The sequence below is a fragment of the Diorhabda sublineata genome, chromosome 6 (genome assembly GCF_026230105.1).
Source record: "Diorhabda sublineata isolate icDioSubl1.1 chromosome 6, icDioSubl1.1, whole genome shotgun sequence".
NCBI classification, from domain to species: Eukaryota; Metazoa; Arthropoda; class Insecta; order Coleoptera; family Chrysomelidae; genus Diorhabda; species Diorhabda sublineata.
Genome location: NC_079479.1, coordinates 28,858,606 through 29,146,963, shown reverse-complemented (window position 1 = coordinate 29,146,963; position 288,358 = coordinate 28,858,606). Strand labels below are relative to the sequence as shown.

Genomic DNA, 288,358 nt, shown 5'->3' with positions numbered 1-288,358 from the left:
AATTTTGGGTTATTTGGCACAGATATAAGAAATCTTCTTCTCAGTGGAGCATATACTCGATGCTGAAAAATACCACTTTAGTCAAAGAGGAAGAACAGAAAGCAAAAAAGCTAAAAATTTTCATCAAAAAACAAATCAACAAATTAGTAACAATTATTGTTATGTGTAGGAATCGCAAACGTACATATGTTCTGCCGGCATAGAGTATTTGTAGGATGTGGTTTTGCGATAGCCAGTAGCCATCAGTTGATGAGAGTCGTGCTTGGATCAAAATAACCCTCCTCCTAGGAAAAAGTACAAACAAATTCCACAATAGATTAGTGGAAGCTCCTGGGAATGACTTTTAGCAAAGGCTTTTGTCAATCAATAATAAGCAAAGTTCTGAACAACGTGGCACGAGCCGTTAACAAACAGCTCATGGATAAAAACAGGCTGTTGACGCTACTAGAGTTAAAGAAAACTAGTAGTATCGATAAATGCACCATCCTTGGGAACAATGAGCTGCGGTATATTAGAACATTATTCCTAGAGGATTTTAACTATTTCACTATGACATTGTATTGCATTTCTTCACGGGATGGCGACGATTTTGTTGCTAGCGCACTCCAAAGCGAACACACACATTTACGTTTGTGGTCTGTTCATATATCTACATGAAAAAAAAAATAGTTGCGATGATTTATTTCCTATTCCTCGTATAGACGATAACGATATCGGAGAATCTGATATATATGAAGTGGATACTCCATAATAAGTAGTAATTAAGAGTCATAAATTTACTGAAATAAGTGTATCATGCAGTAGTTATTAAAAACAGTATAAAAAAGCACTAAATTTCGAAAAATTTACAAGCGTACGCGATTCCATGAGATCAGATCATTCAACTTAATACTTCAATGAACCTCACCTTACCTTACCTACAAAAAAGTAATATTCCAATTGCCTCAATCAATAATTTCATTACAAAATTATAATTCTCACGAGCAGCTGTTTGTTTATGTTATCGTTTATAATTCAATGAGCCTTTAAGGTTAACAATATGTTTGTTGGGAGAACAAGCATTGGAACACAAAGAAGGTCGACAGAATTGGAGATGCAGGTTGACGGGTTTCGTCCATCTAAAAGGCCAAGGGTTGCGGTTTTATAAGGAGAAGGTCAACGAAGGTGTGATATGTAAATTGGATTTCTCCCTAATGCACTGTGAAATTGCTGCCCTTCAAATTACGCCGCTTAAAGCCAGTAATATAAATACCTTCCACGTATATGTGGAGATTTTTAGTTAAAGTATTTTTCTATATTCGATAGAATTTAAAAATTCTATGTAAACAAAAAATTAATTATAGTTGTGTGAATCATTCAAACTTGATTCTTCTTGATATTGATTAAGACAGCAATGCCGTGAAGCTTATTATTCACGTCAATGAACACATAAAAAAGACAATGTTAAGTCTTCAGGAAAAGCTTCGATGTTGGGAATTTTTGGAAAAGGATTATTGTAATTAACACCATTTTCTAGCAGATCGAAAGACGATGGAGCTCCATATCATTACATCGGAAAATGTATGAAATAGAAAGTGGAGGTTTTTGGTAGCACGTCTTGTACTTTCTGGAAAAAAAGAACAGAAATTATTAAATCAGATATAACCACTCAGAATCCCCCAGTTCCAAAGCAAGAAAAGGTTACGCAATATAATGTAAAAGGTATTATTATTGCTTATAGTAATAATCGAAATTAATGAAATAGAATGCTAGGTGAGGTAACTGATGCCAATACGAGGGTAGCTACTTAAGTTTGAAGATATGGCAACACTGACGTAAATATGTCAAATCTGACATTGCCATCATAAAGTTATTGTCATAGGAGCTATTGAAGATATTGTCGTATGCATGTATTATGGCCATGGCCATATTAGTGACCTGCATACTATATCTATTTTTCACGGCCGCTAAATAGGAGGTTAGTGGATAATGGCTCTAAGCGCCTCAATACTTGGCAGGATTCATAATTCATGCTAGAGTTAAATGCAATCATGGGTTAAAGCAAAAGGGTAATACAGCAAATAGTGCAGTAACATGGCCATATCATGGACTATAACTGCGAATATGCTATGAAAAAGTAACTGTAAAATTTGACATTATATGATAAAATCGTGCAAAAATGAAGACACTATCCGTTAAAGTATTAAACAAGATACACACGAGAACATAAGACGAAGAAAATGCTCTTAACATTGCTAGTTAAGAAAAAAAATACACCTGTATAGATTCATTGAGGTGGACAAGAACTGCATGTACTGCTCTGCTCTAGGAGATGCTAAAAAGTGAATTGTACTGCTACCTGTCGGGAAGAACAAGAACATAATGATTTCTGCTCTTCCTATAGATTCTTTTAAACTATTTTCTTAGAAAACTTCCTTATCGCTAAAGCATCGATGAAATCTTCCTGAAAAATTCTCTATTCATTTTTTGATCAGACCACCGAATCGCCTAATTTCGCACAAAACTTAATAGCGACGAATTGCTCCAGATTAAGCTTCTCAATTTCTTTGACGACCATCACTTACGCACTTAAATGAATCACACTGTAATAAACACGAATTTATGAAACGCTCTGTAACTACAACATTATTTAACAAGCTAAAATAATTATTTTCAACAACTGATCCAGCAAACTTGTAAAACATGTAACAATTATTATTAAACAATTACTAACTATGTTATGTTATGGATTTCACATTCCTCGGAAAAATAAATTGCCCGAGAATCGCAGGCAGCAAAGAAATCTCCTATCAAATGGAGAGTCCCCCCCCTAAATAAAAGGAGTCGGTCCCGCGACCAGGGAGAATTCTTTCTGCGACCTAAAGTGCGACGCTCCTGCGATCCCAGAAGAAGTCCGTCTTTCCGCTAAAATAGTGCGTTCTTCGAGCACATGTAAGATTTATTTTTTTTTGCTTTTGAATTAGGCCCATTTCGTTTTTTTGTTAAAGCATTATACATCTGAATACTTCAGCGTTTGTGAACGGATATTCCTGAAATTGTATCTATGTACACATATTCTGTTACGACTATTAGAAACTAATTTAGAGCAAGAATTTAAGATTGAATGTTTTCGCGCAGTACTACCCGTATATTTATATATTTTCTGTAAATCTAATGAATAAATAAAGAAAAATAGATAAAAAATTGAAAAATAAAATATATACAATAGGGACATCTTAGGTAATGTTTATATATATTTGTTTCCTGACTGTTTTTTTTTCAAAAGTTGAGTACATTTTATATTCAAATAATAAAGCTAATTATTAGACAAATAATTGCAATCTGTGCTGTTATTTTTCACTTCCAAAGTAAAAAGTGACTTAAATCGAGGCTGCTTAACGATAAATTTATTTCATGTCTTTGTAAATCATACAGGAATACCTTTGTACCCAAAGGAAGATTCCAAAATTCGATTCGGCTCAGATAATCATCAAAAATAACCGGAATAATTTTTTAAATGCCATATATTTACAAAACAACCTCATTCCCTTCAAAATACTCTACATTGCAAGTAATACATTTGTCCCAGCGGTGCTATTCGAAACATTGTTTGAACCCATCTTTAGAGATGGCTGCAAGCTCCTGTCTCGTTATTTCCTTTATATCTTCAATGTTTTCAGATCGCCGTCCTTTCATGTTCCTTTTCATGCGTGAAAACCAGAAAAAGTCGCACGGAACCAGGTCAGGAAAGTAAGATGAGTGAGGCAGCAGAACCATGTTATTTTTAACCAAAAATTGACCAACAGTGATGGCTGAGTGTGCAGGTGCGTTGTCATGGTGGAAGAATCAGTCATCTGTTTGCTGAACCGAGCTCCAAGATATTCCACTGATTTCAGACAGTTGCTCAATTGTCTGTCGACGGTCTGGGCGCACAAGCTATCGAATTCTTTGTCATCAATCGATTTAACGCTATTTTTTAATCGAGAAAACCACTCATATACTTGAGTTTTCCTCATATCATCATCTTTGTAAGCAGTTTTCAGCATTAAAACAGTTTCAGCAGTGTTTTTACCGAGTAGACAACAAAATTTGACAGCGGCACGTTGTTCGCTCAAATTTGCCATCATAAAAAAACTAAGCAGCAGTGAAACAGGACTAGCAAAAACGGTCACTAGTGACGAACAGAACGTGGCAGGTCAACGGCCCGCGCGGCACTGAACTGGCGGCAGAAATCAGTATTACAAAAGCTCCACCCAGGGCAATGCCATTCCGGTTACTTTTGGGTACCTTCTCGTATATTTGTTGGTCTTTGTTTCTTTTTCTATTTTCAATTAAATAGGCTCAATTATCATTTATTTATATATAATCTCCCCTCCATTCTAGGTGTACTTTCCGTTTAAGGGAAATCGGCCCAGCTACCAAGGTTAAGGTAGAAAACTTCGCCAATGAACCAGAAAAAGCATCTAACTCATGCGTTTGTGAGCTCTGGCAACCCGCAACGTTTTCGTTACGAGCGTGGTAACTCCCTAATAATTTTCCTTCCACTTGGGCTAACGGCCTACCTTCTACTAAAAGGGTAACATATAAGTACCTTACCCTTATGTTGTTCTGGCAGCTACCCTCCTATACAGGAAGGATTTGGTTTTATTCCTATACAGGAGGAAAGAAAAAATTATAATGGTGACAAATTGTGACACTGGAGACAACGAACTCAGTTTATTACAAGTGAAATATGATTTATTACAACACAATTAAGAAAGAATTGAAGATCCTATTTCTTATCGTAAATTGATTTAGAGTCTTTAATCCTTACTTACACATTTGGATCAGATAATACATATGCGATATCCTAAAAATCGGTTAACTTGGAATACATTTGATGTAAATTTTGTGACTCATTAACCGATACCTCTTTTGAAACTATAACTTGTAAATATATGTTATGAATATTTGTAAATCACACGCCTCCAGATTTTTTTATATTGTCTTCAGTAACGAATCTATGTTATAAATTAACAATTGTTAGATCAATACAAACTGACAATAATCAATTTCCAAGAATTTATGACTGTGTAAGACAATTCTGAAGTTATTCGATGAGAAAAATATCTTTTTTCCAACATAATGTGATTCCATTATAGAAAAATATCAATACAGCGTATAAAAAAGTCTTAAAGCCTACTGGATCATGGATCACACCTAAATCTGTAAAATACACCCTTATTTTGCAAATAAATTTGAAATCCTCATACAATACAACCATGGATATAGTATTGGAAATCCGTGCCTTAATGTCTATTCCACTGTCCGGGAATATCCGCTTTATTTGGAAATAAAAACACCGCAACAACTCCCAAATGTCTCGAATGGATTTCCAATAAATTTTATGGAGTTGACTGGAAAGACACTGTAAAAATCGGGACAAAAAACGTACATTTACGTGATGCAAGTAATCTCAAATTATATCTTATACTTATCTCAATTTGATTAATATTCAATCTCAAAGTGACATTTCTTCAAACCGATAACATCATACGCTTCTATTAGAGCACAGCTTTCTTTTATGTATCCCTTGTAAAGGAAAATCGCAAAATTGGAAAGGAAGTTGTGTTATCAAAAAAAATCTTCCCAATGTCGTAACATATATCTTATGTAACGGTTCATTCTTTCGTGATATTGTTTATTCAGTTAATCATTAACTTAAGCTTCACTTGAATAGTAACTATAAGAGGTTTACCTAAAAATATTTCGATCTAATAAAGTAACAGGACATATTTCTATACCGTTTTCTCAGCTAAACTTGAACCATTTGTACCCTTCTAAAAAATAGTTGCCGTCTTTCACCTCAAAATGCAAACCTCATTCCTGTCAGTGAAACTTTGAGGTTAAGAAATAGGAAAAAGTCGTAGGGGAGCATATCTGGTGAAAACAGTAAGTGGTCAACAAATTCAAAGAGCATTTCCTGAATTTTTCACATGGCAATCACGAAAATGTGAGAAGGTGCGTTGTCCTTATGAAAAAACACTTTATTTCTCTTTAAATGCGGTGGCTTTTTGTGATTTCTTCTTCAGCCTTTTGCAAGCATGGTACTCTCTTGTTATTGTTTTATCACAAAAACGATCGACATCACTGTACCGACCGTTGAAACCGTACTTGCCATTTTCGGAGCTGATTCACCCTTTTCGTTCCACTGTCTTTACTTTTTTTCGTTCAGTGTTAGATCTAGGTTTCATCTAGAGTTATAAAAATGCAACTCATGAGGTGCTTGGTTCCATATTTCACGTACATTGAGCGCCCGACACCTTCTTCACAATTATACTTATTTTAAACATCATTTTTTGTAACTTTTTAGTTCGATCTGCTTTGAAAGCGTGTTTTTCAGTTTTTGTAAACTATCTTTATTTATATGTTTCATATTTTAATTCGTGAATATTTTAGGCTATTTTTTGATCTTTAGATTATTACATATTTGTAATCTTTACATTCACTTGTAAATGAAGTTTTACCTCATAATTGACAATAAACAACCAAACGCCAACAGTCGTTATCAAAGTTCTACATTGCTTTATGTTTTCAATTTTGGAAATGACAATCTCTAATGATCATCTTCCTTAGTGATCAGATTTGCAAAGGTTCTCTTGATTCATTCCATTATGTCTTCCAATTCATGTACCTCACCGACGATTTGATCTGATCGAGTGAAGCTCACATTTATGGTGGTCTATAAATAGTTTCTTTTCACTAGCTTTTTTTACAGGCTTCACTTAGCGCCTATAAGCTCATTTATGCACTTTCTCTACCTTTTCTGTTTTCATGATTTGTCCCTTAGTCTACCTTCGAAAATAACTATTACTACTTGACGTTTTGGGTGGTTAACATCTTCAGAAATCACCTAACTGCTGGAACTGATTCTGGTTGAGCTCTGTATGGAGTTGGAATACTGGGTATTTTAGACGAAGGTGACTCCGTCACTAGAATGAGAAAACTTAAACAAATTCAACATAAAAGACGTTGAAAGAAATATATACACATTTTTTTATGATTTTGCTGAAACTACGAACATTGGAATTAAATTTTATGCAAATATGTTTTTGAAGCTGATACATCTCGTGGATTTGTTTCTAAGTTTCATAGAGGGCTGTTGCAACGTGTTGAGTTGGTACGATTTTTTGAACATGTCAATATTCCCAATTATTATCTCCAAAAAGAAAAAAAAATGTAGTCTTAAACAGAAAAGAACTCCACGAATTGATAAAATTTTGGTAATAAACCGCAAACTATATCCAAGAAAGAAAGCACATACTTTAAAAGACATTTTCTGTATTATGGTGTTGAAATACTGTACAGATGAGGCTTTTGGAAGTTGATCGAAAATCAAGAGCTGAAGATAAAGCAATTTCTAAGTCTGGAAATGATTAATGACGCTTATCATTTAAAAATACCGAAATATGAAATAGGTTATTTTTAAACAAATTTAGTTGTACATGGATATCAATCAATTATTGTTATGTGAAATGAAGGTGAATCTCTGTGACGAGATCATAATAATCAAACCCTCCTAAACTGATGTTTTGGGTTTGTTTAACAACAAATGGAACTGTGAACTTCGTTTCTATAGGAGACATGATGAATTCGGTCAAACACATTGATGTATTGCGACGTAGAATTGTTCCATTCATGGAATATCTATGACTTGTCACAATTCGAAATTTATCCAGACTTTTATCTGGAAAAATTAATTAGAAGTGCTTGTTTAGCCTGGTTATTTCACCAGACCTGTATCTAATTGAGAACATTTGACGTTTTCTCAAGAAACGTGTAGATAGATATAATGCATTATAAAACAAAAATATTCAAGTCAAGAATATCTTTGTTCATGTATGTAACCTTTTAGAAGCAAATTGTGTCTCGTTTCCTCGTCTTTTCTGTACTTATTTCATTTCCGATATTTCACCCACAGAGCGAAATGTGTCCTTTGATGTACGTTTTCCAACGAAATAGAAGTAACGTCGCATGTACTACTGCATATATATAAAAAGAAACATCGTACGAAATTTACTGACATTAAAAATGAATATTTTCCATATATATAAAAAAGCGAGCTGGAATTGTTTGTTATTTACATGCCTGTTATGAGTCTTTGCCAAAAGGTAATTGAGTATCAGATTAAATATAATTTGCAAAGTACGTTAATAAATGACAATAAGGTATGTTGTAACTTGGAGAATCTAAACGTTTCCCTGGAAACGAGAATAATAGCAACTAGTTTATTATACTTGGCTTATTTTCATTAATATGAATAATGAAATTTCGTCTATTCTTAATAAATATATTCTTATGAGTTCGCCCACCGAAATGAAGTCAAAGTTTCTAGGATGTTATTTTAATGTATGAAGCAGCTGTAAGTCAGTCAACAATTCGATAGCATATTAAATGTTTTAGGACAGTGTATTCAAATAAATTAAATGTTAAGTGCTAGTGAATATTACAACGTGTATTATGGAATAGTTACTGTATAAATAAATAAATTATATAAGTAAGATACACAGTTTATATAAATTTAGTCCGCCAGTTTTGTGATTAAAAACTATTTATTCATGGTGAGACATGAGGAGCTCTACATACTTCTATCATATGTAGAGACCCTCAAGTAGGATATCAGGGGGCTACTAAAAAGTGCAACTCCTCTTCACCATTAATTTAAAGGATGATTTGTTAAATTCACACAGATCATGTAACCAATTAGTAGGTACTCACTTTCTCAATTACCAACGCGTACGTAGTTATCCGAGGGATGTATTTTCAGAATGATGGGGCTTTCCACCACTACTTTTTACTGGCAGTGAAACAACATCTAAATAATGTTCATGACAACAGGTGGATAGGACGTGAAGGTCTTATTTCATGGTTTTCAAGATCCTTCTGATTTTAATCATGTTCAATAATAATAACCGATAAAAAGATTGAAATTTTCTATCCAATACACTTTAGGCAAACCATTCCATATCATGAGAAAGAAAGATTCATCGATTTTTTTAATAATTGATTTTTATAAACATTTATCCGGTTTGGCCAATCCACGCAAACCTCGCGTTTTCAATTCCTATAGTTTTGAACTATCATTTTTCATAAAAAAAATTACATGGACGGTGTGAAGGGACATTTTAGATTCACAGCTCCTGGACTATTAGTATAATGTCAATGTTTCACGGCAAAATCTAACTAATTATATCATATGATGAGCTAAATTTAGAAAAATAATAACATTTATCTTTTTATTAGCATTACCAACATCTTATGAGATGATGTTAAGGATCCTTTTGGTTTGTGAGTTGATCACAATATGCGCTTAATCTGCTTTTAATTAAGTTGTTTATCTTTTTTGGCATAATTATCTCTTCTTAACCTAGTTTTTGTTTTTCCAGCTGCTGTTAATCTAAATTCAGGAAACGAATAATAACAGCGAAATGCTCATTTCTATTATTATTGGCCATTTTGTAGAAGTAATCCATTTTTTCATATTCCACAACTGTTCATATGAAATATAGATTCACACTATCAACGATCTGGAAATAATGGATCAGATGTGAGCCATTAGACATGATAAGTTCCCGAAGTAAATTTATTTGTTTGTGCAAAATAGATTTTCCTCGAAAACACGCTCGAAAGAATTTGATATCCGTGCTTTGAGAAACAATAGAAAATACATATGAGTCAATTTCTTTATGTATTCCAGTACTTTCCTAAGTCAATTCACGAATTTAGTTTTTCGTTTAATCTGAATCAATGCTTCTTCACAATTTATTATATTCCTCTTTATATTATAATTCAATTTCGTAGAAACATCTAATGAATGATATAAAAGATGCACCCCAAGGTGGGAAGACATATAAGAATATTAAGAACAAGCCGTAAATAAATAAACTAGAAAGTTGCAGAGTTCGAATATAAAGCGACACAATTTCCAGCTAAATGTCTCTACTTTCAGCTGTTTTATTGTCCTTATAAAGCCCTTTCTGCCCAGATTTCGGAATAACATTGGATTTTCTCTTCTCAGTGTTTATTTTGCATATTTTATTAATGGTGAAGATGGTAATGGTGCGTAACCAATCCTGTCGCTATATATGCTGAAAATAACACTTTCACAAATGGAATTTTCAACTTTTGTGTAGAAAATATGCAGATGATACAATATCAGATAATATAGCAGCAATTTGCGAGATATAATGGGATCATACCATTAACTGAACCTGTTTTCAAGTGAAAAGTAAATGTCAACTTGTTTAGTGATCATAAATGCGTATGGCATGTTTAAATAACATACTTCAGTGGAATTTAGACTTGAAAGCCATAACCATCAATTTACAATTGCAAAGAGTGTTCATATATCTAAAATGTAATAGAATTTTTTTATGTGAAAAGAAATACAAATATGACGAACTCCTAGATATAGTATTCACAAACATATCATTAATTGAATCTACAGGGTTGGCAAAATGGACGGAACACGGAATTTGTACTGGACATATCGCCACTGTTCCATTACAACAAAGTAGAACGGTCAGTTCTGAAAGGTATACCAGATTTTTTTGCCAGAATTCTTGTTTGTTGTATCGATTGTATATTCAAGTGAATTGGCATCTACTTTTGTCAGATATTGACAGTTGACATTGCCAGTCTATTGAAGTCGATTGTTACTTCATGTTGGTTGATGTCTTCTGATGTCTATTGACGTTGATTAAAGTCGAATCACATCAATTCTTGTATATTCGTTGAATTGGCGTCGACTTTTTTCAGATATTGTCGATTACCAGACCATTGAGATCGATTGTTGTGTTCTGATGTCTATTGAGGTCGAATTACATCAATTCTTGTATATTCAGGTGAATTGGCGTCTACTTTTTGTTTTCCCATATTTCTATCGGACACTTTTTGTTTTGTACTCATTGTGGAATGAGCGCCGCCATTCTGACAGGTCTGATTACACACAAGACCATGGCTTACTACTTGGCTATCTCTGTTATATAAGACAGTATGTATAATATTAAATCATTTTCAACCAAGTGTCGCACAAAATTGCAACTTATCAAGTGAATATCCAAAATAATCTTCCTGAAACTTCTTGCTTAACGACACCAACTGCAAAATTAACATTGACGTACATTATACAGTTTAATTTAATGCAAGTAGAAGCAATTACAATAGAGAGAAACTTTGCGAGGATATGTCGCCTTATTAATAAACAAGCGGTAGCGTCATGAAGGTAAGAGGCTGCGGATCGCACCCCCTACTCGCACGCATACTTTAAAAGTTTCGCTATATACGAGGATGTATTGATATCTTGTTAGCCTAGACCAGTTCCATGCATAAACAAAATATTGCGTTACCATAGCAACGAACAAAAACTTATTAGAAGTGTCAGTGTAAAGTTTGACGTCAAAAAGTAAACAGGAGTTACGCAATCAATTAAAAAAAAATGTCCACCGAAATTGTGTAAATCGAAAAAATGAAGTATCGAGCCATCATCAAGTACCTGTATTTAAAAGGGTTAAGAGGTAAGCAGATTTTCGAAAATATGGTTAATACCTTTGGTGATCAATGTCCTTCATATCCGACCGTGAAAAATTGGACTGCAAGCTTCAAAAGAGGTAAATTTTCCATTGAAGATGATGACCGATCGGGAAGAGCAGTTTCTGTGTCAGTCCCTGAAAATATCAATGCAGTTCATGACATGATTTTATCAGACCATCGAATTGGGCTAAAACGGATCTCTGAAACACTTAATATTTCATACGAACGCGTTCATCATATAGTTCACGTCAATTTGGACATGAGAAAAATTGCTGCAAATTGGATCCCCAAATGTTTGAATGTTGACCAAAAGCGTGCAAGGGTAAAAGCATCGCGTTCGATCTGTGCTCGATTTGAAAACGATGTAGACTTCTTAAACCGAATTGTTACTATAGATGAGGTACATTTCTACGATCCAGAAAAAAAGCAAAAATCGATGGAATGGCGACACTCTGGTTCTCCAAGACCTAAGAAGTTTCGTGTCCAAAAATCTGCTGGAAAAGTTCTTTCAGTTTTTTAGAATTGCCATGGAGTAATCATGATTGATTTTTTGTATAAGTGGAGAACAATAACTGGAGATTACTATTCGACATTACTGACCATTCTACGGGGAAAATTAAAGAGAGAAGACGCGGAAACCTATCAGTTCAATATAAAAGTATAACAATATTGAAAATAATTTATATTAATTGGTTGATTATTGTGGCTTGCTGAAATTTTTCTCTCGTTTAACGAAATTAAGAGATTCATATGTTTTTAAAATCAATATTCAAATTAATTCGTGATATAAATATTGAATATATTGATTCTACTTGCTATTCAAATTTGAGTGCTATTTTATTGGTAAAATTATGAATGGCACTGAATTTTTATAAGTTAGATTAGGCTATATATGAATGAAGCTGAATATTAATTGGTTATATTATGAATGACATTAAATTTTGATGGATTGGAAGAGGTTAGGACGTTATGAGTGAAGTTGAATTTTATAGATTAGAAGCAATTTGCTTCTCAATATAATTTCAACCATATCGATTTTAAATACCTCTTATCTCCATTTTGGATACCTTCATTACATACATTTCTTTTCTGAAAGCAATTTTCGAAATCTGTCGTTATATTTTCGAGTCTATTTGGATTCACATGGATGATTTAATGGAAATATTCAGCGATAAAAACATTCTAATGAGGCAACTGAAACCCTTACGAAAAAATCCCATCCAAATACTTTGTATAATCGAAGCGAAGAAGAAAACTTGATAAAAAAGCAAAACGAAACGCAAATGGAAAACACTTCCAATAAATACAAGTTTTATATATATATTTGTATCGGATTCTTCATATTTTCCGCTTCTTGACGGTTCTTTTCGTCGACTCAAAATTCAATTTGAGAAACTACCAGTTGCAACTAAAAGCTTCTATCAACGGTCACCAATCAGTTGCGTAACAACATTTTTTTCATACAAAATTTATGATATTAAATGATACTTATTATATCAAATGATTTTATCTAGCTCCTTCAGTCAGGAAAAAGCCAATTACAATGGTAGAAACTAAAAAAATATTCTTGCTTTAGCAAGCTCGACAGCTAAATAACATACTGTAATGTTTTTCTTTATTTAAACAGTTTTCCATACTGCGGTTTTGTTTTATATGCTATAAAACTTTTGTTTTGCTTTTTTTCATCTATATTTTCCATTCTTTAATTTGATCTATTGTCATTTCTTAAAATTAGAATTGCAAATCTTCAACAGAAGGTGCAAGGAATTTCTAACAACAATTTGGTATAAAAACGATTTTTTACAGCGATTTGAACCCACGACCGGCGAATCCAGAGGCTGACGCCTTAGCACGCTCGGCTAACGAACGCAATGGAAGTAGTGGGATATACTAACAGTAATAAGCCACTTGCTCTTAGTCCAAACAAAGTCACAAACTCACCAACCCACAAAGCATGTTAAGATGATTTTCTTTCTTCAATGTTGAGTTCTGTCATAAATCTGAAAACACTAAACACTATACAATAATACACAGAAGGCTGCATTTGAAATAAGACAGTTAGTATTGGATACTGTCACATGACACACTCTGTGCGTAATTTAGAGTGCGTAAACTTCACTTCACGGAGTAGTGCGTGAAGAAACATAGTTTAAGCAGTAGTGCTTAAGTATTATTAAGGTCTCCTTGTTGTAGTGGCTAGACTACGAGTGTTACATGCGGGAGGTCCCAGGTATGTAAGTACTTTCAAATTTTTCACCAGAGTTCTATGAGCTGAATTCTGTTCCAAAAATTGCTCACACTCGTCAAAAGATATAATATGAAGTGAAACTATAATAAACGCGAGCATAAAGGCAACCATGGTAACAAAATCTTGTTTTTTGAGTTGTCTACCTCGAAAAACAATTATTAAAATCATGATTCTTCTTATGGAAATTCAACATTAGGTATGAAAATGATTATTTTGAATTGTTTGCCAAAAATCAGGTCGGTCAGTATAATTCTCAAAACTCTCCAATTCCAATATTGATGGTAGGGGTATACAGGGCCGGTTTATCAATTGCAATGTTTATCGAGTAGTTAAGTATCCCTTAGATAATTTTAATCTGCAGATAAAGTTCCATTTGGTTTTTTTTTTCTATATTTTTTTCCACAATGTTAGCAACTGACGGATAAGGAATGTTGACAATAGTGATAGATAAATATAACCGACTTGACTGGCTGTGTATTTTTTCCATAGACCAATAAACATATTGTACGCTATGAAAATTTTCTTAAACTCCAATTCACTAATCAATAAAAGTATTTTAAACGCAAACTTATTTTAACGTTGTTTCTTGTAGGCGTACTTTTCTTTGTTTTCGTGTACGAAGTAAATCAAATGTTTCCATAAAAGACGGTAGGAGGTAGTAACTAAATGAATTATAATAAAGTTTCATAAAACAGAGATAAATAATAATATATGTGAGCCCGACGAGAAAGTTTTTGTTTCCCAACGCAATTCTTAAAACATTACAAAAATAATTACTTGTAAATCCTCCCGTTCACTTCTTTCAGTATCACAATCTAAAATTATGTCCCTTATTATGTGACTGAAGGCATAATTTAAACTATAAATCTGGAAAACGAGCTGGCTGGAAGAGAAAGAGTGTGCCAGAGCCGACCTATAACTCAAGGAAAATATTTACGGTAATGTCCCCATCCACTCGAAAACTACGTTTTAAAAGTTTGCGTTTGACTTCCCTTCTTCCACGATGTCGGTAGCGACAGCGAATGCCTTAAAATGTAATAGGTAGCGGCATAACCATATCTCGAAGGCATCTGTTTTAAGTTCCGAAACGTTAAGTGCTAAATTAAGTCTGCCAATTTTTTTCTTTTTACACGAGTGAATTTCGACGAATCATTTTTATTTCAATTGTTTTCCCTCTGGCATTTCAAACTTTCTGAACAGAGATAATCACTATGATGAATTGGGATCATATTTCTTGACAGTGTTCTCGTGGTCTCAAACCTCTAAAATTTCTCTTTTGGAATGAAGTTCATATGTTTCTCGTAAATTTGAAAACTCGCTCGACGACTGTGTGCAATTTATTAGTAACAAAACTTTTAACAGAAAATCAGTATTAAATGATAAACTTTTATTAACGTTGAAAGAAGATGCATACAAAAAACTTGTCTTACACTAAAAATTATACATCGTAATATTGCGTAATTGTAGACTGCAATTGACAAACCCTGTGGTGACCTTCACATGGAGTAGCTACATATAAGAAAAAAATCTAGAGAATACTTTATATAGATAAACAAAGTTCACACCTTCCCAAGAAGGTGAAAAACTTCCCCAATTGGTACATTTTTCACAGAAAGTTACTACTTGAGTTTTGAGATGATCGCAACACTAATATGAATATGCCAAATCTGACAGTGTAACTTTTGGCGTGGATGAAACCAACAGCATGAATTTCATGAAGGTAATCCAAAATCAGCTGGTGTGCCAGAAAACAACGTTGCTGTGCATACATTGATATCGCAAGATCGTCATCTGACGCGAAATTAAGGCATACTAGGGCATTTGTTTTACTCGCATTCATTCAATATTGCATGAACATTTAGCTGTTAAAAAGATTTGTTAGCTTGAATACCGCATAATTTGTTAATAGCTCAAAAAAGCTCGTGTTGATTGGTGCAACGAAATGCTGGACAAATTCAAACTTGGTGCTTCACAAAACGTCTATAATATCGTCACAGGCGACGTCATGGAAACTAAATAACAATCGACTGTATCGGTCTTTCAAGACGAGCTAAATCCAACAAAAGTTCTTCGCACACGAAGCATTTTGAAACAAATGGTCGTCTGTTTCTTCGGAATTACTGGACCTGCCATCACCGTTCCACTAGAGTAACGGTCAATTATGAATGGTACATCAGCAATTGGTTGCCATAAAAAACAGGGAAACCAACGTTATTCTGAGTCAACGTTTTTCTAATCTGTCATGTTCTGGAGGTACCTCAGTCGGAATGGAAAAATGCTTCCACAATTGGTTCCCATACATGCAAGAGTATATCAATATTTTGAAATATTTTGAAAAACAATAGGGCCATATCCAATTATAAATATTTGTTTTTATTTGTCTCTAAACTCAAGTAGCAATCTTCGTATAAAGCAAATATTTCAGACACGACCTAATTCTTTGTAAAAGCCAAAGGGAATACTTTATGACTTTGGCTTTATGAAAAGTCACAAATCACGTTGAATTTGACTTTGTACAACGTTAGAATGCCTTCAACCCCCTGCAACCACCAATTGTTTAAATGGGAAGTATAGGCTTGTGATATATATTATTTTCATTCTCTATTCGTTATCGTTTTCGAAGTAATCACTGTAATTGTATGTATAATATACTCAACTTTTCAGAGGGTTTCCTTCAAAAATACTTACGAGTTCCCGTGACAACGTTAATTTGTTTAAAACAGCTCAGCAAATTATTATTTTGGTTTATCAATTCTGGAAAATTGTTAGATTAGCAGAAAAGCATAAAACAACAGATTTAGGAATAATTGGTACCGGAATATATAGTTTAGAGGTAAGGAAAACCAACGATGCCAGAAATTATTAGAGAAAGATAGTGTGATTGTCATTTGAAAGTTGCAGAGAGTTTGGCCGTAAGTCTTATTGGATATTGGAAAAGTAAGTGACTCTTTCTCCTTTCAATTCTAATCATTCACTTTGTCTAGCTCTTATTGTGATATGATCTAAATGGTATACATATTTCTAGATTTTCTGTATGAGTAGCTGAAGGACTATTTCCTGCTACATCCATAAAGCTGTTCGTGCTTTGATAACGGTTGATATATCTTTTTATGTGTAAAAAATAGGTTCTCTCACTTCTGACGTGCGCACCTCCAAACTATGGGCAACTCGAACAACGCGGATTACTGCTGGAAGAAGAAAGAAACTGTAGACTATAATAGTGGTGAGTGCTGGGAAAGTATGGAAATCTGCCTCTTTTACTTTTCAAATACTTGAACAAGCCTCACAGTTTGCCTAGTGACATCTAAAGGTTCAAATCGAAATGCCTCATTGGCTTTTTCTAGGGCAATAATATTAAAGTGAGCCTATTAGAAGCTTTATGTCTTGAATGGACCTTGATCACCCTCAACAATCAAATTATGAGCTATGTACTTGCCTCAATTGTTTTGGAGGTTTTTATATGACAAAATTCTCTCAAGCTTCAACCTAATTTTATTTTTTGATAAAATATTTAATAAGTGTGAAGAAATGTCGTCGAACGGTAGATTTTCATGTTGATTTTTCGTACGTTTATACATTTCCCTAGAAATTATTATATTATATTCACAGTTTACTAAAATTCTGAAGAGTGAAGAAATCTCTGTAATTTTCTACTGTACATAATTAGGAATTCATAAAATATGTTACCCTTTTGCTTATAACTTCAAGGAGATGCGAAATTACATTAATTGAATTAAGAAAAACTCAGTAATTTCCAATTTTCATCTCTCTTATTATATGCATTTGCATTCCAACAGCGAATTTCATTTATTTTATATTAGTTTGTTGAGTCTAACAATGCTAAAAATATGCAGTTTAAATTCTCATCATATTCTCTCTAGTTTTCCAATTTTATGGAATCCAATCAAGAAATCGATAGACTTTGGGAAAACGTAGAATGTCACCGATACTATTAAATTAGTTTTTGATTGGCCACTTATATCTACTTAATTTTGCACATTTGAATTCAACGTCAAGTCGCAAGCGACAGGAAGATAATTGGATTCTGATTCTTATTGCCTATTTGCTGATGCCAGAACTGTCAAGACACTTTTATGAATGGATTCTGAGATCCCTCATCCAAACACTTCATACATATAAAGGTATCATCGATTAGATACTAGTATTAATATAGACGTAATTTATAAGGATTATGCCTGATTTAATTAGTGTTGTGAGGAAAACCATTCATTCATCAATAATTACATACATTTCTCTGATAATTGGAATGATAATATTTTTTAATAGAAGTCGAAACTCTAGTACAATAAACTTGAATTTGACTATCTACTAGCGGAATGAATATTATTATCGATGATGATGTACTTCGTTATAAAATTAACGTTTAGAAATTACACTCGTATTTAATTTTGTGAGCCCAACAATATGTGTTTCCAAGTCAGAAAACGTCTTAAAATCGTAATGAATCTCTTCGGAACAACCTTCAGTTCAAAATGATAATAATCAATTGGATCTTTAACGCTCTTCAGCACATTCAAAATGTATCACAGCATTTTATGAGGAGCGAAAATATGAATTTTTAGGAGGACCTTCGAACAAAGACATGGCAAATTCCGTTGAAGATAATTTCACCGATCATAAACAAGGAGCTGTGTAAATTATTTTCACAATGATTCTATAGGGACTGACTAAAGAACTATTTTGAAGATTATAATTGAAAAAAGACCATATTTTAAGAATATACAAACTATACAGCTACAATCCATTGCACAGAAAAGTTAATCCATCTCTTAGAACTTATAATTTGGAAGTAAAATTGTGGAAAACTATCATGAAAACTCATCGGATTGCTCACAAGAAATTCTACCAAATATTTGCCATCGAACTAGCGTGGCAACTAAGCAACCTTATGCCTAGAACAAATTTTCAAAAAGACATTTGATATTTATGGCAAAAGATCATCGAATATCAAAGCTAATTGATGATTCTCCATCCCAAGCCTGAATTGAAAGAAAATAGGAATTTCAGTTAAAATATGTATTGAGGTAAAAATATCTAATGATTTAATCGCTTCTCGGCTATAAGGAATTTGTCTCAGTCTACAGTCAGCTTACGAAAAATTATTCAAATCACTGGTCATTCAGCTGAGTATCCCACGCTATTCATAGAGCTAAGAAAAGGACATCATCATAACATTTTTGAAAGAAGGAAAGGAACAAAGTAGCCTTATGGGTACTACCAACATGCATACAGGTAACAACATTTTGAAAATTTCGAAAAATATGAATCATTATTATTTATTTTCTTCTAGTCTTGTGAGTTAACACTCTTTGATGAATAATCATTTTTTTCCACGCGATTTAAAAACAACATTAATACTTTACATGCCGGCAATTTGTATGATTTAGTTATTATTTGATAAAACACTCCAAATTCAAACACAAGTACACGTACAAGTCAGCAACAGCAGCCATATTGGAACCATAGTCTTAGAAGTACAATTCCAAACTCAAATATCAAAAATAAGGTTATATATTCTCATGGGATTTGTAGCTGAAGCTTTCTGATTAATATAAAACATCATTTATTTTCCTACTTTCCATTTTCTCCTATCCGTTTTTTTGAAATAATCACCTAATGTTTCCTTTCTTTGAGTATTTCAGTTCTATATTTTCATTAATCGTATATCAATTGTTCACATAACTTTGAGTATTTCTCATTTCCAAATCCAAATGTAATCGAGATTTTTTGGGGCTTGATATATTTCTTGAAACTTTTATGATGTCTTTGTTTTATTTGTTCAACATATTGCTCAAATTGCCTATGTAGCTAGTGTTTTAATGATAAGGTCAATTAATTTCCATCAAATAGTAGTATTTATATTAACCAAAAAAAACCAAACATTCCTCATATCCTCGAACGACTACTTTCAATGAAAGTTTGCAATTTTTTAAGTAAGTTATTTTTGTATTGAAAATTATTAATTGTTCCACAATCTGAATTCTCGATAACTAACCTTTAAGATGGAAATAGTGAAAAAAATATTGATAAAAAAGATACCTTCAGTCCAACTCTTTTTCAATCTCTCTATTTCGATGATATATCTCTCCTTTGAGCATTTTATAACACTACTTCTTTGAAAAGTAGCCAATAAAATCAAAGTGGAAGATCAGGTAGATGCTGAAGAAGTTCGAAATTTGACTTGTCATAAGGTGGATTCTCTACATATAGGAGCGGTTGCTCTTCAATTCGTCCAGTTAACATAGTATCAATTATTTCAATTTTTCCTCAAATAGCCACGTACACCCCAAAATATGAAGACATATTATTGCTAACCGATTCTTAAGCTTTTGGTCAATGTTAAGTATGTTTTGGAAAAAATAGGTTTCATATTTGATCGAATGTGAAATAAAAAATCTTCCAATTTGCTTAAATCTTTTAGATTGTTGATTGTTTTATGTTCAATGTTACTTACAACAATTATTTTACTGGGGACAACAACAATTTTTTCAAATCAAGCCTCTACATCGACGAAATTTTTTTTGTTAAGCACATTGCTCAACAAACAAACGTCAAAGAAGCTCAGAGATTTTCACTTTTAATAATTAACAAATATTTGAAATTGAAACTTTGACTCGTCGTCGTTTGAAATAGGGTACTTAAAAGGATTCGCATTATACAACGAGTTATTATAAAAATCATCCAATTAATTGGAAGACAATTAATAAAATTATGCTGCCACTACCAAAAGCAACCTTTTGTAAGAAAATGTCAAAAATTCTCCGTAGCTTTTCATCTTCTTATTGTTCTCGAATAATTCATGCGACTATTCGGTTTTTGATGTAAAGCGACACCTTCAAATTGTTCGATTCGGTTACCTGATTTTTTATAAGAAGTGGAAACGCATCTCATGGGATTCCGTGAACGCAGCGACTGGTTTTCCCGATCGTGACTCAATTACATCAACCATCTGTCGTTATTAAAAACGGTAATTGAGTTTAGTAGCTTGTTAGGGTCGTGTATAAAGGGAGGCATGCGGTTTGACCAAAAACTAAGACGATTATCTGTGAGTTTGATTTATTGGGGTGGAAAATTAGATATTGAAATTTCAATCAGATGTCGTTTTTATGAGATTACATCCAATCTCTCCAAATTTATAAAACTCTTCAAATATAATTGGAGTGCAGTAGAATCAAATCATTCACGAATGAATATGTATGCAAATATAGAGAGGGGACAAATAATTTCATGTTTGTACCACGGTAAAAAGTTTCATCAAAGAAATTTGGAAACATTTATTTAAATTTGGAGGGATGGAGCACGTTCTATTCATATTGTGAACCTTTGAGTAGAAACTTGTATGTTCTCGGCCGTCGTACAATTTTGATATCATTTCATAGCATTTCCAATTTTGAAATTTCATTCTTTTGATTGATAATTAGTTTTTTGAAAAAATATTGGAGTTTTTACCTATTTTTTTTTCATGAAAATATGATTTGTCATATATAACTTGGATAATTATATTAATCAATACATAATCATCTACAACCATGTTTCACAACGCGGGGCCCACGTCCCATGGGAGCGCAATTTGTTTGTAAGAGAGGGCAATTCGAAAATGGACTCGACACGAGTTTAACCATTTTGCTCTGGGCCATTTAAGTGCTAAGTACTAGATTTGGATATCCAATTGGAAAATAAATAAATTCCTAAATAATTGCAGCCATTTAATATTATAAATTTGTTTGGCGAGACCAAAATCAACTGGGTTTTTGGCATTATCAAGTTAACTTCCATACGGCAGACGGCAGGCTAAACAACGCAGTTGTTCGTATCTGAATCAAAGAACTTCAATTACTGAAGAAGGTAAGCTAAGACGATTCGTGAAGAATATGCGGTCCTATAATGACTAGCGAAAAAAGAAGCCCGCCAACTAGGAAACAGTTGAGTCAAACAAGTGGCGCTGTAAGTAAAGTTTAGTCCCAAATGTCACGAGTCAGCCAACTAATATTGAGAAGCATTTCTTTTCTTTACAGCCACGTGTGTATTAAATCATAGATTTCGTATTGATTTAGATTTTTTTAAAATAATGTTAGTTCACAGAATTGGAAAGGTAAAGGAAGATTCTGCTTTTAATTTAAATCTTAATTAAAATTATTTTGAATTTGAGTTTCAGTTTTTCCATTATATATTTTGAAAATTTACTTTCTGTTTTTCGTTAATAATTTTCTAGTGATTTCTTCTTAAAACCTATCATTTAAGTTTCTAAAGTCATTAATCCAATTTTTTAATATTAAAAATTATATATGTTACATAGGGGGGGCTGGATGGGTGGAATGAATTGTCTTGTTTATTTGTTAGTGTCGGTATCTCAGCAGGTCTTATCGGTGCTCCATATATTTTTGTGTTCTACTTAGTTTCTGATGTTCTGTGGTTGTCTCTTCTTATAAAGACAGCTAAATACGTGAAACATGTTACTACTTTCTATTAGTTTCCTCTAATTACAATTTTTCTTGTTTGCAGTATGTTTTTAGATACAAATAATACTCTTTCATATATATACAATTCGTGTCTATTTTGTTATTGTTGTTTCCTTTCAAACCACTAGCTCAATTGATTCGATCTAAAGCAATATTCAAAAGGATTCCGACATTATATCTTGTTATCTAACGCCGCTTATAAATTGATTTATTGGTCTTTCTTCTTTCATTACTTTTACTGTCAATTACTCCATATAATATGAGTATTTTTTGATAAATTATTATCCTTATCACGTTCGAAATTTAAAAATATTCTTCCCGTAGATATATTCTTTCCTCTCTAGCTTTTTTTTAAATGAACATTTAAATCTGTACATATATCAGCAGAAGCATAAATCCTGCATTGACCTTTTTATCCTCATTTCCCGTTCTCTAGAGTTTCCAACTTCGTAAAATACGAAAAGAAGTCGACTTACATTTATGTGGACGGTTTTTAAGTTTACGAGACCGTTTGCACGTGCCGCATTCTACTTTCAACATTCGTAAATAATGCAGTGGGACTGTTTACACGTACTAACTCACCTTGGTTGCTACTCTGGACTGCGATGGACATGACAAAGTTAAAAAGCTCCTGTCTGTTAATTAAACATAACGTAATGTTTTTTCCGAGTTGTATTCAACATCAGTCGTATGTAAAGTATTATTTCATACGACTTTTAATCACACAAAGTGAATAATCGCAGAGGTGGATTTCTTATAATTCTGGTAATTTTAAAAGCAACAAAAAACATCATAATTATTGAAAATTTTCCAATATTTCACTTTTATAAATGAGCGTTTGATAAAATGATTAGTAATCCATAGGCGTATCAGTTCTTTTCGTATGAAAGAACATTTTTCACCTAATTAACATGCTTATACGAGGGTTGCTACTTAAGTTTTAAAATATTGCAACACAGATGTGAATATGTTAAATCTGACATTGCTATCATGAAGTTTGACATTTGGTGAACGTGAACAGCACCATCTCGAGCCACCATGTTTCGCTGGTTTTCCGAATTCCATCGTGGTCGAACTTAGCTACAAGATTAATTAAGTGAAGGTCATCGAAAATCGGCAACATACCGTAATATTTTATAACTTCTCGAAATAAATCAACAATTTTCTATGGATTTTCTAAGCATCTGTGTATACCTTTTGAATGTAACAATATTTACAAAATTCTCGACAATTATTATTTGTTTAAGTTTCTAATTTAGTAGATATATTCTGAACTTATCTGTTGAACCAGATTACGAAAATATTCTCATTGGATTAAAGCTTGTTAAAAGTACAACTGGATAAAACGTTTAGCAAATTAAATTACGGTCAGCACTTAAAGTTTCTTCAGAACACAGCAAATTAATCATATAATTCAATTGGCAACACCGCTAACAATTTATTTATTCTCCGGAGGCATCTCAACACTTTTGCAGCTCTTAAGAAACCGAATGCGGTTGAAGTTCCTGAGTTTTTTGCTTTTACTTTTCTTTTTTTTCTCTACTCTAGATGGATTTTTTCCTAATGGCGAGTCGTTAGAGAAACCGATGAAACCATCAATATTAAATGGCCAACTTTTTTCCGCACTATTGCTCACTTGCCATCTCGGTTACTCCTTTCTCAATTGCCTTTTTTGTACAAATGGGATTAAATACTGTTAGCCTACGGTAGTGTAGACACTAGGCTATCAAATTGCAAGAATAGAGTCTTCTTACTATAATCGATAAAGAAAATGTAAGAGTACGAATTTTCCTTTATAATAAAATTATTAAACGATAATTTGACAATGAAAATAAAAATACTACGTGGACTGCTACTTAAGTTTTCAGATACACATGAAAACATTGAATATGACTTTATAGTTTTTCAAAATTATTCTTTTAAAGCAATGCAAACATTTGAATCAGTTGTCGAAGCATTTTTCCATTAAGGTATCTCCAAAACATGTGATTTGAACGCATCCACCTCGTAGAAAAACGTTATCCTTGCAATTTATTTTTTATTAATAATTAATTTATTTAATAAGAAGGAATGATTGGTTGCCAAACAAGGACTGTAAGGCGGATGAACCATCAATTCGATGTTTTGAGTGTTTGAGAGTTTGAACCGATGTATGAGAAGTCGCTTTGTCGTGGCGAAGAAAGATTCGTCTTCTGCGATTGGTTTATTTCACGTCGAAAGTCAGAGAAAATCATCGCACGCGTTTCAATTCCATTTTTTGATCAAGATGACAGCATGTTCCAAATGGGTTCACATAAAAATGTCAAACTTTATGATAGCAATGTCGGATTTGATATATTCACATCAGTTTTGGCAGTTATGATTCAGTCCTTTTTTAGCATCTAGTCGATTATACAATTTACTTCCGATTGGTAAAACAGAAATAGATTTCTATTCAAATAAAATGAATATCAAGAAACGAAATATTTCATTAAGCTCTTCCTTATATTAAAATTAAATACCTTGCTTTGATGTTAAATTTCATTGTTTTTCAATATAGTAAATATCAAGTACAAAGGTAATCCTCGCTTTTAGACGACAAAGGCGAGACGAGTGAGCAAAACCAATAAAAACATTTGAAACGCTATATCTCGAGACAGCCTCAAAATTCACTCCTCAGTCCTTTCACACATTTTACCTAGTTTATTATTAAATAAACCTGCCAAAGGATAAAGTCGACTCCTTGAATCATCATGGAACAGTAGGAAAATGCAGGATTTCACGATTTTCTCATAATCGAAGTTTCGCTGGTGTGTTACTATTGTAGAAGTCTACGTTTATTTGTCGAAGCGCGAAAAGGCTGACGAATGGTTCAGTTCGTGAATTTTGAGGTTACTCGCTAGAGAACAGTGCAGAGCCGGCACGTTCTATTGTACTCCAACAGCTATTTTTTTAAAGGAACCTACTTATTAACGGAAATAAATTAGAAACTTTCATGTTATGTTAAAATATGATACATTTATTCAATTACAATGTGATATACTAATACAGAATCGTCGGTTAAATTGTAGAAGTTAATTTCACATTAAAACTTCATTACACAACTTATTTATTACTTAGTAGTTACAACACTACAATGCCGATCATTATAGCGAAAATGTTATCACAGATGTTCTCACTTTATAAAACCATAATCGGCTAACAAACGTAGATAAAGAACCCATCATTGAGAATTGTACAGAGCTGTACTTCATATACACGAAGATATTTCAGTCAAATTAGATACAAGATAAATTTGGTGTTTTATAAGTAACTTGAAAATTAGAGTAAATATCACATAGCACTTTTTGATGAAACTTACTCATAGAGATAAACAATTTTTGACAGAAAAAGTTATTATGAACATAATGTAGATATATATGGTGAATATTTAATAACAGCGAAATCGTACTGGAAAATAATTTTTCAACTTCATAGCTATGACAATTTACTTTAAAATTCTAAAATTACCAATAACTTATCTAGTTTTTGCCCTAAGGTCTTCAATTATAATACATATACTACAATACAATGCTTACAACTAACATTACATCGCCCTCCAAAGAATGTCTCTATTCTTTTATTATCAGTTCCAGAACAGGGAAGAAATTTTTGGATGGAGTTCTTATTTGTATTTTTAGTTGGGCCCATATTAATTCGATCGGATTTAGAACACAGTAGTACGGTCCGCTCTTCTTGACTATTTCGTCTACAGTATATTCTTAGCAATTATTTTTGTTTCTAAAACCTCTATGAATTGTTTTTTTGTATAATACTCTTCGAAATATCTTGTTCAAAAAGAAAGTTCTCTGAAAGAATATTTAATTGGAATTTTACGAATTTGTCTTGAATGATACAAGACATTATCTCACACAATTACACAGTTTGCATGTAGTGTTGGTATCAGTTTATCTCTAAACCAAGACTTGAAAAGGGTCCCTTCAATATCTTGGTAGTAATTTAAAGAGCTATCCTTAACATACTTCAAACTTAATAAAATGCACATCATTCATTCAACCTTGCTCCAAACCACATTGTAATATACATATGCGTTTTCCTCTGAAATGGGGTGCTTTCGTTTTACATTTCCAATTATAACTTGTCCAGAGTTTACGAACAGTATCATGGCTGTCAAACCATGTTTCTTCCAAGTAATAGATTTGTCTCCCTTCATTACGATACTTTCGAATTTCTTACAGTTTTCGAAGAAATTAATTTATTATCGATCTCCCACTCCATTCGAAGAATTCAATAAAACTCCGGTTTCGTTGCTAAATCGTCCTCTATCTATCTACACTCTAGCAAGGGTTTTCTGTACCAAACCGCCATCCTTCAGTATTATATGTTACATAAATATGTTTAACTTGAAATGATATACAGAGAAAAAATAACTCTGATGTTTCAATAACTATAGGAAGGGAACACCCCGAATCATCAATGACCAATTTAGACCTTCAGTCAATAAGGCAACCATCTTATTTTGGGATTCATGTATAGATTGTTATTGTACGAATTTCACTAGACAAGGTGAAATGATCCGATGAAAACGGTAGGGCATGTTGACTAAAGGTAACAAATATACGTCAAACCACCTCCATATTTTGTTTCCATTGTTAATAAATTTCTTTATTAGCATTGAAACATTTTTTCGATAACCCTCGTAAATAAATAAGGCCTGGTCTGGAACCGTTGTATATGAAATAATGACCAAGCGATGAAAAAGTATTTACACAATATAAATACATGACGTATTACTTTCAAATGGAAGTGATACTTCCGAAAATACCCTTTTCATTATTCTTTCAGCATAAACATGTTCTCCCGTCGCTGAGTCGGTTTTCGTTCTTTTCTGATCTTTGTCTTGCGCGTGGTTTTTGTTTTTGCATGACTTTTTCCCATTCGAGTGCTTATACCTAATCTGAAAATTGTTTATAGGCCAGATAAGCGCTGTTGGACTTTTTTAATAATGGAAAATTGTGTGAGACTTATCATACATACTCCTATTAAATTATGCATTATTCTGATAATTTGTAGAAATAAGGAACAATAGAAATAACGTGATCAGATTAGTTAAATTTTCTATCCTCAAAATGTAATGTAATGTTTTCCGTATTTATTTACACTCTTTCTGTTCGTGGGGTGAATTAATAAACACAGTCTCTTAAGTACTACATTTATTTACACATTTATAACATTTATAACTATACTATAATAATTCACTTTTCACTATCACTTACGTAATTTATTTAAACTCTTAACTATTTTGCTAATTCGTTCTATTCACTCCGACTATTTATTGCAAACTAACTAACTGCATTTAATCGAATCATTCACATATCTAAATAAAATTCTACAAAGTTCTAAATAAATAGACGTTCCTAGAAATTATTTTGAAGAAATACTGTAAATAAACCGCCTACTACTAAAAAAATTATATAGAAATAAACATCAAAGGAATTCCGCTATTTATAAAAAATGGGAAATACGCTGAAAGAAAGCGCCGCGCGAATTCGTGGAATTTTCAAAATTCCGTAGTAGCTGGACAGGGCCGGCCTAGAGAACCATTTTGCGAACTTGTTCGTAACAGTAATATAATCTATTTGTGAATCACGAGAAATAATAGAAGAACAAAACTAGAAACAGATGGAGCATAACATTTTCTAATAGTCTATTGTCTAATTAAGGACGAGGCGTTTGAAGAAACAGAATAATAGGTAAGGGAGTGGATGAGGTTTGGTAGGTAGGTTGGATTAGAGATGAGGGCTCAAAAAAAGGGGTGTGATTATGAAAAAGTAAGTTCATAGCTGTGATGGTAGAAAGACTAATCGATTGCGTATAATTTGATAAGAAATTGCTTGGAATAACTCAGAAAGTTTTAAACGACTCTTAGAATGAGCCAAACCTAACCTGACTCACTTTCTTGTTATTTACAATATTGCAATTTATACAAGTCTATAATTCCATATAACAATTATTGAAACATGACTATTTCATTTTTCGTGCACTAACGTCGCCGTGATTCTTCTTGGCTATCTTTGAAATTGAATCAGAGATTACGCAATGTCAAGCATTTTTATACATATAAGAGCACATATTATTTGTATTAACGGATTTGAAAAGCCCAGAATAATAATGGAAAGATCATAATGGCATAGCTCCGCCACCAGTTGTTTCTGGAATTTTAGTCCGCACCCCATATTACATACGAAACCTCACCGTCTCCGGCATGATACGAAAAATATCGCCGGAAAATGATGAAATTATTTAGTCAATATGTTCATTTGATTCCTCGAAATGTACCTAGTGGTATTTAAGCATACGTCTAGTACCGTTCTAGTGTTTTATGTATTGAATTACCTTTGGAGTGATTCCTTACCGTAAAGACAAAAAAGGCTTAATTTTCCAATAGACATTTCTGGTTACCAGCTGTTAGTGTTTTCCTGTGGAATAAGAAGTTTACTATGTGGAATCATATACAGTTTTAATTTCTCTAAAATTATTTTACTTTTTGTTTGTATTACACAAGTTATAACTGACCAAACATCAATTTTTTTATCTAATTTATATATACAGTCCTTAAAACTAAGTTCTTCTATTGGTTCACCCAGTTCTCATCTGTGTACTTGCACTTATCATTGTACTCTGCTTTTAAACTTCCAATCAGTATTTACACTGGATCTGAAAGTTTCGTTTTCTTCAGTCTTCTCTTTAGGTGGTGTTGATCGAGTAGCAGTAGCATCTGCATGTTAACATGATTATGTTTTCGTACTTTTGGGCATATATTTTGATTTTATTCTTAATTTTTACTACGTTTCTAAACAATGCCATGTTGATTGATCTAGTCAAATAGGTTTTAAAAATTTGATTGTATATGAGCTAGTTATTATATGACATTTGGGACTTTCTGCCTGTAATTCTATACATTTCTCTATATATTTGCATCTTTTTTGATTCATTGAGATTTATTTTCCATTTTTTGATCGTTTCGTTGAATTAATTGGCGGGTCTTGTAGCTTTTTTATAGCTTTTTCCAAATTTGTTGCAAACGTGGATATTTTTGTTATTCATAACTTGTCTTGCAAATACCTTAACCATATTGGATATTTTTCGTGCTATTGCAATTCAAACAAACTGAATGATTACAAAAAATCATATTTTCTTGTATAGTTTCTACATGTCCACGTCCTTTGTCTTGTTTGAGAGTAATATTTTAGGCAACTTAACGATCGATAATATTGAAAATATTCGACACAATCGACAAGATATCAAAATCCAAGAATCTATGTATTGTCCAAAGACTTGCCTATTTTGAAACTCCTCGATTGTCAGCATTGTATGGGAATTTTATTTGAAGTACACTCACTTCCTCTAGAAAAATGTAGGGAGCAAACGTAGCAAATGTTGATTTTATAATGGTGAACTGCCAACAAAAGAGCTCAATTTACTTCATGCGTAGTTTATCTCAAAGCATTACAAATAATTGAATTGTGTACTTAGTCAAAAGTACAGTAATTATTTATTACATTTAATAAAAACTAATTCCACGAGTAATGATATTTAAATATTTAATATATTACGTTTATATTGTTATAAAAATGGTACATACTTACTTTACTTGAAATGCATCACGTATATACGTGTGGAATAACCAAATAGAATGAATTTGTTAATAATTAAATGAGGCCGTGTTCTTTTTTCATCCAGTGAGTATTCTCTTCAGACCAATAGCGGCAGTTTTGACGATTAAATGAGTGTAAATGTGTTCTCTTCTAATTGGTTCACATTGTTGTTTGACATTGCCTTCATTTGTTCATAAAATACGATTTTCTATCGAAATCATTTTCCATAAACTCCTGAGTTGCTATCAATTTATTTTCTTTCAATATTCTAAAAATTGATGTGTGGCTAACGACCAGAATTATGTGGATTTATTTGAAACTCAAGTTATGATATTGTATCCAAGAAATATCTTTTCTAAAACAAATTTTATTTTATGTAAAATGAATGATTATGATGAAAATGGATGACAATAATATAAAATTCTTTTATCGTTAAAGGCTAACAGATATTTTCACGCAAATCAACTCTACGTAATTAGCATAATATCCAATTTCCTATCGTATCTCTTACTACATTAGCAGCTAATATTTTTAACTGCTTTACATGACCAAGCTCGCGAACCTACTTTTCTATTTTGCTAATTGTTCTTTGGGATAAATTGGAAATCGATTCTAAACCGTTTTGCGATGTAACTTAAATTGCTATATCACTAAAAATCAATTTTATGCGAATAAGTATCACGAGAATCATAATGGTAGATACATTTAACAAAACTGAAATGACAAAAGCACGAACAATGATCATTACTGTGATGCATGAGGACAACAAGTTGCTAATGCTATGAGTTTTAAACTTTTTTGTATTTTTTTTTATTCATATCAGTGAAAAAGAACACTGAAATGGTTTTTTTAATGTTAATTTTTGTAATAAATTTAAAAACAGGTGATTGAATTTAAAATAAGATAGTTCATATTGACCACGAATGCACTATATAATTATTATTTTTTTTAAATGCCAAAAATTAAAATAACCCTACAATGGATTTAATTCATGGGACCCGAACTCTTCTGTGGTATCAGCTACAGAGCAATGAAAAAAGTAGTGGAAAAGAAGGTAGATGGGAGCGAAACCAATTATTGGGATAGCCTACAAGGGCTGAGACAGGCAAAGCAAAGACTCTTCTGGGAAACTACAACCAGAGTAGAACTGCTGAATGTATAATCTTAAGTAAGAACAATCTACGAATTCTAACAGGAGTTCTGTCGTCTCAACAAACACCTGAAGACGCTAGACCTGGCAGATAATGCGACATGCAGGTTTTGATGCACAGAGGACGAAACGTCTGTCCACAATCTTTCGAAGTGTGAAACACTAAGGAACTCCAGAACACTACACTTGGGAGCGTATGAAATAGAACACGAATATCACTGGCAATTAAATCCATCCCACATTCTAGACGTTTTGGAAGGATTGATGGATTAGCTGGGTTCTCCAGTATCCCAGCAGGAAAGAGGGACACAATAGATCCTTTGGATCGCAGTGCTACTAGACCCCAAATCCATACATACATACACACCGCTTTCGCGTATATGTGTTTTGTTAATAGAAATATCTATAGTTTCAGTTTTCTTACAAAGAAATGCTAGTTTTGATCTTAGAAGGAGAAATAAGTAGCCAGACATCATGCAAATCGGTGAAAATGGCAAAATGTATCAGTTTGATTCATAATTGTTATTAGCGAAGAATTATACGAGTGTTATCTGAAAGTGTTCGATCACAACCTGAATTTGTCATAGCTTATGAAGAGAGTGTGATTATCCATATTTGGGACTGCTGTTGTTGTATTTTCTTTGAATAGAAATAATATTTGATTGAGTGATTTGATATATTATAAAATTTACTGTTATATTCAACCACAAAATTGATTTAGCAACGCAGCTAACGGCGAGGATATAAAGTAGTAATTACACTATCTTTACGTTAGACTTTTTTTCTATATTTCCTTTATCTATTTCCCAACATTTGATCTTTTTTCTCACATAGGTACATATATTGTTTCTTTTATCTTCACTTTCCACTTCCTTTTTCTGTATTTTCTAGACAAATACGAGTATTTCTGTTTTTTTTCCGTAGCTTATGTCTGTGTCTAGATATATTTGTAATATTATTCAAAAATTTGTGAAACAATTCCTGGGAAAGTCATCTTATAGTTTATTTTCATTGTAATCACCAATCTTCTTCCCTATACCAACCTAATTGTCAATTTTTGATCTAAGTTATTTATATGCTCCCTGATACCCATTTCTATCTGTTTTTCATTTTATTATACTGTAATCAAATCATCACTTCTTAATTTTATTCCTTATTCAATCGTCATTTTCCAATTGGTATTAATTTTTTATTCATATTCTTTTAACAGAAACCTTTTAGCTAATTTGCTTTCCTTAAAAAATGTCTCTCAATAATTTCTTCATACCTCCCATCTTTATATTCACATTAAATTTTCTTATCCAATATTAATTATATTCGTGTACCCATTTTAATAATACAATTTTTCCTTTTTATATTAATTTCCACTGTGTATTTTCCATTTCATCGACAAACAATCTGACTTACGTATTCTTTAAATATATAAAAACTCTCAGAAACTGCCGACTTTTTAGTATTCACAGTCTTCATACATTGCGTAAAATAAAGTTTTTCAACTTAACGATAAAAATATCTGAATCAAAATAAATTCGACCACACTTTACATCTCCCTCGCATGTCTTAAATCTTTCTATTTTCTATATATGAAATTATTCTCGACAATTACCACTCTATCATTCACTATTGGGCTCTAACTGAAAGCGACACCTCAAAAATACTTTCGAGCAACAATACCTGTTCTACGAGGTTTGCTACTTAAGTTTTTAGATAGATAAAAATTTATAATTGGATATGGTTTTTAAAAATATTCTCCATTAAGATCAATACACTTTTGCATATGTTTAAACCAATTGTCCTTTTCGATTGAGGTGATTTCAACCGCTTCTCCAGGTGTATGAAAACATTGACCTCGTAATTTATTTTTGATCTGCGGGATTCAGAAGGAATCATTTGGTTTCATACAAGGACTGTACGGTGAATAACCTATCAATTCGATATTTTGACTGTTCAAAAACGTTTTTGTTTGAGCTGATGTGTGAGATTTCGCATTGTCGTGCAGTTATTCAAAAAAACAGGAGACGATTTGCTTCGAAGTGCTTCGTTCACGAACAGATTTTGTTGGATTTGGCTCGTCTTCAAAGACCCATACCGTTGTATAGATTCATATGCTGCATCTTGAATTTTTTCAACCTTTCTTGACACCAATCGACACAAGATTTTTTGAACGACTGTCAAATTATGCGGTATCCAACACGAATCAATCTTTTTGACAGCCAAATGTTTATGCAATATTAAATGTATGCGAGTAAAACTAACGCCAAAGTATGCCTCAATCTTACGGTATGTCACATGACGATCTTGCAATATCAGTTTACGCACAGCATCGATGTTTAGCTACTCTTATTTCCAAAAATTATTATTGATAATATAAACAATGTAATCTTATTATTGTAAAAATCATATTTTAATTTCAAAAAATGGAAAATCGTGATTATAGTGGTTGATAGTACCAATAAATGTATTCGTATTTCGCTTTTAAAACGAATAACCATCATCAAATTGTATACGACCGACCCAGGCCAGTTGATATATGGTAATAAATTGGAGGCATCCTCGGTATGTCTATCTTCTTGGTTTATAGGTCATTTTTCTCTACTCTAACAGCTTTAGAAATAAACCTTGACATCGAGGATAACAGGAAAATCAATTTAGAGCCCAGTGAAATGGGAAAAGCAAGGGATGTGTACGCGTGGAGTAGATGGAACGACATTAGTGAAATAAAAGTGTAGAAACACTCACACACAGGAATATTTATCTCTGCTAGTTTTGCGTAAGACTGTGATGTATTGCATCGTGAATTGGATGTCTAGTAGAAACGTCGTTGTTGCCATATTCCTCTTTGCGCTCTATATATTCCGGTATTTCCTAATGTTTTCAGCAACGTTGCAATCGAATTTTCATTTAATCAATTTCAATTAAACATTATCAAAATTTTCTTCAAGATGATATTTTGTATGCATAAATGGCAAGTATTGAAACAGAAACCTTTAGATTCGAAATTATCTGCAAACCGGCAACATAAGCATAGGAATATATTTGCCTCAAAACAGCAAACTGATTTTAATTAGTTCATTAATTCGCGTGTACGTTTCTTCGTTTAAAATTAGACGTTGTCAAAGTCAATCTTAGACGTCAACTTATTTGCTTGTTTCGATTTGCTTTAAAATCGTACTTAATTTAATTAGTTGCACACCTTGTATATATTAAAAAACCGCTCCATAATATCGTTTAGTCACAATACCGGCAAACATTTTTTCAGATGTTAAGGAGAACTTGTTTACCTCCAATCCATTGACTGTAACCTTGTTCCATGAGTGTCACCCACGTCAAAGATTTTATACTAATACAAAAATATCGTGGGTGGACTTTCCGGTTATAAAATAGCCGCCTAGCACAAGCGCATACAATTTCAGTTACTGAAAAATTCATCTCCTTTTCTATATTAATATTAATCCAATGCCCACATCTCATTACCAGTTACGATACAGTTCAATAATGAATGAATTTAATAATAATGTCTGTTGTTAGCACTGCTTCCATTTTTTCACCGTTATTTTAGTATTTTTGGCACCCATCTTAGCATAAAATTCCAGATAGTCCCTCTTTCTTTGACAGTTTCAAATAGAAGAGTCTGAAAAAGTAAGCCAAACCTTTAATATTCTTAATGAGTGACCAGATCAGTTTTAAAGCTCGATTGTCTACTCTTATTTTCTAAGTTATATTGGTTCGGCCATTTTGTACAAGCAAAATACTTGTAGAAGTGTTAGCTACTGTGCAAGATTTTCGTTCAAGTCTATAATTACAGTCGGCTTTTAATATTTACTGGCGTTATTAGGAAATTTAATTCAGTTTCAGATTTGTGACCTACGAGAAAGCTAATGCGTACACCTATGATACGAGATACACTTTCGGTTTTCAGTGTTAGCACCAAGTCAATCAAAACTTACTCAATTTGTTCATAATCTGTTTTCTGGAATGGTATTTCATTGCCTATTCAAAAAGCGAAATCTCTTTATTAAAAGATGTTTCGTTCGCGCCTTTCGACGGTAAAGGAAACCTTAACAATACGTAGGATATTTATACTCTAATCTCTTATATGGTATTAATAACGTGCTTATTGAATCTAACTTTCCTCACTTAGGGTCTGAACAAATTTAGCAAACAAGCTTTTATTAGACGTTCATTTCTATACCATTGAAAGCATGTTTTAGAGTACTCATTCAGTGAATATAATAGCATAAATATTTTCTGAAATAGTCTAGACTCAACGGATATTTCAATCTAATTTATATACGAATTTTTATACGGGTTGATATACAATATTCATATTACTCAATTTATTTATATTCTCGCATTAAGTACGCTCTAATTATATATAATTATGCACTAAGACTCATTTTGTTACAAACTACTTATCTTGTTCTTAACATATCAATCCATTCAAAGCACCGTGTACTTGTCTATCCCGATGGGTTCGGGATCACATCAAATTATTTACTGACTTCCTCGCTTATAAACAAGCTCCTATTTAGACAAAATGCATTTCTCGATAATTCGGTTCTAGAATGTAAAAAAACAATAGGAATTGATTATATAAAAAACGACAAAACAAACTATAAATAAGCTATAAAAACAAATCAGAGATTTATTTCTTGGAAATTTGTAGCCGGCGGTTCCACCAAATTTTGGATTCTATTGAAATAATCGAACAGGTCCATAACATTGACGAGTTCGTAACAGAACTGAGAGGGTTCATTCTATATACGTGATTTACTATGAATAGATGCTGATATTTTTCATCGTTTCCATGAGTTGTTATTAAGTATTTATATCATATACTGTATAGAAATTTTGAAATTTCAAATTGTAGATATTAGTTCAGGCCTCAGTTAAATTATATATACAAGGGTTGCTACTTAAGTTTTAAAATACATAAATAAAAATAAATATTTATAATTGAATTTGGCTCTATTATTTTTTAAAATATTCTCCATTAACCAATTGTCGAATGTCGATTTTCCATTCCGATTGAAGTACCTCCTCCATTTGAACGCATCAACCGTTTCTTTAGGTGTAGAAAAACGTTGACCTCGCAATTTATTTTTGATCTGTGGGAATAAGAAGAAATAATTGAGTACCAAACAAGGACCTGATTTTTTTGAACACTTCTGGCAAACAAATCCATTCAGAATTGGATTTGGCTCGTCTTTAAAGACCCATGCAGTCTACTACGCTAGATTTCGTAAACGTTTAGGAAATGTAAAGTAATAACTTAAGTCAAGTTAAGTAATATTTTTTAGATAACACTATCTAAATGATGATAATCTACGATGGCACTCCTCTGCGCGCGAACGGAAATTATCGAAAACTTTACCACGAATGTTTTCCTTGAACTGGCAGATATATCTATGATTATTATTGTAAAGTTTGTATTTGAGATATAATCCACAAAAAAAGTTGAAAGCGTCAAATTTGGACCACATAAGGGCTATGTCATATCCCCTATTATCGAAATTAGTTTTACATCCACCATGAAGCGTGATATTTAACGTGATACTGGTAGCTTTATCTTGTTGAAACCAAGTCCTAGAATTCAATGTTCTTGAAATTCCGAGTTCTGAAAAAATGTCCATCCTGTCACTTTAGGAATATGCACTGGTTTCTAGTGCTTGAGTTTGGGACTCTAACTGTTCCAGTAAGGACAATTTTGAAGGTTCGCAAACCCATTGATATTGTCAAAATTGGAGAATCCATTGAGCATTTCATTCTCAAATTCGATCAATGTCTCTCAAGTCGCATTCTTCAATTTTTCTTGTTAATTTCAGCTTGTATGGAAGCATTTTAGGATCAAAGTTTGAAATTCTCGTACAGATTACATAACACTCTTAATAACGTCTTTGGTCCTATATGTTCTAGGATATCCTTTTGTTTGTGTTTTAAACCTTAAACCAGTTCCTTCAAATCGCTTAACCCATATTTTAACTAATGTAGCACTTGGAGCTTCACTAACTCGTCGTAGTTCATATTCAGATCAGTATAATCACCTGGTAATAATGTACAAACGCATATGCAAAATGTCTCCTTCCGCCCGCGCGCTTTCTACCCCTTTCTACAAATCAATGTGCACGTTCTACTGCGTCACCCTATAAATTGAAAATACTGCATCAATGAACCATATTATAAATCTGTATCTAAAATATTCCATTGAATAGATTGAGAAGATAGCATTTGGTAATACCAGGTTTTTTCCGGCCCTTATGTTTTTTCTTTGCGTATACATCTTGTTCTGTCGTACGGTGTTTTTTTAAAAGAAAATGAATAGCTCTCGACTCGTGTTTTAACGTGAAAAATGTTTCTTGTCGTTTATTTCCCAGTTTCTTTTTTCCTACGGACCACAAGCGAGTTATTTTCTCTCATGTAATAAGTATTAAAAAAAAGGTTCTCCCGCGAAACCAACTGGATCCATCGTACGTACTCTAATTGGAATTACATGAAAGAACAAAACAGGTCTATTATTTAACAGTATTGAAAGCAGGGACGGCTATTTAATCTCGGTTATATACTGTAATGATAATTGAAATATGAAACATTTCAAACTTAATGGAATTATTAAAATCTTTTTAATGAGAATTGTAATTCCGCCGGTTTTGAGAATATTTCAATTTAATAACTTTGAGCTTCAATGCTTGCTTTTATGTCATTTTGAATACGAAACAAATCTTTGAAATGGTGAATTAATAAACTTATCCCGTCAGAGATTCTGGCTCTGAAGGTTTTCAGAAATTCAAATCGAAGAATCTATATTAATTGCTTGATATGTATGGTGTCTCAAAGAGTATAGTACTCGGATCAACTTGATGTATAGGATGTCTTAATGAGTATAACTTTCGACTATATATCAGAAACCGTCTATTGTACAGCTGCAGGTAAAAAAATACGACAAAAGTGGCCACGAGAAAGTTTTGGAAATTATTTTTAAATTTGTATATTTACCGCTGGGAGGCGGATTGAATTAAGAAATTTAAAAATCAAATTTTACAAAATCAATTTAACATAATAAAAACAATCATCTTATTTTAAGTTGCACTCTATATACTCCACGATGGGCTGGGGGCCAGTGGGAAATTTATTACAAAAAAATGCTCACAATTCCGATTCTACTTAACCGATTTTTCTAAACGTGGTCTTTACCTATATAATACTAGTAATCTCAACTTCACCTAATGAGTACCCCGCGAGATATAGTTTGGAAGTGTAGAATTGAAATCGGGTACTTGCATGTTTTGAGAAATAAACAGTTTTGGATAGTTTTTATATATTTTTTTATATATTTTTTAATTCTTTGATCAATATTTATTAAGAAAAATTTTTTGAAAATTTATAAATTTTATAGGTAGTTTAAACATTTCAGTAAGGCCACCATATTGCGTGATGTCAACACTGAACATATGATACAAAGTAAATACGACAGTTATTCTCTCGATTATTCTAAAATAAGCATTATTATTAAACTTCTATTAATCTGAAAAATGGCTCTATAGACGCATCCTGAAGATACCCTGGACTAACAGAATCGCCAACGACGAAATACTAAGACGCCTTGGACGCAAAAGAAAACTTAGGTAGAAAATATTCTCCATTAACATCAATACTCTTTTGCATACGTTTGAATCAAGTGTCGAAGCATTCTGATTGAGGTATCTCCACAACATCAACCGCTTCGTCAGGTGTAGAAAAACGTTGACATTTATTTTTAATTTACGCATATATGTAATACTCCTATATGGACAGTTGGTATGGGAAAAAACGTCTCTAAGTTACGATGCCGACAATATTCATTTTCTCTCTCGTTTGAGACACTTTATCTATACTGCGCATGCTTGAGAATGCGCAGAACCGATCTGAAGCCTCGTAGGATAGAGAAATAGTAATGTTATTCTGCCTTCCTTACTCGTAACAGCTTCCACTGAAAACTATCCACATAGAAATATTACATACATGGATTTGCGAAGAAAAGAAGAAATCATTGGATTTCAAAATAGGACTATAGGCGAATGAACTGTCAAATCAATGTTTTGACTGTTCAAAAACGTTTTTGTTTGAACTCGTATTTTAGTGCTGGAAAATGATTCGTCTTCTGCGATAGTTTCACCTAATTCTTTCGAACACTTCTATGCTGGGGTACCGTGCTCTAAGGGAACGGTGGCGACATGTCCAGTTATTCTGAATATACACAGGCGACCAATTGCTTCGAGATGTTTTGAAAGTTTATATCCATGATTCGTCGCCTGTCACGATCTTCAAGACGTTTTTTGAAGCACCACGATTGAATTTTCTCAGAATTTTTTGGTACCAATCGACACGAGAAATTGTCAAATTATGCGATATCCAACGGAAACAAATCTTTTTGATAGCTAAATGTTCACACAATATCGAATGTATGCGAGTGAAACTAATGCCCAATTATCGTACTTTTTTTTATATAATAATGTTGGTTGCGATGCGACATTGCGCTGTTGACAACTTTTTCAGATCCGATTGTGCAGAATAAGATTTTATCGCATAAATTGGTATAGCGTCATAACTAATTTTATAGCTCCATTACTTTTTTTCTACTATGTGTTTCCTCATTTTCACTTCTCTCTCAAAACATTCTGGTATTTTAAGTGTTATCGTGTTAAAATCGATATCTTGTATGTCTATAATCACTTGCTGACCACCTCTTCCATATACGAGGAGTGGGGCTTCCATTTTCTCAAGGGAAAACTCAAGTTGTTATTTCTTCAACTAGTTTGTTATTGCCACCAACATTCTTTGTTTTATGATTATTTGTTACAATATCTTTATTTCAGTTCATCATTCTATTTCTTCACAAATCGATGATTTTTCTGGGCACTTTCCTCTTTCAAGTTTTTCTACCATAAAAAATATGAAATAGACATATTTGAATTTGGTAAATAATTTATTTGTATATACATATTACAAATACAGCATTTATATAATTTGCAAACTATAAAAATACACAAAAACATATCTGAATTACATTCAAGAAGCTATATCGATATTTACAAAATAATTGTTAATATGCTAAAATATAATTATAAAAAGTCATGTTTTAATTAAAAGTCTCATAAATATAATATCACAATTTCAGGAAATATATTTTCAAGTGAAAATACATGTATCAAATGGAAATAAATGATTTTTTTTCTGAAAAATCAATGAATTCAATACCAAAAGCAAATTAATTCATGCAAATTATTCTTTATTACATAATAAGCACACTACATTGACATTTTCGGGGAAGAAATAAAAATCAATGTTACAGAACAAATTACCAAAGCTGCGTCATAACTAGATTTCTCTATATAAGTTTTTCATCCCAAACTTGTATTGCCTGATCTCCACAAAGTAAGAGTACCCTAAACGTGCAAATTCAAACTTTTACTGATATTTCAAATGTACCAGATTATTGAATTCTTTTTTTTTACCCCCAATGCGATGGTCACAATATCAAATTTGCTAAATTAATATTATCCCAATGTCAAAAATGCATGCAAATTCTTATAATGATAGGAAAGAAAAAGAGCCATTTTTCCACGTACTCTTAAGATAATCAAAAATTTGCATTGATTGAAGAATTCAACCGAATTTTATATTACCAATAATGGGAAGGCCTTGTCGTTCCTTATTATCTATGTAATCCCTTCGCAGTTCCTTTGGACGCTCTCATTCAACTATAGAGGCTCTTCAAAATTGAAGAATCTTTGGGCCGTTGATGGCTTGGAAACATAAAACCATAAAACAATGAGAGCTTGACGATTGCAGAGACTGTATCGTAGTTTCCTCATCTATTCCAAAGACGCGACAGTCCGGATCAATTGCTCTTCCTTCCTGTATTCCACGAATATGGAAATTTGAGTTTTTCATTGGTCGCTGATGACTTGGAAACAAAGCTCTTCCACTAGGTCGAATCCTAAGATGTTTCAAAATGTGTTAACAAGAGCTTGGCGGTTACAGAGACTGTATCGTAGTTTCCTCATCTATTCCACAGAAGCGACAGTCTTTATTCCACAAATATGGAAATTTGCTCTTTTCGTTGATTAAAGAACATAACCCAATTGTATATTACCAAGGATAGGGAGGCCTTGTTGTTCCTGATAGTTTGTGTAATCTCTTTAGCAGTTTCTATGGACGCTCAATCCTATGAAGGCTTTTCACAATAAAAAAATCTTAGGGGCGTTCATGGCTTGGAGACAAGGCTCTTCCAGTAGGTCAAATCCTAGGATTTTTCAAAATGTGTTAACGAAAACTCGATGATTACAGAGAATATTTCGTAGTTTCCTCATCTACTGCACATCACCACCAGACCTGTAATATCTGCTTGCCTCTATTTAGCTGTAGTATTTTCGCATTAGGACTACCCAAGCTTCAATTTCCATCGACCGATACAATGAAATTTCAAATATTCATTTAGTTACAAAATTTCAATTGAATTCCCTTAAAATTACATCTTAATCACAAAATATTATTATCACAGAAAGAGTCTTATCTAAAAACTAATCTACAAATCAGTATATTTTTGATGTTTCTTATTATGTACAGTTAGATCGGATGATGTCGTGAATTTTTTGTCACAAGTATTACAAGAATATGGTTTCTCCCCTGTGTGTATACGAAGATGAACCTTTAGACTAGAAGATTGTGTAAATTTTTTACCACACACGAAACAAGGATACGGTTTCTCTCCTGTGTGAGTTCGCATGTGTTTTTCTAAATATTGTGACCTAGAAAATAATTACTAACTTCAATTACAAGAAATAATTTATAACTAGAGAAAATATAATACAGTAGGATCTCATTAATACAGCACTATATATGGATTCTTTTATTCGTGATGATTTATATTTCAAAGATAAATATAATATATTCTTTTTTGATAGTTGGTCATCCAAAATTTTAAGTCATACATTTTTGAGTTCTACTTTTCTCAAACCCTTTCCAACTAAGTATGCCACGACTAGCCTTGCTATTTAAAAAGTCTGTACTTGTCAAGGGTAGGAGGTAAAAAGAATGATGTTTTTTTCGTTTGTTATAAAATACCTCGATTAAAATAAAAATTAGACAGTTTCGAGGATTTTTCATCTTTATCTGAAATAACGGTGGCTAAGATTTAATATCCTCGCCGTATATTTAATAATAGATAATAGATTTTACCTAGTGAACTGCCTATCGCAAACAGTACACGTCGACAAATTTTCTCCGGTGTGCGTACGAGTATGTTCCGCCAGGTAAGCTGCCGACGTAAACTTTTTATCACAAGTAACACACGTGAATTTTTCTCCAGTATGTTTCATCATATGCGACTGTAATTCTGAAGCGTAATTGCAAACTTTATGACATACTGTACATTTATACGGCTGCCGACCTGTGTGTTCTCGCATATGGACCGTCAGTTGAGAGGAATGAGTAAACTTTGAGTTGCAAATCTGAAAACAAAAAAAAACATGTACGCCACTAGTCACCCATATTTATGTAGACATCATTATGGGTAAAAATATCATGGGAAGAAAAGCAAAACAGTTTACATCTGTGTCAAGTGTCAACTCTAAAAATAAAGTTGTAACGGGTCACAAACACCCCTCGCTGGAGTCTAAAGCACTGTATTTACTTTTTTGTCTCTATCTCTAAAAATATCAATTCTTTTTACCTTCACTTTCGTTATTCAGTCGATTTATTTAGTTTGTCTCTAGTTCTTTTTATTTACTCTATCTGACTCTATTCCTACTTAATATCCATACCAATTTAACTTATTCTTTGTTCCTTTTTTGATATTTTTTCAATTTCTTTGTTCAATATTTAATAGAAAAAAAAGTGTCCAAGAGTTAAAAGCAAATTGAAACTTACTTTGCAATTAAATTTCTCTCCTGTATGTTTTTTTATGTGCACATTCAGATGTGAAGATTGAGTGAAAGTTTTATCGCAAATAGTACACGAGTACGGTCTTTCTCCAGTATGCGTTTTAATATGAGAATTCAATATGTACGTGCTTGCAAATTTTTTGCCACACATTGTACACGAATATGGTTTTTCGCCTGTATGAGTTCGCATATGAACCTGAAAAAAAAATATGCTAAACAAATCAAGTATGTAAAATATAATAAAGAAATCATTATCCTTATACCATTTAACAAAATGGAACATACAATTACGAGATATGTAGGAAAGTAGGTATATTCAGAAAATTTGTTTACTAATAATTGCATATACAGGAGTAACGTTCTACCTCATCAACATTACAAGAAAGTTTCTCGCCAGTGAAACTCAAGAACCGTTTCTTGAATTTTCTGAACCATCCTTTACTTTTTTTTAATCTATATACTTTTCAATAATCTTCCACCACAGATTATTAATGTTTCACTTTTATTTTTTGTTATGTAAAAATATATATTAGGAATTGTCTCTGGTTATAGATTCCAGCAGTCCTATTAATAATTATTATACGTTTTGTGACATAAACAAACAAACCTTCAAATCAGCCGATGTTAAGCAACGTCTATCACAACAAGTACAAGCATAAGGTTTTTCACCCGTATGGGACTTCATGTGCATAGTAAGTTCTCCCTTAATTGTAAATCGCTTATTACATACTGCACACTGAAATGGTTTTTCGCCTGTGTGGCGACGAATATGCTCTCGAAGATGCGAAGAGTGATAAAACCTGGAAAATCAGATTGTAATGATTCTTAATATTTTTTTGCTCTTTAACCATATATAATAAACATTATATATATATATATATATACATATATATATATATATATATTCTTATGAAAATTTGCTATCTCCAATTATTTAATCACTCGGTACCTAATGTAACCAATTTAAATGTTAAACCTCTTTTGATTGAAAATTTCGAAAACAGGTAAAAAATTAATGTCAAAATATTTTGATAAATACCGAGATAGATTGAAACGTAAACTTTTTACCTCTTTTAAAAGTTATTTTCAATCAGAAGAGACCTAACATAAAGACTATATAGTAACAAAAACATATCTAGTATAAAAAATAAGAAATCAAAGAAAAATATACTACTAATTACTAATTTTTCTAGGTAGCAAAAATATAATAAGAAAAATTAATTCATTAAAAATTCACTTTTATATTCCTTAAAAATCCTACCTACCTCTTTATACAATATTTGCATTCAAAAGGTTTTTCTCCTGTATGAGTTCTAAGATGAATTCTTAAATTTGATTTTTTTTTATAGGATTTGCCACATTCCTTGCATGTGAATCCTGTAGATCCATTTACATCTGTGTCGTCTTGCTTGGGTGTAGGTGGCCTTACTTGAACTCCTTGAATAAATAATAATCAATATTTGAACTTGAGAATACAATTTAAATTGTTAGACTAGAACAATTGATAGATATAATGCTCAACCCATAAAATTTAGTATAATGTGCAAATTATTAAATATTTAATCTATTAAAAAGAAATTGAACGTTTTATATGAAAATATCCTTCAGAACATAATTTTACTATTCAATTTAACTAAAACATATTAAAAAATGATTTTTTACCCACATCCACTGCAGGTTACTCACTTTTCCTAAATTCTCCCTTGCCTTTCGGCCACTAAGGCAATAAATGTCACAAAACTTTTCTCCATTTTTTAGTAAAAATAATTCTAACAAAATAAATTAATATTAAAACCTCCTGAATCACGCAGCTATTGACAAAAAAGGTATTATGATCTGAGTATAATATTGTGTACATAAATACTGTGAAAAATTCTAAACTGTTCAGACTCCTGGTATCTATACTTCGTTGTACACAACAGTTGTTTGAAGCTCTGTAGTAATAATAAATGAGACATACCCGTATTTCTTTTAATAATTTGTCGAATAGGAACAGCTATGAAATTTGTGGAATTTGAAACGGGTTGGTGAACATTTGGCAAAGATCCTAGAACAATTGTATGTAGATCGTTATGATGTTGCATTTGAGTTGTTTCAATTTCTGTATTATGCGACTGTTGATCTATTTGTTCCTGTTGGGGCACATCTTGCATCTGTGATTCAATAAAAAATATAAAATCATTAATCTTCAAACTTTTTATACTGGGAAAATATTTGTTTATGCAGATGAAATTCCAATTGCATAGATCTCTTCCAATGACCTTATCAACTATAATTTAAAGCTTTTATAATATCAAATAGTTTGATATTATGCAAGGCTTAGATAAAGGAGGTTAGAGAAATAACAGGACAATAAGAAAAAGTGTGTATGCAAAGCAGAAATAATAAAAGAAAACAAATAAAAACTTATGAATAAATATCATCTACAGAAATCACGAATCAACAAGGTTAGATTAGATGCATAGTTTTATAACCATTTTTCCTAGCAATCAAACTGGGAGCACTAAGCACCAAATTCCAAATTTTTAAAAAATATAAGTAAACTGTGCCGCTATATGAGCTTATAATATTTTTCTTTAAAAATTATTTAATTTGTAATGCAAAATTATATAACAGATAACACCACAAAATACTGTAAAACTAGCATGGCAAAAGACAAAAAAAACTAACATTCTGACAGCAGCAGAGGAAACACTTGGCAGAAGAAAAGTCAATATGTCGATCACAAAAAATAAAAAGCCCTGGTTTACCAATGAAATAAAACTCCTTGGTGTAGAAAAAGAAAAGCCTACCTGAATATCAAAGCCTAAAAACAGAAGAAGGTATATTATAGTACAAAACAGATATCTGATATGATAAGAAGCAGAGCGAGTGGACGAATCACATTAGAAACCTATATTCAGGTGATCAGGATGATACTCCTTATAAACTGAAACTGATCTTTTTGAATTCATCGAGAGGGAGGTTGAAACGGCGATCCTAAAGTTGAAAAATAGAAGTTCTCCAGGACTGGACAATATAAGCAACAAAATGAATTGAATGTAGTGACAACTCCATAAAAAAGATGATAGTATTATGTAACTTGTTGAAGACTGAATGGGGAAAGGTCGGCAGGCAAAACAAGCATTTAAGAAGTCAACTACCAGATGTATAAGCAGACAGATCTCCAAGTAGATAGGCCAAATCATGGATATCGACACCACAATGATACAAGGCAAGCCCTAAAATAAGTGGATAAGAAGAATTAGATGGAATTGATATCCAGATAAGTAATATAGACCCCACATTATTGAATTATTGGCATTTAAAAGAAAAAGTAATAAGTTCATCATATAGGTACTAGCACAGAAAACTGTTTCATTAGATTTAGACCACCAATTTTAATAATCCATTGACATTATTAAAATATTTATTACCTGCAGATGATGAGGTTCTTGAGATTGGTATTGTAGATGTGTCTGACTTTGACATGATTGTTCTTGTAATATAGACTGTTGTTTATCAGGTACACTATCTTGAATTAACGAATTTGCTTTTACATATTCTGATTCACTCATAAATTCTAAAAAATAATTTAAATATGTCAAAGAAGTTTTTTCTACAAAGTCCTCACAAACAGCTCCAATTTTGATATATTTTTTTTCATATTATTTACAATTAGAACCCTTTTGGAACTGATTTAGGCATATTATTTAAACTAAATTGGTAATATTAGTGTATTAAAATAGAAAATAAGGAAAGAAAAAGTGGAAGCAATTAAAATATTAATTCTAAGGAAAGCAACACAAAGAGACAAGAGACTTATGAAATGATGAAATATAAGTATAATAAGGATATAAATAAATTATCCTAATTACACACTGTGATAATGATGATGGTACACCACATGCAAAAATGCAAATATAAATGGTTATTATGTCGAAAACTAGAGAGAATTCTAAGCTTTCCAAGATCTTAATCTTAATTGCTATATTTTGGGCTCCTCTATGCACCTCTGCTCTGTTAGTTCTTTTTAATATTCTTAAGGTAACATGAGAATAAAGAAAATCACTCAAAACTATCAATAATTTTATGAATTATAAGTATATTTCTGAAATTAATCTCATATCAAGTGTTAAACCCCAACTAATAAAAAAAATAACTATTTTCCATAATAAACTGAAAAATTGAAATTTTTATAAAAAAATACTCAAAACAAAATTAATTTTATCTAATATTATGTATATTATTTAAACAAAGAATTGGAGCTTACTTTTTAAGACTTCTGAAGATTGCCTATTTTATTTATTAATCAACATAAATAATTGTAATGGTACCTAATTGTGTAACGGTTAAATAACTCACCTATTCTTGATTCATTTTCTTCAGAACTAGAACTTCTTTCCATATCACATGCATTGCCTACTAAATCATCTTGTTTAGCCAGTTCTTCATCATTATCTAAAAAATGTTTCAAGTGAATATATTCAGAGTTTTGTGGATCTTCATTGATCAAAGTTGAATCTTGACTGTTGGTTGCAGAAGTCAATGCAAAATCAAATTTTGTAGGTGTTGTTAACGTACGATTTTGTAGATTTATTTCCAACTTTGATATGTATCTAAAACGAAGAGTTTAAGTATCAAAACATGCTTAGACTAAAAAACTTATTCGATCCAATGTAAACCCACCTATTTAATGTTTGATCGGATTCAAGACAAACAATACGAAAGTCATAGGCCACACGTAGGCGATCAATGCATGTTGAACAAATTAAAGGCAGGCTATCCTTCACCCAAGACTGAAATACAAGTACCTTAGTAAATTCAGTATTCAACTTCATTATATCTATCTTTACGTATAGCATTTGATATTTACCACTTCAGATACGCAAGCGACAAGTTTATCAAAAAATTTTATAGAATCAGAATCTTGAACCTCGGTAGAAGTAAGAGCACAATCCACTCTTAAACAAGTTCTACAACACTCTGTAACGTTAAGAGCATTATCCATTGTTTACATATATGTGTGTTTTTAGTTTAATCCATTTTTTATTTGTAATTTAACAAAAAGGTTAAGATAAAGATGATAAACATAGAACTTAACACTATGAGAAACCATAGATATATAATCCATAGATTATTGTCTTTTCCTATAGTCTACTAAAAAGAAATCTCCAAAATTATAATCGGACAAACCCGATCACAATCACGTTTATAACCACGATCTTTCTCGTTTCACTTAGTCCATACTTAGTCATGTGCAATGCATCAAAAGTAATACGAATCACGCAGACTACCTGAAGCTTTTAGGCAATATAAGAAAATATCTATATTAAATCAAAATGACGACCATGAGGTGAACAATCGACTTTCTTAATGCGCCCATAGTTTGTATAGTTTCCGAACGACATTTAACGCGATCCTAATTACTTTCCCACCATATATATCATAATCATTCAAAACAGGTTTTTTGATTATATAGAGACTTCATATTAAAAATAGAGAGACCAAGTCCAAGGTATGAACAGCTGATAGAGAGATAAAGAGCAAGGATGATCTACTTAACCAAATATGTCAGTCTGTCTTCTGACGTCAAAAATTACACAATATTAGTCTATAGTAAAAAGGAAATGAGCAACATAACAAAAACTAATGTGGCTTCTTTCATGCAAACCTTGCTTCATTAGGTGAATAAAATGTGAGTAGGTGATACCGCCATTGTTCTTAACATTATAACCAAGATGAAATCTTTCACGCTTGCTGTAATATGTGACGTCACAAAATTGGATTGTATTGGATTAACGAAAGTAGACCGTCCTATACCTTGTGGAAGAGTCTTTGCATCGGTATACCACTTTTTAGTTTTCTACTCTAGTCTAGTTGGATCCCTATGACGTCGAAGCGTCGAATGATAGGAATTGCAAAGGAGAAAAATGTTTCAATTTTAGAGAGAGAGTGTGTGTTATGCCGAGGTTCTTTATCTCTCTTCCAATAGTAGGATTCCACTTAGAGGCTCTCTCTATTTCTAATATCAACTTTATGGTCTATAATCCAGTCTGCAGTTTTCTGAATTCTGTGTTAAATTTGACATTTAAGTGTCAATTGTCATTTGATTGATGAAAATGATAGATTTAATATTATATCCTATGCGTTCGCGTTTTATAGAATTATTGTGTGATTGCTTTTCGTGAATGTGCTGTGTTTAACGGCTATCAAATTAATATCGTTTCCTCAAAATTTTCAACACTCTCCCATTCTTAGATATAAATAAAAATGTCAATGATTGTGGAAGGAGATCGCGAAGAGGGTGAAATCGTCGATGACGAGTTTGAGGAAATTTCGGATAATTCAATAATATTTTCATTTAATGAAACGGGTAAGTCTCTTAATTATACAGAACAATTACCAGTTATTTCTTTGAGCAGTGTCAGCGAGTATGAAGACGAAAACGAACACATAAAAGTAAGAAGTATGAGGAAATTCCATGAAAAGTATCGACATCATCGCCATCACCGTCATAAATTGAAAAAGAGAATGAGGGGTAAATATTTCAGGAAGCTGCACAGGATGAAAAAGTGGAAAAGGCTTGTAACACATAGTACTAGTTCCAGTTTTGATTCAGATGAAAGTCTTGATGAAGATTTGGATAGTGAACTTCAGACTCAATTGAAAGCTGCTATTAAAGTAGAAAAGACTGACAATCACACAAATAGCCTAAGAAATAGACTTAAAGCTATGGTTAAAGTGGATATTGAAAAAAAGGAAAAAACAAGCGATAATCCTAAATCAGATAGTGATGGTAAAATAAGTGAACAAAAAACACAGTTAAGTGAACCAACTGATGAAGTAGATAATGAATTAATGCAGTTACGAGTCGAGGCTTTAAGATCTGCTGTTCTGAATAAATTGGCACATAGGAAAAAAAGGAAGAAAGAGGACACTGAAATAAATGAAGATGTTAATTTTGATACCAACAAAGAAAACAATAATAATAAAAATGTAGGTAACAAAAAACCATGTTTGAATGTTGAAGTACAAGAAGAGAATAATACTCCACCAGATGAAGATGAGGATATCCTTAGAGCTGTATTATTAGCATCTCTTTCAAAAAAACATTCCAATGGTGAAATAAAAAAGACAAAGTTACCTCCAATTGATTCAAAATATAATGAAACAAATGCGAATATTAAAAAAACGGTAGTACCACTAAGACATCACATACCTCATAACATAAAGCCTATAATAATAAATGTTAGTAGTGATTCAGAATCAGAGGCTGATACAAATGGAACCAATAATAAAAATACAAACATTAATCAGGAAATTGAAAATACTGTAGAACATTTTTTGAGGGAGCAAAGAGCACGTGTTGAGGCTCAGATGAAACAGAAACAAATTTCACGTCATAAACTTATTATAAAAAATAATATTCCTAAGCAGATCCAACGCCAAAATTCTGACGAATCTGTGCTTCTAGAAAAATCTTCTGTTAGGTTATTACCGAAAACAAAACAATTAGAATATCAAAGACTGGTACAAAAATTAAAAAATGCTCAAAAGAAATCTAGGATCAGGAAACCTTTGATTAGGGGGTGTGAAGGAGCCACTTCTCAAAGGAAAAATTGTCTTCAAAAGATTAATGGACCAGAACCAAATAAAATATTCGATTTTAAACAGGAAGCAAGAACATTACACAACATTTTGAAGGGAATGCAGAAACAGCAAAATGGAAGGTACATATTACAGATTTTGTTTATTGAATTATTATTTATTATAATTTTATTAAAGTTGAAATGCTGGAAAAGGTTATATTTTTCATAGATACATGTGATGAATATCAATTGGATACAGGTGCAATTACTATATTAGTATCACAATAATATAGAAATGATTTTAGGGTTTTGCTTTATATGAATAGTTCATTCCAAGATATTTCACCCTGACTTACCTGCAAACCAATAAAAACTTTAATTTGTGTAGGCATTCCCAAACCAGTTTGGATTTTATTATATTGGAGCTTAAAAGCTCTAATGGCTGCTTGTGTATCGGACAGATTCCTATCTAGATTGAACTGGACACATTTTTCAATTGCATCAATTACTGCTTTAAAAATGCTTGGTGTGTTGCCCAGTCTTTTAGAGTGTTTGGTTATCGGCCCGTATACTCCTATTTCAGTTCTGTCTGCTGCTTTAGAGCCGCCGATGTACTATTTCATAGCATTTCTGTTCATTTCTTGAATGGTGTTTTGATCCCACTGACTTCTGCACCTTAGTATTGAGGTACATTTTTTCCTCAAAGCTAAACTTTTTTAGTATTTCATCCTGAGGCATGTCCCAGGAACATTCTGAGTGATGTTTTTCCCTCCTTGCTTTCCAGTACTATGTGGAGAATTGTAAGATATAGAATCACTTCTAGTGCAGATGTTGGGCATGCTTTCATGGCCTCTGTTGCACATATGCCAGCCTGTCTTTGTACTTTCAGGAGATTGTATGGTTAGTAGTAGTAGTTGTAGTAGGCTTGTAATTGGTTATGGTGATTATGTAGTATGTAAGATGCCTCCACTGGACCTCCATTTCTTGTTAGGATGACATATAACAATTTAAATTTAATGAACAATTGAAAATTTGATATCAACAATTGTATTATTTCATTGATACTGTAATAGTTTGGAATTAACAACTACCTATTCCGGGATTAATACTGCTAATTACCTGATGTTTATTGAGGTCAAGATAAATATCTTGGAAGGAACTATGTGACTTAAATGATACCTGATTACGTTTCATATGTTGTAACCAAATATTAATATCAAGGTGTGGCTATTAAATCATGAGACTCGTTCACACATAATTCACAACTACATAAATCAAAACACATGCAGTACTGCCAAATTTCATACTCATTTTTTCAAAATAGCTGATAATAAATAACTCAATAGTCTCAATCCTGAATTTGATGATGCAACACATTTTTCCTTTTTTTATATTTGCTCAAGATAATCTACTTACAGAGTATGGTTGAAATATAAACGTTTGCAGATATTCTTCATAGTATATGTTACTTATTGCTTAGTTATAAAACCCGTTTCTTGTTGAAAAGGTATGTTGTGTATTTGCAATAACACTAAACCTAACTTAACACTTTTACTGACTATGTTTTGATAACAGTTCAAAAACTAAATAATTATTAAGATTAGGGCTTTCTAATAATTATATAAAAAAGTGGATCTGTTGTCACCTCATTGTTTTCTAAGAAATATTGAATTCACAATGAAATTTGAATATTTCACAAAGCAGGGGTTAACACTCTTATTATAAGTGCCTTCTAGGACTGTAGCTCAGTGATGCAACATTTTTATATCATCTTCAGCAAGTATAGTTATTGTATAGCCCCAATTGTCTTTGTATAAAATCTATTACAAATGATTAGAAAATTATTAAGCAGACAAAATATGAATAAATGTATGAGTACAAAATAATGTTCGAAAAGTTTTGTTAAGTATATGTAATACAAGTATAAGATTAATTACAATTAAATGTACTGATTGCAATGAATTGAATTAAATAAATTTTTTCAAGCAAGTAAAATCTTATCCAACAGTTGGAATTTTAATAAAGAAAAATGAACCCTTAATATGTTTTTATTAATAAGATGTTAGTGTTGTAAATAGGATGTAAAAATTTGACTTAGGTACAAAATTTTGAATATATATATTTAATAATTAATACATTAGTGAATTATGTACAAACATAGGCATGCTAAACAAAATAAGTGAAACTAGAAATTCTAATATAATTATTTTTTATTTAGTATGTGTTCAAGAATGTTGTCCAGGCATATCAATAACTTGATATAATTGAGACATAATAACCACACCTGAAATTCATATTCATTATTTGATAATGAATTGTTTTTTATCGAACAAAATGCGTCAAATTTTTTCATTATTTTCAATAATTCTCAAAAGTAATTGCAGTATATCTTTAAACCAGAAATTAAAATTAATATAACTAACAATACATGCAAATTATTATTTATTCCTATTGTTTCCAAATTGAACATAAAGTATACTATAGTATTTTTAATATCTATATGGCATAACCTCAAACTTTTTTGAATTTTATGAATTATCAGTCATATGTTTCATGTCATTCTCCAAGACGATTAATAACAATGAAAATAAATGCGAAAATTTTAATATATCGGTGACACCTGTAGATAATTGTGAATTACCTGTTGAGCTTGTTAACTTACAGAAACCGGTGTTTTCATGAGTAACGTCTGCAAAAAATTGTAACCGTGACTTACCTTTGACTGTGTAATTTTGCAGCAATCAGTACTCATCGATAGTGGTAGAGGCTATAGAAACTTGCAACTTTCACTCGCATGTTGACTATGTTAGTTTGCAACAATCTTCCGCATCGCCATTAATATCTGACCGAGCCTTGCCTATTAACTGTTCAAGCTTTCAACAACCATAAGGGCTCATCAGCAGTGGTAGCATCTATAGAAAGCTTAGGAACCTTCAATCATGACTTACTATTGAGTTTGTTAGCTTACAGTAACCGTTGTGTTCATTGGCAGTGTCTGCCAAAAACTATGATAATGACTTGCCTTAGACTCTTGTCTGTTGAATTTGTTACTTCACAGCAACTTTTTGTCTGTAAAAAAATTGTGCATGTCACTTCCCATTGACTGTAGTGTGCAGAAACTATCAGTGTTCTTCAACAGGGTTAGCGACTATAGAAGCATGTTAATTTTTATTTTGTACATAGATATTAAAAATACTATTTCAATTTGAAAGTGGGTTGGTTCACAACAATTAAAAATTATGTAGGTTCACAACAATTAAAAATTATGTATTACCTATATGAGTAAATTGAAAAAAATTGTCCATGATAATTTTTGATTTGATAAAGATCTACTGAATTTATTATTACATAACTAATGCATCTATTGGTTACGGACATCTTAAAAAACGAAATGGAACCAAAGATTACAGATAGAAGAAAAATATGTTATTCTCACTCCGATCATCAGAAAAATAAATGAAACAACAACTGAGAGAAAGAAGTATGATCAAGAAGTCAAACGATTGGTAGCAGAATTAGCAGAAACTAGAAGAAAATTACAGGAAACCCACAAGAATTTCTCGGAATGTGTTAAGGAGTTATTCGTTAAAAAAAATGAAATTGATAAAAGGTTAGTTCTTAACACAACCATTCAAAAATCTCCTTCATAATAATAATAGTTTCATTCTTATATCTATTATTTGTACATTATGAAAAATTATATTTTCCATTCGAATTATTGTTTTAGTACGTCAGTACCAAATGAAAAAGGATCAAAAGTACCTGTAACATCTACACCAAACAAATCTGAACTCCCTTTGGTACCAATAGATATAACTGTCGACGGTACTCCCAATATTTCTAAAACCCCTAATCTAAAAGCTAACGAAATCTGTCAGGACTTGAATACTTTTAAGGCAGCAGAAATTGAAGGTGACGCTATTGATGATACAAAATTAACAATTCAAGCTACTAAAGAGAAACATATAGTTTTTAAAATTGATGGAGTGGAAGTTGAAAACAATGTAGATGCAAAGATTAACAAATTTAGTAAAGTTGAAAATGACATTGAATCAGGAGATCCCAGTGATGTTAACAATAAATTCGAAACGTTTCCTAATTATGTATCTCCGTTGGATAATGTACAGAGGTATAATTTTAATAAATAATAACTGCCAATAATTGATGAATTTTTAAATTTTCGCATAACTTGAGTGTTATATAACACATCATTCAATAAGTCATGTGACTAACTAAGAAATCTCCTTCAAGACCAATACAATCATTCCAACGCTTCTCTAACTTCTCAATGCCATACTTGTAGAAGGATTTGTCTTTTGTTTCAAATTGGATTCAGCTTCAGCAATTGCTTCTTCATTTGACTGTACAGTGAATGAAGAAGCAATTCGAAGTGTAATTTAACCATCGTTGCCTTAGAGTTTAAATGGCAGCACAGTGTTTCCATGTTCAGTTTCTTCTAATTCTTACAGTACATACACCCTGTATAAACTTGCTGGAAACTTATTGTCTTTTTTAATATTTACTGAAAATTTGTTTTTATTTATTATGAATTTATAAACTGGCGCATGTTTTTATATATTTAAATTAATTTTGCAGAAAAAATAACTACGATCCGTTTGTGATAATGTGTCCCTATGACATTAATGGAAACTGTCGTGATCCAGAGTGCACTTACACCCATTATTCCAGATAAGTGTACATCAATTTTTTTATAAATGATTTTCAAAGAGAACTTTTTAATTTTTTTTATAATTATTGGTTATTTATATTTACTTACCTCATATTTTAAAATTTAATGCTCTTTAGTATTTTTTTTTAAGTACAAACTTATATGTTGCCATTTTCGTAATTGTGCGGAAAGATACATTTCTTTTTACCAAATATTTTCATCGATCGTATATATATTATCTTTATATTTGTTATTTTCTCGTTATTTTTGTATCTTATATGATTAAATAAACAAAATTTTCATCGTATTTTGTTTTATTGCCCTTTAATAACCTTGCAATATCGATTATAGCAGAAGTTCTTTATATTGCATTTATTTTTAATATGACCCAATTAAGGATAGCGATTCTTTCAAAAAAAGATCGATTTTTAAATCGATTCGAATCGTAAACTGATGAATCGATTATTAAAAAAAACTATTTTTTCAAGTATGTATTTACGATGCAAACATGTCCCAAGTAGGAATGGCGATGCTTTCCAAAAAAGATCGATTTTTAAATCGATTCGAATCGTAAACTGATGAATCGATTATTAAAAAAAACTATTTTTTCAAGTATGTATTTACGATGCAAACATGTCCCAAGTAGGAATGGCGATGCTTTCCAAAAAAGATCGATTTTTAAATCGATTCATAAAAAAATCCAGGTCTAAAAAATCTTATGCTTATACGACACCGGCAGTTGCGGATCAACGATAGTTGTCCAACTTTTAAATAAGAAGCAAATCGATAAAGCTTTTTGACTTATTTGTAGCATCTAACGAGTTGAGAGTATTTGCGCTTTAATATATTCTTTTAAACATATAATACACAACAAAACAGTTGTTCAATTAAAACTATGTATGCGCTAGCCCTTAATAACGAGTAACGGTCAAAACGTCCTTCCATCACAATTGTGCTAAAAAGGTAACGTTTTGACACTTCCCAAGATATTGAGAAGGCCATGACATATCAGATGAAAGTGATTATAAAAAACTTTTCCAGAAATACTTCCAATCATAGATTCGGCGTTGGATAGCAAAGGACAGTACTTCGAAGAAGATTTATTAAAATATTTAAACAAAAATCACACCTCATATGCATCGTATTTGTTCTGATATGTCAACATGAAGTAGTCAAAATAAAGATAATAATTTGCCAACAATACACATTCCTATTGTTGATTCCATAGTTGATAAATTAGGTAGAGGGTGAACAACAAAACATCTTTAAAATTGTTTATATTTATTTGATCAATACCAATTTATAATTAACTCTATATAAACATATGTAACATTTTAAATAGTTCTGACTGATAACTGCAATGGTGATATCAAACCTTAATCTAATATTTGGTGTGCATTTCAAGCACTTTTAATCATAAACATGCAGCACTCAAATGGTTTGACCTGTCCATAAGTTGCTGTACCAACTCAATTTTATCTTACATTATTTTATTATACTCTTGTTTATTTTTACATACTTAACTCTTTCTTGCAAATATACAGTTTTGATTATTGTTTTGTTATGCAACAAAATCTGATCATTTTCCCATTGTGGAATCTTGAAATGCACATAATGACTAATAATGCAAACGCTAGTTTATGGCGGATAATTATCAGTTTTCGCAGTTCATATGGGCTTCTCGTTAGATTTAAAAAATTGTAATACTATTTCATAATTGTAATTCTGTAAAAGTTGCTTCAATTTATCTTCGTTTTTCATATTCACGCCTTTAAATTTGTAATAGTCCAAATAAAGATTGCACAAAATTCCTAAACAAAAAAAATTGTGAAAGAATAGACATTTTATTTACTAATCACACTATATCGGAAGCGACAAGTTATTCTAAAAATATTAGGTTAGGCTTCAATCTTCAGTTAGTTTTTAGCTTTCCACTACTGACATTTTAGAGAATTTTCAAGCATGCGCAGTATAGAACGAGAGAGAAAATGAAAACTGTCGGCACCGTAGCGTAGAGACGTTCTTTCCCATAAGAACTGTACATAGATGTATTACATATATGATTTCTAGAGTGAGACACAGACAGGGTGTCTAGCCATCGGGAAAAAAGCGGGAAAAGACGGGAAAACAACGGGATTTTTTTTCGAGATCGGGAATTTTCGGAGAAATGCACAGAAAGTTGTAGTTTCAATACATAATTTGCTTCCTGCTAGCAAAATTGATATAGGATTTTCAGCGCATTGAAGAATGCTAAAATCAAGCCCTCTGGTGAATTATTGACTAAATTCATGATTGATTGTAAAAATTATTTCGTTAAAATTATTAAAAAAATTCAAGAACGATCACCTTTATTATATAAACTTACAAAGTACATAACTTGTGTGAATTCAAATTTAATCGCACATCAATCCAACGTAGCTCTACAGCGACTTGACTCTTGCTTGGCTGTCTGGTTGACACGAACAAGTTGATTTCTGGCTCGACGGCTGACAAAATAAAAAACGAGTATTGAGATATTCTACAATTTTCTAACACCATTCAATCCATGAAGATATATAATCGAAGTGTAAAAAGGCTTGATAAATTTTGGATAGAAGATTCCGGTTTGACCTGCCCGAACTTGATTAATTTTCTAGAAATAATTTTCATTTTATCTCATAGAAATTCAGCAGTTGAGCGCGGATTTTCCGTAAACAATAAAACAACAATAAACAATAAAAAAGCGATAATTATTTTTTTTTGTATTGAATGCTATTGTTTATTGAATATTACTAAAAATTGGTTTACTAATATCGGGAAAATTAGAAAAAGTTGTCGGGAAAAAGCGGGAAAACTGCGGGAATTGAGATGCACGTCAGGTCTAGACACCCTGCCCAGAACTATGATGACTCTACTCACAGTGTAGCCAAATTTACAAACAATATAATTTTATCGAGCCAAAATAAAATAAAATGGGGCAATTTAGAATCATTGGCAATTAACAAATAGAAAATATTGGTTTAATTTATTTTTATACCAAATTGGTTAATATTGAAACTAAACTGCTAATTATAAAATAATTTCATTTTATAAATTACTCGTATGAGATTCCTATACTAGGATAAAAAGAAACATGACAACATCGTTTGCAATTTTAGGCTAGGTGGTGACTGGGTACGCGATATTGAATGAATTTATTTCTTGCGACGTTGCTTTCTTGAAACTGTGCAACCTATATAATTATTTTATAAATTATTTGCCTCTTTTAGTATATATCTCATCTTTTTTTTAAATCAATTTTCAAACAATTATAGTTTGTGGAAAATAGATTTATTTTCAAATTGAACTTCACAAGTAAAAGTGGTTATGTTTGCCGCTTCTTTGGTTATTACGTAGTACTTAAAATATTTACCATACAGTTTCTCGAGGCAGCCGACACCATTCTGAGAAGTTTTTTTGATTTCTTTCTCTCGTTGTAATAAATCTTTATACTTATCGGATAAATATTTAACGGTTTCTTCTTCGGATATTTCCAATTCATGTAAAGCGTTTAACAATTTTACTTCATTAGCACATTTTTGGTGTTTTACTATTTCCTGTTCTGCTGCTTTGATTACAAAATTTATTGATTCGTCGCTTAAAGCTACAAAACAATAACAATATACACAATCCTTGATTTGAATACAGGAAAATGAAATAATTTAGTGAAACTTACATGTACTGATATCAAGTTTGATTTTCTTCTTAGTAGCTTCATAAGAGATATTTTCTTTTAGTATAGAAATTGTTGAAATATTGTCTGATATGAATTCTGCTTCTCCTTTCCTAAAAATGTGTAAATAAAGTTCTTTTAGACAGCAGAATATTGGAAAAAAAGAGTGGAACATAACAAAAATTCAGTATCGGTACGTCTGCAAAAATATAGAATATTTGGAGCCGAAAATATAAATTGACCTATCAAAAATATCACAATGTAAAAATACATAATAAAGAAAATTTGAAATATTGTTGAAATATGTTGCTGCGAACGTTTATCAACATATTCAACTATAGAAATCATTGTTAGGCTGAATCAGAATAAATTAGTAGAATCTGAAGGACGCAGAAGCGAAAACCTTTCGACGAGTTAACGGCTTTGCCACAAAGAGAACATTCTAGTTATTGTTTATAACGTAAAAACAACTTCAATATCCGAATTTTATGAAAATTGTAACGCTCGTATATTAGAACGGTCACTTAAAAACGAGGCTACCGATTCCATTCTTAGTCCACTCAAATTAGACGAAAAATCGCTGTTTCGGAGAGATTTTTTCCACAGTAAACAGAGTCAATCCCGATGTATTTTGGCCGTCTGAAACCGAATTCGAGTTACTACAGTCTCGAAAATGGAAGATGCGGAGATATTGACATATATACCAAAAAAATCGCTTATTTCGCACTTATTTCACCATTTTTCGAGAAAAATATGGGTCTCATCGAAAAACTTAACCGAGACGAGTTGTAGATAATTAAATTTCCTCCAACTTTGCCGTTGAACATTTTGTCGTACATTGCATAGTTCAGCCGCTAGAGGGCGCGCAGGAGATTTTAAAACTCATTTCTTGCATTTTCTAGAAAACTATGTTTTTCCTGGGAAAATAGTAAATAGCAAAGTTGTTGCATACAAAATTCCCGACAATTTTTGTCCCAACCCTTTTTCTGAATATTTTCGCCACTAAGGATCGCGAAAAATTTTTAAAAATCAGTTTTTCCTATTTTTCCGGAAAACCATGCGTCCTAGGGAAAAAAGTTGAATGGCAGCCTTATGGAACATTAAATTTTCACAATGTTTGTCCAAAATATTTTTTTCAATTTTGGTCTTGTCTCGTTGCTGTGGGGAAAATGTTTAATTTGAATGGACTATTTATTGATGTGAGTGGTTACAAATTACAGATGATGCGTTGGCCCTCAACCTTGTGTATTTGACGAGATATTTAATGGGTAAAGTACCGTGGACTATAACTTTCAGCCACTTAAACTTACAACAAATTACTTAGAGATCAATAAAAGTAAATACCCGATGTTCACTAAAAACAAGACTAAATATCCTGGAACAAACGAATGTAACAGCACTTGGTCCATATTACAAGATAGTACCTTCCAGTCCAAATGTATATTTAATTTTTGTAAATTTGATATTTTATTTTTTTTCTTCATGAGTATTTCATATAAACTTACTGATATGTGCATTGCAAAACACTATCCAGCAAACACAATTTAAACGCTAAAATTGTTTTTTCTGTAACTTGAGGTTTTTCGGGAACTTCTGGTAAACATTGATTGATCCATGAATGTATTTCACCAAGACTAAATGATCCTTTTATTGCAAGAGTATTGAAAGGTCTAAAAACGTAAAATATTTCTAAAATCAAACTAGATCCAAATAATTTGCTAAAAACCCAGTATTCTTACAGCATACACAACAAAATTAAATGCTGGGCTGAACATGGGCTGAACATTTTTTAGAGGACGCAATTTTATCTATGGATCATTAAGGGGGGTTCAATACAAGCTTAACCTTAAGTTTGTGGGGTTGTCGCTCTTTTCGCGATATATCTGAAACTATCAATCTTACAAAAAAATTTATAAACATATTTTGTAGCAAATTGCTTTTTCTACAATTATGTCCATGTGAATTTTTGTCATAAATTCAAAATTTAAAAAGTTATGAGCAAAAAAGTGAAAAAATTTCATCAAAAATTTCATATTTTGCATAATAATTTTTTTCTATTGATTTTACCAAAATATTATGTCAGAACTATTTTGTAGAGGATCACTTAAATTTCATTCGTTTGAAAAGCTGTAACAGCTCTTAAAAGTTGACTGGGTTCGTCAATGCTCATGACAACCCGGCCAAAACACGTTTACCTTACTTTTATATATTTTTTTTTTATTGTAAACCTATTTTCGAAAATGTTTTTTCAATCCGTACGATTTCACTTATTTATTACTGACTCTTTTCCTTACTACAGAATAATTATTGTTTTTTACAATATTTTCTAAGAAGAGTGTACATTTTTAAAATGTTAAGCAGGTAGAAAAGGTCCGAGTTACCGTTTGGGGATAAATGGACCTCTGCCTTCTACGACGTTTATTATTATTTTGCGTACAAACATCAACCGCCTATAACAGAGCTTCTTAAACTGTCGGTCTCGACCCCCTGGAGGTCGCGAGACTACTGAAAAAGGGTCGCAAAGATCTGATACTTTTCAATCATTATAAATAAAATTTTAAAATTAATATACACACTACGTACAAATATAAATACAAATAAAAATCATACAAAATACTATTGTAGCTTTATTATAACTATTTTTTGAAAAAAGTGGCAATGCAAAACTGTTATGTAGGGCCTATAAATGAAAATATGGAAGTAGCATTTAGAATAATAAATACAACGCGCTCCTCGATTTTCAACTGAACGTTTATATGGAGGAGGGGGTCGTTTAAAATTTTCTAAGCTTGAAGGGGGTCGCTATATAAAAAAGTTTAAGAAGCCCTGGCCTATAATATGGGCAAACTAAAATTCATAAAACTTCCGGAAAAAAAAATCACGAGTTAACTCAAATTGTAACACACAAACGATGGCGAGCGAGCTCGGGTTTATTAAAATTACATGGAATTTCGTACGGGAGATATAGTCCCAGAGCTGGCTACACTAAACTGTACCGATAAAGTACACGACGCCGACGTTTGAGTTCGTAAACCCCTAGAAAATAGTCGTGACGTCACCAAATGGCTGTTCTGCCTGTTCGGACAAGAAGCATATGAAAATGCCAGCCGAGTTTCCACGTCGAACAAATGTGCCTAAAAAATCGACGGGGTACACGCGTGAAAATTTTTTACATGCTTTTAGGGATCTCAACTAAGGTTTATATGATAATGGCAGAAATTTAGCCAGCCAGAAAACCTTCGGAAAAATTCAAAAATGTCGACGTACATGTAAAATTATATACATTCGCAGTTGTTGCATTCAAAACCTGTTTTTTATGATGCCATTCCAAATATCTTTTTGTTCTACCCCAAATTGAAAAAAAAATCACTTTGATACGCTGCAAACTCGCTGAAACATCATCATTTATAACAGAGCGCTCGATTTGAAGCAGGTTTCTCCGTTTCTAGCGCATCGCGCCCCCGCCGTCGCTGGCCTCTCATCTCGGAAACGCGGACGTAGCGCGCTTGTAAATAAAAAATGTAAATAAAATAAAATATACGTATATCACAGAACGTGAAAAGGAAACAAATGAACAACAACAGAAACGTATACTTAAATAAGATTTATTAATAAAGTATTAAAATTTGAGCGCAAATCATTAAATGCTTTATTGTAATAATGGTCAAAATACAAAGAAAAAGTGAATGAGTAGTTTTTCTCGCTTTCTCTCTTTCAACTTCAACTACATTTAATTTATTCATACGAGAAAAAATATATGAGTTTACTCATTATCATCTTCATCGATCTCGGTCATCGATCATGAGTTTTCCGACAGTCTTTATCCCTTCTGCCGGAAGTTTTCTGAACGGCTACATTTCTGCCACTGCTTTACCGCTCTTAGTTGAACTCTATAAAAACCTATAAAAAAATTTCCACGCGTGTACCCCATCGGTTTTTTAGGCACATTTGTTCGACAGGGAAACTCGGCAGGCATTTTCATATGCTTCCTGTCCGAACAGGCAGAACAGCCATTTGGTAGCGTCACAACTATTTTCTAGGGGTTTACGAACTCAAACGTCGTGTACGTTATCGGTACAGTTTAATATGGCCAGCTTTTGGACTATATCTCCCGTACGAATCTCCCCGACTAATACCAAAAACAAGGCAAGTAAACGAAACGGAAGTCAGTGGATACGAGGGAAATTTGATTTGAAAATCAGAACGTTGATTGATTTCGATAAATAACAATTATACTGTTACAAGGGAAAACAGTAACTGTGTTCTATCTTTACAAACAATATAGCATACATTTATGTAAATCTACTGTGTTCACTTTTTATGTAAATCATATTTTTTGTGGATTTCGAATGAGTACACATACAAAAGCTGATTAATGCAAACATGGAACACTGAATTGTAATTTTGTAAAGAGAGCAGAAACTGTATTCCATCTTTTTTTAACATAAAAATTATAGTTGTAAGATTTCGTACCTATTCTTATCCATCTGATATAACCTGGAATGAAGAGATAAAGCCTTTATCTCATACTTTATAACTCTGCTACACTTTGGTTGCACCAATGGAGAAACATATATTTGTAAAATACCTTTTTTGCCTTCGAAGGTACGAATTTTCAAATCTATACGATTTGTATTGATTTGGCATCGATATGTTGCTAGCAGATAATTTTCATCCTGGAAAACCAGATGTACTCGTACTTTCTTGAATTTAACTAAGTAAAAAAACGACTAACTTGCTTATGAAATTTCGACAACAAAGATATTTACACACATTTCATAATTAACCATTCTCGTATTTTTAGATTAATGGAAATGAAATGCTTCCAAAAAAAAATGACTTAAGGACAATTGTTTTTTATTCACTTCATTTTACAGTAGAACTAAAAAGTTGGCAAAGTTGATGTGAAAACAAAAATAAAACAAGGTTGTCAGATATATTTTCTCAACTTACAGCTTACTAAGCTGTAAAACACGTATCAGTTTCGAAATAGAGGAAGAGTATTGTTATAATTTGAAATTATATAAATAAAGTTTTGAAAATAATAAATTAGAACTAATAAATTAATAGTTGAGATAGTGAGGTTATAATTCTATACCTTACGTTGTCAAGGCAATGAGAATAGTGCAAATCATACGAGTAGGAACTAAGTATTTCATGCGAGTTATACACTATACTTTTTCTACGGCTTCACTAGATAATAGCGAAATGATGAATAACAAATAACATAATCTAGTACAATAAAAATATCGAATATACATTGAATAACAAAGAAGGGGTATATTCATTGTTTTTAGAAAGTTTGAAACAAATATTTAATTATTCACAATATTGACAGTTATATCGTTACAGAGAAAAAACGTGATGTTTGGCAACTCTGGGCACGGTAATGACATATTTGTATTTTCTTTTTTATTTTCCAAAATATTTGATCTTAAAGTAGATAGTAGGTTTTCAGAATTAACAATAAAATTATAAGTACCTAAATAGAGCTGTCATTGCTTGAAATTCGACATTCCATAAGAGACCTGATTTATTATGTAATAAAAACTACAACTGCACTAAGGAAATCAAATTGAAGACATTCAATGTACCTCTTTGATCTATCAATAACAGTTGAGGTACAGCAGTTTTGTGTAAAGCCGTAGAAAAAAATATTGATGTACTGCTAAAATTGGAACTCGCATATAAATAAGGATTCAATTAGTTCATTGAATGGATGGAAAAGCAACAGTTGACTGTGCTTGCTTACCTTAAAAAACCTCAAAAAACGAGCAATACAAGACATCAACAATGTGGGTAATTTATTCAGCATTGCAATGTTGGAGGAACAAAGGAGTCGACATAAAATCATTTGTGATAGTTAATGCATTCACGAAAGCAATTAGCAAGAATGACGTAGTCAACAAGGCATATAGTATTTTTGAAGGTGGTAGCCATTTGTGGTATTTTTGGCTCTTGCAGAAGACTTAAATTATTACTACTCAACCATCTAAGACAGTAAACACACGAAGCTCAACGGTTTTTGGTAGTGAAAGAATTAGTTAGTGCATTTGGTAAAGTAATATTTACCATTACCCCTCAAAAATGTAAGTAAATACCGAGTTTTCTCATGGTATGATAAGGGGAAGTGCACCAATCAAGGGGTTGATATAAATGCTTTTGCGTTATGTCCCTAGAAAAATCCCATTATCTTAAATTATAGGATCCTGAGAAGTACACGGGACTATGGTTACGTTGAAGAGAGTGTTAGTAATAAGAAAAATGTTATGTCGCACATTTCACATTCATTTGAAAAATTTATACTAGAATATTGAATATATAATACATAATATAGTATTAACAGAAAATTTTCACACCACCTTCATCACAGTTGTTTTGATGCCTTCAACCGATTCAAAATGCATTCCTGTCAGAACATATTTGATTTTAGTAAAGAAAAAGGACGTGTGGCGGACAGATCCGGCGAACAGAATTGATGTGGTGATACTGGAATCTTTCTGGAAGCTAAAAACCGCATCTGGCAGGCTCTATTGTATGCTGAAGAATCCAATTGTTCGCGATATCCGCCAGAATCTGTTGTCGTTAATCTTGTATCATTTGTTAATACCCAGTATTGATTCTGGAGGTTCGTTTCGAAATCGTACTGAAAGAAACCAACTTCGTTGCTTTCGCTTTTCTGGAAGATTCTTCGAAATCATTTTTGTACAGAGTTTCGTGCTGCAAAATTTTGAATTAAAGTCTGCTTGACGTTTTCTCGGGAGATATGTAGTTTGTCTGTTATCATTAGAACAATCAATCGTCTATCTTTTTGGATTAGGGCACGTGCGTGTTCGTGTCAGTGCTGTTCTGGGCCCACTATAACTTTATGCGTTCACGTAATCAGACGTGTCTTGATTTGTTGAAGCCTCTGCATTGAATCTTCATTTTTATGTATGCCGAAGAGAATAGATGTTATTATTTTCGCTGTGTCATCGTCCCAGTTATCAACTAATATACATGTATAAAACACATAGCATAGAGAAAACGAGTGATCGCACGCAAGTATTGAAATATGTATGGATATATTACCATATTATGCAGTAGAAGTATCTTTGTTTCGGGGTTATTAACAAAAGAAACAGTATACTTATTTTATTTTCTGACGTCTTTTATCGCACTACAAATTACCTGTTTGTCAGAAATGCTGTGACTTACTACGGCAGAATTTCTATCCACATCCATTAGATCAATTTCAGTATTACATTGTAAGAGAATGTTATCAATGGCCGTAGGTACTTCTATTGATAAATTGTAAATTCCAGTGTTTTTATCTAAAACAAACTTAACAAAACACATCCAATATTGTTCGAACTAATTAGTATTATTTCATAAATTAGAAAAATACTGTTAAATTGTAAAGAAACATCCTCACTCCAGTCAATTGTGGTCGAGAGATAAAACAATGAATTTGGAAGTTTTTTTTTAAATTCTCAGTTCTTTGGACTCTAATTTTGATACCGATTGATCTTGATACTAATAAAATTACAGCAAAGAAAAGTACTCAACAATAGGAGTGGGAAATACACTACTAGATTTAAATTAAGTTGATTAATGATTTCATATTAATATATTGTGCTGAAAAAACTCTACACTATATTTGAATGCAACTAAGAAATAACCTACAGCATCTTTGACCATGAGTAGAGGAATAGCAGAGACTTCATTAAAATAGATATGTGTTGATGATAACTGATACTTTTCTCGTTCTTTTTGGATTTTTCTTCTAATATCTTCAATATCGGCTCTAAAAAAACAGTTATTTTAATACGTTATAGTATACTTACTAGAAATTCTTACTTTAAATAAAAATATAAAAAAGTAACACGGAATTCCGATATTTCCTGGAGCGAGGTTTTAGAAGAGCGCTTTTATAATATTCATTTGCACGACAGAAGTATAGAATTTTACTATTTTACCCATTCTTAGTTTCATAAAGACGTATGCTAATTTCAGACATTAAAATTGAGCACCTAATAACGATATCTCTTGTTAAGGACAGAACTTGTTGGCAGCCAGTTTTCCCGTTGAAAAAAAAACTTGATTACTCCTTAAAATGTTTTATAATGAAATATGAAGCTCAATACTTGCTTCTGTTTCAGTTTTCCCCGTCTTTTATTCAATAAAAATTGAAATTTATTTGGAGTTATAAGTGTCAAATACCATTAGGCCTCATGGCATGTTACATAAGAATGCAGTTGTGTTAATCTTATTTTTTCGATTGAATCCAATTGTATAACAATTGTCCCAACTTCTATCACTCTTTATTTAACATACTTTGTTGGTTCGATTGTTTGACAGTTTCTATAGAATTTTCTAAGACAATTTTTACTTTAGTAGTACATGATTCAATTGAAAACAATGATCTAAAATCCAATAATATTGCGTAAAATAGTTCAAGAGTTATACTATAAAGTTTTGGTGTTCAATGTATACATATATATATATATATATATATATATATATATATATACGAGAGGTACCTGGTCTGACCTATAGTCGTCGTGGCGGTTGTTGGAAGGCCTTAGCTTAACGAATATAAAAAATGGACTATATTCTGTTCTGGGTAAAACTACTCCTTCGTTATTAACAGTAAAATATTGGGTAGCAGAGTTTAGACGAAGCCGTACTGCCTGCGAAGACTAGCATCGCAGTGGTCTACCAAATAAGGGTGACAACTCCAGAAATATTGAAGAAAATCTACAAAGCGGTATTGGATGATAGTCGACTGAAGGCTGTGCTCACAATGGAACAAAAATAACCTCGTGAAGATGTTTCCATCAAGTGTTCGGCAGTGTTTCATATAAATAAAACCAAAACAAAAGAGCAATCAAATTATGTAAACTTTTTGTCGGAGTTTGACGAAGAAATCAAGCAAAAACGGTTAAGAATAAAGTGTTGTTTCATCAACGCAATGCACCAGCTCACACATCCTATATTGTAATGGCCAAAATTAGTGAAATAAAGTTTGAAATGCTATCTCGTGCACTCTATTTGCAACATTTAGCCCCCTGGATTATTTTCTGTTCCCAGACTTGAAAGGATTTCCCAACAATGGAGAGGTGATGTCGGTAATAATAATTTTGCGACGCTTGACGATTTTCATTATAAAAATGGTATGGAACTTATTGAACGTCGAACGGGAAAAGTGTATGGAGCTATAAGGAGATTTCGTTGAAAAATAAATATATTTTTTTCACAATTTTCGTGTTTTCCTTGTTGGGCCAATTACTTCTGGGACTATCCTCGTATAGTGAGTTCAGAAATAGTCCGAAACACCTACACTTTATGCTATTATCAAGTTCATTTATTCTAACTAAATTTATTCATAATAACCATTTTCTAATGATTTCAACTTTATCACATAGTAAATTAGTATCAATGATGATAAATCTCAACTTTATTCAATAGCGGATTTGTCAGCTAATTATTATAAAGTAATGGATACTAAACGATAAACTTTCCTTTGCATTTATGTACCTACATGTACACAATATCTTTTTCAACTTTTTCATCATTAGCGCCTATTATTTAAATTATTCTTAGACCAATGATAATGAGATATACACAAAAAAAATTCTTTTCCACTGAATTTGAATAAATTGTGATTCTAACCAGTTTATTTAATTGTTTCGAGTTACGGCTGCTCTGAACAAGAAGAAAATAAAATTTTTCTTGATTGTTACTTTTCGGTTTTTCATAACGACAGTATGAAGAGGGATGTTTGTAAAAGCAAAATACAGGGATAAATAGTGATTTACTTTGATACACGATATCTTACTTCAGTTTAAAAATTTTTTGGCACGTATCAGCAGATGCTATGTATCCAGCTGTAGAATTATCAAAGCTGGCTTCAATGACTTGTGTGGTAAGTCCAAAAATTCGTCCGGAATAGGTGACAACTAAAATTTCATCATATCCAGCTGTTGCAATCACTCCACATTGTAATGAGCTGACGCTTTCATTACAGTTCTACAAATATCAATCATTTTATAGTCAATAGAAAAATTCTATCAAATTTTATAGACGGTTTATGCAAAATATATAAGGTCGAGCTAATTCTGTATTATCTGTTTGGACATTAAAATTCTAATTTTTTTGTGAATAGAGCTTGGAAGTACACATTATTGGCAGAGAACTGACGACTTCAAGCCTACATGGATAGCTACAGGATAAATAGCTGGGCCGTAGCAGACTTCTGTAGAGAAAGTTCTAAAATAGCAGATTTTTCTCACTTTGTGAGAATAGTCTCTGTGGTGGAATAAGATTGGGCGCTAGTCAGTCGACACAATAAATTCACAGTAATTTCAATCGGCTCAAACACCAGAACTGCTTTATAAACCTTAAAGACTTATCCCGTGTGCTCTAATTCTCCCAAACTTAGTGAACTATGTTGAACACATAACCTTCAAACAAGTCATCTACTCTTGGACAATCGCTCGAGATTAGTCAGCAAATGCTCAAAATTCCTACCCAAACCAAAATCTTGGAACCACGATTCTAGACTCTCTGTATCGAGATTTGAAATCGAAGTTAAATGATAATAATCATCGGAGTGAAGTAAACGAGATCTTCATTGATTAAATAATCTTATGAGTTGATACCTTAAAGATTGCTTTCTACTATTTATTGATTTCAAACGCAAATAAACAATCCACAATAAAAATATCTTACGTATTTATAAATGATTTTCGGTACTTCTAATGGATCCTCAACGTTAACTTGATAAACTTCAATGGAGCCATCTTGTCTACCTATTATTAATTGCTTTATGCCTTCTCCATTTAAATCGTAACTATCCATAGCACATACAGGACTATCGTTTTCAGAATTTGTCATCAACCAGCGTTGAAATCCTTGTAAACTAAAAATAACAATATCTTACTTTTGTTTTAAGACAGCAATGAACCTGTAAAATTTTAGTAATGCTGGATTTCAATCTAACTATAAAAAATTAAGTACTTATATACAATCTCTGACAATAAAGTTAGGTATAATATCAACGTCTATCAAATATGATTAAAAGTAACCACACTGGTCTTCAATATAGTCGTGTGCCATAACTATACCTCGCTGAGATCTGATATAATTGTTCTGAAAACATAAGACAAAGTTTTGAAGCATCATCTCTTTTTTGTCAGTGAAATTCTGTGCTTACTAGGTTTGCAAACGTTTAAAAAGTTTCATATACATTGGAACATCCAAAGAAAATTATTTGTTTTTTCTGTTTTTTTTCCAATAAGGCCATGCAGGTGAAGGTCATTAAATGCTTCAAGGCTCCATTTTAAGATGATACCTGAGACAACTCGACTCATTGTTAGTAACAATACAAGTCAAGAAATTTGGGTCATCGCATCCGCTGCTTCGACATAGTTTCGTGAAGTTTCAACACGTTTTCTTCGACGATTTTCAACTACAGGAATTTTCCAAAACGAGCGAACAATTCAATATACATACGAAGGTCACTCTGTATATTTTGAGATATCTACGAAACTAGAGAAGCTAGAGCTGAACATTGCATTTTAAAATGCTACTATCCTTAAGTTTTGTGTTGAGAACGAGTAATTTTACAGGTTGACATCATGAATATGAATAAAAAATGAATAGGACGTAGATTTCCGACAGGATTTTGCTTTAATTATAAGCATGGCATAACAAAAAATATGGCAAACCTTCAGCAGGCCAAAGGAGACTGTATTTTGACAAGAAAACATCACGAAAATATATTCTTTAAACTTAACAAAAAAATTGAAATAAAAACTTTCACACTTCAAAGGTTTTTTTATAAGAAATCATCACGATTATTTATATAGGTTTGGACATTTTAGTAATTCGGTTTTTACGTTTGCCAATATTAAATCTATATTGTATAGTAAGAAGATAGACTTGGAATGGTGTTAACTTGGCCTTTGTCTACTTCGTACGTTTCTGATTTTTTTTAATATTACAGAAATATCTTGACATTTTTTTGAACACCAGGAATTGTAAAGAAGCGAAGAGTTATGCACGCAATTATCTTTCACAATACAGGATTAATCTTGAAGATCAACGTATGGGTACAAAGCGATTTGGTACACCCCAAAATGTTGGCAGTCGAAATAGAAACGCGGGACGTCGTCGAGGTCTCAGACAACAAATAGTGTAGTGCTAGTGCTCAATCAAATACGAATAATTAAGATAACAAAAATAAAGCAAATAATTGAAAAGTATGCAAAAATAGAGAGCTTATCCCTTAGGTTTTTGATACTGTTTTGACTCCGTCTATGATCAGTTCAAGAACATGGAATGATGTATCGACGCCGCTCCCAATTTCGATTGGGATTAGCGGAACAACCATGTGTTGACTCGACTTCAAGCGACAAGACGCCGCGTCGAGAATTGGTGTGTTTCATTATATATAAGCGATTTGGACCATGCCTCGACTCGTCGGTCGAATCGACAAAAGTCGCTCCGTCTGTTTTCAGCCTTAGATATCGTCCGACCGTGGTACTTAATGGAGAGTCCTCGACTCAGCATCGCGTTTCTTTCGGTTTCTTAGCTAAATGTAAAACTAAACTTATTATTCGTTCTCCCATCATCCTGTTCTAGGATTAGAACTCAGGACTTAAACAAGCATTTTACTGAATAACCAAGCAGATTATCAATGCAAGTGCAAGTAATCATTTCAAAAATCTTGTCATTTGGGCCGTAAATTGATTTACCAAATTCTATTGTCAAAAGTTTGTGCAACAACAAAAAGCACCTATAGAAGTAAGAGTTTATTTATTTTTACTAAGAACTGTTCGAAGATTAAGCTCCAAGAAACAATATTGATGCTTAAATTATAATAAACGATGTAAGATATCAAACTAAATAAAGGTAGGTATCTAATAGTATTTAAATCAAAGTTACAGGATTTTAAATGGAAGAATATACCAAGCAAAGCTAGGGAAATACTCATACCGAGACAAGATAGAAATAGAAGAGGTTTTCTACCGAAATGATCAACCAACAACTACCCTATAAATCTAGATAGTAAGCTAATAAAGCAGCTTCATCTTCTGATATATTAGAACCAGCATATATTAGAACAAGTTCTAAATGATACAGAATAGAGCAATAACCACCGAGATCTTGAGTAGCTAGTAAAAACTAACAAATTATTAAACATTTCCTTAATACTGTATTTGTTAATAAACTAAAATTTTATCATTCGTACTATTTTCAACGAAATTTTTAACTTTAGTCATTTCATCTTCTATCTTCATTTCTTTTTTATTACTTATTAAATAGTAAGGAATTAAATTAAACGTGGACAAAAAATATTTTTTTTACAGAAAAACCTTCAGTTCTAATAATCTTCTTTAAAAATACAATTAAGTTTTTAATCAATATTATATCAACACAACACAATGAGTACTGATAACTTTACATACGTTTCAACATCTAGAACTCCAATACGACCATCAGTTGTTCCAAATAAAACGACAGCGTTTTCTTTGCCTTGATAAATGTGAAGTACCGTTGGAGTGCTCTCAACTTCCATGCTAAAAGTTACTCTTGCATGTTCCAACGCTCTGATCATTCTACCTTCACATGCTATTAATGAAATTAATCGTCGATTCTGAAATATACAGACATCTGAATCTATACGGTCGTTAATCGGCGAACGTTGAATTTTTTTTTTCTCATTGCCATATTAATACCAATTAAGGTTACAATACAAGATGTTCAGAAAGTAGTTAAACAAATCAAACAGACAATTTTTTTAATGGTAATTCTATATTCGATCATGTTTTAGAGCTCTACAACTTTGAATAAGGTTTCATGTACCTAGGATTTGATCGTCATCGTTAATCTATCCCTACAGAGCTGCCACTAATTTTGAGATAAAAAAAATAGAAACAAATATCTATAATTAGTTATGGATTTATTGTTTTTTAAAATAATCTCCATAAAGATCAATATTTCCATTCCGATTTTGAACAGTTAAAACATAAATTCGATGTTTTGTCTGTTGAAAAACCCTTTTGTTTGAACTGATGTGTAAGAAAACGAATTTTCGTGGTGGAGAATGATTCGTCTTCTGCGAATGGTTTCCCTGATTTTGTCCCACACTTTTGGCTAAAAAATGCAAGAACACCATTCATATTAGGCAGTTTTATCTTGATCTGAACGTTTGCGACCACGTCCAGTTAATCCAAAAAAGTACTTCATGCACGAACAACTTTTTGTTGGAATTGGGTCGTCTTGAAAAACCCATACTATCGATTGTTTTTTAGGATCGGGTTCATATGCATAGATTCATGATTATGGATAGAAGTGAAACCCAATCTCACTGTATGTCTCATGACGATTTTGCAAGCTTCGATGCAACCGATTTTGGACGACCTTCACAAAATTCATTTTGTAGCGAAGTGCGACCACGATTGTATCATTATATGCGGAAAACCAGGTGGTTCGAGATGGTGCTTCATTACCAAAAGTCGAAGCGAGTTGATTGGCTCACTGCTGTTGGTTTAATCCAAATCGAAAGTCATAGAAAATCATCGCATGAAAATGTTTTCCCCTTTTTGGCCAAGATGAATGTTTCAAGTATCTGTAAACAACTCAAATGATATTCGTTTGACAACACGTTCTGAGTGTGTTCATCATGAGGAGAATGCGTGCGAAAATCAATAAATTTCATTGAGTTTTGTGCTCATGCTAAAATTTCAGTGCAATACCAAAAGATTACAGTGACTCACATTTTGATTATAAAAAGCGATTACGTCAACAATTTTATCCCCACAAAGATACGAGCCGTTGTCCTTACAATCTTTAAAATGTGTATAAACATGTTTACCACATAGAAATAAATCGTTACCCAACACAAACCTAAAAAAAAAATAATAAATTCAATGCAAAAATATTTTCTTCATGCGGGAACTCACATTGTACTTATAGATTCAGTCATACCAGAGTCGAAGGTTAAAAATAATTTTCCTTTTTTTGTGTAACCTTTCACTTCTATACCAGACGCGATGAAAATTTTATCATTTGCTGTACCTAAATAAAAGAAAGTTATAAGAGAAATACGTTTCGTATTATTTGTAGATAGAAATCTAGGAATAAAGCAAAATGAATTCCGTAAATGGATCTGAAAATTTTTTTTTTTATCTAAATCGTAATTTTAAACCTTATAAGTATCCAGTATTCCAAGAAAACTCTGTTTTGTAAGTTATCAACATCATGTGTAATTAATCGAAAATAATAATAAAACTTTATTCATACCGGGCGCTTTTATTTATTTTAACAAAAAAGGACTCCTTTTGTTTGTTTTAAGTTTATTTTATACAAAAGTTTAGGTCTTTTATTTATTTTAGTTGTGTGTTTGCTTTATAGTAATTTACAAGCTCTTGTCTATAAATTGTAAACAATTTTTTGGCATTAACTCCACAATGCAACATAATCAGGACACAGGAAAATACTTATAATAATTGATACTCCACATTCTAAAACTGAAACATCAACAGAACTGTTTTTGTTTGACAATGACCACATCGTCATCAAGCAATAAGGCACAAACGACTTGTTGAATTAATATTAAGAACTATTAAAATGAAATTTGTATAAATACGATTTTCTTTAATTAATAGAAGAAAAAGCGTGAGCTCAGAAAATTATGGTGAATTAAACGTAGATAACTCTGGTTACTCAATATGCTATTTATTTTATGGAATAAATTTTCTAATTATTCGTGAAATTATCTCAATGTTCGGTTAACAGTAATTAACAGTAATTATCGTTATCTGGACACTATCACTACACCAAAGTCTCTTGCAACTGCTCATTCTACTAACTAAATAGTAACAAGTATAAGGGTCCAATAACCTGCTGCTCCAGCTACTTTTACTGAAACTATTGGCGGTCCTGGAAGAGTTTTGAAATGTATTTGAATATCTTCTTTTTTCACAGAAAACACCTGCAGGATTCCATCGACATCCGCAACTGCAACCTAAAATATTCAATTAGAAAATCAAAAATAGGTCAGGTTAAAATTTTAAATCCCTTGGCATGACACTGACAAAAGATAAAAGACTGGAAAACGAAATGAACGAGAGGACAGTAGGAAGTGGAAGATTATTCAATGCAATTAAAAGTTTCTGTCCAAAAAGGATTTACAAAAACAAATAAAGCCAGATATACGTCAAAAAAACTATCATATTACATATGATGATTGTACAGAAACTGGATTTCTAAAAAGAAATAGAAAATAAAACAAGACACTTTGGGAATAACATCATGGAATTCAAAACCAATTCAAAACAAAGACGAGGAGAGAGCTAATAAGGCTTGGCATGAGGCATGAAATTAAAAAAAACAGTCCTTAGATTACAAGAGAAAAACAAGAAATAGAATGGCAAGAAATGAAATAATAGACAAAAGAGTTTGGTATTTTCTAGCTCACCAACATATTTAAACTAACCACCTTACTTTGAGAATGTATATATTTGTGCAGAAACTCTCTTTTCACTGTATCGCTTACATCAAATGACCGCCAAGAAGCCATCGCTCTTAATGAATTTAAATAGTTAATAATAATAATAATAGAATCAAGCACGTGAATACAAGAATAACAAGTTAAACTATGATCCAAAAAGCACTTCAAACCAATTATAATATGCTTTGAATACGACTCTGTGAATCGCCACAGTCAGCAGGCGAAGCCAAACTAAATCTTTTACTTAATTGAAATATTGGGATATTTTGATTTTTTATTGAGCTTACTAAGATTAGTAAACTAGCGAAATTCACTAGTTTCTGCCGAGGGAATAGGTTCAAGTAAGAATACAGTATAAAATCATATCAACATTCACAGGAGCTGTTCAAAGAAGGGCTGCATGGAGACCTCTAGATCAGTGAAACAGTATTCCCAGACTTCCAAAGAAGCTAGCTAAATAGCGGGTTTTCCAATAGGAGGTGTTATTTTGATATTCAAAGAAAAATGTCATTTTTTGAGATAAATGATCGGATGTTTATTTCATTATAAAGAGGAAGGTATGCCGTTAATAATGGAACACAACATCAGCCAAATGGCTGCCACGACTGCGCTTACAGGACCATATCCTTTTCATGAAATTTTCCGTAACCAAATTGCAAAGCGGCTGCGCTATGTCCTCGATAGCCTCACGAATTCCATCTTTGAGGTCTTGAATCGATGCTGGACTGTTGACGTAGACCTTATCTTTCACGTGGCCCCACAGGAAAAAGTCGCAAGGTGTTAAATCACAAGATCTCGATGGCCAATTGTTATCACCTCTTCGAGAGATAACACGGTCCGGAAATTTTTCCCGTAAAAGATCGATGGTTTCGTTGCTTGTGTGGCACGTGGCGCCGCCTTGTTGAAAGTAAACGTTGTCCAAATCAATACCATCCAATTCGGCCATAAAAAATCATTAATCATCTCTCGATAGCGCAATCCATTCACCGTAACTGTTGCTCCAGCCTCATTTTCGAAAAAGTAAGGTCCAATGACACCGCCAGACCATAAACTGCACCAAACAGTCACGCGTTGAGGATGGAGAGGATTTTCAACAATAACTCTTGGGTTTTCCGAGCCCCAGATTCGACAATTTTGTTTATTGACGTAACCACCAAGGTGGAAATGGGCCTCATCAGTTGATGATTTTTCAAGGACCCAATCAGCAAAGACACGACGTTGTTGATGATCGGCCGGCTTGAGTTCTTGTGTTAACTGAACTTTATAGGCCTTAAGACCCAAGTCTTTATGCAAAATACGGTGTAATGACGATTGTGGAATGACTAATTCCAAAGAACGGTGAGGAATGGACAAACCTGAGTTTTCTTCAACACTTTGGGCTACAGCAGCAATATTCTCAGTTGTTCTTGAGCGACGTGCACGGGTTTTATTCTTCACATCACTAACTTGTCCCAACAGCTCAAATTTTTCCACCAATTTCTGTATTGCGGTCCGAGAAGGTGCTTCACGTCGACCCAAAAATGTTTTAGTTTTACGAACCGTCTCTGCCAAACTTTCACCATTTTTATAGTGAATTTTAATAATTTCAGTGCGTTGTTGAAGCGTGTATCGTTCCATTTTCATTAATGGCGTAGTTTCTACTTGTCAAATGTCAAAAAATGGCAGCTTCAAAAGTGATATTTACCAAAATAGCGGGCTGTTCAAAATAACACCTCTTATTGGAAAAACCTTATAATCACACTATTGAAATTATCGCATTAAGGTAAGGATGAGTGATAAGGTGGTACAAGCACTTTCAGTAGCAAATGTAAAGATTCACAAACATTCATAACAACTATTACGATATCAATCATCATCATTCGTCAAAAAATTCTACCGCAAAGAAAAAAAAAGTGTGGTTATGTCAATGAATGAATAACGACGCTAATAACAGAAATAATTCCTTACCCTTTGACATTCTTTTTCTACTGTCCCAGGAATCACTTGCAAACAATTTGGATTAGTTACACCAACAATAGTATAATCCACTCTTGTTAACTCTAGATTATACATTCTTTCAAAATTAATGAAAATAAATCTTATTTCGTAATAAGGGCCACAATGTAGAAATCGATTATAGTGCTATAGCGACCGACAATGCAAACAATACTCCTTCCAGTGCCATATAAGTACATTTTTAGACAAAGTCTAAGAAAGGAAGTATAAAATTACCTTTAAGTACGAAGTATTTCCATGATATTCCAATTATGTTTAAAAATTAAACTTGAAAATGGGTACTTAAAGATGAGCCAGTGTTTTCACGATTCTGTCAGCCAGAATCGTATACTTCATCAATTATTTTATGTTGAATTAATTCACCACAAATGTCAATTACTTCGTTTTGGATCTGAGGGCTTGTTTACAGGACATTCTTCTGTGAAGTATTCAAATGCTCAGCCAGATCTTTATCTCCAGACTCAGTCGCGAACCGGGCTTTAAAATTACCATCATTATGCAGTAGTTGTTCAGGTTCTGGTGTAATTTGTATGCGCCCCGAATCGATTTTGAGCAAACTCCGGCAAACGCCAGTTCTAGTATTCCATAGTTTAATGCAACATTTAATAATAAAAATTACGACAGCGATCCCAATGGGTACTGATTCAATTATATAAAATGTTTGTTTTCGTAGTTTAGTCAGCATTGTTTCATTGAGTAATATAGAATCAATGAAAAATTCTAAATTACCTAAAATTTCCTTAAAAAAAGTTTAACTATCTCTTATTATATAATTAAAAATAAATTAGTTCGAGGAATTTTTTAATCAATTAAATGATAACGAGATGAGTAACCAATGACATATTTTGGACGTCTAGAAAAATAGAAAAATTGGAAGTCATCCCGGAATAATTTGACTAATTAGGAATATTACCTTTCGTTGCTTAATACATCAAGCTGTCGAATAATGAAAATTTTTAATTAATGGAAAATTTATTAGAATATTAATGAATTTTTATTAATTTGATAACGTAGATATTTTTTCTAAAAGCCATTTGTCGAATTAAGAGTTCATCCAGCTACAAGAGAACCGCGAGAGATAACTGCCTGAGGTAAACCTGTACTATATTACAGCCTTGGAAAGAACCAATGATGATAATGCGTAATCAACAACAGTAAACGATCAGTTCAAGCAAAATTCAATAGATTATCATTATAGCAATTTCTTGTATTATGGAAAATTGCTGGAAAATAACTTATCATCACATCTAGTCGACAAACATATTTACAAAATGAACCATTTGAAAATCAATGAACGTGGATGTAAGTGAACAGTAATATAACTGATTGTCAAATATGTGGGGAAAGACTAGAAGGAGTAACAGTCTAAGAACCACAGAACATCCATATAGATTTTCTATGTCAGGGCCCTCGATGGTACGTGGCACAACTAATTTATTTTCGCGGTTCATTTAAATTTACGACACAGGATATCTACTATATTCTAAATAAAAGATTGTAGATACTTTTTTTGTATATAGAAAGAGCAAAAGTTTTATCCTGCACAGTCCATCATTTTGCTGTACCTTGTCTATACATTCAAATGTTCCAATATCAATCTTCTTCAATGCTTTTTGTTATTCTTCAGACTGTTTTTCAATTTTGATATTTTGGCCATTGTATTCCGATCAACTTGATACATTACCATTTTCCTAGGTGTTAAATTGTTCTTGATAGTTCCAGCTACAGTAAAAAATCCGATTTTTGTTTGTCAAAACTACTAATTTCCTCTGTAACAATGGAATCTGAAAATTAAAATTAAACTTAAAAACACTAAAGGCTCTTCTATGGGTAAATAACGGACTATCAACTTGATGCTCTTCGACGATCATATCAATATCTACTACATCTGTTTTTACATCATATGAATATTCTTGGTTTACTATACAGTCATGAACTTTGACATAACTGTGATCTTCATAAATGAAAGTGGATAATGAAGGCAAATTACAGGTTAAAATAGATGGGATAGCTTTATACTTCAAATGTTTTCTATTGAAATTTGTAATATCACTCATCCGAAAATGATTTTCACACAAGTGATAATTTGATGTTGAGCATTGTATTTTACAAGATTCTTTCCATTTAGAACACACATCAGGAAATCGTTTGGGGAATTGAAATAAATTTTTATTTATTTTGATAATTGACAATTAACAATAATGCCAAGTTTTTGTTATACTAGCACCACAATTGATTAGTGGCAGAACTAAATTTGCCAATAGCCAATACACGAAATGGCTTCCACCAGTCGTCGACAGTAAAGATAAACTCACTTACAAAATAATAACTTGCACTTTAGAAGAACAACTAGCTGACTTAGAAAAAAAGTTAAGCTACCTAGATATTCTCAAGGTTTTAAACTCTTGCGTATACGAAATGTTTTCAGTAATCCATAATCTTATCAAAATCTCATCCACACTTTCGGGTATTTCCTGCACATAATAGACTACAAACTATTTTGAACTCAAGATTCAAAAGTATGGATTTTTCTGGACAATGTTTTCCATTTCTTTACCGTTTCGACAGGTCTATTACTATTTACTTTCAGTTACTGTGGATACGACAGAGCTTTTTAAAATTGAAAAAAAACACGTTTGACAGATCCCTGAACGCTCTTCGTCCACAGAACAAAGACAAGACCAAGAAATAAATATTGGAAAAGTAATCGAAAATTTTGTAAAATCTGGTGCAAAACGACTTGAATTTGTTTTATAATTTCTAATACCAAGTTCGGGTTTCGAATTTTAAATAAACTAAAAATTTTAAATAAATTTAAATAAAACCGCGTATGTCAAGCCCATTGTTAAAAGTGAGGAATTAATAAAAGCGACTTTGACATTTTCCAAAAGACAATAATCGTTAATAATGGAAATATTTTGTTAACTACTATAATTTAATTTATTAACAAATTTGGAAACAAGTCTTTAATTAAATCATATTTTTTTCAATACTTATTCATGAGCGTATCAATACAAACATTTTGCTGAAGAAAAATTTCAATACATATTTTAGAAATAGTACATCACTCAGTCTAGACCCTTCAAACTTTTTTTAATAGAAATCTTAGGACTTAGTGACCAAATTTTAATTTTCCATCTTTAAAAAGTGGATTGTGTACTAAATTCCAGGTAATACTCTTCCGTCACGTCACGTATTATGTACTCGGACTACCTTTTCGTTTACCTGAAATATCCCTGCCCCAAATTGGCGCATCCTTATGGCATACCCAAAGTTTTATATGAACGAATGGCTGACGGCTTATGAAGAAAATGATGACTCCATGGTAACATGAAAAATAATAAAAGCTTTTAATATTCAATCTTTGAGAATTACAGTTCCGTATTGTTGAAGATATCTTTCCGAACCTCGGTAGAAACCTACCGGAAAAACGCTTTTTATTTAGTTTATTATACATTAAATTTTTCTGTTAGTCAAGTTTTTACAACTTTTGTTTTAAATTGCGACATTTATCCGTCTATAGGAAAAAATAATTGTGCTGAAACCTTTCTAAGGATTATATGGAAATCTACTAGCTGGAAAATTTGATAGTGCAAAGTACATTTACTTCTTGTTCAGCTCAACATAAGGTTGTGAATATCTTTTCTATAAAATTTTATAAAATCGAATTACTACATTTTCTGACACCGAACATTTTGGAGAAATTTTCGTCAAACAAAATACAAAAACAATTAATAATAAATAAATAAAATAAACACCCCCTCGAAAGAGACTTTAGTCCTCTGTTAAGCAATGTAATTTTTTTTTTAGATTTATTCTAATATTCTTTCAATACAATTCAATTAAATGTTCAAAATGATCACCATTCACTTTTGACAATAACCGAGACGATTTTGGAATCGTCATACAACATTTTGTATTTATTGGTTATTTTGTTAATTTCTTCTATTGTTTGCTTAAAATCAGCCATATTGACTGGCAAAAGTTTTTGTAATGTAGGTACTGGGAAGTTAAAAAAATCTTGAAAAACCTCACCATTAACTGTGCCCTCAAAAAAATAAGGGCCAGTAATTTTATTGTTAATGATACCAGCCCTTTATTAGGATACTGAGTATGAGCCACACACATCCAGTGAGGATTTTCTCCGCTCCAATATCTACAGTTAGGTTTGTTAACCTTTCCGTTTAAATGAAACGTCACTTCATCAGAAAAAACTATTTTGTCTATGAACTGCAAATCTGCGTTCATTCTTTCCATCATCAATTCACAGAATTCTTTCCATTTATCAGGATCATCTTCATTCACCTCCTGAACCAACTGAACTTTGTAGGGGTGGTATTTTTCTTTATGTAAAACTTTCAAAATAGATGATTTACCTACATCATTGTCGGTGGCAAGTTTTCGAGTTGTCTTATTTTCTCTCTAGAAGTACATCTAGCTTTTTTTCATCAGTAAATTGAACATTTCTACCTGGTTTTTCAATATTATTGACATGTCACGAAACTTATTTTCAATTTTGCTAACTGTAGACTGCCAGACGTGTTGTCCAGAGTATTTATTATTAAAAATTTCACAAACCTTCTTTTGAATTCCTGTTGTCTTTGAGTCTCGGACAAAGAAGCCATAAATTTAATACGCGCACAAATATTATAAAGAAGTCTTCTAGTAACTTAAAGTACCTAACTATCAGCAGCCTACTAGATTCATATCAATTGTTTATTTGGCTTTTTACAAGAACAAATAAAAAAATATCCGATTATTTCTAAAGTATATTTTAATAGACCAGAGAATATTGCTGATTTAAAAGTTAGGATAACGGAAGAAATTAACAAAACCAGTCAAAAAATATTTTTATTTTTTAAAACAAAATTAAAAATTTAATTTATTACCTAAACCGCCGCCAATGTTAATTCCCTCTACTGACTAAATATTAAATTAATTTGGATATTATATTTCCATTTATATAAATTATGAGCCGATCCAGTAGCTTTAGTTATAAACAATAAAGTGACAGAAAATACAAAAAACGTTACAAAAATGTATTTGTACTTATTGTTTTTGTTGACAATAATTTTACAATCCCATTGTGATTCCATGACACCATATTACTTATTCCGAAAAGATATAGTAAACACGCTATTAACTCCAACTTTAGGTGCAAAAAATAGTTTATGTTATAATCATAGTAAATTCTATTGGGAAGAATTGGGTAAATGGAAATTGTGGGCTACAGAAAGTAAGTAAAAATAACATTTTTATATTATTTCTTCCTCTTCGCTTCGTTATTTGTTTGAGAGTGATGCAGTTTTGATTTGGATGTTGATGTAGGTACTGATACCCCACGAATCCTTTCCAAACTGAATACTCACTTAATATGAATGTATTTCTGTTTCTTATGTGCTGATTAAAAAAACTCACTTAAGTCGCAATAAATGACTAAAATAAGTAAAGTACGAATCAACTAAGAAAACGCCACAGACGTCATCATCTTTAGAAATAGCAACTGTTTATTACATAGAGGTTTGTTGTATGCATGGTATGTTTATAATAAATGCAGTTTTTGCACGTGTTGAGTGTAATATTTTATCTATGTTGTTAATTTAAAAAAAAAAAAACATTATTCGCTATCAGAAACTAGAGACGAACATCCTAGTTCATCCTCTAATGAACTATTAGTATCCCCGCTTTTTTTGTCTTCACTTTCTTCCGATGAACCCGTATTTACTGTAAATATTAAGTGATCTAGAGTGTGGTCTAAGATGTGCTCTTTTTGTATAAGGTCATTCTCATATTTTTTAACATGTTGGCAAATATTATACCACTCTTGTTCCGATACCTCCTCAAATTTTTGCCTCCGTATCGGACAGTTTAAATGTTGTATTGTGCGCAGCTACCCAATTTTTTACTAATGCCCAGATTTTTTCGATCGGCTTTAGTTCTGGATGATAAGGAGGTAAACGTAGTACACGGTGCCCATGTTGTTGTAACAATTCGTCTAGTTTGTATTTTATGGGGAAGCGAAATTTATTTTCTTGAAAAATGCGGTATAGTTCCGGTTTTGTTAGTTTGGGGTCTGCTGGTAATCCATTTTCTGTTAGCCAGATTAACATTTCTTCTTTCTTAGAAGCCGTCGTAATATTTTTTTTATTGGTAGATTCGGCAACAATTGCTTTTGAACACATGTCATGAAATTTTGATTATTCATGTCTTTATGGTAATCACCAGTTTTTGTACCTGCAAAAACAAACAAGTATATATAGTAAGTAAATTATAATTCTATTGGTAAATGACAAGTAGGTGGTAAGTGCTATGGTTTGTCGCAATTTAAATGCAATTGTACAAAAAAATATTTTTTCTATTCTGGCTAAGTCTGGTCGACACTGGAATCTGAATATAGATATTGACATTAATATTCATAATTTTCGGTATACGATATGCCGAAATATCGATATTTTAGCCATCACTAATTCTATTTTAAAAAATGCAAGTATTCAAACTTGCCTGATTTAAATATAAGTAATCCGGTTTTTACGAATCCTTTATGTAAGTTTCATCAGTATAACATATATTGCGGTCTCTGGCGAGATACGATCCAGCTTTCTTTTTTTGTGTTACGTATTTTTTTCGGCGATTGAAAAGATGTGCTTGGCCCTCCCCACTCAACTTTTTGAGCTTCTTTTGATACCTTCTGAAAAGTAGACCTTGACACCACAGTAGCAGCTAGTACTCTTTCCCTGAAATATCAAAATATGTTAATATTCTAATTTAAAATATGATACTCAATAAGTAGGTGCCTGTATAAAAATATGGAAACTCCGCATTTCTTCAACCTACTTCTCGAATTAAATCTTGCTACATAGCTATAATATTTCAAAGGAATAGTAACTCCTTCATCTGCCTCTTTTTTCATCAAATTAATAATATTGCTTATGATTTCTCGTCCTTGGCTGCGTTTAGTAAGATTGCTTTCCAACTTTTTTTTGCGGACATTATTTAAAACGATTTTCAAATGTTCAAAAACAGCGATATCTGTAGAATAAACTATGTCACACCGAACACAATAAATCACACTATCTACTGAACAACGAACAATATTAAATGCTGAATGTCCGATGTTCGGTCGGTTATGCATCTGACCATAAGCGCAAATTATTTATAATATTACAGTACTTTCCTTCGTAAGTAAAGGCTTGGCAGCATCGAAGATGGACTCGCAATGGTAATAGATCCATGGTTGCGCGACGACTTCCCTTCGATTTCTGATTTGGACCATGCGGCAGTCGTGCAGCGTTTCCAGTCTTTTTAACACTTGCAAAATACCGAACAATCGTAAAAAAACGCCACTGTCACATGAATGGGATGGGCCTAAGAGACAAGGAAATTATTGAGGACTTTGTCAGTTATGACGCGTCTGGCCTTTTCTTAGCTGATTTGTACTTTACACAATATATACACAAATACGTATTCTGTGGCTTGGTATTAATTTATTATACGTTCAGGTTTACTTTGAAGCGAATTCATTCATTTAACTGACGTAAAGAAAGGAAAGAATGCTTAAAAATTAATTTTCACATGGTGTTATAAACCAATTTTATCTCGTTTTCTATTCAAATACTTATCAGTTATTTCAGGAATATTTCTTATTATAAATTTCTCTTTTTTTACTTTTTCTAGTTCCATGTTTTATCATTCATCTACTAACAATATCTCGTTATATTGAAATAGATTTTTATGGAATGATTCAATGAAATTGGTTATTTGGAATAATTGATTGACGACTAAGTCATTCAATAAAATTCCACGTGTAATATAAGAAATATTTCTCGAATTTTTCAGTGTACGACGCTTCCGCCAAATTTCCTAGTGGTGTATTATATGGATCTCCGTACGCTTTGGGAAATTTTGATCAATGTCTGGAAATTAAAGTCCCTCGCCAGAATGAATTATTTGTAGGAAAATACTGCATGGCCAAAATAACGATAATCCCAAATACTAAATTTAAACTAAAAGAAAAAATCGATTATGAATTCTCGGATTACACTAAGTTTTACAACATTTCGGCTTGGAGTAAAATGTTGGTAAGTCTTCTAAAATACCTATTCTTTAGTTGTCATTTGTTCTATGAAAATATTTTCGAAAAAAGTATCTATTTCAAGTTTACACTGATAATAATCGAGTATGCTAAACTTGTTTGGTCATAATAACAAAGTATTAATAAGGCGTATTCTATATTTAAGTTACCATTGCTCTACTTCTTTTTCCTTTTTACCTTTTCAGGTATCGGAGGAAAATTCCGATTCATTTGGTACTCATACCGATATATCCATTCTTTCATGTCTCTTGTTAATCTTTTCATTTCATTTAGAGTTTTTTCATTCTTATCTCGTTTATTTCTAATTTGGTCTATTACTTTTTTCTCGGTCTACATCTTCTTCTCTTTATAGTACTTCCTGTTTCTAGCACTTCTTTGAAAGGATATATCCATCCAATTTAGCTGGTTTCTATTGTTTGTATTATTAGTTCTTGTTTTGTTATTTGTCTTATCTCTTCCTTTCTACGTTTCTCCGTTTGTCTTTTTAGGTGTTTCATTTCAATAGTGTACATCTAGGCTTCATCCTTCTTCCTCAATGTTGAATTTTTACTTGTATATGTTACTATTGGTGACGTTAGTGTATTTTAGATCTTTTTCATTTCCATGTCAATATCTCTATGTCCCAGTTTATAGTAAAGTCTCGTTGAATAATTCTCCCTATTCGTTATTTGTATTTGTTTAGTCTATATATTATATACTGAACACACTGTTCATACTACCACTACACCACCACTAACATTTACACTGCCTGACTCGTGCTTGTATAACCAAGTTATCGTTTTCAGATACAGAAAGTAAACTGAATGTTATTTGTTTACAGATATCTACAGATAACTCGGTATCGAAATGGTAGTCAGACAGTGTAAGTGTGATTGGTGGTGTAAACAGTGTGTTCAGTATGAATATCACCAACTAGTACAAAATTCAAACTTAGTCTATATATTCAGAAGCTTCTACATCTTATTTCTGATATTTGATATCAATACCATATCTTCTGTATATAGTATCTAGTGAATTTATATTATTATATTATTATATTATATTTATATTATATAACCCAAAAACGTTTAAACTCCCAATTCTAGTCAATGATGGTTGATTTTCTTGGAGAAGAATCATCATAATACTTTCAAGCCTTATCTCAATGGTATGTTTTTCGGTTGTTCAAACCAAAAATTTGTTCACTTTTATTGTTTATAACAAACTATTGGAGGGAATGAATTAAAATTTTACTAGGTGTTGATTGATCAATGGTTTAAAAATTGACAGGAACTTTTGTGATAAATGCGATGAAAAAATACAGAATTCAAACGATGTTATTTATTGTAGGCTTATAAAAATGAAATTTCAAAAGCTTCAAGGAACGAAATTTATTTTTCTATTTGTATGCCATCATCTTGCACAAGTGAAGACCTCAAAGAACGTCTATTATATTTATCCAAAACTATAAACAATACAAATAACGAATTTGATATAACCATTGATATAGACGAAAGAAATTGCCAAATTAAAAAAGAATACAAACCTTCGACTGGTGATATAGTTTTTATGTAAGTACAGCCAATTCAATCAAACGTTCAATCCAAAACCAAACAAAAATATTAGAAATTACATATTCCAAAATTGCTTGTGTAATCGTGTAATATTTATTACAATTTTTTTTTCATGTTCAAGCAGCCAGCTGAGATATAATCCACTATGTTATGATCAGCTGACTTTTTTTCCTTCAAAATATTAGGCAAACTATAACGGGAGAAATAAGTCTCTAATGCATTTTACGAAGTTTCGCGCTCAAGAAAAAATAATTGACCGAAACTGTACCTGGCTCCTGGACTGTATGTTTTACTTTCAGTCTCTGAGTTTAGCAGTTTAGTTTATCATTTCTTGATTTGCTGAAGCTGTTTCTAGTATAGAAGAATAATTTATAAATTTACAAAACCTTAACCAGACAGAAATGAGGAATTCTATTAAATACTCAATTTTGATTGATTGAAAAAAGACTTCAGTCTGTAAACTTATCGTTTAATAAATTAAATCTGGAAGTTATTGAATGAGAAGAGAATCAGTTTTACACATATTTATTTATTTATTTCTTGTTTCTAGAGCTGTAGTCGCATTCTTTATTTTATTGGTGCTTGTGTGTTCAATTTATGACTTACTTTCAAGATCAGAAGATGGTTTTTTACTAAGATTTCGAGGTAAGCATCATTTTTTTTTCAGGCAAAATCGTATTTCAGCAATCTAATACAGTGCAAACTCGATTAACTGGACTAGTTGTTGTTGTTAAGGATTCGGATAATCGAAAGTCCGGATAATCGAGTATATGAAGAAAAGCGGATTTTGTTAAATAAGTTTAATAATAATAATATTCAAAGTTTATCAAACTATTTGAGACCTATTTCCAGAGCCTGAAGTGCTTCATCATGAGATGGCTTTACATTATTTTCCACGTCTAGATTCTTTTCTGTTTCATCTTCTTGCATTTCCTGCTGTTCATTTATCTGCAATATGTTTTTTACGATTTCGTCATCCGACAGAATCTGAAAGCCTTAATCATTATTGTTACAAGTGACCCACTCTTTGATATCTTATATTTTGTAACTTATATCTCAATACTACTTAATTATTTAATTGGTCGCAGTTGATAGTCCGGATAATCGCGAATCCGTATAACTGAGGGCCGGATAATCGAGTTTCTACTGTAACTCATAAATAATAACTTAAATTAATCACTAATATTTGTAGGTAATTGGCACACCATTTTTTTATGCTTTTCATTTCCATATAATTTAAAGAAATTAGCGACGAAAACAGAAAACGACGATGGCTTAGACTGTTTGGCTGGTATTAAAGTGATCTCATTATTTCTTATTATTTTTGGACATCGTTGCATGTTTACGTTTGGTGGTCCTCTATACAACGCCCCTTTTATAGAGGAGGTACGATTTAAATCCTTTTAACCCGTCAAGATTAAACTTTGTCTCTAAAGGCCGCTTGACATAATGCAATACAACGTGCAAGAAATTGCATGCAAGTCTCTGTAAACAGTAAAAGTAAACAAATTCCTAACCTCAAATTTTATCTAATATTTTGTACCTAGTTCAACAATGAAAATACCAAAGCTAAGTTTTATGAAAGTAAGCTGATCTTTTAAGCCAAAAGTTACTAGCAATAAAAATGCTACAAAACCAAAACCAAGATCTTGCATGAAACAATCAGATGAACTTCATCTGCGCATGCTTTTGATCGATCAAGAAATATTGCGTCTTGAATTGCATTGCGCGTTGTATTGCATCATGTCAAGCAGCCTTTAACATTAGAAATTGATAAGTTACAATGACAAAACTCATTATACAGGGTGCATGAATTTTGAATTTGTGACATACAGATAAGTAAATATTGTTGACAAAACTTGAAAAAGTGTTTTCAATTATTTATATAACGCTAATTTAAGATGCCAAATTATTAGAATTTCTCAATATTAGCATCACATATAAAACTGTCAAATTTTCGATTTAAACTTTCCGCTAAAACGCTCATTATCAATATGGCGATACACGATACACTGACTTCAATCAGAGCTTGTTAACAGTTAACAACATTCTTCAGTTTTTATTTGCTGTTGAAATATAAAAGATTTTTTAAGACTTTTAAGGGGTGTTTACTATTTGTACACGTGCCTAGAGCAATAAAGGAATGAAAAAAGTGGTTACAACTTGTTCGAAGAGATACTTTAATGTTATGTATGAATTTTTAAATTTATATTTTTGACTTTACAATGAATATTTTGTGCCCAAAATGTGAGAAAAGATGGCATTTTTGAGTATGACATAGAATAAAAATTTAATTAATTAATTAATGGATACGTTTAATGAATTTATTGAAAAAAGAAGAAGAAAAGGAAGATATTATGTTAAATTCCACAAACTCTTTTTTTTGCTTCTAAACTCTAATTGAAGAATAAATAATATGTAATTTTAATATCACAAATCATAATTATTCATAAAATAATAAAATGATAGCCCAATCAATTCAAATATCACAACTTTAATGCACTTAAATAAAAAAATATTGAGGCATCAAGTGAATGGTTGATGCTGATATTGAAATTTTAACATTTCAAAATCCAGCAGTACAGACATCATTATTGGTTACAAAGAATCCTGCCACCATGATTCGCTTTCCGTTATAAATGTTTTTAATTCAAAATAAAAATGCACAAATCAAAACTTAATTCAGATATAAATTCGTGAATTCATCTGTGATCTACAATAAAATGGAATTACTGGTGCATCGAACGTTCACTATATAGTGACGTCACTCGCAGCTGACAAAATGCTCCAATTTTTCATTAATATTATAACGATTTTAACGAAAAATAATAAAAATATTGTTTTTTTTTTATAAATTTTTGAGACTTTTAACGTGAATAAAGATCAATATGAATTTATTTTATACCACTATCAAATACCCTATTCAAAGATAATTCATTACTCCCTCACGTGAGGAAACAGTGTATCCGTTATAGTTTAACATATGTTTTATATTTTTAGGTATATTCAAAAGCTGAAGCAGCTACTATTTTGAATGGTCCAATAATAGTTGATACATTTTTCCTTATAGCCGGTTTTCTATCGAGCTACTTTATTTTAACAAGATTGGAACATTCCATAAAATTGGTTAATATACTTCTAATTTTTGTCCATCGATTGATTAGGTAAGTTATAAATATTGTTGATGATAATGGCTTAAATCTGGATAAAGCAGAGAATAAAATAAATGAAGCAGCTAAAATATACTAGAAAGGGCAACGCTTGGTACAAATAAACTAAGAGCAAACTTGTCTGTAGGTAATTTCCATATTCAGCCGATCTAATTTGGTTCTGAAATGCTCAATCCAAAGACATTATTTCTCTACCCAACTTCTTCCTGAAGGTCCTCCAGTAAAGCTATCGTCTGAATGCTAGCAACTGACTGAGAGTCCATGAAGTTCTACTTGTAGTTGACTGTAAAGTGATCTAAATATTTCTAGCTTATGTTAGGCTAGGTTTACTGTAGTTTTGATTAAGTTATTTAGAATTTTTAGGGCTTGAAACTTCGCTATCAAGGATTTACACCGTTAAGTTGAAATTTCTGGAACCGTTGGCGATATTCATACTGAATACACTGTTTACACCACCACTATACCAACACACACAATTACACTGTGTCTGACGCGCGTTTCTATAGCCAAGTTATCGTCTTCAGAAACTCAAGGTAAACAGTTTATCTTCAGTCTCTGAAGAGGATAACTTGGTTATCAAAACGCGTTTCGGACAGTGTAATTGTGAATGTTGGTGTAAACAATGTATTCAGTATTTTACACCGTATCTATAAGATATTTGTATAGCGATTTCTTGGAAAATGTTAATATGTAAGTGTTTTACAGGATGGTACCAGTTTATGGAATAGTATTAGCATTTTATTGTACCATTTACTATAAAATAGGTAGTGGACCTTTTTGGGAGGAACGGATAGGTGTTGAACGTGAACGTTGTTTGGAAAGTTGGTGGACAAATATATTATACATAAACAATTACGTCAATGTGGAAAAACTGGTACGTATGAGACCGATAATAGAATACTTAGTTCTTTAGGAATAAAAGTGATACAAAATCACAGAACTGTACCTCGTAGAGAAAGTGTTTTCAAAATTAAATTCACAAGCTGTTGATTTTATAAATGTGAACATTTGACAAATAAACGGAAATAAGGAGAAAGTTGTAAAATTTGAAAAGTCAAAAATATTCAATTTTTTAGAATGATCTAATAAAGAGAAAATTAAAAATTTTACAATATAGTTAAACTACTCAACAATATTGTCAATACTAAATACTGTATCATTTCATTCTGCATCTTCAAATCCTCTTCCTTTGATTTCTTCATTATTTCCAATTATCCAGCTTCTCCAATACCTTTCCTGTCTTTTATGTCCTGGTTTCTACATGATGACTTGCTTAGGTAGTCTCAACTTCTTCACTCTCCACACATGTCCAAACCAGATCAGTTGTCCACCTCTACTATTGTCTGTTCAACTTCCATAATCTCTATGATACTCTCCATGCCACACGAACTTCAAAGGATGAATAAGAATATTCATGGATTGAGTCCTATATAAAGGACAAAAGCTCAAAGAAGACAAAATAAAATTGAACTGAATAACTGGACTGACTTTTATAATTTTGATTATATAGAAGATTCTCATAATTCGAATCTCAATGGACAGTTCGCCGCGACGTCCAGCAGTGGCGGCCAGCCATACCGGTCATATGCTTTTGTTGAAACGTCTACATCTGAATTTTGGCAGTCGTATTTTTGAAATTGATGTGAAAATAAAGATAAGCAGTCTGTACACATAACAGTCATTTACATAACAACACACTTATACGAAACAGAAACTAAGCATCCAAAATGACTGAAATTACAGTGAGAATATTTTAACGCATGCACAAATATATTTTCCAGCTTACATTGATAAGTACTAATATCTTCAGATTGAGATCTGATATTCCTCGATTCATTACAATATATATTTATCGGTTAGTTAATAAAATCCCTAGCTCGTAATAGGGAATGTGATAAAAGTCCCCAACTTTACGAAAATTCGTTCAGTTTGTGCAACTGCTTGGAACGTAACACCACCACGTAATTTCAGAAGTAGTTTTTTCGCTTTCGTAAAAAATAAAACATTGATTAATGTGTGCTTGAGCGTTTTAATTCCAAATTACTTAATATTATGGATACCAGGAAAACAAATAATAATTAGGTTAGGTTAGATTAGGGAGTACTCAAAAACAAACCTGCACTTTATTCTACTGGCCCAATAAGCAGAGTTCGTTGATTTGAATCTGATGTTATATCTGATCATCCATTAATGTTGAAAATGATGTTTTACTTATAAAAGGCGTAGCTTTTGGCATAAAATTTACTACAATTATATTTTATGATGATGTTTAAGATCTTTATTACTTTTACTGATATAAAGTAAAGATTAACTATAAATGTGAGAAAATCTAATTTAAATTAAAAAAATCACGAATACTACCAATAAGCTATGATATTTATCACATTCCCTATTACGAGCTGGGAATTTTATAAACTATCCAGTAAATTTGAACATATATAATTCTAATATACATGTGATTTGTGTTTCAGTGTATGTTTCAATCGTGGTATTTAACGTGTGACATGCATTACTTCCTTCTCATACCCATATTAGTTATTCTATTGAAATGGAAGGTAATGTTAGGTATAGGAACAATTCTAGTATTGTTAGTATGCTCAGCTATAATTGTTACAACTTCGGTCTACATCTATAAAGAAGAACCAATTTTATTACTATATACAAAGTGAGTAAGATAAATTGATAATATATTTTTTTCTTGATAAAAAAACCAAGACGATTTATTAATAAAAACATTTAAAACGTGTAAAACTAGATCAAGTAAATCAACCTATCTTTGACGGCATCGTCGGATGTCAACAAGATCCTGGATCAGATAAATCACCAACTAGCTAATTTTTTATTCTCCTTTCATCCATTTTTTCAACTCTTTTCCATTCTGTGCTACTTAATTCATTTGTCGTATTGATTTTTCTTCTTAGTTTTCTTTACTTTATTTCTTATGTCTTTTGCTTCGTCATTTTTTTATTAAGTTTGGTTGTGCTCTTCTCTCTTTATGTCCATACCAGTTCCGACATCTTTCAAAGATTTTGTTTCCAATTCCAATTGGTTGAACTTCTCTCTAATTACCTCGTTTCTTATCCTGTCCATCCACTTTTTCTATGTTAATTTCGTTAATTGTTTCATGTGTGTCTTCTTTTTTCATTAGTCAGGATTTATTTTCATATAAAGAGCTGTTCTATACCTTCATTTTTATGTCTTCGCATATTTCTTTTTTCATGAATATTGTTTTCCAAATTTTGCATTTTGGAAATTGAATTCTGTATATATTAATTAATTTTTTCAGATTATTAAAAGATCCAGTTTACAATACGACGTTTCGGGATATATATATTCCTTCACACATGAGATCTAGTCCATATTTCTTAGGGGTGCTAACTGGTTACATTAAATACAGAATGAAGAATTCAGCTTACAAACTACCTAAATGGATGAATAGGACCGGATGGTGTATCGCTTCACTTATTACAATTTCTACTATCCATATTGGATTCTTATTTTATTTGCCTCAGTTTGCAGAAAATTCAGTAATTTCTGCAGTATACGGTGGTTTCCATCATGTAACTTTTGTGCTTGGCATCGCATGGGCGATTATCAGTATTTCTTCCGGAAGAGGGCGTAAGTAAATCTCTCTTATTTTCCTATTTATTAATATAATCAGAGACAAATTGTACTTTATATGTATATATATTCTGATCAATCATAGTAAAACTCTAAATTCTCTCTATCCTATCAAAAAATATATCGGAGGGTGTTTTTGCAAAAGAATGACTTTTTAATGAAGACGTTTTATTGTTAAAAAAATATTATATTTTATACGATAATATCCTTCTAATTCCACATAGTTCGTATATATCTAGCTTCAAATTGTTCCAAAATATCCAGAGTTTCAAATCCTACTCTTCATGTGAGTATTAAAACTTTTCTATCATTTTATGCAATGTATGCAATCTATCTTTGTGTGAAATTTTGAGAGAAGCCCTTATTTAGTGATTAGCCTTCGAAGCTGATTCAAATTGCTCCCAACTTTTGGTTGCCTAATCCCTTTACCTGAACCTTGTAGCGCAACTTTCGCTACTTGAGGCGGTCTTGTGTTAGCAAAGATTTTCCACGAGAGAAAAGGTCGAGCCAGTTTTGCTCAAGATCGCCATGAGGCCGTACGTTTGGGAAGCTATTGCTACCACGGCCTTTAAAAAAGTAAAAGGAACTTGAAAGTTTTTGAATGTAAAAATTATATCCAAAATAGATTTTTTTTTAGTATAATGTTAGTATAATCGGACATTGCGCGTCATAAAGGTGTGTATATTCACTATATAATTGTATTAATTTGAAACATGTTTGCGCTAGCAGTCCACGAACAAGCGAGACGAAATGCAGCCTAGAGTGGACGCGACAAACGTACTGGGGCGCCTTTGAGCACAAAAACCGAAAAAGTTCGTCTAGGGTCTTGGTACCATCCCGGAGGCCGTGTCTTAAGCGAGTCTTGTACTGACTGGTCGAGGATTTGCCTCCCGAGGCAGCTCGCTTGTTGCGAATCGCTTCAAGCAAAATTTAATTCTTCCTTCTTCCGAATACATCCCTCCATATAAGTCAAAAGAATTTCAAATTGAAATTAATGTAGAAACACAAAGTTTTGATGATAAAGTCCATTTCACACGAATAAAATTGCTAATTACTTCAAACCACGGTTTTATATACAGGTCTGGATTCTAAGTGTTTGAAATAGCCATGGAGCGGCGCTACTATTTATAGATACTATAGATGGATATGGAAAGGACACGGTTCCATGTAAGATCGGGGGTAGGACAGAGATGGATATTTTGACTCAAATAATATCATATGTAAACATTTCGATCATATTTAAGGATGCACAAAATTCCTCGTGCCTAGTTAACACTTCTCCAAAGTGTGTACTTGAGATCCAATGAAAATATCATATTTGGTTAAAGCTTCATCCTGATTAAGTTGTTCGTAGTCATCAGAATCTCCTACGTATCTTGCCATCATTGTTTTCATCAATGTCTTTTAAAGTTTCTACTACAAATCACTCATATATTGGATATAGAAAAGATGCAAATTCTTCCTTGATTGAACTGTCATCACCATCTTTATCTGCAGTTTGCCAACGCCTTCTGTTTTTGATAATCAATTTCTTGTATGAAAATCCTGTTACATTTTTTCAATTTCAGATGGATCCATGTTTTCCAGTAAGCCGTAAATCATTTCTTGTAGAATTGCTATATCTTCAGTGGTATATATTTTGTTTGTGAATCGAATCTTATTAATTATTAAAATCTATTAATCAGTCCATCTTTATTGGGATCAATTTTATCTACGATTATACCCAGTCTCCTTTCACTCACTTTAGGAGGTAATTGATCGAACGTTTTTGCCTCTTCTGCAATCCAAAATGCTCCGTGGCCATATTCTGAGTTATGATGGCGATCACGGAATACCGTAATTTAGCGCTCGTGAAATTAACCCACCCCGCTACCACCGTTTACAGACTAGTATATAAGACCGTGCTTCAAACACTGTACCTTTATTACAACGAATGACATCAAAAACAAAAAATCACCATAGAGAAAGTGTCTGGAAGGCCACTCTTGCATTCGCTCTCACATTGTAACAGTAGATCGAAAAAGATCACATTTATTTTTTTTAATTTTAGCTTGGGTAGAACCAATATTATCTTGGAGACCATTTATTATTCTCAGCCGCATTAGCTACACAACATTTCTTTGTCATGGTGCTATCCAATTGTACACAGCTGCTGTATTGCGTCAACCTAGTTACACCTCTGTCTTCAGTACAGTAAGTGTCAAAATCTTTATATTTATGTGTCAACTGCCTTTGGTAAACTTTATTATTTCTAATATTACCAAAAAAGTTATTATTTATTAAAATTTCTTCATGGTATCCAACCTAAAAGGCAACTATTAGATATTAAAATTTTTCAATAGTATTGAAACGTTTTTCGTATTTATTTACAGTCTTTCTATTCGTGGGGTGAATTAATAAACACTGTCTGTTCCGATTTTGCTTTATTTGCACACTATACAATACTCTTAACTTGTAATAATTTACCTAAAAATATCAGTTAAATAGTTTCTGCGATTGCTTTCATTAATTCGTTCTTTCCAGTTCGACTATTTTTATTTAAAACTGACTCATTATAATAAAATTTTCGTGAAGTATACATCAAATTATTTGTCTTTTTATTCGTTAAATCAAAAGACGAGGCGATTTTTGAACGTCTATATAAAAATTATGACAATTGATAGTCAATATTTCTAAATGACAAATCGATATACTAAGTTATCGAACTAATCGATCTTTTGTTCCAGTTTTATGAGGCGTTTGGAGATATCGTTATGTCCTTCAGTTTTGGATTTTTACTCAGTATGGTATTTGAATCGCCCATCATAGGAATTGAACGGCTCATATTTAGTAAAAACACAAAGAAACCGCAACATAATACTGCTATCCAAGAAGATAAACACATAAAACAAGAAGTGGTGAATATAGATGATGAAAATTGTAACATTCCACGTGCAAATAATGTGTAAGATGAAATAATGCACAAAGACAATGAAGACGATGAAAACACAGTTATATCAATAATATTTTTTATCCTCGCTCAATTTGTGGCTGCTGTTTGAGAATGCAAATTTTTTAGCTCTATTAATATTTTTGAGATTTTTACTTTTTAACTGTATATGACACTTCTATTCATCATTTATCCATAGGAAGATGAAAATATCCTGTGATATGTGATTATTATAGAAAAATGAAACTTTTATATTTTTTTTCGAATAAATAAATAATTTTTTTGCAGTTATTTCATTCGTATATCCTGTTTTCCAATGAAATGTCTTCAGAAACATCATTAAATCAGTCGGTATAATGTTTCAACTTGAAATAAAAACAGTTGATTGCAACAAAAGGAAAAGGAGAAGGCTGTCATATTTGTCTCCTTGGATTACTCTACTCATGCGGCCGTAAAGTTCGTGCGGAAAACTTATCTTCCTCTATATCTTCGTAACGCAGCTCAAACGGGTCACAACCACACTCCTGAACTTTCTTCTGATAGCGCTAACGGTGATGACGAGTCAATTTCTCACAATATCCCCTCAAAAAAGCCATACTTCATCAAAAAATAATCACTAGCAATGATCCGGTATGTCCTCTCTCCTCGAAACGCATCAACAACATTATCGACGCCTTGTTGTCATGACTATTCAATAGATAAGGCTCGCGTCACGTCATCCTGCCGGGACCTCGTGCGCCCCAAGAAAAACACCAAGTGAACAGATGAAAGAAGTTGATAAGGCTTGCCGTTGTTTTTTCCATCTCAAAATATTTAACCAAAATGTATAACAAACTCATGTGCTCGTAAATTAAGCTGTTTTCCAGCTATTTCTTGAAAATAACCCTTGGTTAATATACCGTTACAAGTATAATCACATTTATTTGTCGCAATTTTGAAAATTCTGCAGAGATTTATGAATTGTTCAAAGTTATAAACACTATTCACCAATAACATAAGCATTTTAATCTTCACGTTATACGGCATTTTAGGTATCGTAAAATGTCAAAGTTGATTATGTATTCGGTTTGCTCTTGGTAGCTGCACTGAACTGTATCAGTGCAGGGCAGATCATGAGTATATAGAATTAGTTCAATCGGATACAAAGAACGATATAGTGCAAGTTGTGCAGAGAGTAATGGAGCATTTGTTGATTGTTGTATTTCATGTTATTTGATGTGGTTCAGGCCTTGTAATATTAACAATAATGGAAAACGATTTAGTACTTTTTGATTGCACTTCACTGGCTGAACTGACTCTAGATCCAGTGCAAGCAGTACAGTGAACTGGGTGAACTAGCTCTCTTGCCCTGTACTAAGAAAGATTTAGGATACACTTCTAGAACTAGTTCTGCCAGTGCAACTACCAAAAACAAACCTATTAAATTTGTAATTCCTATGTAAAATTAATTAAATAGTCGAATTAGTTTTTAAAAGAACTGATATTTAACAAAATAACACGTTCAATCTATAAATTCGCTAAAAACACCACAGTAAGCAAACACGTCAAATTCAACTTTTGGTAAAGTACGAATCAAATAAGAAAAAAACAGGCACGTAATACCTGACTAAGTTTTTTTATGTATATTTTTCCGCACCACCTACGAGGTAGTATACTCGTCGCATTTTTTTTAACGTGGTTTCCCCTGTAGGCCTATTCCACGATCTACTAGATTCCTTTTCGTTACTAAATAATGAATCAACTCTCATAACATTTAAAACGATTTTTATTTTTATAAAGAAATACGTAGGCAATAGAATACGAGTAGAATTTTACAAACAATTAGGAAACACTCTCGGTCTTCCACAGTGTGATTCCGTTAAAGTTTCATTTCGAAAAAAAAAAACAACCACTTCTTTATGAGCCAGGAATAAGAGTAGAAATGATTCCGTTTAGGTTTCTCTACGAAAAAAAAAAGAACGACCACATCTATTTGCATGAGGAAGACGGGAAGATAATCTTCAGGAAAATTGATCAAGTGACAGATTACAAAACAATCTGTATAGATATCACTGTAGTATGTCAAATGGATATAATGTCATTTCAAATATGGTCAGTTATTCATGTCAATTATTTCGTTGTATCTTTTCATGATTAATAAAGTATTATAAATACAAATTAGTTTATTGAACTAAATATATGAAGATTTTACAAAAAACTTTATCAATAATATACCATTAAACCAGATTCATCAATAAGTATCATTAAATGACAAAAATCAATATTTTTTCAAGAAATACATAAATGCCCAGGCATTTTTGTATTTTGGTCATATCCTCGGACATTTTTGCAAGGTATATGCCCCAACTTGAATCTGTATATAAAGATCTTTCTTCAACCCGCACTTGTTGGTTAATTATAAGTTAAGTGTACCATAAACTAAAATATCGTGTATCAGAGTTGAAAGAATGGTTACTGTTGCTTTGAAGTTCCAACATTTTTTCTTCGCATTTTAGTTTGTTTTTGATCATATTTTCGATTTAATAAATTATAAAATGGCTTGCAACACATTTTCACTGCATAGATCAGATTGATATGCTTTTTTATCTAAGGTAACTTCTTCATCTCTATGGATTTATTTAACAAAAATACTAATCTAACAAATCACTTTATAAAATTCTTTTGGTTAATTCAATTTTATCAGAGGCATTAACATTTTGTTGGTGCTAAGTTATATGCAGAGAGAATGACTGAGTTGATTATAGGTATCATTTGTTTTCTCAAGTATTTAGTTTAATATATGTTGAAATAATTAAACATACTAACAAAACATTTTTATTGAATTCTATATCTACCATCTATTATTTAAACCTATACAGTAAACCATCCGGGCATATTTTGTCTATCTTTGTTTTTATTTAAAAATTCTTGATAACCTTCTTTGGCTTGCTTCAAAGCTTTCTCATGATCTTCATGTTCCTTGTTTTCAATATTTTCAAATAAATCTGGAAATTGGAATTCTTCACCTTTCATCTAAAAATAATTTACTGATGGAGCATAAAAGTTGATTTATACAGTATACATTGTGGAACAGTCAAATGGAATAAATTGGTTGACAGGTCATTACATAAGTATATAATTAACACACTAAAAAAACTAGAATGCATACAAGGCAAATTAAAATTTCAAATTATAACATAAATTAGAACCACCCTAGATACACATATACCATAAATTTTTATGAATTGTTTGTTTGAGGCCCCAAGGGAAGCCAGACTTTTGACAATCTGCCACTTATGTTGAGATAATCCTTAATCTATTAAAAATTCAGCTTATCTACAGATTTCTCTAATTTGGTATTTGGCAGATAAAAGTGTAATAAGGAGATGTAAATATTAGTTGAAATACTTTAGGCACTCTTAGTTTGTTGGTAGGCAATAATAATAACCAAGAGTATATCCTAAAGAGGTCCTGTGAAGCTTTACCAGTGATGTTTAAAAAAATTTTATTATTATACTATTCAATTTATTATAATTGTCCCTATTCATCTTCTCTTCTTTCTTCCTCCATAATTACTTCTTTCCTCTTCTCTTTTATATTCTTCAAGGTTATATTTTTCTTTTCTTGTTGTTAAAGGAAAGCTGTTGATTGTGTCTGTATGATATTATCAGGTCCAGCTTAAAGTCTTCCCATGTATTTTTCTTTTCTTCCTTAATCATTTTTTGTGTGTGTTTTACACCCATAAGAGTTGATAGACATAAAGATTGAGTAAATAGAAGTGTTATAATCGTTTGGGTATTTACATTTTGTAAATTTGAATAAGTGAATGATCAATAGATTCATGTTTAATTTGGAAAAAAATATGAATATGATTATGTTTATTATGAAAGAGATAGATAGGCAGTACATCTAACTTACCAATGTTATATATGCATATTTAATATCATCATCCTTAATAACATATCCTTGAGTAGGTTCTCTTCGCGTTTTCGGCATATGAATTCTAGTTCGTACATCTGCACACTTTACGTTGTAAATTTTTTCCATATAGTTTTTAATATCATATTTAGTCATTTCCATTGAACATGAAAATACTACAACATTAGAAGGTTGGGCATGCGGAGGCCTCACAAGTTTCATCCAGAAATTTGGTAAAAAAACTCGTAATTGAGGCCCTCCTTTCTGATACAAAGGATACCTTAAATTAATAATTATTTAAATCTTATTAACAACAGTCTTCTAATACATATATGTGATTTAAATATTTTCTACAAAAAGAGACGTATACATGTAGCCATCCATCATTTGGAAGTGCAAATTACTTACCAACGAGTAGACATGTTTAAGCAAAATTAAATAGGGTGCACTTTTATTATATGAATTATAGATTCATGTTTTTTTGGCTATATTCTTCTTCTTTTTTAACGGTTTAAATGATATCGAGATACTTAGACTATACAGTCAGTTACTGTTCTGCTACTCTTCCTATTCTCACCAACAAAGCATCTATTAGAACTGACAACCAGTGGGAGTTTTCAATTCGCTTTCTTAAAAACGACAGCAATTTTTTGAAAATCGATTCTAATTAATGCGTTTCTATACTCTTCGCATATCATTTATCAAAAGGAAAGATAAATATTACTTTCTGATATTTACATGAATCGATCACGATTCCTTGGAAAGAAAAAGAATCATTTCTTCTCCTTTCTCAACAATTAAAATTATTTTTAATTCTCTTAAAACAAATGAAAACTATTAAGAGAATACAGAATCGTGTATAGTCCTTTAAGATCGTTTTGACGTGTTTGTGAAGCTCCTGGGAGACAAATAGTTTAAAATTTTTTTATCATGTTTAGGACGTTCCGACTAAGTAAAACCAATAAAAATTCACTTAAATTATCTTCCAATAAGTATGTTAGAATATAATTTAAGTAATAATTTTATTGGGTTTAATGTGATAATCATAAACTTTAGCAAATTGTCGTAAAATATAAAGACGATGTAATAAAATTAGTTGTTTTACCGAAAAAATCTGCGGGAAACCAGAAGAATAATTTTAATTTTACTTAGGGTTTGGTAAAAAAGTTCGTTATATTTTTTGGTTTATCCGCTGTTTGTCGTTTTCAGGTCCGCCAAATCTCCTCCGTAGACGTTTCCTACAACTGCTCTGCATACTGTAACGCTATTTCTAGAACTTTGTGTCCTTTGCTGTGTGAAACTACGTAAGCACTGAGAGTGAGGACTAGTGTCGGGTAGCTAGCGGAAGTGATGGGATTGACGGCGGGGTGGAATGCAGCGCTCAGAAACAAAGAGAAAGTCCGGTTGTCGTCCTGTCGCCTGGCACGCGAATACAGTGCGTACAGTTAAGAAAAGGATCGTGCACAGCCTACTATTGAAAATCATGTTATTCTACTGTAAATGACATTTGACTTTTGAAGCATTTTTGTAACGCACCACCAAATATTTCATTAACGCCGCAGAATATAATTTTACCATTCGTTGATATTTATGTCAACGCTCAAAACGACTCGTAATCCATTCCACTTGGGTTTACGATTTTATACGGGAATTTTTGTTCATAGACCTAATATTCAAAATAGAGAGAGCGCCGTAAGAGCTGATTCAAATGGCCCGAACTACTAATAGAGAGGGAAAGGACATCGGTATACTATTCTCTATTTATTTTTCCTTTATTTTGATTTGAAGTTTCTAGTGGTGGTAACAATAAAAGAAGATAACAAGTTTTGATTTTAATGGCGGGTAGAGAGAGATAGATAGTGGTAAACCAATGGTCTTTCTCTTTCTTCCAGTAGCTTTGGAGCTCACTTCAACTTTATAATATTATAACCCAGCAGAGGATTACTCCAGTGTCAGGAGTCCAGGAGAGTCTCTCGCGTCAGCTCAATACCAGTTTTGATTACATCGTTTTTGGATTTGGTATTCATATATTGATATAAATAAATGAAAATCAATATGAAATTTATTAAATTTATGGGTTGAACCTCAACGTTTCCGGCTCCTTTTTGAAGCTATTGTCAATAACAAGGTTTCAATCTGGTCACTTCGTGTGTCAGCGTATTATGAATTGCTTGGACCTAATCTAACTGTTTCATGATCTGAATAAAATATTTCATAAGATGCCATAGTTGTTAATTAGCACTCTTGACCGAACCTAACTCGTCCAAGACGCATCCTTCGAAGAACTATGCAATCCGTAAAGTACTTCCATCACCCATCCCACCCGCCATGTCCAACGAGGTCGGTAGCCTTTAATATTTTCCACTGATCTTTCTACTTTTCTATGGTTATTTTATTCAAAGTAGTGCTACACATTAAAATTCAATTTTTTTCTGTTAGACTGTCTCAGTAGGGCTTGAATATTGGTTGTGCGGTATATTTATATCTTCTTCAGTGGCGGAGTGTTGCGTCTTAAATGAATGCCATATATATATATATATATATATATAACAAATTATATACAATGATTAACATGTATGAATATAATATAATTTCGAAACAAAAATTTTTAGAAATTGAATGTAGTTAATTTGCGGAGTAAATGCTTGAATTTCAAATAAATTTCCCAGATTAAAGCCAGCTATGATCTAGTAAATTCACCTATTAATCTCATAGAACATGTGCTTTTGACAAATGACAGAAAATAATTATTTTGATCTTAGACAGATATATTTGTTGTGTGTAGTTTTGTTGAGCAAAAATGGCAGAGCCCGAATTAAATGTAGACAGTTTAATACAAAGGTTATTAGAAGGTAATTATTTCGATCTCAATGCTTAATATTTCATCATAAATCTATAAATGACAATATCCTTTCGCCTTGCATGATTTTTTAATAAGACGCTGTTACAAGAACTCAGCATTGAACTGTCATTTCCATATTTTGCACTCAATCTCTCAAAATACCCCAACTGTGAATAATTTCAATTCGTATTTAACTATTTTACTCAGTTAAGTTTATTATTTAAACGTTATTCTAGAATTTCATGTTGAATATTCGTGGGGGTATTTTATATTTAGATTACTAACATTTTTCTGATGGTTTAGGAGTAAAGGGGGTATACTTAAAATGCAATAGGAGAATTATCATTACGTTGAGAATAAACTAAAAATGAAAAATGTATTCTCATCAATCGAGCATAAAAAAATCGATTTATTTATTCATAATACTTCAAGTTCTTTATAATGTTTAATAATGAAAAATAATGTTTGAATTTGTACATTATTTAACTCTATTTAACATACATAGAGAATATTTTTTCACTGTTAATGACAAGTAATCTAGGTAATTTAACAAATATTAAAGTAAAATTAATCATTCCTTTGTCATATTTAGGATTATTTATTTATAATTTTTGTATGTGGTGTAGCTGAATTTTATCTTCACATCAGTCAATAAAAAAATTGTGTGACCTTTTTAAACTCATTTATGCATGGAAAAATAATAGACTACTTGATATAATTGTCAGGAAGTTGTTATTGATTCAATATACACTATGATAAAAGCTATATAATTGTGGAAGATTACATACAGCATATGTTCATTTTACGAAATTATTTTTAATTACATGTTGAAACTATTTCAATTGAAATTCTCAAATGAGATCATTTTTTAAATAGCACATTTTGTTTCTTAAATAGTGAAATATTCTTATGTATAACTAAAATTACATTCAAAATTCTGCGCAGCAATTTTATATTAATGCCATACTACTTTAGCTTTCTAAAATTTTAAGGTGATTAGACAAAGTTAATTACAGTTAAAGTGGTAGAACCAATGATGAACTCATTGATTTATTTCTTTTTACGTTTTATTCAACATTAGTTAAAATTTTATATTATGGTTAGTTAGTCCCACTATTATAATGTTCTAAAATCATCTTTAGTAAAATTAGACATATATTCAGTTATATTTATTATTGTTGTATTAACTCATATGTGACTTGCTAGGAATCATATATTTTTTATTTAGGATTATTTAGTAGAATCAGTTTATCTCTTATCTCGTCAATTAGGAATCTTTAGTCATAAATCATGATATATCTCTAATAATTACCAAACAAGATTTAAAAAAATTTAAATGTAATGAGTTCATACTTTTTTAAAATAAAAAGTGGTAGTATGAGCACACGCGGGCGAGAATAAGCTCGTCCTGCTAAATATACACCTCTAGATAAATCCACGGATGGATGTGAAACAAGACATTTCACCACTCCCCAGTCATCCAGACTGGTTAGGTTCATGTTATTTAGCGTTGCGGTTTCGTGTGTAGACTCCTTCCTCTCCCCTCTCCTATGGGAGATTCTGGGAGGTCTTCTTTTCTTGTTAAGGGTAATGTGAGTGTTTTCGTTGCCTTGGATAAACCCTTTCCAACCTTTTTCGACAAGAAAAGATCTAATTAGAGTGCTTCTTTGCCATCTTTACAGCTGTCCCCGATGTATAACTTGGTATTGGCTTATGAAGTATGAAGTTACTGTGTCGATGATTGACTCAGAAACCAAGGATCTTTTATCTTAATGATAGTTTTTAATAATTTCTTATTTTAGTCATTTATAACCATGACATACTAATCAGTCCCACTTTAGGGCTACTTTAGTTAGAATACAATTCACAAATGAGAGTTTATTTCCTCTTACAAAAGGTTTTTATGTATCTTGATTTCAAAAATAATTGTGATAAGAAAAAATGGCATCCTAAACAATTCTATAAATCTTTAAACAATGCATATAGCAGCAAATTTGAGTATATTTAAAATTATACCAAATCACAAGGATTCTATGTAATGAATACTGGTTTTATGCCAGATTTATTTAATAATATATCTATTTTGTAGTAAGGGGAATGCGCCCGGGAAAATCGGTGCATATGACTGAATCAGAAGTACGTGGTTTATGCTTGAAATCTCGAGAAATATTCTTGCAGCAACCCATTTTGCTCGAACTAGAAGCGCCGCTAAAGATTTGTGGAGATATCCACGGTCAATATACAGATTTATTGCGACTCTTTGAATACGGCGGATTTCCACCTGAAGCCAACTATCTATTTCTCGGGGATTATGTCGATCGCGGAAAGCAGTCCTTGGAAACCATTTGCTTGCTGCTCGCCTACAAGATTAAATATCCAGAGAATTTCTTTTTGCTCAGGGGCAACCATGAATGTGCATCTATCAACAGGATTTATGGGTTCTATGATGAATGTAAGTTCTATTATATTAACAAATATTTCAGTTTTATTTTATAGTATGAATGGGGTTTTCATTTTATTATTAACTAATTCCTTTGTAGGCGGATCAAATATCTTAGTTATTTTATGTTGATATTCGATGTTTTAAAATATATTTTCAAGTAAAACAAGTGTAAATTTACTCTACTAATAATACTTTCAGGTAAAAGAAGATTCAACATAAAATTATGGAAAACTTTTACCGATTGTTTCAATTGCTTGCCCATATCAGCTATTATTGACGAAAAGATATTTTGCTGCCATGGGGGATTAAGTCCTGACTTGCAAGGAATGGAACAGATCAGAAGAATAATGAGACCTACAGATGTACCTGACACAGGTAACAAAATATTTAGAGTGTCTAATATCTATATAGACTTGATTGATTCTATACAAATTTGCTTGGCTGAGATGGATAGAGATACATGGCATGAGACAAGCAAACGCTCTTATAGATTGAACTTGTGTGTCTGAAACCAAACTAAACAGGCGCAAAATCTGACTAGTGACTTTTAACCGGACACTGCCATCTAAGAACTTATCTCCATACCATGGGCATCATGGACGATCTGGAGTGCCGTTGGTGCACGGTGGAGGATGAAATTGCATACCATGTCATTTACTCACATGAGCGCGTCTTAAACTATTGGGCAATCCTCACAGATTGCCTAATGATATCAAAGGGTTCAAGCCAAAGCATCTGATGGACTTCTCAAAGGACATCAGCCTTTGTTAAAGTCAAGTGGGGCACAACGAGCCTATCTGAAGGCCTATGTGCTCAACGGCCGATTAGCCGCCCACAATGTAACTATGAACAATCTATACAAACTTTCATATTCCATATAATAGACTTTTCATAATTTTACATGTATTTATAGAGATTTTTATCGTAAGTTACTTTTTGTCCCCTTTCTTTGTGACATAATTCAACGAAATATGCTCCACAGCAAAGAATTTTATTAAAAAAAAAATAAAAAACTACAACCAATAAACATCCCCTACTATTTATATAAAATATGATATTTGTTTTTGTTCTTAAGGACTTTTATGCGATCTTCTATGGTCCGATCCGGATAAGGACGTCCAAGGTTGGGGCGAAAACGATCGAGGTGTTTCGTTTACTTTTGGCGCTGACGTAGTAAGCAAATTCCTGAACAGACACGATTTAGATCTGATTTGTCGAGCCCATCAAGTCGTCGAAGACGGTTATGAATTTTTCGCCAAAAGGCAACTAGTCACATTATTTTCAGCTCCCAATTATTGCGGCGAATTCGATAATGCAGGAGGAATGATGAGTGTCGATGAGACTCTTATGTGTTCGTTCCAAGTAAGTCAATGATATTATTCCATCCATGCCAATATAATTTTCTTTAACTTTTTAGTAAATGATAATTCTAACTATTATATAAACATGTTGTATATGAACATATTGATAAGTATCGAGACAACCAGCTAATGCCTCCAACTATTAAAAGACTATTAATAGCGTCTTATACGCGTGCGTAACTATATGACACAAATTGAGTCGCTTTTACAAAAATCGCCGTTTCGATAATTCTCTGTTGTTTCCAAAAAGACTGCCAAAATCGCTGGATTCACATTTCGAATCACTTGTTCTCTGATTAACTCAAAATTTAAAATTGTTTAAATAAATGTCTTAACTTCAGTTTGGAACATCACAGGTCAGGGTTGAATAAAGAAAATTATTTTTTTTATATATAAATAAAAATTGGTTATTATGTGTCAATTTTTTAAAAACGTGTATTTCATATATATATATATATATATATATATATATTTTATTGTAGATTCTCAAACCATCTGAGAAAAAAGCTAAATACCAGTACCAAGGAATAAATTCCGGCCGTCCGTCGACACCTCAACGAAATCCCCCACCAAATAAGAAGAAGTAGAGTTTAAATACACTAATAAATTATTTTTACTCTACATAATTTACCTCTCCTTTTCCATATACTATTTTTTTTAATAATTTAATCTGTAGATGCATTTGTAAAGATTAATTTCTCAATTGATTGCTCCCACAGTACAGAAATAGAAAAATGGTCTAATGGAGTCAGGAATATTGTATATTATTTAATGTTTATTATAATTTATATTGTATGACTGATTTTCTTTTCACTTAGCGGACTGAATTGCTTTGTATTATTTTTGTTATTTCGTTTTTTTTTTATTTTCTGTTGTCATACATCAGATATAAAACAAAATTACTTCAAAATTAATTGAAATGGCAAAATTGAGAATATCTGATGTCTGACAATATTATGTACATAAGTGTTTGCTGTACCAATGATGATGAATTATGATCATGAGGTTAATCTTAGGGTCAATACTTAATTGAGGATTTCTATATAAGATTTCTTGAAATTTTAACATTATTTTTGTATCCAGTGTGAAAATTGAAGCAATATTTTAATTGGAAGCTTATCAAATTGGTGTGCATAGTGCAATAAATCAATTAAATTCAAGATATCTTGTATATAATCTAACGATTGGAGTTGCATTTTTAAAAAAAATTTTGCCCTCTATAATTAACAGTATTGTATAAAATTTCTTAGTTTGGTATACCTTAAGGTTGGTATATATGCATTTTGTCAGTTGTTGATCATAACTTTTTGCTTTTCAATCAAATCTCCATTCGATAGTATATTAGAGCTTCAAAAGTTTTAGGCGTCAAGTAGGTTTTTTCTTTTCAATTTATTATATTACAGGAAATGGTACAAATGAAAAAAGTTTATTGAATAAATGATGCTTTAGAAATTCTTGTTAATTTTTAAAAATGTATTTTACTTAATTTTCAAATTAAAATGATCAATGGGTGAGTACAATTTTGCTTCACCATTTAATGAAGCAATATTAAAGTCTTGTGTATTTAACAATTGAATCGATTAAGGATCGGAACTAGTTACGATATCTTCAGTTTTGAGGACACACAAAAAATTTGTATGTTGTGATTAGACTGTCATTTTCTAGTTGTATCACTTTGATACACAGTGCTTACAGCTGATCTATAAATCCCAAACCTTTTCATTAATTCAGAATATGAGATGGCTCTAGCTGCCAGAGATCTTAATATTCTATTTCATACACTTCCAGGTATAATGCTCTCTAGTTCCACAATCTCATACTACAATTCAGCATCTTCAGATATCCATTGAGGAGACAAAGTCCTGAAACTTTTAGTATGCATATATTGTTTTTGCCTGGGTTAATCCCTTCTACAAATCTATAATTTCCCAGGATTATCCTTGCCTGCCTCAACCCCAGTAGAGTATTCCAGAAACTGGTTTTCAGAAATCAACCTTTTCCAGTTTTCTAACTATTGTTTTGTAGATGATTCCCTAAAAGGGTGAAGGTTTTAGGGTTTATCTGCCACTCCAATGTGCTCTGGAACCCATTGGAGGGATTAAAATACATAATCCATCTTATTTTCGGCAGTAACAATAATGGTTTTATAATTATTTTGAAATCATTGACTTGTTTCTTTCTTTACTCAATTAGATCGAGGATAGGATCTACTTTATTCATATTAATTATTATTAATTTCGTTCTTTAAGATTACTTTTTTCATTGCCTTACCCATTGCGAACGTTGGCTGTTCTTATCTTATTTACTGCGTTTCTAATCAGATCAAACAGACACTTGAAATCGATGGCTATGCAACCATGAATGCTGTCTTCTCCCTAGTCCCCTCTTACTATACACTATTTGTCATGTCTTAGTATGTGGCCAAAATACTCCAATTTCCGTTTTTTTACTGTAAAGACGACTTCCTTCTCTTTCCCTAGTCTCTGCATAACTTCCATGTTGGTGATGTGCTCCGTCCAGGATATTTTCATAATACGCCGATATACTCACATTTCGAAGGATCCAGTATTTTTAAAGTAGCCTCGGTTGTGCTCCAAGCTTCTACGTCATAGAACAAAATAGAAAATATGTAGCATCTGATTAGTCTTCATTTTAGTTGTAAAGAAATATCTTTGCTGGTAAATAGTTTCTTCATGTTATTAAACGCAGCTCGAGCTCTTTCTACCCGTTGATCATATTTCTGCTGGTCCCATTTCGTATTTACTATGGATCCTAGATATGTATACGTTTCAACACGATCTATGTCTTGACCGTTTATCGTTATTAGACGCACTGGAAGATATTCACTTTTGCTAATAATATGTTTTGCCAGTGCTTTTCCTCGTATCTTCAATATTAAATTCTTTCTCGTTAAGAAAATAGGGATTTATGTCTGGCAAGTAAAAATTTGGTCTCATTTGTTAAGAACACCCCGAAGAACGTTCTAGTTGTTATTACAAGTTGTAAATATAACTTAAGCGTTTTATCATTTTAAGAAGGCGTCTGGAAAACCACGGAAAGGTGAGTTAAAACTAATGAATAGCCAATTCTATGGTGGGGTTTCCAAAAAACTTGTCACTCACTTTTTGGTAAACAATTTTTTCCTTCAAATTCTTATTATCATGAACATGACAACAGTTTTTGTCAAACAATTTTATTTATTAATAATATAACAGCTTCACAAAGCATCGGGAACCTAACTATTATATGTTTTTATGGTTATTTTTTGTTATTACTCTTTCAGTTCTTCATACTTCATCTATCAAGCTGACCTCACAAATATATTGGAACGATGACGGGCATTAAAGAGATCATTTGATGACAAATAGAAATTTCAATCAAATTGGCCATTGCACTAACAGGTGTATGAGCTGTTGCATTGTTTTGATGAAACAACACTTTCTTAGCCGTTTTTGCTTGATTTTTTCGCCTAATCGTTGCAATAATTTCGCATAATACTCGCCGTTGATGGTTTTTTCCTTTGCCAAGATGGTCAATGGAAATGATCCCACCGACGCCATGACCTGCCTGCAGATGGAACGGTCTTTTCCTTCTTTGGGGCCAGCTCTCCTTTTTTCAGTCCATTGTTATGATTGTTCTTTTGTTTCGGGTGTGAAGTGATGGACCCACATTTCATCCATGGTTACCGTCATCTATAGGTCACGCCAGGTACTTATGGGACCATCCTCATACTCCAAAAATTATTTGATACGAACACGTATGTACTGTACCAAGATTGGGCGATTAATGTTGGTGTCAAGCATAGAAAACGTCACTGTTTATCTTATAATGTGAAGGTAGCATGGATCAAGCGTGGAAAAGTCCGGGCGACCCTAACCTAACGGTCATTCCTCTAAACTTACCTGTGTGTAAAATACTTGGGATGAATCATTCCTTGACCATTAATAGAAGCATGATATTAGAGCAGTACACAGTGATTGTCTTCACCTCATCATCCTCATCTTTTACTGGAAGTCAATCATTAAGCGCAGTCAATCATAATTAAAAAACTTGAGCGTCTAAATAACATTCTGTATATATACTCTGCATGAATGGAAATTTCAAATTGACAATTTTGTTTTAGAATTTTTCTTCGCATGGGAGTGAGTTTTTTTTTGTTCTTTTCGCGTACAAATATTTTACATTTAATATTTTACTATATAGAGTATAAGAGTAGATTTAATATAAGAAATATATATCTATATTAATAAAGCGCTGTTTTTCTTTCCTGTTACTGTACCTCAAACGATAATGTCATGAAAGTTTGCACAATTTTCATATAGTGTATTTCAAAAAAGGTGACATTAGGATAGGTAGGAAACTAAAAACTGGGGTTTGATTACAAAAAATTTCCTCAACGCCTTCCGCATTCATGATAAAAAGTGTTGTAACATGCCATCAAATATTTTAATATTTCTTAGTTTAGTACTTTTTGATTTATTTATTCTAACGTTCAAGTTTTTGAAGATAATTAATTTGTTATCGACCTCCCAATTCATTCGAAGAATTCAATAAAACCTCATTGTCGTTTCTAAAACGTCTTATATCCATATTGTACTGTGATTGCATGAGATGTCATATTCAACAACGAACTGACCGTATGGATAAAAGAAGAGATAGAATCTTACTGGAAAAATGCTCCACGTCTAAGACAATCAAAAATATTCATAACCATATCAGTTAGGAAGTCTGAAAAACTCGAGATGTCTGGCTACGAAAATAAACCAGTGGTTGACAACTGCAGATTCTGCGAGCAAGCCATAAACAGGTAAGCGTCCAATCTGCGAAAGTCCTGCTTATAGTGGTAATATCTTGGAAATTGGGATAAACAATCTCCAGAGAAATAGTATCCTTTTAGAAGAGTATATATTTTGGAGGCAAAATGAGCACAAAATATCTTTTTATGTGTGGGTACAGAAGGGTTTGAAAGTCAAAACTAGGACCTCAGAAATTGATATAAGGAGAAATAAAATTGGGAATTAAATGCTATTTTAAGGCACATTTTATTTAATATAAATAAAAAGTATACCATAAGGAATTTACATATCTTTGAATTCTCCAGTCTTATTAAGCAACAAAATGTCGGGATTTTCTTTCTCAAATTCACTTGGCTCTCTGTCTCTGTCTTCTTGACCCCATTCACCAACGGAGCTTAGTACATTAGGCTGTTTCTTTTTTTCAAATTCTTCTCTCTGCAATATTTTTTATGTATAGTAATGTCTAAAAAATCTGATTTACTAAAATGTAGTTTCACTTTTATACACAAATATTTCCATCAAATTATTTATATAATACGTTGAATTCATTTCATTGAATATTTTTTTCCATAATTATTTTACCTACTGAAAGGCAAGGAAATATTGCCTAGTGACCAACGAGAAAAATATAAAATTAAAGGTAATGAAAGACTATGAGAAAATTGATAAGTTAGAGGTGAGGAAATTGTGAGCTTCTAAACTCTTTTAATTCTTCTTTGGTCGTAAAGTTCGTGTGGAAAACTAGGTACTCCAGTCTGCCTAATTTGGTCACGGGTGGCTACTGCTCCTTATCTTCGTACAACAGCTCAAACGGGTCACAACCACACTCCTAAACTTTCTTCCGATAGCGCTTATGGTCATGATGAGTCAATTTCTCAAAGTCATGTCCTCTCTCCTCGAAACACATCAACAACATGGCCGACTCCTTGTCATAGTTGCTTAATAGATTGTGCTCATATTGCCGCAGTTTCGTGCAACCCAAGGATTGTAACACATATTCATGTAAATTTTCGAAGTAAATCCATTTCATTCTGTGTTTCGAAAAGTTTTTTCTAATCATATATTATTATTTCATTATTAATTGTTTAAACTATTAACTTTATGAGTTATTCTCAATATATTTAAGAAAGTTTAGAGTTTAAGTGTTTTGTCTTGTTGCTTTAACAATATTCACAGTTATTATTTGAGTGATTATAATCCAGAAAACCAGAAGACAGTTAATATTAGTAACATTAGTTTACAATACATCTGTTGCCAAAGGAATTTCAGTTGTTACTGACCACCTATTTTCAAAAATATATCTGGGTACATAGAAGTAAACTTTTGACTTTAACTATTTTTTTCAATCATTCACCAAATAAAAATATATGCTGTTTGAAAAACAATTTAATATGCTTTAATGTGAGTATAAATTTATGGAAACTTATTTCGAATTCCTATGTTTAACATTGACAATTTAAAACTTAATAAGTTATTTCTTAATAATATGTATGACTTCCTCTAATCAGTTAGCTACTGTTTCTTGTGGGATGTTAAGCCACTTTTCTTCTACAACAACAATAAGCTCTGAGATCGAGTTTGGTGCAAGTCTATCTCGAATTCTTCTTATTAGCTCATCTCATAAATGTTCTATTGCATTTAGGTCAGGACTGTATGCTGGCCCCTCTATAACCCGAAAATCGACTTCTGCAATGTAATCTTTCACTATTCTCCAATGTAGTCGACGTAGGGTACCACATGAACTCTAACATCTCCTCAATATATCTGTCAGACATTAAACCTCTTCTTCCATAAACACAGTCGCTCCCACAGAAACTGCCCCCTCCATAAGCACTCCGCTATTCAAAACAGCAATATGCAAATTGCTCTCTTGGTCTTCAGTACACTTTCCTTTTTTGGTTGCTACCACAGAGGCATATTCTGATCTCATCTGAGTTTACATATATCTTAAGATATTTCGAGACAGAAAAAAAATATCGGTGGTTTTTGCTATTTTAATGTTAATTTAGTTTACTTTTAAAAAAACTACTTAAACTTTTATGCTTCTATTCATAATTGCCAAATCATATATAAGATATATGAAACAACACCCTCTAGCATTCACGTTGCTGATTAAATTGCTTAGGATTTATATATTTTGTATTGCTGAACAAAAATTTTTTTCTTAACAAGGATTCCACGCTCCCCCGACTCTTATTTGAAGAGAGAGACTAAAACTTGTGCAATAAAAAATGCACAAAATTTATTGAAAAATTCAATGATGAAATATTAAGTGCCACTTAATCGACGAAATTTAACAAAATTTGCTTCTTTAATTTTATATTGTCAACTATGATCTAAAAATTTTGAAAATAATTTCCACGTGTTTTTCAAGGCCACTTTTGTTATAATTTTTTTGACTCAAAGATGCAATGTAATCCGTTCTTACTTGACCACTGGACACAATGGAAATAAATATTTAAATTGTTCATAATATTCACTCAATTTATCATCCAGTTTGTAGTATATACTATGGGGCATTTGTCATACTGTGTATTAATTTTGAAAGTACTCTATTTGACCTAACTACTGTTTTGTAAATCTCATATTGCTTATTGAATAAAATGTACATCTTCAATACTTTTTCTCTGATATCCAATCTGTTACACCTGGAATTTATCTATGTATAATAACTTATATGCAACATAAAATTTGCAAATGAAACTCAATGAATAAGTAGATTAAATTTATTTGAAAAACTGTCGATAAAAAAATTAAAATGAAAAAAAAAAATTAGTTAGTTTTCACCTGTGTATCCATTTTGGCAAACTTATCAAACATATTAGCGTAAATCCTCTTTTCTTTTTGTAATATTGCCTTTATTGCATTTGAACAAATAGTTAGTTGGTTCTTTGCAGCTGTATTATTCGGATCTATTTCTAAACATCTGCAAAATTAAACAATCAAAAAATTACAAATACGGCAATACAGATTTATTTTTTTAACTATCCATGGTGATAAAACTTTTCCCCTCGATAGATAATTGAAAGTAAACTGAATCATCATGAAATAGTTTACCTGGTAAAGTCTTTGTTTGCTAATTCAGGTTCTCCCAATTGCAGTAAAGCTTGTCCACGTCTGAAAAGGGCTTTTTCATTATTGGGGTCTATTTTTAAAGCGGAAGTAGCGGCAGATCGAGCGTCGAAGTATTCCTTCAGCTTTAATTGACACAGAGCTACGTTCAAATGGGAAGCTAATAGAAGAGCGTCTCTTTCTTCTTTTGCATCAGTATCTAAAAAAGTATAACCTCTTATGTCTAAAATGTGATTATATATTTTTAATAAATTTCCTCGATTTTCTAAACTACTCATATTATGGTTGGTAACAAATTAATTTTAGTTTAAGAGAAAATACAACTTTTTTTTAACAAAGAATAATTTTTAATCAATCATATATTTTCCATTTTGCTCAATGACCTTTTGCCATCTTTCTTCCAGATTTATGATTCAGCGCTCATAAAATTTCTGGTCCTTATCAGCAAAAAACTGAACCAGGTAGGAGTGAAGGTCGTAGTCATTTATGAAAGTTTGACCATTCAAAGAATTCTACAAACTTCGAAATACATGGTAAACAGATGGTGCCATATCAGAACTGTTTGGGGGATGTGGCATCACTTGCATTATCATAAATCATCACTAAACCTTTCTGATTTGACAATTCTCGTCGTTTTTCTTTGATTTCTTCATTAATTGTTGACGGTAAAAATCAGAATTGATCATTTGGATCTTAGCTCAAACAACACAACACTTTGGTAATCCCACCAAACTGACAGCATGAGCTTTTTGTGTCGCTTTTCAGCTCGATGTGGTTTAAAATTACTTAGGAAACAGCTGTATTAGAGAATAAAAATGTTTATTAAAAAAAAACATGATTTAAATAAACTCAAATCTGATTAAAATCATAATAGAATTTATTGTTGAAAGATATTCCTCCTCCCCACATAAATCCAAATTACTTTTAGTTTCTCTTTTGAAAAATAATATGCTTACCGGTCTCGTTCTCCAGATAGGATTGAATTCTTTTGTAAAGTTTAATTGCCAAATCGTATTTTCCAGCTTTGAAATAATATGTTCCTTTTTCCTTGCACATTTTTGATTGTTCAATTTTTTCTTGACCGTCCATGGACCAAGTTTCTTTCAATTTTTCAAATTTTTTTAAAGTAACTGTGTAATCTACTGTAGCATTTGGAGGAATGTTATATTCCTAAAACAACAAAAAATTATTTGTTCAAGCAAATATTCAAAGAAAATAATTATTAAACATACAATAATCCCCCTTATAACCCAGTACCCTTATAATGAATTTTCATATTATGTGGAGATGTCCACCTTTATATTCTTGTACTGCGAAATTTATAATTATTTGTACAATTAGAGCATTTTAAAAATTTTATCCTTGCAGCTGATCAAAGTTTGATTTATCAATATAACTATGGATTACAAACATAACATACTTTGGATCCTTCCTGGCCAAATGCATATTTTGGTTTAATAATTAATCTAGAAGTTTCATTTTTCTTAAACTTCTGGATACCTATGTCAATTCCTGAGATTATGTTTGCTTCAGAACCTTCACCTACTGTAAATGTCACATCTCTCTCATCAAATATTCTATTTTCATACTTTCCAACAATATGTACTAAAAAAAATGAACGAAATATATTAGAATGAATCTACATATGAATAAATTTTATGGAATATATAGATATCAATGAAAAAACTTTAACAAACTTAATTAGAATCTACCAATGTAGTATTTAGAGCTGAAACCACAGGAGTACAATCAGATTACTAACAACATCACTAAATAATTTTTTTCAATATCTAAAATGTTTGAGATAGCTTTGGAAGAGCTATAAATGTTAATGCACAAAGGAAAAAAATAACTTATCTGTGGTAGAGTTACAGCTCAATTAGCGGGGTGTTTCATTTTTATTTTTTTAATTATCATGAAGTTTATTTTTGAAATTTCTCTTTAGACCTAACCTTTAGAGACCTAATAACTGTTTCAAGTTAATCTTTTTTATTGTTTAAAAATTTTAATACTGATGGATTCTCTCATAGAAATCTACAATATTTCAACTTTTTCATATCTTAAAGTGTGGGAATTATAGAATCTTTGGACCTTCGATATCTTGGAGCATAGAAGTGCTGGAATTTTTTTATTATATTTCCCATACTATCAGAAACCAAGGTCAAATTCAGGGACCACAAAAATCATAATCATGCCAAACAAGTACTATAGTGGGATAAGTATATAGGTGAAAAATTAGTATTTAATGTACTTACATTCAACTTGAGCACCTTCATTGGGTGTTGAATACCCCTCACCAGGACTTATTTGAACCCTCTCAATAGTACCATCCATATTAGGGCTTAAATCCTCGCATTTCCAATTTAATACTTCAACCTTAATGAAATGAAGACAATATTTTCACGATCATTTTATATTCTTCTTATGACGAATTATGTTGATTTTAGGTTTCTTTTAATAAAAAATTACTCAAAATAACAGTTAAAAATTTTAACCTATTGAGGTCTTTGACAAAATTATTCAATAAAGAGCAAAATAGGTCAAAATGTTAAATTTTTACCTGTTACTTTAAACTGATTTTATATAAAAAGATTTAAAATCAAGATAAATCATCACAAAAAAATATAAAAACGTCGAAGGATTAAAAAGTTGGAGCAAAACATACTTACATCAAACTTAAGCGTGGCATTTGGGGGTATGGTTGGTGGACTTCCATTAGCCCCATATGCATATTCTGGTGCACATGTTAAAATAGACCTTTCCCCTTTTTTCATAGTTGCAACTCCAATATCCCAAGCTTTAATGACATTACCTTAAATATAAAAGTTAGTAATCAAAATAAGTCTTTTATGATTTTTGTTATACCTTTTCCTAAATCGAATGTAAATGGTTCATTTCTGTCTCTACTAGAATCAAATTTGGTACCATCAGTCAAAGTACCCGTATAATGTACAGATACTTTACATCCCGGAGGTGGATATTCATCTCCTGTACCTTCCTGAATAACTTCCTTTAAGACTCCACTATCTTTATTCGGAGATATATCAATTGGTACAGCCATATCAGCTTGTTCTTGCTAAACACTGGTCAAACCTAATGATTGTTCTAGAAAATTAAGTTAGGTTATGTATCAAATTGGATGTTCAACTACATTTTTGAATAAAAAACTTACCTAATTTGATCAAATAATTCAAGGAGTTTTTTCTTTAAATATTAATAGAAAACCACTAATTAGTTTGGTTAAAACGTTTAGTATTATCAACGGTTTAATAAAAACCTGGAAGGAATTCCCGCTAAACAATCAATAAATTCTAGACGTATATAATGTTTATCTATGTTCTAGACAATTCTCTTTTGACATTTACATTTGCCGGAAGTTACTTCGACGACAATATAAAAAACAGCTTAAAACGAGGAAGATAAATGGTGGAAGTGGAAATCCACCTATAACTTTTAATAACTGTAGTAATATTAATACGAAGTATTAATTTTCAGTGATTTTAGTTGTGAATTTGAAATTGTAATTGATTTAGTTAAATTAAAAAATATTTTAACAAGTATTTCGATTAACGACTATATGTTTTATGACTTTCATTTTAACTATTTTTATGAAGTGCAAAAAATGCTTTGGTGTGTTTAGTTTTAGTATTTTTCCCATAATTATCTACAAATAATTTTTCAAGGAAATATCTTTGGTCATAAAATTTAAAAAACCCGCCGTTGATCCAAGAACGTTCGCCATCTATGACCTTGTAGATGTTTTAATGTCAACATATTGACAAGTAACAAATTTAAACAAAATATGAAATAAATTTTATTTGCAAGAAAATTAAATTAAAATATATTTATATATTATAATGGAACGAATTGATTCAAAACGTAAAATATGTCGGTTATGTTTATCGGAAACTATTGTGTATTATTCATTACTTGATGAAGATAAAGCGATTTACTTGGAAGCTCTTACTTCAATAAAGGTAATAATCTTGAAATTATTTTAAAATAAATTCATTCATCAAATATTTATTTTAAATTCAATTAGATATAAAAACATGTTCACATTTTCAACCCATATGTTTTTTCTGACTACCTTTTTTATCTGTATAGGTAAACACAACATTCATAATTTTTTTTATAGATAGATGAAGATGAACCATTCTCGACAAATGCTTGCGTCCAATGTTGCCTTAGTTTGAAATATGCATTCCAAATTCAACAAAACATTCTGGAAGTAGATAGAAAGCTGCGTACAGTTGATGAATTAGAATTAGAAGAGGAATCTGCAGAAACAGCCCAGGAAGAAATTAAAAGTGTTGAAGATAATACCGAAGAAGAACCAAAACATACTCTTGACCATGATTATGAAGGTAAAAAACATTGGTACAAAGTGAGACTAAATTTAAAATTAAGTGATACAGCATTGACCATTTTTCGCTAGGTTTTATTTCAATTTTTTGAATGTTTTATTTAAAATGCAGCTGTTTTCAACTATCTTTCGTTTAGGTCAATATTAGAGGAATGTCGTCGATATACAATGTTTATTACCACAACATCAACTCTCACCTTACACCATTTAATATAAATTTCATCTCAGAAGATGTTAACTGGGTTATTTAATAAAACATACGGCAGTGTGATTGTGAGTATTGGTGTAGTGATAGTGTAAACAGTGTGTTTTGTATGAAAATCATGAATGGTTCGAGAAATTCCAACTTAAATAAGAGAAATAAAGATAATAAAATATTGTCAGAACCCTCAGTTGAAGTTGTTGAGTTGAAAGTAGTTTTCTCTGTATAGTCTGTAGATACTAAACTTGCTCATTTTAAATATTTAATTTTATAAACCATTTTGGCGAGGTTTTTGAGAAGAAAAATTGGTTTGCATCTTTCAAAAATATTACAAGATGTGTTAAGTCTTTGGGGACTCTCTATATTGCTTTGCAGTTTGTTTGGTTTGGCAAGGTTTATTTTTATGCACATTTGAGCACATCATATTCAGATTAAATGTTTTTTTGCATAATTTATTGGTTTGTAATTTATAAAGACATTACAACATTTGTATGGTAACTATGTACTTGACTCTACAATTGTGAATTAAATTTTCCTATATTTTATTTCAAACATGTAAGATGTATGTTCTTTGACTATCTAGAAGTGCTTATAACAAGTGCGGATTATGAGACAAAATAGCTAGAAAAATTTGGTTATCAAATTTTTGTAGAACAATGTGGTCTCTAAATAATATTCATAGAGCAAAAATTGCCAAAACAGCAGAGATACAATTTTACAAAACAATGATTAGGTCCACTGTAATGTATGAGTGTGAGTCCTGGGCTCCAACTCAGAAAAATTCTGAAAAAATATAAATGTGGGAGAGCAAACTGCTCCAAAAAATATTTGAGGGCGTGAAAATGAACAAAGGAACATGGAGAAGAACGACTGCTGAACTGAAAGAAATATATAATGAGCCTAATATTACACAAGTAGTCAGGTGGCTTAGGCATATGTACAGAATTAATGCAAACAGAATAGCTATAAGAGCATAAATGGAGGTAGAGGGAATCGGAAGTAGAAGAGGCAGGCTGAAGAAGAAATAGATAGGTGAGGTAACTATAGATTTGAGAATAGTGGGTATACCTGAGTGAAGAGAAAGAACAGAGACAGAAATGGATGGTGAGATATAGTAAAGAGAGTAGAGGCAGAACAATAAAACAGAGCGATTATAGAATACGAACAATGGTTATACACTGCAGTTGTATATAACCGTTGTTTATTTTTAACCAAAAAAGTTACAGAATATACCCCATAGTGCTGTAATATATATGTACATTAGGGTATGTATCTTAATTATACATTTCAGGTCATTCCATCAACATATTTGTGGATGATGAGGAAAATTATGTTGAATATGAGCAGGTAAAAATTGAACCCTATTCAGAGGAAAACTCTTTAGATGAAGTTACAGTACAATCAGCATCAGATGAGTTGACTACAGAACAAAATTTCGTTATCCCAGAACTTAACCGTGTCGGTTACAATAAAGTACCTTGTAAAATATGTGGCTTAGAAGTTGTAGAAAAAGAATTATTGCAACATACCCAATTCCATTATTTCTCTACTGTGAAATGTGATGAATGCAATTTGTCTTGTGATAATATACATTCATATAGAAAACATCTTGCTGAAGAACACAAAGACTATCCTTCTAATAAAAGCTGGAGCTGCAAAAATTGTAACACTTCTTTTTTATATAAACCATTATATATCATTCATTTTAAAAGGTAAGCGCAATAATAATGAAATATTATAAAAACAATTATTTTGGAATAGGGTAGATATAATTAAGAATAAAAAACAGGACAGGATCAATTCAGTAAATATAAAAAAACCTAGAGTTTATTTGAAATAGTCTCGCCTCTCCTTTTGCACGATTTTATAATGATTACTAGTACTGAACCATTTTGGTGTAGGTTAATTAGGCTGGACTTTTTAATTTTCAACAATTCTTGGTTGTAAGTTGATCTTGGGTGTTTTACTTTTGATTGGCCTCGACCAATAGATTTTATAGGAAAAAGGTATGAAACAGTCGTTTTATCTGTATTATTTTCCCTTATTTTATTAAAAGTGCATCTCTTCATTCTTTAACCACCCTTATACAGGTTGATTGATTTCTTTGAATAAGTTGTTCTTGAATGACATGAGATGGTGGTTATTCTTCTTAAACAACCCCTAAATGCACTAAGTAGACTATAATATAATTATTCTGAACAAACCCCCATACAGATTCATTCTGTGAAATCTAATTTATTTTGATAAATAAATTTCTGAGATTGATTTAAGTGAGAATTCAATAATTCTTCTATTTGCTCTATTCATTTGTGGATCCTGAATGCCATCAGATGGTGGTAATTCTTCTGAATCAACCCTTGTGCAGGTGGATACTGAGAGATCTATTTCTTTTATAAATACATGTCTGGAGATGAATCAGGGGAAGAATAAATAAGCTTTGAGCATGTTTTCTATTTCTTTTATTCAATCAATTGGTCCTGAATGTTATACGTATGTTATAAGATGGTGGTAATTCATCTGAAACAACCCCTGAACTGGTTGCTTCAGGGAAAGAATCAATGAGCTTGTAGGATGCCTTCTATTTGTTTTGTTGAATAAATTAATAAAAGTGATCATGAGAATTTAGACAAAATTTGTAATTATCATTTGATATTGTTCAAGCATTATTTTAATAAAAAAATTTGATCATTACATATAGAATTATAGTTATTAGATAATTTGGAAACAAATTTTGATCAGGGTCTTGTTTTAAACCTGTGGTTTTAACATTTTACTGATTTTTGTGGCCTCTAATTTCAGCTGGATTTACTAAATCACTTGTATACTTTTCTCTTTGCTTTTTTTAATTCCAAAAAATTATCAATATTTTTTCTTTTTAAAAATTTTACAACCCCCATGTTTTTAATTATTATATAGACAGGTCGTTATTGCTTTGAAAGAATTACTATTTTGTTTAGAGTGTAATTCACTCTCAAAACTATGTAAAATTTTATAATTTTGTACTTTTCAGCGCTCATCCACCTAAAGCACCCGAAGAACAAGAACCTGGTACTTATCAATGTTTTTATTGCAAGAAAAAATTCTATAGCGAAAGGCGACGGGACACTCATGCTGCTACTCATAAGAAAAAACAATGCGACATTTGTAGTGTTTACATTACTCCTTCCAACTTTCCTGCCCACAGAAGATCTCATTTTGAAGATGAAGTAGAATGTCCGATATGTAGTAGAAAATACAAGAATACAATATCACTGAAAGGTCACATCCATTATACTCATTCTACAAGAAGTTATTTATGTGAATTTTGCGATAAATCATTCAAGAAATCTTATGCTTTGTTGTTGCATATTAAGAGAGAGCATACTGGTGGGTATTCAATTTTGAAACATAAGCGTTGATCTTCCTAATTTTCAAAATTTTTAATATTTGGTAAATAATGCAACCAATGTAAATCTTTCAAATGTTTCATCTTTTTTTTTTTGGAAAGCAGAAGGTTTCCAGTTCATTCAGAACTGCTTGATAGCAACCTTTTTGGGCGTCTGTCAACTTAGGAACAATTTAGCAAAGAAAATTGAAATATAATTTCAACTCAAAACCTACAAATAAAATCGAAATTACAAAAAAATAAAATATCCTGAAAAAAAAACACAGCTTCTGGTATAGAGAAAGTAAAACTTAGAATAAGAATAAAAAATATTTTTGGTGATTTGAAACACAACAAACAAAAACAATTCATTTAAAGCACGAGTTGTTTCAAAAAAACTTGAAATTGTCACAATAAAACTGCTACTGCTTGGAAGAAAGCACTTTTCCCAAGTGAGAAAAATTCGTTTATGGCACCAGGTGGCTCCATTATTTAGTATTGCGGAAGAATATTCTCTGTTAGTGATTTGCGCCTCTATTCTACATTATTCAGATTTAAAAAAGTTTACGTGAATAAAAACTTTTTGTACATACTATGAGCTCTAGAATTTAACGTACAAAATTTTGTATAACCTTGTATGATAATCCATTTATTATTGTTATTGACTTATATATTTATTTTTAAGGAGAGAGATCTCATGTTTGCGACTTGTGCGGAAAAAGTTTTCTAACGTTCTACAATCTTAGTAAACATAAGAAGATGACCCACCAAAAATTGAGACCTTTCAAATGTAATTATTGCCATAAGAAATTTTCCTCTAAATTTGCTGTCCGGACTCATGAGCGTCAACACACTCTCGATGCGCCATTTCAATGCGACATATGCGGTCAAAGTTTTCGTCAGAAGGTATCACTCAAAGGACACCGAAAATCAATTCACAATATCGAAGAACCCCTTACGTGCGCTTGTGAAGTATGCGGTAAAAAATTTAGTAATAAGTTTGCCGTTATGAGTCATATGAGATTGCATTGAGTTTGTTTATATTTATTCATTTCAATTTGTGATAAAAAAATGTTTCGTTAAATAAAATTGTTTTTTACAAATTTATTCTTTATTTTCTTAATGAAAATAAAGCAGCTTTCCTTCTTTCCTTCATTTTTAGTGTTTTTTATAGAGGTGCGGAAAATATTTTTTATACCTCTGTCGAAAGTACATACTTTCGTCCCTAGTAGCAGGGGCGAAGATAGAAGTTTTGTTTTCTATACAGCAGAATTTGCAAGTTGAATTATCTTTTGAACCAAACATCTTCAGGTTTCATTGAGAAACTTTATCTAAACTCCTATAATTTGTACGTTTTGCTGTTTTTTCCTATCCAACTCCACTCCACTTCTAGTGTTTTTTCTATTATTCTGTAGCCGATTCCACAGACGGGCTCAGATGCTAAGAAAATTGTATTTACGGTCATTGTAGAACTACTTGTTCTAACCAAGCCAATCAAGCAATCATTCGTTCTGTCACTGTCATATTGTTGTTAGGAACAAGCTGGCGAAATGGATCTGCTATTTCACTATCCTCCATCTTAGTGTATTTCTGAACCCATTGGAGGGAAACGTAATTGGAGTTATGGAATTTTAGGAATTGGAATAAAAATACTTATAGAACAGTGACCGTTTTTTTATTAAATCAAACGTCTAATATATTTACATACAATCATAAATATTGGAGGGTATAACAGTTCATTCATTAACACAAAAATAAATCTGTAAATAGTCCGGTCAAATTAGACTAAACATTAAGAGTAAAGCTACATAAATTTTCACCAAGAAGAAAATATGATTAAATATGAAATTTGAAAGGTCCCCATCATTCCTGTGTATGGAAAAAATTTTATTCAAGGTCAAAGGTCAAAAAAATGAGTTTTTCATGATTCAAACGGTAAGTTATATCATAAAAATACCTCAAATTTTCCAAGTCTCAAATTATGCTAGCTTACCCGAATAGAAAATGGAGATATTAAACATCAAGATCTATTTTGATTTTTTGAAAACGAAGTAGTTTTCCAAGAGTTAGAGCAGTTGCTCTTGAAGGATATTTATCAGAAATAGTGGCTCCAATGAAAAAATGACTGGAGAACTTTTTTTGTAGAAAATTATGCATCAGCCCATATTGGAATGCCATAAGTGAGTACAAAGGTTACAACAGATGAAAGTAGGTTCTTCTTTTTCTGCTTTAAACCTCCTACGTTGGGCATTAGTGGTGCTAAGACTGTTCTAACCATCTCCGCTTTGTCGCTAACGCGCGCTGTGACTTGTTTGAAGTTAAGCCGAGCGTTTGGTGTGGTTATATAAAGCTCAGAGTGTCGTATACAATGATCTAGTGTGTCCCCTTCTTTTGCTGCAGTATTGGATATGCTCAGTGTTTACAGCTGATCTATTACCAAGTTCAAGTGTGGCTTGGTTATCAGCTAGATCCTACAGACTGGGGTTGGAAGTTGGTCAACAATACATTAGAAGCGGTTCAAACTTTAATCCCACCTACGTGAACACAATTTTTTCAACTGCAAAAAGTTATGCAGTGCTAAATGTGGTTGCAAAAAGTTCTGTTCTCTGGCATGTACACCTTGTCAAGACCGATCGTGCTCTAATATTGCATCACCAACAGTTGAGGATCCGGTTGATTCCAAAGAATGCGACTTGCGATACATCGCTATGTACGCAATTTCCATGCATATAGGTGAAGAAGAAGAAGAATCTGACGGATGACTCGGATGATTTAATTCGACAACTTTTTTTAATTTAAATCGCTTGTATCTCTGCCAATTTCCATTGTTTTGCAATAGTTTCAAATTAAACATTATCACAACAGACCCGTAGAATAGGCCTACCGAGGAAACCACGTTAAAAAAACGCGGTAAGTACACTACCTCATAGGTGGAGCGGAAACATTTGCATTTATGACGTTTACAACTTTTTGAAGCATTATATATCAGAAACGGTGACTCGTAGGAAAAAAATATTGATACGATTTTTGTAGATGATTTTATGATCTACAATTTTTGTTAAAGGTATTTTTATAATAAAACTTACAATTTTCCTGAAAATCACGAAAAACTTATTTTTTTACATTTGACTTTGAATAAAATTTTTTCCCTACACGGGAACGATGTGGAACTTTCAAATTTTATTTTTAATTATATTTGAAACTATTTTACTGATTTTTAGCTTGTTGGGAATTTATGTAACTTCGAATGTCTAAATTGACCGGACTAAAATATATACATTATTTTATCTATCTTTAAAGGCACTTATTTGGTATAGATAAAACACTATGTACATTATTTAGAAACAAAAAACACATCAAAAAAATGAAATCTAAGAAATTAAGTTATACACAAAGAGGTATTCCACTTCATACTTTTGGTATACCTCCTTTCCAAAATTATAATCTGGCTTCAGAAGATTTAAATATTTTCAGATCTATATTTTTATGTGGATGTATCGATAGAAGGGGAAATTGGAGATAATTGTTGGTAATAAATTATATATTCTGTTACACAACTCACAATTTCTGTTGAATAATTTTTTGTTGTCTCTGCTTTTTTGATATTAAACTGATAATTTGTTGAAAAAGAACACAACTACCACCAATTTCCTGTTTGTCTGAACATCAACTTGAAAGGTCTGTCAAGTAAGAGTTCCGGGATCACAGAAAAATACTTCCCATCACTGTGCTATAATGTTTTTACCTTAAAAAGAAGTTCTTTGTACTTTTCAAGCAAAGTACAACTCTTTTCGAGGTTTCAGAAAATCACGTTTTATAGTGAGGATGCGAGAATGATAATTCTGAAGACTGTGCCGTGTAGGAATCAATTCAGTTTAGTGTCTAAACTAACCTAACCTCACATAGGTTAGTTGAGGTTAGGTTAGGCGATTAGTTTTACTAATGAGACTGTTAGCATTCTGGCAGCACTACATCACACCAGAACTGAACACTACTCGAGTCTTCAGAACTTTCTTTCTTGCACTTTCACCATAAAATGTGATTTTCCACTTCTCATTTTAAGGCAATGAATATGAGCTTTTAAAGAGAGCATTTGGATTAAAAAGTACAAAGAACTTCTTTATACGCTAAAAAAATTACATCACAGTGATGGGAACTATTGACTTAATGCATTTATTTGAATTGAAACTCGGTAACTTTTTGTTCGTACAGAGATTTTTAGGAGTACTAGAAATTACTCAAAGAATATTTTCTATCTTACTTACAAACGAAGTTATGAATATTTTTGGCAAAATGAGAAATAACTTAATATCTAGTATTATTATTTTTACTTTAGGTATTTGGAGAATTCCAAAAAGCGGCGGCTTTTTTGAAGCTGTCACTTTTTGGTTTATCTTTCGTATTCAACGCGGGTGATTTCGGTAGGGAAATAGATTGATCAAGCTCAATTTTTCCATGTTTACCAACATAGTAATCGTTATTTTGTTCTTTAGCTATAATAGCCTGTGTTTTCTTCAATACGGCTGGTGAAGGGCTTCTATATCGTACCGTTGGTAAACCGGCCGATAAATTGTTAACTTTGTCGTTGTTAGTGAATTTTTCTTTCATTTGTTCTACTCTAGATCTACGAGGGGTATGACTTTTATCTGAAAATTTAACTGCGATTCCGTTGTCATAGGTAGAGGCTGATGGAACATTGTCGGTCGTATCGGGTTGATCGAATTTTTTTATCGTACCCGCTACGGTTCTAGAGGTATATATTGGAAGTCGTTTTAAGCTGCTCGACGCATTTTGGGTTTTGGCTGCAAAATTAAAAAAAGTAAAAATTAATAAAACACTCTAAATCATCAAAAAATTAAAAATAAGAGGATATTCTTTGCCCGATGATACATTTTGGAAAAATTTGTTTTCATAATAATTTACTAATAGCAATAACAAACTTATACAGCGTGTTCATAAAGTAATATTTCGATTTCTATTAGGTTTACAAAAAAAAGTGGATAAAAGTGTTTCCCCACGATTCAAAAAGTAATTAACATGAAAATAGAATTAAACCGACTATGAACATAGTTTCTGATAATAAAACCAAATGTCTTTAAATTGAACGTCTATTGAAAAAAATTACAAAAAAAAAATAAATAGGCTACAGTAGTAAAAGTTGCATTTTTAATAAAATCTGTATTCAAAAGTTAAATATTCATATTAGGGACTAAATTGATCTAACAGGTGGCCTGAGAAGTACGTAGGCTCCCATTTTTTTCGTGTGAATAAGATTACGTGATTCATAATTCTATAGAAAAAATAAATAAGAAAGGTGAAAAAAATTAAGCCATGTTACCCCTTTGAAATATTGAATTTTGTTTGAAAAGTTCAAATTCAATATTTTATAACTCGACTTGTATAGTTAGGATTAGATTGGCTAGGAACCAACTGGATGTGGAGCAAAATCTCAAAAAAGTATGTGAGAACAAACTCGATGTGTACTAATCGTATTGCCCCATACGAAAAAGCAAAAAAAGCAGCGATACTCCTTGATGGAATGACAATCTGTCCAAGTTAAGATCTGAGACATGACACCCCTTCAATAGAGAAAAGTGTTTCGGAGATTGGCAGAGCTATACTAGGAAAATCGCTGCTTACAACAAAGAAATTAGGAAAACAAAGCGGCAAAGATTTTCAAAATTTTTGCGAGGATACTGACCAGCTACTGCAGGACTTCGCAGGGTATTAGTGAATGGTAAAACCAATACAACTATGGCACTAAGAAAACATAGGAAAGCTACGAGAGAAAATGCGGCAATGGCTAAGCACCTGTGTAGCAATGAACTTTTCTGGAACAAACATGAGAAGAGGATAACCACTAAAGCCACGAAAGTCCTTACGGTATGCAGAAATTTCGCAGGCAGGAATTGGGGTTATCACTCAAAAATCCTACTGTGGATTTACACGACAATAGTGAGACCGAAGGTACAAAGACTGAGTCATGAGACTCTTCATATAGTATTGGAAAGCGTGGCGAAAATAACGTCACTCAGAATGTTCAGAGACGGAATTAACAAGGATAAACCATTCTCAAACAATTATCAACTCTGGGATATGCTTCAGAGATAATCTTGAAAAAGTTTAGCTTTGGAAAAAATCTACCTCGCATCAAAACTGTAGAAGCAAATGGGATCGAAAACCACACAAGAAATGAACAAACATGTCTTCAAATGATATTCGAATGACTCCAAAACAGCAGGCTGATCTGGATTAGAGGTTTACAGGCCTAGAACCAATCATTATGAAAGCCTGGGCAATACATCAAGTATTTATTAGGGAGAAATATATGCAATTGAAAAATGTGTGCAGTTGAATATAGAAAGGAATTAACGCAAACTGGAAATAATCAACTTGTTGGATACCCAGCAGCCATTAGAGCTCTAAGTTCCAAAGACGGCTTTATCGGCCGGAAAAATGATGGCAATTGTTTTTTGGGATAATCATGGGATTGTATTCATCTAGCGACCGCATTTTAGGAAAAAGAAAGTGCTTTTCTATAAGGATAACGAATTGCACTTTGAACCGGCTGATCATCCACAGTATTTACCAGATTTGCTCTTTCTGCTTCCTAACCTTGAAATTACATTTGCAAAAGAAACGTTAGAGCATCGCTGGACTAATTGAACAAAATGATTATAGAAAAAAAATTCTTGTAGTATGTTTTAAGCTGAGTTCCGTTTTAAAAAAATTGAACTTTCAATCTTTTTAACCAGGAATAAAACTAAAAGTTTGCTTATGAATTGTTTTAGTCCTTCAATTTATTGTTATACGTTGGAAAAGAAATAAGTAATAAAAATCGAAATAGAAAATGAATAGATTGTATCCAAGAGTAAATCCAAAGTTCCCCTCTGATTTGTTGGTACACAACAAAAAAGAAATAATAGAAATTGAAAAACAAAATCAATAGAGTTAAACTCAAGTAACAATACTCAGCTGCAAAGCTTCGAAAATCTGACTTACCTTTAATCGATGTCTGGTTAGTTAAATTCTCAATTTTCTTATTCAATCTAAAACTTGTAACCGGTTTTTTAATCTCTGAATCACTTCCTTCTTTATCACAATCGTCTGTTTCTCTTATACTTTCGACTTTCTCATTATCGAATTTATTTTTGTAATTTTTAATAATTAACATTTTCGATGAACTATAAACTTGTTCATCGGTGTCACTTTCATTTTCTTCGTTGATGCAAAGTTTTTTACTTAAGCGTGGTGTAGAACTAGAACTAGTAAGAAAACTCGAACAATCACTTATACCACTATCACTTCGATCACTACATGATCTCGATTTTACAGCCTTACTACTTTCGTTTTTAAGATCTTCGATTGTCTTCAAAGGAAAACATATATCCTTCGAAAATTCTATATTTCCTTCGATAGTCTCCTGATTATCTATTGAAATTTTATTAGTAATTTCTATTAATTCGTTTTCATGACAATTCTCCTCTTTACTTTCTTCTCGGATTAACTGATTAATTTTCGTTAGATAATCTTCAGCTTCACTTCCGATAGTATTTTTTTCGATACTATTAATATTGTTATCTTCTTCGTTTACGCTTGACATTCGAGGAATGGAATTTCCCGAAATCGATGATCTGGGGGTGTTAGGCGTAGAGTTAGCAGAATTCCTTCTACTAGCGGATAGAGTTGCCATTCTGCCAAGAGCTCTGATAGCATTGCCAGTCTTCTAAGCAAAAAAACGAAAACCATGCAACAAATACACACAAAATTGCGAAAATAAAACTGCATGCAAACAAACTGAATTGTCAATAAAATATTCTTATTTAAAGCTATAATTGGTATCTCCTGTTTTGTTTTATCCATTCTCTCGTATGTTTATATAATAAATAGTTCGAAAAATATGAAATTTGTGTATTATCAAGACATTGGAAACAAAAGTATAGAGCAGCCGTGGAGAACAAGGAAAATATGTGAAATTGAAATGGAAGACACAGTTAATCAACGACGGCACAGACACTAGTTGGTTTAATCGCTTTAATAGAGGAGATTTGACGCTTGAAGATCGTTCACGTTCAGTTTATTCACGTGGGAAATTGAGGTTACCTTGGAGTAGTAGAAAACCAAGCTAGTATCAAAACTCGCCGATTATCGAACTTCCTTGGACTTTTTAAAGATACCATACATCGCCATTTAACCTTTTCGGCCTTGACGGTCATACATATGTAACCGTCATATATTTATAATCGTAATTCTCTACGAAATCCACATTTACACAATTGAGTACTAAGAATACGTGATTTTAAATACCAAGAAACCGGACTAGTTGCGCCATCTCTTAAAAACTAGTCTAACAAATTGTTGTCTAAATGGACATTAATGTTACCATCACATCTCAAGGGTAATTTAGCAAAGTAAGCAAATGTGTACATCACGTCTTTGGAAGAGACTGGAATCGTACTTAGCCTTTGACCGACAAGGAGTTGTATTGGGAAATTTAAAATGTCTTTCAGGAGCTAGAGAGTGGAGATAAATCTTAATAAATATTCTGAAAGTGAAGATGAATTTGATTTATAGGAACGTTACACTAGGTCACGTGAAAATCAAGGCAATATGGAAGATCCCAATACAGAAGAACATAATTTGGAAGCAGATCAAGAGTATTACATATATGCAGATGCAGATTTTGAAGTTATGGTACAAGAACGGAAAGCAGAACTGAAAAAAAAACGATAAAGACGTAGGGAAGATGGAAAAGAAAGTCAGTAACTATGAAAGGAAAGCAACTTATTTTACCTGTCCACCTATTGAAGTATAAGATGTGATAAACGAAATAGATAAGCCTGCTAACTCACCTGATCCATATTTACTTTTCAAGAAATATATATAAGACGATATTTCTGAACTAATGGCAGGAAGTACAAATCTATTTTCATTGAAAGAAAATGGAATTAGCGTCAACCCCACTGCTAACGAAATAACGTTATGCTTATGGGAATATTAAAGTTTCTTAGGTCGCGTCTTTACTGGAATTCCCGCACAGGTATATCATCTATATATGACATTACGTCAAGAAGTAGAATCGAAAAATTAAGAAATAATCTGCATTTAGTAACCAAGAAATTTAATAACTATGATAGATTGTGGAAAGTACATCCACTCTTGTATATAGTTCGTGATCGTTGTAGGGCTTTGCATTGCCTTTAAAGAAGATTCCTTTCGAAATGATACAGATACGTCAACGTGTCACAACTTTCGATTGCAGCCAGAACGACTAAGATAGTTTATCTAACAATAAAATATGGCGATATGCGACAGAGCTTGAAATATCTTTAATAATGTATATCCTAACCGAAAAGCAATTGTTAAGAGCATACATATGACTTCCACCGGTAATTACCGCGAAATAATTGGGGTTATATAAAAAATTCGAATATTTTATTGTCATAGATGTAGTAAACAATAAATAATTTAGTTCAATACTGATTTTGTGTCAATAATTTTATCTTTCTAAATACTACACTTCAATAAGCTTAAGTGGATACAGAAAATCATTTCTTTACCCTCATTACCCAACAAGAGATATTAAGATAATTAAATAGGAATTTTTAAACGAGTTCAGGATATAAGATTAACTAATGAACTTGTTTTTTACTACGACGTATTTCTTGACGTCAACATTTACTAACAGACATCTAATAAGCGTAAGTTAAAATTACAGAATCTTTATTTTTTTTTCTAAATTAAGATGTGCTATAGGAAACATTACAGTTTACAAATAAGAGAGGATATAATTTCAGGTTGAGTGTTACTTTTTTTAGTTAATTCTTTTGTAAACTAGTTTATATGCAAATTAATAGTTTATTGAACGAACACAAAGTTTAAAGCAACATGAGTGATCGCCAGAAGTCACAATAAACAAACAAAACATAACCGAAAGCATCACTAATTATTGCTGCTAAACAGACTGCTATAATTGAAACTAATCTTAAAATCAACAATTAATCGCCAGTTAATAAACTTCATATTAAGTAACACAGAACCGAAACTTCCACAGAACCCTGTCTATATAATATTTATCTCCTACCTATTAAACACACTTAGAATGTTCAGAGCTGGAATCGCCAAAGAAAAACCGTCTCTAAATAATGACTAATCCTGGGACATGCCTCAGGATGATGCATCTAAATGCATACCTCTGAGAAAAAATTTACTCCAGTTCTAAGCTGTAGAAGTAAGTGGAATCAAAACACCATACAAGAAATGACCGGAAATGTCATTAAACGGTGTACGGACAGATCTAAACCGGCAGACGGAACTGGAATAGAAATGTACTGGCCCAGAACCAAACACTCTGAAAGGCTGGACAACATACCAAGCATTTTTCGAGCAGAAATTTATGCAATTAAAAAATGTGTTCAGTTCATTGTAGAGAGGAACTATCGCAAACAAGAAATCATCATCCTGACCGATAGCCAAGCAGCCATATATCATAAAAGACTCTCCTGAGAAACTATAACCAAGATCTGCTGAATGTATCAACCTAAGTAAGAACATAGTACGAATATTAACAGGAGCCCTATCGGGGCACTCTCCCCTCTATGCACACCTGAAGACGGTACACTTAGCAGCAAACCTCTATCCACATTCATTACTGAACTTCAGAGCACTACACCTGGGAGCGTATGAAATGGAAGACTAAGATCTCTGACTCGATTGAATTAAAGTTGTGTATCAATCTATAAAAATGTATATACTCATAATGTATCAGTTAGTAATCAATATATAAAACAAAATCAGTATTGAACTTAATATAATAACATAACAGAACAAAAAGGAAACTGTGTACTTACTTGCCATTTACGACGAATTATGAATTTCTTCAGCTTGTCTGTACACAAAATGACAGTCTGTTGATGAGTTTCCGGATCGAGCCATATATGTTTTAAGCATTGTTCGGCAGACAAGCGATCTCTGTAATATAACTCTAATAATTAGAAACTATGAATGGCTATTATGCCAAGTTTACTTTAACTTTTGTTTTCGATAATAACTAGACAGTTAAGGAATTTCATACAACTGGCAACGCTGTCAAAAAAGATTGAAACGAAGCATGCTCGTGCTTCAGATAGTTGTGACTGTCTCATGATAACATGTGCTCGTCGAGTAGAAGCGTTTTCAGAATCAATAACCGATACAAGTTCACGCTTCAAGAGTTAAGTCGTATCTACGTACGAATTATGTTTACAGAATTTCAACAATAATTTACGAACTCGTCGTTATCAAATCGTTCAACAGTGTGGAAGACGTACCAAAAATTCTTAAAAACGGGCTCTGTTGTCGACGAGTAGAACCTCGGATGCAGTCAATTTGATCCGCAGTTCCAGCATTCCATTTTATGGTGGAATAAAGCAATTTTCAATCTGAATGGTGCGGTCAATCGGCACAAATGCGTGTACTGGAACGACTAGAATCCTCACGTCTTTATTAAAGAAGAATTAAACCTGTTTGCATGGGAAAACGGACAATTATCGAGCACTCGCGATCATCCGTCATTTCATGCAGGACCTGCCTCTCCGTTGACAAATCTTGTCGTAAATGCATTGATCAAGTTGGACATCTATTTGAACACTTGCAGTAACCTTTTTTCGAATCCCTTTCGTACTTTCTTTTAATAAATTCATTTTGACGCTGCATTTTTCCTTTTAACACAAATTTGTTGCCTGATTTATGGCGATCTTCTGCGACGTCAATAATTAAACAAAGACAAATTGATAAGGAGAGAGCAAAGCAATTTTACTTTTGTACGACATGTTTAAATTGAGGAGTAGGAATTTTCACATATGAAAATCGATTTGACATTACCTATGAGACACTTTCTATAGCTCATGATTCCATTATAAAGATCGCACACAAATTAAATCAGTTGCAAAATCATTTAATAAAACGTTTTTTTTAATAAGTTTTATAATATTAGTATCTATAGAACCCGAGATAGGTCTCAGTGATTATGAATCTTTCTGGTCGGGTTTTAAAATAGCTAATAGTCTTTATTCTTAAAAGTACTGTTAGAAATTATTCTTTATAATATATGTACTTACTCTTTTCTTTTCACTAATAAAGCTCCAATAAAATCCCTCGCATTTTGAGATACCGTATTGAAAGCTTCGTCTTCGAAATCATAGTCGGCACGTGTGATATTTGTAAACGTTTCAGAATCGTTGTCACCCATAAACGGGGAAAGTCCCGATAATCTATGAAAAACAAAGATGAAGCTTATCGAAATTTTTTAAACAAAAGAAAGTATAATAATTAAATATCCTCAAATGAAAATTTCTTCTTCTACTACATGCATTTCTTCAAAAATGGTTTAAAATTTTCCTAAAGTACCATACATTGTTCTTTTAAGAGCAGTTTATGATTCTATTTATTTAGAGGGTGTACTCAGAGTGTCTTCTTTCAAAGCAATCAAAGGAAAAGTGCGTTTTTAACAAGAAAAGTTTTGAACAATAATACTAATAGAAAAAGTCGATACTTACAGTACATAACATATTACTCCTATAGACCACATGTCAGACTCAACTCCTATTGGTTCGTAACCGATTATTTCGGGTGGTATGAATTCCGGCGTGCCGAATAATACCCTTATTGGTTGCTTAGGATCGATTTTCTGAGCTAATCCAAAATCAATTATCTTTATCTCATGAGAAGTTCTTGTATGACACATAATATTTTCGGGTTTCAGATCTAAATGAACGATGTTTTGCGAATGCATATATGCTACACCTTCGCATATTTGTCTCATAAATAAAATGCAGTCTTTTTCTGTAAGCGTGAAGTCGTCCGCCACCACTCTCTCAAAAAGCTCACCACCAGATATGCTAGAAAAAAAAATAAGCTATTTAAGAATTTTACTAATTTTGGTAGTTGGAAAATGAATTTATTTACAATTGAGTGGTTTTCAAACATTTACCTTGCGTTTATATTAAAGCTAATATTCGATAAAGAAACATCTAGATTGAAACTTTGTCATTCTGAATATATTATAAAAAGCTTTTTCCTTAAAAGAGTGAAAGAGAAAGTCAATTTTCTAGGCATTTGTTAACCAAACAGAAATCTATTTCTAGTCTTGACACTTTCACTGATCAAGAAAATCTTAGCAACCAATCACAAACCTCTTCTCAGTATTTGCACTTATTCCCTAAGCTCAGGATCAATAAAGCAAATATTAGTAACCAAAAAAAACCTTTTTCTAGTATTTGAACTAATTCTCTGAACTCATGAATAATTTAAGTAAACCTTAGCTATTCAACAAAAACTTCTTTTTAGTCTTCGAATTATTTTGAAGCAAACATTAGAAGCCCAAGACAAATCTCTTGTTAGTCTTCCAATTATTTCTCTGGACTCGGGCATCATTCAAGAAAACTTTAGTTACAAAATACAAACCTCTTCTTAGTTTTCGAACTAGTTAAGTTCAGAACGGAAATTCTTAAAATAACATATCTCAATTTAGAGACTGCCAACAAAGGCAAAAAATTTCCAATATGGTTGGACTTGGGCACTGATCGACCAAGCCTTGATGAACCAAAATACAAAACTGATTGTCTCCATTCAAGAACTATTAAACTAAATAGAATTCGACTCACAGGTTCAACGGTTCTGAATTAAGATGAGATTTGTGTTCAATTGACAGAAAAGTTATTTTTCTCAATACATATTTATTTGAAATGATTGAAGTTCATTGGTTTGTCTAAATATACATTTCGCATCTTTCTTGGTTTCATTTTCAAATGAAAATATAGTCCGCATATATTGGCTTACTAGGTCAAATTGTTGTTTTAAATCTTACTGATTCTTTAGTTCTCATCTTTCAAATATTGTGTAAGTCTCAAACCCTATATTTCTATTTTAATACTACTAAAAATGGGTAAGTCTTGTTGGTTCTAATTACATCGGTAATACTTTGCAGTCCCTTTGGTCGCCCTCGTTCTAGCCCATGCAGAAGTGGAGAATCCCCCGGGCAGGGCGTGTAGTAATACCTAATAGAATTATTTCTTTATTATCATATGTCAAAATAATTATCTAATTGGTTCTTCTTCTTTTTTAAGTCAACATCTACCGTGTTTTCTTCCTTTTTGCCAAATCAATCAATTAGTTCTTCGTGGTATGATTTAGAGAATGAGAGCTGGTGTGTATTCAAGGTAACTGAACATCCATAAGTTCCATAGATTAATATTTGGATGTGACATCCTGCAAAAGGATATTTGCAAAATGGAGAAGGCTGTTAGACTCTTAAAGGAAAGTGGTGGAGTGAACACGAAAATAATAATCTACACAAATAGCCAGATAGCTGTAAAATCATTAATCAAAAACAACAAAATAATAAGAAGTATGAGCTGACGCAAAGTACTCTCTTGGATTTGTGACACTAAAGTAAGCCTTTGCTGATTACCTCTACTCTATGATCATTGAAATGATACAAAAACATAATGAGATTCACAAAACACACAATCCAGAAGACCAATGGTCATTGGCACCAGTCTCCAAAAATTAGGAGTAGCAACGGGCAACTGTCACAAAGATTGTTACGAAGAAGAGTCGATCGAGCATATCATCTATCAGTGCCCTGCCTTGGAAGAATTAGAAACAGAAGAAGTAAAATCTTCATACTAAGTTAGAAATGCTTACAAGTATGCAATAAAAGGGAAAAAGTGGACGGATTGTAATGTAGTTGATTAAATTTGTAAGAATAATCTCATAATACGCCTACTTAAAAAATTATCACTTACTATTCCATGACCATTATCATGTCCCGGGGATTTTCGAAAGCGGCAGCTAATTGTAAAAGTTTTTGGTGTCTGAGGAGATTCATTATATCAATTTCGTCCTGTACCTTATCTCTATCTTTGGAAGTTCTACACTTAATAAATTTAGCGGCCAGTTTTTGATTTGTTTCTTTGTCAATAACTTTATGTACAACTCCATATCGTCCTTTTCCTAATTCTTCCAAGACTTCGTAACGAGTCTTAAATTCAGGACCTGGTTCTACCGACACTATTCTAGGTTTGAAATAACTACACTCATCTGAAACAAAAACAGGATATTAGATCAAATTTAATTTAATTTGTGTACACGCTTGGGTGGAAGAAATTTTTTTATTTGCAATAGATAATTCGAAACTTACTGTGCTCTTCTAATTGTACTATATCCGATTCAAGACTAGGTCGACTGTATCCATGTACGTTAATAGCTCGTATCCTGAAAACATACCGTCCTCCCGGCTGTAATCCTCTGACAACATAGCTAAGAGAATGACATTCTTCGACGGCAGTCGTCCAAATATCACTGCCCACCATTGAGTATTCTACAGCATATCCATTAACTATTTTACCGCCATCATATGGGGAGCTACTCCAGGTTAAGGTAACGTTATCCGATGATGTTGTTATACAAGGGGTGCCACTTGGAGGATCCGGTGGTCCTGTAATTTAACATAATCATTTTTATGCCAACGTGGTAATCTTTCAGTTTATGAATAGAAAAAATTGTTCTGAAAGACTGATTAGTTAACCATTTAAACCAACTAAACGAAAAATTCACCAAATTAGAGAGTAATAGCAGTTACTTTAGTACCAATTCTTCTAGGAGAAGTTTTTAGATAATAGGACGTGTCCAAAGGAACTAGGATCCTCACTTAGTTTAAAGTGTAAATTGAGAATGGTTCTAATTAATATTCATTCTATACTTGTATTTGTTTTTGGAGTACTTCTCGGCTTTAATAAATTATTGTTTTTTACAAGAAGAAAATACATTTGAGTTTTCCATAATTCACAACAAAAGTATCGATTTATATTTATAAGATGTATTTATAGAGGTCTTCAATTGAATATTCATTATTTTTTCGAGGACCTTCTGAATTTAACCGAATATCTGCATACTATGAGCAGAAGAGTTCTATGTGGCGATTTTAGCATTGTCTTTACTAATGATTGTGCTATTCTAGAGAGTCTAGTAAATGTTTTTTACCCATTTTAGCTAAATATGCATGTGGATTTACCAACTCGAATCAATAAAACAACTTCCTCAATTCTAGATTACATAGTTTTCGACTTCCTACCCCATGATATGAATCAGTAATTAATTCCGGTCTATGTGAGTATAAAGCAGTTTTCGCAGAATTTGTCAGAAACAAACTCAGTTGTTGAGGTTTTTCTCAAAACAAAACTTTACCAAATTTGATAACTTATGTTTAGTGAATGATTGGAAATTCTCCTGCATCTAGTGATGTAAGCTTAGCGCACTCGAAAATCGAGATTTTTGAAATCTTATGATCTATGATAAGTAGATTTGAAAAAAATTCAACCCACAATTTTAATCAAAATAAAAAAAAATAAATTCACAATTTACGGAAATATAGAGAGAATGTTTTTAAAAATGTTCTTTTCTTCCAATTTTGAAACTTCAAGAAGGTGTCCGTGTAAACTGACTTTTTTTACATATTTTTTATCGGTTAAACTAATTTCTTTTAGTTTCTTCAAGATTTTCCGTTGAAAAATTGATAATAACTTCTGTTTACCATTCGATTTTAAACGTCTACAATATCCGGTACGTCTGGCCTTTCCGATGACCATAAATAAATCGCAAGGGGAGTCGTTGGACGTTTGCCAAATCAACTTGGAGTGTCCCTGTTTCGCGCATGGACAATTATACGTCACGTGTTCGCGCGTCGGAAAACCGTCATCTTTGTTTATTTATGAACCACAAAACAAAACAAAAAATATAGTTTATCAGAAAGCTTTAAATTGATTAACAGACTATAATAATTGTGTGTGTCTGTCAATATCAAATTGAAACCTTATAAATAGCCAGTATTTCAGGACAACTCTGTTTTGTAAGTAAGCAACATCATGTGTAATTAATCGAAAATAAAACTTCTTCATATGGAGAATTTTTTTTTCATAAAAAAAGGATTCCTTTTGTTTGTTCTAAGCTTATTTTAAACAAAAGTTTAAGTCATTTATTTATCTATTGAGCCAGTACGAAGTCTGCCGGGTTAGCTAGTTCATAAATATACACACACACAAAATAAATCAACGCCTTTAGATACAGTAATGGTAGAAACACAATTTATATGTATTGATATAGTTTTTAGTGTAGCAATTGATGGAAATTTTGTAATATAAAAATAATTTGAATTCAATTACCTTCAACTGCAACAGAAGCATAGTTGGAATCCTTTCCATGTACATTTGTGACAGACACATCATATTTTCCACTGTCGTCAGCTGTGATGTTCTGTAACAGCAAACAGGAAACACCGTCACCGGATGTTATGCTCGTACATTCGTCATTTTTTAGCTCTCGGCCCTGGAATAAAAATATAGAAACAATTAGTTCATTGTAACGAATAATCAATTTATTTAATAAAAAGTGTAAATATCTGGGATGAGTACAAGAAATCTTGGAATTTGTATCATGATAATGAACCGTCTCGTAATACAATCACTGTGATTGGATTCCTCTACAAAAATAAAATCATATAGTTATCATATTGTAATTAAAAATTAGGTTTCTGAAAGTTGTGCCGGGACTTGATTACGCTTTATTCTGGTGTTTTATTTTATTCTGTCTGTCTTTTGACAAGGGCCAGGTTAATTAAACCTGAAGGCTGAATTGAGTTAAAAGAAAGAATTTGCGTCTTTGGAAAAGTTATGAGGAAGGAACATATGCAGTTGATATGAAAATTGAAAGTTTCAAGAGGGTCGGATGTATAAATTGTTACCAACTCAAAAGTTAGGGTCTCAAGTAAGATTGATCACCTCATATGGCTCCTACGTGTTTTGTTTAATGAATTTTTTTCCAAATAATACAATTTTTATTTGATTTCCTATGACTTGATATATTACAAGTTCTCAGTATTGAAAAATTTTGATCGTTAAAAACGTTAATAACAGTGGGAAAATAATTATTGAGCTCCGGATACCAAATAGAGGATCACGAATGTAGTACAGCAAGAAAGAAAACCTTCCGAAAAAGATCAAATAAACATAGAAATGTCAATAAAACTTGCGATATTTGTTTTAAATTGGGAATACAATAAGGTCATCCTTTGCAACCGAAGAAATAATCGCAATTTCAAGAAAAGGATTTCTTTTGTTAACCACATATTGAATTCCAAAACACTTATGACCTTATAAAACAATATGACCTTATTGGCGCTTTTTACTGACTTGGGGATACATTCCCTAGATGAAGTAAATTTTTTCGATGGTACTTTTATTTCTGGAGTATAAACATCCAAACATGCTTTACAATTTTTGCAAGCAATGATCAACATTATCACTCTGCAGATAGCTTTGTCATACCCATTTACCTGTTCTGTTGAAATATTTCTGAAGTAGATTATAGATTGTTTCAAGAGTCCTTTTGTCCTTTCAGCCATTTAACAAATATACCTAGAAGGTATTTGGTACAAGACATTACATATCATTGTTCTGCTCTAAAAATACGCAAAGTCTTCTCAATACAGAGGGTTTCCCAAGATTTGAATAATACTCCCAAGCCTTTTAATGAAATGGTCGCGATAATCGCTGAATAGATGATTTGCTGTTTCCATGGTTTGCTCTCCGAAGCTTAAACTATCGTCCTCTGCAATTCTTAGGATAGTATTTGGAAGCACTGTGACCATTACTATTTCTGGAAGAGTTCCAGTAAATATCGGGATTAGACGTTCACCATCATCTGGTTCTAAAAGCATAGCTCAGGACAGAGTACTTTCAGGATAACATTCACGTAACTTTTCCTCGGTTTCTCTAATTGTTTTTACACATAAAAATGATGTACTTAAGGTAGTTTAATCAATGACAAAACTACTTTTATATTACATAACATCAAAGTCACTACTTTGAATCCTGACCTGTTACCAATATAAAGTTTTTTCACTCAGAGAATGGCGGTCCAATTTGAACGTTGAGATAAAATTTGTTTTTCGAGAATGGAATCGCAAAAAACAGTCATCGCAACCGCAACGAATGTCGAACTAGTTTTGAAAACATCTTTTTAAAATCATCGAATAAAACTTGTTTTACAACCTTAAAATCCTTGCGTTTTCAGTGATGCCTATTAACTTTTTACCACATTTTATTTTACTTTGTTACTTTGTTTTTATTCACAAGGACTTTTCTAGAGAAATTTTTACTATTTTTTAACTTTCTCTCTCTTAATGTCAATATATGATTCAATAAACAAATTGGTGGATGGTCCTTAAATTAATTTAATTTTAATATGAAATGGAATGATTTTTCATTTCATAATCATTTTTATACTACTGTTTTCTCAAATTAGGTTTAAAATGTAAAATATCTTCGATAACTCGATGGTTTGTAAACCCAGCTTGCAATCTTATGGTTGGTAGATCGAATTTCAATGAAGAAGTGAATAAAAAAGTTAATTTTTTATGTCAGAACTGAATTTCTACTCTACTATTGCTGGTCTTGTATATATAAAAAATTGAGTGAAAATTTCTTTAAACCATATGCACTTAAAAATAGAATTTATAGCATGAATATAGCTAGAAGTGATCTCAAATAATGATTTGAATAAAAGATGCTGATGATGACAAAGATTGAAAGTTATATTGTGTATGGTGAACATAATGCAAATATACTACATATGATTTTCAAATAATTTTCTGGAAAATCCATTTTCAAGTAAAGTAAAAGCTTAATTCACAATATGAAAAACTATTTATTAACATAAAATATAAATAAAGTGGTTTCAATAAACTGACTAATGTTCTCGTGGGATGTTAAGACTATATAGAACAATCTAGGCTAGTCTATGTTCTTTTAAATACAAATTCTATTGTATACAAAATCTATAATTAATTATATGTATGGTTGCCACGTCACATCAATAAGGAGAAGTAATGTGTTAAGTTAATGGAACTTTAAGTGTCTAAGGGACATATGGAACCGCTTAAGTAAGGCGTCGAGGACGACCAGTTTACAATAAATCTTAATGAATACAATAGTAAGTAGAGGATAAATAGGTAGATTTATGATTTTTTATTGTCACATTAATATAAGACAGAAATTAGGTAATCCGAGACGATATGGTTAACAGATCTTAAATGTCCCCATCAGTAGTGGCGAGATAATTCCTTCGTCATCTATATGTTGATGAAATTTATAAAAATCTAATGGCAGTCCATTTGGCCGTTCTATCCAGCCGATTTCCTTCATTTCTTTTTGACTGCACGATATTTATGGCTAGATTTGCCATCAAGCATTCAGTCACTCAAACATGATTCTTCTCCCCTTCATTTCCGATGTTTTCATATGTTTCTTTTTTGATATTTCGAGTTCTAATTGATCTAAGTTGTTCGTTTTGATATAAGAGATCAGGAATTCAAGCGCTTTTATTTGAGATTTAATATGAGTGAATTGGTTGAGTCTGAGGAGAGTATTCAACTTCACTTTCAAATTTTTTTATGGTTTTTCCATTTAATGTTGCATATCATAAGTTCTAGCTGAGGTTGTTGTTCTATTGATCTAAAAACACTCAGTAAATCAAGGTATGAAGAAAAAAAATGGGTGGGGCGCTTTATTCAATATTTTTCGTACATCGAGCGCCCGACGCTGTTTTCCACAAAATGATTTTCAGCTTTTTAGTTTGTTTTTTCAGTTTTTTTAAACTAAATGTACTTTTTAGTTGCACATGCTACGAAAACGTGTTTTTCCGTTGTTTTAAATTTATGTTATGTCGAAAATACAAATGAAAAAATTTATCTACGCGTGCTTACAAAAATATTTATTAATGGAACAAAAATTGTCTCATGAATTTTAAAACAGTGTATCTAGTATTTTTTTACGATCACGGTGGTACCCGAACTGTTTATTATTGGATTTAATTTATTACTAATCACGTAGTAGCCTTGACTGAGAATCTAAATTATATGAATAAATGTACTGACATTGTCTAGTACGTGATAATTATTATCCATTGCATTAAACGTTTTAGAATTGACTATCATCGACATGCTATAAATATTGTTTTGATACTGTTTCGACTCGACTTTTCGAATAATTAGCTAATCAGGACGAACATTTCCATGCAACTTCCATGCAAATTTTTTCAGATGTTCGTTTTCTAACCTTAGTTTAAAAAGATTCGAGAAAAAAATCTAGAACATTCTCAAAATTAATACGCAAAAAGATCATATTTTGTAAACACGTGTCAGTATTTATTTTAATATAAAATAGGATTGTTGAAAATACTTTTCAATGAATGTTTAAGTTCATTCATTTGTATAATTATTATATTTTAATTTGTGTTTTTTTTGTGTTAATAAAATTATTAAAAATAAATTTTCGAAATCTAAAATATAATTCGAGAGATTTTTTTAGTAAACCACACCCACAATACTTTTGAGTTGAATTACGTATTAAGATATATAATGTATATATACTGAGCTCTAAAATTAAATTTAGATAAATAAATAATCGAATAATAATAATAAATTGTATCAAGACAATTAATATTTTCATGATACCTAATTTATATTTCATCATTCAATACAATTTAAAATATTCCTATTATTGGTACCAATAAAATGATTAATTTTACCTTGTCTTTTTTATCGGCAACAACTTCAGCATTACTGTTCATGGTAGAAAAACTATTTCCACAGACACTAATAAGGGAAAATGGTTATTTATTGTTATTTGTCAATAAATTTATGTACTACGTTCAAGCTACCATTAAACTTTCAAAACGAGTTTGACTGAAATCTTTTTGTGAAGTGTCATTTAAAAAGAAAACTAATAATGGTGTTTTAATGTACATACTCACAATATAAGTACACAAGCGTAGGAATAAACGGAAAAATTTGTAATATATACAGTGAATGAAATATAAGTAGCGTGTTTCGATAATGACATATCGTCTTCAGGAAACAAAGGTAATATTTCGGTGTTTATTAATGTATCTTCGGGCTAACCAATAATGATTCACCATATTCGTTATGTTAAATCATCAAAACTACTTCGAAATAAACTATTTATTAAATAATAAAATAAGTAGTTAAACGCGGTTTCAATAATACAATGACCATAATCGAACGAACGCTAGAATATTAAGACATCTAACTGTTTAGAAACTCTTAAATAATGAAAAATGCTATTGTATGAAAGGGTATAATTATTTATGGTCGTTCGAGTCACAATGATAAAAATAAAGTACGTAATTTCATACTTTAATGGAACTCTAAGTGTCCAAGGGACACCCGGGATCGATCATCGATGATGTGGGTCCCCATTAAGATCGAGTACCTTAAATATAAATGAATACAATAAACCTTGAATTTAAGTAGCAAAATTTATAATTCTTCACAGTCACATTAATATAAGACCGAAATTTGGTAATCCGATAGGATACGCTAATGGAGGGTAAAAATAACTAATGTATCCTTCAATTAAATGACTAATAGATCCCAATGGTTCGCACCGGGGGTTAAATTACACATGAGAGATTGTATCTCTGTCTGGGTTACATTTGTGCAATGTTTTTAATTCAAATAATTTTAAATGGGAAATTATTATGTCAAAGCAGCACTTGTATATTGGTTTTTCAGTAGAATTAAGGGAGGAACGTTTAAACCAGATGGAGTTGAACCCCTTTGTTGTTATTCACGACCATGTTTTATTTCAAATATCCACATTGTGTTCACTAGATGTCTCATCAATAAAACTTGAGTCCTGTACTTTTTTCATTATCATATTAATATACGTGTAGGAATTGCTACATCAGCAACATTTTTTTGCCACAAATTATAGAAAAATCTCCAGTTGATGGTTAAGATATAGAAAAACAAGCAAAAATTGCAGAGAGAAATAAGCTAGCTGGTTGGCTTTTTAGTGGTTCAACTCCTTGATAGAATACTATGGTTTAGGTAAATTATATTCTTCTTCTTCTTCTCTAAAACTGTTTGTGCCCATTCGAATGTCAGGGTATTCGGTATTAGGTTATTGTTTTTTCCGGTCGTTTGCTAATTAATTTATTCGTCATTATTTTCCTTGCTCCTCCTTCTTGATCTAACCAAATTTTCCGGGGTCTTCTTTGGCTTCTTTTCTTATGTCTTTTGCTTTTGTAACTTTTTTATTAGGCTTTGTGGTGTTCTTTTCTTTATATATCCGTATCAGTTTTTTCGTTTTATGTTTCCTATTGATTCCTGTTTGATATTTTCTAATATTTTTTCGTTAGTTGTTTCATTTCTGCTGTTGTTATTTTACTGTCTTTTTGTTCATTACCCAGGTTTCATTTCTAGGTAGGTAAGTACTGTTATTGAGTGGTACATCATCATTTTGATGTATTCGTCCATTTCTTTTTTTCCGAATATTGTCTTATTCAGAACAAAGTATATTATCTTCATATAATGCTCGGTGTAGAATGATATCAACTTTTCTCAATATTCTTCTCAAAGACTTCTCACTTTTAGCGTTATTATCTTCGTTTGTGACTGTTCCGTTTTGTCCACAACCAGAAATATTTTTTATACTGCCAGTTTCATGAAATTTACTCAAATTTCGAGACAATATTGATTGTTTTTGTAAATCCAGTAACTATAATGAACATTCTGGATATTAGTAATCACCGAAATCCTATAGTACTTTATAGAATCGTAAATATTATTTTGTTTGATTCAAAATTGAACGTTTTTCTAAATATCTATATAAATAATATAAAAATAATAAATTTGTTTAATAATTTTATTGCGCTCTGTATATTTGTGAAAAAATAGGCTAAAAACATGAAGAATAGCGCTAGACAAGTGGTCCTCTGTTGACAATTAAGGTGAAAATGTAGTTAACCTTCCATTAGGCACGAGGGTATTTCTAACGTATTTGGTCGCGTTGTATCTAGAAGATACATATATCAAATGCATTTTTTTTTGTTATTATTATTTTTAATATATTAATACAGCAAATTTCATATGAATACTTCTTTTCTCCACTTTTAATTTAACATTTTTGCAAGTAAAAAAAAATATTTTACAAACTTATAAAATTAATCGGAGTAATCACCCTCTTCAATTTCTTTATTATAACATTTATTACAAATCATATTTGTATGAAGTTTTATACATAAATGATTTCCACGTTTTTTACAACAATATGCAGACACTGACGTTTTCTTATTTTCTACATAGCATGGTTCGCATCGCTTTCTTTTACTTGGTCCAGGTGTTGCCTCTTGAACTTCTTGTTGTGCTTCCAGGGTTTTGTAATTTTTGAGCAAACCTTTGGTTAGGTTAGGTTAGGAAGAATTTTTATTTGGGCCCTCACTTTTAGTTGTTCGTCTAGCAAGGCTAGTCCTAATTTTTTCAAATATTCTCTTCTTGTGACAAACGTATTTTTGTTTCCAAGAAATATCACCCGCGAGTTGATTCCAGCTACGTTCAGTAGATGGTAAAAAATTACCATAGACCATCTCTTAGTTGATCTAGCAACATTATAAGTAGCGCAAAGCTTTTCGACCACATCAACGCCGGATTTTGTGTTGTTATAAAATGATATTATTTCTGGCTTTTTCGAAGCATCTTCTTCCACTTCGTTCGACGCCACATGCAAACTTGAAATAAGGACTACGGTTTTTCCTTTTTTCGGGACATATGAAACTAACGTTTAATTTTTTGTATATCCAAGTAAACAAATGAACACTTAAAAACAATAAAATTTACGTTTGAATAATTACAAAACGTCGAAATGAACGAGAACTTATCCCAACTAACGGGTTTAGGGTGGCCAGGGGTTGTAAAAGTAAAATCAGCCGATTGTACTTCTAGGAAAGGCTTCGAGATACATCTGCCAAGAACTACTGCAAATCTCCATTTTCTAGAGCTATTACATAAATAAATATTTAGCAAAAAGCCATGTATCTCGTAGATACACGCGCGACTAATGGAAGGTTAAGAGAGAGTAGGATTTTCAAATCTTTTCCCCTCCTTGAAATAATTCAAGATCCGGGTCTGGTCTTCAGTAACAATAAAATTAAATTTATAAAAGTTTAAAGATGACATCATCACATGAAATATTGAATATTATCCGTTCGTGCACATTGAAAAATCTGGATGTCACGGCTTACAATGGTGTTAATAAGTAGGACAATAACAAACCTTGTACAGAACATGAGGCTAATAACCGTGGAAGTTGATACCGAAGATACCTGATGAAAAATTCTTTTTGAGGGCTTGAAATCAATTAATAACGAGTCACTCGTATATTTATTCCCAAAAGAGGATCTTAATGTATATTGTAATCACATCTTTATTAAAATCAATAAACGTAAGTGATATATTGCAACTATAAAGCTTTCTTTACGTTTATTTTTATATCCTTGAAATTATTATCTGGCTCATCTTACACAAACGAAACGAACATATGGTTTTTGTTTTTAAGTTTGAGAAATTAAATGATATCGTGCAGATCCGGATTCTTGGAAATTTTACATGAATTACAAATTATTTGGTTGACCTCGTTTCATTAAAAATTTCCAATAAAGATTTAATTATTATTATTTATAATTTATAACGATACTTAATATTTTAAGTTATTTCCGAATGTTTGTTTCAGGTAGGTTGGAAAGGGGGAGAAGTGAGTTGTAAGTTCTATGCAAAAAAGTTGAACAGCTTAAAAGAACAATTTTGTTTTTACATAACCTCAAAATTGATGTGAAACATTGAAAGTTTTTTTTTTATTTTTATCTTCTACAAAAACCATTTTCTTTTTCACAAAAATTGGTGAAAACTTATTTTCATATGTTCCAAACACATTGTAATTTATTTGGATCGAAATATTTATTTTTTGTTTGTTTTTTGTTCGTTGAGATTTCTACTTTCTGATAGTGTAAAAAATATTATCATCCTAAATTCATAAATTTTCTTAGAAAAGGCAAAAAAACTGGATCCAAAAATTTTTTTTAATCATTTGAACAATTTTTAGTTAGAAAGTAGAGATTTTGAGGTAATGCGAGAAAAGTGTGAATACTTTTTATTACCTACAACTTTGCCATCTGACTTTTTTCCATAAGACTTTTAGTAGTTTTGCTATAAATCGAGAAAAACCATTTTGTACACATAAAAAATCACCTTCTTCCCCTTCCCGACCTCAGATCGCCATAAATTATTTTACCTTCCATTTTTATTATATTCTCCTCCTTTTCCAATGGGTTTCATCCTACTTTTATTTTTTTGGTTTCAAAAATTTAACGACCCTGGTCTATGTTCATATAATTCGTTTTTTTAAATAATATATATAACAAAATTAGAACAAAATATATAACTGAATAAAAAATTCAGTTGTAATGAAAGCAAATCGGATGAAAAGCGGCAATGTAAAAGTTATGTCATGACTAGCAAAAAGTATCGACAGCCAATTGAAACAGTGTAAGGCTACATACTTAAAATAATATAACAAACATTCCAAGCCTCCAAATCACCATCAGATTTGGAAAGTGATTGCAAATAGTTGAGCAGCGTTTGTGCATTCCTATAACATCAGACGTTTAATTATGTCAATATCTTCATTGGAATGTAATGTAGCACTAAATTGCGCGATAATAAATAACTAATGAAATATTAACTTATCGTTTTAATTTTATGTATTTCTGTTATTTTAATACAGACCATTATTAGGTCAAAATTTCAAAAGCATTGTAAATACAAAAGTCATTTTTGATTTATAGAAACCTGAAATAGAGACCTATAATCCCCGCACAGAATTTAGAAACTAGAGAAACTTATTATAACAGAATTTTCCACTAACGTAAAATAGAATTGCGTCATCGTTATCAAAAATATCAGTACAGATTTAGCGAACGTCCATTTCCCTACAGCTTTTCCCAGTTTTCTTTTCAACTTCAAACGTTCACTCATTTGTCAGAACCCCACTGGTTTTTTTTCTTATAACGCATACAAAATAACTAACGTACCTATTCCGTATATTGATTACTCAAAACGTCATCATATAATTGGTGTGAAAAGTGGAAATTCCCTTTTCATCATTACTATTAATTTTACCCGGAACCATACCAGACGTATAGGTGAAGGGTACGTTGATTCGTGTAGTTGAACTCTGCAGACGCTATCTGGCGCCATCCTTACCTCTTACTGCGAATCACTAGTCAGGTAAAAATCGTGCATAGTCGCCGATAATGTAGATTACATTTTGATGGTATGCGATGTAACAAAATATATGATTCCCACTATTTACTTCTAAAAACTATTGTTTTTAGCTTCAAAATAGGCTTAAGTTTTGACGATAATCTCTTAAACAGCGCAAAATGTCTGTCCAGCGAGCATCCTTATTAGATCTAAGAATAGAGAGAAGTCTGGGTGCTAGATCTGAAAGACACGGTGGATACGGAAGCAATTCGAATCCCAATTCATTCAATTTTGCCAGAACTTTCATTGATTCGAGGCACGGTGTATTTTTCTTCTTCAAATGGTGCCGTTTTCCCATCAAACACTTCAATTTTCTTATGTAATAGTCGCTGTTTATGGTTTTTACAAGATAGTCGATGAATATTATACCAAGCGAATACCAAAATACTTATGTCATAATCTTGCTTTTATTTCTTTCTACGCTTTGGAGTCGGTTTATCACGTGTAGTTTATTCGTTCGACTATCGATGTGAACTAACCATATTTAATTCACTGACAGATAATAACGCAAAAATTCGGGTTTATCCGATTAAAGAGCTCCAAACACCTTTTGAGAATCTTCAATTCTTTGTTATTTTTGGTCTTGCGGTACCTACTTTGAACAGAGCTTTCACGTGCTCAAATATTCATTCATGATACGTCCATCACGCTCCTTTCACATCCGTTAATTGAAATAATATGATGTAGCGCATTCAAAAATAGAGGCCTGATGACTAAGTATTTACATATTTAGTCACTTTAATGAGCTGTTCTTAAGCAAGATTTCATACACCACTTGATCAATTTTAGTAATGATTTTATTTGTAATTGAACTAAGTTCTATTCTATTCGCGGATTGTTTGATCCATTTACTAATCTCATCTACTCCCAATAAGATTACAATCCAGAATTGGTTGTATTCAATTCTTCCATTAGGATTTGAGAAAGTGTCTTTCGCATCTTACTACTTCTTCCCGATTTACCAATCTCATTTGCTCCCATTAGGATTACTATCTAGAATTGGTTGTATTCAATTTATCTACTATTCAATTCCTTTCCTTCTTTGAAAAGTGTGCTTTCCGTCCTATTGTTTCTCCTCCTATACAATGTATAAGTTTTATTAGAATATGATTTGCAATTACTAAATTCAATGAAAATGATTCATAAATTTCTTTCTTTTATCTTGTTATCGTTTAAAAAAACAAAAAATACAATATGAATTAAAAGCATAACAATAGACTTTCCCTATCTCTTTCCTATTCCTTTAAATCTGGTTCAAATTTACAAACTACCCGTAGACCGAAACAAGTCAACGCCTATGGTTCGTGATATTTTTAAACGACTTGTACATACGTAAGGAGACACGTTTCGTTTCAAAACAAAATACCTTGCAGTCACTCACCTGAAAGCAACTTACTCCTTGAAAGTAAGATTATATTATGTTATAATCTGATATACAATATGGGATTTAGATTAAGTGTACATTTTTATAACCTTAGTTAAATTCATGATTGTTGCGTGGTAGTTAATTTGAGCTTTTAAAAAAGATTATCTCCAATAGTGAAATTTATTTTAGGTAAATCTGACGTTTGTAGATGATAAAATCATGAGCGTCCGTGAGTATGATGAGACAGGGAAAGAAAATAGATTGGAGACAGATATGGAATTCAAATTTATGAGTATCATACAGAGGTCGACATAAGTCAGGCAACAAGGTGTCCGCGAATTGCAGTTCGGAGGCTGGGAAGGGTGCGCGGTCTTCTTGCAGAAACGCGATCCTTGACAAGGCCCCACAGGAAGAAATCACAGGGTGTCAAGTTACATAGCCGTCCAGCGAATCCTCGTCTGCTTATACATTCTTCAAAATGAACCTTGAGGTACGCAGTTATGCCAATTGACCGTACCGTTAAGCTTGAAGGTTGCTTCATCAGACCACAAAATGGAATGGTGGAATTGCAGATCATCCCCTCCAATACCAACCTGCGATCGAAATCGTTCTTGTGAAGTGCTTGGAAGAGACGCGAACGGTAAACTCGATAGTGAATGCGATTCAGCATTCGTCGTAAAAAATGTAGATCGGATGTATGAACTTATCCCGATGGTTACACTACAGTTTGGCTATTCAATTAATGCCAGCACTATTCGTTTCATATTTTCTTTAGTTGTTAAAGTACCGGTCGTCCAGAGCGCAGCGCATCGGCAACAGGCTTCAAATAATCCGAAAATAATTACAAGTATTTCTCATCCGATGTTTGTAAAGTTTTGAACTTTACAATATGCCATTACCTTAAAATATTTAATCACATTAACACCATTTTTGACAAGGTGCTTAACTTAGCTTGACCTGACTTGACCATTGAAAATTTGCTCCACAAAGTTGATGACATCCATATTTTGATTTTCTTGTAAGTACACTATGAAAACAACTAAAGTTACCTTCTACATTTTTCACTTTACATTCCGACAGGAAATTGGTATACGCAATGTCGTACTGTTGAGCTGAATTTTTAAGGTAGGGGTTCCAAAGCTGCTCTACTTGCAGACGCAGGAAGTCTGGATCGGGCTTAAGAAAAGTAATATGAGAAAGGAAGGAAGAAATTGACAGTGAGGAAGAATAAAAAGAAAATGAACAATGGAAAATATCAATTTAGTCTTGGAATATTGAACCTGAATTTATGAAGAGGATTAAATGATTTGAAACAGGTACATCAGTTAATGACCGTCCCGATATGAATTTAAGCTATCTAGATGTTGCTAATTACTATGTATCGATATGATATATCAGACTTCACGTTATCAATTAACAATTAAACCGTTTTGGATGTTTGCAAAAAGGACTTAATTATTTTGGAAATTTGAAACCAGAATTGAATCGCAATCAAAATTCAATAAGTCATGATAAACGTTGTTTGATATACTCACAACGCAACTAAATGTTAGTCAGATCAGCTGATTGAGTGGAGCACTTTGTTAAAAAAATGTTCTCTTTTTTGATTCGTGGCTAACATTTATTTTTTTTTCAAAATATCTTGACTATTCAAAAGTGTTTTTCTTTCAACGGAGATGTAAGAACTCGCATTGTCACGGTGGAGAATGATTCGCCGTCTGTGATTGGTTTCCTTGAGTTTTTCGATTAGTTCTGGCAAATAAATGGTGATGTACGATTTAGAATTGAACGTTCTACGTTACTCTAAGGGAACGGCGGTGACATGTCCAGTACCTCCGACCATCTACTTCAAAGTAGTTCCAATCTCACGCTACATCACATGATTATGCACAGCATCGACGTTTTCTGGTACCACAACCGATTTTGAACGACCTTCACGAAATTCATCCTGTAGCGAAGTACGACCACGATTGAATTTGGAAAACCAGTTATACACGGTGGCTCGAGATAGTGCTTCATCACCAAAAACAAGTTGATGGGCACATTGATGTTGGTCTAACCCACGTCGAAAGTCATAGAAAATCACGAAAATGTTTGCGACGATTTGACCATGATGAATTTTCCAAGTATCTGTGAACAACTCAAATAGCGCTCGTAGGACAACAATATCACATTTGACATATTCACATCAGTGTTGCCATATCTCAAACCTTAAGTAGCAATCCTCGTAGAATGGCCTTGCAAATAAGCTTATCCTAAGGCCAAAACCTTCAGATGAGTAAAATCCCTCAAACAGTACGTGGCAAATACTATAGCTAAATACAAGGGAGGCAAAAACTATGGTAGTTCTAAACACAGTGCACGTGAAAGATGGATTTCATAGATGCAACACAAGGAGGGAGGAGAGATTAGGATTGCCGATTCTGTAGAATGAAAACTACACTACATACATATCATAAGTAAATGTCAAGTTATTATTAATAGCTCTAGAGACGTCGGAAGTTTCTTTAGGCATCGCGAGAGCGTTCATAGGATGATCAAATGGACTTTAAACGGATTACCAGAGCATTTAGAATCGACAAGGCCTACCCATTCTTAGTTATAGTGATAAAACCATACTAAAAGTAAGTAGCACAAGTTGCAAGAGTTAGCTTTGGAAAGTGGTAGCCAGGATGCAATAGCTACCGACTTTTATATTCAATATTTAGATCTTTACATACAATTTCTTGTCCATTGCTTTAATTAATGCCATTCAAATTATTAATTATAAAATATTCTCCAAAAACTTTTAATCAGAGAAAAAAATTTCAAATTTCAATTGTACAATTTGTGTTATCTGTTTGAAACGGAACGAGAATGGTGAGTTTAATAATAATTTATATGGTTATTTTATTGACTTTGAGTCTTCCAATGGGCGAATCTACACGCTTGGCTCTTGAGAGCGCTACATATCTATAAATTAATTTTATGTAGATAAATTACAACTTTATAGAAGTCACAAATCATCAATTTCTGTGGTATTTATTGATATAATGCCTCCACTAGTAAATACAGCTCTCATAGTTATATCGTAGAGGAGTTTCTTCTTGGCAGGTTTTGCAGATATAATATTTCATCATATACTTTGATACAAGAAGAAAAAATGTGTGTCACTTTTTGTTAAAAAAAATAATACTGTGGATCCCAAATGGTATTCTATTCTGCTTTAAAGGGGTTCGTATTACGAGAATGTATTGATATCTAGTTAGCCTAGAGCAGTTCCATGCATAAACAGAATGCTGCGTTACCATAGCAACGAACAATAACTTATTTGAAGTGAAAGTGTAATGTTTGACTTCAAAAAAGTAAACCAATACGTTAAAAGAAAAATGATGTCCATCAAAATTGTGAATCATCAAGTACCTGTATTTAAAAGGGTTAAGAGATAAGCAGATTTACGAAAATATGCTTAATACCCTTCTGTGATCAATGTTCTTCGTATGCGACCGTGAAAAATTGGACTGCAAGCTTCAAAAGAGGTAAATTTTCCTTTGAACTTGATGACCGATTAAGAAGGCCAGTTTCAGTGTCAGTCACCGAAAATATCGATGCAGTTCATGACATGATTTTATCAGACCGTCGAATTGGGCTAAAACGGATATCTGAAACACTGAATATTTCATACGAACGCGTTCATCATATAGTTCACGTTAATTTGGACATAAGAAAAATTGCTGCAAAATGTTTGAATGTTGACCAAAATAGTGCAAGTGTAGAAGCATCGCGTTCGATCTGTGCTCGATTTGAAAACGATGTAGACTTCTTAAACCGAATCTTTACTATGGATGAGACTTTCTATGATCCATAAACAAAGCAACAATCGATGAAATGGCGACACTCTGGTTCTCCAAGACCTAAGAAGTTTCGTGTCCAAAAATCTACTGGAAAAGCTCTTGCCTCAGTTTTTTGGGAATGCAATGGAGTAATCATGATTGATTTTTTGGTTAAGGGTAGAACAATAACTGGAGATAACTATTCGACGTTACTCCCCACTCTACGGGAAAAAACGCGGTAAGCTATCCAAAGGTGTTTTGTTTTTGCAGGACAACGCCACTGCAGACAAATTTCATGTTGCCGTGCAAAAAATTCGTGATTTAGGGTTTGAATTACTAGAACACCCCCCTTATTCACCAGATTTGGCGCCGTCCGACTATCATCTCTTTCCTCGACCGAAAAAAAGTTTAAAAGGTCGTGAATTTTCTTGCAACGAGGAGGTAACGAAAGCTGTGGAGGTCTGGTTTGCAGAGCAAGAAGAAACATTTCTTTTGAAAGATCTAGAGACATTGCAGGTTCGCTGTAATAAATATATCCAATTAAGAGGGGAATATGTTGAGTAATAAAATATTTTGACAATGAAATTTTGTTTGGTTCTATAGTAGGCTGAGAATTTTTTTCAATATATCCTCGTATACATTATAAATCTTTTTATATCTTTTATATCTTATTCTTAAACATTAAATAAGAAATTCAATGTGTGTTAATATTAGAAAAGGAACATTCAGATTGTGCTAATTGGGACAAAAATTGAACAACGTACTTTAAATTATAGTTGTATGGACTGGTTTATGTTCTCCGGTAAGAACAAACATTTTTTTAGTACCGTATTGTATCAATTCCACGTATTTTTATCAATAGAATGCAATATCGCATCCATGCTCACTGTTGGAAAATCTCTTCCTTAAAAAGCTTTCCTCATAGCCTCCCTACCACAAGAATAAAGGATGTTGCTAGGGGGTGAGGCTTCCTACAGGGTGTTTACAATCTGAAACGGGACTACAAAGTATAATTGTGAATCATTATTTCCTATACTTGAATCCGATATATCGAGAAAAATCATTATTTAAATTTATTTGCAATAAACTATCAACAAATTTCATGTTTGTGTGAGATCATATTGAAGTCAGCTCACTTCCACAATGAAACTAAACAATATTTTCTATCAAAGGTCATACGTGTTTATTATTTTTGTTGGATATGTTTCACTTATGTAAATATTGTAAATATCTATTTTAGTTTTAACGGAGAGATAAGATAACAGTAAATGTTTTATTATATACTCAAATAAGAGAAATATCAAACTGAAAATCAACTATCTATATTAGAATTATTACCTTTTGTCGGAATTTACAAAGTGTGTATAGATATTGTACATTATTTAATGAATTGAATATATCGTAGAATGCAGGAAAGAACTGATCGCTACAGTCAGTCAATTTTGTTTGTTTGTTTTCGTTCATAATATCGCGATCATTGTAGCACCTCGAGGAATTCAATGAAGCTGATATGAGAATTGACACATATTACGAATTCAGACAGTGCTAATCAGAAGTTTCCTCTTCCATTTTTATCTTTAGAACGATTATACATAAACTATTGAAATTCATAAAATGATGATGACGTATTCATTAAAATCTATTCAAAAAGACACCTAGAGATGTACCTAAATTATCCTTCAATAATTTAAATTTTTTTTTATGAAACCTCAATAGGTTTCTTGACATCACGATTTGATCGTTCAACGATCAATGAGCAATTAATTCTTAATTTCTACCAAGTCGTTTTGTCTGGTAGTTTTGTCTCTCTATTCATATGACCTGAAAGTTAACTTTCGTTTGCCTAATAATGTCCATTTTCAAATTATGATTGCGTCAATATTCCTAGTGCCCAAGGAGCATTCATTATGTTTCTTAGTACTTTGTTATGAAAAGCTCACATTATTTGAAAGTATATCTCTTTGGAGATATACTTAACATGAATGTATAACCACAAAATTGAGGGACTCGTTGCGATATGGGTTAAAATATAATCAAAAAATTTAAAATACCCTTCATTAATTATTAAAAATGAAACAAACAATAAGAGAGTATTGTGAACATAATCAGTTAATAATAAAAGCTAAATGCTGTCTATTTATTTATGGATATAATTATTATACATTCACATACATTTACAGATATGAGCGTTAATTGTCAGGTCAATGATTTTATTCAGTTCAATGTTGGCTTAATTTAAATAATTAATCTTTTGCTCTGAGTTTGTAAGTTTTTACAGTTACTGTTTAATTCAAATTTCCAATTACTATTCATTCTCATATATATATTTCAATGTTCCAGTTAAAGACAAGACTCTTTTTTTTAATTACTTGTGTCGTTCATATTAGACGGGAAGCTAGCTACAAAAAAAAGAGTCGGTAAGGTGCACGCTATTTCAGCTTGCAAACTAGCGGCCCTGACAGTACATCACCAAACGCCAATTCTTATGGTCAGCACAGGTCGGATATGAAAATGCCGTCCGGTTTTCCATAACGGAACATGCGCGTGTGAAACCTTTTGGTAACGTGGGACTTAAAACAGTTTTAAACAAAATTGATAATCGGCGCAGTAAATGATTTAAAAAAAAAATAGAAGCCCGCTTTTTGCGTTGTCGGCGGCGACTAGAGTAGGTGGACACGCGCACGTTATGAGGTTTTTCAGATGAGTTTTCCGGTACTTTCGATCACTTCTTACGAGGCTTTTCTGGCCTACAAAAATTCTTGCGCTATAACACCGCTCTTATTTGATGTTTCAGCCCCACGTTACAAAAGGTTTCACGCGGCATTTTGATATCTGACCTATGATTATCTTAAGAAGTGGCGTTTGGTGATGTACTAAGTTGGGACCGCCAGTTTACAAGCTGAAATGACGTGCACTTTATCGACCCTGTTTTTTTGTAGCCAGCTCTGGGACTATATCGCGAAGAAAGGATAAGGAAGAATTATATTAATCGATAAATACATTTAATAACAATGTAAATGTGTCTGTACGTTATTAATATATTATATTATGAACTCCAAGGTCAAGATTCTGATCTCAATCTCCGCAAAAAACAATGATCGATTTTGGAGATTTGTTCATGGTTTCAACCCATGAGCCTTATTAGTATAGTTTCTCATTCAGTCCCTAATTTAAATTATGCACACTGTAGAATTCCTGAGCTTGTCATTTATAGTCAGATGTTTCATCTTCTGGATCAGAATAGTCTCTGATTATAGAGGTCATGATTCCATTTCTTTGAAGAAGTTTGTTTCGATAATAAATCAGACCAGTCATGTTTTTCAACGAAGATGTAATTTAATATCATCCGCGACAAGCAACCAGGAAAGTAGTGGAAAAACTTTTGAACTTTGTTTAATATTAAAAATCTAGAGATATTGGTTTAATCTACAAATCACATCCTGCTCGTTATAATGGCTCGAGGTAATATGAAAGACTAAGTTTCATAGTTCAAAAAATATCTGAATGAAATCTATACTGGAAACTGGACTTTCTGAGCAATTATCGTCACTTATGATAACTTTCAGAGATTTTTTTAGCATGAGGTGTTAAATTTGTTCTGAGTACTTGTGAATCTTTGGAATAATAAGGTTTCGTGAGATTTGTTTCATTATGTTGTTTAATTTTATTTATTTGTTTTAAATTTACACCACGTCACAATGCATATTAATAGGTGGGAAAAATAAACATACATAAAAATTAACATTTCGTTTTTTAAGAAAATTAGTAGAAATGTGATAATTAAGATGGGTTGGGTTCATATATTCCGGTGAAAGATAAGCTCTTACATTTGAAAATGTGAAGCTTGTATTTGTTTGCAATCAGTCAATGATTGTATCTATATTATTTTAATGAAAAAGGCAATCGCTTTTTAAGCATAGAACAATATAATTTGGAATCATTTGCATGAAGAAGACGATTACAATTTAGGAATAATAACTGAACGCTGCGGCTGAAGTTGTTACAGTAAGAAAAAGCTAACAAAAAAAGAGAAATAAAAAATTGGTTGTAGCTGTAGCTATCGTTGGGTAGAGGAAACATTTTTCTTTTAAAAAATGTCAGTTCATGATTCAAATATTTAAATCTCACGGTGTTTTATAATTATATGCGTTCTACTGTTATAATTTGTGATTTATATGGAAAAACCTAGTAAGAATATAAAATTCCTTGTGAAAATGATTAGTTTCTAATTTCAATCAGTTGGTTGCGAATGTATAGACATTTTCAAAAGTCATTCAATTATGTGTAATATAATTAATAATTAATAATATAATTAATTCATAAAAATAAATACGAAGAGTTAGCCCTGAGTTTCCAGAGATTGTTTTTCTAAAACCAAATGATAGTTTTTGATTGAACACCACAGTTTATGAAGAAAATAGTTACTAAAGATGAATTACCGTTTGTTTTTGAAGAAACGGTTTAATTTTTGCAAACGACCGTTTCCAAAGATAAACGATTGTTTGCTTTGGAAAAAATGGACCATTTGTATTTGGAAATGAGAACGATAATTGTCAAGTATATTTGCTCTTGATAGACATTTTCCAAAGACAAATTATAGTTTTGTTGGAAAATGCAGTTTCCAAAGGAGATGGTGGTTTCATGGTGAAATTTCAATCATATCATAATAGTTTTTAAAGATACTTGATTATGTTTTAGTTATAGTTCCGTTAGATATGACATAAAAATTTTGATTCATTCAATGCATTGTTGGACAGCTTCATTAGACGCAGAATGGACACTTTCTAAAGACAAATGGTGATTTGCTTTTGGAAAATACAATTTCCAGAGACAAATTACAGTTTACATTTGAAAAAGACTGTTCTCAAAGGTAAAGGAAGTATTGTTTTTGAAAAGGAAAGTTTGCAAAAACAAATGACGATTGTTTTAAGAAAAAGACAATTTCCAAAATTTGATTTTGTAGAAGACAGTTCTCAAAGACAAATGAGGGTGTTTTTGCAAAGGAGAGACAAAGGAAAATATCGGTTTGTTTTTGTGAAGGACAGCTTTTAAAAATAAATGAAAGTTTGTTTACTTTTTATCAGTTATCCCAGTTAAAACCTAGATCAGTTAAGCCCTCGTTGGACAGTTTCAAGATGAATAACATAATCCAAACGATCAAAAGCTTTGATATAATCTGTTATTTATATGTTGCAATATATTGTATTAAACAAGTAGATTTACCAGGATACAGTTCATGCTGTTCATTGCATAGGAATCGGAAGATACTTCAAGAAGCAAATACTGAAATTTTTCTAAAAGTTTTCAGTTTTTACTAGCACAAATTATAAACTCTGTGTTCAATATTATGGAAATTATTCTAATAATTATGAAGTCATAGCTCTTATCTCATAACAAACGTTATAAAATACAATAGTTCGTAAGATTAATATTTCTTGAAAACTTTTAATGGAATTTATAAAAGATTAAGTGACTCACTAAGCGAAAGAATTTTTTCTGTCTATCAATAAATTCGCAATGAGCTTCTTGAAAGAATCTCGCAGTTCTAGGCAGATAATAAATCGGAATGCTTTATTCAACGATATAAATTAGAATTTAAAAAAAAATAATTCCTATAAAAGTACTTACCGCTTTAGTCCACTTTACTATGGGTTCCGGATATCCCGTGTAAGTTGCCTTAAGGAGTACTCGATCTCCTACAAGTGCTGTAGTATCCTGAGGTCCTCTAAGAAGTACCGGCGGCGTTCCTTCGATTTGCACAGTTTCCTCCATAGAGCCTACTCCACTATCACTACCGCACTCTCGACCGAAACTCGCGAGATTTTTGGTACGCCGCGCTATCGCAATCGACGGTACTGCGGGTTGTGATGAAACACTTTCGATACTGCTGTTAAATTGCGAAGAATTGCTCGGACTTGCATCTGATCTCGTCGCCCCCACGACGTGAAAAATGTTCGCGTCACCGTCTTCCTCTACCTGAACACAGAAATTGAATCAGTGGCGTAAGCTTCGAAAGGTTCAAAATTATTTGAAAAACCTTATGATTAATTCGAAATTTGAGCGAGAGTTGTAATGATCCAAGGTTTTGTACATTTCATAATTTGTTTATTATGGATCCAATCTTCGACTGTTTGATAGCTTTAGGTGAAATTTTTTCACATTTGATATGGCATACTATTATGTGTGTCCTAAGAAAGCGAAATTATATTTACTTCAGGTGATACAGTAGTTGCGAAATTTATACTTGGTGAGACAAAATATTCATGCTACACCACGCAAGGTTTTGAGATCGTCCCGAGTAAAAGTAATTTGTGTTAATGACGCAGGTACTTTCTACCAAAATAAAAACAACCGGTCAAAAGTTTTTACCCACCCTATAGTTTGCGTGATACTCAGCAAATAAAAACAATACGCTCGATTTTTATATTTATATTTTAGAGAAGCTATATAGATATGGTTATAGTAACAACAACTCAATCAGGTTCAAGTCGGGGGTTTGTGTCGGCCAAATCATTACTTTCAGAACATTCTTAATTTCGAATGTTTTCAAATATAGCTGCGAGGAATGCTTGGGATCATTGTCATGGAAGAAAATAAATTTTTTGCCTATCAGGCGCTGACCAGAACGTACTTCATTTTATATTCTTTCACAACATTCCTTCAATTTTTACCAGCTCTTCAGTCACCATACTTCCAAAACATCCTCAAATCATCATCGAAGCTCCCCTACTTTTTTCTTATACCTAAAAAACTGAAGACTCATCACTCCCTAAAAATCTTCTTCTTTCACTCTCCTTTTCCTTATTGAAGTACTCAAAGACAGATTCCTAGATTCATTCATATGAGCTGTTATCTCTGGGACCGTGAGTCGTCGATCACGTTCACTAATTAACACAATACGTTTATCTTCAGCGGTTGTACTTTTTCGAGGTCACCCCCGGTACGTTTTCTATCGCCAAAACTTCTGGAGGATGCATATTTTTTCATATTGTAGTCCACGGTCCGCCGAGGTATTTTTAATTAGACGGCAATGGTACGGATGCGTTCTTGCGTCTCACAGGGCTAATTAGGACTAAACTGTAATCATAAACACCGAAGAAATAACTCACTCACTAAAGTATAATGAAAAAATCAGTCGGTTCATATATTATTATTATTATTATAAACAGCGCTCGTATGAAGTAAAAAAATAACGGACACTATTATTTTTCTTTTGTAAGACACAGTTTCGATTTTCGATATGTATCCTGGTAACTAGGATTACGAAAAACATGGATTGAAAATATGGAAGAAGCAACGAAGACAATGGGGATTAATTGGAAAGAATAAAAGATCAAATGAAAGAAATGCATGAAGAAAAATGTCTCTGTAATAGCCCCCAATCAAACAGCCAGTTAGGAATGAATAAATAAAAATAGAAGTGAATAATCAGAAACAAGATAAATATCAATGAGGTTTTTTACATTACAGTTTTACTAGTTCAATTATAATCATTCCAAAGATAAAAAAGTATTTTGAATAGCACTGTATAGTAAGAGCAAAATTTCAAATTTCAGTTGAATATAATTGAGCAAGTAAATTAAAATTATTTACATACTAGCGATTTATATCCCTCCTGTTTTTTCTGTTACGTTAAGCTACTGACTTTCATTTGCTACATTCAAGATATACATTTCTCACAGTTAAAACTGTTTTTTTTTTCATAGATTAGTTGTAGATGGTTTTATTGTGATTAAAATAGTACGTCGATGTCGGGAAACAACCTTCTCGATTTAGTTAAAAATCATAAGGAAATCAGAGGTCATATTAATAAATACTTTCCGCTACCAATGTGATTACACATCTTTACAAGTGTGCATGGAAACTTATAGTGTAAGTCATATCTGGTTAGAAGGATATTTTCAAGAAAACATAACGAAAACAGATGCGCGCTTAAAACTACTTGTACTCAGAAATTTAGAACATATTTTTTTTTCTTTTAATTTTTCTTCGCCCAAGATTTTGTTTGCTAGTTAAAATTAGTTTCTACTTGCTCAAAATTGCATATTGGGTAAAATTCTAATTTATTAGAAAGTACACAATTTATACAGCATATGTTTTAAATCTCAAGACGCCACGTTGTTTAGTATTTGTTTGGCAGCCATCAATAGTGAACGTTTTCATTGATTTGTAAACATTGGTCATCGTTATGTGATACAATACTTTTATTTAAAGGGCCTTCGCCCAACCAATATAAAAACTGAACTAGATTCTATTCTGGGTGAGACTGCTACCATATTATCATCAGTAAAATATTGGGTAGCGGTGTTTAAGCGAGCCGGTGCGACCTACGAAGATCAGCATCGCAGTGGCCAACTAAATGAGATGACGACTCCAGAAATGTTGAAAAAAATCCAGAAAGCTGTAGTGAATGATCGTCGACTGAAAGTGTGTGAAAACATAGCAGGCATTGCAGAAAGTGCGGTACATCGCGTATTAACTGGAAATTTGGATATAAGAAAGCTGTGCGTGGTTGTATCATCAAGACAATGCACCAGCTCACACATCCGTTATTACAATGGTCAACATTGATGAATTAAAGTTTGAATTGCACCTTATTCGCCAGATTCAGCCTCCTCGGATTATTTTCGGTTCTCAGATTTGAAAAAATGGGTCGGTGGTCACAGATTTTCCAACAATGAAGAGGAGTTAATGACTATTCTGAGGAGCTTGACGATTCTTATCATGAAAATTGTATCGGACTTATGGAACGTCGCTGGGAAAATTGTATGGAGATAAGAGCAGATTACGTTGTTTTTCCAGATTTTTTGTGTTTTCTTTGTTGGCCCATATACTTCTGAGACTATCCTCGTATTTCACCTACATTAGAGACCCACCGAAAAACACTACCGTCCATCTTACCGTAGAGAGACATTACGAAATTATTGAGAAAATGGAGAAAGAAAGGAAGTGTAAAGTTTTAGCAAACGGAAAAATAATTCGGACTGTCACCGTATTGGAAATCAGACACAGATCTATTGGTTACAAAACGCAGAGATAGGAATGACATGTCTCCCCATGCTTTTATAATAATAATTTTCTCATCAGTGATTTTATTCTTCTCACAAGAATTATTTCTAATTTAAATCTAGCTAGAGGCCTGTTTTTTTTTCATTTTTTTTTTCAATTTATAATTTATTTTCTTGTCATTGTGGCTCTCAGTTTATTATAATCAATGTAGCTCTTAAACTCAATCTAGGTCAAAATTTTCTTCACTTTTTATTGAATTTCGTGAAACTCGTCTCCATTTTATGTCGAGGATTTCATCCCAACTATGTTAAAATTTGTATCATTTGCGTCAGACAACGATGTTTATAGAATAAATTATATCGTTTACTGTTGTAAATAAAAGTTAAATTGAATACGAAATCAATATCGCATAAAAACGCTACATGGTATAAATAAATTTATATCAACGTTTTAATATTTTGACCCACAATTTGTTTATACTTCAACATAAATAATTCGCCAGGGTACTGCATAAACATTACATTATTACTATTTTTGTCACAGCCTTGCTTGACTTTTATGGCCAATCTCATGTCTAAATAAGAAAGCGATCCTTATAAAAAACTACGAGTTTTAGTTCGTCACGTCATTTATAATTTATGTTAAGTATATGACGCTAATCACCAGTGCCGGACTATTAATTAATATTTAAGGATTTACAGATCATTAAAATATACACAGAAAGTGCTGATTTTTAAAAAAATGTTCAACGACTTTGATGTTCATTAATAGTATATTACATAACGAGTTTGGAAAGTGATACATCCCTCAAAACAACGTATTTTTTCAAACTATATCAGACATGTGTTGAAAAGTATATAAGCACGTGTGCTGCAAAAGATTCATTCAACTACTTTATACATTACCCAGTAATAGTAATAACACTTAATTTTAACGTTTAAATTATCTTATGTATTTGAACACAAATCACAACAAACTTTCAATTCCTATTATACACATTAGTATAACCTCAAAAAATCATATTGTCTACTTCTTCAGTTTGCTTAAATTTGGCCTTTTGCCTGTCGGCACCCAGCCAGATTCATATTGTATTCCCTCTATCGTTCGAGACCCTATATATCATAAGAAAAATAAGCATTTCAATACATGTATGTTATTTTTTGGTATATATGCGAAATAAGATACTTTCTTAGGTAAAAATTAGTGTGCAATCTATCATTTTAATAAGTGTTCATAGGAAAACATGTAAAACAGAAAACGCAAATATTCAATCACCTTGGTGTTCGATACGATCCATTTTGATACTTCTTTAATACCGGTTCTATGGTACGCACGCTTCAACCAAGTTTTAACAGTTTCCAGCGTAATGATAATGACCAATAATGTGACGTGATGATAAATAATTATTTTTCTGATTGTTTAAACATCATCAAGTGAGTATGAGTATGAAGATTCCGTTTTCTACTTACGAGTATATACATAAAAGACAGCTTACGAAAACGTTACTAAAATAATAGGGCTCAAAGATGTCTTTTGAAAGACAGATATATTTGAATCGACATTAAATTATCTTTTTTAATCATGCAAATCTCAAAAACGGTCATAAGTTGAAATTATTTCTAACTGACCAAAATTGGCAAAACTTACCTTGAATTTGTTTGGTTCAGATGTTAGTGTTCCTCTAACGGGGAAAATACATGACGGTTGTATATGAACAGATTTTTTTGAACATCTATCTGTAAGATAAATAATACAGTTCCAGATACCACAATTGTGACAAATGTTGAAGTGAAAACTCAATTTGCTTAGGAGAGAGAGGGGGGTCGAATAGGTTTTATATCAACAAATTCTCTTTTACTTGAAGAATTGTGAGCCCTGCGGCTCTGGATTTAGTCCTGTCTGGACATAAAATATCACACAAATTCACTTGTTGGGTGTTGAGTTCTGGCATAGTTACGTGGCCGAATTAACTAAGGCAGCTTCACGAAACTTGAAGCTCTGTAAGAACAAAAACCTGTGTATTTCGCATCAGTTTTCAATCCTCTACAAGGCCTAGATTCGTCCAATTTTGAGTATTTCTCGTACATTTGGAACTCGGATCCCAATCATACCCCGATGATGCTCGACTCAATACAGAAGAGGGTAATTTAGAGTTGACTAGATCAATATCTGCAGGCATCTACATGCGACAGGCACCACTTGAACTACTCGAATTTAATAAGGTGCGAACCGAATACATTGGCTTTGATCTGAATGTTTTACGTCAGCTTTGGTCCACTACTACCTCCTCTCTCCCCGCAGAAGCATATAAACTGCTTCTAGTTCGAGCAATTTCTAACCTGGTTCGAATACAATTTATTTTCAGTGCTCATAATAAAAGGATTTATGTATGTATAAGAAGAAGAACTGTTCTAAATTATTAATGGGAAATTGTGTTACCATTAGAAAAAAATATTTCAATTTTTTGGAAAATAGTAGAGCCATGGCACATTGGCCCTTATTGATTGGTTGCCACTGATAAAACAGTGGTAACGAGTGTACATAGTCAGAAGTTGTTAAATAAAATGAGGAGTGCTGACTAGTATACTTGGAATATATATTATATCTCAGTAAATAGGGTCGAGAGTTAATCAATTTTATTAGCCGAAGATACAAATTCCGCCTTGATTCAGTAGAGTGGTGTTTTGTCCGCTTAACAAGAAGATCCGAGTTAAACCAAGTCCACATTCTAAAACAATGAGACGCCAAGTATAGTTAAACTGTAGGTTTTTTTTGAGAATAGAACAAAACAAAAGGTTACCATGCTTTTGTGGATATTTCGGAGTGAACACACATATTTTTCCAGTGCTTTTTATAATTCTATAAGCATTTTAAATTACGGTTCTTGAATTAGTCCCAGTCAGCATTTGTTCTTTCAATTCAAATGTAAGAAGATGTCATTATGAACTGGCAAACTAATAGTCCATAGCTGATCTCTTCGGAATATTTCTTTGAAGCTTTGTAAAAGCGATTAAAATAACAAAAATATCGTAGGATGTAGGACTCAAAGGTTATTGTCTACAGAGCTCTAAAATTATATCATGTTTTAATGAAATAACACGATAATATTTCGAAATCTGTTATAGAAAAAACTAATTATCAAGAAAAAATAATATATTTAATAAGATCTGCAAATTGCTTTCCTTCTTCTATTTAATTGTATCAAAGTCTGTATGGGATTACGCAAATGCTAAGTTATCGAGTATATCTATGCTCCTCCCAATCATCAGTTTTTTGTCTTCTAGATAATGTTTTTTTAGATATTCAGATACATTTTCCATCAAGAGTTCCGGTTTGTAGTCGACGAGATGTTTTTCAATTGAACTCACATCTTCTAGAATTTTCACAATCCTCCATTGGAATTTTGGTAATTTAGTTTTGATTTGGATAATCTTAGTTTTGGGCATCTCAGATTCAGTTGGAAGATATCTTTCTCAAATCGTCCGTTCATCGTGTCGGCGGTTGTATGCTGTTTGTGTGCCCTTCATTCCTGAGGTACCATTCTAGTATGCTTTTCGTTCATCTATAATCTGACAGCCTTGGAACATGGCCCGCCTAGTTCCATTTTAAATGTGTGACTTTGTCAATTGTATATGTAACTTTTGTTCTTTGATTTGGATCATTAAATGAGCTTATCACAGGAATTGTTATTGTTTCTTTTTTGGTGCACATAGTTAAAATTTGTAAGCATTTTATAAATAAAGAGAATCAATGAGATTTAAAGACAGTAAGAAAAAACGTACTAGTGATTTGACTTGAACTTGAACATTTTTTAAATAATAATTTTAATTTTACAATTGTAATTGTTGGAAGTAGACTAATTGAGATGTTAATAGTGATGTTTGTAATTGCAGATTGTAAGATTAAAAACTGAAAAGTTGGAACCGAGTCACTTCTAATCGACTCATACTAATGGTGTGCATTCTTTGAAAAATCTTATGTAACATTTGTTTTTGAAAATCTCACAAAAATCGAAACATTTGTCTTTGAAAATTGAGTTGATTGAGTTTTCACCTCTATTTAAAATAATCCAAAAAATTATTATTAATAAGAGATTTTTTAAATAAACGGTCATACCTTCTACTATTAAATGGCACGTTGAAAATGCATCTCCATACAAATTATAAATTTCACACCTATAATTTCCATCATCATGCTTATTAACGTTAGGTAAGACGAGTTTTATCCTTCCATTTTCATTTATTTGCTGAAAATCAGAGCAATTAGGCAAAATACAGCCATCTTTCATCCAAACCACATCTAAAGGCTCAGCTCCAATTATATCCAGCTCTAAAACAGCTTGCCCACTTTGGGAAATGTATAAATTCTTCGGAAGGCTCTTCAAAATTTCCGGTCGCATATAGTCGTCGTTCTCTCCATTACGAACTAAACTTTTTTCTTTCGACATATTCGATTCTATATCATTATTATTAATTAAGCTCTCACAATCATTCGTTTCCAAATTGTCCAATATTTCGTATTTATATTTTCTTAAATTGCACAATGAAGATTTATAGTCGGAATGTAACGAAGGTTTGCTACTCGCTCTTGTAAAACTCTTTGAATAATAGGGAGCGGGTTTTGGTGACAAACTTCTAGCTCTTATACCTCTTAATGATTGAATTCGATGACCAATAACATCTAGTTTTGCTGATGTTTCTACACGGCCTAAATCGTTCTCCAAAATTATTTTGTAAACACCCGAATCACTTGGAATAACATCTGTAATTTCCAAAGTTCTTAGATCATCTCTTTCTGTAATTCTCAGTCTTGTAGAAGGTACTATCGGTACTCCGTCTTTTTCCCATGTTACCCATGGATCGGGATATCCGGCAACTGCGCTTTGAAATCTGAAATTGATTAAAATGAATATGAAAATTCCAATCATATAAATAATGACAATTGAAAAAATTAATCATGTTAATCAATTCTTTTACGACAGGTCCCTAGGGTATTACTTTATTATTTTTTGTTAGAGTATTTCATCATTCTTATGGTTTGATTAATAGCTCTCTCGCATTAAATACATTTTGCGAAGGTATTTCTTTTCTGCAGCTTGTAATTTATCAAATTATTCTAGGATAGAAGCACTAGATTAAGAACTGTTTGTGGTAGAGCGGTAAACGTTGACCTTTATCAATTTGTTAACTTTTTACTAGGATATAAATCCTCTATTTCTGATATGGTTTTCTGGTAGTGCTCCAAATCTTCCCTGTACCCTTTCTCATAAATAAACAATGACAGATTATAAAAGAGTGACCGGAAATGGTGAGGAATACGGTTGCTTCGAATTATTACAATAAGAAGGGTTTCCAAGGCAGTAATTACGACATTAGAGGAGAGATTTTGATTTGGTTCGTGCCCAACGCTGTTCAGAGATTCGAATAACTTTTTTCGTCATGGAAATTTTCCCCCCTCTGACCGAAAAACGTCCTATAGTAGATTCGATGTCTGTTCTCCAATTTTGGTATAAGATGACATCAAGATACTTGGAAGAGGAGACCTATAATGGTTTTTCCCATTTATTTCAAACGAATTTCGATTTTTTTTTTTAAATTGTTAACCACATTTCATGTCATCATGTTTTTATTCTATTGATAGGAAGATTGGACATTAACAGAAAGTGGAGATATGAAGTGCTGAGGTACTATTGATATTGAAAAAGGAGCTCTGAGAGGAATCCCTCATGAAATGGGTCAAGGCCCGTTGTGCTCTACTTGAAACCATCCAATGCTGATGTGTTTGGAAAAGCTAATTAGGCTAAGCTTAAACCTTCTAACATCTTTGAGCAAATTCTAAAGCTTACCCATGTGTTTGACCCTCACATGTGCGATTAGTGTGAACTTAACACTGACACTTAACATCAATTTGTGTTTTAATTTTTCAGCGACGCTTTCACATCAATCAAGCATGTCTGTGATTTTTACCTTACTGTTTCTCCCTGTTCAGCTACTCTGTTATGCGGATACGCATAAAATTTTGGGGGTGTTGCCCGTATTCTGCTGGATCTACAGTCTGTTACACGTCTTTCTCTATAAAGAGGTGAAGTTGTTATTGGTCTGGTATATGTAGAATTTGAAGTCGAATTTGAAGTTGATACGTCAGAGAAGCCTGTAGGGCGCTTCAATTGTTGACTGACGAGGTTTTCCTTTTCTTCAGGTACTGTAATATAAAACTGCGTTTTACGATCAAATTTGCCAAAAGAAGCACGTTTCCACTATTAGATAGATAGCGCCACAAGAATCAAAAAACCTAATTTCACTAAAAGATGGTTACACTAATTGCAAATGATATTTATTAAGAAAATGAAAGCAATTGAATGAATGGTTATATTAACAGTATTGGCTCTATTCGAATTCTTATGAATCCTTGCTAGATCGAAGCTTATGAGAAACATTACTAAAATTTTTTCTTAAACCAACTTGATTGATCTACTATGTAAATTGAGATATGAGGTGTCTAAATAAGAATACATTTGTTTTTGTTTTAGATGCATAAGATTCAAGTTTTACCCAAAAAATGTTTAAACTTTTTAAACCACTTTAATTTCTTCCAACTACTGGCTACATATCTGAGAAGCTTTGTGGTTGGAAAATGACCGTGTTCTTCAACCACTTTACCCACACGCCTATTTATATCTAAGCGTGAGGAGCCCTGCACGTACTTGTTAACTGTACAGCACTTAGACTGTAGCAGTTGCTGATTTTTGGTAGCACAAAACGGTATTTTAGTATAAGGCTAAAAGACATACGCCACTATGAATAATCTTTTATTTAGCAACTACTTTAGGTCGTAAAGCTACAGTAGTTGGTGCCTTATTGACTTCTGTCGATATAAATTGAGACACTTTCAGGATAAAAAGTTGTAATAAAATATGACTACACTACACAAAATGTTAAACACAAAACTTGTCCTGCGCCCAAATACAGTAAATAACACTTGAAACGTAAATTGAATAAAGGAACTATGTTAATTCATCAAGAGAAATTAATTTGACTTTTCATTTTTAAATGCACTGACAACTCACTCCCATTTTTTTTTGTGATCAGGTAGTCGTAAATTTATTAATCATTTTTGAAAGATCATCGATTTTAAAATCGTATGATCATTCATTGGTTTGAGAATATAATTCTCGAACACTTTGAATGACACTACTACTACTGAACTCTCCACAATTGAAGATTTTTTTGAATTCCAGAAACTCCGTGACCCTGCCTGTCTGTTATAACTGTTATAACCGACTTCCACGTATTCTTTGATTGGTCTTCCAGAATCATTGCCTTCCTTTCACTTTACTAAGTATTTTCGCCGTCATGTCTGACTACTTATAAATTTTTTGGCTTTTTTAAAGCTAGATGACAGGATACATAATTGTTTTCTCCCTCCCTCACAGCTTGAGCTGGACTTTAAGAAACTCATTGCAGGTTCGAATCCTCTCAGCGGTTGAATAGCTCCAAGTTTGGTCAGTTTCGAGAAAATCTCTCCAGCTAGCTTCGTACAAATCAGAATCAGCCTTGATTCTGTCGTCATGCTTTAGTCCATTTAGGCTATTAGTATATTAGTACTTGTCTCTGCAAATGTGTACCCTGAAGTGGTTGAACGATATTTTCAAAAAATATAGAATATACGATAAATCACTTATATATTTTAACAAATTCTACTCACAATCAACAATCAAACACGCCGACGTAGAAGCTTTTCCCAATTCATTATAAACTACACAGGTATATTCTCCTTCATCTTCGGGATATACTCGCTTTATTACCAATCTTGCAGTTTCTCCATCGAATTCGCCCAGAAAATCACCTCCTAAATGCAGCAACTGTAGAAATATAATCTTATTATAGAAAGTATAAGAATTCTGAGATTTATTTGATAATTTAAGGATAGCTTATGATAGGAAATTATCTTAATTACTTTCATTTCAATTTCTGTAGACATAGATATAAAAGCTTCTGTCAAATCTTACCTTTCCACTTCTCTCCCAACGAATATCAGGTAAGGGGGTAGCGAATACTCGACATTCAAGAGTAGCTGAGTCACCGTCACAACATCGAATACTACTTAAGTCTTTAACAATTTTCGGGAACGTTTGAATATCGCTGAAAATGAAAATATTTAGTATTATAGGATTTTGGGAGAGGAATTAGACAATCTGATGAACATATGCAAAAAACATATCTTTGAGAGCGTGTAGATATCATTTGTACTAGAACATTTCAAAAACTATAGGTTTAGCATCGGTTCTTTCGAGTCCTTATCTCTGATAAAACGCCAACACCTACTTGCAGCAAGTACTCAGTAATTTTATCGATTAAGATTCGTTAAAATTGTTCTCATGTATTTGCTATGTTTGTAGAGGAGGAAATTATGAAAATCATTAGTTATTGAGTTGTTCTAGCTACAATATCAGAAAGAGCTCAGATTTTGTTCTTGACTACCATCTGTAATAGCTGCCCTTACTGCAGTTTCGTCATTAGTTAATTTTGGTTTAAGTAATTAGTTGATAATAGTTTTATTAATCATTTTATCTACAACAATATTCATTACAGAGATTTGGAATGTTGAGTTTTATATAAAAAAATTCATTTTATTACCATTAAGTTAGAATATCATCTTTATCTTTGGGAGGATTTGAATAATTTCATTCATTTCATTTACAAATTCACTTTTTACTTCAAGCTTTATTTTTATCTATATTTTTAATAAAACTATTCAATATAATTGTAATTATTATGGAGGTTGGTTAGGGTATGAATTATCTAAACTGTCAATAAATTACTCAGATTGATATATTTGAACTTTATTTATTTATAGTGTGGCGACCACGTCATATACTCTCGCATCTAAAAATACATAATACAGATACACTTATTTACATTTTTCGTGTTTCGAATGTTTCCCCGAACAACTTCCTCAATAAAACAAATCCTTGGAACCCTACTTAAGCCAGGGAACTCCAAGTTACCTTCTTCTGGAAATTCTAGCTTCTATTTCTCACATACACGAACCTAGATCTTAAACGCCTAGATTTCAGCAGATCTACGCTCTTCTCGAGATGCGGCAAACGCGGCTTTTAGGGTTTTAATATATTTATGTGTGTATTGTTTTTTTAGGTATATATAGATATAACAAGAGACCAGGTAACTAGTCGCACTCACCGACAAAATATAAATACGCGCTCGTATAAGGTAAACAAATAACAGACACAATTATTTTTGGTTTAGAAGACACGCTTGAAAATATGGGAGAAAAATTTGTTAATAATTATTTTGAAATTCAATTAATGGATTATGGGGTGGGAAAAAACTTTTTACCGGTAGTGTTCATGTTCTTTTGCATCTCAATTTCCTTCAAACTTCTCAATCAAACTTTTATTTATAATCTTCTTAATGTCCTAATACCATTCTATTAACTTAATACCTAATAGCACATTTTATGAAAAACCAACACGTTTTTCTATCTTCCACATTGATTCATGACACCCCCTTCTATTCCTAACTTACACGAATCAAGGCTAAACGTTGGATCAAACTGTTAAGGACATTCTTCTTCAGGACAGCGAATCGAGCAGATCTCGAGAACTTAGATGTCAAAGGAGCTACGCTCTCGTAGTTATTAATCATATTGAACAAACGAATCATAAGCACCGAAAATTACATGTGAGAAATGCATTTCAATAAACAAGTATTCTTTAAAATCTAGTTTCTTCCAATATTATACATACATGACAAATCAACTAAACAAGAGGGTGAGACTTTTAGTTCAAACTTTTATTTGGTGGGTCAAAAGCCATTGAGAAATCTACATTTAAATTACACCCCATACGAACGTCAATATATCCATTCAAATATTTCATATCCATTCAAATGAAGGAAAGAAAAACTCAAACACCAACATTTTTGATCGCATTTTCATAAATAAACTCTAGGTGCCCACAGGGTAACATCAATTTTGTCTTTATCGACTGTAAATGGAGGTAGTTCGAGCTTTGGAAAAAGGAAAGAGAAAAGTAGAAATATATTGAGGTAATAAGGCGTTTATTCGATAAGGTTTTTGAAGCTTTGGGTTACAAATTCGTTCATGATAACACTCTTAAGAATGCTGAATTACTGTGATGCAGAATAAAAGAGTTTTTAAATGATTTAACTTTTTTTGGTTTTGTAATTCTCGGTATCTTCTTTAATTAATACCTTATCTATTCGATAAAAGAAAAGATTATCAACAACATCTATTCTTGAGTTGGATTAATTATTATATTATGAAGGAATTAATTTTGTATATTCTTTAATACTTACGCAATTTTTGATTTTCCTATTCCTTTTTCAGGAGGTTTTGAGTCTAAAATAAATAGATAGCTATATTAGACAATTATGAGGTGATTGTTTATTAACATTTAAAAGTTATGTATATCTTGGGGTGGTTATCAAGAACGACGATGACGAGAGAGGAAATCTAGAAGCAAGGTTGCTGTGAATTTCATGTCATTCATAATCTAACCAATGAAAATTAACAATCATAATCAATAACTTTAATATATATATATATATATAATATATATATATATATATATATATATATATATATATATATATATATATATATATATTATAAATTTTTTATACTTTACTTGACCATAATTCCATCCCCAGATGATAATACATAAGTATTCGAAAGATAGGAAATATATTAGAGTTAGTACACTTTGGTGTTTAATTTTGACACAATCCCACTACGAAAACTCTCATAATCTAGCTGTCAAAGACTTCGTTGCAATTCACATTTATATATACCTATTGATAAAAATTTGCAATACTTCTCTTGCTAAATGGATTTAATTTTAAGACTGTTTTGATAAAAAATTCAAAACAAACCTAAAAATAAAGACTAATTGTTAAGAATAGTGTATAAAATGGACGAAGGAGTGAAAAATTAAGGAAATATGTATTATGAGATATTCTATACATGATTATATACTAATTAGACCAACTATCTTGGTTGAAAATAACATACCTTTTACTTTTATTTGTAATGATATAATTGCTTTGGCATCTCCATGACAATTTTTGGCGTAAATGGTATAAGTTCCTGTATAGTCTATTTTTGCATTTGGTATCTGGAGCCTATATTCAGGTGTGTTCTCTATCCGATAGAAATGGGCGGCATCTCGATAATAATCAGGCTGGAAATATTAAAAAGATTTCTTTTTTTTTTATTCAAATATTATGACATTTTGTTTTTGATGTTCGGTTTAATAAACTAGTATTTTAGTTAGTTGGACTAACTTCTCAAAATATTTTTAAAACATGAATGAATAAGTGAAAGTGTTTATCAAGAAATCATATTTTATATTTAAAGTGCACCATGAAATGAAATTAAATGAAGTTTTTGGCATAAATTGTGGTAAAATAGAATCATTTGAATAATATACGATGATAATGACAAAGTTGTATATATTGTGAACATATACAGTGCTTCTCAAAAGTCTCTCCTCCCCTATTTTGTTATGAACGGTGATTCTTAGCCTCATTAAATTTGGATGGTGAAAATAAACTATTGTAAGCTCATCTACTAGTCCGGTTATGGCAAAATATTTGGTACTTGCTTCCCTTTTATACCCCGAGGAACAGTTGTCGCGTCCCAAAACCAGCAATACTGCACCAGCATGCTTGCATTCCACTTCCTTGAAAATCTCTTCTCCATCTTAATGATGTCTTGATGGAACCGTTCCCCGTGTTCATTGTAGACTGCTCCTAAATTCTCTTCGCTAAGACAAGAACTTTAGTTTTCGAAAATTGAAATGCGTTACATGTCTTGTCCATTACTTTCACAAACTGCTTGATCAATCCAAGTTTGATGTGGCAAATGAATATTTTCCTTCGAGACTGAATAATAAGAATAATTGTCATTGTACACTTTTGACAACGATCGAAAGGTTCTGGAACTTTCTGAAAATGCCTCTTTCTGAACGGATATCACACGTTCTTGGATAACCCACACGTTCACAAAACGTGCCCTTTTTAGGACCTCTTTCATGCGGGAAAAAATCCGCAGACGCTAGGTAACCTCGTAGAATGCGATGTTCGCGATTTGGCTCACAGGAAGGCATCTTAAACAAACTAGTAACACCAGGAAGAATGTATCCCGATCACACATGGTTTCCATCCGTTTGTCTTTTTGACTTGCTTAAACACAAATCGGAAATATATTTTTCGAAGACCAACACGACCATGGCTCATTCTCCTTCTCATTTGAACCAGGCGTAGATACATTTTCTTGTGAAGACTTTCATCCTATATACAGAATTGCACGGTGACTCTCACACTGACTACGTTCGACTGCCCGTAGTGTGTTTTTCTATGACAATCATGAGGATTCCTGCTAGATGGCGCTTTTTTGCTGTTGATATGTCGGACCAATCATTGAACTATTTAGACACACTTCGAATGTCGAAAGAATTCAATGAACTAAGAACTGAAGCGACTTATATTACATTCATATAAATATTTTGGTGTAGCATAATGCAAATAAATTAATTCCGAACAGAGAAATCAACAAGATTTCAGCAATTTTTCAGCCAAGCTCACATAAGATGGGGTTTTACTGTAGATTTCTAGAAAATAGTGGAATAATCAAAACATGTATACGTTCATATTTCTTTTTAATTATGTAAATAATATTATGTAAAACTTCACAACCACTAACATAGATTTATCGATAGATAATTGATCTCAACAATAGCGAATTAATATTTATTAACTCGAATAGAAAGTACATTAATAATAAATTGTTGTCCCATTGCAAGGAGATTCCGTTGGTAAAAAAAAAACAAGTGACTCACCATGTCCAGTAATTCGACCTTCAAACAATTTATCTTAAGAATAAATTTATTGTGAGCAACTTTCTTAACATCGCGATTGTTCGATATACGAGGTGTGATCAATTAATTACGCTTCATTTACTAGTATGTGTTGGAGTAAGTTTAATGCTACCAAATCCGCTTTAGAGAGATTGTGTTTATCGTGAAACTTGTATCTAGAATAATGCCTTAACATTAAGAAGCTCGCGAAGTATTAAAACTGTGTATGTGATAATATAATTTCCAAGACTGTTTACAAGTAGTATCAGAGATTTAAAAATGAAAATGAGTCGGTGAAGGACAAAAAATATCCTTAAAAGCAGACCAAAGCATGCAAAAATTTGAAAACTTTTTCAAAATATGCGATTGATTATTTGAGAGTTTTTTGATAGCTTAAAATCTCGTACGTGGCTATGCAAAGCATTTTAACAACAAATTAGATGAGTGATGGTAGTATTTGATTGACGAACAAATCGTGTTTCAAATTTCATGAAATTGGAAGATTGTCTTTGTGCAGATACAGATTTCTTTGCTAAAAACGTAACTGGAAATGGTTTGGATCTATGGTTACATACGCGACAAAAATTCAGAGTTTTCAATAAAGTGATTGGATTGAGCATAATCCGACCTCTTACTTTTCGAGTTGTTTCATTCAAATATTGTTTTTTTTATCAAAACTCATATCAATACGATCGCTATTGTTACTTTCAAATTTAATTCGTCTTATTATTTTTCTTTCCATTATATAATTTCTAGTCATAAGCGTGAAAGATTTGATTCAATAAATTTCCAATTAACTGTTATGTTTGAGATGTAGATCAATGCCAACAGAATTTAATATTGAAATTTAAGTAGAAGATGTAGAATAGATTAGATATCACTAATTAATAAGAGAAGTAGAGCGGCAACGAAAAATGTTTTGAATAGAAACAATTCTTTACACTCTCATATAAAAGCATGCATCTCATAAAAATGTAAAAATTGAAATTATAGCGTGCTACTGAATTTTTACTCGTAAACAATTCATTCAAGTCATTTCCATTATATCTATAGTAACGATATAAAGAAATAAATGTTTCCTTTTATTCAGTAAAATGTTAGTTCGTGATGTTCTTGGTAATAATAGGAAATATTTAATATTTACGAGAGTTGATTGGAAAAATTCCGATCTAAGAAAAAACAAGGAATCGTTATTTCTATATATATTTATGCTCAAACTTTTTAACCCTTGCACAATCGCTGGGGGCTAAATCTGATGGATACAGTGGGTGATTAACCAATTGGAAGTGCAATTCGTGGATTTCCACTATGACGATCACCGAATTTTGATTTTTTCAGATGCCGTCACAATTTTTTAATGTCTTCTTTCACCTTGTCAAGCAATGAGGCGTAATATTCTGCTGTTATTCATTTACCGTTTTGAAACACTTTTTTCAGTTTTTCAGTTAGTATAAGGTAAATGCATTCTATTGATATGCAGACACTTCTCCAGTAATATTTGGTGAAATTTTTTACTAATATCACTGGTTTTCGAAGTTTTAAGCCGTTCCAGACGCTCTTTGTCAGTTGAACTAATAGGGCCACGTTCGAATTCAGCTATCCAAAATTTCACGTACACGTGTTGCTTTCTAAAAATCAGACAAATCATCACTGTGACTCGCTACGATTGTCAAAGAGAAGCGTCCTAAATTTTAGTAAGTTTATTTCAACGCATGTGTAAATATATTTTCTAACCTATATTGATAAGTGCTGACATCTTCTGGTCGAGGTCGTGGGCTTGTTAGACAATCCTCGAAAATACAGATTATGTAGTGTAAATGCTTTTAAAATTGACTACATAATAATTTGAAGAGTGGTCATTCACAAGTCGGGTACTGATGTAGAAAAAGAAACAAACTGACCCAACTAAATATTCTGTATTGGTAGTTCGTCTGTAGTATTGAAATTATTAACGACATTTTTTTCTCATCAGTTTCATCGTAACTTTTGTTTGAATAGTTAAATCTCATTGATTAATATGCACTTTTGGGACCCATTTTGAGATTATCCTTCATCGAAATATTTTGATTCAGCATTGCAGTGAAAGAAATGGGCAATAAATGATACTAATGTTAAGACTGAATTTGAAAAGAAAAATTTACATGTTCATCATAAGCGCGTTGTTTTGAATTTATAAATTAACATGCTTAAAAGCGAAAAGCAGAATGATATCAAAAATGTTATTCAATGGAATATTGTTAATTGACTGTGAATTTATATATAATATCCTTTCAAATATTCACACCCAGTCCATCCGGTTCCGTGTTAGTACGTCAAAATACGCGTTTTTCTCTGTTAACACTTGCTAAGTTGGAAATTCTGGAACCGTTGGTAGTATTCATACTAAACACACTGTTTACACTACCACTACAACAACACTCACACTTACACAAGGTAAACAAGCTTACCTTCAATATCTAAAGAAGATAACTTGGTAAACGAAACGCGTATCAGACAAGGTAATTGTCTTGTTTTGGTGTAGTGGTGGTGTAAACAGTGTGTTCAGTTTGCTAGAATAATTTCCGGGCAATTTTTCCGTGGCTTTTTAATTTGTTTCTTTTTTTAAATTTTGACAAATGTGATCAGAAACAAGGTGAAATTTAATAATAAGATCTTCGCAGCCAAAGACATTCTTTCTTAATTCGTTCTCCATTACAATTATGTACGTTTGGAAACTCGTCACGCGGTTCTCTTCAACCGTGTTCGCAATATCAGAAATTTCGGTAGTTGCTACAGCAGTATATAGTTTGAGATACAAGGAAACTACAACTGTTTTTAAGGAAATTATTTTAAAGTGGAGACAAATGTGATTAGAGACAATTTTTGTAACAATCTTATGTTTTTCTCACGAATTTTCCAAATGGAGAGAGTGATAAAACGTTAATTAGTAAAAGCAGCTTGTATATTGCATCCTAAACATGCCACTACTGTTTCCGCTAATCCATTTTCAATCCACTCCGACTCGATTCTAAATGAGGGTCACTCCAATTTCCAGAAAATAGAAGACAGTTTAAATAATGAAAGTGGAATGACGACGGTTTTACCACAGATTGGCTAGCAAGGGAATGGGTGTAATTATAAAAGAACATAATAGATATGCAGATAATCAAATGAAGATGCAGCGAAAGAAATTGGATTCAATATTATTGATAAAAGAATGATTCAATCTTATAATTTTAGACCCATAACCGATCACAATCAGATAAGAGATAAGGAGTTAACTATCAGTAATATAGCGAATTGATTATGACACATAGTAAAGCGACGAGATGAATTTTATACAATTATAATTGAATCGATAGCATATAGTGGAACGATGTAAATTGAGGGACGAAACTGGATAATTTTATTTGTTTAACGCGATAAATACGGTCCAGTCCAGTTTTTTGACGTTTTATGTTGTCAGGGCCGGATTGAAATTTACAAGGCCCGGTGTGAAATTTCATTTCATTCATTTGTATGAAAAAATTAAAAAAATAATATCAATACGTTAGATTTGTGGTATCAATACATCAAAAAATACAGAATGATTTTCAAATGATGGGACCCTCTTGGACCTGGGGCCTGGCCTTAGCCCCCTCAAGCCACTAGCTTAATCCGGCCCTGTATGTTGTCATCACAATATAGTACAAACCAAAATTAATGAGTGTAAAACGTATGCTGATGACAATTTCTAGCACGAGTTCATTACAAAATATTCAACTTCATTTTCTTAAACATTTTGATCATTTCAGATAGCACGTCACTGCTAATTGCTAATAACCACTTTCAATAATATTGAGCTGGCGCCTTTAGAAATTGGTAATACAGTTAATTGGATATTTTTACCAAATATGTACGAGGTCTTATAACTATTTATAAAATAATTCATACTATTTTACTAGCAATGAAGCAGTAGTATGTAAGCAGTAGTTGGACGCTCGATATATGTACTAGAAATATGGAACAAAGCATTCATTACTGTTTTAAGGTTATTTTAAACATTATTTCTAACTTTCTGGTTTGATGTGCTTCAAAAGCGTGTTTTTCAGTTTTTCAAACTATAATCAATTTCCACTTTTTAGTTCGATTTATTGTCAACAATAAAATATTTCCTCAAGTTCTAGTCTTTAGTATTGTAAATGTAAAATACCTCTCGAACATAATGAAACTCAAGATATTGAATTCTAAAGTAATACTGATGTAAGTAGTACATTAAATCTTCAACAGAGAGCAGACTGTTATAAAATTTGTTTCGATGTAAAGAGAAAATATGCAGTGATAAACAAAATTACCGAAAAAAAAAAGTTTTGTACAGTGAGAACCAGATTAGTCCACTCTTCTAACGAATGCAATTGAAGTGGTGGGATATACTAACAGTAATTACCCACTTGCTCTTATTCCAATGGAGAGTTACAAACAAACATACCCGCATACAGGTGAAGCTAATATAAGCGCGTTAAAAAATAATGATTTTGAGACGAATAAGAAGTATAAACTGGAATTTTCAAAAAAGCATCAGCATTAGATGATTGATCATTGGAAGAAAGTGCTATTTAAATCAAAAGTAATTTTTTTGGAAATGATGGTACAAGATAAATTCGAAGACCAGAATATGTTGATATCAAGCACCAACTGTAAAACACATTTGAGGTAACATTATGATCTGAGAAACACTTTGTAGAACCATGCCCGGAACTAAATATTATTATTAGAATAGAAGTCGTTTACAAAAGGCACTTTATAGTAAATATGCCCTCACATTATTGCGAAATGCAGAAAAAGATTTCAATTGGCAAGTGATAATGCATTTTTTGCATTGTAAAATATTGAGCCTTTAACTAATTCCGAGCGCGGACTAGCAAAAAATTTGAATCTAGAGAGAGATGTTGGAAATGAAACGCGTCAATTGTTTGTATCTAATACCTAATAATTATTTCTGTACAGTCTTGAAGATCTTGCTAAACGTTAGCGCTATACTTACAAATATTCAGCCTTTATTTATTATTATTATGAGACACACTAATATCATTACTATATATACTACAAATTTCTTGAATAAAATGGCAATCAGAACAAAAAGCAAAGTGATATTTATGAAAAAGGAAAGATGTATTGGATATATTACTGAAGTATAAAACAGATAAAGTTTTTAAAATGATTCCTGGAATCAATCATAAGCTTCAAAAGACATGTAATTATTAGAGTTGTAATGAACAGCGTATTATTATGATTGATTAAATTTTCTAGTTCATTATTTTGTGCTTACCAAATATTATTATCGAATCAAAATAAACACAAATGTCGAATTAATTAAATAATACCGGCGCGAAAGGAAACTTAACAGCACTTTTCGATTTTAGTTTATTTAAAAGGTACTAGTAGACGCAATCGATACGTGATCAGTACTGATTGTATGGAGATGGAGGTCGTACCCTCTTCTAGAAAAAGTCTTGAGACCTCAATACTGACAGTATGTGTTATAAATGGAATAGATGTTACAAAATCAAATTTCCCTTTCTAAATTTATAATTGTTTTACCTAAAAACGTTTGAGAACACTACATTTAATATTATTATGAATGGATATTGAATACAGAGTGTGCATCGAAAAAATTGTGCTCACTAAATAACAATTTATAAATGAAGTGTGGTTTCCATATAATGATAATTAGGGTAATCACACTGTTCATTAGTTACTAATTACTAAATAAGTTTCATAAGTACTTCCTATTATCACTTATTAGAAGATCTCTAGTATTAATCGTCATTTTTGCTCTAACCGCTTCCGCACTCGTAAATCATATCCCCTTTAGTGCCGATTCGACCTTAAGAAAATAAAAAGACAGATGCATCACGGTGATGCTATAATTCAAAAGAAACGTTTTCACAGATAAAACATAGTGAGCTGATACATTAAGATGGTGAAGGATCCAATATTTGGTTTTCCACAAATAAAATCACGCTTGATACGTATAAGATATTAACTCTGAATGTATTGAGAACTTATTATACCACCTCCATAGTATCTAAGTATCTCCTCATAACTTTAAACACTAACGTCAACGAGTAATTAATCAAAAACCAAGTAGCTGAGAGTGTTAATATCAATGTTAGAAAGAGAAAAAATTCAGTTGGAATCACATCGCGTTATACAATAACACAGTCAACGCTTTGACTAGATATTTGAATATAACATACATTGTGAATATTATTTTTGAACTATGAATAATTTATGAGGATAAAAAATGCTATCAGTTGTTTCCTTCCGACTTTACAAACGACTTTTCTTATACAAGCGATACTCAAATATCAATGATCAACCCAGCATAAATAAAAAAAGTATGTCAGATCTTCTCAGTGCTTCTCTTCATATATTCAAGATTCCAATACCTTTGAGAAATGTGAAATTAAAATTCAGCAACACAATTTTTAATATGAGACGATCGAATCTCTATTTTTTTAGAAAGAAGTGGAATAGTTTTTTTTTAATAAAAAGGGGACCTTAAAGTATTGTTGCTTTCTTAAATTTAATTTGAATTAATAAGTTTTTATCTTCAATGAAAAATGTAATAACTTTTAATCAAAATGCAAATATCGGCTAAGGGTGGAATAATATGTTGGACATTGTCTTAAACTTTTTTGGCCAATGAAAAAATGTAGCCATCGAAATAAATGGAAATCCCAGAGATCCCAGAGTGCGATATCGAACGAGTGTGGTATGTGTGACAATACCTTCCACTCCAATTCATTAAATATTTTCAAGCTTCGTCTTGCACAGGATGTTTTTGCATTGTTGTTCAAAATCAACGCCTACTCTATTCACAATCAATATCTACATTAACAGTTTCAGCACTTTAAAGAAAACGATTTCGCCTATATTCCACTAAACCCAAAGAAGCGACGTTTTGGGTTGTCAACCCAACTTCACAGTACTTCGTAGTGATGTCTTCAGTGAACTAGAGATAAAAATTGTTGTGTATAGAGGTATTTACACAATATGTTCCATATGATGGATTGGTGACACACCACATAGACACCGTCAACTTTATTTGAGTTTGAGTACTGTTTATTTTGGGCAATATTTTAAAATCTCAAAAAGTCGATTTTTTATATTTCTTACTGTGTATTTCTACATTTAGAAATTCGTGTGCCTTTCAAAATAGGGCTAAAGTTGATGTTTCTCCTCTTTTATTCAATATGCAAATAAATTTTCTCAATTTATAAACAGATCATTCATTAAACCGACGGTATACGGAAGGAATATATTTTCGTTTTGAATTTTAGTAGTTACTCGATTGATTTCGCGGGTAAAATAAGAATTAATTTTATTTGAATAGACTTGAACTGAATGTTGTTACTTTTAAGTAATTCTTTTGGAAAACGACGGATCATTGGAGACGGTTCATTCACTCCACATTCATTAACTGAAATTGCTCATTTCTCATCCACAATTCATTAGAAGAAGTCCGTTAAACGGTGGTGTCAGTAAACTTTTACTGTTTACCGACAAATTTACGGATCCTGTTGACATTCTTATTGATTATTGCAGTTGAAAACATTTTGCTTCGTGGTTTACCTTCCTTCGACTTCTTGTCGTTCTGAAAAAGTTTACAAAAACCTAATTTCTGGGTTCTTGACAAAATAATCTCTCGTCAGGCCTGTTGAAGTTTTGCAATAGTTTTTGTTGTAGTTTGCTCAAGTCTGAAGCAAAATCTGATTGCACATTGTTAATCGAAATTAACGTTACCTACTCATTTTTAGAACGCACTAATACGTACCCTAGCAACCATCTAAAAATATTTTCAACAGTTTCCGTTAAGTGACTTTTGTAATATATAATTTTTTACTGTGAGTTCTTACAACGGATAGTTTCCTAGATAGAGTTCTTTGCATTTTTATCTGTCCACCAGGTACAGTATTACGGCAATCGCAATATTTCATCATTATAACATTTCCATATACGTTTTAACAGAAATGTGGTTCACACAACATAAGGCACGACTTGATTCATTATTGAGTTGACGTCTGTCCGCCGATTCAAGCGTACAATAGACAGAACTCCCACTAACATGAGCGTAACATTAGATTAGTAGAAAGGTATCTACTAAATTATCAGTGATAATCAATAATCTTACTTTTAAGAAATCTCTAAGCCACATCACATCTGGTTTAGGATCACCAATTACTTCACACATAATGATAATATTGTCCCCTTCATGTGCTTCTGTAGATCGAGGTTTCTTCAAAAATCTTGGTTCTTTTGAGTATCTGCAACGGAAAGTAACATATAAAATGAATAAAAATATGAGAAATGTCAATATTTTGTGATTTGAATATATATTTTGTCTTTGTTATTGCGATGAGAATAACAAAAAAATTAGACCCTTCCCAAAATAAAAATTTCTACATCCGTAATACTGAAGGTGATAATGACGCAAATATAAAAATATTTTCCATCCTCACTCTGTAGAAACAGATGAACATGAAATCCATATCAAACGGGCTTATTAATTGGAACCTTTCCTTATAAAAACAACAAATAAAAAACAAGTCTAAGCATCTACAAATCTAAAAAAAATAGAAAATTCTGGATGATGGTGTTATTATAACAAAGCTTCTCCAATAACTGAAAAAATTTTGATAATGATAACTATATTTGAACTGGTTATTTTTCCTGGGAGATTGACTAAAGGTACTTCCTATGGCGCAATCAGTTTTCTTCTGTTACTGGCGAAACTGTTAGATAAGCCAATGAAAATCAGACTTGAACCCCCTTTATATAAATAAATATAATAAATAAATACAAAGTTGTTTCAAAGCATCAATTCGGATTTTGAAAGGAACATGCCATCAGCAAGCAAATACAAAGGATAGATAACAAATAGAATCATGCAAAATATTGAAGATGGATATTTCTTGATGTGAGTTTGGCACTTCACAAAAATAGAAAATTCATTTCCTTATATTATTTCCTAATTCTCAGATCCTACCATGGAGATCGGTATTCCATGGCTAACAAAGACTAATATTTAACAATGTATTAAATTAAGGCAGGTGTTCTCTTTTGGGTTTGTTTCTATAACTTATATATACAGTATATGTCGATGACACTGCTCCACTAGCATCACAGATCCTCAAACTGCATCACCAGTCCTTCAAACAAATCTGGATGTGCTTGGAAATATGACAATTTCAAGTCAACTATCTACGTTACTTTCACAAACAGAAGAGAAAATTGTCCCTCTGTTTAAAAAAACGTACATGGAATTCCACAAAAAGGGGAGGCCAAATATCTTGGAAACCATTTGAATGGGAGACTTTCTTGGAAGAAACACCTCGTCCCGAAAAGAAAACAGCTTTGGATTAAACTTGAATTATTTTAGATGATTAGAGAAAAAATTACAACTATCCATTGAGAATAAGTCATATTTAACAATATTTAAACCTATTCGGACGTATTAAATCCAGCTGCGTGGTTCCGCATCTACATTGAATATAAATAGTATCAAGTGATTTCAATACAATGTTCTAAGGATGATAACAAATGTTCCGTGTTATGAGACCAATACATAGATATGATCACGAACAACATGTCTTCCAGACTATATTTTTCAAGCGGAATTTTACGCAGTTCGGTACTAAACCACACCGGAGTCCACGGCAATGAAGAAGCCGATCATCTGATAAAAAAAGCAGGAAAATTCCTTTCATAGGATCACAAGCTTTCATAGGTTTCCAAAAAAGCCATCAAGTCACTGTTATCAAAAAGTAGGAAAACGAGAAGAAACCGGAGACATGAATAATACCCTAGGTCTAGAATAATTGAAAATATTTCTGTCCTATTCCACCAGTTGGTCTCAAGAAGACTTTCCATTGAACAAAGACGAGATAAGGAGAGTTACTGGTATGCTCCTTGGACACGGTTCTGTGAAATTCCATCTGAACACCGAAAAAAATCCCATCAGCTTTTGTCGTTTCTGCAAAGAATTGAAGGAAAAACCTCTTTTGTGATTGCGAGATAATTCACAAACAACGACTACGGCTCTTACATTCAACAGATCGGGGTACAAAATAGTTCAATAGGTAATAGATTCACGATTTGCGCCATAGCTTTTCTAATCTAAATATAGTCAATAACATCATTGCAAAAGGCACAAAAGTTCTCTCGGTTAGAAAAGAAATTAAAGTGGCCAGTGAAAAGTTCAATAAAAGAATCCAGTTTGACTCAAATAAACTAGCCAAAAACCTAGTGGCAGAAGCTATTATGACGTAGACATCAAAGATTTACCCTGTACGAGTTCGCTGCCAGATTTTACATATTTCATATTGATTGCTCATAAAAGTTTAATTAAGTAATGTCCTCTATGTTTGGATTTTAGCAAATTTTATTTTAAATTGATTGTAAGTGTTTATTATGTAATACCCTATGTTAACTGTTATCTTTAATCCAACTTTGATATACTAATTTCTAACCCATTTGTTATATATGGTTTGCGATACTCAAGTAGTTGCTAAAAAAGTAGGGTTCTACTCCAAACATCATTTATTATAGTCCTGATGATCCTATAATCGATGATTGTGGGATTTCATGGAACTGTTTCGTATTTGTTAAGAATTTGAGGTGTACCAGTATCGCAATTTTCAAATCAAAATTGTGTCGTAAGATTGCGGAGTCACTCACAAATTATGTAAAATGAAGAGAAGAATGTAATAAAGTTGGCAATACGGTTGATATAGTACACGACAGGCAGCTTAGTATCTCCAATCGTAGAAACAGATGCTGTGAGAAGCGAGATAACTTCGTCCCTATTATACAGAGTCACAAACAACGGAAATTTAAAGTTTTCATCCCTCCGACGACTTTAATTTGCGTTTATTTTGACCTTGTACTCCTTTTTTCAATTTTAATATTTACATATGAATGATATGAGTTCGATTCCTGATGAAGTAAGAGATATATGATGATTCAAAATCAGTAACTACATGATTAATTTATTAATTTGTCTCATTTAATCGTTTTAAATTTCTCTTTTCCTATTATTAGTTTCATACGTTAATTTATTAATTAAAATCTAATTACGGGAAATACTCACGGAAATTCAGAGTGAATAGACTCAGGTTTGGCTTGTATCTCTAGCGATTTATCTAAGACTTCAATTCTCGCCGAAGATTGAGCCCTACCAACTTCATTACTACAAACACAGGTGTAAAGTCCAGAATCCTTCTTCGAAATGCTTCCAATTGATAATAAAACGGTACCATCGTAAGATAGAGTTATCACAAATCGTCTTGATGGTCTCAACCGAATCTGTGAAAAAAAATTGATACATTTCTGTGAATAATTCAATCTGTTTATAATATACTCACTCCGTCTTTATACCAAGTTAATCCCACTCCAGGATAAGCCTCTACTCGACCAGATAATCTGAATTCGTCACCTTCTTTTACTTTGCCTTCTGATGGTTCTAAATGGTTGATAAAAACGGGAGAGATATATCCCTTTATACCCGTGTCGACCACTAAATTACAGTAGCACGAAACTGAACCATGAATGTTTTGTGCTGATATGCTGTAGGTTCCGGAATCATCTGCATGGGTTTTAATAATTTCCAGAGTATAAAAATTATCATCAACGGAAAATGTGTGGCGATCTGGAAAAAAATGGGATATATACACATAGAATTATTTTTTCAGGACAGAAATTTATGTAATAAGTGTTAATAATTGTAATTTTAATTATTCAAATAACCAGCTTTATTGATAATCATGCACCGTATATTCTGCTATATTATATAAATATATTTTTTGTTTCATAAACCGATTCTCATATCTGCAAAAAGCACTCTAACGGATCATGAATACAATGAGTAGTTGAATAGAGAAATGGATAAAGTATATAAGCTGGAGATTTGGTTTCAAGTAAAATTGAAGTACTATTCTTTACTAGAAATGGACTTATTCCATCGTTAAATACATGACTGGAGGTAAATCTGGAAGGCTTGTTTTGAAATGGCATTCACATCTGTGTAAAGTCAAGAATCGTGTCAAAATGTTTTGTAAAGCATATTTTTCTTATTTTTGGAAAGAAACAGACGTCGTATGGTACGGAATGGTGAGTAAGGAGTATGTCGATAGACATTTTTTATGGGTGAAAAATCGCGAATCCGTACAGGATTCCAAGTTCTTCACAAAGTTCTCGAATGGTCAATCGCCTTTTTGAATGTACAGATTTGCTCACTTCTGTGCATTTACATTTGTTTTAAGGTTGAAGTAGATCCTCATCCTACTCATTCCTACTTGATAATGAACTACTCATATCTCTTGTAAACAGTCACTACAAATTTCAACACTTCGTCAGGTTGAACTTAAAACTAAGGCGCTGTTCAAGATCCATGTTAGATGGCAGACATTACAAACTAGATCTGCGTGCTTTGTAAGAATTAGGAGATGACAATGTAAGTCATAATAGTTTTGAAACAAAATTTAGGAGTTTAAAAATAGTTTGTATTAATAAATTTTTGAACAAAAAATTGTTTCTTTTCTCAGCATTAGTTGAACAAATCGTTTTTTATATTAGTATAAGTTGAAAATATGAAACAGCAGTCATAATTTCTTTGAACAGATCCCTGAGGTTGACATAGTTCGCATTTTTCATAACGAAAATATTTCTCGTAAAAGCATTTACCATGCTATAACTGAATGTGAAAAGGGAATAGTGAAAAACCGGAGGTGTCTTGAATATACCTCAAACCAATTAGCACGGATACCAATATCGTCTATCATACATTTTGAGAATAAGAAAGTTATTGTTATATACGATGAAAAATACCTCACCCTTGCCAATTCTGATATCAATGTGAACGATGGTTTTTTGACGTATAATACAGAGAAGTGCCCTAACAATTTGTAATATAAAGAAAAAGCAAAATCGCTGATGAATTCTGCTCTGGTGTGCGATTCCAATAAAACGGATATCCAAACCTTATATGGGTTAATTTGAGAGTAAAGCTGTAGATTCTTCATCATGTTGGAAACAATATAATTTTGTAGGGTCATGATATTATACAAGGGCAACTTAAAATTGGCTACATCAAAATTTTGGGTATTTTTATCTAGCAAAGTGGATGATTGACGGTGGCAAGCCGAAAATAACGAACAATGACGGAGTAGAATTTTTAGAAAAATACGTGAAATAGATGTTCAATTTACCCAAGACTCAATTAAAGATATCCGCGGAAAATTACTTCTAGTGAGGAACATGGGCCCCTCTATTTAGTTTGTTATTTATTAAGCTGTTTATTTTGGGAAAAGTTCCATTACACATAATTTTTACAAAAATATATCCATATCTAATGAACGAAAAGTCAACTGTATCTAATTCAAACGTTTATATCAAATAGACATGAGGATGATACTTTGAATATTTTCTTTCAGTTCTACCAAAAGAAAATGTGTGAAGTGTCATATTGACACTGTAAACCAAATTTTCTTTCTATATCTCTAAATGTGGTGATTGTTGATGTTTCTACAAAATGCTGTTTAGTGGAATAAAATTAAAAATTTGCTGATAAATAATCCCAAAAATTTGTGATACTTGAATAACTATGATTTCTGATATCGGAGTCTGTCGTTTCGAATGTTTTACTTTTACTTAAAGAAAAATGTTTACTCACCATTTTGAACTATTTCCGAACTATCTTTAAACCATTTAATGCTTGGAGTTGGACGTCCCATAATTTGACAAGTTAGTCTAACGGGATAAGTCATTTCCACACGTCGATCTCTCAATCTCATGGTAAACTGTGGTGGTATTGGGTCTGTACTGTTAAAGTTGCTGATACCCCTAAAAAGTATTGCCAATAAAAATATATTGTATAAATCTGAACCATATGTATTATTTCAGAAATTTTGTCGTAAACAGGGCTTAGGATACTAGGAAGTTCCCAAACGAATTGTTTTCTTTTTCGCAAATTCAGACTTGTAAGTTTTAAAATGAGTAAAACCAAGGAAAAATCGCTGTTAAAACTCGTGCATTCATCGCAAGTCTTTACAGCCCAAGTCAAGATGAACCATGGACCACAACGTGAAAAAATATTCATCCTCCACCAGGAGCTTTGGCAATAGAAAACGTTTAGGGAGTCCTAGAAAACCCAAAACTATTGAAGATAAATGTATTGTATTGATCAGTAAACGTGACCGACGACTTAGGAGCCCAGAGATAGCAGCTCAGATCAATAACTCTAGTGATCTATCTTTGAATACTTCCACAGTGAAAAGGAGATTGAGAGTAGCTCGCTTTTTTAGAAGGGTGGCTTAGAAGAAGCCTCTTTCAAAACGTCAAAATAAAATTAAGAGGTTGTAGTGGGCTAAAGAACATGAAAATTGGGAAAGTGGGAGACAGTTTTTTGGAGTGATGAGATTTGAGGTTTTTGCGTCTAAGAGGGGAGGGTTTGTGCGCAGATCAAAGAAAGAAACGGATGTTGGACTCCTTCAATATGTATCTTGATACATTTGAGAGCAAACTAACTAGAAAAGCGATGTAGTACTAACGAATAAAGCGAATAAAACAACAAGAATTAACGAAATTAGAAGAAAATGAATACAGAAGGGAAATGATGAGTCAAACATCATTCATTGATAAGATAACAAACAGTTCAACTGGTATAGACGTATTATGGATACTTGCTAAGAGATAGTAGCTAGAAAGCTTATGGAACTCAATCAAATGAAAATCAAGGAGGTGAATGATTAACTAGATTGATAAAATAAAACAAAATCATAGGAAGACTCTGGAAGATAACTAGTCAGCAATTAAATACATGGAAAATTGATAAAAGAGGACACAGACTCTCCACTCTGATAGAAAAAAGACAAAAAACAAAAAGAAAAGTTTTATAATATGGCAGATTTTATAATTTACATTCGTATTATCTGTTTTAAGGATTTTTGCAGAGATTTGCGGACTTGTCATATTTTCGTATTTGTTTTGGGATTCCTAAGGTGTTCATCTATTTTATCTGTCATATTAACTTACATAGTTTTATCTGATAAAACACATTTGAATATTATCACGGACCAATTTAATTTTTTTGTTATATTCAAATTTCGTATGATCGAATTTCATTTTATAGTTTTCATTTTTTTTTACTCACAATCTTATTCCAGTTTCGGCGGATAATATTTTCGGATCATTAACAACATATAATCGTGCGAAAGTTGATACTCTTCCAACTTTATTATTCGATTCACAAATGAAACGTCCACTGTCATTTTCTTGGAGATTTGATATAGTTAATCGACATACGTTGTTCTCTTGTGAAATCTTGTATCGTTGATCTTCATCAGGGAATACCTCTTGGGAATCTTTTAACCATCGAACTGTCGGAATCGGTTCTCCTTCGACCTACAGTAGACAAATTTATGCTTCTATTAATTAAAAAAAAAAGGATTTTCAGAAGATAATACAATGAGGAGTAGTGAAATTTTACTTCCTGATTGAGGAGCTTACGCATAAAACTGTATTAAGCAAACGAATATTATGTACAGGATGTTATATGATTTGATTCAAACAATTTGGGGGTGAGTAGATGACGTGAAAATAATACTGCGACATAAAAATTCTCATACGATCTCTCGTTTCTGAGTTATAGGCTTTAAAAGCTGCGAATTCAGACTTTATATTTAAGTATATTTTCTAAATTATACATTAGAATTTTATGAATTATTACGTATTACGTATGTTCATGTAGTATGTTTGACAAAATAAATAACTCTACTCTAATATCTGAAGGCCAGGGGTGTCTCATGCGTAATGGTGAACATACCTAAAATAGCAAACTGAATTTCATAATCGATTTTTTAACAAGAATATACTCTTTGTTTAACATGATAAAATTTATGGTTTAGGAGATCGCTTTACATGTCCACAAAGAGACATTATTATTATTATATCATAAATTGTAAATATTTATTGAAAATACTTATATTAAAACACAATTACAGAAAATTGGAATGTAAAAAAAATAACATACGTAATTATATATAAAAATTCATAATGTTCGAATGTACAATTTAGAAAATATCCTTAAATATAAGTTCTGATTTCCATGACTCAGAAACTCAAGGTCCATGACATTTAATTTAAAATTCTAAACTAAAGACATAAGTTATTTTATTCCATAGCTGGATTTCACATTGTATATCGCAGTAGAAAAATTTTGTACTCCATAAGCAAATCGGATCCAAGCTCCAGCTCCACAAAGTTTACGTTGAATTAATAGAATTGTATGGAAGACGTGATAATGACCATCACTATCTTATCATTTACCTCACATTCCAAAGTAACTTGCGTTCCTATCAAAGCTTTCAATTGGCTGGGTAATATTTTCGTGAATTCAGGCAAACTAGTAGGTTTACCTAAAGTTATAACTCCGCTCTGGACGCTCTCTCCCCAACCATACCTTTAAAAAAAGCAAATAAGTCTCATTATTCATACTTATGTAATATGCGGTGGTAATTTGGAATAAATCAAAAGTTTCAAATGATTTTTAGTATTTAGACATATTGATGACATTACAGGCACAATATTCTTTTTATTCGATTTAAAGATTCCAAGCTCATTTCTGAAAATCAAAATCCAAGTTTGAGTTTAATAAGCACCCTAAAATGCAAAACAGGCTTTGCAAAATGAATTTTTAAAACTATTATTGTACAAGCAATGGATATCGGTTCTGTAGTATTCACATCCGGCCAAGCTTACATGGCACTTTCGAGAGTTATAAGTCTGGGCGGGTTACATTTAATTAATGTCGACTATTGAAGGGAATATTGAAGCGTAAGAACCCTCAATTTATGAATGAATTTACCGTCCAGATTTGTCGAAAATTGTAGTATCAGAAACGTGGTCTTTAAGAAAATTCATTGTTCGTATTTAATAAGTAAATTTATTTAATAAGTAAAGGGGACTGAAAAGGAAAAAAAGGAGGTCCAACTACAAAAACAAATGAGATGCTATCAAAAATAAAACTTGTAAAAAATCGCACTAAACAATCTTATTTACTATAATATGTATTATTATGAGTTATATTGTGTTTTCATGCGATGGCCAAGTCAATCTTTTGTTTAAACACAAAAGATTTTTAATATCGATGTGGTCACTATAAGGTATTATTAGGTTAGCTAATCATGTTAAAAATTAAGACAAAAGGCCGCTTAAGCAGAGACTGAATAAATTAACTGGCTTGGTATTACATACATCTCACAACTTTTTACGGTTGCGAAAGTTGATTTTTTTTGATGACATTAGACATAAGACAACACTAAAAAATACATTGAACAGATAACACTATAAAACCAGAAAAATCAACGTCTGTTAGTCCATTTTGAACAGAAACATGGAACAGAGAATTGATTATTTGTAGTTTTGAACTAAATTATATAATAACTTGATATATAATGTGAAAAAATAAATATATTCAAAAGATTTAAGACTGAACTGAAAAGTATTTTATGAAATAGATTAAAAAGAGAGATATATCTATACAGTTCTTGATTTAAATTGATCTGAAAACGTAATTGTAAAGCTAAAGTTATACAATCACTTTATTATATTATTAGTTATCACTTTTTCCTTCTCAATTCTCATATATAATAAGTTTATGGTTGAGTGATGAATTGCTTTAATATAATTAATTATCTACTATTATCAGGTAATCTATGGAATACTGCGGTAAAATTGCAAATCTAATAATATATATACGATGGTATCTTTTATCTTATCCATAGTATGTGACAATTTTTCATTCATTTCTTCTAATTCTTTGTTCACCTTTGTTTGACCATAGTTTTATGCTTCTTAGCACATGTTCCTATTTGTTCATCTAAATCTTGGAAGTTTTTATTAACTTTTTCTGATCATTTTGCATAGTTTCTTCTTTTTTTGGAATTAAATGTATCCTAAATTACTTCTGATAAATTTTCCTTGATACATTTTCCCAATACCTAAAACTCTTCCATTACACGTTTTTCTATTTTTTCTTGAACTTAACTCCGTTTTCTTGAATTTCTCTTACATAACTTAATCTTTTGTTTTTTCCATATCTTCGAATTTTTCATTTATAGTCTCGTTCACATTACTCATTTTCCCTTCATATTTTTGATATCTTTAATATCTTTATATCTCCACTCATCTTTTTATTTTGATTCATCATATCTTCCTTCCTATCTTTTATATCACCGCTCATATTTACATGCATCCTGTCTATCTTTTCATTCATATCATCATGCAGAAGACGTATTTATTTATCATTTTTAAGAATTAATTTTTAATTAATTTATTAACAATGATCAATTAACTACGTACATATAAAAAATCATAAAGGAAGTTGAAATATGATAATATGAGTACCCAAGATGATGTGTTAATGAGACGCTGCTCTAGTTTATTGACCTTAGTCGAGTTAATGAATGTGATAAAGATAATCATTGTTTTCTATTCAAAATGTAATTAACATATATTGGAACATATCTTGAGTAAGTTAACAATTTTAGTTAACTATTTTTAAATTAGACGAGCCAATGATGCTTATCAATGAAATGTATACTTCATAAATGGAAAATATTGATGTATTTGAATAATTAAAGAAAGTTTTGAACTGGTAGTAACTTCATCTTTTCCTCAGCGGTCATAGAATTTTCTAGCGTTATGTTGTATATTCATTGCCATCTGTCACCAAAAAGTTATGGAAAAATTTATTTCCTATAATATTTATAACAGATTTAAACAACATTAAAACCTTGGACACGATATATTTGCAATAGTTATTTTAGCACCTTGATTAATTTGAAAAACGGACAGGAAATTTTATGATACTTGATACAATAATATCACGATTTAAGTGATAATAATATTGTTCATGTCATACCACAGTCGAGGCTCTGAAAATGTTGTGAAGTGGGAAAAATAGTAGTAGGATGGAAACCATTGGAAAAGGAAGAGAAAATAACTAAGGTCGGTAAGAGGGAAAGGGGTGAGTTTTTAAGCGTAAGTAACGAGCTATCTAGAATTCCAGCAAAGCTACAAGTCTTATGGGGAAAAGTTAGTCCGCGAAGCTGTAGGTCATAGAAAGAACTTTTATATATACACTTTTTTCACATAACTCCAACTTCTATATGAAAAATTCAAATAAAGAAGTTTTTGGTTTTCTATTTTTAAATTTTTCCCTCAAATTTCTCTGACAATTCACCTTCGTTTTTATGTTCCAAACACACTGTGATTTTTATGATTTGAAGTACCCCAATTTTAAATCAAAAATTCTGCAAAAATATCTGCTTTTTTAAAAAAGCACTTTCTAATGGCGTAAAAAATATATATTACTATCATAAATCTTCGCAGAAAATGCAAAAAATTTTTGATCATTATGTAAAATTTTTAGCTATTTATTGAAATTTTACACTTTAATCACTAATAAATTAATAAGATTTCATGTTAATAGTTACTGAGCCAAGATTTGGAGGAAGTTGTAGAATCTTGTTAGAATTATTTGCGTGAATGCTTATTTATTGACATTCTCACTTTTTCCAAAAAACGCCTCCAGGAAAAATGTTAAATCTCAACTCTCATTGAATGCGGATGGACCAGCGCATTCTAACAACATTACAACTCATCCCCTCCTACTCCGATCTTAGATGGCTTGTAAATTATTTCTTCTTTCATAATTGTTATATGCTCTTTCTTTTCCGATAAAATTTATCCTACTACTACTATTTTCTTTTCTATATTCGACAACGCTCTACCACAGAGAGATCTCATTACATGATTCATTTTGATATAGAGGGCCTAGTTATTGAGATATGCGCTGTTCAAAATTTTAAATCAAAATCAAAAATATGCCATAAATCAAGAACGCCTTTAAATTGTTTTAAATTTGGTGACCAATATGCTCCTTAATTAAGTAATATTTTAACATAAACAAACTATGGAAAAATTTAACCAGTGGCGCGCTGTCAGGGTTAATTATCACTTTTATCCCCCTATTTTTTACGCCACTGGAGCAAATACTTCGTTTAATTTTGTTTTAAACTGTCTGATTAATTTTAGTTAAAAAAATAATCATAAAAATTATTCATAATTTCAATTGTTCAAACTGTTGGCCGCTTTCGTCAATACACTTATAATACCGTTTTGTCATTGAAAAACGTGTCTTTAAGAATAAATCTGGATGGGATTGAATGATTACTGCCGCAGCAGACTTCATATAGCCCCTTATAAAAAAAATCGTTAGTATTTAAATCAGGTGATCTTGGAGGCCATTGGGTCCACCCCATTTTGAGATCTCTTTGTGATAGAGCGTTGTCGGTCGAATAAAGAAACACCCTGTACATTATCTCAAAATAGATTACTTTATGCGTGGGTATTACTATACAAAAAGCAGTTTAAAGCAGTTTATCAACTATTCTCATTAAGAAAATTTAAATCTACTTTTATATTTTATTTGGTTCTATTTACATAAAATTGGCAATTCTAGAAGATTCCGCTGATAGCTATATAAGAATAAACCAATGAGACTGTTTTACTTCAAACCATGGACTTACTCGTATTTTCATTTGTTATTTGTTATGAAAATTGAGATGTTGTAGGGGTGACGTTTTGAAAACAGTTATAATATTATGCAGATTTCTGTACGCTGATATTTAAATTGATACAAGTTATAAGAAAGAAATGCTGTTTGTAACTCGATACACGGATGTCTTCTAAATATTCAGTAACTGTGACACTCTTTCCATCCATCTTAACGTTTCAGCTTCTGTTTAAAGAGTTACCGACGTTCGATGTAAAATTTGACCAGTGTTTTCTTCGGCGTTCTTCAAACTTGAATAGCTGGCAATAATACTGGAAATTTACCCAAATGTATCTAACAATCCAACAGTTTCTTTAGCTGTAGGTCGAAAATAGTATTTTTTCTGTGCAAGCTAAGAAATATGACCACTTTTCACAACTGTTCGATCCATCTTCATAGATAATAGAAGAAATTTGTTTTAGTCAGTTTTGGCTGCCAATTAAAATCGGGTACATATAATGTTTGTTCATTTTGAATCGATACAAATACTTTTCAAGATTATAACTTATAACTTTATCTGTCTCAATACAATAAATAAAATACCTCATATCCGTTCAGAATCACGTACTTACCTGTTTCTTGGAGTAATTCGGAACTGGTATTCTACTTCAGGTTTCAAATTGAACACGTCATAAGAAGTTAGCGGCGTTATTCCAGCTTCTGTCCATCTGGCTCCTTCTTCTCCTCTTGTCCACATTTCAACGCGATACGCTAATACGGGTATATGTGACTGCTGAGGCTTTTCCCAAGATAAACATAGCCAATTTCTTCCACATTCCACAACCGTCGGTGGGTGAGGAATTGGATTTGGTACATCTAATGTGAATAAAAAATTTTCATGTTTTATAAATATTCACAAATAAAATCAATACGGTGTTTTCATACAGAAGATTTCGTTGAGGTTAATAACGGATTTGAGGAATTTTAAATGACGTTTCAATTGACATACTGAAGAATTAATTCTTACATATGTTATTCAGTATGAATGATTAACCACGAGTAGTGAAAAACTGAATAATCATGATAATATCGGTTGGTAAGTAGAGCAAAAAAATTGAAATACGAGAATTTTCTGAAAAACTGCAGGCCTCAACCTAAAGATGCGACAATTTATCAATATAAGTGATCTCCCATTAAATATTTGTAAAATGGCACTGAATAACCATTGAATTTAAGCTAGAGAAGATAGAAGAGACTATCGGCATATTAAAAAATCGCATTCGTTTTATACTGACTAAATAATTATGTTGCTCGCGCGTTGGGTGCTCTGTTTGATCACTTTGAACATAAAGTTAATTCGAATGAACGTTTCTCAGGCATTATCGATGCGTTAAAGCAAAATGAGTCAGTCGACTCACAACTGTAAAAGAAAACTGGCCCCCCAAGATTATTTAAGTTTCCTAACCTTAAAATTCCTCTTACAAGAGGAATATTTCCATCAGACAAGGATGTTGTCGCATATTTTAAGGAGCAAGACAAGTCTAAGAAATGGAAATGAAAATGGAAAAAAAAGTATTTTTTCTTTGTTAGGCCGAAAATTGTTGAAGTGGTATGCTCGCCAAATGAATGGATATTCCTTATAAATAACAATTTCGTTTTTCTCAGGATTGCAAAATTGTGTAATACGTGAAACTCACTACATAACTGAATATAATGAACAAATTAAATGGAATTGCCTCGTCCAGCAAATACTGTGTTATGCTATCCAAAAAATGTGCAATAGATGTTCAAGTTGTTCTCCATTGACCGCTAGAAAGTAACAAAACATGGCGTTAAATGTTTCTATAACATTCTATAGAATAGCTGGTGTTGTATTTTGCACTTTTTGTGAAATTCGATGTTTAGCCAACGGTTAGTTGCAGATTTATCGATACAGACTCTAGATTTTGGATAAACCCGTTAAAAGAAATTTAATAGGCTTGGATTTGTTTCCGCTCTTTTTTACCTTTTTCAAAACCATGCACAGTTACAGCAAAATATAGCGGTGCACCTCGGTGTACATAACATCCAATTGAAACCAACTTCTGCGTTAACAACTAACAACTTTTTCCTGTTCTCAGACCACCAGAGCATGTGTATTAGTCAGACATTTTGGCGTTAATGAAGAGTTTATCTCCAAAAATCGTCTATTTTTATGCTAAAGACAAATCGTCCTATATCGTTCTTGAAGGCTACTATCTGCAGTAATAGAATTAAATTATAAAAAAAAAATAAATAAATTGTTTCTTAACTAGTCCACCTGCCTAGGTGTTGTTAAGAAATATTTTTTTATGAATATGAACATCAACCAGTAAATTGAACAAGTTTTATAATGTAATGAGTGATTGTGTCGTGAACATTAAATTTGTACTAAAATTTAAACTTATTTGAAGATGTAAGCAGTTTCTGAATAATTTGTGATATGTCACTATTATCAAACAATTAATTACCTTGATAACTGACGAGATAGTGAAGATAATCTGAAATTACGGATATACGTGAACACCATTTCTTTCTGAGTTTCGTCAAAGTCAAATCGAACAAACTCGAACGGGTATCGTCAACCGTATAGAAGTATTTATTCATTCCCATCATACATACATAATATTTAACTTACAAATTTCATTTATTAATTAATTCAATTGTTTTGGGAGTTAAGATATACTTAACAGCTAGAACTGCAACTTCTAAAATTAATTTTGTATATTATTCTTGGCAGGTTTGCAAATATTTGAAATAAACTAAAAGTTGTTGACTCTTGTTAACTTCAATTTTCAAAATTCCAACTGGGACCAAGTGCGGTTTTGATAATTGGCAAACTTTACTACGAATTGAGACAACGACAGGAAAATTTAATGAGTTTATAATACGAGGCATGGCTATTAAATAAGTAGACTAACATTTACGGAAAACTTGGCAACTGACTGTTGTTCGCGTAAAATATTTTGTTACGAATACAAACCCTCTCGTTACTTTGAGGCTAGGAAACAGAAAAAGTCGCTGGGGGCTTGATCGGGCGAATATGATAGATGCTCAACCTATCTCAAGTACAATCCGTGAATTTTATCGATCACAAACGTGTTAGAGGGTGCGTTCCTATGATAGAAAAGCACTTCCTTTTTATGGCTATAGCTTTCCTGTCCAATAAAACCGTCTTTGGCATTTTTGGAGCAGGTTCGCCCTTTGGAATCCACTTTTTTTATAGCTTTTTTGATTTTAGGAGTGTAGTTATGGTTCTAGGTTTAATGTACAGTTATGAATCGATGTAAAATTCTGACTCATTTTGCTTAACCCTTAAAATGGCGTCTTTCGGAATATTGCGCGCGAAGATTCGTAAATTATTTGTAAATAAACACGCGTACGACCTAGTCACGCCATGTAATCCTCCTGTTTAGTGATGCACAGCTTCCTCATTCTGCTACTACTTTCTAATGAAATTTAGACGGACAATCGAAATTAAAATCTTGGTCTGTCGGACGCCATCATTCTGTAAGTGTGAGTTTTTTCACATTATCAATAATGGCTGGATCGTCAAAAAGGGTGTGTTTCGATGATAAAAATTTTTATGCAGTGCTTTGATGAAGCCGAAGATGACTCAAGTGATATAGAAGATGAGTATTTGCAATTCGAACACGACAGTGCCTCTGAAGGTTCAGAAAACGAGGAATAGGACATTACTAGTGGAAACTGGGCCTTGAAAAATTTGGAATAGGAAAATACGTAATGTCAGGAAGAAAACACAGTTAGCATAGTTATGAAGAAACCTGCTATGTTCGTGTACGGCAGTAACAGGCTTAAATTGTGCCAAACGGGAGTACTAGAAAACATAATATTGTAATCAAAATTCCAATTCTCAAAGGTAAAGCTCGTGATCTTGGCGAAAAAGTACCGCCGCTTTCTGAGGAGATGTTGCATGACAAGCTCACTCAAATAAGCCTCGGGTATGAAAAGGATACGAATAATGTAAGAGAATTTGATATGGTAGAACTAGAAGCTTTTCTAAGGTTGTTTTAAAATTAAATCATAAAAATATAGAAACTCTTTTTGCGAGAGATGGCTCCGGGCGTGATATTTTTCTAGCAGTGATGAGACAAAAACGATTTTCCGTTCTTTAACGCTCTTTAACTAAAAATGTAGTTATTTGTCTAGCACCAAACAACAGAAGTCTCTCACAAGCCACCTTTCCGGTGGAGTACTAAAAATCTCACCTCTCCGGTTAAGGGTTGAATCGCGTCAGTAAAGCCTAGAAATTAATCATCGAAAGCGCTTTTGAGCAAACGCGCTAATCAACGCGTGAGATGCTTACGCACGCATAATTCTTCATTCAGTATATGACAAATACGTTCTTTTGATATGCCGATATTCTCTTTTATCTTTAACCTCTCTTTGCCCTTCATCAAATAGTTGTTTAGTATAATTTGATAAACTTTTTTGAGAATATCGCTTGTCTCAGTTTATGGCCATCATGAACGCTCGTTGTCAGGCAAGCTGATATGGTCACTTCTCATAATTCTACAGCCATAACTGGTGGCGTAGACTCTCTGTATAACAACTCTTCCATCTAAATATTAAGTCAACTCGAAAGAGGATTTGTTCGACAGAAAGTAAGCATACAAGATGCTCGAAATTTCCGTTAAAATCTTTCAGCGCACACGCATATATATATTTCCGAACTGAAGCATTGATAAATGCTGATATCTTCAGATTTGAAACAATCCTCTTAATCAAAATAAGGAAAGTTTGTCTACTGATTGATACTTTTTTAATCTCAAATCACTCTCTTGATATAAAGCTTAATCGTTTATAACAATTATTATTTTATAAACCGTATATCACGAGAATGTTCGATCAAAAATTTTCCCCGTTTCAAAATTTCAAAACATTTTGATTTCGGTTCAGTTTAAAAATACTTTTTAGTAAAGTTGAAGGTATCAATGGAAAAAAGCAACGCTGTAATTTGTTAAATTTAAACAATAAAACAAATTAGTAATTTTAATTTTTTTAGAGAAAAAACTATAACTCTGGAAAATACAGAACAATACAAGAATTTAAGAATTAAACTTGAGCGTTAAAAATTCATACTTTTGAGTGAATCAAAACTTAAATGGAGCATTAGATAGTTTTAATTAATTATTAGGTATTATTTTCCATATCAAAACATATAATTTATTTTCGACTCTTGGAAGATACCTTTGAACTTTCGCATTATTTAATTTCGTCTTTTGAAATATTAAGTTCCATCATAACATTCAATTTTATTTTCGTTAAATCACATTAAATGTGCTAAGTGTAAAGTGAGAAATTGTTCATGCTAATTTTATAGAATCATAAAATTTGTATATGAATCTCTGTCAAATATTTTGAATAAACCAAACAACACCTCAATCTCATATGCCGTTATTGTCTCATCAATCTCAAAGTACAATTTGAGACATGTGTTTTCATCCTACTTACCAGTTTCTTTATACATTTCATGATACGATTGAAATTCTAACAAAAAATGATTTCTTATCGGAGTTAAGGATCTTGCTCGGTCTCTTAGTCTAACGGTAAAGAAAGCTCTATCGCAACCATATCGATTTTTCGCAAGAATGCAGTATGTTCCAGCATCTTCCGCAGTTATTCTTTTCAAAGTCAATCTCATATAATCGTCTGATTGCTCTTTATAAGATCTCATACTCGTAGTAATATCTTTGAGACCTTTCATCCAAGCAACTGAAAATATTTGATTGTAAGTATAAAATACGTGGGAGTAATTTTAGTGTTATACAAGTGTAGTATTAAATTTGTGAACAGATTTGACGAGACAATATTTTCAAATTAAGAACTAAGAATAACAGGGAGCGAGCACTATATCCCAATGAACGTTAATGAATTTTCATATGCTTTTATGCAGTTTCTATATTTTTGTTTGAAACAGAGATATATATTGAATTCAAATCAAAGTCAGAATTTATGTATAAATGGTTAGAACGTTGAATAAATTGATAAACTTATCAGATTTAGAAGAACAAGGGTGAAATACATAGAAAAACGAATACAGAACAATATAATGAAACACTTATGAACAGAGACAAATCAAAGAATTCGAAGAATATTCAATTCAATTGAATATGAAAGTCCTAGTAGAAACATAGAAGAAATGATAAGAAAGATACCGTTACATAAGAATATTTTCATTGTGATGATAAAAACGAAGGTGATAAGAAAAAGTGCTATTAATTATAGCCAGGTGATTACATTTTCTACTTTAATAAATCTAACCTATTGTGAAAGTAAAAAAACCTTATTACCTGTAGGTTTAGGCTCTCCGGATATTCTAAAAGACACGACGATATCATCCCCTTCTCGAAGACTCAATATTTTATCTGGCCTTGACAGAAATAGGGGCGGTTTTCCATGGGCTAAAGTTTTTTTCACAACTTGTACATACGCGGAAGTGTCTATTGTTCTTTCAGGATATATAGCTCTGCACGTATATTTCCCGCTTTCATATTCCTTCACGTCGGGAATTAATACTGTGTGAATGTTACGTTCAGTAAAGATTTTGTGTCTTTTCGAAAAATTCGTTAATCTCAAATCCTCTTTATACCAAGATACGTTTAAAGGACTGCCTCTTACCTCTACTTGAAAAGCCATAGTTCCTCCATCAGAAACATACGTATCAGTCATAATATTTGCAAAATATGACGTAGTTGAGCTGCTATCACGACATGGTAGTTCTCTTCTTCGTAAATTTCTCCTATCGAATTTGTAATCGTAAGATAATTGATCAGACCACAAATTCGTTTCCAATCTACAAGAATAACGCCCGTTGTCGGTAATATCAGGTTTATTGATAGATAATCTACAAATACCACCTGGTGAATAACTTTGGGAGTATTTGGTTCCTAAAGTTAATTCTTCTTCATTTTTATACCATTTTATACGTGGTTCTGTGAGACTTTTTACTTTACATTGCAATATAACTTCGTCTTCAGTTTTTCTGTAATTGTCTGTAATATTAGATATAAAAGTGGGATGTAGATACTGAGTATCGTCTTCTTCTTCACATACTTTAATGTGTGCGTATGTAACACTCTCTCCATGCTCATTTTTAGCTACACAGGAATATTCACCAGCATCATCCAAATTAGCGCAGTGAACATCTAATGTTGCTATGTTATTAGAAAAGTTTATATGACAATTAGAAGTGTTTTGTATTAACGTGTTATTTTTCAGCCAAGTAATTGATAGATTTTCGTCGGGTACCAAACTACAACTTAAATGTATTTCAGATCCAATTTTTGTAGAACAATTTTTCAAATTCGATGTAAAGAACGGCTTTCTTCCGGCGTATACAATTCTTTGGTGCGTTGAAGGTTTACATGAATCTAAATTATCCGTGAATCTCCTAGTTTGATCAGTTGCTCTAGATATTCTCTTCGTTTCGTGGTTATCATATTGTTGTTCTGCTTTATTACGAATTTTATTTTCATCGTAAGAAAATTTATCATTTTTATCTTGTTTGCTTACGTTTTTTCTAATATCCACATCTGCTTCTATTTCCATTTTTTGTTTAATAATTTTCTTATCTGCTCCCTCTTTGTGATTCTTATCATTTTCCTTTATTTTTAATGAACTTGGTGTATCTGCTTCGATCTTAGATGCTTTTCCAAATGCATCGATTTGTATATTCTTTTCATTGTATTGAATGGTTTTCTCTTGTTCTATAGTTCTAATATCTCCATTTATCTGCCCTTTCAGTAATAGTGATTCTTCTGATTCTTTGTCTTCATCTCGTTCATCCATACTATTCTTCTTCTCCTCTTTGAGCTCTACTTTCTCTTTCAAAGAAACTTTTTGTTTACTTTCCTTTAAATTAGCTTGTTGTACAACCTTATCAGCTCTTTCCTTTTCTTTAGTTTCCGTTTCTGGTAAGAATACTTTCTCTTCGATAGTTGTTTTATCTTTATCAATAACTTTTTCTGTCTCGTTATAATCTTTATTCATATTTAGTTTTTCTACTTCTTTTTTATGTTTACTAAACTTGTCTTGTTCCTCTACTTCAGAGTTATCATCACTTTTTTGCTTGTGATAATTTTGATCACTGTCTACACTAACACTTTCCTTATCTTCTTCTTGTACTTTTATAATATTTTCTTCCTCCTTCTCCAGCTTAGATTTACTACCTTTGTTTTTCTTCTTTTTTGTTGGATTTTGATCCTTCTTATGCTCACCTATATCTAAATTATTATCACCCCCTTTACTCTCTAATACATCGTTTTCCTCTTTTTTATTGTGTTCAGTTTTTTCTCCGACCTCATTTTCGATTAAAGTTTGCTTCTCTATTTTATCTTCTTCTACTTTTTCCTTATTGTTAATTTTTATATCTTCCAAATCTTTATGTGAAATCTCTTCGGTATTTATTAATTTTTGCTTAGACTTTTCGTCATCTGTTGCTTGAAGTTTTGTTGCCTCTGTTTCTAATATAAATTGATCATTTTTTTTATGTCCTTTTAGTCTCTCTACAATCTCTTCTTGTTCTGAAGGTGCAACACTGTTTATTAAGCTACATACATCTTCATATAGAATTTCCAGAGCTAAATTAATGGGTTTGAATAGTTCTAAGTTTTTCGTAACTGCTATTGTATTATTAATGCTTATTTTCAATTGTTCTATATTATAAAGAACTTCCTTAGACTTAGAGGTAATATTCGTTTGACAATTAGTTATCATTTTTGGAAGATTTATAGCGTTTAAAATAGCATTTGATATATCATTTGCAGTTTCCGTAATTATTTTTTGTTGATCGTTTATGGCTTCTTGCAAAATATTCAAGCTATCTGACAATTTTTTGAGATGAGAATTTGGTTCGTTACTTATAGACGACTTCAATTGAGATATCGATTTTTTCATTTCTCTAAATAAAGTTACATCATTTCTGCGTTCGAAAACGTATTTCTGAATTGTGTTTTGGGTTTGAATAATATAGTTATTGAACATATTCAGCGATTGTGAAACAATTTCCATTTTCTCATTAAGGGTTAACTCGCTACATGTTTGTTCCAAAGCATATTTCAGATTATCTAGAGCTAGTATAATTTCCTTTTCGGGTTTGTCGAAATTTTCATATATCTCACTGATATCATTTAGAATTAAAGTTAAAGCTACTATTTTATTACTTATATTATTTAATTTTTCGGTATATTCTTTAGAAAAATCTTTGGTATTACATCCTATATCTTGCGCTAAAGATATGTTATACCTAAATTGCTCGATATGTTCAAGTAATTCACTAATAATTAGAAGTAGTTCACTTTTAGAACTTTCTTTAATTTTACGCAATACATCTGCTAATTTACAAAGTGAATTATTGAGAGTGTATAAACTCATATAGTCTTGCCTCATAGTGATAGTTTCTTGTAAAACATCTGCTAAAATTTTATTTATGCTTTTAAAATCATTATAAAGTCCTAGCTTTTCAATAACATCATCAACATCCTGTGAGCTTATTACATCTAAAATATTTTTTAAACTTTCAGATATAACTGGAAATTCAAGTTTCAATATATCTTGATCTGTCATTATAATATTAACATTTCTAACTATATTTGAAAGCTGTTCATACGGTCGGCTTATTAATTTTTCCATTGATTGTAAATGTTCTTCAAGTTTCGGTTTGAATTCTGTATTTTGTAAATATTCTATTATTTTATTAATCGGTTTATCTACTAGCACTAATTGTGAAATGGCGTTACAGGGATGTGGAAGAAGTTTTAAATCTTTTTTCAATATATCCACTTCCTTCTTAACAACTAAAAATGGTTCCAAATATTGATGTTTTCGATCAGAAGCCATTTCTGAATTAATTTTTAATGCAAATCCAAGCACGCATTCTGATAAATCCTTTAGAGAATCAATTAGAATATTTGGAAGAGAAAAAATAGATGTTATTTGGTCGATACGGTTATTAACCACAGTTAATACTGTTTTTAAGTTACTATATTCTATTTGTACATGTTTATCGAGCTGAGAATTACATTTGACAAATTCTATGAGAAGATCTTCTAGATAAGGTGCTAGATCTTCTAGAGCAGATAATAAAGGTTCGTCCATGTTTGGTATTTCCAGTAAGCTTGTTTTTTCTATTTTGAGTATACTTTCGTTAACTTTATTTACAGTTTTTCTTAAATGTTTCAAATTATCTATATAATTTACACTTTTGGATAATTTTTTATTCATTATATTGAGCTCTTCTAATAACTGACTTATTGGTAGTTTTAATTTTTTGATAGTATCAATATCTAGCCTTTTATTGCATGTCTTTTTCACACTTTCATAATAGTCATTGATTGCTATAGACAATTTTCTCACATAATTTTTCAAATCAATTATGCTCAGTTCACTCATACTGTTTTCGATTCTTTCTACTGACTTTTCCAAGATATGCAGCAATTCCTTCTCATAATTTGGGGGTGGAATGAATTTTCCATCGACAGTTTTATAGGAACCCAGCATATTAGTAAATTCTTGTAAATAATTTATGATTGTCTCCAAAACTAGTCTATTATTTGAATCTATCTCAAAGTTATTAATAATTTCGATAATACCAAATAAATCCTCATGTATTCTACTGAAATTTTGAATGTCCTTGTTCTTCACATATTTATCCAAGCATATTTCTTTATAAAAGTCATATAATCTGCAAAGCGGCACTTTCATAGTCTTAAGCTTACCAATAACAGTTTTAATATCAAATAATTTCTCCGAAAAATGATCAATCTTCTCACATACAAACTCTACGGGAGAAGTTATTTCACATGGTAAACATGGTTTTAATTTATCTGTAATATCACCAAAATGAGCGACCAATAACTTGGTCTGTTCACAAATTTCATCAACATGAGATGTGATATTTGAAATTTGGGTGCCACCCAGAAATTTATTCAATTTATCGAATGATTCGGTGAGATTAGTCAACAGATCAATTACTATGGAGTTTCGCATTGCTTTTGGTAATTGATGTGTGAATTTACTCTCTAAAACGTTAACCGTATTAGAAATTGAAACAAGTTCTGAGAGAGCAGATCTAAATAGAAATGGAATGCAAGGAATCTTCCCATCTAGAACATTTAAAACATGTATTGTTCTTTTCAAAGAATTCCCTAGATTTTCTGTAACTGATTTGAAGATTTTATCACGTTCAAATTCAGAAATGTCTTCTAAAATCCTTTCCAGTTTACTACTGAGAGGCTTGAATGCGTTTTCAGCTACTGAGAGATTTTGTGATTTCGGCAATACGTTATTCAAAATTATATCAACTTCATTCTTCACCAACATCATATTGCTCGTTAATCGATTTTTGTCCACAATCCATTCAGGTTTATGAGCGTTTTGATTTATTTCCACGACAGTGTTAATAAGTTTAGCAAAATCAGTCTTTGCCCTTTCTGATATAGATAACATATCAGTAGATATATCGGGTAAATTTTTATCCAAGACATCCTTTTGGCTCTTGAGTATATCCACAAGTTCATTTACAGGTGTGGTGATGTCTCTTATAAGAAAAACATCTGGACAAGAAGCTCTAATTAGATCTGACTTAGATTCAAATATTGCCATTTCATTTGCGAACTCTTGTAAAGTCGGTAGAATTTCTTCAACAAATTTCATGTCGTTCCTAACTGGTGTAGATCCTGATAGTATTTCTACAATTTTTTCAAATTCAGTTCTAAGTGCTTTAAGAGGTGCCTCTGATGCACCTAATGTGTGTGCTATGGGTAATATTTGAGCTAAAATAATATCTATTTGGTAATTAACGGACAAAACTGTGTTTTTCAGCTCGGGTTTTAGCATGTTAATAACCGTCGGTTCTTGTAAATTTTCACAGATCTTCACCAAGAGTGTTGCGAAGTTATTAAACGCATTTTTTATATCTACAGATTTCGTCAGAGACTCACGTGACATATCGGTGACTGTGGAATCTTTATAATTCTCAGAAATTTTGAGAGAATCTGCAAAGTCGTTCATATAGGCTGCAGTATCTGCTAAACAACATAGACTTGGATCAGGATTTTTTAATGAGGCGAGTGTTGATTTTAATGTGGTAATCTCTTTTGAAAGATACAGTACAGGCTGCATTATCTCTTTAATGAACTTGATGTCATTTCTGTCCTGTGAAATGTCTGATAACTTCTCATCGATTATTGCCAACTGCACACTTAGTGCTTTAAGAGTAACTTTAATCTTTTGAAGTAATGGAGTTTCACCCAATAATTGCATGTATTGATCAATACTTTGTTTCGACGAATGAATTATGTTTTTCAAATCCAGTTTCTGCGCTTCGAAAATTTTGGGTTTTTTCAAATTTGTCTTAATCTTGATCACTTGCGAGGTTAAATTCTCCAAATTCTGCTTCAAATCTGAAGATTTATTCAGCAAATCCAATGATATATCATCGAAATTAGAGTCTATTGATAAATCGGTCATTTTGAGGGTTCCAAGTAAGTCATTTATAGGGACAGCCGCATCGGTAAGAGCAAGAATTCCCACTTCTCGATTTTTAACTACCTTTATTTTCGATTTCAATGAGGTGAGTTCTGATGCAAGATTCTGTACTGTTTCCAGTAAAAATTTTATTAATTTAGTGTAATTCGACCCTTTTGGTATCCCTGACAAACTCGCAAGCATTTGCCCTAACTTTTCACTCAGTGCTATTAAATGTAATTTGGACATTTGCAATAATTGTATTTCGGGTAAAGACAGTTGCAAATTATCGATTTTGTGTTTAACAGATGTAATAGCGTTATTAAGCTCTGATTTATGAGTCTCGAGAAAATTGGGTTTTTCTAAATTTTCATTAATATTAACCACTTGTATAGTCAATGTGTCCAAGCCTTTTTTAAATTCGACGGCTTTTTCTAGGAGTTCCTCTGAAATATCATCGACAGTAGAGTCTATTGATTTGTCAGTCATTTCAAGGAAATAAACAAATTCGTTAATACACATGGCAGCATCAGCCAGAGCGAGAATACATTTTTCTGGATTTTTGACTACCTCTGTTTTCGCTTTTAATGTTGTGATTTCTAATGCAAGATTTTGTATTGGCTGCAATATCTCTTTCACAAATCTGGTGTCTTTCCTTTCTTTAGGAATTTGTGATAGACATTCGATAATTTCTTCAAGCTTTCCATTGACTGCTTTCAAAGGCATTTCGGAGAGTTGCAATTTCTGTACTTCAGGTAACGATTGTTGCAAATTATCCATTTGGAGTTTAACAGAGAGAATCGCGTGTTGGAGTTCTGGTTTCTGAGCTTCGAATGATCCAGGTTTCTCCAAATTCTCATTAATCTTCACCACTTCTATAGTTAGTTTGTCCAGGTGTTTCTTAAATTCAACGGCTTTCTCTAGGAATTCCTCTGATATATCAACGAGAGTAGAGTCTGCTGATTTGTCAGTCAATTCGAGGGACTCAACAAATTCATTTATACAGGTGGCAGCATCCGCCAGAGAGAGAATACCTTTTTCTGGATTTTTGACTACCTCTGTCTTCGCTTTTAATGTTTCAACTTGTGATGCAAGATTCTGTATTGGCTGCAATATCTCTTTCACAAATCTGGTGTCTTTCCTTTCTACTGGAATTTCTGATAGACTTTCGATGATTTCTTCAAGCTTTCCATTGACTGCTTTCAAAGGCAATTCGGAGAGTTGCAATTTCTGTACTTCAGGTAACGATTGTTGCAAATTATCGATTTGGTGTTTAACAGAGAGAATAGCGTGTTGAAGCTCTGGTTTCTGAGCTTCGAATGATCCAGGTTTCTCCAAATTCTCATTAATCTTCACTACTTCTATAGTTAGTTTGTCCACGTGTTTCTTAAATTCGACGGCTTTCTCTAAGAGTTCCTCTGAAATATCATCGACAGTAGAGTCTGCTGATTTGTCTGTCAATTCGAGGGACTCAACAAATTCATTTATACAGGTAGCAGCATCCGCCAGAGAGAGAACACCTTTATCTGGATTTTTGACTACCTCTGTCTTCGCTTTTAATGTTTCAACTTGTGATGCAAGATTCTGTATTGGCTGCAATATCTCTTTCACAAATCTGGTGTCTTTCCTATCTGCTGGAATTTCTGATAGACTTTCGATGATTTCTTCAAGCTTTCCATTGACTGCTTTCAAAGGCAATTCGGAGAGTTGCAATTTCTGTACTTCAGGTAACGATTGTTGCAAATTATCGATTTGGTGTTTAACAGAGAGAATAGCGTGTTGAAGCTCTGGTTTCTGAGCTTCGAATGATCCAGGTTTCTCCAAATTCTCATTAATCTTCACTACTTCTATAGTTAGTTTGTCCACGTGTTTCTTAAATTCGACGGCTTTCTCTAAGAGTTCCTCTGAAATATCATCGACAGTAGAGTCTGCTGATTTGTCTGTCAATTCGAGGGACTCAACAAATTCATTTATACAGGTAGCAGCATCCGCCAGAGAGAGAACACCTTTATCTGGATTTTTGACTACCTCTGTTTTCGCTTTTAATGTTGTGATTTCTAATGCTAGATTTTGTATTGGCTGCAATATCTCTTTCACAAATCTGGTATCTCTCCTTTCTGCCGGAATTTCTGACAGACTTTCGATGATTTCTTCAAGTTTTCCATTGACTGCTTTCAAAGGCAATTCGGAGAGTTGCAATTTCTGTACTTCAGGTAACGATTGTTGCAAATTATCGATTTGGTGTTTAACAGAGAGAATAGCGTGTTGAAGTTCTGGTTTCTGAGCTTCCAATGATCCGGGTTTATACAAATTCTCATTAATCTTCACCACTTCTATAGTTAGTTTGTCCAGGTGTTTCTTAAATTCGACGGCTTTCTCTAAGAGTTCCTCTGAAATATCATCGACAGTAGAGTCTGCTGATTTGTCTGTCACTTCGAGGGACTCAACAAATTCATTTATACAGGTAGCAGCATCCGCCAGAGAGAGAATACCTTTATCTGGATTTTTGACTATGTCTGTTTTCGCTTTTAATGTTGTGATTTCTAATGCAAGATTTTGTATTGGCTGCAATATCTCTTTCACAAATCTGGCGTCTTTCCTTTCTTTAGGATTTTGTGATAGACATTCGATAATTTCTTCAAGCTTTGCATTGACTGCTTTCAAAGGCAATTCGGAGAGTTGCAATTTCTGTACTTCAGGTAACGATTGTTGCAAATTATCTATTTGGTATTTAACAGAGAGAATAGCGTGTTGAAGTTCTGGTTTCTGAGCTTCGAATGATCCGGGTTTCTCCAAATTCTCATTAATCTTCACCACTTCTATAGTTAATTTGTCCAGGTGTTTCTTGAATTCGACGGCTTTCTCTAGGAATTCCTCTGATATATCAACGAGAGTAGAGTCTGCTGATTTGTAAGTCAATTCGAGGGACTCAACAAATTCATTTATACAGGTGGCAGCATCCGCCAGAGCGAGAATACCTTTATCTGGATTTTTGACTATGTCTGTTTTCGCTTTTAATGTTGTGATTTCTAATGCAAGATTTTGTATTGGCTGCAATATCTCTTTCACAAATCTGGTATCTCTCCTTTCTGCCGGAATTTCTGACAGACTTTCGATGATTTCTTCAAGCTTTCCATTGACTGCTTTCAAAGGCAATTCGGAGAGTTGCAATTTCTGTACTTCAGGTAACGATTGTTGCAAATTATCGATTTGGTGTTTAACAGAGAGAATAGCGTGTTGAAGTTCTGGTTTCTGAGCTTCCAATGATCCGGGTTTATACAAATTCTCATTAATCTTCACCACTTCTATAGTTAGTTTGTCCAGGTGTTTCTTAAATTCGACGGCTTTCTCTAAGAGTTCCTCTGAAATATCATCGACAGTAGAGTCTGCTGATTTGTCTGTCAATTCGAGGGACTCAACAAATTCATTTATACAGGTAGCAGCATCCGCCAGAGAGAGAATACCTTTATCTGGATTTTTGACTACCTCTGTTTTCGCTTTTAATGTTATGATTTCTAATGCAAGATTTTGTATTGGCTGCAATATCTCTTTCACAAATCTGGTATCTCTCCTTTCTGCCGGAATTTCTGACAGACTTTCGATGATTTCTTCAAGCTTTCCATTGTCTGCTTTCAAAGGCAATTCGGAGAGTTGCAATTTCTGTACTTCAGGTAACGATTGTTGCAAATTATCGATTTGGTGTTTAACAGAGAGAATAGCGTGTTGAAGTTCTGGTTTCTGAGCTTCCAATGATCCGGGTTTATACAAATTCTCATTAATCTTCACCACTTCTATAGTTAGTTTGTCCAGGTGTTTCTTAAATTCGACGGCTTTCTCTAAGAGTTCCTCTGAAATATCATCGACAGTAGAGTCTGCTGATTTGTCTGTCACTTCGAGGGACTCAACAAATTCATTTATACAGGTAGCAGCATCCGCCAGAGAGAGAATACCTTTATCTGGATTTTTGACTATGTCTGTTTTCGCTTTTAATGTTGTGATTTCTAATGCAAGATTTTGTATTGGCTGCAATATCTCTTTCACAAATCTGGCGTCTTTCCTTTCTTTAGGATTTTGTGATAGACATTCGATAATTTCTTCAAGCTTTGCATTGACTGCTTTCAAAGGCAATTCGGAGAGTTGCAATTTCTGTACTTCAGGTAACGATTGTTGCAAATTATCTATTTGGTATTTAACAGAGAGAATAGCGTGTTGAAGTTCTGGTTTCTGAGCTTCGAATGATCCGGGTTTCTCCAAATTCTCATTAATCTTCACCACTTCTATAGTTAATTTGTCCAGGTGTTTCTTGAATTCGACGGCTTTCTCTAGGAATTCCTCTGATATATCAACGAGAGTAGAGTCTGCTGATTTGTAAGTCAATTCGAGGGACTCAACAAATTCATTTATACAGGTAGCAGCATCCGCCAGAGAGAGAATACCTTTATCTGGATTTTTGACTACCTCTGTTTTCGCTTTTAATGTTATGATTTCTAATGCAAGATTTTGTATTGGCTGCAATATCTCTTTCACAAATCTGGTATCTCTCCTTTCTGCCGGAATTTCTGACAGACTTTCGATGATTTCTTCAAGCTTTCCATTGACTGCTTTCAAAGGCAATTCGGAGAGTTGCAATTTCTGTACTTCAGGTAACGATTGTTGCAAATTATCGATTTGGTGTTTAACAGAGAGAATAGCGTGTTGAAGTTCTGGTTTCTGAGCTTCCAATGATCCGGGTTTATACAAATTCTCATTAATCTTCACCACTTCTATAGTTAGTTTGTCCAGGTGTTTCTTAAATTCGACGGCTTTCTCTAAGAGTTCCTCTGAAATATCATCGACAGTAGAGTCTGCTGATTTGTCTGTCAATTCGAGGGACTCAACAAATTCATTTATACAGGTAGCAGCATCCGCCAGAGAGAGAATGCCTTTATCTGGATTTTTGACTACCTCTGTTTTCGCTTTTAATGTTGTGATTTCTAATGCAAGATTTTGTATTGGCTGCAATATCTCTTTCACAAATCTGGTATCTCTCCTTTCTGCCGGAATTTCTGACAGACTTTCGATGATTTCTTCAAGCTTTCCATTGTCTGCTTTCAAAGGCAATTCGGAGAGTTGCAATTTCTGTACTTCAGGTAACGATTGTTGCAAATTATCGATTTGGTGTTTAACAGAGAGAATAGCGTGTTGAAGTTCTGGTTTCTGAGCTTCCAATGATCCGGGTTTATACAAATTCTCATTAATCTTCACCACTTCTATAGTTAGTTTGTCCAGGTGTTTCTTAAATTCGACGGCTTTCTCTAAGAGTTCCTCTGAAATATCATCGACAGTAGAGTCTGCTGATTTGTCTGTCACTTCGAGGGACTCAACAAATTCATTTATACAGGTAGCAGCATCCGCCAGAGAGAGAATACCTTTATCTGGATTTTTGACTATGTCGGTTTTCGCTTTTGATGTTGTGATTTCTAATGCAAGATTTTGTATTGGCTGCAATATCTCTTTCACAAATCTGGCGTCTTTCCTTTCTTTAGGATTTTGTGATAGACATTCGATAATTTCTTCAAGCTTTGCATTGACTGCTTTCCAGGGCAATTCGGAGAGTTGCAATTTCTGTACTTCAGGTAACGATTGTTGCAAATTATCTATTTGGTATTTAACAGAGAGAATAGCGTGTTGAAGTTCTGGTTTCTGAGCTTCGAATGATCTGGGTTTCTCCAAATTCTCATTAATCTTCACCACTTCTATAGTTAGTTTGTCCATGTGTTTCTTGAATTCGACGGCTTTCTCTAGGAATTCCTCTGATATATCAACGAGAGTAGAGTCTGCTGATTTGTAAGTCAATTCGAGGGACTCAACAAATTCATTTATATGGGTGGCAGCATCCGCCAGAGCGAGAATACCTTTATCTGGATTTTTGACTATGTCTGTTTTCGCTTTTAATGTTGTGATTTCTAACACAAGATTTTGTATTGGCTGCAATATCTCTTTCACAAATCTGGTATCTCTCCTTTCTGCCGGAATTTCTGACAGACTTTCGATGATTTCTTCAAGCTTTCCATTGACTGCTTTCAAAGGCAATTCGGAGAGTTGCAATTTCTGTACTTCAGGTAACGATTGTTGCAAATTATCGATTTGGTGTTTAACAGAGAGAATAGCGTGTTGAAGTTCTGGTTTCTGAGCTTCCAATGATCCGGGTTTATACAAATTCTCATTAATCTTCACCACTTCTATAGTTAGTTTGTCCAGGTGTTTCTTAAATTCGACGGCTTTCTCTAAGAGTTCCTCTGAAATATCATCGACAGTAGAGTCTGCTGATTTGTCAGTCAATTCGAGGGACTCAACAAATTCATTTATACAGGTGGCAGCATCTGCCAGAGCGAGAATACCTTTATCTGGATTCTTGACTACCTCTGTTTTCGCTTTTAATGTTGTGATTTCTAATGCAAGATTTTGTATTGGCTGCAATATCTCTTTTACAAATCTGGTGTCTTTCCTTTCTTCAGAATTTTGTGATAGACATTCGATAATTTCCTCAAGCTTTCCATTGACTGCTTTCAAAGGCAATTCGGAGAGTTGCAATTTCTGTACTTCAGGTAACGATTGTTGCAAATTATCGATTTGGTGTTTAACAGAGAGAATAGCTTGTTGAAGTTCTGGTTTCTGAGCTTCCAATGATCCGGGTTTATACAAATTCTCATTAATCTTCACTACTTCTATAGTTAGTTTGTCCAGGTGTTTCTTAAATTCGACGGCTTTCTCTAAGAGTTCCTCTGAAATATCATCGACAGTAGAGTCGAGGGACTCAACAAATTCATTTATACAGGTGGCAGCATCTGCCAGAGCGAGAATACCTTTATCTGGATTCTTGACTACCTCTGTTTTCGCTTTTAATGTTGTGATTTCTAATGCAAGATTTTGTATTGGCTGCAATATCTCTTTCACAAATCTGGCGTCTTTCCTTTCTTTAGGATTTTGTGATAGACATTCGATAATTTCTTCAAGATTTCCATTGACTGCTTTCAAAGGCAATTCGGAGAGTTGCAATTTCTGTACTTCAGGTAACGATTGTTGCAAATTATCGATTTGGTGTTTAACAGAGAGAATAGCGTGTTGAAGTTCTGGTTTCTGAGCTTCGAATGATCCGGGTTTCTCCAAATTCTCATTAATCTTCACCACTTCTATAGTTAATTTGTCCAGGTGTTTCTTGAATTCGACGGCTTTCTCTAGGAATTCCTCTGATATATCATCGACAGTAGAGTCTGCTGATTTGTCAGTAAATTCGAGGGACTCAACAAATTCATTTATACAGGTGGCAGCATCTGCCAGAGAGAGAATACCTTTATCTGGATTTTTGACTATGTCTGTTTTCGCTTTTAATGTTGTGATTTCTAATGCAAGATTTTGTATTGGCTGCAATATCTCTTTCACAAATCTGGCGTCTTTCCTTTCTTTAGGATTTTGTGATAGACATTCCATAATTTCTTCAAGCTTTCCATTGACTGCTTTCAAAGGCATTTCGGAGAGTTGCAATTTCTGTACTTCAGGAAACGATTGTTGCAAATTATCTATTTGGTGTTTAACAGAGAGAATAGCGTGTTGAAGTTCTGGTTTCTGAGCTTCGAATGATCCGGGTTTATACAAATTCCCATTAATCTTCACCAATTCTATAGTTAGTTTGTCCAGGTGTTTCCTAAATTCGATGGCTTTCTCTAGGAATTCCTCTGAAATATCATCGACAGTAGAGTCTGCTGATTTGTCAGTCAATTCGAGGTACTCAACAAATTCATTTATACAGGTGGCAGCATCTGCCAGAGCGAGAATACCTTTATCTGGATTCTTGACTACCTCTGTTTTCGCTTTTAATGTTGTGATTTCTAATGCAAGATTTTGTATTGGCTGCAATATCTCTTTCACAAATCTGGTGTCTTTCCTTTCTGCCGGAATTTCTGACAGACTTTCGATGATTTCTTCAAGCTTTCCATTGACTGCTTTCAAAGGCAATTCGGAGAGTTGTAATTTATGTACTTCAGGTAACGATTGTTGCAAATTATCGATTTGGTGTTTAACAGAGAGAATAGCTTGTTGAAGCTCTGGTTTCTGAGCTTCGAATGATCCAGGTTTCTCCAAATTCTCATTAATCTCCACTACTTCTATAGTTAGTTTGTCCAGGTGTTTCTTCAATTCGACGGCTTCATCTAAGAGTTCCTCTGAAATATCATCAACAGTAGAGTCTGCTGATTTGTCAGTCAATTCAAGGGACTCAACAAATTCATTTATACAGGTGGCAGCATCTGCCAGAGTGAGAATACCTTTTTCTGGATTTTTGACTATGTCTGTTTTCGCTTTTAATGTTGTGATTTCTAATGCAAGATTTTGTATTGGCTGCAATATCTCCTTCACAAATCTGGTGTCTTTCCTTTCTGCCGGAATTTCCGACAGACTCTCTATGATTTCTTCAAGCTTTCCATTGACTGCTTTCAAAGGCAATTCGGAGAGTTGCAATTTCTGTACTTCAGGTATTGATTGTTGCAAATTATCGATTTGGTGTTTAACAGAGAGAATAGCTTGTTGAAGTTCTGGTTTCTGAGCTTCGAATGATCCAGGTTTCTCCAAATTCTCATTAATCTTCACCACTTCTATAGTTAGTTTGTCCACGTGTTTCTTAAATTCGACGGCTTTCTCTAGGAATTCCTCTGATATATCCACGAGAGTAGAGTCTGCTGATTTGTTAGTCAATTCGAGGGACTCAACAAATTCATTTATACAGGTGGCAGCATCCGCCAGAGAGAGAATACCGTTTTCTGGATTTTTGACTACCTCTGTCTTCGCTTTTAATGTTTCAACTTGTAATGCAAGATTCTGTATGGGCTGCAATATCTCCTTCACAAATCTGGCGTCTTTCCTTTCTGCCGGAATTTCTGACAGACTTTCGATGATTTGTTCAAGTTTTCCATTGACTGCTTTCAAAGGCAATTCGGAGAGTTGCAATTTCTGTACTTCAGGTAACGATTGTTGCAAATTATCGATTTGGTGTTTAACAGAGAGAATAGCGTGTTGAAGCTCTGGTTTCTGAGCTTCCAATGATCCGGGTTTATACAAATTCTCATTAATCTTCACCACTTCTATAGTTAGTTTGTCCACGTGCTTCTTAAATTCGACGGCTTTCTCTAGGAATTCCTCTGATATATCCACGAGAGTAGAGTCTGCTGATTTGTCAGTCAATTCGAGGGACTCAACAAATTCGTTCAAGCAGGTCGCAGCATCTGCCAGAGCGAGAATACCTTTTTCTGGATTTCTGACTTTCTCTATTGTTCCTCTTAATGTTGTAACTTCTAGTGCTAGTATCCTCATTGGTTCCAATGTAGCTCTCACAAATTCCCCGTTTCCTTGCTTTTCCGATATTTTCTCAGCGATCTCTTCCAATTTTATGGCAAGTCTTCTCAGTGGATATTCAATTATTGGTGTAGTATATAAATGAGATAGCAATTGATCCATTGTTTGTTTCGTAGATATAAGCACACTAATTATCTCTCTCTCCTCGATTGTTAAATCAGATGTATTCTCAATCAATTCTTCCGCTATAGCGGCAAGTTTCTTCAATTTTCTAATTAACTCTTTCGATTCATCAATCATCTCATGATGTACTTCTCCTTCAGAGTTAAACGTAATTTCTTCGCTATTCTCGATTGATTCAACTAAGTTTTTCAAACATCCTATTGCGTCGACCAGATAATATATTTTCAATTTGGATATTTCGGATAATTGTGAGTTTCTTCGTATAATCACCAGTTGATTCAAGAGTCCCCTTAGTGATGGTAAAATTCTTCTGAAAATTTTGTCAGCATCAGTTTCATCATATTTTGAAATACGTTTATCGTTAATTCGGATTTCATCTTGAATAAGTTGAAGCTGAGTGTGCATTGTTTTAAAAATTGGAATAAAATCTGATTCTATTTTCAAAACTTTCTCCAATGTAATGGAAAGCCCTTTTATATGTACTTTCATTTCTAGAATATCTTCTGTTGTCGCTTCAGATACACTTATTTTCTCATTTGTTGATTTAATTGAACTCCGAAGTTTTTGAAAGATATTAGCAATTTCTTCTAAATCATGTTGGAATATAGGACAGATTCCTTGTTGTTGCTCCACTATTCCAATTTGTGTCGACAGGTCTAATGAAGGATCGATTAATTCTGTCAATAGTATCAAAATTTTGAAGTTATCGTCGTTTTTGTTCTGTAAATGTGCCTTCAAAATTTTCAGTTCACTTATAAATGATTTGGTTGCGCTTAACAATTCATGGAGATAAATTGGTTCATTAGAAAAACTAATGTTTTGCAGCAGATTCAGAATTGTTATCGTTAGAAGTTTATTAGGTTCGCATAAGCATTCTAAGACTTGTACTTTTTGAAATACCTCTGCAATTATCTTAGAGTTTTCCTGTAGTTGTATCAAACTATGAACTAAATTTGTATCTCGATCTATAGCGTCAAATGTAGATACCAACTCTAAAAGTATCTTATTTTGTTCTGTTAATAATGGATGTTTTGTTTGTTCTGCAGGGTCACAGTCAATTTTTAAAAGCTGGTCAATACTGTCGTATAAAAATTCTATGGGTAATTTCAAAGCTGAAGCTATTGTAGAGATGTGACTGTTAGTTTCAGAAGCAATATTTGTTAATTTTTGTTTAAGTATTTTAACGGTTTCCAAATTATTTTCTAGTGGACCATGCTTTGCTATTAATAATTGTTCTATATTTTCAGTTAAACTAGAAATAGCAACCAAAGGAGCTTGTAGCAGAGTTCTAATGCAAGATTGTGGACTGCTATCTAGTGCTGCTAGTACTTCTCCTCCTTTTATCTTCACAGATCGTAAATTTTCTAACAGAGGTTTCGTTAAAGGTGCTTTTGATGTTACGATTACTGTGTTCAATTTTTCTAAAATAAATTCAATTGCTGACACACACTGAAGCTCTTGTGAATCCATGGATAATTCCTCTAATATTTCACTGATTTCTACTAAATGTTGCAAAGGTTCGTACAAATTGAGGATGGGAATTAAAAGTTGACTCGGTTGTACTCGTTGTTCAATTATATCACTTTGTAATTGTAATAATTCTTCTTGTACTTTGTTAATGTTATCAGTAATAGTTAGTTTGTCATCTGAAACTTCTACTAATGACTCAGTCAAACATTTAAGAGAATTTTCGAATGATGAAATGTGAATAACGGTTATTTCTGTTTTCGGTACAGCTAATATTTGTTTTAATGTATTGTTCAATTCTAGCAGGACACTTTTGATAGTAGATTCTTTCAAAATTTTATCAATATCCAATAAGGTTTTATGTATTTTGTAAATGTGAGGTTCAATAATTTCAAAAAATTCTGAATAATTTGTTAATTGTACATTTGTATCGAGCGCATGGTGTAAATCTAGCAGTGGTAATTTTAAATGTGTTAAAGCAGCTATGTCTTCATCAGAGTGTTTTTTAGCTACGTATTCACCTAAAATTATTGACTTATCTCTAATATTATTTTTTGTTTTATTGATATTTTTAATTATTGATAATTCATTCTGGATTTTTATTATTGCTTTACAGATTTGCTCTAATGGATGAAAAATGCTTTGTAACAATTTGTTTTCATGGTCGCTGTTCGTGATTAGAACTGCTCGCATGAAAAAACTTATCAATTTGTTTTGTAAGCTTTGAAATTCATCGCAATAATCATATATTTGAGTGTTTTCGATATCTTTCGTATAGAGTTGCTTAAAACAATTTTCCAGCGTTTGCAAAATATCAATTTCTTCCAATGACGGATCGATATGTTTACATTTACTCAACTCGATTTTCAAATTTTCTATAGGTTTTTCAAGAATCGAAAATAAAGTTATATTTCCTATACCTATGTACTTGGCTTTAACTATGAATTGGAGGAACTGAGTTAAGCATGAATTCATACCTTGAATTGAGTCAGAAGTATCTGAAGTGTGGATGAATAGATATGCGACGTCAATTGTATCCAATAAATTATTTAGTTTCGCTTTAAACTGACCGATTGCATCGTGTTCGTAGTCTTGACTTTTTAGAGCAATTTCATGTTCAAAATGTTTGATGTCTTCTATTAAATCCTCATTAATATTTTCAAAAAGCGATGTGATGCTATCGGCTACAGAAATTATAATTTTTGTTTCATTCAATGACATATTGTCAATAGAAGTATCTTCAATTGACTGTTGGAATGTTTCTAAAGGATCATATAATTTTTCAAATAAAAGTGACTTCAAATTTATAGGAATTTCATTGCTTATTAATGTACTTATCTTAGATATAACTTGCTTCAACCGATCTCTGGAATTAGCAATTTTATCTTTGATTTCTCTGTTAGTTGTATTAATTTTATTTATTAACTTTTCGAAGCACCTCAGAATATCATTCAATGGATCTGAAAAATCTTTCAATTGAGAATCTTGATTTATACTATCAGAAAATGTTCTAAGTTTGTCTGAATATCTTTGCAATGTATTACTTTGTTCATAAGTAACTGGAAAGTCAACGTCCTCAATTATTTTGATAAGATCATCTATTAAATGATTTGCCATTACTAAGAGTTGAATATCCACTGGCGATAAATTTAATTTTTTGTCTTCTAAAATAGTAACACCTATGAAATTAAGGGTAGATAAAGGACGTCGTAATTCAGAGAAAAACTGTTTGTAATAATCTTTTCCCATTTCTGCCAAAATTACTAAATCTTGTAATTTTTGTACAGATTCTTGGAATTCACCCAAAGGCTTGCAAACAACTATTTTATTTGAATAGCTCAGTTTGAAAATGTTTTCTCCAATATTTGTAATTTTTGTAGCGAAAACTGTAACTTCGTCATCTTTTGATGCATTTTTTATTTGATCATTCAATTGCTGTGTTATTTCTTTCGCAGCATGCAGAATATCCTCACTAACCGGCTGATCATATCTATTTTCATATTCCAATAGCTCGATAAACTTATTTAAACACTCATTGATAATAACAAGAATATGTTTTTCCGTCTCATGTACCAGCACCAAATTACTAATACACATTTCACTGGAATTCAACAGATTTTCAGTTTTCCCTATTAAAGAAACACTCTCCTCATTGGATTCCGTTTTCCGTATTTCTAATACATCTTTCAATCTTTCAAGGGAGCAAAGTATTTTCAGTTGTTCTTCTGTTCTCAGGGGAATATTTTCAACAAGGTTTATAACATTTTTCACAGTTTCTTCTAAATGTTCCATTGTTGTTTTTAAATCTGAGCTTGCAGGTATAACAACCACGGCCAATCTCAAAACTTCTATTGCGGATTTTACGTTTTCGGGTGACAAAGGTTCTGTACAAGTTTCATTTTTCTGGTTTGATATTATGTAGTTATTCAAAACGTTTAAAGTATTGTTAGCTCCTTCGAAAGCCGTTTTTTCCACTTCCGTTCGGGTCACAGACAACTTGATGGTTTCTTTAAGTGCTTTGACCGATTTTTGAAGATCGTTTATAGCCATCTTCTTCAATTCTGGGACAGATTGGGCTTCGAGTTCTAACAGTATGTTGTTAAGATTACTCAACGAATGCAAAACTAAATTAACGTTGGGAGCAACATCTAATTGCGGAGAATCCAGCAAGTTAGTACTGTCTGTACCAGCCACACAATTATCCTCTAATTTTTGTTTGTTGACTTCATCTTGTAGTCCTTCTATTTTATTTTCAGTAATTGTGGGAGGTTGTGATTCGGGTTGCTGTACTGTAATAAATAGTTCTGGTTTATCTGTCAATAATACTTCGGAAGTACTTTCTATATTTAAAGTCTGTTCTACATTCGCATCTTGTGGTATATTGGGCTCTAAAATAGAAACTGCTTCTACAGGTATAGTAAACTCTTCTTGTGAATTTGCTATAATCAGTCCGGTATCTTCATGAATACCCACTGTATGTGATATTTCTTGTGTCTTGTGAGATTCCATTCGTACAGGTTCTGAATCATCTACAATAAGAATGTCGTCACTTGGTACTGACTCTTCTCGCTGCATACTCACAATCTGTTCTATTTTAGGTTTAAATTCATCTGCAACAAGTATTTCTGAAGAAGACAAGGCTTTTATTTGTGAAGTATCTTCTTGTTGCAAGTTTATTAATTGTGATATTTCACATTCTGATGAAGCTGCAGTGAGCAATTCTGACGCGGCCACTGCAGTAGCATCTTGTTGAATATCAGAAGTTTGTTGCGGTACTTCAGATTCCAATCTATCCGCAATAGAAACATCATTGGTAGACACTGCCTCATTCTGTTGCAGAATAACAGCATGTTCTATTTTGGGTTCTGATTTATCTGCAACCTGAATTACTGAAGATGCTGTCTCTATTGTTACAGTATCCTCTTTCAGTATATTTTTATCTTGTGGTAATACAGATTCAGTTGTTTCAATTATTGCTGTTGTAGCTATTACCTCCGTTGATACAGAATCATCTTGTTGTAGATTTGTAGTTTGCAGCAGTACGTCAGAATTCAATCTATTCACAATAGAAACGTCATCGGTAGACACTGCATCATTTTGTGGCAGAATAACAGTATGTTCCATTTTGGGTTCTGATTCATTTGCAACTGCAAGTATTTCTGTAGAAACTGTTTCTTTGTTGACATTTTCTCCAAGTATATTTTTTTCTTGTGGTAATATACATTCATTTGTTTGAAGTATTTCTGGACTCACTATCTCCATCTGTACATAAGTGTCTTGTTGGTATTTTGTGATTATCTGTAGTTCTTCAGGTTCTGATTCGACTTTAATAAAATCATCACCAGCATCTGTTATTTTCAGTTGTTGTGGACCAATATCTTCTGATTCATTTCCAGCAAGTAACTCTGCAGAAGAGACTTCCTCTATTTTCCTGGTCTCTTGCTCTGATGAAGCTGTAATGAGTTTTTTTGCGGTATTTACTACCTCTATTGGTACAGTAGCATCTTGTTGGATATTTACAGTTTGCTGTGGTACTTCGAGATATGATTCATGTGTATTAACAGAATCATCGGTGGGTGTTGCCACAGTTGGTTGAAGAATAACAACTTGTTCTGTTTCAGGTGCAGATTCATTTGCAACAAATGTATTGGAAGAAATTGTATCTGTTACTGCAGTTTTTTCTATAAGTACATTTTCGCTTTGTGGTAGTTCAGATTCAGTTGCAATAACTATTGCTGAAGTAGACTCTACAGGGGTTGTAGTATCTTCTTGCATTTTTGTAATTTTTTGTAAATCTCTAGATTCTGATTCATTTGGAAGAAGAGCATTGTCTCTAGGATTTATCTCTGTTTGTTGTAGAACTACAGTTTGTTCTATTTTGGACTCTGATTCATCTACAACAAGTATTTCTTTAGGAACAATTGCCTTTGCTGTCGCAGTATCTTTTGGTTGTACATTTTCAACTTGTGACACGTCAGATTGTGATTCAGTTGCTATAGGTATGTCTGAAGTCATCATTATCTGCAATAAATTAGTAGAATCCTGAATATCTACAGTTAAAACATTTTCAGTAGATGCTATTTCATCGAGTTGTCCATTTGCAGCTTTTTCCACTTTAGGTGCTGTTTCATTAGCAACAAATATTTTTGTGGAAGAAACTTTATCTGCAATTGTAGTAACTTCATTTTCTACACCTTCAACTTGTGGTAATTCAGACTCTGATTTAGTTATTTCTGAAATATTAATTGTCTCCTTTGGAGACTCTTGTTGGACATTTACGATCTCTTGTAATATTTCAGATTCATCTGCAGTACGATCATAATCAGTAGTTGCTATCTTTTCCCGTTGTAAATTAACAGTTCGCTCTATTTCTAATGAAGCTGAATTGAGTACTTCTGAAATAGTCTCTTTCAACGATGCAGTAACATTTTGTTGGACAATTGCAGTTTCCTGTGGTACTTCAGGCCCTGGTACATTTTCAGTTAGAGCAACTGTTTCTTTATTTTGTACAATTGGTTCTGATTCATGTTCACTATGCACAGGAAATGCTGCAACTCTTGTTGCATTAATTTCTTGCTCCATATCTGGTTTTTGTGGTAATGGAATTTCAGATTCGGTTGAAAAGCATTCTGTTTCCCTAACTTCAGTAACCTCTTGTTGTATATTATTAATTTTTTGGAGTACCTCAGACTCTAAAGTATCTGCTATACGGGCATCATCAATAGGTGTAGTTTTTTCCTGTTGTAGATTATTAGCTTGTTCTATTTTAGGCTCCAATTCTTCTGCAACTAGTAGTTTTGTAGATGATATTTCATTTCTTGTTGTAGTATCTTCTTGTGGTACATTTACAATTTGAGGTAACTCAGATTCTGATTCAGGAGCATTCAGTTTTGCTGAAGTGGAGAGTGTTTCCCTTGGAGCAGTTATATTTTGTTCATTAGAACGTTCTTGATCAACTTTTATTTCTGATGCATTTGAATTAAGACTATCTGAACATACTGCTGTATCTTTTTGTTCCACATTTGCCACTTGTGATAGCTCAGTTGCCGTAAGTATTTTCGATGTAGTCACTGCCTCTATAGGTTCATTGATCTCTTGTATATTTCTCTCTCTAGAGTATGATTCATCTACAATGAGAGCATCTGCACTAGTTTCTGCTTCATCTCCCATTTCGTTATCTTTCACATGTTCAGCTTGTGATATTTTAGATTCTGATTCAATTGCAACAAGTATTTTTGAAGCAGTGTCTTTCTCTTGCTCTATGTTTGCAATTTGTTGTAACGTTACAATCTCCATTCCATCGGTTTTATGTATTTCTACACTGGATAATATAGATTTGGTTTCAGAATCTTGTTGTGGTATTTGAGGTTCTGCTTCAGTTGTTACTAAAGATGCCACTGTTTTCACAGGTGCTGGTGTTTCTATATTCGTATCTTGTAGTAGTTTAAAGTCATCTGCAATATGTATTAGTGCAGTATCTTGCTTATTGGATAGTTGTATTTCTGAGCTAGGTATTTTCTCTTCAGGTTCATTTATATCTGATATGTTTGTATTTAGATGTACCTTGAGGTTTGATTCATCTACTGCTTCTATTGTAGTATTTTCATCTGTTTCTATATTTATATTGGTTTTTAATGACATATCTTGTATTTCTGTAGTTGGTACTTGCTCTTCGATTATTTTTTGTTCCATTGCAGCTGTAGTATCTGGTTTCTTCTGGGATTCATTTTGTATCGATTCAATAACGTTGAAAATATGGGAAAGCAATAATGAAACTGGTGATTCGATATGAACTATACTCGCTTTCAAAGTGGCATTTCTCAATTGGAAATCACCTTGCATATCTTTTATATATTTTTTTGATTCGAGTAACAATCTCTTTTCTTCTTCTGTTAAAGTAAACGAACAAAATTCTGCGAAATTATCCAAAGTATCGTATAAAGTTGATAACACATCTGGACTTGCTATTTCGTTCAATGGAATGATTATTTCTTTGATTATTTTATCGGCACTGTACTTTTTAACTTCATCCGCATGTGCTTTTTCTAATTGCTTCAGAATATTTGGCAATAGATCAACAAAATCATTTAGTAAAGGTGATAAACTCATGATTGCAGAATTTTGATCTATACTCTTAGATGCTTCTTTCAAAATATTTATGAATATTGATATTTGATTGAATCGAACTTGTGCACTACTGTCAGTAATTAATTTTTCGTTGATGAAAGTATCAATCTCGCCGAATATTTTGCTCATATTTTCCAAAAATTTATTGTCATTTTCATTCAAAGGCTTCTCTATCAAATCGTGAATATTTGTTTGCAATGCATAGGAACATTTATGCAATTCAATTATTTTATCTTTATCAACTGATTTGTATTTTATTGCCGCAATATTTTTTGTCAAATTCTGCATCGAATCAGTTGCTAATTGTATATTCTCCATTTTAGTATTTTCGTTTTGTTTTTCTATTTCACGAATATCTTTGAGAATAAACAGACTTTTGCTTATCAAAAGCTGCAATGTTTTTATGAAAGGGACTGTAGTATTTAGCTTATTATGTTCTAAGAACTTAGATATTATCCTAATATATTCTTCAGTTATATTATATTGCTCAGATATAATAAAATCGTTCAGTGTTTCAATCATAATAATACAATTTTCGATAAACGCAACTTCGTTTTCATTCACAATATTCACTTTGGGTATATCTTCTAAAATAAGTGGTATTGTGTAAGATAAACTGTCGGGTAAGATATTTTTATGACATTTTTTTATCTTATACCTCTCACAAACGTCTTGTAAGTTATTAAGTTGTTTCGTAAGTATATTTTTTATTGCAATATAACGTTTAGTTTCTAAATTTGCTATAGTTATACTAATCAAATTATTTATACATGAAGATAGTTGTGGAAGATTTCTTATGCTTTCCTTAATTTCAGTTAATTTAGATTTACATTGTGAATAATCGAATGATTCCTCATTCAATAATAACTTTATAAGCAAATTTAAATGATCTAACATCTTATTAACGTCTTTGTTTAGATAATCATCTTTTGGAACTGTTCCCGCAATTTGTATAACACTTTCTACGGCTTGCTTAAGTTCAATATTGAGTTTTGTTTCGATGTCATCAAATAACTTCATGGTTTCAAGCAACTGCTCCATTTGTGGTGATTCCATTGTATCGGAAGATTGTTTTGGCATTATATTCTTTATAGAAGTATCAATATTTTGAATAAGTTCGAAAATTTCTTTTCCTATGTATTTATTTTTAAGTTGCTCCTCTAATCGATCAATTAAATCAAAATTCTCTTGATTGGATATATCTAGAAGTACTTGGTTTAAGGTTCCTGAATATTTTTCTAATGTATAAACCTGTTCACAATCCAATTTCTCTAAGTGTTCTACTAGCTTCTTTATTTTATCAGAAAAATCATCTCTGATTTGTACATTTTCTATTTTTTTGATATTAATCAAAATATCATTGAAATTAGCTTTACTTCGATTAATAGATTTAATCTTATTAATCTCTGCCTTTAATGATTCTACACTAACTGTTACTGCAGCTTTTTTATTTTCCGGAAAATCGGTACGACCTAATCTTAAATTTATTTTTTCTATGCTTAGCTTAAATTCATCTAACGAATTTGGATCGTCCCTAAGTAATACCTCTTCTAAGGAGGAGTTTATGCTGTTTAATAATTCACGTATAGCTTTGGAAGATTCACTTTTTTCTATGTCATGAACTATATTAGTTATATTATTCATCAAACTCTCAGTATGCTGAATTAAATCACTATAAATTTGATAACCTCTTACTTTAGGTAATAACAACAATTCTTTTATTAAATTTAAATACTCGAGATTCAATTGTTGTTCGACCAGTTCCTCATTCAATTTTTTCAATAGTTTAACCAAGTTTTGTAATCTTCCAATCGTATCTTCTTCGGCAAATGGTGAGTTTCTAAACATTTCATCTAAATATTCAGTATCTAGTACTGTAACTATATTATTTTCTAAATTATCTCGAGAATGTTCAACCAGGTCTTCTAATTGTTCAATTATTAGTAGAGCGAATTCCATTCCTTCCCCATTATTATAACCTCCAATTCCTTCGAGTATATTCAACAGATCTTCGTATGTAGTTTGAATAATGGCTTTTTGGATAGGACCCACTAATAACTTTTGTATGTTTGTTAATTTCAATTCCAAATGTCTAAGTTTTGATATTATCGTCATTTTTTTCTGTTCTATTGTTAGTAAAGTTAATACATTTTTTAGAGCTTCCCAAAGCTCTCTAGGAACATCATGTCCAATCATAAATTCATTTTCCAGTAATAACAGATTGTCTTCCAATAACCCTTCTTCTGAATTTAACAAACCACGTAAAATATTATTTGTAATGTCAATAATGTGATGAGATTTCTCTACTTGCAGCTTTCCTGGGACCAATGAAGAGCATCCGTTACTTATTATTTGTAAAGCATTTAGTAAAGGCGGTTTGACAGTGGATGAGTAAGTTTCTGAAAATATTTTGATATTATCTTCTAGACATTGTAACTTGTCTGTTATCCCTTTACCTGGGGCAGGTTCTAATAAAGTATTGGGGTCTTGAATATTTTCTTTCATATAATTTGATAAATTTAGAACAACACTTCGTATTGATTCAGCAAACAGAATGTCCGTATCGGAAGTGATCACGAAGTTATCAGTAGATTCTTTCAATGATTCTAATGTACTGAAATCTGATAGCAAAAATTCATTATTTGAAATATTTTCTATTACTGTATCTAATTGTTCTAAAATATTCTCAGCCTCTATAAGCAGAACACTTTCTTTCATATATTTTGAAAATAGAAGTTGAGTCACTTCCACCATACCTTGCAATTCTTTCCAAATATTTTCTGGTATTCTAGATCTCATTAAGTTAATTTTGGTTTTCAACGTTTGTAAATGTTCATTCTGATCATTGTCTTCATCGCGTATATGATCATGTAGCTCCAATATAGCACCAACAAAATCAACTAAAGAATTCACGATTTGTTTAAGTCTATCGTTTTCAATTTGTTTTAACACAGTTAGAAGTTCCATAGCGTTTGGAATTATTTCTTCAATGATTGTAGATAATTCATTAAGATCACTGCTGGAAGGTATTGAAAATGTTAGGGTATGTAATGATTCTGAAATACGTAACAAATCTGGGAAATCGCTGGTTTGTATATCGTAGTTAAATAATTCTAAAGAAATTATCTCTATACAATTTCTCAAAGGGCTGTATAATGTAAACAATTTTATTTTCATTTCATCTGGAATCATTTCTAAAATGTGATTAATGGATATAAGAGGATCTCGAATGGACGCAAACGTTTCTTTTCTGTTCATTTGAGTTTTTTGGATGTGTTCTAAATTCTTTTCAAGTATATCAAGTGGTTCAGATAACTTATTCACTACATCGAAATGCTCTTCAACCAAAACTTTGTTGCTTTCGAATATAGGACTAGATTTAATACATTCTATTCGATCCAGAATTTGTGATGTAGTTTCGTAAACGTCACATGGTATTTGTTCATTTTGTTCAGATATACTAACTTCATAGAATATAGCTAAAGTTTTTTCTAGCTCACTTATATTTTCTTTCACTTTAACTCTATTTTCATCTGAAAGTTGTTCCGTTATAGGTAAAAATTTTCTCATACTTATAATTTTCTGTCGCAATTCTTCAATATTTTGTTCACCGTATTGTACCAACATTTCCAAATGTTGAGTTTCATCTAATATCTGTTGATGCATGACGGCTACATTATATTGTAGGTGTTGAAATGTTTGAAATAGTTGTCGTTGCACATCATTATCAGCCTGATCAGCTAATAAATCCAAAGAACCTATTATTAAGTTTTCTATAATTTCTAGAGGAATAACATGTTTCTGAAGGGATGTTCTATCGTTTATTGTTAATTCTGTTTTTAATTTACAGAGGAGGTTATCATCAACTATTATATTAAGATCATTTATTCTTGACAAAAATGGTTCAAGCATAGATAAATACGGCTCCATGCAACATTCGTTTACTTGAACTAGAGCTCTTTTAGTGTCTTCGAGTAAAGAATTTGGAACAACTGTTGAAGAAGATTCCTCAAGTACAATAACCATATCATTTTCTTCGGTATTTTCTATTTCTTCGTTGACATGGTCTGGGCTAGTCACAGGTTCTATTAATGTGTTGATTTTTTCTCTAATTTCATAAATTTTACTCCTTAAAACGGTAAATAAGACGCATAAATCCATACTTTGTAACACAGTATCGTCTATTATAACAGAGTCTTCTAGTACATCGAGCAAATTAACACTGTCTTCTAAAATATATTTTCCTGAAGTCGGAGTAATACTTCTTATCAAACTGTTGAGTAAATGTATTGGTTCGTTCAAATTTTCTAAAGCTGTAATAGTAGCATGAGTCTGATACTTACTAGCTTCTTTTACTGTGTTCTCGAGATCATTTTGCAGGGTAGCAAAGTGCGCCAAGCTATTCAAAATAGTTGTATCGGAAACATTTTTCCTCGCGGTTTCGATACTATTTAACAATTCTTCGATAGCTTGAGATATATTACTGAAAACAAGTTTTGTCACTTTATCTAGTACTTCAGTAAAAACTTCCTCGTTTGAATTTGAGATGTCTGTTTCTTGTTTAACGGATGCTTTAATTCTATTCAGTGAAGTAATTATTGCTTCGGCGGGAGCAGGTAAAGATTCTAGGATATTCATATTGATTACCGCAGAATGTTTGTCATTTGGATCCTGAACTTTTATTACATTCAAACTTTTTGAAATATCATCAACTGGGGTACTTATATGATCTAAAAGAGCACGTCGGACTTCTTGTTGCAAAGACTTTTCAGTAGTATGCCTCATTGCTTCTTTTTGAATGATTTTTATCTCTCTAATCAAAATCTCTACGGGATCTTGTAATTTCTCTAGCATAATTGAACCTAAAGAAATACGTTGCTCTTCTGAGGAATTACTGGTAATCATTTTCTGTATATCGATAACTGTTTCTTGAATATTTTCAGCAGCTTCCATCAATTTATCTAGTACATCTATATCTGTGCTGGAATGTCTTCTAGATCTATGTGACAGACTTTGCGGTTTTGCTGCCAATAATAAATTCATTTTATCAAATTTGACTTGCATTTCCTTAATGGTAATACATACTTCTTGTATTATTTTGGAAGGTGTCATTCTTCCCGTGGCCTGCGTTATGTTCAGTTCTTTTTCCAAAACTGCGATATTTTCTACATAATTTAAGGCATGCTGAATTTTACTCCCTGTCTTCAATAATATATTCGAACAAGTTTTCTGTATCAAAGTATGTTCCTTCCTTTTAACGTTTATACAATTTTCAACCACTATGAGACATTTTTGTAAATCAAAAATTGGCGGTGCCACTAATTCGACAACATATATTTCGGGTCGTATTTCTTTTTGTTGAAATGTTTCGAAAATCGTTTTAAGATCTTTAATTGGTTGGGTGATAGTTTCAAGTATTTCAGAACTGGCAGCAGTGTTCGAAGACTTCTCAGTAGAGATGTTATCTTGGACTGTAGCTAGATCTAAAAGTATGTCTTCTAAAGTCAAGTGTAAATTTTTCATTATCATATTCGCTTCATCTAAAAGCTCTGTTATTCTATTAGCTGTCAACTTAGGATCTATCACCAATCCATCTCCTTCTTCGCCTTGAAGATCTCTTTGTAATGCTTCTGATATTTCCAGACTAATGGCTTTTTTAACATTTTCTCCACCTCTTCTAAAACCGTCTTTGGACATTTCATCCGAGCTTTGAGATGATTGTCGTCTCCTTTGTTTCATTTCTTGGCTTTCACTTCGATTTACTCTTAAATCGGACCCTATTTCGTGGGCTGTATGAGGTGTTAGAGGTCTTCTATCGTCATCTCCTGGCAAACTTGATGTTTCCGTGATAGCAGCTACTTTGAATGCATTTTCTTCGAAAATTTGATTTTTATCTGAACTTATGGCGCTTTCATACTCTCCATAGGATTCGGTATCTAATTCAGCAGCACCTGCTAAGCTTTCATCGCCTTTTTCCGAATCTATGGATAAATTTTGTGTTAAACTATAGTACGAATTACTTCTTAGAGAATCAGATTTACGGGGTGGTCTTTTAGGAAACTCTCCGCTAGAAGTTAATTCTATTTTCAATTTCTCAGATGTAAATGTAGCTTCATTAGTAGTAGACAATATTTCATCTACATCCGCCTCTGTTCTCAAATCCTCTTCCGCTGTATGGAAATAATCTTCGGAAACGTCTACGAGAACTGCCTCCATTAGAAGGTTCCCAGATTGAGAAGACTCCTTCACGAATCTAAGAGGTGGTAATTCGATGACGTTATGTTCTGAAAATAAGCAGACAAACTTAATAGTCTAAATGAACATAATTTCGATTTTTATTTCTGCATTCACTCAACAGCATCGATAAAAAATATGTCCAACAGTATAATACCCAACATTTCTCAAACAATGGGGGACAAGACAATGAGCTAAATTGAGCTGAACCAATAATAGAAAGAAAAAAGACATAGTATAGTTTTATTTAGTTTGAGCTATTTCCTCAACAACGTATTTTTATGTTATTTGATGATCTGTCGTTTGGTGAATTAAAAATATTCATTGTTAAAAACTGGAGAAGGAAAAAAATCGGGGTTTGATAAAATTTTATTCTGACTAATTCTACACTATCACTATTGAGTGATCTATTGAAATTGAACATATCTGCCTAGAGAAGGCCAACAAAAATTTAAGAGAGACACGGAATAGAATATGTTTTTGACATATAAAAAATAGGAATATCGCTTAATGATGAACCCCGAAGGAAGAACCGACTCCAAAGAGAAAAACCTTTGAAATAAATTGAAATCTGAATGATTTACCATTGGAATACACAGCAAAAACTAGAAGATTTTTAGAAACTTCAAAATCAACTGTTGGACTGAGTTCATTTAGACTACAAGTAAATGAACAGAACTTACCTGAAAAATGCTCAGAAAGTTGCTCAGCGTACATTTCCACTACCTGAATTGCTTCCTCCTCTGTCAAATCCGGAGTTTCGTATAAAGAAACTGATACCTCTTTACCGTCAAATGAGAAAGATACTTCTCCGTGATCGGCTAAAGTAATAGAGTGATCCCCAGCGGTATCATACATTTGTGAAGTTCTCTCTTCCTGAATGGTCGATAGAGATAGTTGGCGTTCCAATTCAGCGTGTTGATTTCTTGGTTTTTGGTCCTCGAATCCTAATAATGAAGCCGAACTAGCTACAGTTCCCATACAGTTTCTGGCTTCGCACGTATATGTTCCCAAGCAACACGTACCATCCTATATTTAATTATTATACAACATGATTCTACTACAATATGTAACAAGTGATACATTTATATGGTAGTGAATCGGAAGTATCAAATTCACTCTTTACTTGATATAAACTAACATTTTCCTTCCTCTTATTCAGAAAAGAGAGTGAAGAAACAAAATATTCGTATAAATTTTGTTGGAAGCCTTTCAATCTAACAGGTAATATGCCCAAAGAAACAAATATCTTGAGTGTCCCAAAATCATCAACGAAGGATTTTTACCGGATTTGGCATGCCAAAACCACAAACTCGCTTATTGTGTGTAGAGGTTGGGAGCAATATGACCTGGCATCGTCACGAAGCCGAATTAGCTTGGGTAGGTTTACAAAAACTTGGAGCCCTCTTTAAGACTCAAAAGCTCTGTACTCTGCATCAACTTTTTTAACCGCTACAAGAACCGGTATTTTTTGGATAGCATAGAGTATAGATGAAAGGTCGGTGACTTGGCTCTATTTTACCGATAACACCATGTTTTTCCAAGCTGTCCAGCATAATCCCATCTAGAGTAGAATCTGCAAGACCTACTCGACAGGCAGACGTGGCTTATAAACACCTGCAGACGCCCAAAAACAGCAATTTATCGGGACTTCTTTCTTCGGAGAAGTGCAAGCTTGGGGAATCATCTACCAAGGCATAACTTTCCCGAACACTACAACCTTCGGAAGTTCAAGTTTTTATATAAAACAATATAAAAAAACTTATTGAGTATTATTCATAACTCACAATTAATTCTCCTAGAAGCTATTGAGCACAGTTTTTTAACTGAAATGAATCCTCTTTTCTTTTTGATTCGTAAAATTTATTATTTTCATCATATACAGCAAAAGACGATCTCAGTTATTCGAGATATTTGGTTCCTACTGATAATAGGGACAAATTTGGAAGATGTTTTTGACCCATAGATGATTTTTCATCAGTTATAATTCAGAAAAACTCAGCTGTTGCAGTTGTAACCGGAAGAAATAGAAATCATGCTGTTATTAATTCTGATTCATTAAAAAAATATCAATTATTGGGGAACTAGGTTATATTTGGCATTATAATAACTAGAGTAACCTAAATTGTGCCACATTTGTCTATAAATTCAATATGAAAATTGTCAATCATATCTCCTAATTACTCACCTGTCCTGATGTTATTCTATGTATATCACCTGGTTTAAGCTCGATTCCGTCTTTGTACCACTTCAAAACCGGTTGCGGTACTCCTATAACTTTACATTCTAAATTAACGGCACCTTCTTCTGACAACACCGCGCGTAAACATTCCAGAAATTTTGGTTTCCTGAAATGTTTTGGAATGCTTATTTTCAAAAAGCACGATGTAACCGAATGGCCGAAATCATTCGTAGCTACACATTTCCATTCTGCTTGATCGTTGAGTTCTACGGGTCGCAAATCGAGATGGCACACACCGAGATTTTCGCGGAAAACTATATATTTTTCTGGTTCGTTCGTTATCGGCTGATCATCTCTGTACCATGATATGTATGGTAGAGGTGTAGTTACACTCACTAGAATATAAAAATGTTTTAAAACAAAAATGCAGCCTCATAACATAATAGGGTTCTTTTGGATTTTCATTTACCTTGAACGGTGAATCTAAATGGCTCATTTATTTTGGTTTCAGTGCTTTTCAAGCCTTGAATGAATTTAGGAGCTTGGCTTTTGGTAATAAGTTGTTCTCTTTCTTCGTCGTTTAGTTGATTTTCGATATCCTCAACGGTTAACTCAGCTGAGCTCCTAGCTTCTCCCATGCAATTTTTCGCAATGCAGCAGTAAGAACCCAAGGAATTGGTACCTATGGATTGAATAATTTATGAAAGTAGTAATTCCAGTAAAACAGAATTGATTACTTAATCAAATAATAATCAATTTTTAGAATTCAAGATGAGAAATTTGAGGCGACTGTGACTAGAAATAACAATTACCTCATTATTGTTGGCCCAATGTGAAAAATATGTTGGTATATATGGTTAGTTATTACAGCTTCATGATTAGTAATTTCACATAAAGTTATGAGGTATCTTCTGAAACAAATCAAGGGAATTTTCAATTCTGTAACACTTTACCTGTTAATTGATATACGTCGCCCGGCTTAAGCTCTTGTCCATCCTTGAACCACCTCAGTAGCGGTGTTGGAGATCCTACTACTTTGCATTCAAATGACACCAATCCTTCTTCAGTTAATACTGCTTTCAATGTGTCCATAAATTTTGGTTTTCTAAAGTGCTTTGGTACTGAAAAAATAATAATTCATACTATTTATTAAAAAATTCCTGAGATTTCTGATGAAGAAAAGCAGCTGGATTGAAAAATATTCCACTTACTAGAAGAGGTAAAGTAAGGGAGAGATTGGGGACAGAACGGAGAACGAAAAATAGATAAATTATTTAAAAAACTAGAATACATGCTTTTGTGATTAATAAAAACTAAAAAACTTTCAAACCTAAAGATTTCCCATGCTCGTGAGCGTAACAAGGTTCGAAGTCTTTTGCTAATAGGTACCGATAAATATTCTTAGATACTCATATATCGTTCAGCCTTTTTTACTTTTCCTCAAACTCCAATTTAAGAGACATGCTTTTACATAATGTGCAGGTAGTCTCACGAATTTGTATTTAGTTAATGGTGGCAGAATCTTTTGTCTAAATTCCAAACTAGTTGTAGTGGATTATTAAAATGTCAGGTATTATACTATAATAGTGCGGCACTGTACAATGGGTTCCTAATAAATAGCCATCAATTTCGGCACTCGAATTTTATAGATATTAGATTCTAGATTAGATAAGATTAGATTAGATTAGATTATAGATATTAGATATTAGATATTAGATATTAGATATTAGATATTAGATATTAGATATTAGATATTAGATATTAGATATTAGATATTAGATATTAGATATTAGATATTAGATATTAGATATTAGATATTAGATATTAGATATTAGATATTAGATATTAGATATTAGATATTAGATATTAGATATTAGATATTAGATATTAGATATTAGATATTAGATATTAGATATTAGATATTAGATATTAGATATTAGATATTAGATATTAGATATTAGATATTAGATATTAGATATTAGATATTAGATATTAGATATTAGATATTAGATATTAGATATTAGATATTAGATATTAGATATTAGATATTAGATATTAGATATTAGATATTAGATATTAGATATTAGATATTAGATATTAGATATTAGATATTAGATATTAGATATTAGATATTAGATATTAGATATTAGATAGATATAGATATTAGAACCTGATCGTGTGTGTGAGTAAAACAAACATCTAGTCAAAAGATTCTGTTACATGAGATCCTGGTGACACTGATGGTACGAATTTATGAAATTATTTTATTGTCATTAAAAATTTATGTGTAGAATATTTAAAATTTTGAAGTGTTTGAAAATGAAGTTCAATGATTTATACATATATAAAGCATATCAAATTTGGTAAGGAAGATAGACTAGATAATATCAAAAAACGTGTGTACGTGAATAGAAGAAAATCAGTAAACAGTAAGTGGAATACCTACATTTAATGATATATACATATTTCAATGCATAATAAGAACAAAAAGAATTGAAATTGAAACTTGAAAGACTATATGTACCAAACAATGCGAAATGTAGTAGGTATGCTGTTGAAGGGACAATCAATTGGTACAGTGATGTTTTAAAGACAAAATTTCTTAATATGATCAGACTGTACAGTTTTTTGTGATGCTTGAATAATAATAGGAATTGAAGACATAATATCACAATAAATAGAATAAAGTTAATGGACGTCCCGAATAGTTTAAATATATTTGGGAGTTTGAAATAAACTTACTTATCATATTAATATTACATGTTGAAATGGAAACGACGCCAGTTTCACTAGTCGCGACGCATTTCCATTCACCTTGGTCAGCTGCTTCGGTCGGTTTCACTTCAAGCATATACCCTCCAATACCATCTGCCATTTGCTTGTACCTACTCCCCGGCATTTGATCATCAATTTTTCCTTCTGAGTTATACCAATGAATCGATTTTGGCCAAGGAGGTACAGACACTGTAAATTAGTAACGTGAGTAGCAATACTACAAATTGGAATGAAAAATTTTGTTGACATCGCTATAACAGAAATTTCATCTATTTTTTGCTTTTAGTTTTATAGTTTGAATACCTAGATGAAAAATCTTTCTTACTGATAAAATAAGTAGAAAAGTATACAGTTTACTATGTATGAATACATCACTTACCTTGGCATGTTAGTAATATTGAATCGCCTATTTTTATCGTTTCGTCTTGTAAATCTCGTGTAAATTTGGGTGGAGGTCCGGTCGGCAAACTGAAGATAAAATAAATGAATTTTTGTAGGGTTCAATAAAAACTTGATGAGATTCATCCTTTTTTATGGTTGGATTATACGAGGAATGATAACATGGTTACGACTCAAATTGGAAAACTTATATTTTCAGTAGACAGTAAATATGAAAGAGGCATACTTCATCTCTTCTCGATATGATCTATTAGTCTGCTGACACAACAATTTCTGCATTGCTTTCACATTATAATCTTGTCAAAGTGGCACAATAACAAGCTGCTTTGAGGGTTTGGCCATGCTTGAAACCACGGCCGGCTTGGACTAAAGACAAGGCCATGGGTATTGGCAATTATTCCACAAGCTCATGAGACAAAAAAGCATGAAAACTCTCATATTAAAGTGCACCATTTTCAACTGCAGCATACAAACTATGTTTACGCCAACTGATACCCTAATGTTCCTAAAAGACTTTACAACGGAAACACAATTTCTAATCCAATATAAAACCCGAGTCCCCACAAAATTACCAATCTGAATGAGAGCATACCTGCAGTATCGAAGTCGTTCAATCGGATTGCTTGGAGAAACTCAGTTCTCAGACAAGACTGAATCTTCAGGCAGGCATAAAAAACCTACCTTATCCAACGCCTGCTCCCCAGGCCAGCCAAGATCCTGCTAAGCCTTAATATTACTACTCCACCCCTAGTCACCATCCTGACTTAAGTCTATCCCGATTTTACCGGATGACATCAGACTTTTATCTAATAAAGATTATTTATACCTAAAAGAGTTTCTCGAATAATTCTATTTTAGAAAGTGAATTTCTAGAAATTGGTTCTAAAAAAACAATATAAACATGTAAAAAACAATATGAAAAGTTTCCGTTCGTCAAACTTCAGAATCTTCCATTATAACCGAACAAGACCGGCTTCACGGTCCATGTGGTGGACGAGTTGGTAACATGTGATCGCAGCATTAATTAAATTCACCGTAACATATGTAAATAAAAACGAAATATGGAATAGAACATAAAAACTGGAGACAAAGAAATTAAGTAAAATGGAAATCACGATTATATTATCGTTACTATCGTTAATAACATCAAATACTTACCTTTCTGTTGGCTTAAGTGATGCATCTTTATTATCGATTACGTGTACTTTGGAACTGGAAATAGCTTTCCCCATACAATTAACAGCTTCGCACGTGTATACTCCAAGAGATGTCAAATCGTTGGGATCGGCAGTTAATGCAAATACATCTCCAGCGTGAATTTCATTACCATCCTTGAACCAGCGGAGTGTGGGTGTTGGTACCCCTACGACCTTGCACTCCAATGAGACAGTACCTTGTTCGGTGAGAAGAGCACGAAGTTCTTCCAGGAACTCTGGTGCTTTGTATGTCTTTGGTACTGGAAAATATTATTTTCAAGCAAATATTTTTTAACATCTAACAAAATGATAATGATATATTGAGAATCATTTATTTATAACTACCTAGAACGTTGAGATGACATGAACTGGATGCTTGTCCACATTTGTTCTTCGCTGTACAGGTCCATCGGCCCATATCTTTAATAGTAACAGGGGCGACATCTACACAATGAAACCCTCCTTCGTTAACCAATCTATATCTCTCTCCTTCATTGATTCTTAGTTCGTTTTTTAACCATTCTACCTAGAATAGGAACAAATTATTGGTACGATTGGATTGGATCATTAGATTCTGATACTATTAGAAATATCGTACAATGCATCATCAAAGTAAAGAGATCTGAATACAATAAATCTTATTCTGTATTGAGGTATTCAACATTTGTATGAATTAGTAAGGTACATCCACAAAGAAGACTTTGAAGACAGATCCGAAGGTCTGTGTTGAGAAGCTGTATTATGAAGAATATATTCGATGGTTACTTTGGCACTTCAAATTCATATTTTTATTAATCCAACCCTTTTTGTTATCAAATAGTACTGGATCAAATAGATCGCTTTAATTTTTACTATACTTCCAGCTGAAATGTATAATAAAAGGATGTAAAAGCAATATTTGAGCTTAAGTATACTTACTACCAAATCACTATTGCTCCTTATTTCCACCAAAAATCTAGTTCTAGTTCCAACTTTGACGGACAAATTATTAAGTCGTCTAAGGAACGCCGGAGGTTCATCACCGTCTTTATCGCAAACACCAACCCTTAGTTCGACATCTCTAGAAGCAGAGCCTAGAGGTGACCTCGCTGTTATTGTGTAAAGGCCAGCGTCATCTTTATGAACGTTATCCAATGCCAGTTGGATAGTGTTATTATTGATTCTGAGTTGTCTTCTTCTTTCTGGTACGATGGGTGCGCCTCCATCTTTTGACCTGAAAAAAATGATAAGTTTTGGTCATACATGCACACGAGAACTGCTACTTAGTTTGAGATGGACAAATAAAAATAAATATTCATTATCGGATATGGCTTTATTGTTTCTCTATATTTTTCCCATTAAGATAATAGAAATACATTTTTTCATTCGTTTGAACTAATTGTCGAGGCATTTTTTCCATTCTGATTGAGGAACCTTCAAAACATGTGATTTGAACACATCAACCTCTTCTCCAGGAGTAGAAAAACGTTGACTTCGCAATTTATTTTTAATCTGCGGAAATAAGAAAAAATAATTGGGTACCAATCAAGGACTGTACGGCGGATGATCCATCAAGTCGATGTTTTGATCGTTCAAAAACGTTTTTGTTTGAACTGATGTATGTGATCTCGCATTATCGTGGTGGAAAATAAATAATTTATTTTCTACTATTGGTCTTTCTGATTTTTTTCGAACACTTCTGGCAATCAACTGCTGGTTTACCATTCGTTTACCATTTCTTTGCACCAATCGATATGAGCTTGTTTTTGAGCAATTGTCACATCATGCGTTAGTCAACGTAAACAAGTGCCTTCGGTAGCCAAATGTTCATGCAATATTGAATGTATACTAGTAGAAGTATTGTCCAATTATGCCTCAAGCTTACAGTATGTCACTTTATGATCTTGAAATATCAGTTTACGCACAACATCGATGTTTTCTGGCACAACTGCCGATTTTCGACGACCTTCACTAAATTCATCTTATAGCGAAGTGCGACCAATTTTATGTCAATATCAGATTTGACATATTCATATCAGTGTTGCCATATCTTAAAACTTAACCAGCAACCATCGTACAACCTATACTGACAGGTTTTCTATTCTTATCGTGGCTTTAGAGCGAATGGTTTTTAGTATTTTTTTGTCAACCATTTTATTTTGTTCGTCGGTCCATATTGTTTTTTTCTGAGAGAGAATAATGTATAGAATATGATGCATAAGCGAAAACTGTGTTCTACTGAATAAATCAGATATTTTAGTTTATCAAATAAAAATTTTATTATTATTTCTGACATTGGCATATATTGCTCTGGATTATTCTGACTTAAATTCAATACTTCTGATTCTAAACGCTAGACTAAATAAATAGAGCATTCTTAAGATAAACATTGGTATTGCGACAAACCCAAAATAAATTAATTACATGTATATGAACTCGACTGAATAGTTTTACCCATTATCATCACTAACTATAGACTGGATACCAGCCAAAACCGTTCCGATTCTTATAATGTGATTTGTATTATAATAATTTTCATTTCTAGAACTAAATTTGAAGGTTGTTAGTATTACTAATTTTATCTTAGAAAATAGAGAAATATTTTTCCTCGAAATCGACAGAAAAGTGAAACATCAATGCCGATTGGTCGATAGAAAGTAAAATTGCTTTTCAGTACCTAGGCACTGAAGTAACTTGTTAAATTAACTTAATGTTTGACGGCAGTTTGACATAATAATCGTACTCTGAACGTGTTTTCATATGAATGCTATTTGAATTGTTTACAGATACTTAAAACATTCATCATGGTGTAAAATGGAATTAAATGGTGGATATTTTCGTGCGATGATTTTCTATTATTTTGGATGTGGATTAAACCAACAACAGCGTGCCTATCAACTCGCTTCGACTTTAGGTCATGAAGCACCATCTTGAACCACCTCGCTTCGCTGGTTTTCCGAATTCAATTGTGGTCGTACTTCGCTACAGGATGAATTCCTGAAAGTCGTCTATCGCCTGTTTATTCGGAAAAACTGGATATGTTCCTACCGTTTCATTGGATCAACCAAAACCAACAATACTGAATGGTACACCAGCACTTGTATTCCAGAAATGTTCGAAAAAAATCAGGGAAACCATTCGAATGGAAAAAATGCCTCGACAATTTGTTGAAACGCATGCAAAAGTGAAATGATCTCAATGAAAAATATTTTGAAAAGGAATAAAGCATTATCCAATTATAAATATTTGTCTTTCTCAGAACTTAAGTAAACACGACAAGCAGCTTACAATCTTATGAAGTTACGAATTATTATACTTCAATATAAATAAATGGGAAGAAATAAGATTCACATGCCGATTTTCTAAAATTATTCAGCTGTGTAGTTAAGCGGGGCACTATTCCGCTCGCTTCAATTTTAAGTATTTTTGAGACTGAACGATGTTGAAAAAAATATAATATGGAACGCAGTCCTAAAGTTTCTTTTTGTATGACTTCAGTGCCTTGATACATAAGTAACTATTTTTCATAAGAAAACTTTTCTTTCCGGTCCATCTATTTTTCCAAATCTTTCCAAGAAGACCAACAAATGATTGTTAATCGAAAGAAATGGATGAAAAGACTAATTATAGTATTATTTACTTTGAATTTTTCAATTACTATTCACAGGAATGAAGTTAAATTTTTCATGTGATTTACAATTTTCTTGGCTTAATTCGTATATAACTTTTAATGAAATAAATTTCTACTCAAAATTTTTATGTGAAAATAATACAGTTGTCTCAATTTTTTAATAATGCAGACAGTTAAAATGTAGGAGCGGCATATGAGAAAACAAAAATAATCCGTATCAAACTCATAATTCTTTCGGGGTGACTTTAATTACTGGACTGAAACTACACGATATTGCTTTTGCTCGTTGGATTTTATATCAATGTCACCCTAAAGCTTTTTTTATTTTATTTCAATGTCATCCTAAAACTTCTTTTTAAAATTTTTCTCTTGAGTGTGCATTTTAACGATAATTAAAAATTATACACCAACCAAAGATATCCCAATTTAAAATTTTCTTTTATTCTTCATTAAATAAAAGTTTTTCTTCGAACCAAATAAATAAAAGCTGCCACATGCAAATTTAAATATAGACTTGAAAATTTCTTGCATGACTACCGAAGGAAAACAGTTTATAGTTCAAATACATCAACAGGTTTTTCATAATTGGGGAAAATTTGTATGTTATTCTTAGGTTTGATGGATTTGGGAATACAGCGATAATGTCATCATTATCAACTTTGAATTTATTGTCTTTTAATAATTTAGAAGCTTTAAGGGTAGTTTACACAGTGCCAGTTGCTGGGCTGGTCAGTAAACAGTAGCTGTACTTGGCGAGTGGGGACCAAAATATGCAGTTGCTCACCCGTTTACACCTAGTTAAGTAGCTGTACGGTATCAAAATTCTGCGAGACAGTGAGCTTGCGGGTCACAAACAAAATATGTCGAAAGTAAAAATTGCGATACGCAAGGTAATACAATCTTTTTCCTTAATTTTGTGCGATGAGTTGATTAAAGAAATGGAAAGTGATCTGAAAAGAAAAAGAAAAAGACGGATTCGGGTCAGAAATTGGTTGCAAAATAAATCCTCAGGAGCTACAAGCATGATTATGAAAGAGCTATATTATCAGGACCCTTGTGAATATCAAGCTGTTATGCGATTGACGCCTTCACAGTTCGAAATTCTCTTAAATTTAATTACTACAGGTATTCAACGCTGTGACACATTTATGCGTAAAGCTATCCCAGCTAGAGTGAATCTAGAAATAACCTTGACTTTTCTGGCCATTTTATAGAAGGCTTATAAATGTCGTCTGTACCACTACCACTTTTCTTACTTTTCTCAATTTTTATGAGTTCTTGGTTATATGTTGAACGCAAATTTTTAATTTTTTTAGTTACATCTTTCTCAGTGAATCCTGGGATATTCATTTCTTTAGCAATATGCTGTAACGAAGTTCTCCGTGCATCTCTATTTTTATATTCCGAATCGAACAAATTCCATAAATTTTCTTGGTCTCCATACAGGTTAACGAATTTCACGTTTTCTTGGCCGCTCCAACGTTCCGCCATTTTAAGAAGTTCAGCGAGCGCGCCGTCGCGTCGTGTCTACTGTCTAGCAAGGTACTGTACTCGCCGTTCAAATTAAACGAATAGGATGCGAGCTACTGGCTTAATGTCTCGTGGGGGAAGGCAAGGGGCCAGTTAAATCAAAAAATCTTGGAGTTACTCGCATTCAGTAGCTGCCCATCCTTGAAGAGACAGTAGCTCGGCGGATCCATTTAAACGGTAACAATAGCTGGCATACAGTTACTTGCCGTCTCAACTGACCCGTTAGCTCGCACCGTGTAAACTCGCCTTTACTCTCAGATATTTTTACTGACTTACAAGTTGCCGATTTGTATACGTTTCGAATTAGCGAATGTTAGTAATTGAATTAGAATCCTGCAGAATCCAGAATCAGTTACAATATTTCCAATGCTTCGAAAATAATCGATTAAATTAAATAAAATAAATCTTGAGGTTTTTTTATCACGATTACGACAAGTGGTATTCGTTACGATAATAATAGTTGTTTATGCAACAAGTGAGTAATACTTTTTATTTTGTTTTATTTGTTTATTTTTTATTGAGTCGTCTACATAACCCTCAGAAACTGTGTTGGATTTCCACCCACCGTGACTCTTCAATTGAATTTTATCACCACTGGAATCCACTAATAGAGACGCAGAAGAGCGTCGAAATGTATGCCCATGGTAGTTTTTTTGGATTAGGTAAAATCAAATATGTTGCGATAAGGGAATTTTTGAAAAGGTATTGATTCCTAATATCAAGAAATAAAAGTGTGAGAGTTTATCGGAGAAACGAATTGACATGAAAAAGTAAGGGTTCACAGCCCACTATTGAATGAATAAAAAAAAACGTGAATATTATAACGGACGTAGAAAAAAATTAATTTTCGCTTCTTACAGAATATAGAAAACTGTTTAAAGTGTATTTCTACGTTTTCGGCGTGTTAAGAGGCATTTTAGCTTAAATGGATTCGCTTAGTTCTAAAGTTTAAGCTATTCCGATGCGATTCATTATCATATTTGAAGGTTTTTCAAATTTCTTGAGCAATTTCAAAAGTTTGTTATTATCACAACACACGTTATAGTACTTCAAAAAATTACGTCGCCAAACGTATAATTGCTTATCCATACGTGATAACTATGATTTTCAATTTATTCTCACTAATTTTTTCATGAATATATAACATATAAATACTGATTTATTCATGATGTGAGTGATGTTTTATTTAGTGAGTGAAAAAGCTGCAAAAACAAAAAGGAAATCAGTTTTAACACAAATGTCATGCAATGTTTTTGTATAACTGCCCCATTTTGAAAATAAAATAGGCAAATTTAGAATGACATTAAACTTGGAATTTCAAATAATCATAAGGATGTTTTGAATGGCAAACGTTGCCAATCAACAAAATGCTTGTTTACAATTGAAAAAGACGTTCTCATTTAAATTTAAAGTGCGCTCTTGTTCAATTTTTGTCTTTGGTTCGTGACCGCTTAATATGTTTGTCGGTAGTGGAATAATTGATTGAAGTGTTGATTCTAGCTTCTACAAACATCAATAAAACGGAAATCGAACAATAGAAAACCAAAAAAAAAACTAAAAGAGATATATTAAGACAGTATGCCAAAATTACACATAATGATGTTTGTACAGTTTTTTAGTAGTTGTACACAAAGTCCTGTTTAGATTCTTCGAATCTATTATGATGTTTTGTTTTATTGTCAGTTGGCATCGAGCCACAAGCAGGTGTGTCGAGACGTAAGGTATACATAAGTACCTACTTACCTAATTCACTTTGTACCGCTAACCGACAGAAAGTTCATTGCTGGTTAATATTAACTTAAGTCAAAGCTCGTGTCTAAGCGATGAATTTATTTCCATGGACTCAATAAATTGAACAAATATAAAATTCGAAGGAAGAAATATTATATTAAAGGCATTCCTTATTCATACATTATAGAAATAATGTGTTTCAGAATGAAAAAATTTCCGTTTTTTATATATAACAAAGCGTATAATCAGAATCATTTTCCCTCCCATTGGTTTTTTATCAACAATTTTAGGGATTTTATGCTTGAATGTAAATTTTTGCTACTAAAAAAGAAACAATTTTCATCAATTCAAAATAGATGCATCTCAAAATTTATAAAACATAGTTGAAATTTTTGCTAGAATTGCTCATTTGAATAATTTCTATAAATTCTTTTTCCTTTATTTATTACTTTTTTTCATTTTTTATGATTGAATGTGTTTTTCGTCTTATCATGGTTTGTTATTGCTGTTTTTTGGCCATATTGATGATTTTGAAAGCTATTTTTCAAATAGTGAAAAATTTGATGTAAATACTAAATATTATTATCATTTTGAATAATTTGAAAGATCCTTCCACATATGTTGAATGTATTCAATATATGTTCTATTATTTGTTAAATACGTTATATATCCTTTTTTGATATAAATATTTCATCTTCTTGTACGTTTTGCTTCTCCAATATCTGTGAATCTAGATTTAGAATCTGACAAAGTTAGCTTATTAGATTATGATTAGCTTATGATTAGATAGGATGTCGACCGCTCGGATGATATCAAAGATATAAAAACCGGTCGCGGGATTACGTTTTTCTCCAGTTATAGAATCGGTAATCGAGAATTCGAATACTTGTAACCGAAAAAGCTGTTTCTAGGAATCTTAGAAAGCACATATACCATCTGTATCAGTTGATAATGTCAAGTTCATATTTTAAAGACGAAAGCATTTTTTTTACGTATACAGCAAGCACAATAGGATGAATCTTATTACAAAGAGATGCCTGTGGATATTGATCATGAACATCTGTATGTTGTACAGTTCGGGAAAGACGTGCACTTCTTCTAAGAAAGGAGTCCCAATAAATTGACGTTATGGACGTTTGCAGACGAACTAGGTGTTCATTAGCCTATCGAGTAGATCTTGCAGATTCTGCTCTAGATAGGATTATGTTGGACAGCTCGGAAAAGCATCTGCCGTTGTAGTATCAGTAAAACAGAGTCAAGTCAGTGACTTTTCAACTATGCTCTATGCTGTCCAAGTTTCTGGTCAACTCTGGCTTGCCTATAAGTGGAATTGCTCTCTTCTGTATAGAGTAAAGCATCCTTAAGGTATGCTTGGGAGTCGAGCTTCAAATGTGCGAGCAATACTCAAAGATTAAAGAAACTGGGGCCTTGGAAAGGATTAAACGCTGCAGCTAAGAGTATACATTTATTGTGGTGGAGATATTTTATGTCCAGACGAGACTAAATCCCGAGCCGAAAGCCGGCTTACTTTGTAAAAACAGCAGCCTAGTTCCTATCTGCATTAAACTCAATTAGATTGCTCCTACACCACTTCTGAATATTTTCAAGATCTGTATTGCTGGTAGTGATTTGTTGCTACCTTCGGTTCTGAATTTGAATGACAACACCAGTGACTATCGTCAGAAAAACTAGAGATCGTGCTTAAAATTTTCTCAAGTAAGTTGTTGATGTATAGGAAAAATAGATAAGTTGACAAAATGTGACCAACGATAGCCAGCTGGATAAATCGATCTTTATCCAGCGTCTCAATTTATTTGGATTGCTCTTGATTCTCCATATATCTTTATAGCTTCAGTCAATACGTTGGTAACATGAACCAGGAGATCCCCAGTTGATCTATGTGTAAGAAAGCCGTATTGATGGTCGTTGATTTTTTTTGCAAAATCAAAATATCGCAAGATTTGCTGGTTAACGACTTTCTACATGTCCTTTTTAATGGCTGGGACTAAGGCAATTGGACTGTAGTTGTTGAAAACCGTCTTAACCATAAATTCAAATCATTGAATTCTATATTCAAGTATTCTATATCTTGATATATTTCGTACAGCACCTTTAATTTTTTATTTATTAGACTTCTATTTTATAGTTTTATTGATAAATTATTTTGATTTTAGGTCTCCATCAATCAAATTTTCGTTTAAAAGCATATAACATTGACGTTTCGACTACTTTTTTCTTTTAATGCTGTCGAAACGCCAATATTTCATGGTTTTAAACGAACTTTTAATTGATAGAGACCTAAAATCAAGATAATTGATCACCAAAACTATATATATATATATATATATATATATATATATATATATATATATATATATATATACGATCTCTATTTTTATTTTTAAGCAGATACAAACACATACAATCCGTAGGCACACTGCCAAAAAAACCAACGTATGTAAGTAAGTCCAGCTTCCCAAAAAATAAAGTTTAGGTCACGAATAAATCAGTAAATCGATGAAAGCGTATTTCAAAATACGGGTACACTAATAAACTAATCTAATAACAACACGATCACATAGTTATTACAATATATTTTTTTAAATTATAACATAACATATATAATATCAACCATCAATAATTGAATCGTTTTCTAAAGTTACGAGAAACATTTTAACAGTCAAAACAGTGAGAAAATAAAATTCAATTCAAGTTTGAATGAATGAAAGCTTTAAACGTGAATTCTGGCAGGATCTCAAAATTCAATATCACCATAGGTTTTTTGTGTTCAATGTCTAAATGTTCTTAGGCATATAATGCCACTCATATACACAATGGATATTTCCCTTAATAGAATATTTGATGAAGTACAAAATAGGATAAGGGTTGGAGAAGAGAAAAAAATGTCTAATTCTCTTGAAAACACAAAGACATAAAATTATTGAGCTTGCGACAATATTTAAAGAAAAAATTACAGAATAAAGTTAATTAGGATAGTTAATCAGTTCGAGAAATTTTACTTTGAACTATGATGTATACGAGTGTAAGTGAAAAATTACTCACACACTCTTTTCTACAACTACTAAGTAAAGTGTACAATAGATACTTCTTTGAGCGGTCCAAAGAAATGAATGTTTGAAATTTTGAGATCTCAGTATAGTGCATTTTTCTTCACAAAAGGAGAACATGGTGTATCTACTTGAAAGAAAGGCGAGGAAAGCCATAAGGAGCACAAGCTAAACAAAAAAGGAAATCAGAGAAGGAAATAATCTTCATAAATGTCGATATTTTTAATAAATCAACTTCAAATGTAAAATCTTTGGTTTTACTTCATCGAAAAGAAACATAGATATCAGCTCAATAATATCATCATAATGAAAATCGAAATATTTCCCAAAGACTAGCAATTAGAAATGATATCACCAATAGCCAAGAATGTAGTTATTACAGAGCCATTACCTTATTAAATTTTGGAGCGAAAATAATTGCCAGATTCATTGGAATGAGAAAATCTTGAAACAACCCAAGAGAAACTCAGTTTGGAATCTGACCCAATAGATGAACACAAGACGCTATATTCATACTGAGATAAACAGCGGAGGAAACCAAACAGACTCAGACAGAGTAGTCTATTAAATCCACTGGAATACACAATCTTTGATATGGCTATAAAAGAAATAGAAATAAATGACATGGTCATATTTACAAAAGACTGAGGAACAATGAATCAAAATTTCGAATTGTACAAGCAAACGATTATAAAATACAGTATGAATGTAAATAACACGAAGATCATAAGAACATAAACAAAAGACACACGATATTAAAATAGAAAATAGTCAAATAGAACAAATAAAATTATTTAACGCGATAAAAACATATTTTCCTGGGAACAATACGAAATAAGTGTGAAAATTTATGAATCTATACCCATACTAACATATGATTCCGAAAGATGGACAACGGCCGAAAGTCACAGGAAAAATGTGAACAACACTGGATTAGACCACATCAAAAACAGAACATACAGCAGATGTTAAATACAACAATACATAGAAGAAAATCAACTAAGATAGTTCGGACATGTGAATAATAATTGTCGAATATTTTCATGCTTACTTGTTTATTTAACCAATGGATAATCTTTGTAATGTAAATACGAGTACAATGTAAAATAAAGTTGTCTACGTAGTATGTATTAAGAAATTTTGTGCAGTCTCACCCACTAGAAATAGATCCGTAACACCCTTGAGCATGTTTTCCAGTAGAACACGAACAACAGCTACTGATATTTTGGCCCATATCACATTAATCACAAAAGTACCAAAATATCATCATTGAACAACGACATTACGTCTCCAAATAATAAACAAAAATTCAAACGCATCCATAAGTCGTCTCTCGATTAACTAAATTTTCACGCTCGAGAAAAACATAGATACCGAAATAGATTTGGTTTATTATTATGTCAAGGAATTTATATCGAAAGCGACACAAACGCTTTTCAGTTTTTTCAGATGTCGAAGAAAAAAAAAGGAACTAACTACTGGCGTTTACGTAGCCACCTCAACGACTGTATAAAAAGTTGGAAAATAGTTTTCTATATGCCAAGGAGATGAGCGTATTCGGTTGGCCTTATGATTATTTTTACCGAATGCCATGAATGTGAACCTGGTTTGTTAATGTTAGTTGAAAATATTAATGGTTGATTTTATACCAAATGACATGTTTTCCATTCATTATTGCAAGTTTGTTTTCAAACTTCACATCACTGATTAAAATAAGCAATTGTATAGTTCTACAGGGTGTTTCCAAAAAGGTGATCCCGTCTCTAGGATAGATAGAAAACTGAAAAAAATTGGGGTTTGCTCAGTACCAAATTTTCGTAACGTCCTCCGTATTCAGGATGAGGGGCGTTGAAGAGAAAAAATACAATTTAACCAAATACACGATTTACGATTTTGCCGCAACTACTAGTAAAGAATTTCTTTTTATATCTGGCTCTCATAGAGGGAGCTAGTTACACGGCTTGTACCAAGTACTAATGAATTTTTCAATACTAGATTTATTAAGCAAAATTTGAAGTGAACCTGAACTGATCATTTAATTTCACACCAAAAAGGTACGCTTCATAAAACTCGATATTATGATATTGCATACGGTGGATTTAAGCAATACCGTCCGAAGAAATCAAAAATTCTCACAAGAGACCAAATCGATACGAAGACAAAGCTCCAGCGTAGTTTTCGCATCTTTCCAAACTACGTCAAGTATTACCGCAAATATGCAGCATTACGCTCTCCCAGCACTTCTCATCGACACTTTTTTGTGAAGTTCGTTAACAATAAATGTACTATTTAACCAGGTGGAATAAAAATGGCCAATAATTATAATAAGTAGCAGCAATACATGTCAAGATGCTTTAAGAAATTCGTTATCTTCGTAAGGAGTGTGCAACAGCAATTGTTGTAGTGGCAGTGTTGATATTACTATATACAAAAGAAATAATGTTAATGTTAAATGTGCAGACTTTCCTAATTATGCTTCAGAAATTAACTTTGGTCACTATAAATGAATGAATAATTCCAAAACATTTTGATTTTTTTAAAATTATTCCTACTTTCAGTTTTTTTTAACTAGTGTTAAATGTATTTATACGCATGCTTTGTTTTAAATGTTTATAATCATGTCAGCTTGCATTAAGAACGTCTTTTTTAACGTAAATTGTATGAAAAAGTTTTTTTTATAATCAGTTTTTCAACATCAATAAATTTCTCACTTGAAGAAACCAAAAAAAATTTGACGGAAAAAAAATAACGAAGCATTTTGCCTCAGCGGCGTCTTATTGTTAAATAAAGTTTATTTACGATAGACATTAATCTTATTATAGAATTTTTGAATCAATATCGGTTTTATTGGGATTACTAAAGCTTTTAAACAATTACCTGGAAAATTGGAAAAAAATTGTTGTACAGTTGTAATCCTTATAGCAGAAGCTGCAGTGAGTATGACTTTTTAGTTATCAATATCGATGAAAAACTATATGAATAGAGGAAATGTATATATGGTCTGATAATTTCCTGGCCATAACAAATTTTTTTTTTTCGGACACCCCCATAACTTATGAATTAATTTCAAATTCCAACTTTTATTCGACTATTTTTGCCTGCTCCCGTCTACTTAGTTCTCCCTTATAACTAAATCAATGTTCACATTTTGGTCCATATTTTTCATGTGTAATACAGATTCGCATTTGAAAAATAGAAATTGATGGCGAGCATAATAAAAGCAACGTTGAATTTGAGATAGTATTCTCTGTTTCATGCTTCTCCATCCAGATCTATATTTTATACACTTTAGGGAAAAAAGTAGCTTTCAATCCCTGTTTTTAGGGTCTTTTTTCCCCTTGGCACTAAATTTTTACTTCAATTCCCTCAGATTAAATTTACTAGTAATAATATATTTTACAACGTCGCATATACAGGGTTTGTTTTCTCATGTTCGCGATTCATTCTTCCACTAAAGTTTCATTTCATATGAAGGTCTTTTTCATCTTTGACAGATTTTTCGTTCCTATGTATGTCAACCATTCAAAGAAGTGTCTTTTTCTTGTACTGATATCGATTTTTGAGTTTATATAATTGAATTTTTGAGATATTTCATAGTTTATTAATGAATGTTTTTGTCGTATCGATGATCATTTAATCTATTTTCTAAATATTGAGATGTCTATCCCATGTAAACAGTATCACAATTATCACAAGGCAGTTGACTTATTATACATAACCTCAAGAGTTCTAACAAATGTTATCTGTTTGAATATGTTTTGTGAAAAATTTATTCCTGGATAAGAAGATGTCTCTTACAGTAGGTTCATTGCATCTTAGACTTCTTCTTCGTTTGAATGTATGAATCTAGGTATCAATAATAATTTAATTTCTACGTAAGCTTGTTGTATTGTTGATATTACATTCGAAACATACGATTTTAAGAGCATTATCAAATCGTTGTTCTGGTTATTAGTATAAATTGCTAGAATTAATTCCCCTCTCAACGGCTTAATACCGACCCACATAAATCTGTCTACCTTCGTTCATGTGATGAATTTACTCAGCTCGAACTTCCTCTAAAATGCACATCGCAAAAATAGCTGTTGGCGTCATTTTTAACCTATTTTTGTACCGAGAAAAGTTGGAAACGCCAAACATTTTACATTTCACTGACAATTAAGAAAAAACGATAAATTTAAACGTTCATAATAACAAATGACAAGAATTTTAAAAAGTTTATTCGGAACATGAAAAAACTGAGGAAAAAATTAAAGCTCAAATTAAAATTCTCCCAATTACGGTTCAACAGAGTACATCATGATTTATTATTATTGTTGCTATGATAGTTTTTATGAAAACACCCATATCGCTAGCTCAGATCCATTCATTTATCATAGAAAATGCTCACTAACGTACAACCATCAATATTATCATCGTCAAACTGATGCTTGATACATTATCTTCTTTTTCTGGTCCAGTCCATTCTCGTTGCTTTGAGCAACTGTACTTTTACTTTTCAGTTATTGATTCCTGTGCTCCTTGTTATTTCATTTGAATTTTACTTTTTTGGTGTCTTATTTGTCTAGGTTCCAAACTTTTTGTTGCTCTGTGAACTCACTATCATTGTTTTATCACTTGTTAATGTCATCACTTCCATTCCATAAATGAAAAGTCTTATAAACAATTATTTACTATCAATGTTTCATTTTTTAACAGTATTAACTCGATTTTGATCTCTATATCCTCTTTGCTCTCGTACTCTTTTAACTTTACTAATCATCACTCACATGTATAATTGAAATTTCAAGTTCGTACTTTCCTGTTCCAAGGTAAATTTTCGTGTTATTGTCTTCTTTTCCCCTATATTTATCTTCTGTTTTACCTCTATTCACACTCAAACCTAGTCTTCATGCTTTCATATCTAGTGTATCTTTATCTTTTACGAATTGATAATTTGTATTTGCTATTATCATAATATATTTCTCATTTGTTATACTGATTCACCATTACAATTTGCCCTTCACAGTATGTTTTCTGTCATTAAATTTCCACCTGTTTGACGCATTAATTTCGAATAGTTTATTCAATATAAACTTTCTAAAAGGCGCGACTGCATGTTTATTTGCTTTATATTCTCTGTCCAGTATTTTTGCAGTATTTATTTCAAGGTTTGTCTGTATACTGTATTAATTTCACGACCTAATGAGTGTGAATCCATTTTGGGTTCTAAAATTTTCCTAGCTTGGGCTTTAGATGTTTATTGATTGAATTGACAAAGATTTTGTATATTATATGCAATAATATCATCAGTATATAATTCTAAGACTTTTCTAGCATCTTATTCTCCTTAATCTCCTATTATCTGTATGCGTATTTAGATATCTTTGATTCCATAATTTATTCAAGGAAATATTCTCCACATATCAATGATGCTGCTTCTGTTCCATCTGTGAATAAATGATCATCCATCTTAAATATGGCTTAGTTGGATGTAGGTGATCTTCTTCAATTGTCTGAGTGTCTGTCTATCCAATCACTGACATCGTCTCGATTTTTTCATACGTCAATTGACAATCTTTGGTCACCGGATTCAGTGTTTTTTGGGATAAGTGCAGTGGATATAGGATTACGTTGAATTCTGCATCTGCATTCCAATTAAACACTGTTAATCGTAAAGTAGAAGACTGTCTTAACACATTTCATCAAAGATTGATGCACAAAATTATATAGAATCTATTAGTTTGGGCTTAGGCTTACAATGACCTAATCCTGGATATAAACAACGAATACCAAGCATTGCACCAATAAGTAGGAGATTGTCATGTGTCTAAAAATTCACCGTCACATTATAATGGAATAAACATGATCTTGAGTGCTAACTTCTATATCCTGTCCCAATTATTGATGGTTTTTTGTAAGTATTATGTGGGTAGAAAAGTTCTTAGGTTGACATATAGATAGCGAAAGTTACAATTTACTGACCCATGTCATACATGGTATGGAACTTGAGCCGTCGTAACAAATATAAATTGCTGATCCACAATTCAACAAATATTTCAATAAATTATGATCTTGTTAAATCAAATATTTTTAGTTTATGGTTGCATTAATTTGTATATAAAACCGATCTCTAATATATTCATTTCACCAATAGCGTCGTTTTGCTGTTTTATTAAAGCGAAAAGTGACTTTTGTGTTAGTACCTCTAAATTGGCTCAGTCAGTAGGATAGTGGTGAAGCCCTTAGTGATCGTCTTCGTCATTTAACGTTTGACCACTAAAAAGAAAAGTGTTAAGGAGAAACAAGAAATTTAATTTTCTAGGATTCTAGACACATTTTATAGTTGATACAAAGTCGTGCTATAAAATAATTATGGGAGATTTGCATTGTTTTGTTTTGTTATGTATTAATTTGGCTTAACCAGGGAAGAAAATCCTATTCGGGATTAACAGGATCACAAAGTGCTTTTGAAATTCTTGTTAATTTGGATTTGCTCCAGTCTATAATGAGATAATATGCGTTCGATAAACCAAACTAAATCGGGATTATGCAATTTAGCACTTACATCTGGAAATCAAAACTCAATTGATCATAATATGTGGAAATAGTGAAATCTATTATCAGTATCCACATCAGAAACGAGAACATATTAAAGTAATAGAAGTAATTTCATTTAGATATGGAACAGATTTTATTTTCTAAGAATTATAAATTGGGACATATATTTACCACAAAACATCAAATGCCCAGTACCAATACCAATCGTATTTATTTTTGGAATGCGTGGGTAGATATGTACATTTCCTTGCTTATTTTACAGCATACCTTAATGTTATTTACATAAAACTAATAGACCGTGTTTAAAAATATTGATTTGCTATTTCCAGAACCATTTTTCTGTACTAGATTATATAATGAAATCCTAATTTAAATTAGGACAATTACATCGATCTTTCAATATAAACGGGCCATTTAAACAAGCCCTTTTTTAAGCTTCAGAAAGATTACTTTTCACATTATAAGATAATGCATTTCCTAACAATTAGGTTTATATGAAAGTTTTTTTTATTGTTCTTGACTATAATAAAGAATTGCTGATACATTATGTGAACTTGGAGGTTTCACTATGGCAGTATCAAAAAAGGTATTTAATATTTTAATCATACACTAGTTACTAGTCCCATATATGCCCACATGTTTTCATTGTTATAAAGTGACATCAGTCAGTCGAATACGTGGATGAGTTTCAACTTTCAATTACAAACAACTAAACTTTTTTCATAATATGAACAGAAAGGAATATGGAAAAATTTTAATAGGCGGTAGCTCAGCAGTGCCACGTCAAGCCGAGCAAAAAAAGCGAACATCCTCTTCTCGAAGCAGTTCAGGACATTTTCGATCCACTATAACCTCGTTGTTGATTAAATTAGGAGTCTGTATTCCTAGTAACCAAACAAGCCTTGTATAACCACGGTATATTTCATATTTCAAAACATTTGAATCAGTAGCTTAAGAATTATTACTAGTCTTCTTAATTTTGTCACTCAATGATTCACCGATATTCAAAGCTTCAAGGCACTTCTAGAAGACAGAGGAGCTTCAAATTTTGAATACAATTAGTGTAGTATTAATCACGGAAAAACTGAAATATTTCACAATTTCAGTCCAGTAGATGTAATTGGCCGGTATGACTATAGGTATTGGGAAATGAATGAGTGGGAGAAAGACAGACAGCGAAATCAATGAGAGAGAGATACTGTGACGTCACGTGACGTAAGATCTCGTGACGCCACAGGAGGCCTATTACATCTACTCAGTCCAGGTCTCTAGATATACAAACTACATAAATAGCTTTGTAATCCCATCTTATATATTAAAAAAAATTGATGATTTCCATTCCGAGTCCGTTCAGGCGTTCTACCCGAACCGATTTGCTTAGTTTTTTTTTCAATGAAAGGTATTGATACACAGATCAGCCATCAACCATCGGATTTCATCTAATTTTCGCTATTCTCAAGTTATACTCAAATGCGATTTCCCCCTGTACATTACTTATGGGAGTAATGAGACTTCGTTTTGGTTTAAGAACACTCGCTGAAACACCCTCTTTCTTTTGAGTTTTTGAACACTTAAATCGGTTGAGTTGGAGAGGAGCTAGACGCGGACATTCAATGTGGAGTTATGGATTTTTGTAGGTTTTTGGCAATTTTTCTTCATTCAAAGATCTATATCTCAGGTTCTAATATAGCTACAGAGTTCGTTCTTTTCTAAAATATTGATTTCTTATACTTATTTAATGGATTCGATGCGAGCGAAGCCGCGGGTTAAAGCTAGTATGCTATTATATTTAACAAAAAATTAAATAAATGTTAATGGTTATATTGGTGTGGTGCAAAAAGTGAAGGTTGATCTGGAAAATACAAATATAGTTAGGAAAATACATTACATTTAATAAAGAACACGTTTACGAGCTTGATCCGGTCAAAACTGAATTTGAAATTATTAATACAGCTCATGTTTATCACGAACAGCTTCCCATACTATAACTAAAACAAAAGATAGGGCCTAAGTCTCAATAATGTGCTGATGGATATCGGCTCTGCAGTATTCACATCTGGTTAAGGCGGGTTATTAATTAATGTTGACTTTGGAAGTATTAAAGCGCAAAAACTCTCAATTCGTGAATACAAAAAACTAAGAAGCATTTACCGTCCAGACATGTAAAAAATTGTAACATCAACATCAAAGCCTCCGAGAAAAACCCATAGGGGAGACAGTGAGTGGGCTTTGAGAAAATCTGTAGCTGTTATATTGATTTTCAGTGTTCCCCACTAGTTCAAAAACTAGTGGATAAAAAATATCAGAAAAACTTTGTTTGCAGGTTACTATTATAAGATTGATACATAGCTACGAGATAATATTCTACTCACCATAATATTTCGGTGTCGTCCGTTAATTCATATAATTGAACAGAAATAATTGCGCACGCATTTTCCGGTACTGACACACACTGAGAAGGATCGTCACGAAATCTTGGAGGGTGACTTACATCAGAGGCTGAATATTCTAGAATACGATAAAATATATATATATATTACATTAGAATTAAAAGTATTGCTTGCTCTTAATATAGCTACCTAGAATTAACCACAGTTTTAATCAAAACAGGATGAACCAACATTTTAGGAGGCTGAGACCATACATATTTCTTATTTAATAATAAAACTGACTCAATACTTTCTCAGTTAAAGGACAGTTTGATAAAAGCGTGAGTTTTCAGAGGTTAACAACACTCTCACTAACGTGAATATATTGTTAGATTTCGCCAGGTTCCTTCTGATGATATTGGTCGCATTTGGCGGACAAAATCTTTGAACAACTGATGTAAAACTCTAGCAGAATCGTTCTGTAGCACATAGGCTGCAAACTCAACACGTTTGAAGCAATGTTTCGAAACGCTTGTAATTTATGCTAGATGTCGAACGGTTTATTATACTGCGAGATGTTGGACTTTTTGTTCTATAAAGGAGTCGTGGCAGGCGAGATGCTGGAAGGAACTATCTAGCTACTTGGATGGATGATGAAGTCTTTTTATTTTTGCATTCCGAAATCACACAGAGTATTCACAAATATATATTGTTCATTGACAAATGAAAGAACTAGAGGTGATTTTATTGTTACAAGAGGCGAAAAAATGCCGAAACTTGGATAGAGACAATAGGTTAGAGTGACGATTATAAAGTGAAAAAACGATAAAGTACAGAGGTTCTGGACGTAAGATATTTCCGAAAGGAAGTTTGAGAATATTGAGTCATAAATAAATCATTTTTCATCACGGCTCAATTCTTACAATGACAACATCAAAAGAATGGACAAACTCCAATGAAACATTACCGCATATTAACAATATACCTGAATAGAGATAACAATGATCACCTAGAAACACCGTGTAAAGAAGTGAACGCAACGATACTACCGATTTTAAATATAAATTCACAGTTGTGTTGTTTTTCAACGTGAACATTTTATTTTTCGAGTATTTCCAAGAAAATACCCCAGTATTTGTAATATGCAGTTTTTCCATGAAACTATTATCCACAAGGGTTGTATTCTCTACCGCGCTACGAAAATTTGGTAACCGAAGACGGCGTTAAAGCGTTCAACCTTTTAGATCGTTAGAGCAAAGCAAATACCAACAGCAATAAAAGAAATGGTATCGAGTCTAGAGGGAGAGTTGAACGGTCGTACTCATGAAAGCAAAAAGTTTACCAACAAATAACATTATTATAACTAGATCTAGCGTATTGGTGGGAAGAAAATATAATAAGCAGTCTTTATATTTTGAAGCTCAATAGCAGCTCTTAAAGGGCCAGCAGACCATTTAATCCGCAGACTACAGCGAAGATTCGGACCGTTTGAGCTAAGTTGGGAGAAACCCAGACTCTGTATCTGGGAAGCTGATTCGTAAAGCAAGTAGCAACAAAAATGATGTTATAGTCGACGCTACAAATTTGACTTTCTTCCAGCTATTTCCAACACAAAAGGCGAAAGAGGATATTAGACAGACATCATCAAATATCATCCATATACGACAGCGGTACATGAAAAATATATAAACAATACTTTGAAAGATCGACGTTTTCCACTAGATACATTTAATATTTAATAAATAAAAGAAAATGAGAATGCTTTATGTGATATCCGATGTATACTACATTCCTGTTTCCTATACAACCCCACCTCCATTTTCAATATATTTTAGTGAATTCTGAGTTTATGACTATTATATGAGCCTTGATAAATGTACCTTGATACCCCGGAAGACAAAACAATGTCGACAAATATGTTTTGTCAGGAATATAATACACAAATTACTAATTACTTTACCAATACGAAACGTATTATATAAAACATGTTTACAATTTATTTTTGTACTTTCCACGAGTCTATTTTTGTTCTGTTATTCTGATCTCTTTATTCAATAATACATTTGTAATTCTGAGTAAACTAATGTAGCAATGCAGTTTTTTATAGTGCTGTAAATAGATTATTGAAAATTATTACATTTCAATTGAATAAATAACATTTAAAAAGTTTTATTTATTATTATCATGAATGTGTAGTAAATTTGAAATTGTCAGTTGTTGCGTCATAATATCGGAACTGGAAAATTGACAAACTGTTAGTCAATTCTATGGACACTAGAAGAATCGAAAACTTAAAAGGAAAAAAACATTTAAGAAAGTATGTCTGGAAATTTGTCTGAATATAATTTAAAAATGTAGAGTGAAAGGAATAAATAAAACAACTGAATTTGAAAAAGAGAGAATGGATGATATAATAATGATGAAGAGTTTAACCCAAATATTTTGGAGAAAAGTTTTATGAATATAACGAGCGCACAATTACAAGCTCCTGGATGATTGAGAAAGAAGTACATCAGTACCTACATATATATGAAAATTGTGTCAAGGTACAACGATAACGAGTTGTTCATAGAGGGGGTTTCAAAGAAAGGTGACCCGTCCTCAGTAGGGAACAGAAACATAATTGGAACTTCGTTAAATTTGTTAAAATTTAGTAATGCCATCCATATTCAAGACAAATAGCTTCTAAGCCTAAAGAAAGGGCAACTTCTTAATTTTTTAGAGACGGATAAAAATTTTTATACATACACACTTTTTCGTACATAATTGGCGCAGTATTAAAGACAGACAAAAAAAAAGAAAAATAAAAATAGTATATGAATTAAAATAACATAGAAAATGCAGAAAAAACAAAGATTTTTCAATAAACAAACAATACGCAACAGTTTAAATTATGCAATTATATTTTGCAGGAAGTAGCACGGACAAATCGACAAATTTAATCAGAGCAAGAACTAGAAATTTGAAGCAAGGGATAAGAAAAAATAGAAACAAATAAATAATAGAAACTTATAAAACTACTCTTTTACATTGTATCACTATTTTGAGGAAATGTTTTATTTTCCTAATGGGATAGATAAGAATTCATGTGAATTTGATATTGAGATTTCCATTCGTTGTTAATGTCTCTAATGCTGTAAATATTTCTAAAACTAGTTCAAACAAAATCTATAAACTCGCAGAAATATTATACACTTGACGGTATAATATAGTAAAATCCAAGAAAGCAAACTTTTTGTTTGAACTAAGAAAACATCTTAGTGAATGAATTATGTTAAGCTTCTGAAAGCTTTACCGGTTTCTTCAAGTTGAATTAAATTCAAGAAACTTACAAATTATTTCACGAGAATCTCGGAGTGCATTTTTAAAAACTTTTATTTCAAAGAAACTCAACTACGTTCTTGTTTGGAATTACATTCAGAGCTAAATCTTAGTCATAAGAAAACTAAATTATGAACATTATAAAATGCAAATTGCAACGTTTATAGTTGTTGCAAAACCTTGTAAACATTCGCAGCTCTTATCTTCCATATACACGTGCAGCGTGAGATAATGGAACTCTGCCCCTAGAGCGAAATTCTTGAGATACCTTGAGGATTTCTGGAGCGTCTGATGGAGTCTATTTACGATATTGCTTTTTTAATACATATACCAAATTAAATTTAAAATATATAATAAGAGATATTTGTAAATTCAAAACAGGGTAAAATGTGTTGAGGGAAATAATTGCGTGAATCGTTCATTATTGCAATACAATTTTATTTTATTGTAAAGATGTAGCAAATATATGGCTGTCATAGCTGATAGAAGTTTTCTCGCAAGACAGTCTCTACGGATAAGTATGGAAGCTAAGGGATACATAGCCTTCTGCCAGTTTTACCACTTACATAGACACCAAATACGACTGGTACTGGTCTTTTAACCGAAAGTGGTTATCAAGATGCCTCTACGCTATAGGCATCAAAGACTATCCGGAATTCCCATGGTACATAGAGAAGGAAGGAAGCTTCAAGCCAAAGTAGTATTACTATGAACATCGACCTTTGTTAGTTACTAGTGGGACACGAGGGGCGTATCGGCTAGATTAATAGTAGGTTGGTTTGATTTCAACTACACTTGTGAAATTATAAAGAATTTGTGATCAATATATTTGAACAGAAATAAAAATCCGTAGCTATTCGTGTAGAACGTTTTTGTTTGCCAAAATTTTAGTACATTGTATTGATACAAAAATAATGTAGCTAAAAGTTCGCTTCCTGGTAATTTAATAACTGTTTCCGGGAGTTGAACTAGTTATTTCTGGAAATAAATTCCCTGAATTTTATGATGAAATATCCGATTCGATTGAAGAGGAATTTTCCGCCCATTCCTTCAATGAAAAGTATAGTTATTATATATCAAAGTTTTAAAATGTTTATTTGATATACATTGTACTTCTTCTCCGTATGCGTGGTTTCTTTATGCTCAAAACAACTCATTTTTTTATTTTACTTTGAATTGTAATTAATGTTATGGACGAAGGAAGCCATAGCCTCCAAAGGAAAACGATATCTTCCAATGGTATAATGTTTTTAAATTTTTTTGCGAATCACTTTGAAGTAGGTTCAAACTAAAAATGTTTAGCAACTTAAATTCAACATATATGTCCAATGAACCCCACATGTGGTTTAATTTTGAGTCATTGTCGTGACAAATAAATTCTTTAATTTTTATTTCAACATTTAATCTTAAAAAAAATTAAAGGAATTTAATTGCGGAGTGGTTGAAAGATTTATATAATGATAATCACCATGAATTTTTTCAAGCTGTTTAGTTCTATTTTTTCCTCAAATCAATATTCGCAGAATTTTGTACTAATGGTCCAACTAGAGAGCTCTGAAAATCGAAAAGAGAGTTATTTACTTAGAACCTAATGCATTCCATTGGACTGAGTGCAGCTAACATCTTCAGTTATATCACTCAACTCTTTTAGATAGCCGATACTATGATTTATATCAACAAGTCATGGAAAAAGTGTGGAGAACACGTTTGTGTATCACTGGTAAATAATAATACTACAATAGCGTGAATACAAAGTTAAATGTATTACTCATCCAGTCAACTTGGTTGAGTTCAACGTCCCAAAATTTCTTCTGAATAATAGAAAATGTTGTATTACTTATCAGATTATCATTATTCAATTTTTTTTGTTCTTAATTTTTATTTAGCATTGGACTATGCATTAGACGCTCCTGGTATATTCTTCTAGAAAATTTGGGGTTTCATAAATTGAAAGTTTGATACTTTAAATCCACAGTTCGAGAGATTTAGATAAAAAAATGTTCGAAAAATTGACAAAAATAGACAAACCACTTATCATTGAATATTAGTTTTCTTTTCCAGAAATGCATATAAAAATAAACTTAAGTATTCATTGAAAATAAATCATAGAAAACGTATATAAACAGTTTCAATAATTCAACAAATTTTCTGAATATAACAAATAAATAATTTGAAATTATATCACTATTAAAAGAACGAATCTCCAACAAAATATAACTAAATAACTTCTCCTAAAATATCTTCTCGTTGAATTAGTACGCACAAATCCAAGGGCGTAGTGAGCAAAGGGACAAAAGGCCAACAAACACAAATAAAATAACACATCAACAAATCATCTCAGTTATTTTTTGTTCGAACAGCACTGACCTTTGTGAAATTTCATAATGTGAGGTCGACTTGCAATGTTGCCATCAGATCCTTCGCACCTGCACCGCACGAAACGAGCTACTGGAGGTCCCGTCGACGATGGCGTCGCGGTGCTAAAACAGGAACGACCTAAGCGTCAGCACTCTAGGCGTCCCGTTCCGTTCGTCGCATATTATGCCTCCACCATTTTGCATGCCAGACTTATTGCAAAAAAGAGAGCGGCACAGTTACGTAATGTATATAAAATATACGGTTTACAAAGTTTTGAGATCCGTTCTAAAATTTATTTGAAAAGTATTAGTGGATGAATTAATTAGTAAATTCAAACAATTGAGCAATTAGAGCTTGAATCTTTTAACATTTTTTTTTCATTTTATTTTGTATTGAAGGAAGCAATTGCAATAGAGAAGTGTGGCTAATGGCGAATCATTGACATGTGGATGGAAATAGTTTCAAGGAATTCTTCAAATTTTCAAATCTATTAGCGTTTTCCATTTGCATTTTCTATTGGTAAATTATAAAAAATGGTTATCTAAGAAGTCTAGGTTCCAAAATTGTCTATCACACCACTTAAGGATTCAACAAGAATCAATAAATGGGATCATCTTTCTGGATATCAACAAAGATGTCTACAGTGTCTGGCACGAAGGACTGATATTTAAGAGAAGCCACATACTCCTTGATGAAACGTCTGCGTAACTACCTAAAAAGATAAAAGTAGCAGTACTACAACAAATTCTATTAAATTTCATGGCATATATTCTAATATGGATGGCTATGAGCACACAGCCGACGAGAATAACTCAAAAATTTGGAAATCATGGAAAGACTCGATGATTGGTGTACGATTTGAAAGCATTAACGTGGAAAAGACGCAAGACCCAAATAAAGTCTTCGAAAAGAAAAAGAGAATAACGTGGATGCCAAGGGATATCAAATTACCTCAATCAACAATGGAAAAGACCTGGGAGTCATCTTGGACTAAAGACTAACGTTCAAGAATCATACCAACTATTTAGCGGAGAATACAAGAAAAGTGAAAGGACGACTAGCAGAACAGCTCCAGGTTCAGTACATGAATAAATTTTGATTTGTATTGGATGTGACATTGCACTTTGAAATGCATTTTAATCAAGAATTTGCACAGTAGACCACATTATATTTAACTTCGTCGCGTTTGTTTGTGAATTTACTTCTATTATCTCTTCATTCTTTTTTATTTATTCTCATTATTGTTTCTTGCATTGGCATAATTCCAATGTCTTTTTCATGTAAAATTCATGGAAGAATCCAATTTTTTTCCGTACCTCAAATTTTCTTCAAATGTCAAATATGTTCGAGTAACATATCATTTCTTAACATAATATTGCAATTAGTGAGTCGAAGTGATTTCGATTATTTTTTCAGTTTGATTAAATTCGGTGTTTTCTCCCTTTTTCCCGGTATTCAAAATTCAATCGAAATGAACATTTTACAATGTGGTATAGATGAATTAATCATTTTTCTAATATTGTGTCACTTGATTACAAGTTGATTTAATAATATAGGACTTGATATGGAGCTGCAGAGCTCTAGGTTTCTGCGGCGGTCATGTTTTCGTTGGAATATCGTGAAAGGTAAAATCAGAAATATGAAATTAAATATTGCAGCATTTAGCAGAAAATTAAAGATAGAATCATGAAATGAATATACTATGCTAAGAAATAACTAGACAATAGTGATTCCGACACTGCTTCATGCTAATGTAAATTGAATAGGCCTAATGAAATGAGAAATTCATGAATAGTGATAAATTACGAACCTGGCAGTATGAAGCTAAGCTGGTTAAATTACGTTCCGTAAAGAATTTCTGAATGCTGGCAAATTATGAGAAAAATTATCAGCAGAGTGTGAAAAAAGAGGTAGTTAAGTGTAACACATTACACCCTAAGTGAGATAACTGTAAATAATCAACGATTAATAAAATTTAACAACACTACGTATTTGGAGCTATATTTATAAACAGCTTAAAGCATAACAAATTAGAAAATGGTCAGTTTAAAATGCTTCTCGCAATAACAATAAACCAGTGCTGGCACTCGAGATATCTTTGCAAAAAATTAATTGAAATATGAAATCAATATATTTTCTTAAAAATTATAAAGAAATAATTATCAACTGGGAAAAGAAGTGTTATTACGAAACGATAATAAAGTGAATATGATTGTTGAGGACAAAAGTGTGAATGTTATTTTGAAAATCAAATGTAAATCAGTGGATGTACATAAAAATAGAATTAAGCGATATGGTAATTAATCTAGATAAGATTTTCAGTCTGTTTCAGTCAGTTTCAGTAAATGATAAGAGAAAAAACTATATTAAAATAAGTTTCTTTTCCCATTTTTGGCAGGAAAGGTGTATGCAATAAAGTTTAATGAGCTTTGAAAGTGGTTAAAAGTGGTAAGTATTTCATAAAATGTGATTGACAATGAGTTCAGGTGGGATAAACCATATTTGTAGACTAACCAATTTCAATAGTGAAAAGTAGTAATTGATAAAGAGTAGTGAGAGTTTAAAATTCAACGTGTGCGCTTGATTTGAGCAGGGTCATGAAGGATGAAGTTGGGAGTATGAATTTTGAAAAATGGGGAAAAAATCTAGATAGAAACAAATGAAAAATACTGAAATAGTATGGATTACTAGGATTAGACTACTAGCTACTTTTATAAAGCTATTTAACATATATGTAACAAATACAAAAAGAAACGAAAAACTTCATTCCCATGTAATTATTTAACTGGTTGTTTGACCGTTAATTTTATCGACAATTGCATCTAACATGTTATTAGTATTATTATAAGTATCTGTCAAGATTTGTAAAAGTTCTCTCGCTGTATTTATTGTTATAGTCTCAGATAAAGTATAGTATTTAACTTGTGGTAATGGTCATACTTACTTGAAGAGTGCCTCCAGCTCCTACTGCAAACTTTGTGTGTGTTTGATGACCTACGTTACGGCTCGTTAAATAAAATACTATTTTGTAACATTTGTTTCTAGATGGTAACAGACAGTTTATTTTAAAATAATTGAACATTAAAAAACATGATATAGGAGAGGGAACCAAAACCTGTATACGTGAGAAATCCATTAGCTCTATCGACGACAACCAGTTACATTTCGATTGCTACCTGAAAGGGGTTATATGGCCCGTGTAACTAGATGAATTGGTTTTTAAAGCTTAAAATATTCCTTTTCAATTAGAATTTTTGTTATTGTACATATACAGTATGCTCATAAAGTAACGTAACTTGTTGGTTTTTCAATTTTGGACTAATTTACAAGGTAATGTTTTTGTAAATGTTTACAAATTTTCAGAATCTATTAAATTAGATTTACAACGATCAGAACTTTAAATATCCACATTTAGTATTTCCGAGTAGTTTATTTTAAATATAAATAATAAATTAAATAATATTTTAATCGAAGCAATAGGTTTTCTCATAAGAAAGGATTATTTATTGATACGTATTCAAACCACAAATTATGAGAATTGCAGTTTGGAGACTTATGGAGCATTTTGAAGGAGTTAGTTCAATTACTAACGCTCTAAAACTGGGGAACCAAGGATATAATGCGATCCTAAGGATCTATTGTGATTCCTTTTCATGCTGCGGCACTGGGGATACTTAGTGTTTACAGCTATCTATGATTCACATTCCTTTCAAATTAAAAGTATGAGAGGGCTCAATCCGACAGAGATTTTCGTGCCCTATTTTAAACACTTCCAGTTGTAATGCTCTGGAGTCTCAAACTTCGAGAGAATGTGGATAGAAGTTTCGTTCTCTACGTAACATATTCGGTACGTTGCGATTTCTACTAAACTTAGCATACTTAGGTGTCTGTTGAGGCAGCAGTAGACACTTTGATATGGCGTATTTTATGATGTTGTCCTACCAAAGGCTGGTGGAATCCGACTTTCAAATGGATATGTCTGTAATTTGTTTCAAAAAACTGGTGAGCCAGTATTCTTTACAGTCTGGGAGAATGGAGAATGTCAAATTTCGCAAAAATTTAAAAGGAAGGTTAGACTTATAGGCAGAACTTTAATACATATTAAAAGTACAGAAAATATTTGATAGTTTTGAACAATTATAATTGAAAACGTATTACATTTGATTATAATGGATGAAATATTGTTGTTTACAGTTATTTCACTTTTTGGTCGCAAATTGAACAAAGCACGTGTAACTTATTCGATTGACGTGTCGCTACTAAGGATGATAAGGATCATAACTCTCTTTTCTGCGACTCTTACTTCCCACTATTTGCGTGAGGTGTATACTTTTCGAGATATTTAGATCAATTATGAATATTATCAACTAGCCGCCTCCTACCATGATTCATGAATATACGTTTTTCATTGAATATAACCTAGTTTCAAGAAAAAATATTGTAGGAATTTTGTGGAAAAACTAAACTGAAATTGAATTATTAAAATATATAAACTCATTTTAGTCAATATACATACAAAATAATGCAATTAATAACGGGATGAAAACATCATTTTACTAGAAATCGGTACATTTTATATAGATACATAAAATTTTTTACGAATTTTATGAGCTTTATTTAAAAAACTTGATATACACACTGTTTGGTTGAGTCCACAAAAATGATTTTTATGGCGTCATATGGTCATACATACTTGAAACCTTTTTCAACAAAATTAACTTTAAAACGTATGAGTATTATAGATTATTATATTATACACAATGTCATCAAATTTGATCTCATCTGACCGAAAAAAACCAATATTTTCACTTATTTTAATACACATCTTTATCATCGCCAGTATTGGCTCTTGCTAATACAAACATTCCAGCGCTCAATCCTTTTCAAGTTCTTGATGTATGCTTTGGCTGGAATGGCCCTCAGTCTCTAAAGCGAGTTCCTATTTATAGCTTTAACTACTTTAACTTTACTACTCATTTTCCAATCATATTTTCGAAAGGAGCTAAAAGTAACGGATAGTCAAATCTGGTTGATACGGTGACAGAGAGATTATTCTCGTTTTGGCTTTGATCAAAAAATTGGTCACAATGATGCCGTCCAAACTATCAAGTAGTAGTACTCTTCATTGACTGTTTGACCCCGTGAAATCAATCCATAGTAAACTATACCATGGTAATTCAGGACAACGATGATCAACTTGATGTACGACTGAATGTTTTTTTGGTCTCTATTAATTTTTGGTTCGCCATGAAGCGTCCGATGTTTGTAGGGTCCTCAGCTACGTCGTTAAGTATCTTTTGTGCAAACTATTCGACATTGCTTTTGCAAGAAAATTCACGTCTTTTGGTACTAGTCTAGCATTGACTAGCTTATACCCACAACAATAAACAAAATTTGTTGAGTGGTTTCATTAGAGATATTGACACGATGTTGATACGATGATTTTTGAGTACCATTTCCTCAACTTTTCATCGTCGTTAACAGAAATATCGTGTTCACACTTTATTCTATTTATGCGCGCAGTGTTATGCACTAGTTCGAATCAGATTATGTATATGGATATAATATGGATATTCCAAATTGAAATATTTCAACATAGTACATCGAAAAATTTAGGAAACATTCTTGGATTATTAATAATAACATTTCACAACATTTACGTCTCGACTCTTTCAAAAAATACTATAATTAATGATGACGCAGTTCCCCTCAATACCATTAATTTCTTAAGATCTGTATTCAGTGGTTTTTCAAAGGATTTTGTGAGAATTTTTCCAGACTTCCAATGTCGCACAAAAATATTTTTCTCGCGATTCTATAAAAAATATATCAAGAACGTTCTCCCTGTTCCCCTAGCGCGAGAAATGTGCCACAGTTATTTATAACGTAAAGACGTAAAGATTTCTAAAGCTCAGGACAGAGTTAAGGAGTATAATTCAGATGGACACTTTTATTAATCAAAAAAATTGCGAGAGAAAAATCTTTCACTGTATAAATTATCCATCATAAAATATTATTATCAATTTTATCTGGTGTGTCTATTAAGAAAACTTTCTTGGAGTTGATAATTCGAATTTTTGAAATAAAACCTCATTCGTTAAAGCGCTATAACAAAAATACGGTGCTATTCAATAAAGTTTTGGCCAAAATTTCCCTCCAAATAATAATCACTCCATTTGTAAGTATATCAGCTGCTCATTATCATTATGCATATATTCATCCGGCTTACCACAGAATAACTTTTTGCATTGATAAAAACTTTGAATGCACTTTTTAACATTAGAAGAATCAATTTAATTATCACAACTGCAACGTACTCCAACTGAAAAAATTTTGTTTTGTTGCTTCGCTTTCTCGCATGATAAATGGATGGAAATATATCTTTGAAGATTTGTTATAAATCTTGCAGACATTCATGGAAATCTTGTTGTGAAAAAACTTAAGCTTTGAATATTCTTTCCGACTCTCCGTGAATGTGAAATTTGAATATGTTTATTGAATTCTTAATTCGAATTTCATTTCAGTTTCGAGAAAATTCAGGATGTGCTCCATATGTTGCCTATTCATTTTCTTAAGTATATATTTCAGCTTGAGAGAACGTAAAAATGATCCAGTATGTAGAATTTTTATAGAACCAGAAATAATTGATAAGTTTTCCTTCAACTCTTTTCATATGAGCGGCGAACCTTTGATAAAAAAATGGTAAATTAATAAAATGCAAACTTCTGTTTGTACTTTAAGTCAAAGTAATTGCTTCAAGGATTGGTTTCAATAGTTATCATTTTGAGGCTGGAAGCTGGTAGTTATATGATTTAGCGGTCCAATAGATCTTATATATCGCACTGTAACATTAAGAATCATGAGAATCACACAATTGAGATAATTATAATCTGGAATAATACATTATCTACAACTTATCCAAAAAATAATTGTCGATGTTTCGAAATCGCTTGATAATACCTTTATTCACCTGGGATAAACGAGCTTGTTCTGTGCGCTTTTTCTACGATCTATGATCTACGATGACGCTTGTTATGGAATCGGCGGTCTAAACTATGGCTTGAATCATCTGGAGAAATTTGCCGCATTCTAGTAACTTGTAATACGTTGGTTAAGTGTCGAGCCAAGAAATATGGTAACTATAGACATAGTACTTCAACTAAAAATAAACAATCTTCTGCGGCTTGGCATAAGAAAAAAACTTAACTAATAACTTCTCATTGCCCTACACTAAAGGTCCTAATGAGGTAGGAAATGGAACCAAGAACTGGTATTTTCTCCTGTCGCATTCCGAATATGATATTACAGATCTTGGAATCTTATTTGGCGGTTTTACAAGTGTTTCACTAAATATGTTATGTATGCGCCTGAGAGATTCCCTTAAAGATCCGTGTATTGTTTCCGTGGTTTCTCAAGTGGTCTTCAATTCAATCAATTTAAAAATCATGTACAAACTTTTTCTTATCGATAGTTTCCCACGATAAAATGCCGTTATTGAGCTTATACAGAATTATGTCTTTGAATCCTACAGCGTTTGGTATCTGAGGTACTGTAGCTACATAAGGATTTTTGCATCATAAACCCCCGTGGTTTACACAAGGTTACTTGTACATTATTAGGAGTATTTGAATCGATTCTTCGCGGACATGATAAAACAAATAATTTCGATAGTCGTGGCATATGTCTTGGACAATTTTTCGGTTGAATTAGATGCAACTCGAAGTGAAATGTTCTTCAAAATTGAAAGATTGACACCATTAAAGTATACTGAAGACCTCACTAATACGTGGTAACTCATATTTTTTATGTGTGGTAACCGTAAATTTTTTTTGTAAACATTGCTGCACTATGATTTTCTAGTGCAAGGCGCCACTATAATACATAGAAGTCAATCATTTTGATTTTAGGAGATTGAGAAGTAGCTATTGATTAATTCCAAATCATCAAACAATTGTTCTTTTGCTGATCAAAACTTGATCAGCAGTTGTATATCTTTAAAATTTTAATCCTGGGTAATAAGAATAGGAAATTTCTTTGAGTCGCTATGTTATAAATGAACTATGAATCGTGAAGAATATTACAAAGGAATTGATTGAGCAGTATAATTCAAAAATAATTTTTGTACCAAGATTTTTGCCTTGATTTTGACCCACTTCCTAGAATTTTTGTGTACAATTCACATAAAATGTATTCTTCAATGATGTCTCAATTGACAAATTTATCAAAAAAATTGGTATCGTTAGAGAATTCTTGATATTTCTGAAATTTTGAGGTAAGTTGCGAAGACGAATTCAAATACGTTTCTCATTTGATGCAAAATATGTAGCAATTAAGATTTCTCAGGATACTGTTAGTAGGATTCGAAGAACATGTTACAGTTGAGGACTTATTCCAAGTGGTCAGCATCATATTTTGGACGAGGATGAAAAAGGAATAACCATTTATTTCAACAGCTTCGTTAGTATAATACTATGAAGCATTGGAAGATTTTTGGAAATAGAAAAATACTTCCCACAAACGTTTATTCATTTTTGTAGCTAAGAAAAATCCCATTGTATACGAGGGCTGTTTTTTCTAACCTCAGATAGGCTGAATATTGAGGTACATTTCTTTACGTAATCGCCTTGACGATTGAGGTATTTGTCATATTTGTGATGTACCCGTCAGTGTTAGTGTCACGAACAAGAAGCTCTTAAAGAACATGCTGAAAAGTAGGTTTTAGGGCTTGATAAATATTTTTCCTATCATATAGTAGCTAATGAATATAATTGTTTGACTGTGTTACAGAAATCATGTTTTTGCTAATCGACCAGTTAGAAATGGATTTCTGTATTATGATAATTCCGAAAAAGCCGCAGAAATTGTGGATAATCTGATTTATTTCAATTTTCAATAATACTCATCTAATCTAATCTAAACAATCGAATACAAAGAATATGTATTTATGTACGAACAAGACCTTGCCTATAATGTCGACCTTGCAAATTTATAATCGAGGCAAGCAAGCGGGAAAGACAGTAGACAATTTTTCGTCGTGGTACATATCACATTTTTTCATCGAATTTTACATACCTTTAAGAAAGTAATCACTCACTTATTTGCTCGCCTCCGCTACGTTTCAATCTTCGAATTGAAGAGTCGATTATAATTTTAATAAATTTGAACATTTTGTATTGTAATATGGATTGAAATAAGCTCCTATTTCAATTATAGTACAAAATCAAATCGATCTCGAAGATGCATATTAAACGTTTGGGCAATTATTAATACATACCTATTGATTATTGCTGTCGTGTTTGTGTACTTGTTGATGTAGGTGCTCCAATTTCTCTTCTCAAAAGGCTTGGCTTGTATAATTTTTTTTTATTCGGTCATTATATTGTTAATGGAATCGTCAGCGAGAATTTCTATTCCCCGTACTGTCTTAATAACAGATAAGGTTGATTAGGTGTATCGAAGTGTTTTCCTATCTTCTGAAATGTATTATTACGAATAAGTTCGCGAAATGCGTCCGTATACCAGCTCTGTTCAGCTACAATATTTTAAAATTTGGCGAAGGCGTCTATGGCGGGATTCGTTTGATGTTTCAGTGTAAATAATTTTTTATTGCTAACGGTTTATTTAAATTGTTTCTTTTGAATAATTGCCAGAAAGGTCTATTTATTTATTTGTTTTGTTTCATTTTATTCTAAGTCACGAAAATTCTTTTGTGACAGGTATATAAGTACATAATGTAGCACAGTTATTTATTTTTAAATAAATAGTCATAGTGAAAAAACCAATTAGTGAAAGTTGTCGCAGAAATTATTATAAATTGATATTTATAAGTAAATCATTATAAGTTATGTCTTTTGTGTAAAGTGTGAATAAGTTAAGAACGTAAGAGACAGTGTTCATTAATTCATTCCACGAATAGTAAGAGTGTAAATAAATACGAAAAACTTTACAGTATGCACTTCATATATTTTTATAATTCATATTTATATGCTTCGGTGTTAAGTTAACGTATTGTCGGTATGTTTTCAAAATATCCTCTTCGTTTTTATTATTCATACAACTTCAAAATTTATTCAGAATTTTCTTCATGTTATTTCACAAATTTTGATAATTATTAGTTCTGTATTCAACGATGCCGATCCTGGATTATTGAGCAGACATAGTGTGTACGAAAATGGAATTCTCTAAGATTAGGCAGTTTCGTACGAGTGTTGGAGTTATAAATTGCTGTCACTACTTGCCCGACCAGAGTCAAGATAGACTTTTTCCTTAAAAAATCATTTTAGGAATGAAATATTGCTCCTGCTTAAAAATGACTACGTCAAATCTCTGACGTAAATGTCGTAATTTATGGATAAACTTAAAAAGTTTTCAACTAAACATGTAATGGAGATGCTTGAGCTAGCGATTTTTCCAACTGTGTCATTATATTGAAATTAGTTTCCGTTTCCAATTCGTTCACATAATGAGTTTATTATTTCACATAATTTTCCAATCTCACTTTTAATACGCTTGCACTGTCAAAATTCAAAACGATTATTCTATTATATTATTATTTAATACTGAATATGCCAATCACCAATTATAGTGGGGCGCCTTTAGTGTAAAATTCATAAAAATATCGGATTTAAATCACAAACAACGATTAATTTGAAAAACTGAATTTTCAGCTGATAATATATACAGGGTGAGTCATGAGTATGAATGTAGAGTCTAGTAGTAGGGTACTAAACAGTGTAAACTTCTCTATTAATTAACAGAATGATTTGTGAAATTGACCATACATTTTAATTGGCTATAGTGTTTACACAGCTCATTTGATTTTTTGAATTGATTATAGTTGAATCATTCGAAATTTATAAAATTTGTTCAAGTTTCTACCTCATTATGTGATAAGTCATTTTTCCAGTAGTTGTTCTATGTTTGTATGTTCACGTTCACTACAAATTGTCACATATGTCATTTTAATTTCTTATTTATGTAGTTTGAAAATCGCTCATTGCATTTGAAAGCATATTTCTTTTTGTTCATGATTGTGGGTTAGCCTTGTAAGACTCAAGAATGTGCTATGAGTTATACTTTTTAGATCAAGACTTGTTGTGAAGTTTGTATACCAATTGTTTTCATTTTCGCAAATTCACACTTGTGAGTTTTAAAACTGGTAAAACCAAGAAATTCATGCATTAATCGCAAGTCTTCATAGTTTAAGCAAAAGTAACCGTATCATTGTGACCTCACCGAATTAAAAACATCTCTATGTACCGAGGACTACAACGTGAGAAAAATATGCATCCGCCAGGAGCTTTGGCGATAGAAAACTTTTAAGAAAAATATGATCGACGACTCACAGACCCAGAGATAGCATATCAGATCAAAGAATCTAGGGATCTACTTTTTAGTACTTCTACATGAGAAGGAGATTGAGGAAAGCTGGTTTTTTTAGAAGGGGAATGAAGAAACCTCTTCTAGGACATTAAAATCAAATTAGATTGCAGTGGATTGGAAAACATAAAAATTTGACGACTAGAGAAAGATATACAGTTTTTCAGAGTGAAGACTCAAGTTTCTGGGACTGTGAAACTTGGCAGAGGCTCAGTGATGGTTTGGCGATGTTTTGGAGGTAAGGTAACTGAAGACCTGGTACAACAAAAGGAATTTTCAAGATAGAAAAATATATAATCTTTATTGTTATAAGAAAATTTCACTATTTTATAGACAATATGATACAATTTAATGTTAGGTAATATAAAATATCAATTTGGATTGATAATAATTTCAATACAATATTAATATCTTACTTTATACTAGATTAAATTAGGCCAGTCTATAGTAGATTGTAGAATTCACTCACTGAATAATAAAATCAAATCAGAAGTGCGTATTTTTAAGTAAATGTCCAAAGTTTTTCTTCTATGAATGGGCCTCTCAGTTTGGTTGTGGAAGAGTTTGCGAACCAAACATAGGAATTTAAAATGAAAAATTTTCTGTTTCTTAAAATAGAATTTGCAATGCGCTCTACTACTTCGCCCACATAATTAACTAATAGTTTTTTCTGATTTAGTAATTTTATAGTTTTTGTAATTTGAAGATAGATTAAAAGAGGTGCAAACTACAAGAGGCCCAGAAAAGCAAACCATAGCGAAGATGTGATTCCAACGACGGCTTACTACCCGTTGTTAAAATAGTACGAGAATCGCCAGTACAGACCATTGAAGGACACTGTTAATATGTGGACCAAGACACTTTATCGAATTTGAAGATCCTATTGAGTCATTGTTGAGCTTTGAAGGTTGTTATACTCCTTTGTAGGATAAAACTAAAGTTATATCAGTGTTTGAACAGAGTCCGTGGTGTCAGAACAAGACTCATTTGTACAGTGGGGTCATCAGTAAATAAAGTGAATTTACCAATCTGTTACATCATTAATGGATACCAAAAAAAATTGGATCTAAAACTAAACCCTAAGGTACACCACTGCCAAATGGCAAATTACTCGAAAATTTATCATTAGCTCGTACCAGTACATAATACTCTAGTTTCATGATCAATTTAATCGAAGGCATTAGCAAAGTCATAAAAACCCGAAGCCGTATAGAATTTATTATTAAGCGAGGTATATATTTCATTAAAAACAGAAAACATAGCGTCATGAGTGTATTTAATAGGTAGGAAGCCAAATTGATGAGCTTCCGAGATTTTGTTTAAAAAGAAAAGGCACTAGACCGTTTTTCTCCCAATTATATTCGAAAAGATTGGAATAATACAAAACAATACAGATAAGTCTATAAAAACTATTAAAGAGAAATGTATTACGTTCTGGCCAGCACCAGATCTGCAAAAAATTTATCTTCAAGTATAACAACGATCCTAAGTATTCCTCGAATATTTTCAAAAACTGGAAAGGAAGAATATACTAAAAGTAATGATTTGACCATCACAGTCGCTCGACCTCAACCCGAATTGTTGTGGAACAGGAAAGTCATGAAGCAGTGTCATTCTTCCATTTCATATCTTTGATATATTCTGGAAAAGGAATGGAACCAAAAGGACAACGATTATTTGTCGAAATTGTTGCAGAAAATTCCAAAATTGTTCAACGAAATTATAAAAGCAGACGATGAATTAAAAATTTAAATATGTCTTAATTAAGTCTGTAGTTTTCATTATATATATTGAATATAAATATTACAATCCATTGCATTGTTTTTATTTGTTATGTTCCACAGAAACTATGGGTGTACAAAAACTTTTAACCTCCCATGTAATTGTTACATTTAAAAATATTCGATTTATTCCATCTATTATCATACAGGTTACACATTTAAAAATTTAACCTATTGTTCAATATATTATTTAAGCACGCCTACATCTCATTTTTCTTATGAACTTCTAATTTTTCTAGCTTTTTGTTTATAACTAAATTTCATAATAAGAAATTGTGGCAAAGCAATGATAATGGGAAAATTTACATGAATATGCAAAATATTCAACTAATTACAATGACTAATGGTCAAAATTAATTCCAAGTCTTTTTCACTACTTCTTTCCAACAGTAAAATGTATTTTCTTAAATTATGAACCGGAATAAATTATTTAGCTGGAAGCAGACTCAAGAACAATGTAAATGATTAATTGCGCATAATATTTGGTTGTATGAATGGTTGTATTTAAACAAGTTTGTGTTATAATACTTTTTGAAAATAAGAACTTGGAAAACTGATTATCATTGGTATATAGTTTAGAAAATTGAAGAATCGTGATGAATTAGGATGAAGAATTCAAATAATGATTGAGGATTACACAATTAAACCTCTTAGCTCTTAAAGTTTAAATGTAGAGAAGTATGAAAAATTCTGAAAGTACATTAGATTAGAAGAATCTGTTGAGAATATAAGGCAACTCAATCAAGTGTTCAATTACTGAATTACAATTTACGAGAAAATTAAAAAAAAATTACGCTAGTTAATCAAATAGAAAAGTGAAAACTGATTTTTTGTTTTTGAATAGAATGATTGATTTGAGAATTAATCTCTTGAAATCGTTGGTACTGAATATGCCTTCTCCAGTATGGTGCTGAAAAAAAAAGGTCAAGTAGCTTTGAAAATGAAGAAATTGAATCAGAATTCACTGCTCCTGTGAGAACTCAAGCATCGCATTTGATTAACCAATTGGAGTTTGATGACCTCATTAGAAATTTGGATTTCCCCAAAGAAAAAAGTGTGTACTGTAAAAGTTCATATGTTGATTTGTCTAGAGAGAACAACATAGTGTACTGAAATGATATTGAGGGTTTTATGTTTAAAAACTATAAACTGGGTTATGAACATAGGTCAGAAGAATGTAGATCCTTCATTAATTCCTTTAAGTCAAGTCTAAAAGCGGCACTGCTTTAAAACGGAAACAAATTTCACCACCTTTAACTTGCCGAGCTCATTTAGAAGAAAAATACGACATCATAAAACTAAAATTAGTATTAGAAAAGATAGAATACATCGAACCACAATGGTTGATCTGTGCAGATCTGAAAGTTGTTGCAATGGTTCTAGGAGTACAGCCTGGCTACTGTTCAGTTTCCTGGGCAGAAAAATGTGAAAAATGAGCCTTTAGTTAACCCCAAAAAGATATATTACCACCCTTGTACCTCAAATCAGGGCTAAAAATTTTGTAACAGCAATGGACAGAGAAGCAATTCCAAATTTAAAAAACATAAATTTCCTCATGTGAGTGACGCTAAAATAGAGGAAGGTGTAATTGTTGGACCAGACATCAAAAAATTATTATAAGATCTGGCATTGATTATCAATTTAAATAAGAAAGAAAGAGAAACTTAGATGACGTTTATAATGAAAACTTTTTGGGTAACCAAATATCAATATTCTGACTTATTCAAAAAAATGAGGAAGCATATAAAATTGAAAATACACTTTTTCACATTTCCCCCAAAGGAGGTTTTTTTTAAATATGGGCGAGCATGGCGAGCGCTTATTAAGATATGTATCTATTAGCAGACTACTGTCCTCAATTAGAGACAATAAATTTAATTCTCACAAAAAAGTGACGTGAGTCAAATTTTTTTCCATCTTCCTTTTTTATGGTATAAGAATTACGCATCACATATTGTTATCCATAAGGAAAAAATTAATAATTTTTTGTTGCCTAGTATAATTGTTAAATATTCCTTGACAAACGATTATCCTACTGTATCTAATCAAATCCAAACAGAATAAATGGAATCGTCCTCTTGGAAGCCTCTAGCTTATATTCTAACAAGCTTACATAAAACTAAGTAAATACTAAATAGGGTAGAGAATAATAGTCCTCAGAAACAAATGGCCCAGAACAATGTAGGATATAACCGTCGCCCTCTTGTTACTTGAACAAGTATCTGTCTATTCTTTTTATATTTATTTAAGACTATCGTGATCCCCGGGACCATTTTCTTTTTTCGTCGTGCAATTTCTGCAGTTAATTGGAATCTATGACTTCAAATTTCTGCTCACAAACATAAATAATCTCATTGTTCAAGAATAAATACTATATAATGAGTTGCAATAAATTATAGATGATGTTTTGATGAAGAATCCAAAGCAATGCTGCTTATTTTGTAATTTTGTAATTACAAAAGGGGACCGTAAAGTATTATCGCTTTTCAGAATAAAGTTCAAGCCATAAATTTTCAATATCTTTTCATCAATACCATCTACGCTACTTTTAGAATACTTTTTTTTATTGTTTTCTGGTAAGTTTTCGTAAATCTTCGGGAATCAAAAGTAAATTACCAAACACCTTCTTGCATAAGTTTATCTTTCTCTTCGAAAATTTGACGAAACTTTTTTTTCGCTTTATGCCATCAAAGCATATACCTAAATATTGAATATGTGAAATAATTAGAAAGATTCGTTTTTCATCAGGTGATCTTTTGAAATTTTCTATACTAAACGCATAAACCGTCACTTCTTTTATTCCCAGTAAAGGCATTCTGCCAATTTTTAGAATCCTTTGAAGTGGCCTACTGCTTTTTGTATATCCTTTTTTTTTAGTGTATTTTCTGTCATTTTATATGAAAAGTTTTAATATTACGCGATATAAATAATTAGTTTTAAGATAAAATACTTCGAGATGGGAGCTTAGACACGATCCAAAATTTTTTTGGTATTAAGAAAACGTTGTAGCGAATGAAATGAACGATAATTCGAGGGCGTGATATTGGGAGGATATATTGGGTGAGTCAGTACCTCCCACACCAATTAATTAATTCTTTTTAAGGTGTGTCTCGCACAGTACGGTCCAGCATTGTCGTTTTGAAGAATAACTCCATTCTGTTAGCAGTCGCCGTGCAATTGTTCGACGCAAATACAGAAAAGAGATCTACACTAACTAACTAGGTTTCAAAACTTCAAAATAAACACTTCCTCGTATACTCCACTGAACAGAAGGGCCTTCTTGGGACCTCAACACGGCATTGTAGCTCTTCGTGGTGATTCATTTGAATAGAGCCTTTCGTGTTTCGGATTATCACATGAATGTCGAGTATGAATCGGTTGGACTTGCTCTTTTCAGGCATATTACGAGAGACCCACCTACTTTGCATATTATTTCAATCTATTGTTGGGTGATCGACTAAGTTTAGTTAACGGTGACTGATAGTTTCCCGATTTTCTTACATTTCCTCACACTTCTGTCCTTAACATATTTTGTATAATGTTGATTTTTCCGATTAATGGGAGTTGGAGAGATTCAAATTCCCGAATATGAGCTTATAGAACCATTTATGGCAACATAGGTTTGCGCGTAGACTCCCTCCGCTTCATTGAGTTCTATAGAAGATTCTGGGAAGTCTTGTTATTTTGGTTAGAGTTAGCATATTGTCTATACACTCTTATGTGTATAGCCAATACCTCCTACGACAAGAAAAGATCTAATCCTAGCGGTTCTTCGTCTTTTTCACAGATCCTCCCGATGTATAACTCAGCACTTACGAAGTGTGGAGTAACCATGTCGAGGGATGTCTTATGGGAATCGGAAAACTTAGGATCTTGTTTTTTGTGTGTTTTGTGCTTTTATATACTTTTTGTTTTTTTTATCCTTGGTTTTGTGTTTAATGTTTTTTGTACTTTTGTTATTTTTATGCAACCTAACTAAATCTACTTCAATTCAGTTGTCTTCTAGGACTCAAATGTTTCCTGTGATCCTCTCTAGTGTACGAGATGATTTCCCTTAATTCCTCGTTAGGTTGCGTTGCCAGTACCTGCTTCGCATAGCTTTCTGCCTTGTTGTCTTTGATGTCCAATACTTTTTGCGATCCCGTTTCTCCGTATAGTTGCTTGTCTCTTGTTGTCTAGTGGACGTATAGCGCTATATTTTGTTGGACCTTTGCTCCTGTTCGATTTGTATTATTATATTCCTAATAAATCTGAGTTTTGTTTCCATCTCTTGCTTGCTTTTTGTACCGATTAATCCGCATATTCTTGCTCTCGCTTGTCTCAATTTGTCCGCAGAGCTTTTCACTTGTTCGTTGAGTGAAGTGAGACCCTGATCCAACGTTACGCGTGGTTGTTTACAACGGTTTGACTTTTCTCGTAGTTCACTTCTATTTTCCATGTTTTGCACTATCTCGATTGCAGCGATTTGGAGATTTTTCGTCATTTTTTTCACGCATCTCGTTGCTATTTCGGTTTTGTTCGCATATAGCGCTGACGTAGAGTTATTGCAACCTTCACCTGGAACTTCCTGTCTGTGAGCTACATGCTCAGAAGTTTTATGATCGGTTTGGTGTATCCTTCCTCTTTAATCTCTCTTTAAAGCAAGCCCTCAAACCACACTTAATTGAAAGCTTTGCTATTATTTCATAAGATTACCCCTGTAGATTCTTTTTTATTGAAACCTTGAATAGTATATTCTACTCGTCTCAAGATTTGCTATTCGCTGCTCTTGTTCTTCGTATTGTGGTCAAATTATCACTCTCTGTGCGATTTTACTTATAACAGGTAGCAAACTTATCGGTCTAGGTTTTGCGGGAAAGTAGGATCTTTTCCGGATTTTCTCAACCTGGTCTAGCGCTTCCAATACCACATTTCCATTCATTTAAACGAAGAGGTGATTAGCGCCATCACAACGACGATGATTTCAAAATGGTTTTTTAATACCGACGGTAAAATTATATAAAGACGGAAATAAAAATCTGATTGAATGATTTGTCTTAGTTTTGCTAGAAATTACTTAGGAGAAGAGTTTAAAATACAGGTTTTAATTCAAAAATTGGAATACTAAGAAAAATATGTTTGTTCTAATTTCAAAACGCTCCGTATCTTTGATGACTAACTGATGAACGTAGTCGTTAAAGCACTTGAAATATGTGATAGAAAATGTATCAACAAGTTAACTGATATTTTAATTATTCCTAATTGAATCGTTTTTTTTTTCTAGAAAATGAATAATTATCATAAATTAGTTATAATTATGTATTTCAGAATACGTGGCTTCAATCCATAACAATTTGAAATGTGGTTTTCATCGATTTTAATGTCGAGCTGTTTTAATCAAACGAACAAAGCGCGTTGCTCAAACGTTTCAATAAATTCAATTCAAGAACTTTAGAAATGATCAAACTTGTTGTTATTTTTAGGTATTACCTCGAGCTATATTCGATAGGGCTGGTTGGTTGGGAAGTTAGGTAAATAAAGAGAGTTGTGTCAATGACCAATCAATCTATCGAAGCTGCATCACATTTCAATATACGAACATTTCAACCTGCTGGAATAAATGAACTCTCACCAATGATAGATCTGTGAAGCGTGACTTGAATTAATACAGATGGAATTTTACACACCAAATAAAATAATATTTGGAAAAGCGATATGGAAATTAGTTCTTTGTGGTACTGAGATGACCTTTTATATCTAAAAGTTATTATGTCTAATATCATATTTTATTGTATAACTTGTCATAGATATGATTCTGAAGAAAGTACCATGAAACCAATTAATACAAGGTCCATTCGAGAATATGATTGAAACATATCATCAAATATATTTTATTAGTACTAGATTTATATCGACAGTTAAGCAATTATCAGATCACTCACCTACATATATTCGATTCCAAATTGATATGGAAGTGCTGAAGAAAGCTTCATTTTAAATGGGTTTACAATAAGATATCACGGTACACTTATTTTATTATTACCTAATATTATATGAAATGTTGTGAGTAGAATAATTTATTTAAAAAACAAATTTTCATTTGAATTAGCTATACTCGTTTAAAATTCGAATTGCTTTCAAGATATTTTGTGGTAAATATATTCATTTTGTAGAAATTAATTTGGAACATCATTGAATAGATGAAAAAAAGCATGACTGCAAGAGTCTTGATCTTGATCTTGGTCTTGCATAAGTCTTTCTGCACAACTCAATATTGGTCTTGGTCTTGGTCTTGCAGGCCTATAGTTGGACCGCAAGACTAAGGCCCGTTTACACGAGTTTGGTGAGCAAGTATTTAGTAAAGTGTTTAGTTAATTTTAAGCCGTGTGAACAGACAGTTTAGTGTTTAGTACAGGTACTGAAGAAGTACATCTACTTTAGTGTTTAGTACAGGTACTAAATTAACTAAACACTTAACCAAATACTTGCTCACTAAACTCGTGTAAACGGGCCAAGTCAAGTCTCGCTCATCATTAGAAATGAATACATTGAATCTAGAAATGCGAGTATTCTTCTGGATTAAAATTTTTGGGGAATGGATTCCTACTTTTCTGTATAATAAATATATTAACAAAGGTATTACTTTCTTGTAGATCTAGATTTATCAAAAATGTATGAATTACTCGTAAGGTGGTGGAATGTAGCCTTAAATTGATTGTTTTCAAAAATGTTCTATATAATTTTAAGCCTACCTATTGAATTTGTGACGAACCACTTCCTTTTGTCTGATTTATAGTTAATTCCATATCATGTTATCTAACAAATAATCATTCAGTGAGATAAGTTAAAAAAAAACTCGGAAAATAGATTAATAATACAAATTCAAGTCCTCAAATTACAACATTCAACGCGCATATTAGCTTCTTTCTCAATTTCTCTTGATGATTGAAGTACATAATTTATTAAATATAAAAATTCTTGGAAACTTTCTAAAGAAACTCTAGAGACATTTTTATCTCCAGTTATAATACATTATCGTACAATCCAGATTAACTAAACTCTATGGAATTGAATGAATCGATTGAACATTATATTGTTTTACTATAGTGTTATTTATTCTAGATAACACTTCAAAATGAAAATTATGTGCATTCCATTTCAAAATACGATAAAAATATAGAAAAGATGAATATATGAAAATTGTTTGATATATTGAAGTTGAAGATATAAAGTAAAAGGAAATAACCGACTAAAACCACTTTTCCCTGTGATGTTCTTCTTTGGTCTGTGAAGTGGGTTTTTCGAGGGTAGAAAGAATGACCTGTTGGATGGATTTCCTTTGTATGAACACATACATACGAATGCCATATCTCAAGTGATTTCAATATATTTGGGATAGTTCGTTTGCGAAAATATTGGATTTTATCACACAAAATATTATTGATTCATAAAAAATTGAATATATATCTAACTCAAAATATGAGAATGATTTTGTTATTGAAAAGAGATCAATATTATTTGTATAGTAATGAGGGACGATTTATGTCTGTTTTCATTTCATTTTGCTCCTGATCTTTTTCATGTACTTTCTCTATTAATTTTTCTTTTACTATTAGTTAGAGTTTAATTTCAATTTTTATGTGTACATTGTGTAGGTTCCTAAAATTTTGTGAATAAATTGGTTTTTGTTCAAAGATATCCAATAAAACAACTATTATTTGTTATCAAGCGTAGAACGACCAGGAAGACCACTACTTTCAATAAACTTGAGGACCAAACGATCGTTAACTAAATCGTCCTGAATACAAACCATAGTTCTTACCATTTTCCACAGAAAACATAAGAGAATTTAGAAAAACGCTGAATGAAAAGTAAACAAATATAACACATAACCTCAAACATTATTAAACTTTCATATTAAACGTACAAAATTGAGCGTTTAAGTTAAACGTCGTCCACAACCGTTTACGTTACAAAAGAAATAAACGAAGTAAACTACGTTTATCGTAAAACGACGTGTACAACCAATTGGTGCAAGTCCTTATAAACGTTTCTATTTAAATACGTTTGTCTCAAGGTACTTATAAAAATTTGGAAAAATTTTTTTTAATTATTATAATTTGGTACAACATAATGGGGAAAACTGGAATTTATGGTATTCCTTGTGCTACATAAATTAATAAACGGTATTTTTCATAGCTATATTTCAATTACTCTATAGAATAATGCGGTATTTCGAAGCAGAAACTCTGTTTAAGCAACCGTGGATAAACAAACATCAGACACTTCATTTCTCGATGTAGAAATTGAAGATATTACTTCGAATGAGTAATTGCGTGGGTGAATTATTGTAATTTCCCGTGTAAGTGAGCTAAAAATAACTTATGGAGTGTTTACAACTACTATCCAATTATTACTGAACAAACAGAATATTAATTTTGTTTATTTTTCAGTTTTATAGTCAAAAGTGGTTTGTCAACGGTTTATCTCAGTATACACCATTCGGAAGAAAATAAAGATAAAAATGCACAGTTGTTGATTTTCCGCTTTATGCTTCCAGATCAAATTTCGTTTTGGAACAAAATTTATTTGAATTTCCACTGATATTTGCACACATTTGCGAGTGGATGAATTGCGGTTGATTGCAAGTAAAACTTTTAAGAACTGCCAAATAAATTTTAGATTAAGCATTCACGCGTATATATTTGATATATGACATTTGAGGCAAACAAAAAGAGACCAAGCTGAAAACTGAATGGTGTAAATATTTACATTGATGATGACTACTTTATAAAAGTAAAAATAGAAAGAAAAATGTTTTGTCACAAATCGATTAGAGATCGAAGACACAAGGCAATGCTGAAAGAAAATGACAATAAGAAACGTAAAGCAGAAAATATCACAAACTAATAATAGAAGGAAAGTAGACAGATAAAATGAAATTATATACAATAATGGATGATAACTGAGGATGAAGACAACAAAAACACACGGAAGAGCCTTGGGAGAATGTCAAGACAATGAGAAAAAAGGAGAATATAAAAGAAATGTTGGAATACAAAATAAATATATTGACACTTCAACAAAATCGATGGACGGAAGAAGAGCAAATAAATGTAGTAAATATGCGTACAGGTTCTATGATAAGCAGAAGGTTGTAGAGAAATGTACTGCATTATAAGTTTTAGAACGAAGAATATCAAAACTATGTCTGAAAATATTATAGCACATATGAAAATAATTAATATTTATGCACCCACAGAGAAAGTGAAGGATGAAGACAACCAATGACTTATATTGTACTAGGGATCACTACGAGAAATCATAAAGATCATGTTTCAATAACATAGAAAAAATTGAAGATATCAGATCATAAAGAGGAACAGGAATTGATACTGATCATTATAGTAAATGTGGTGAGAAAATCGATGATATGCAGAAAATTGAACTATAGAAACTGGAAAACAGATAGAACTAATAAAGGTAGAAGATAGAAGAGTAGCTACCATAATAATATTGATAAGCAATGAAAAGAGATTGTGAAAAGCATTATAACTTGATCAAAGTAGCTAAGAATTATGAAGCAAGCTGATTATGGGGACTATTAGGAGATAAGAAAATAGTAGGCACAGCTAAAAAACAAATGAGAATAAGAGAGAAAATTAGAATGAGAATAATGTGAAATTACATAAATTTATAAAGAATCAGAATATATAATTTATTGAAGGAAAAAGATATCGATAGTCTCAATTGAAAACGATATCTATTAATGAACTGAGATTAACGTAGATTAA

The 288,358-nt window shown here is 32.2% G+C and overlaps 9 protein-coding genes across 12 annotated transcripts; 4 read left to right on the top strand and 5 right to left on the bottom strand.

Annotated features, from left to right (window-relative positions):
- Window positions 1–40,008: 40,008 nt before the first annotated feature.
- On the bottom strand, window positions 40,009–48,456 carry LOC130444919 (zinc finger protein ZFP2-like). Its single transcript, XM_056780286.1, has 10 exons — window positions 47,842–48,456; window positions 47,655–47,764; window positions 47,331–47,584; window positions 46,403–46,548; window positions 44,947–45,139; window positions 44,252–44,423; window positions 43,594–43,786; window positions 42,973–43,182; window positions 42,283–42,554; window positions 40,009–41,852 (listed from the first exon to the last, which is right to left on the bottom strand). The coding sequence occupies exons 1-10, from the start codon at window positions 47,974–47,976 to the stop codon at window positions 41,630–41,632; spliced, it is 1,908 nt and encodes a 635-aa protein (XP_056636264.1). The 5' UTR covers window positions 47,977–48,456; the 3' UTR covers window positions 40,009–41,629.
- Window positions 48,457–49,040: 584 nt separating this feature from the next.
- Window positions 49,041–55,521, top strand: LOC130445597 (putative leucine-rich repeat-containing protein DDB_G0290503). Its single transcript, XM_056781324.1, has 4 exons — window positions 49,041–50,698; window positions 53,961–54,167; window positions 54,285–54,686; window positions 55,154–55,521. Exons 1-4 carry the CDS (start codon window positions 49,239–49,241, stop codon window positions 55,248–55,250), a joined length of 2,166 nt encoding a protein of 721 aa, XP_056637302.1. The 5' UTR covers window positions 49,041–49,238; the 3' UTR covers window positions 55,251–55,521.
- Window positions 55,522–56,490: 969 nt separating this feature from the next.
- LOC130445328 (Bardet-Biedl syndrome 7 protein homolog) lies at window positions 56,491–77,529 on the bottom strand. Its single transcript, XM_056780902.1, has 14 exons — window positions 77,366–77,529; window positions 74,809–74,932; window positions 73,869–73,983; window positions 73,683–73,812; window positions 72,372–72,559; window positions 69,631–69,820; window positions 68,738–68,928; window positions 66,583–66,703; window positions 66,088–66,240; window positions 63,391–63,593; window positions 60,423–60,587; window positions 58,921–59,030; window positions 58,618–58,848; window positions 56,491–57,037 (listed from the first exon to the last, which is right to left on the bottom strand). Exons 1-14 carry the CDS (start codon window positions 77,468–77,470, stop codon window positions 56,895–56,897), a joined length of 2,169 nt encoding a protein of 722 aa, XP_056636880.1. The 5' UTR covers window positions 77,471–77,529; the 3' UTR covers window positions 56,491–56,894.
- Window positions 77,530–82,342: 4,813 nt separating this feature from the next.
- On the top strand, window positions 82,343–97,070 carry LOC130445169 (nose resistant to fluoxetine protein 6-like). The gene is made up of 11 exons (XM_056780696.1): window positions 82,343–82,649; window positions 85,250–85,491; window positions 86,835–87,055; window positions 87,609–87,703; window positions 88,251–88,444; window positions 90,059–90,222; window positions 90,934–91,102; window positions 92,700–92,893; window positions 93,515–93,846; window positions 95,900–96,042; window positions 96,576–97,070. The coding sequence occupies exons 1-11, from the start codon at window positions 82,451–82,453 to the stop codon at window positions 96,795–96,797; spliced, it is 2,175 nt and encodes a 724-aa protein (XP_056636674.1). The 5' UTR covers window positions 82,343–82,450; the 3' UTR covers window positions 96,798–97,070.
- A 1,852-nt stretch (window positions 97,071–98,922) lies between these two features.
- Window positions 98,923–101,256, bottom strand: LOC130445206 (39S ribosomal protein L23, mitochondrial). Its single transcript, XM_056780750.1, has 3 exons — window positions 101,084–101,256; window positions 100,676–100,955; window positions 98,923–99,790 (listed from the first exon to the last, which is right to left on the bottom strand). The coding sequence occupies exons 1-3, from the start codon at window positions 101,095–101,097 to the stop codon at window positions 99,629–99,631; spliced, it is 456 nt and encodes a 151-aa protein (XP_056636728.1). The 5' UTR covers window positions 101,098–101,256; the 3' UTR covers window positions 98,923–99,628.
- A 2,150-nt stretch (window positions 101,257–103,406) lies between these two features.
- LOC130445052 (serine/threonine-protein phosphatase PP1-beta catalytic subunit) lies at window positions 103,407–111,572 on the top strand. The gene is made up of 5 exons (XM_056780538.1): window positions 103,407–103,527; window positions 105,607–105,969; window positions 106,159–106,335; window positions 107,036–107,322; window positions 107,804–111,572. Exons 1-5 carry the CDS (start codon window positions 103,476–103,478, stop codon window positions 107,906–107,908), a joined length of 984 nt encoding a protein of 327 aa, XP_056636516.1. The 5' UTR covers window positions 103,407–103,475; the 3' UTR covers window positions 107,909–111,572.
- Window positions 111,573–112,339: 767 nt separating this feature from the next.
- Window positions 112,340–118,545, bottom strand: LOC130445051 (FK506-binding protein 59). Its single transcript, XM_056780537.1, has 9 exons — window positions 118,362–118,545; window positions 118,055–118,294; window positions 117,859–118,001; window positions 117,445–117,565; window positions 116,610–116,794; window positions 116,146–116,359; window positions 115,175–115,388; window positions 114,905–115,043; window positions 112,340–112,552 (listed from the first exon to the last, which is right to left on the bottom strand). The coding sequence occupies exons 2-9, from the start codon at window positions 118,248–118,250 to the stop codon at window positions 112,400–112,402; spliced, it is 1,365 nt and encodes a 454-aa protein (XP_056636515.1). The 5' UTR covers window positions 118,251–118,294; window positions 118,362–118,545; the 3' UTR covers window positions 112,340–112,399.
- A 496-nt stretch (window positions 118,546–119,041) lies between these two features.
- Window positions 119,042–124,224, top strand: LOC130445050 (zinc finger protein 62 homolog). The gene is made up of 5 exons (XM_056780536.1): window positions 119,042–119,166; window positions 119,328–119,556; window positions 121,049–121,469; window positions 122,768–123,123; window positions 123,807–124,224. Exons 1-5 carry the CDS (start codon window positions 119,047–119,049, stop codon window positions 124,151–124,153), a joined length of 1,473 nt encoding a protein of 490 aa, XP_056636514.1. The 5' UTR covers window positions 119,042–119,046; the 3' UTR covers window positions 124,154–124,224.
- Window positions 124,225–124,779: 555 nt separating this feature from the next.
- On the bottom strand, window positions 124,780–265,559 carry LOC130445048 (uncharacterized). Of its 4 annotated transcripts, XM_056780532.1 has the most exons (36): window positions 265,435–265,559; window positions 259,750–259,885; window positions 241,817–242,111; window positions 241,244–241,424; window positions 240,861–241,158; window positions 239,683–239,771; window positions 239,271–239,492; window positions 237,482–237,649; window positions 236,998–237,210; window positions 236,535–236,923; window positions 235,030–235,375; window positions 204,334–234,396; window positions 203,495–203,755; window positions 198,634–198,877; window positions 193,771–193,903; window positions 192,596–192,846; window positions 191,117–191,286; window positions 188,811–189,094; window positions 188,537–188,751; window positions 185,579–185,711; window positions 175,578–175,746; window positions 174,863–174,905; window positions 172,534–172,666; window positions 172,230–172,386; window positions 170,492–170,726; window positions 168,642–169,414; window positions 166,173–166,261; window positions 161,145–161,492; window positions 140,323–140,485; window positions 138,303–138,599; window positions 137,908–138,202; window positions 135,658–135,999; window positions 135,220–135,372; window positions 133,972–134,092; window positions 130,124–130,847; window positions 124,780–127,923 (listed from the first exon to the last, which is right to left on the bottom strand). In XM_056780532.1, exons 1-36 carry the CDS (start codon window positions 265,448–265,450, stop codon window positions 127,454–127,456), a joined length of 38,619 nt encoding a protein of 12,872 aa, XP_056636510.1. In that variant the 5' UTR covers window positions 265,451–265,559; the 3' UTR covers window positions 124,780–127,453. The 4 variants fall into 4 exon arrangements, with proteins under 4 accessions (XP_056636510.1, XP_056636512.1, XP_056636511.1 ...); XM_056780534.1 differs by lacking the exon at window positions 130,124–130,847; XM_056780533.1 differs by lacking the exons at window positions 259,750–259,885; window positions 265,435–265,559 and adding an exon at window positions 251,992–252,346.
- Window positions 265,560–288,358: the final 22,799 nt, after the last annotated feature.

Coding starts and splice junctions, on each gene's coding strand:
- LOC130444919 (XM_056780286.1), bottom strand. CDS start 47,976: ATGGATAATGCTCTTAACGTTACAGAGTGTTGTAGAACTTGTTTAAGA. Junction 45,140..46,402: donor AAGAACCTCATCATCTGCAG/GTAATAAATATT, acceptor ATTGAATCACAG/ATGCAAGATGTGCCCCAACA. Junction 44,424..44,946: donor AATTATTAAAAGAAATACGG/GTATGTCTCATT, acceptor TATTTATTCAAG/GAGTTCAAGTAAGGCCACCT.
- LOC130445597 (XM_056781324.1), top strand. CDS start 49,239: ATGTCAATGATTGTGGAAGGAGATCGCGAAGAGGGTGAAATCGTCGAT. Junction 50,699..53,960: donor CAGAAACAGCAAAATGGAAG/GTACATATTACA, acceptor ATGGAACCAAAG/ATTACAGATAGAAGAAAAAT. Junction 54,168..54,284: donor AAAAATGAAATTGATAAAAG/GTTAGTTCTTAA, acceptor TTATTGTTTTAG/TACGTCAGTACCAAATGAAA.
- LOC130445328 (XM_056780902.1), bottom strand. CDS start 77,470: ATGTATAATCTAGAGTTAACAAGAGTGGATTATACTATTGTTGGTGTA. Junction 73,984..74,808: donor AAAAGTAGCTGGAGCAGCAG/GTTATTGGACCC, acceptor TCTTTTATTTAG/GTACAGCAAATGATAAAATT. Junction 58,849..58,920: donor CAAACTTGATATCAGTACAT/GTAAGTTTCACT, acceptor ATTGTTTTGTAG/CTTTAAGCGACGAATCAATA.
- LOC130445169 (XM_056780696.1), top strand. CDS start 82,451: ATGTATTTGTACTTATTGTTTTTGTTGACAATAATTTTACAATCCCAT. Junction 87,056..87,608: donor ACTGGTGATATAGTTTTTAT/GTAAGTACAGCC, acceptor TCTTGTTTCTAG/AGCTGTAGTCGCATTCTTTA. Junction 93,847..95,899: donor TATTTCTTCCGGAAGAGGGC/GTAAGTAAATCT, acceptor TTTTAATTTTAG/CTTGGGTAGAACCAATATTA.
- LOC130445206 (XM_056780750.1), bottom strand. Junction 99,791..100,675: donor AATATGCATATATAACATTG/GTAAGTTAGATG, acceptor AATTATTTTTAG/ATGAAAGGTGAAGAATTCCA.
- LOC130445052 (XM_056780538.1), top strand. CDS start 103,476: ATGGCAGAGCCCGAATTAAATGTAGACAGTTTAATACAAAGGTTATTA. Junction 103,528..105,606: donor AATACAAAGGTTATTAGAAG/GTAATTATTTCG, acceptor TCTATTTTGTAG/TAAGGGGAATGCGCCCGGGA. Junction 106,336..107,035: donor TACAGATGTACCTGACACAG/GTAACAAAATAT, acceptor TTTGTTCTTAAG/GACTTTTATGCGATCTTCTA.
- LOC130445051 (XM_056780537.1), bottom strand. CDS start 118,250: ATGGCTGTACCAATTGATATATCTCCGAATAAAGATAGTGGAGTCTTA. Junction 117,566..117,858: donor ATGCCACGCTTAAGTTTGAT/GTAAGTATGTTT, acceptor CATTTCATTAAG/GTTGAAGTATTAAATTGGAA. Junction 116,795..117,444: donor TGAAGGTGCTCAAGTTGAAT/GTAAGTACATTA, acceptor CATTTTTTTTAG/TACATATTGTTGGAAAGTAT.
- LOC130445050 (XM_056780536.1), top strand. CDS start 119,047: ATGGAACGAATTGATTCAAAACGTAAAATATGTCGGTTATGTTTATCG. Junction 119,557..121,048: donor TCTTGACCATGATTATGAAG/GTAAAAAACATT, acceptor TATACATTTCAG/GTCATTCCATCAACATATTT. Junction 121,470..122,767: donor TATATCATTCATTTTAAAAG/GTAAGCGCAATA, acceptor TGTACTTTTCAG/CGCTCATCCACCTAAAGCAC.
- LOC130445048 (XM_056780532.1), bottom strand. Junction 174,906..175,577: donor ATTACAAATAAAAGTAAAAG/GTATGTTATTTT, acceptor TATTTATTTTAG/ACTCAAAACCTCCTGAAAAA. Junction 136,000..137,907: donor ATGATAATGGTCATGGAATA/GTAAGTGATAAT, acceptor TTTTTTTTCTAG/CATATCTGGTGGTGAGCTTT.